The sequence below is a fragment of the Harpegnathos saltator genome, unplaced genomic scaffold, assembly GCF_003227715.2.
Source record: "Harpegnathos saltator strain DR-91 unplaced genomic scaffold, Hsal_v8.6 scaffold677, whole genome shotgun sequence".
In the NCBI taxonomy this organism is placed as follows: Eukaryota; Metazoa; Arthropoda; class Insecta; order Hymenoptera; family Formicidae; genus Harpegnathos; species Harpegnathos saltator.
Genome location: NW_020230512.1, coordinates 1 through 220,054, shown reverse-complemented (window position 1 = coordinate 220,054; position 220,054 = coordinate 1). Strand labels below are relative to the sequence as shown.

Below are 220,054 nucleotides of genomic sequence, written 5' to 3'. Positions count from 1 at the left end.
GGCGCAATATAGGCAACTTTTACCTCATTGACAAATAAAACACGACTTATATTTGATTAAGAAACTATACAACTCGTAAAAGACTTATTAGCTTTCTTTATGGGAATCTTCTTAACCTATGAATTCCTTCTCTCTGTCAGTTCGTTTTCTTTATTCATTATATTCACATATCTTCTTTCTCCCTCTCCTTTTCAACAGTCGAGACTTTATCTAACAGTCTAAACGGCGAGCACGATGTACAGTTTCTAGCAACGATCGTTTAACAAATCCTGAATCTTACATGTTTCCACGCTGCGCTATCTGGAGGATTAGCTACTTTTCGACATTTCGCCGGGCAAGATGACAGTAAAACAGCGATCGTGCCAGGTCCTTCTGCCACGTGACGACGTCGCGCCATTAGATCCGCAAGATCGTGCTTATTACGACTATCAATCGCGCTTACTATACGTGCCCGGCAAGCAAAGTGTCTCTCGCGCTCTTGACAGAAGCGAGCAAATAATGTTAGGCCGCTTAACTGCGACTCGCAAATAAGATTACATCCAGCAGACTGCGGATTTGCAAACAATTATAGATGCAAACGAGACGCGCGCCTTGGCATTATGCACGCTGCTTGTCAAATATATCACGCGATTTGCGCGTTCTCGCTCGCTCGCTCGCGCGTACGACGCGAAGCGTACACGCTTTCGTTAATTCCTCGGAGGAAGAGGAACCGCCCAATTCCGCATCGCGACAACCTGAGGTCTCAGTTTCCTCCTGCGCGTTCTCTTTCTCCCGGGGTGCCGTCGTCGGATATCCTTGCGGAATCTTTCAACCGCGAAGCGTCCGCGGTTATTCACTCCACATTATATGTAAACAGGACAACTTGGTTGTCCCACACACCCACGAGCGCACTTTGTTTCTTTGATCTCTGAGGAACGTGGTGAACGAAACGGACGGCGCGCTGAGGAAAAGACTTCGGTTGTTTTATTTGGTTTTCAGTTGGATATTTGTACGGGAAACAAATAACAAGTCATTTTTTGTTATTTCAAGAAGCATACATCGCTGGAGATGCAAATCATACATGTTTGTTGGATGTATAACTTTTAGTTAAGAAGAATAGCAACGTCGTAATAGCGTAATACATACCATACATGTACGATGTATATCAATGAAACTCACTGTCAATCAGCGATTATGCACTGATTGACAGTGCGTTTCACTTTTAGAGAGTAAATTAAACATTGAAAAAGTTATCAAATTTTCCTCAAATATCTTAAAAAATATTAGCCAAGTAAAAAAATGTTTTAGACAAAAATTGTTCAAATTAATCGATAGAAAAAGTCCATAATTCGAACACTCATATATAGATAAAAGCATCCCTTAAAGTGATTTTTAAGTTTTAACCTAGCTACGAACCACTTTTATAGACTTTTTCATCGATAAAAGTACTTTTGTAGTACGAGCCTTTGTATGTCCTCCTTAACCTTACTTAACCTTATCTAATTTTATATATTTTATTAATTTTATATGTGTCGTGTTAAAAATAAATGTTAATGTAATAATGCGTTGCTCTCTATTTCTCTCTTCGAATTCCTGCAAAACACACACACACAAAGAATTATTATTTTGTTAACACTTTTCTATCAATGTTTGATTAGATGTCTGCTGTATTTGAATTATCTGGTAATTATAATACACGCCAATGTAACATTGCATATGTGGTTTCATCAAGTATTTTACGTATTTTGCTATATAGGATGTCCTATTTTAAATGAGCCAGGCAAAAATCTCGAAAAATATGAAAGATATTAAGAAATGTTTCAAACCAACGTTGTGTAGTTAATTAATTTGAATAACTTTTGTCTGAAACATTTTTTATTTGATTCATATTTTTAGAAATATTTAATATTAATTGATAACTTTTTAGCTTACGATGTCTCGGAAATATTTGTCGGAAGAAAAAATGATACTAGACTCTTTTTACTCTACTTGGTCTTAAGAATGTATTGTTACAACAGTGACCTAACTTTTATTAACTTCAGGGCGTTTCTGTCAGAGCGCCATTGTAACAATATATTCTCGAGACTAAGCAGAGTAAAAAAGTCTAGTATTATTTTTTTTCCGACAAATAGTTAACGAGATATTGTAAATTAAATATTAGAAAAAGTTATCAAGTTTTCCTTAAATATCTGAAAAAATATTAGGTAAATAAATAAATGTTTCAGACAAAAGTTGTTCAAATTAATTGGTAGAAGAAGATGATATAACAAAATATTAAGGTTTTCATTTAAGAAAAATAATGATCAATGAATATCTCGAAAGTGGCGCCATTTGTAAACAAAATGATATAGTTGTTTTATGTTTCTTTTAAAACGATACAACTTTTATCTGAAACATTTCTTAGTATCTTTCATATTTTTATGAGATTTTTGCCTGGTCCATTTAAAATCGGACACCTTGTATATTGATACATTGATGAGGAAGAATTACAACTGATTTGCTTGTACATAATTTCTAACCTTTGCTCATATTCTATATTGCCAACAAGTAAAAAATTTATGATTTGTTAGATTAACATGACAATACCATTTGTTCCTATTATAAAATTGTTGGTTAGAGCAACAAATCGTAAGTAACAAATCATTTGTTACCACAACGACGTCATTTGTTGTCCCATATTAACAAACTATTTATTGCGGTTACTAATATCTTTTTTAACCCAACAAAACTTTTGTTCTCAATGTGTATGGAAGGAACCAGACAGTCGCGTAGAAGAATACCTCCTCTCGCGATTCGCGATTCGTTTTTATTTCGGCAGCAGATTCTTCCGAAAAGTCGCGCTCCGAAATATTTGTTCAGTGAGAACGAGACGTGGTTGCAGTCGACACAGGCTTATCGGTGAATGTTACGTCGGCGATGGTCGCACAATTTTCACTCGTCGAGTCAATTGTTGCGGCATTACGCGACAAGGTGAAGATCGTGGCGAACGGCGAGGGCCGAACATTTTTTTTCCAACACTCTCTGTTTTCATTCATTCGACATTGAAATGGCGTGGGTGAACAAGGCGCGAGAGAGTCGCGGACAGACAATTTGTAATACGAAGTCGTAGTAAATACGTCTGAACGAAGAAAAAAAGAGAGACAGAGAAGAACGCAGAAAAGTTCCGCGGGGAACGATAACCGCGCCGTGTGAGCGATAAGCGCAATTTTAGCTCTCTAAAAATATCCTCTCGATAGTCCGCGCAGTGCAAAAGTGATGAAATATCGCATGTATTTCGTGTCGTCGTAAGTTCTTTTTCCTCGCCTTTTTGTCTTTCTTCTTCTTTTCTCTTTTTTTACTTTTTGCTGCAAGAGCGCATAGCTCATCACGTAACGCGAAACTCGGGATTGTATGTGTGTGTGTGTGTGTGTGTATGGCTCGCTCAGCCCATATATGTAAATCCGATCCGAAACTTTGACAAGCAGATAAATGTAAATCACGCGGATATGCTAATCTCGCATTCGAATTTGCTCGGATTACGGCGCGTGCAGTCAATATTCGAGCGCGTTAATTTGCGTGGAAGGAAAAGCGGCGACGGTGGCCTCGAACATCATTTACATTTAATATCGCGACCGAAGGTTACCGAATTCCACGAGGCGTTTCATCCGTTACACGATCCCTTGGCTGACGTGTCTGAATTCGCGCGCGTGCACAACTACTCACGTGCTGCGTAGGCTATGTTCGTGCAAATTCAATTGACCCATGAAGAATTGAACTCTACACACACACCGTTCGTTCTAGGACAAACCCGGATAAAGCACTCGATCGGGCATTTAAAAATATTCGACTACTTAAAAATATTGGATGTACAAGTATGACTTTACGGATTTTCAACAGACGCCACATCTCGTACTGGTGGCATTATGTTGAGGTTGGTAATACTTGTAGTGGAAAGTACAAGTTTGTTAATATGGGACAGCAAATGACGTCGTTGTGGTAACAAATGATTTGTTACTTACGATTTGTTGCTCTAACCAACAATTTTATAATAGGAACAAATGGTATTGTCATGTTAATCTGACAAATCATAAATTTTTTACTTGTTGGCAATATAGAATATGAGCAAAGGTTAGAAATTATGTACAAGCAAATCAGTTGTAATTCTTCCTCATCTGTACGCAGCTCTTAAATGTAGTTGATGCTATTTGACTGAAGTGTAAACAATTATACCAAGTTTTCCAAAAGTAACGGACCTCCCCCTATCTCAGAATCTATGCATTATAGGGAAAAATGAGCCGAACAAAAGTTTTAGGGTTCATAAAATTCTGTTTTTCTGTGACTTCAAATTTGACCTCGACCTCGACCTTGAAGGTCAACTTGCGTTTTTTAAATGGGAACCCTTATTTTTTATTACACTATCTTTTTCTATCAATTAATTTGAACAATTTTTGTCTAAAACATTTTTTTATTTGGCTAATATTTTTAAAGATATTTGAGAAAAATTTGATAACTTTTTCAATGTTTAATTTACTCTCTAAAAGTGAATCAGTGAAACGCACTGTCAATCAGTGCATAATCGCTGATTGACTGATTCACTTTTAGAGAGTACGATATCTCGCTAACTATTTGTCGGAAGAAAAAGTGGTATCGGACTTTCTTGCTTTATTTAGTCTCAAGAATATATTGTTACAATAGTGTTCTGATTCTTGTTAATTTGATGATTTTGAAATTTCCAAAAGTCAGTAAGTTAACAAACATCAGGGCGCTATTATAACAATATATTCTTGAGATTAAATAAAGCAAGAAAGTCTGGTACCACTTTTTCTTCCGACAAATAGTTAGCGAGATATCAGATCAATCGGATGTGGAAGAGCATTATCGTGCAAAAGAATCACTTTGCGTCTATTGCTGGCTATCACTGGACATTTTTGCATCAATTCAACATTCAGTTTGTTCAATGTTGCTGGTATCGCTCCCTCGTAATTGTTTCATTCGATTTTAGAAACTCATAGTACACTACACTTTCCATATTATACCAAATATTACTTACTAAATTATTATACAGATTATTACTTTGTGACCATGAATGTGTTCCGTTTTGGTGTCGAAGTTGATGATTATCCTGGATTAACTTATGACTTTTTTCGTTTTGGATTATCAAAATAAATTCACTTTTCATCTCTAGTTACAGTTCGCCACATAAAAACTCATTTTTCTGTCTGGCAAGTAAAGATATGGCGATATTCAAACGATTTTCAATGGCACTTTCACTCGATTCGTGTGGAACCCATTTATTCCCATTTAACACATTCCTTTCGAATTTTTCTCATGGCTATAAGGCTATATTAGAAATTGTTGATTTATCCACGTTAAGTTCAGCCAATTGTTTTTCCGTTTGTGCGGTGTTTCCATTCAATAATGTTTACAATTCAGAATCTTCGAATTTTTTTGGTTGACCAGTACGTTGTTTGTCACTCAAATCGAAATCGCCACTTTTGAATCGTTGAATCCCAAATTTACAGTTGGAATACAATGGAGCTTGATCACCGTAACTTATAATAAGCATTTCATGAGCTTTAGTTACCGATTTTTTCAAATCAAACAAAAAAAGTAATGAAAGAATGTCGAAAATGCAATTTTGTACGATCCATTTTAAACGCGTATAAACAATGAAACTATCAATAATAATAACGCGCAAACTGTCATAGCTCACAGAGAAATGTCAAATCTTTCAGTGTTGCCAGATTTCAACATTCGTACTAACCACTAACTTGTTACTAAAGCCATCTATTTGCCATCTAGGGACCAGAATTAATTCAACCTCCTAATATATTCCAAAAAATTTGAGATATTCAAGAAAAAAGAATTAGAAATTATTATCTGCGACGCTAATCAACATTCGTCCTCGTTCTTTACATTATCCTGTAAAAAGAGCAAAACCTTCAAGGAAAAATACGTATGATTTGAATGTTGGAAAAGATTGGTCGATTTCTTTCAACCGCGCACGCCGTATTTTTTACGTCATCTATTACAAAGCTGAGAGGAGATGTGCACGTTTAGTTCCCAAGAATATAATGAGTAATGACACATCGCGGTTAATTTCTCCTTCTTCGTACCGGCCATGAAATTTTCCAGAATTACTCGTGAAATCGCATTAGCGTTAATTAGTGATCATCTCACATCCAGCGTATCAGCGCGCCCAGACTAAATCTAAGAACATCGTTCGTAATGTTGGAATGTCGCAACGTCAATTTCACGGCATACCAGCGTAATATATTGAACGAGGAAATTTTCATTCCTGAAAGAAATCATTTGGCAGGAATTATAATCGTTTAATTATTCCCAATTAGTGCAATGTTGTTAATATATCGACTGTATTTACAACATCTCGTGAATTTATTCTACAATCGCAAGCTGCACAAAAGCACACGATAATAAAATTAAAATTGATTCGAATGATGTGCGATTTGTTGTTATCAGGTTTGTGCATAAGTTCCTGATGTTTTTTAGGCGCTTAATTTATGTATATTAAAAAAAGACATACATACGTGTTTAATCAAAATATTTTCCCTCGCTTGCTGTGACTGTAGACTGTTTTTCAGGCAACAAATGGATTCCTTGATTGGAGAATGACGCATCTTTCGATGAGATGAATTCGTCGACCCGTTTTCGTATTTCAATCTCATTTCTAAATCGCACACCGGAGAAAAAATTAATACAATTGATTTGCTTATACAGTCTGTAAAGTAAGAGCGTGTACGGGTTAATGTGTAGAAAAATTTATTTTTAATGATTTTTAAGTACATGGATTTGTTGTACTCCATGAGAAGAAAAATGCTATACCATTAATAATGAGTCCAGTCACCACCGGCATTGATAATTGCCTGGCATCTCCGAGGCATACTTTCCACTAAGTTGACTGCGTATTCGTTCGGTAAAGACCTCCAAATGAGACGAATTTGTCGTGTCAGCTGCTTCAAAGTGCACACTCTTTTTCCTCGAAACTTGTGTTTGAGATATGCCTCACAATACGGTTAAAAAAAAACTAGGACGATATTTGAAGCCAACTGCCATTTATGCCGTATACGCTCTTACTTTACAGACTGTACATAATTTCTAACTTTTGCTCGTATTCTGTATTGCCACCAAATAAAAAATTTATGATTTGTTGAATTAACATAACAATACTATTTGTTTCCATTATAAAATTGTTGGTTAGAGCAACAAAGCGACAAATCATCTGTTATCATAATAGAGTTATTTACTGTCCCATATTAACAAACTATTTGTTGCGGTTACTGGTGTTTTTTTTTTTTAATCCAACAAAACCTTTTTTCTCAATACGTGAATATTGCGCTTTGGTATCAACTATTGGAAGGTTGTCTTGGATCTAATCATTTCTTTTTGCGTTTAGGCTTATCGTAATAAATCCATTTCTCACCGCCAGCTACTATTTTCCATAAAAAAACTCGTTCTTTTTGTCGAGCAAGCAGTGAGATGCAGGTGTTGAGCCGGTTGCCAATAGTTTGTTCGCATAGTTGCTATGGGATCCACTTCCCTTCTTTCTGAATCTTTCCCAAAGCATGTAAGCGTTGAAATAGAGTCATGCGATTAACGGCAAGCTGTTTTGCAAGCTCCACAGACGATTGAGCTGCATCTTCGGCGAGTAGAGCTTTCAAGTCGTTGTCTTTCACCTTGCGAGGTTGTACAGAACGAGGTTTGTCAGTAACGTCGAAATTTCCATTTTGAAACCTTTGGAACTGGGATTGGCACGCACTTTCGGATACAATATGCTCACCGTAGGTCTCGCAAATAATTCTGCTGCTTTCCGCGGCACGCGATGAAAATAATGCAACATACAGTGCATATCGGATATGCACCTCTTCAATCTCTATTTTCAATTCAATTAGAAGTGTGTTTAACCTTTTGCACTCGGGACGCCAGCTGCGTTGGCATAAGAAAGATTTAAAGACAGAAAACAGTAAAACAATGCGGCGACAACATTAGAGGAAATAAAAATCCTTTTTTATAATTCTTCTAGGAATCTACAAGTTATATCTTATAATTATCGAGTTGGCGGAAGGGGAAATGTGAAAATATTCTGCGAATGTAAAGAGTTAAGTAAACAAATGTGAATTGTCATATGTAGACTTGAATGCAAGTTAACCAACAGTATTAACGTAAAACATAAATCAGTTGAAGAGATTACGCAGCTAGAATTTCATCGTCATTTTTCATAGCCCCAGGAATTTACGCACAGATCTCATATGACATGCGTCTAAATATAATACGATAAATATCTGAACCTGCTGCAATTAGAAAGAGCTGCAATGTGAATTTCCCTCGAAATTTTCGTTTCTTGCTGAAATGAGCTCGTGCTTCATGGCGCAAGCAAGTTCGCAGCGTTTAAACGCGGCCCGTTCCATTTTACAATAGAATTCCAAGTTCTTCACTTACCTTTCCCGTGAAGAAATTATAGAAAGTCTGCTCCGAAATCTGTTTCAGAAACTTGGTTTAAGTTACAAGTTATAAGTAGGCCTTAAACTCACTTGTGCCCATTTCTACCGACCTTCGTTAATTTAACCGATTGGTTATTCCAACGGAATTGATCAATCGCATTTGTCGTTAATTAGAATCGTTCTAATTAAATGCAACTGGTCCATTCCGATGGAATAACCAGTCGGTTAAATTAACCACGGTTGATAGAGACGGACATTAGACAAATTCCATAATCGATCAGCCGATCGTGTTTGGACGTTCACAGCCGTTTTTGTTTACAAACTTGGTCTTAACTATTAATTCTTTAACATTAGATAGAGAAATGGACAGATATTTTATTACTTATTATCTTAATAATTGATCAGCTGATCAATTATGGGGCATATCTAAGTTTAAGGCTGACCAACCTTGTAACTAAAACCTTGTAACTAAAAAGTTGGGAAAGTTATTTTGTAAAAATATCTAGTTACAGATACAGTTGTTTTTCACTGAAAAAGTAACTACTTACAATTACAAGTTTCTGACCTTCAAAAATAACATGTTACAGCTAAGGTTATTTAGAAAGTAACGAGTCGCTATTTTTCAATTACCTTTTTACAATAATTGTGCTATTATTTTCAATTTCGTAATTGTGTCAATTTCTTCAATTTTGTATAAAAATGGTTTGTTGATTATTATATATTCCTTATATTATATATAATTTTCACAGATCAGATTCACTCATTTAAATAAGCAATTTATATTTATTCTTTAAGACTATTAATAACAATTATAAGTGAATGAATTTAATGAAGATAATAAATACTAAAAATACTAAAAATAATCTTAATATCAAAATTAGATTTCTTCACTAAAATATATATATTAATATTTTATAAATAAAGACTTACACTCATATGCTTTCTTGAGTTTGCAGTTGAAGTTCTACTTGCATGAATAATTTTTTGCCAGCGTTTTGCAAAGAAATGCTCAGTTATTCTGGTTTCCAAATTTTTGCTATAATTCGAATATTTTTTAATAGACATGGCATTTTACAATCCTTCTCCAAAGATCGAGATGTTTTATCCATTGCTTGAATACTTTTGTATACAATTGAAACACACAACGAAGCACATTTTACGCTAAATGCAGGTTATGTTTACGCAGGTTATGTTAATAAATAAGGACTGGCGACGCGCGACGGGAATGTCCAATAGGCGGACAATTTTTTTCAAAGAAATACGGGTTACGTTCGGAGAAGAGAATATCAACACTGTTGCATTATTTTATCTTTGTTTTTTTAATGAACGATAAAGATAGATAACGCAATAGCGCGTTTTCGAAATACAGTCAGAATAACTGTATTGGATATCAAGCATCGCGTTATCGTGCTGGTCTGCCAGAAACTTAAGTTTGAAATATTATTAATAAGTTTGAAAGTAATTATTAAAGTAACTATTAAATTAGTTATTAGTTATCAAACAAATATAACTAGGTTAAGTTACAGATAGAAGAAAACGGAACGAAGTTAAGTTACAGTACACCAAAAGAAAAAAAAAACAACTGTAACAGTAATTTCGTTACAAGTAACCAGTTACCTCTCAACTCTGATAATCGGATATAAAAATGTCAAAGCAAAGCAAAAGTGAAGCAGAGTGAAAACGAGAGGATAACCGCGTGCGCGGTCCCGAGAGTCAAAAATTACGCGCAGTTCCGTTGCGCAACAAGAACCACATCCAACAAGAGCCACGAAGCCAACAAAAGTCTACCCGCAGCGTAACGTTTCAAAGGGGTCGCGATCGATCGCAATCGATAGATCGTTTTCCGAGCGAGAGCGTCGATCGAGACCGATTCGAGCATCGCCACGGTGGCGCCGCCTGCGGGCCGAGTGGCGGCACTACGCCTCACCGGAATCATGTGTTCGCTCAGTATGTTGCGGTCTTTGCTTACGTGCGGTTGTTCGTGCGAGAGTAGCGAGCGAGTGCGAGCGAACGGCTACGCGAGCAGTAGTTAGTTGAGAGTCGCGAAGTCCGCGAGGAAAGAAGCGCCGGCAGAGCGAGACGGTTGCGTTCAGGCCGTGTCTCCCGCCGTCGACGTCCGCACGTTCAGGCTCTCGCGCGAGCTCTCGTCCGGCCGCTTTGTGTTCATCGTCGCGCCGAAACGCACAGCAAGCAGCAAGCAAGCAAGCAAGCAAGCAGCAGCAGCAACAGCAACAGCAACAGCAGCAGCAGCAACAGCGACCGCGATCGCGCGCGCGCGCGCGCGCGTGCGTGCGTGCCTGCCTGCCTGAGTGCCTCGCTATTTCGAAAGTCTCGCGGAAAACGGGAGAGAAGCGAATCGCGTGCATACGCACGCACACATAGACGCGCGATCTCTCCCCGACCTCCTCCGTTTCTGTCGCCGACTAGCGAATAGTGGTGCGTCTACGTCGCGCCAGCACGGGCGTCCTTCCGCGTTCTCTCCCTCTCTCTCTCTCTCTCTCTCTCTCTCTCTCTCTTTCTCTCGCTCTCTCGCGCGCCCTCGGATTAACGGCTCAGTGGAGTGTGATTTCGTTGGTACGAGAGAGTACCCGCGCGCGGTCTCTCCTCTCTCGGCTCGTTCCGCTCCTCTCGCGAACTGTGCGTCGCGCGCGGCTTCGTGCTGTGTGACCTCCCTCGGCAAGGGGGGAGACGCCGTGGAGAGCCTGCCTCGCTGCAGAGAGTTCCTCGACTTTCCGCCATCGGTCAACGAGAGAGTCTCTCACGCGCGGGGATGTCGAGGTAGCCCCCCCATCCATCCGCAGGACTGGGATTACCATGCTGGACACGGCCACGAGTCACAGGTAAGGGAATACGCACTGCGCCGGAGGATCCCTTACTCGCGCGCGTCCCTCCCCCTCCCCCCTCTCGTCGTCTGTGCTCGCGACTCATTCTCCTTCTCTCTCTCTCTCTCTCTCTCTCTCTCTCGCTCTCGCTTTTTCTCTCTCTCTCTCTCTCTCGCTTCTCGTCGTCGTCTCTCTCTCTCTCTCTCTCTCGCTCGCGCGCGCGCGCGCGCGCGCGCTAGTCGCGTCGCTCGCACTTGCGCGGGCCGGCGCGACGCGACGCGACGCGACGCGCGAAGAATAAGCGCGATATACGCGCGAAAGAGCGAGACGCGTTCCCCGCGCGCGGCCGATTGGACGAACGCCAGCCGTCGGCCGAGGCGGAAATTCCTCGGAGGAATATTCCGCGTGTGTGCGGCCGATACATTTTCGAGCATCGGCGAGCGACGATTCGCCCGCGCTTCGTCCGTCATCGCGTCTTCGTCGGCGGCGGTGGTCAGTGTATTCGGCGGTATCTCCGATAAGTGACGAGCGATCGATCGCGCGCCGATCGCCCGGCAGCGGCAGCGGCAGCGGCAGCTTCCCACGAACGAAATAGCCGCGCGATAGCGGTTTTTCGACCCGCTTCGTAAGCACGGACAGGCGATAAATAAGCCGCTCCTGCTTCTCAACGTCAGCGAACGAACAACGCGCGCGGCCGTCTCTCGTTATCTTATCGTGCAGAAGTCATTATTAAAGTCGTGACTTCAATTTTCCGTGGGGCTGAGAGCGGGAAAGAAACATCCGAGTCTTTCTCCGGGCCGTTCGCGGGCCCGTTTTCGTACTCGCGCGCGCGCGCCCGTTTCTCTCGGCAGCGCTCTGTTCCGCGGTAGATCGCGTCCCTCGTTATCGTCGCGGCTGGGCTATAATCCAACACACACACACACGCACCACACACATACCATCTAGCATTGAGCAAAAAATACTAGCGCTGTATCGCGTTGATTTTTACTCACGTTCTTTTTTCTTTCTACGGAGGCTGCAACGCGTTCTAAATATCGAGTCGAAGATCCGGGATGCTCGTGCATGTATCGGTGCGCGATGTCTTGCGACATTTTAGAGTCGCATCCTCCACGTGAAGCGGGCAAATTGATGACTTATCATTGATCGCAAGAGCATTGTATATCAAATATCCGCGCGCCGGGCGACTCGCTGCTGCTGCAATGGCGCGCTGAACTCAGTCTCAGAGTTCGTTACATGAGATGCAGAAAACATTACTACGGCCGTCACGAGGCGGGCAAAGAACGGAAACAAAAAAGAAAGAAAGCATCGTACAATCGCGTGATTCATGCGTGATCGCGGTCGACGTTCTCGACTTGAGCGCGATCGGGCTGACCACTTTGACGATTAGCGTCCGATATTTGCCGAGCGGAACGTGAGGGTGTCGCGCGCCGGCTTTTCGGAGAGCGAGATTACAGCAAGGTTTGCAGTTGTACACAGCAGTGCGCGAGCTGTCGCATCTTGCGGAATTTCTCGCGCGAAAAGACAGGCGACGTCTCGCCGCGCCGGCTCGCGCCGTCGCGAAGAAAATACGCGGCTTCCCTCGCGTTATTATTTTTAGGTGTTCCGGTTAGTTTTGACGGATTTTTCCCGCAGAAGAGACACGTTTAATTTTGGGAGACGTGAAATTATATTTTATTCGAAATATTTTCCATTGCTGGCTATAACGTTTTCCGGACAACAAGTGAGTTCCGCGACAAAAGAAGTATTCGTCCTTCGAAGCAATCCACTCATCGAGACATTTTTGTATCTCCTCGTGTGATTTGAAGTGCTGGCACTTGAGCAAGGCTGTGCTGTATGGATCAAAATAAATGGTAATCGGAAGGAGCACAGTCTGGTGAATACGCGGCGGCATGTGGTAGGACCTCCCATTGAAATGCCGATGATGTTTATCCTTAACTGTTTTTGCAACGTGCGATCGAGCGATTGTCACGCAACAAAATTACTTTGCGTTTTCTTCAAGCTATTGGACGTTTTTGGTTTAAAGCATGATTCAAATCGATTCAAATTGTTGTTGTTGATAACAGCAATGACTGTTTTATTCGGTTGCAGCAACTTATAAAACACGACGCCTTTTTCATGTCCTACCAAATACACATTCCTAAATAAAATAAATCCTGATTTCTGTGGATATTATGTTTTGGACTCGATGTCGATAATTGACCAGGGTTTATCCGCGACTTTTTACTCTTAGGATTATCATAACAGATTCATTTTTCATGTCCAGTTATAATTTGATACAGAAACTGCTTCTTTCTGTGACGAGAAAGCAATGAAGTGCAAATGGTTAAACGATTTTGAATAGTCAATTCAGACAATGCATATGGCTTTCCATTTGCCTTCTTTATGAATCTTTTTCATTGTGTGTAAATGATTTGAAACGGTTAATTTATCAACATTTAATGCTGCAGCTAGTTCTTGAAGCGTTTGAGCTAAGTCTTCATCCAATAATGCTTGCAATTCGGCATCTTCAAACATTTTTGGTCGATCTGAACGTTCTTTGTCTTTCAAATCGAAATCATCAATACGACGAAAATCATCAATACCAGTACTAGTATATCTTAACCGATGGAGAAAAATCGGAATAAGTTTCTGAGACGAATTAGTGAGCTTCAGCAGTCATTTTCTTCGAATCGAAACGATAAAGCAGTAAATGTCGAAAATGTTCTTTACCAGGTTCCATTTTCAAACGCATTTTCAAAATGTTATGTTCACGAATGCACATGCCATGTGTCAAATTATTTATAAAAATGTCCAAGCTTTAAAATGGCGTACCAATTTTCAAAATATCTCTAGTATATTTATAGCTATAGCCATCTACATGGTGTATTTCAAAGTTTCCACTAAAATATCTCTTCAGGAAAGCATTCAAGAAATAAAAATGTTTCAGACAAAAGTTGCTTAGTTTAAAGGGGGACATAAGATAGCGATATCATTTTGTTTACAAATGGCGCCGCTTTCGAGATATTCACTGATCATCAATTTTCTTAAATGGAAATTCTAATTTTTTTATTGTATCATCTTTTTCTACCAATTAATGTTGAACAACCTTTGAAACATATTTTTTTTGCCCAATATTTTTTGAAATATTTAAGGAAAACTTGGCAACTTTCAACATTCAGCTTACGATATCTCGCTATTTGTCGGAAGAAAAATTGATACTAGAAATTTTTATTCGATTTGATTAATTTGATAATTTTGAAATTTCCAAAGGTCGATAACGAAAGTTAGGGCACTATTATAGCAATATATTCTTAAGATTAAATAAAATAAAAGAGTCTAATACTAGTTCTTTTCGACGTATTTAGCGAGATATTGCAAGTTAAATGTTGAAAAAGTTACCAAGTTTTTCTTAAATATCTCAAAGAATATTAGGCAAATAAAAAAAATGTTTCCGACAAAAGTTGTTCAAATTAATCGGTAGAAAAAGATAATATAATAAAAGATTTGGATTTTCCGTTTAAGAAAATCGATGATCAGTGAATATCTTGAAAGTGGCGCCATCTATAAACAAAATGCTATCGCTGTCTTGTGTCTCCCTTCAAACCAAGCAACTTTTGTCTGAAACATTTTTTTCTTAAATGCTTTTCTAAAGAGATATTTTAGCGGAAACTTTAAAATGAGTCACCCTGTATATTAAGCCCTCAAAACTAACCGGAACATCTAATATTTCAAGGCGCGGCTTCGTTGGTCGGTCTTCGTTATCCGCCGCAGCCGGCCGGTCGATTCGCGAGAAATGGATTTTTCTCGGTAGCACACACGTGGTTCTCGCGCGTATACGATCACGCGGATCTCTCTGAGTCAGCTCGATTTTTTCGCGAAGGGCCGACCGCGGAGGAACGCGGCGGCACTTCATTCATGTCCGGCACTGCGCTGGAGGGATCTTCGCTGACGAAACGGCCGCGCATAAATCTCACCGTGTACCTCGATAAATTCCGTCGCGCGTGTGCTCACGAACGCCGAAAAGGAATAAGAAACGCTCCTCGCGAGTCGCGGCGGTGCCGAGCGTCGCGTTCGAAAACAAACTCATTAATACGCGCCGCGCGATAAACCTCGCGTATTGTGCCCGCCAGTGATTTACACTCGAGCGTGATTACGCGAGCGCGCGTCTTATCCGTTTGCCCCGTTCACACTCGTCTTCACTCGGGGCGACTTTATGCCTCGTTTAACCCCCTAGCTGTTAATGACGGAAATATCCGCGGAGGGAAAAGCGGTCCACGCTGTCAATGGCCGCGTTCAGCGGGAAAAGCTGTTTACTCAGCGATTATCGCTCCTGATTGGTCCGTTCTCCTGGATCCATCAAAGATCTAAAAGAATACTCCAGTCATAGATAATAATCATTAAGCACTCAGTAAGCTGCTTTTTCCTCTGCCGGACGCGGTCAATGACAGAAGAATCCGTGGAAAGGAAAATTTGTGCCATCGCGATTCGTTATTTCTCTGGCATCTCTCATGTCATTCTCAAATTCCGTGTCCGTAATTTCGTAATTCTTTTACTTTCCTTTCCGCGGATATTTCCGTCATCAACAGCTAAGTCTCGGTCTGCAATGGTGATTTAAGCGTCAAGCCGTAGAAATTCAAGAAATTAACTTATCGCAGTCGGTTATTTTGTCGGCTCACATTCGTAATTGGTTAATCTCTTATAGGTTAAAGCTTAAATCACCTATTGTAGATCGGGGCTTAGTCCTGGTCCACAATCTTGCTTTAGCACATGAGCAAGTTGACCAATCACAGTCGATTAATACAAGAATCATCGAATATACGTAGTTGGTCGTATTGCTCACGGCTTGCGGCCTTTTCGTTCGGTCGTCGACACTTTCCGTTCTCACTTGCTGGTTCAAGCTGGAAATTCCAATTCTCCCACCGTTGGCACCCGCCGCGTAAGGAAATACGTATATATATAACTCTCGCGTTCGACTATCTCGAAGAGTCTCTTGCGGCAGAGATCGAGAGAGCAGCGGCGACCGCCATGCGAAGTCGAGGAAATCAATTTCGCGCTCGCGACGCGGATCAAAGGTTGTCACGATAAACATTCTCGGCCGGCCACGCCGATCGGACAGTAATTCTCTCTTGCATACTATTTCAGGATCGTTACGAGCGTGAGAGGGAGAGGGGGAGGGGGCAGGGTGGTCAACGGCGCGCGTGCTATAACCGACCCGATCGTTTAAAGTCCCTGGATTTAATTTAATTAAATTAATTTAATTAAAGTCACTAGATTTAAATCTAGTGACTTTACGATTGCTCTGCGCGGGCGACGATCGATTTTCAGCGCGATGAAACGTGCGCGTTTGTCATGTGTACAGGCCCTTAGTTAATTAGTCTTATCGTTTGAGTGGTCCAGTTTCTAATACGATCGAAAATGACGGAACGCCATTTAATAATGCTCACTTTTCAGGATTTGCTGGTATAGTCGCCATTGTTATTTTTATTTTTACAATTTCGTATGCGATAAATAGTCGTGGTTAATCTGGGTCTGTAGCTAACAGACGCCATTTCCGATCACTTTAGCGGCAAACTCGGGATAAAGTCGGTGATGTCGGCACTCTGGTTAGTCGGATTTCTGATAACTAATAACATCAAAAAGGTTAGGTTGGCGACTTTTCGGCAAATACCAGAAGCAGGCGCGAGATTTACTTTCCAAAGCAGGGTGTTTGTGATGAAGGAAACAAGTTAGATGAGTAATTAATTTTTATTTATTTCTTCGATGCCTCGCCATCGTTTTGTTTCTTTCTGGCGGCTATTCGTCGCCGTGTTATCAGCTTTCCCTGAGGATACTTGCAGCGCTATTAGACACTTTAGCATACATTCTATTTCGGCTAAGGTTATCTTAAAATACAGACATAACCATGTTGACATGGTTGACATGATAGTGTAGCAAACAGTCTCTAGTACTATATCTATTAATTAGCCGAAAAATGGCGACATCAGTCAAATTCGGGAATGTTATTTTGCGATTCTTACTGGAACCTTAAAAAATTTCAAAATCATCAAATTAACAAAAGTTGCGGCGCTATTGTAATAATACATTCTTGAGACCAAGTAGATTAAGAAAGTCTAGTACCATTTTTCTTCCGACAAATAATTAGCGAGATACCGTAGGTTAAGTATTGAAAAGGTTATCAAGTTTTCCTGAAATATCTAAAAAAATATTAGGCAAATAAACAAATGTTTCAGACACAAAAGTTGTCAAAACTAATTAGTAGAGAAAGATGATATAATGAAAGATTAAGGTTTCCATTTAAGAAAAGTAACGATCAGTGAATATCTCGGAAGTGGCGCCATTTATAAACAGAATGATATAGTTATTTTATGTCCTCTTTGGAACTGTACAACTTTTGAAATGTTTCTTAGCATCTCTTATATTGTTTGAGATTTTTGCATGGTTCATTTAAAATGGGTTCTTATACACCCTGTATATAAGATGTACAATAAAATGTTTAAGAAAGAGGGTTAATGGAGGAAAAACTAGTCCTAACATGGTTCGAAAATTTAATCTCGCCGGAGTTATGAGCAATTATTTATTTTACACAAAGCAAGTGACTTGCTCGCTTTTGGTGCACGGCCATATGTGAAATGCACTTCTGCCATTTCTTCATTAAAATAATACATCATTCTTGCCATACTTTGTTAATAGCTTTCTGCAACTTTTACTATTCATGAGGATACGCGACTGACAATTGCTTGGTGACGCGTATAAATAAGGAAGAAAATAGATGTTTGTTTACATTTCGAGCAAGAGTGAAGAGACTTTTTTTAGGAATTCCCTGATGACACAGGCAAATTACATCAGAAGCGAGTGAGCACTAGCTTTAATTAAAATAAATAATTCATAACTTTGACGATATTAATTTTTCGACTCACGTTATTCGGACTTTTGTCTTCCACTTTGTGAATACCGTCTGCTCTTAACCCTTTGTGGCACGTATTTTTCAGAAAATCCGAATCACATGAAAATTTATATACGGGGTTTCTAGAGTCCCTGATGACGAATCCGTTATCAGATTTTCGAGATTCAAGCTGGCGGATCCAAGATGGTGGAGGCAAAAATGAAAATTGCGATAATTTCGGTGACAATGGGTATTGTGGGGTTTTTGGAGTCGCTGATAACGAATCCGTTATCAGATTTTCAAAACTCAAGATGGCGGCCACAAATATGAAAAATTAACTAACCGGAAAACAATGTCAGGTAGATATATTAGAATTCCATGATCCGCCAACTTGCATCTGCAATCTTGAACAATAAGTTTTGGACGTCGGATTCGTAATCAGCGACCTTGAAAACTAACCAAGGTACAATTTCAGCCAATCATAAAAATTTTATGATCCGCCATCTTGAAAAATGAATTTTAAAGTGTGGACCTCAGATTCGTAATCAGCGACCTCAAAAACTAACCAGAGTACAATTTTAGCTAATTTAATAAAAATTTATGATTCGCCGTCTTGAATCCGCCATCTTGGAAAATTAATTTTGGAATTGGGACCTCAGATTCGTAATCAGCGACTCAAAACATCCCCAAATCTTGATTTTGAGCAAAAAATTCACACATGGTTCGTGGAAAATGATTTTTTTCTGTAAAAATGTATATTTTTCACACTTTGTTTATTTAGAATAAATGGACAACTTATGCGAAACACTTTTTAACCTTACATGTATGTTCCTATGTCATATAAGAAGCTAAAGAACGCAAAAAACCCGACAAGAATCCCTCAAATATGAAACATTTCATGAAAATGTGAGAATAAATAGTATACTTACCACTATGCCTCAAAGGGTTAAAGCGCTAAACTCTTTTTTGAAACATCCTGTATATAATATACACAGTTGAAAATCAGTGTTCGGAAAAATGACAGACACCTTTCGCCCGACGACCTGTTTTTTTTTGCTCATCAAAGTTCCCTAGCAACTCACAAATCTAGCAACTCTGTGAGCACCGTCCGAGCGAGCGAGCGAGCGAACGAGCGAACGAGCGTCGTTCATTCGTCCGTTCGGCCGAGCGAAATCGAAAATGCGCTAACCGACCATCAATCTCTCCGAGCGTGACGCGCGGCCGGGAAAAACTCGTGCTTTCTAATTAATCAATCAAGTTAAGTGATCCCCGCGGTTAACGGCCATAATTAGGCGCATACGCGCGGCCCGAGCGCTGAAATTAGCCGATTAACCTATGTTATTCCCATCGCGGCGAGCCGCGCGGAATTCGCCGCGCGCTCGTTCGCAGTCGATGCTTGTCCGTTCGAATTACGTCCTACGATTACGCTCCCAGCGCGGTTCATACAAATCGCGAACAGGACAAACGGTCGCGGGCGTAATCTTGCGTAACGGTGTTTCCGTCGTCGCTGTCTATTAATATCCGTTAATTGGAAAGGGAAAACAAACTGGTGGGATACCGTGGGGGGGAAAATTGAGGAGGAAAATAGGAATAATAGCAGTATCTCTTCCCCGAGATAATCTGTCGGTGCGAGCGACGATGACAGTTGCGTCGTCGATTACCGCCAGAATGACAGATTTCTCATTAAGCTCCCGCGGGACCGCGATCAACGGCGACGCTTCATCATCGGACTCGATTCGATTCGATACCGAACATCCGCTGCGAGGACACGCGCTCGCGCGAGTTCCTCGCGCGCGGCGGGAAGTTCAGGTCGCACGCGCGTGAGTCGCCGCAGATATAGGGGAAGTCCGGGATAGATGGACATAGTTTTTTTTTAATTGGAAATAACACATTTGTATTAATGCAATAAATGGTCCACAACATATTAACACATTCAGTAGAGGATAATGTTTAAGGTACAGAAGAGTTTTCGTGAAAAAAAAATTCGTGAGACGCCAATAATAACGTAATATTAAAAATATTCTGTGAGGGCTAGATGGCCAGCTGTCCAGGTTAGATGGTTATATGTCAGGGGATAATTGGGCATACGTCATTTCGGTAATGAATTTTTAGGTTAAATACAATGTTTTTTTAGTCATTTAAGCATAGGTCTGATGTAACTCAAAATAAATCGTATTCGCAAAGTATTATTCCGACATGTGAAACATTTTGGATATTATTAGAAACTTAAAACATTTATGTACTTATAATGGCCGTTTTCCAGCAAGGATCACAGAGGACACAGTGTAACATTGTGTCCAACACAGAATGTTCCAACAATGACACAGTATTACACTGCTCTACACAGCAAAAGTCTGAGTTGCAGCGTGTAAATCATATCGATGCTACCAATATTACGAAATATTGTACGTAACAGATGGTAACTCTTTTTATTTCTTTAGTACGAATATAATTTACAATAATAAATATATTTAATTAGTGTGAACGTAACCTACAGTATATATATATGTTGTTATATATTGTTATTGTATTTATATATTGTACTGATTTATACGAAGAAACATAATGGAACCTGTAACGGAAGTTGAAGATAAATATAAAAAAATAATTAAGACATTTTTTATTTACATATCTTGTTAAAATAAATTTCTTCATATATTATTCTTCTTCTACTTCCTTCCAGAACTGTTTGTATGTAAACAATGCAATAATGTAATGGATTTTTTGAAAAATACTTATTCCTTTAATTGCTTTAGAATTACATGCTTATTATATAGATCTGTAAGATACTCATAAAAATAAGAATGACAAACCGTAACTGCACTCTGGTGTTACACAAAGAAACTAAACTACGTTCCAACAAATACTTTATGTAGCACAGTGCAATTTAGCGTGTTATAGCTGGAAAACGGCCAATAATAGTGTTTTTGTGTATCAGGAAGAAACATACCTATTCGTGGTACATCCAACTCCGATTGCCCGATCAATGTTGACATGTTTGACATTTAATGTCCGGTACCCGGGAAAAATGACAGTCGAATAGATATACGGGATGTCTCATTTTAAAAAGCGCACCTCGATAATTTTTCAACGAAGCACTTTCAGCAAAAATGTTTCGGACAAAAGTTGTATGATTTCAAGGGGGACATAAAACAACTATACTATTTTGTTTACGAATGGCACCATTAGATGATTTTGAAATTTCCAAAAGTCAATAATTTAACAAAAGTCAGGGCGCTATTGTAACAATATATTTTTTTTTGAGACCAAGTAGAGAGCAAAAAAGTCTAGTACCACTTTTTCTTCCGACAAATAGTTAGCGAGATATCGTGAAATATTGAAAAAGTTATCAAGTTTTCCTTATATATCTCGAAAAATATTAGGCAAATAAAAAAATGTTTCAGACAAAAGTTGTTTAAATTAATTGGTAGAAAAAGACGGTGTAATAACAAATTTGAGTTTCTGTTTAAGAAAAGTAATGATCAGTGAATATCTCGAAAGCGGTGCTATTTGTAAACAAAAAAATACTATAGTTGTTTTATGTCCCTTTCGAAATCATACAACTTTTGTCCGAAACATTTTTGCTGAAAATGTTTCGTTGAAGAACTATCGAAGTGCGTTTTTTAAAATGGGACATCCTGTACATATATATATATATATATATATACTCGTATATATATAGAAAATGCCAATCCGATGCTCATTGCTTGCTGTTTCTTGCCAAGTAGGCTGCCCATCTAATCTTGAAAAAAATGGACCATCTATCCCCGTTTGGAGAGCTCGTGTAAAAATGCGTATACCGCGTGAAACGTAGTCTCGGTGACGAATTTCGAAATTAAATGAAAGTACGATGTTTTTTTTAGTCGTTTAAGCCCGAGTCTAATGTTTTAATTCAAAATGAACTGTATTCGCCCGATATTATTCCGACGTGTGAAACGTTTTGGGGGTTACTAGAAACATAAAACATTTATTTACTCACAATAGCAGTGTTTCTGGGCATCAGGATGAAACACACTCGTGGTATTGACCGATCAGTGCTGACGCCTAGCATATATTAACAAAATTATAGCAATTAACCATCTATCTCGAACTTACAGGCATACGATATAGTTCCACGCCTTCTGTCAGAATAGTCGAATACTTCGCTGCAATAATTATATTTTCGAGATGGAAAATTTAAGTTCCATCAGTCGAAAGCAGCATTGTTGATGCGAATGGTTCTTCTTGTCAGCGAAACAGAATTTTCTGCAATTGTAATTTATGTAACAACAAATTTCGGACTTACTCTACGGGAATTCGTGGAGCTGTTTTCTTTTTTTATCATTACATCAGGTACCCAGAAAAGTTCTTGCCGATTTCTGTCGGCCACAGTTCTGGGAATTTGTATGATCGAGTCAATTATCACATTCGGAGCGGTAAACATCGGTCTGTGTATACTTTTCACCCGCATAATGCGGCTAACCAGAAACGAATTATTCGTGCGTGTTAATTGTGCTAGTTCAAACGCGGTTCCAAAACATCCAGAGGCTCGTCGAAGGCTATTCGCATGGCGTTCGGAGAAGAAACGAGCTGCTAATCACCGCTCTCAAAAGTTTGCTCCGGCTGATGAGTGCCTTGAGGATGTGCCTCGCGCATCCAGAGGCCAGTTTCTTTCTTTAAATGACGAGGATCCGAGGAATCGCAGTCGAGACGAATCCCAAATTGACCCGGATTGAATCTGCGGATTGAACCTGCTGCTACATTCAGTGTCAGTGAAATTACATTCAACGTTAGTAGTCCAATTTTTCACACAAAACGGCAGAGAGAGAGGGAGAGAGGCTTTTCTGGATATGCTTAATATATGCGTGCGCGTCGGAATGCTCGGATCGCGCGTCGGGCAGACGCGGGAGACGCCGACTTTGAGGACAAAATTTATTCACCGAACGTAGCGCACGTATGCGGAATGAAAGAAATATTCGCCCATTGCTTCGCTGCTCGCGCGCGACGCGCCGAGGACGCGCTAAAGTGTATCAGAAGCGGCGAAAGCAACAAGAGAACGCGGACGTGGCGACGGGAGCAGGAGGCAGGAGGGGGGGGGGCGAGAAAAAATAGCGCGGGAAAAGGCGTTATTTTGACGTAATCGAACCGATGGCTGCATGCGCGCGCGTGTTTTGCGCGATTACGCAACACTCGTAGTCACGGTCGTTTAATATTCGCGCATTCGTTCGCGCTCGACATTTCCGCGATATCATAACCTCGCGACGTCACGTATGCACACCTCGTGCGCGAGGTAGCGTGTGTGTGCCCAAAACAACACCGCTCTAAGATAGGATTTGCGCATCCGCCGTGTTGCTTTTCCGACATGCGCGCGCGCTTACACCGCGTCGAGGAAAAATAATTGCAGCATCCGCTCGCGATCTCGCGATTACACGCGGCATCGCGCGCATCGAGAGTGTGCGATTTGTGCTTCTCACCGATATTCCTCGATTAGGCTTGCCAAATGCAAAATGACTATTTCCGGGACACTTTCTTCGTGACAGTTTGAAAAATAGGTTGGTGGAGAATTTTAGTTAACCCTTTGAGGCACGTATTTTTCAGAAAATCCGAATCGCATGAAAATTTATATACGGGGGTTTCTGGGGTCGCTGATGATGAATCCGTTATCAGATTTTCGAAATTCAAGATGGCGGACGCAAAAATGAAAAATCGCGATAATTTCGGTGACAATGGGTATTGTGGGGTTTTTGAAGTCACTGATTACGAATCCGTTATCAGATGTTCAAAATTCAAGATGGCGGTCAGAGATATGAAAAATCGCGATAATTTCGGTGACATCAGTGGTTCGTAATTAGCGACCTTGAAAGCTAATCAAAGTACAATTTCAGCCAATCATATAAAAATTGTATGATCCGCCATCTTGGAAAACAAATTTTAGAATTCGACCTCAGATTCGTAATCAGTCAGCTCAAAAACTAACCAGAGTACAATTTCAGATAATTTTATGTACATTCTATGATACGCCATCTTGGAAAATGAATTTTAGAATGTGGACCTCAGATTCGTAATCAGCGACCTCAAAAACTAACCAGAGTACAATTTTAACTAATTTAATAAAAATTCTATGATCCGCCATCTTGGAAAATTAATTTTGGAATTTGGGCCTCAAATTCGTAATCAGCGATTCAAAAAACCCCCAAATCTTGATTTTGAACAAAAAATTCACTCATAGTTCGTGGAAAATGATTTTTTTCTGTAAAAATGTATATTTTTCACATTTTGTTTATTTATAATAAATGAAAAACTTATACAAAATACTTTTCAACCTTTCATGTATGTTCCCATATCATGTAAGAAGCTAGAAACGCAAAAAACCCGATAAGAATCCTTCAAATGTGAAATATTTCATGAAAATGTGAGAATAAATAGGTGGTAAGTATACTTTACCATTATGCCTCAAAGGGTTAAATTTTAGAAATAGGGGGGATTCGACGGCTAAGAGATGCTACTGTGTACTCGCAACAAATGCGTGAATTAAGTACCAATATAGAGAAGTTATATTTTTTTCTTTTTTTACTATGCGAATGGCTTAGTCGACATCAATTTTCTTAGGTGGCACATCGAATTTTCCGACCCTATAAATCACGATAACTGCTCTCAGGTTTCTTTTTGGTATCAGTTAGAAACATGAATGTTATGATTATGATTTTGTTGAAATTTTAATTTTCCAGGACAAGCTTATCAATTTCGGGACATTCCCGGAAATCCCGGCCATCTGGCAACCCTATCCTCGATACGTTCCTTTTAACCCTCAGAAACTGCCACCAAAAAAAATCACGTTAATGCTGTCATGAATGAAATTTCACCCCGGTATATATTTTTTTTGTTTTAGAAATAAGAAAAATCAGGCAAATGCAATTGAATGTTTTAGTATTAGAGAGGAAAATGATTTTAATATCTCCGTTATTAGCTAGCGAATTTCAGTTATTACTTACGGAATTATTTATTTAGTAGTTTAGTAGATTGTCGTTAACGTAGTAATGCTAATATATCAATACATAATAGCTAGCATTTTTTACAACGCATTTTTACTTTCGAGCATTTCGAAATGTTTTTCTCACGGTATATTTTAGCATTTAATTAGACATGTTTTCTCATTATTTTTAAACTGGGGCGTCTTGTTACACGAATGTATGTACAATTGAGTGTTTTATTTGTTACTTGACATTTTATTAGGCTGTACATTTTTTAAGTTATGCAAAGTTAAATGAAGCAACATGACACTTTGCTAATGTGGCCCCATAAGAGTGCTGATAAATACTTTTTCGAAGTTTTTGTACCAAAGTAATTATTCGATAAGTCGATTCTAATCTGTAATCCACTGTTGCACTACATTGCTGTCTTTCTGGCAGATTGTATTTCCTAACAAATGAGTCAATATCCACGTTAAAAATTCGCAGTTATATTCATTATTATTCCTCTCCTAAGAGTTTAATTTGAATAAATATATAATTCCGTAACTAGAACTTTGTATCGTTTTAAACAAAATCTGTTTTTTGTATCAGTTTTAGTGGAAGGCCACATTACCACCCCATTTTCTCGCCGACACATTATGCTGTGTTACCACACTTTTATAAATAACTTCCTAAATAAATACGTAAATTTGAGTCTATAAGCGATTAAATAATACTGACAGATGTAATCATTCGGTTCTCACTTTGAAATATTTGTTATTGACAAAGCTATTGTACAAAATATGAATGGGGGGCCGTGATACCACCTTCTCCTCTGTTGAATATTAGATGAAAAGTAAAAAACTTACTGTTTGCATCGGATAATTTAACATTCAATGAAAACGAAACAAAACTCGCGTGGAGTGAAATTTTATGGTAGCCTTTAAGGATTAAATAGACGACGTGCAGAGAGAGAGAGAGAGAGAGAGAGAGAGAGAGAGAGAGAGAGAGAGAGAGAGAGAGAGAGAGGAGAGAGAGAGAGGGAGAGGAAGAGGAAGAGACGCAAACGTTGCATCTTGCCAGCCGATCTCGTAGAAGCTCAAAGTGGCTGCTGTGTGTTGTATCTCATAAGGGCGGTTGAGTAATGACTGACGAGTTAATACGTCACATAAGCAAGCATTAAGTAACGAGTGCCACTCATATGTACTCGACGACGATGCACTTACCGTGGCGGCGCGTGATTACGAATATGGTTGTCTCGGCTGTGATCATGATGTTCCTTTCATTCAGGCCACGATTAAAGAGCTGCAGATGTACTTAACTCTCTCTCTGTCTCTCTCTCTCTCTCTCTCTCTCTCTCTGTGTGTGTGTGTGTGTGTGTCTCTCTTTCTCTCTCTCTCTCTTTCTCTCTCTCTCTCTCTCTCTCTCTCTCTCTCTCTCTCTCTCTCTCTCTCTTTCTCCCACTGTGCAGAAACAGACTTTTGAATGCGGCACATAGTATACTACATATCCGCGTTTTTGCCAAGAATGCAGCGCACACGCCCACGTCTGGTGTTATTACGAGCTCTCGTTGCGCAATATTCGACGTGTTTGAGCTCGGTGCAAGTTCCGGATAATTGTTCGGCTCAGATGATCGGTCGTGAGAAATATCCTTCTCGGTGAATGAGAACACTGTTACATCGCGATTGAATTCCTACAAACTCTATTTCGATCGGGTACGAAACTCGCGTTGTGTCATCGGCGATACGTTGGGTCTTCGGGGGTCGAGCCTCTCAACTTGGCGCAGTAGAGACGCGAAATATTGCGAAGAAAGTAGCGTAAGCTTTACGGTGCTTCCCGCGCCTTTTTTCGCGCACGGCGCGGTACCGCTTACTCGAGAATGTCGACAATCCGACGCGTATCCCGTGGCAATAAATATATTCGCCCGCTTGATTTACGTTATAATGACATAATTGCGCGCCGCCTCGTCCGAGCAGCCAGTGGGATTGCTGAAATATGGGAGAGTATAAAATGCCGTGAGATATGGCTGTTTTTTTTCCAGCGACCGCGCTCTCTCGCACGCTTCGACCGACCGTTTATAACCGCCGCGATCGATGTTGGATGTTGCATGTGACATCAGCGGCTACACGCAGAAAGTTATTCGGTGATGTAAACGAATTCCAGTTATACGATAGCCGATACCTTCCGTTCCTCAGGAATCAAAATTGAAAATTCGCTTGCATACGAGAGAGATTCTGTTAGGGGGTTTTTGTTGTCCCAGAAATATATTCGGCCACCTGAACTGAACATTAATGTTGCCAAAGGTACAAGTTTCGTCCTTCACACGGATGAACAGGTCGTCCGTGTGTGCGGAAGTGGAGGGGAAATTGCTTGCGCGACCGGGTTGAAAATCGCATCATTGGCTGCGGAGTGAGTGAACTTGGCATCCCGTTTCCCGACAATTATATTTTTGAAAGTTGTTCCAGATTGTTCTAATCTTGTTCCATATTGTTCCAAAGCGATATTATTTTACTTTAAGTGCTTTGCCAGTAAAACGGAAAAAACCATTTTTTTGGCCAGCTCCTCTTTTTTTCAAAAATCAAACATTTTACCATCGCTACAAATTGTGCTAGTTGTCCCAAACATTGTTCCAAAACGACAATTCCGTAACCAGAAGCCTGGAATATAAAAAAAAACTTGTTGGCCTCCGAACCAAGAGTAAACATACTCTTCCTTTCTTGTTCTAATCGACATAAAAAAATATGTATATATATATATATGTAAATATTTTATATATATATATGTATATATATGTACAATTTTAATATATTATAACACTATATCACATTACACAAATATTTTTGGGAGGATCGATAGCGATGTGAGATTCATTCTACAAAATTATGTTACGTTGGTCTCGAACAACTCAGAACAAAAAGCTTTCGTTTAGAACAAGAAAGGAAGAGTATGTTTATTTTTGGAGGATATCATTGAAAAGTCGAGTCTTTTTCGAGTTTTCGAAAACTGATGACGATGGGAGATTCATACTGTAGAACTATGTTGCTTAGATCTAGAACAGTTTGAAACAAAAAGTTATCGATCAGAACAAGAAAGGAAGAATATGTTTATTCTTAGTTCGGAGGTCAATTTCACACGAAAATGTTTTTTTATTTTCTGGGCTTCTGGTTCGACTTACGGAATTGTCGTTTTGGAACAATGTTTGGAACAACTACTCTCTAAAAGTGAATCAGTGAAACTCACTGTCAACCAGCGATTATGCACTGATTATCAGGAGGTTACTAGAAACATAAAATATTTATTTACTCACAATAACAATGTTTCTGTGCATCAGGAAGAAATACACCTATTCGTGGTACATCCAACTCCGATTGATCGATCAGCGTTAACAAGTTTGACATTTAATGTTAGGTATCAGGAAAAAATGATAGTCGAATAAATATATATGTATATATATATATATATAGAAAATGTCGAACTGATGTATCCATTGCTTGCTATTTCTCGCTAAGTAGGGCTACCCATCTAATCCTGAAAAAAATGTTTCAGACAAAAGTTGTTTAAATTAATTGGTAGAAAAAGACGGTGTAATAACAAATTTGAGTTTCCGTTTAAGAAAAGTAATTATCAGTGAATATCTCGAAAGCGGTGCCATTTGTAAACAAAAAAATACTATAGTTGTTTTATGTCCCTTTCGAAATCATACAACTTTTGTCCGACCATCTATCCCTGTTTGAAGAGTTCGCGTAAAAATGTGTATACCGCGTGAAACGTAGTCTCGGGGACGAATTTCGAGATTAAATATGAAAATATGATATTTTTTTAGTCGTTTAAGCCCAGGTCTAATGTTGTAACTCAAAATAAACTGCATTCGCCCGGTATTATTCCGACATGTGAAACATCTTGGAGGTTACTAAAAACATAAAACATTTACTCACATTAGCAGTGTTTCTGGGCATCAGGATGAAACACACTTATTCGTGGTACATCCAACTCACAATTGACCGATAAGCGCTGACGCCTAGCATATATTAATAAAATTATAGCAATTGATCGTCTATCCCCTATGCCCATCTATCCCGGACTTATAGGTATACGATATACAGGGTTATCGAAACTCGGTATCGGACTCCCCTATTATCTCCAGAAATACGCATTTTTACGGGAAATGTCTCGAATAAAAGTTGTAGGGATCATGAAGTACTAAAAAATTGGGGTTTCCATTTGAAAATTTCAAGTTGACCTTCAAATAACTCTCAAAGTTCAAAGTCAATTTCAAGGTCATCAAAAGATAGTACTTCATGTACAACTACAATTTTTATTTGAGTCATTTTCCGTAGAAGTGCCTACTTCTGGAGATAATAAGGGATATACTTCCGGATACTTCTCGATAACCCTGTAGTTCCACGCCTTCTGTCAGAGTAGTCGAACAGTCCGCTGCAATAATTATATTTTTGAGATGGAAAATTTAAGTTCCTTCAATCGAAAGCAGCATTGTTGATGCGAATGGTTCTTCTGTCAGCGAAACAGAATTTTCTGCAACCGAAGCTCATGTAACAACAAACATTGGCTGGATAACTTTTTCATCTTGCCTTCAGTGGCTGGATAACATTTTTATCTTGCCTTCATTGGCTGGATAACTTTTTCATCTTGCCTACACTGCAGATAAATGTGAAAATTTGATAGAAAATTCGCAATCAGCTAGCCGAAAAAACCACAATATAACAGTTCTAATAAAAGTAAATAATTGTTTCGCTATTTGTGTCCGCTATATTACATCCGTTAGCTTGAATTTTTTAAATCTGACATCGAATTCGTAACAAGCAACTCAAAGAAGAACCCATACTGGTACTGAATTTCGCAAAAATTCGTGCGATAAAACGTCATTAGTGTCAAACTTCCTTAGTAGGTAGTGACCACTTTGACCCTCTATATCTCCGAAAGCAATCGTATGCTCAATGTAAAACTTTTTTGCGGTTAATGTTTTATCATGAGCTATCATTTCGCATAAAATTTAATTTACAAATCAGGGACTGAAAAACGGGCACTTTTTGCGGAGGTTCTTTCCAGCTGTCACTATAGAATATTTTTCTGCGCGACCAGCGCGCTCGCACTAAACAACTAATCCGGATCGTTGGACAAGTTAACAGCCGGAGAGACTCCACGGCGTTTCGTTCGCTTGGATCGCCCGGCGCGGATCGAGCGGAAGTTCCGTCGCTTAGTCCGAATAAAAGGGGACGGCCTTGAATGCCGGTCGACGAGAAAGCGGGCAGAAATAAATAAAGGGCACGGGGGTAGACGTGGAAGAGAGAGCCACGCGAGACGCAGGACGAAGAGTTCGCGCGCAGATTTTCGAGGTGAGATAGATCCTCTTCTTCGACTACTCTCGCGCTCGCGCGCGCGCGCGCACGTTCGACGTCGCTCGCGGCGCGAACTCGCCGCGACGACGGAAGCGCGAGGAACGAGAGAAGATCGAGGGAGGATCGCGCCGGCGCGGCGATCGCCTTGCTAGCCTGGAAATCCAGTTACTCCATCCGGCAGCGGCAGCAGGGAGACCTCGAGAGAGACAATGCGCAGAGAGCGAGCCGTGCAATGCCGCCTCGGGAGAGCTGGTTGGGTGAGCGCGACGAAAATAACTCCGGCAGCAGGAGAATATTACGGCACTTGGGAAGGAGCGGGAGGAGGACGAGGAGGAGGAGGAGGAGGAGGAGAAGGGGGCCCGCGAGTAGAAGGGAAGGAGCGCGCGAAGAGACTCTCGCGCGATGGAACGGCAAAGATCTGCCGCGCGCGCGCGCTCGCACTCGCGCTCGGAACGCGATTATGTTTATTATTATTATCATTGCGTGCCATTATATCACATCGTTGTATCATTTTTATCATCGCGTGACAAAAATTCACTCGACGATGGAGATGACGAAGCGCGTGTGCGGCCGGCCGCGTGCGAAGGAGAAAGAAAGCGAAATTCGCGTCGCGGTGCGGCGGGTCCCGCGGCCGGAAATTTCCGGGAAGCCGCGCAACGTCACACCGAAGGCGAAAGAGAGAGAGAGAGAGGAGAGCGGTGCTTCGATGACGCCGAAACAGAGGGGCAGGGGCAGTGAGAGAGAAAGAGAGTCGTGCGTATGATTGACTGCATGGCGAAGTACTCGACGACGACGACGACGGCGGTCGTCTTCTTTCGGCCTATGATTCGTGATTCGCCGCTGCTCGCGGCCAATGACTGGGCTCTCTCCTCCGCCGAGATGCGGAATGTGTGTGTGTGTGTGTGTGTGTGTGTATGTGCGTGCGTGCGTGCGTGCGTGCATCGGCCCGCCCGGCCGCTCTCCTCCTGCGACACGCACGTACAGTGCGCTTCATTGACGGCCGCGGAGAGAGAACTGGTCCACCGTTCGTTCGGCATGAGGCTCCGTTAGAACCAGTTCTCCACGTTGGACGAGAGTCTCGGCGGCGCATCACCGCGAATTTTTATCGTCAGGAAGCGCGCGACGGGGATGGTGCGAGGTGTTCACGAGGCTCCTCCGCCGCGGAGGACCCGACGACCGGAGGACTCCGCCGCGATCTCGCCGTGTTGTCGGAATTCAGGCTAGTCGTCCTGTGAGATCGCGAGCGAAAATCCAGAGCGTTAAAGGAAGCCCTCGAGGTCGAGCCGGAGGATACAGCCGCGTCCAGATGCAGATGGAGCCGCGCGGTGCCGACAGCATCGGTCTGTACATTGCGACCCCCAGGGTGACCGTCGCGTCGCACTCGCGCCGGAGGAGGATCGAAAATGCCGCCTGGAAATATCGAGATTTCACTGGAGCGGCGATTTTTATTCATACCTCTTCCCCCCTTCTCTGACGCACGCGCGCGAGAATGGAGGTCGGCTGTCGTAAAAGCGTATTCACGATCGGAGGATATCGCGCGAGGAGATCGCGCCGTTCGCGATAAGGTGTCGCGGGATATCGGGAAATCGGAAGAGAAAGCGCCCCGGAGGAATGTCCTTTGCTATTCCGCGCGCAATAGAATCTCAGATTCGCGGCGCGCGCGCGCGCGGAGATGCGAATTCGCGATAGCGCATCGCGCCGAGGCGATCTCCTCTCTGACCAACTTTCGAGGATACCACGTGTAAAACTTGAATGCAAAAAGGCGCGTGCGCGCAGGAAGATCGAAAATACACTTTTGCCGGTGAGAGGGGGGGGCTTTTGAGACGCAGTCACCTCGATATCGCAATCGGCATCTGGCGACTCCAGCAATTCCGCATTGCAACCGTGCGCGCGCGCGCCAGAGAGAGAGAGAGCATCCCAACGCGCGGCGCGCACACTCGGCTGCCTTTCACGCACGAGTCGATTCGCACTACCACGGCGAAGGCTCGCCGCTGCCAGCGTGTCTGCCAGCGCAACGAGCGGAATCTGAGCACTTACGAAATCGGCCGAGCGACTCCGACAACTCCGGCTTCGAGCTAGACGTAAGCGTGTACCTTACTCGCTCATATGCCGGTGCGCTCGCGCGCACGCCACGAGGCTGCTAGTCCCATAAAAAGCGTAAACGCCGATTACGCAATGACGTAATATAATAATGGATATTGTCTCTGATGATGGGAGCGAACGAGAAAGAGAGAGGAGAGGAGATTCCGACGGATACAGAGTTTTTTGTTACTTCAACGAAACGGCCGGGTGCATATAATTGACGTTCGCGGCGATCGCGCGCACGCGCGCTGCGCTCCTTCTGTTTCGTCTCGTCGGGGTGTCCTGTCCTCAAGGGTTCGCAGATTTGTAAGTTGGTAGGGGCGAAAATTTTTAAAATTTCGAAAGAAAGAGATGCGTCTGTCACCTTTCAGAGCGTCAATTTTTAACTGCATATACAGTGTCTCATTTTAGTTTACACTAAAATATCTCTTTAGGAAAGAATTTAAGAAAAAAATATTTCAAACAAAAGTTGCTTGTTTTGAAGGAGGACATAAGACAGCGATAGCATTTTGTTTATAGATGACACACCACTTTCGAGAAATTCACTCATCATTAATTTTCTTAAATGGAAATCCCATTTTCTTTGTTATATTATATTTTTCTACGAATTAATTTGACCAACTTTTATTATCTGAAACATCTTTATTATCTTTATTATCTGAAAATCTGAAACATTTTTTTATTTGCCTGATATTATTTAAGGATAACTTGATAACTATTCGAAAGAAAAAATAATATTAGACTTTTTTGCTTTATTTAGTCTCAAGAATATATTGCTATAATAGTGCCCTAACTTTTGTTAACTTATCGATCTTTGGAAATTTCAAAATCATCAAATAGTTAAATAGTTAACAAAAGTCGAGGCGCTATTGTAGCAATACATTCTTGAGACCAAACAGAGTAAAAGAGTCTAATATTATTTTTCCTTCCGACAAATAATTAATGAGATATCGTAAGTTAAATATTAAAAAAGTTACCAAGTTTTCCTTAAATATCTCAGAAAATATTAGGCAAATAAAATATTAGGCAAATAAAAAAAGTTTCAGACAAAAGTTGTTAAAATTAATTCATAAATAAAGATGATATAATAAAAAATTGGGGTTTCCATTTAAGAAAATTGATGATCAGTGAATATCTCGAAAGTGGCGCCATCTGCAAATAAAATGATATCACTGCCCCTTCAAACCAAACAACTTTTGTCCAAAACATTTTTTTCTTAAATGCTTTCCTAAAGAGATATTTTAGTGGAAACTTTAAAATGGGACACCCTGTATTATACATTTCACATATGCATCAGGTGACCAAAAGAATTTGTGCGATTTTTGCTCGAGTTCGATGCAATGAATTGTCTCGAATCTCGTTGAGTCTTGTTTCTGCATATTACATGGCGCAAATTTGCATATGAGTTCATCAGCGAACTTTGTTACGACATGGTCTCTTGGTTTGTAATTATTCATCCTTTTAAGATGTCTGTCGAATTAAGTATAATTCGAGGATGTTTGCTTTGTGAATTTAAATCCAAGTGGAAAGCTGCAGAAACATATAAGATACGCGTAGCGCTTGGAGAAAAGATAACTGAAAGAACGAACTGCACAGGAGTGATTTAAAAAAAATTTCTTCCGGCGATAAGTCATTTGAAGATGCACCTGGTCTCTCCGTTATTGATAACGAAAAGTTATCGATTATTTACTGATATATCAGTTATACCAGGTCATTAGATATAAAATGTCCGATTTCTTTAAGTACCAAGTTCGACAGTCGATATTTTTGACATTTCACTTTTACGGTTCTTGGTTTAGTTTTTGGTTGTGAAGGTACACCATCACTCTTTCAAACGTATGTTTTGGTTTGTGATTATCTTTCGAATTGTTTTTATAACAGCAATTTTTGTGTAACCATTTTTCTAAGTCGCCATGGAAAAATTCGTGTCATTTTCGAATATGAGTTCCGTCGTGGAATCGATGTAGCGCAGACAACTCGAAATATCAACGGTTGGTGAAGATGCGGTTAATGATAATGCACAGCACGTCGATGGTTTGAACAGTTTCATTCGAGCGATTTTAATCTTGAAAATAAGCTACGTGGGTAACCCGAGGCCAAGGTGGATAATAATGAGCTGCAAGCTATGGTGAAAGCGAATACGTCTCAAACTACGCGTGAATTAGTAAGATTTAAAATATTACTATTCCAACAATATTGAACCATTTAGAACAAATTGGCAAGGTAATGGAGCTGGATAGATGAGTTTCGCATGAATTAAACGAGCGTCAGAGGAGAAATCATCTCGAAGCTTGCTTTCCTTTATTATCACGGCATAAAGGCGAACAATTTTTACATCGTATTATTACGTGTGATGAAAAATGGATTCTTTTCGATAATCACAAGCGTTCGGCACAATGATTGGATAAGAATGAAGTGCCGAAACACGGTCCGAAACTGAAGATTCACCAAAAGAAGGCTAATGGTGTCTGTTTGGTGATTCAGTGCTGGTATTGTCCGCTACAGCTTGATGAAACCTGGTCAATCGATTACAGCGGATGTCTACTGTAAGCAACTGGACGAAATGATGAGGATGCTTGTGATTAAGCAGCCGAGATTGGTCAGCAGAGACAAACCAATTCTCTTGCAAGGCAACGCTCCACCACATGTCGCATAAACAATGCTACTCAAACTACAGGAGCTAGACTTGGAAGCTCTCTATCATCCACCATATTCAGCAGACTTTGATAATCAACTAACTGACTACTACTTCTTGCAGGCACTGGACCACTTCTTCCAAAGAAAAATATTCAATTCTCAACAAGCTATGGAAAACGCTTTCCGCGGTTTCATCGCCACTTGTTCTTCAGGCTTCTTCATTGCTGGTATAAATAAGCTATTGTTAAAATGACAAAACTGTGTCGATAGTTTAGGCGCGTACTTTGATTAATTGGATTACTTCTAGTTTGAAATATAACAAATTAAATTTTGATTCGAAATCGGACATTTCATATTTAATGACTTAATAACATGTTTTCTAAAAATTTGCGCCCTTGTTTAGTTTTTAATTCTTTGCATTCGAGGAATATTTCCACATTGTCTTTCAGCAACTCGATAATTACAAATATAATCTCTAAATTCCTAAAAAAACTACTAAATTCCTATAGAAAAACTACAAAGAGGATCTTTATGTCTTTTAACCGGCTTACGGTTAGACCCAAGTCTGACTTGGGGTAAGATTTACTACTTTCAAGTCCGCCATTTTTTGTCCACCATTTTGAGTTTTGCAACAAAACAATCTCAAATTTGAAATCAGCACGTTCGAAAACTATTGTAAAAGTTCTCGAACGTGTAAATATTTTCCTCCGCAGAAAGAATTTAACCATTTTGATACTAATTTCTGCCAGTAAATAGAACCGCAAGAGGGTTAATGTTATTATCGTATTTTATTGTTTTATTGCACTGTCTTTAAATCCTTTTATGCCATTTTAGCTGGCATTCCGAGTTGCCAGAATAAATATTTATGCCAGTTGTGCTGGCATTCCGAGTTACCGGAATAAATATTCATGCCAGTTGTGCTGGCATTCCGAGTACAAAAAGTTAACACACAAAATCGCACAAAATTTTCGGTTACTTAATAAATCGTGACTGTGATAAGTCGCTGTGGTAGCACTCTGACGAGTAAAAAGAGAAAAAAAATTCCGATGCGGTAAAGAAGGCTAAGGAGCAGCGTCCTTGGCAAGACAGGAGAATTTTGGTTAGAAGGGACAATCCTTCCGGAAGGAGGGGACATCTGTGCAACTCTACTTCGAGCCATTACATGACGTCGCGACGGCAGACTCTGGGAATGATGAGTTAATGCTTTTATTCTTGACGGATGAGGCGATTGATTGTTTCTTAGAGATGTGACACGCGATCTATATTTGATCGTTTGGATTTCACCGAAGCACACTCGCGGCTCCGCCTCCGATGCGATATATAAAAGAACGCCAAACCCAACCCAAGCGCCGCGAATATGACGATGCTGAATTATCATGTCATGACGGTAACTTCCGCGTAGTAAGACTAGTTTTTTATAGTTTGGTCACATGTTAAATTTCGTGCAGTTTCTTGAGATTCTAGCCTAGCTAGCAAAAATCCTGCGACCTGCGGAATCGTTTCTCCTTGAATGAAATTACGCGAATGTTCTACTTTTTCTTCAAACATCGGCGATCACGTGTCAGCGGATGTAATTTATTTGCAACAGAGGCGTTGCGGTGACTGATGTAATCAGTGTGTTTCTTTTACCTCCACGTGGATAGTTAATTCTCGTCTGTTTGCTTTCGTGTAAAAAGCAGGTGTTAAAGATAGACGGATGCCTTATCGCTTACTATTATATTTCCGCGTAACATTTATGTCCACTGGACTCACACAAACATACGCAACACGCACAAGACTTCGCGCTTAAACGTTGCGTCATTATGTTGCTATAAAATGTATAGTAGTAAAAATAAAACATGCAGCAGGTGATTGCATAATATCTCGAGCACACACATTACAGACCCGAGCAGAAATTAAATATGGCAATTTTTTATGCCTGATACGGGCATGACTAGGCAAGCCATAAGAAGGCGTTATGAGCGGTTCTTATCGGTAGGAATATGTGGCAATTGTTGCAATTTTCCGGATTATACCCTGGCCAGCGATCGACGTCATTATTTGGATGCCTGCTTTGGTCCTGATAGATATTTGATCAGGTTTCGCGATTTCAGGCAATTTTATCAGGGTATTATGCAGCGTTTCACTCCTTATTACTGTCGGATCCGATAAAGTTTGGGCCCTATTTGAAATTTGGAAGCCGGATTGGGTTTTAATAATGGAGCCGTGGGACGATGTTACGCTCGAGGAGGTACGTCTTTCTCATTCGTGGCGAACGGCGAATTTCAGATCGCGCGGTGTTCGCAATAACGAGAGATTTTTCGAGGAACGACTTGAAATCTTCGCCGTGCTTTTATACCTTGCGCTCAGAAAGTATGCGGAGAAGTTTTGAAAATTGGGTTAAGCGTTGACACATGTGTGTTACACAGAACGGAAACTGCCAGGCTAGCAAGAAAGTCACGTTGTCTTTTGTTTGCTGTGTGAATGAAGAGCGATTTTTTCATACAAAGCAAAAATTTCATTCTGTAATATATTGTCGGTTTAATTCAATGACCTTTTCCCATCTGTTTGTTAGCTTCATGATTCCGGGCCTCATAGAACTTCTGATCCTTATCGGCGAAAAACTAATCCAAGTACCGTTTGATAGCCTCATCAGAATCGAATTTTTTTCCTTCAAGGAATATTGCAAGGAACGAAATAAATGGTAATCTGATGGTACAGAGTCAAGCGAATATGGTGGGTGTGGTAACACATCCCACCCAAGCCGCAACAATTTCTGCCGGGCGACCAACGATGTATGTGGTCTAGCGTTGTCGTGGTGAAAGACAACACCTTTACGATTTTCTACACCTTTTCGACCAGTTCTGGGCGCTTCTGCGTGATTGCTTCATGTAATTTGTCCAATTCCGACGACAGTATAATTCCGAATCAATCGTTTGACTGTATTTAAACAGTTCGTAAAACACGATACCCATGTAATCCCACCAAACAGATAGCAAAATCTACCTCTGGTGAATAATGTCTGCTTTGTAACGGCTCATCACGTTCGCTCCACGATCTTTTTCGTTCCACATTGTCGTAAACAATCCATTTTTCATTGCCAGTGCCAGTAACAGTTTCGTTTTCAAAAACAGGTTTTGCTCATGTTTCAGGAGAGGATCGCTGATATAGATATGTTTGGTATGGTGAAGTGAATTCCTTTGAGCGCGTGTGGAAACTCCAAATCCAAGTTATTTTTAATGGTTTTCGATGCTCGTGTGTGATACGTTTAGCTTCTCAGTGATCTCCCGTGTCGTATAATGGCGGTTGGATTCAAGCAATGCTTTTATTTTGTCGTCATCGACGTCAATTGGTCGGCCTGACCGTGGTGCATCTTTCACAGGAAAATCTCCTGAACGAAAACGAGCAAACCAATGCTGACACTGGCGTTGTTCTGTTAAGGATTCCTTACCATACACAGCACATAACTTTTGACGGGCTTGAACAGCGTTCTTTCCTTTTTGGAAGTAAAAAAGTAAAGTACGGCGGAAATACTCGTTTTATTTTTCCATTTTTAACTCAGTACCAAACAAACAATTCTACCGAATGACGTACTTTCTTTTCGTAAAGAAAGCTTGAAGTGTCAGATAATACAAATATTACCGTCAAATAATATAAAGGTTATAGGATTTGGAGTGAAGTTGGTTGCGTTTAACGACAAGTAAAGCCATCTGTCCCCGTGAAAAAACTGACATGACTTTGTTGGCAACCTCATATTTTGAAAGCGACGAAATATAAATTTACCCGAATAACCGACTATTTTGTCTTTCATTGCCCGATTCTGGGTACTCTTTGAGCGGAAGGTACGGAGGCAAGAAGCAATGAGTTTGAGGTGCCCAGAAACCGCGCTCAGAGTCGTGCACGATCACACACTCGCCCGTTAGTTACGTAGTTGCTAACTAAAAGCGGAATAAGCGGAATTTTGGACAAAACGGTGACGTTGACGACGGCGTAGAATTGGACGCGCGATAGGCGAGGATACCGTCGAGTCTCCGGGACGTTGTGCGTGCGTACGTTTTGCGCTTTATGAACATATCCGCGGGATCCGCGAGAACCTCGCCCCAGGCCGCGCAGAATGTGAAGAACCATCTTTAGCCGATCCAGGAAAAAGAGAGAAAGAGAGAGAAAGAGAGACAAAGAGAAAGGGAGAGGAGAGAGAGAGAGAGAGGGGGGGGTAGGGAATTACACTGCATCTGGATTGTACAAAGATATACTTACTCAGCCTAATAGTAGCCTGTCGACATAGACACGCCTCCATCAAAGTCGCGTCGGTACTTACAAAGAAACTCTCTGAAGACGGCTCATCCGCGCGTGTAGTTCCCACCGTTCGTCGGGCGACGTAACGAGCCTGGGCTCGCGAGCGGGAAAGCGCCGATAAATACGGAAAGCTACGCCGAGCTACGCGTTATCGCGTCCGCGGCTGGACAGCGGATAAGAGACGAAGAAAAAGGGACGAGGAGAGGGGAGCGCGCGAGAGGAAAACATTCCTCACGTTTCAGGGCGATGCTTCGCTCTCGCGAGTGCGCCGACGCACGCGACGCGACGCTGCGCGCCTCCGCTCTCGCGAGCGCACTTTGTTGCATCTCTCCCCTTTGGCGTTAAAATAAGCAACGGGATAAGAAGAGAAGCACCGCGCGCTCGCGCGCGGAGGAAGCAGAGGGAGAGATCATGAACGAACGAGAAGGACGCCGCGAGAGGGGCTGGCGGGGCCAGGAGAGCGACTGCGGTGGTGGCGGCGGCGGCGGCGTAGGAAAAAAGGACGAGGAGGAAGAAGACAGAGAGAAGAAGAGTGGCTAACCGGCCGGCCGCAACAAACCCGAAGTAAACCAAACCTACCGGTCCTACCGCTCGCTACCACTACCACCTACCGAACTATTACCTGTAACCAGTCTATATCTGGACTCTCCTCGGTGTCTCCTTCTCCCTCTCCTTCCCCCTCTCTCTCTCTCTCTCTCTCTCGCTCTTTCCTCGTCATTCCTCCTCTGCTGCTCTCCTGCCGTCCGATGCACCGTGTGTGGAATCTCCCGCGTTCTCTGCACCTTCTCGTGACTGACGTGGTCATCTCCCACGCGACGTCGCAAGAAGCTATTCTTCCGGCGAACGCCAGCGTCGTCGGGATCGTCAAATCATCGACGGGAGCGCGCGACACGGTCCGTTGACGCTCGAAAAATTCGCTCCTTCCAGTCCTCTTCCTCTTCTTCTGCTAGTTCAGAAGTTGTTTTTAGAACACGTGTCACAAGTACTGTCACCTTGCTGCAACGGTCACGTCTTTTTGCCTTCTCGCGCCTCGGCGCAGCGAGCACGGCCGTGCGCGATAATTGCGGAGTCAACATTATAGTCCCGCGTGCAATTATGCAAACCAAGCCGCGGATACGCTCGTGCTCGCGAAGGAGAAATACGCTCGTAATCCGTACAGCGGACTTTTTTCTGTCTCTCCTTTTCTTTTTTGTTATAAACACGTGTGAGACGTTTTTATGCGCGCGATAAACGTTTCTTCTTTATTCCACGTGCGAAATCCGCGCGCTGCGATTTGCAGCGCGCGGACGGCCGATTGCCGTCGAGAATCGCGGCTGCGCTCGCGCGTTGCGTGTGCCCTTTCGATGAAGATATTTCTTTCTTGAAACCCCTTTCATCCTCAGTCTCTCATATCGTCACTTGCCACCGTTTTCTCGTGGCTCGCTTTGATTGGACGATCTTCTATAAAATGTTACACATTTGAATTCTACGGGATGAAACAGGTAAACTTTATCTGAGAGGTTTCTTATAAAAATACTTCTATCAAAAGTTTGATAAACGTTTGAACTTTACAGTAAAGTGCATCCAAACTAAAGTGATAAAACCATAAGTTGAATAAAAGACTTCATAGTTTTTTATATTTTTTTTATTTTATTAAATGTTCGATGTGTTGACCGCAGCCACATTTAAACACTTATTAATTTTTTTTTTACAAAATTTTGTCTAACTCTAAACAACATTTCTGGGATCACACCGGAGCAAGCTTCACTATTCTTTGTTTTAAATTTTCTTTCGTCGTAGATGGTTGAACCATAACTTTCTGTTTGATATATCCCCCCCATAAAAATGGCCTGGATCAGGTGAACGAGGGAGTTATTGGACAGGATCTCCCTGACCTACCTATCTATCACCAAATATTTCGTTTAAAAGAGTATGCGTAGCTCTGGAAAAGTGAGGAGGCGCACTATCTTGTTGAAACTACATTTCTCCTCTCACATTTATGGTTTTATCACTTTAGTTCGGATGCACTTCACTGCAAAGTTTAAATGTTTATAACTTCTGATAGAAGTGTTTAAAAGAAAAATGTTTCAGATGAAGTTGACTTGTTTCTTCCAAGGGTGTAACATTTTATAAGAAGTCCCATTTGAAATTATGAAGTTAGCCCCACTCTCCTTCAGGAGAAAGCGGGGATGGACTTTTATTTATTATATTGGGTTGGCAACTAAGTGATTGCGGATTTTAAATAAAAATGAAAATTCAAAATTTTAAATTTGCTTTTTTAAATTTTTTTCAATGCATGTATGCGATACATTGAGCTTCTCTGCAATACCACGTGTTGTGCTACGACGATCTGAATCGATAATGGCTTTGATATGGGTCTCATCGACTTCAACTGGACGGCTAGATCGTTGAGCATTTTTCAATGAAAAATCACCAGAACGAAATCTGACAAACCAATTTTGACACTGCCTTTCTTTCAAGGCTTCATTCCCATATACGACACATAACTTCTTGTGTGCTTGCGATGCGTTCTTGCCTTTTCGGAAATAATACAATAAAATATGTCTGAAGTGCACGTCTTGCTCTTCCATTTTTAAATTGGGATAAAAACAAAACTAAAGAACTAATCGATATAATTTTTGCACTGAATGAAAGGTAGAAGTCCAAACAATAAGAAAAAAATATAGGTTAGGTACTTTGAACACGTTAACGAAACAAAAGAAAGTGTAAAATCCATCTGTCGACAAAATCCGCAATCACTTAGTTACCAACCCAATAGTTAGATTTCTTGAATACATAAAACTTTGTTATGAACAATTTTTTTTTTATACGATATTTTTGGAATTTCTGAGTGGTCGTGCTTTACGTGGGCTATCCTGTATATTATCTTTATCTGAGGATAAAGATTTTAAAAATTTAATCATCAACGCCCGAAAATTGTGAAGGAACGACCGTCGTAGAAGAATTCGATAACGTCGATTTTCCTGCATGGTTTCGTTTATCCAAAGAATCTGTGCTGCAGTGCTAGCGGAAATCGAGCGACTTGTTTTCGTCCTTACGTCCTACCTCCCGACCATTTATTATTAACCAGTCAATCCATGTTTGACAAGGAGAATCTTTGGAACTTGCTTCGTACGCACTATAGGTTTTACAGTTTTTATCAGCACGATGTGGAATGCAATGTAAATTTAACTATGACGTTAAATGTAGCAGCCGTTCAGCTTGCTTTAAACTTGAATTTGCAGAACTGAGCCTTAACCGTTACTCGAAATCCTTACGTCCGTGGTTGTACAAAGTTGTGCGTGATGTTGCCTTATGTGATTCGTGATTGTCTATAAATCTCTCTGTCCCGGGATTAAATCTGTATCATAAACCAGCCCGACAGCAGGCAGACATTGTCACGTAAAATATTCTCTTTATTTTTCATTTTCTTTTTACCGGAATGAATAGCATGACTGCAACAGCGCGTGACACTACGTTGCTCGCTGACGCGAATGCAATCATTTAAATTACATTATACACGGTGCGCCGTAATGGGCGCGTTTGGTAGACTAGATCATATTTCTCCGTCTGCGTCTGTCGCTGAGAACCGAGATAACTCTACCGAAAATTGAAAATTGAAGACCGCATGTTTTATTATCCAATTTCCTCAGTTTCTCCATCTTCAGCGTCTGTCTGAAATTGTCGCCAGTCGAAGAACGAGAAGGGGTCTCTCGCCGATCCACTTGCGTCCCGAGGCGCGAATTACCGAAAGTACTTTCGTTCCTTCGCCGCGAAGCGCCCGGCCGTTACTGTGCTCGCTCCTGTTGAAACAGATGTTGACACTCAGGTTACGCGCGATGCAAATCGTTACCCTAAAATCGTCATCGCGCGCGATCAGGAATCTGTGAGCGTCGCCTCAATTACACGCTCACGTTTACGTTTAAAACGGCGGCGACGTCACACGCGCCACCAGGTGCGCGTTTGATACGGGTCGTTTAAGTCGAGCGGCTGCGATTACGCATCCGTGATTTCCGCGACATCGTCGCGGGTGCGCCGGGTGACCGCAAAATCCAAATCTTGGTACCGTCGATTATCGATCGTAACGGATCGCGACAGCGTGGACGTCGTAACGATATGCGTGGATACACAACGCGCGCTCTGTAGCGGGATTCTCTAACTCGTTATGTGCTAATAACGACAATTTTCCGCTCGTTACAGGGTGTTCGGATTTTTTGGGAACGAAAAATTGTAAAGATTAATCAGATTAAACTAAGAAGAAAAGTCCAATATGGCGGTAGATATTGAGTATATTGAACTTTGAACCCTGTACCTGTCGCTTAATAGCCGTCATATAATTGTACGTCATTCTGAATATAAAAGTCCTCTACCATTTTACAAATAAGTATGCAAATTTTCAAGTTATCAATTAGAAGTTATCAATTAGAGTCTCTAAATGTGGTCATTTTCAATCATTAATAAGTTAATAACTATTGCGATTTTTGCAAAATGTTACTTGACTTTCCCTCTCAGTTCGATCTGATTAATCTTCACAATTTCTTGTTTTCAAAAAATCCCGGACACTCTGTACAACGTTGCGCATCTTTTCTGTCATACAGAGTGAGGAAGAAGTGTGGGAACCCTTAAAAATCTCAAAAGATATAAGTTTTATAGAAAAGTGTTTCAGACAAAAGTTGTAAGGCTCAAAATGATGTATTTACTGATCTTGATCAGTTTGACCTTGAGTGGTGTTGCCAGGATCAGGTCAAGGTCAACTTATTCTTTTTAATCGTAACCCATTTTTTATCATATCATCTTTTTCCACCAATTAATTTTAATAACTTTTGTCTGAAACAATTTTTAATTTGCCTAATACTTTTAAGATATTTAAGGAAAATTCGAAAACCTTTTTAATATTTAACTTATATCTCGCCAACTATTTGTCGGAAAAAAATATGCTATTAGACTTTATTTTTACTCTACTTGGTCTTAAGAATATATTGTTATAATAGTATCTTGACTTTTGTTAATTTGATGATTTTAAAATTTCCAAAAATCAATAAATTAACAAAAGTTGGGGAACTATTGTAACAATATGTTGTTGAGATCAAATAAAGTAAAAAAGTCTAATGCCATTTTTTCTTCCGACAAATAATTAGCAAAATATCGTAAGTTAAATATTGAAAAAGTCATCAAGTTTTCCTTAAATATCTCAAAACATATTAGGTAAATAAAAAAAATGTTTCAGACAAAAGTTGTTCAAATTAATTGGTAGAAAAAGATGGTATAATAAAAAATGGGGATTTCTGTTTAAAAAAAAATAAGTTGATCTTGATCTGACCTTGGCAATGCCATTCAAAGTCAAACTGATAAGATCAGTAAATATATCGTTTTGACCCTTATAACTTTTGTCTGAAACACTTTTCTGTAAAACTTATATCTTTCGAGATTTTTAAAGGTTTCCATACTTTTTCCTCACCCTGTATGTTAGCAACGTGATTTAGTTTTGAAGGTTTTGCAAGACATGACACTAATATCGATTTTGTCGAAGACATTTCAATCACAGCTATTGTTTCTTAATGCTTTAATATTAATCCATAATATTTAATCATTTACAACAAATGCAATGTTCATATTATTATCTTAAAAATGGAGCTTGCTAAAGAGCATTTTCGACATGCATTGCTTTTGTTTTTTAATCAGAGGAAAACGGCAGCTGGAGGTCATAGAATTGTGATAGAAACTTATAGTGATGTTACTCTATCAATTAAGACAGACGAATATCGGTTTAGACGATTCAAATGTGATGATTTCAATGTTAACGATAAAGATCGCTCGGGATAAGCAAAAAAGCTTGAAAATGTAGATTTGCAAGCATTATTGGACGAAAATCCAGCACAATCCATTTCAGAATTTGCCAGAGCATTAAATTGATCGTCCAACAGTTACTAAACATGATATGAAAAAGATTCACAAAGAAGGAAAATGGCTTCCATGTAAATTATCGGTAATCGGATGTCATTACAAATTGATTGAACATTTGCATTTTGTTTCACCAAACAAAAATGAAGAGTTTTTTTATATCGAATTGTTACTGGGGATGAAAAATGGATCTATTTCGATAATTCCAAACGCAAAAAATTATGGGTTGATCCAGGCCAATCAGCAACATCCATTTCGAGGCGCAATATTCACGGTTTATAAAGGTATTGCTATATATTTGGTGGGATCAAGAAGGTCTTGTATATACTATGAACTGTTAAATCCGAATGAAACTGTCATCGCTGATCGTTATTGACAACAATATAAACCAATATTCACATGTCTTAATTAATGAAGTAACATCGGGTTAAGTAATCACGGGTTAAGGCCGAGAAATGATACCTCAGTTTGAGCATTTTTTACAAGTAGAAAAAAAATTGTACTGAAAAGCCAAATGCTGGCCTGTATTATACAACTATCGAACTGTGCAAACATATTTTTATTCTATTTTATTTTTCAAAATGGCAGCGTACCTTTTTTTCTTTTTTTTTTTTTTTGTAACGGTGGGACTTCTAGCTCCGGCCTGGTTGGATCTGGAACAATCAGGCAAAGATTTTTATTATCTGCATATATACAACCTTTCGAGTACGGATTTTTTCGAAACGTTTGAAACTTTTTTGTAATAACCATTTGTTTAACGAAATTTCAGTGTAAAAAATGAATTTCTGTTCGTGCCAAATTGCGAATAATTAGTATATTTCTCTAAATTCTCTAAAGAAAAAAAAACACGTCTCTGAAGAACTGCCAATACGCCGCCATTTTGAAGAAGAAAATAGAATAAAAATATGTTTGTATAGTTCGATAGTCGTATAATACAGGCTTGCATTTGATTTTTCAATAAAATTTATTTTTCTACTTGTAAAAAATGCCCGAACTTAAGTATCATTTTTCGGCCTCAACCGTGTCGTTGCTACTTAAGCAATAGTTTCTGATAATTTATGTAATGTAATCCAGAGGAGGCCGAAATCGTGACCCTCCTCCTTTCATACATTTTTCGCGGTAAGAGGGAAACTCTGGAGTTGGTGCGATGGTTTGGTTAGGATAGATGCGCAAGGAGGGTAATGATCGGAAGAGAAATGGGCCTCTCGAAGATTAGGAGAGCGTTGCGTCGCGAAACAGTTCTCGCTCGCTCTCGGCGTCAGTCCAGACTCTCCTGAGTCGCGTTACGTTACGAGATTGGCTCGGTGTTTCCTGCGACGCGACGCGGAGCATTCTCCCTCGCGGAGCGAGCAGATGGATTTCTCGAGGTGTCGAAATGGGAACAGCCGCAAGAAAGAAAAGGGGATGTGACGCGAGGATGCGAAGACAGATGCGCTCGCCGCAAATAGTTACGTTCGATGATTCGCAGGAAACGCTGTCCCGTTATCATCCGCTACTGATAACGCGAAATCGGTCGAGCGAGCGAATCGACATTATCCGTTCGTATGTTAAATTCAAATCGCGCACGAGTGTTCCGGCGAAATCGCGTGCGTGTCTCTCTGCTCCTTCCAATAATAGATATTTCCTCCTGCATATATTTAGATAAGGAGAGAATATAATTACTCTGGCTCGTTCCTCGATCATTCACAAGCACTTTCGAAAATAAGGAGCGAGAGCGACATTTCATACCGCGGCTCATTAACATATTTCACAGGCGCGCGCGGTGACGACCGAAGTCGTCGTGCGGGTCTAGTCTATCGCATTGTTATTTCGCGTGGATTGTTATCGCCGTTAATTAGCCACGGCGCGCCGCGTGGCAATGCGCGATCAATCGTTATCGCGTTGCCGCGACGCCTACGCGATTATTATCCAAATGAGCCGATACAGTGTGTCGTTTGTCTTTCAGGTGGCTGTCAGACGTCCAGGCTGAAAGCGCGAAGGGTATCAAGCGATATGTTCGCAAAATGGCATTGAAGCTTCGACTGTCTTCCTCCTGAGTCGCTCTGCGATGTTGTTTAGGTGAGTCCGCCTCGCGTGATTCCAGCCCCGAGCTTCGCGCTTTTACTCATCACACGGGGAACATCCGCGAAGTGTGTGTCTCCGATTTCGACGAAATTTAACATATTTGTAGAGTAGCCAAAAATAAGAGACCCATATTTTCTTTTATCGCCAATGGCTCAAGTTTAAGGGGTGTGAGAGTGCTTCTCAGAGTTTCATCCCCTTCACACTATCTCGATAACTATTGCAGATAGGGGAAAACGTTTTGTATAAACATTGTACGGTTTTTTATGAAAAACAAAATAGGCTTGATTAAGAGAAAAAGTATTTCTAATAATTAACAAAGTAACCAAGTCGGGCTTATAATTATTAATTTACCAAATTCATCATATATGGGGGAAAAAGTTAGCATTTTTTATTCTGAATCCATCTATATATACATGGTGTCTCATTTTAAAAAATGCACCTCGATAATTCTTCAACGAAGCATTTTTAGCAAAAATATTTCGTACAAAAGTTGTATAATTTCAAGGAGGACATAAAACAACTATACTATTTTGTTTACAAATGGCACCGCTTTCGAGATATTCACTGATCATTACTTTTCTTAAACGGAAACTCCAATTTGTTATTACACTGTCTTTTTCTATCAATTAATTTAAAGAACTTTTGTCTGAAACATTTTTTTATTTAGCTAATATGTTTTGAGATATTTAAGGAAAACTTGATACTTTTTTCAATATTTGACTGACGATATCTCGCTAACTGTTTGTCGGAAGAAAAAGTAGTACCAGATTTTTTGGTCTCTACTTGGTCTCAAGAATACATTGTTACAATAGTGCCCTGACTTTTGTTAACCTACTGACTTTTGGAAATTTCAAAATCACCAAATTTTGTCCGAAACAGTTTTATTGAAAATGCTTTGTTGAAGAATTATCGAGATGCGTTTTCTAAAATGATACTCTGTATATATATTGTTTTATATATTTAAATTACACGGACATTATGATTTATAAGTTGGAGTGATACCATAAACAAGGTGCTCGGTAATGTGTGTATGCGCTTAATTGCTACTTCGCTACGCAGATAATGAGTATCTACTTATATGCTCTTTCGAACGTATGGGTATAAAAATAATTCAGAACGTAATACATAAACTTAACATATAAACATAATGCATAATACATAAACATAATACATAAACATAAACCTTTGCTAACAATTCTATGAAATTCTGAGGTATTAGTGAAAGAAGATATGATATACGGTGAAAAGTCATCTCTGTAAGCACGATTTAATCGAAAACGATTTCGACTTATTGATTTGTGGAATTATGACACGAGTGACATCAGTTACTGTGCAAAAAAAGTTTTTTTATGATGGTGATGTTTAATATTTTTGATCTTTTAGTTTAATTACATAATACTATTTTCTTATTAAGACTTATTTTGAAACATGTACGCGATAACACTGTACATATGTAACGGTATAAATATTTTGAAATGAGACGCATTTTGTCAAACATCAATATTTTACAGCAAGCAAATATACCGGTGAATATTTACGAAGAAGAATTGAAAGATAATTTATTGAATATTATACAGCAATGTATGGAAAATATCGTAGTTATTACGGAACAAGAGACATACCTGGACATTGATAAATATTTAAAATTCTAATGTCTACATATGTATATGTATGTATAATAAAACGATGTGATGTGGAATATATGTTACAAATAAAAAAATGTTCGACGGTTAGCGTTTATGTGTTAATAGTTCTGAATTATTTTTACACCTATAATATTATATTATAGTAATAAACTACGTTCAAAAAATGTTAAGATGTTCGTCATTTGCGTAGCAGTATAGCAGTTAAGCGCTCGCGCACGTTACTGAACGCGCTTTGCTTATGGTATCACTTCTACTTGTAAATTGTAATGTCTGTATAATTTAAATGTAAAACAATATATAGATAGATGGATTCAGAACGAAAAATGCAAACTTTTTCCTCCATATGATGGATTTGATAAATCAACAATTAAGCCTGATATGATTATTTTGCATTACTGTTAATTGTTAAAAATATTTTTTATCTATAGTCAAACCGATTGTATCTTTCATAAAAAAACCGTACAATTTTGTTTAAAAAGTTTTTTTCTATCTGCAGTAGTTATCAAGATAGCATAAAGTGGATGAAACTTTGAGGGAGCAGTTTCATTCCTAAAATCCTTTAAACTGCATTATCATATAACTTCTTTCACTAATACCTCAGAATTTTATAGAATTGTTAGCAAAAATTTATGTTTATGTATTATATATTAAGTTTATGTATTATGTTCTGAATTATTTTTATACGATCAAAACATGTAAGTAGATACTCATTATTTGCGTAGCGATTAAGTGCTGACGCACGTTATCGATTACTTTGCTTATATCACTTCCACTTATAAATTGCGTTTATAAATTGTAATGTTCGTATAATTTAAATATAAATTAAATCGTATAAATTAAATATAAAACGATATATACATATATATAGATGGATTCAGAATGAAAAACGCTAACTTTTTCCTCCATATAATGAATCTGATGAATTAATAATTAAGCCTAATATTAAGCCTAATATGGTTATTTTGTTAATTGTTAAAAATATTTAAGCCTATTTTATTTTTTATAAAAAACCGTACAATTTGTGTTTAAAATGTTTTCTCCTATCTGCAATAATTATCAAGATAGCATAAAGGGGATGAAACTTTGAGGGCTAGTTTCGCCCCTTAAACCTGAGCCATCGATAAAAAGAGAATATGAGTCTCTTGTTTTTGGCTACTTTACAGATGCGCCAAGTTTCGTCGAAGTCGGAGACACACACTTCGCGGATGTTCCTTGTCGGAACGGCGGATTCGACGGATTTAACCGCGAGACCAACTTCGCGCGAGCGTGACTTGACGATCGAGCTGTGTGCTCGTGCTTTCAAATTATTCTATTGATGTCAACGCGCCATTCGTCGCGATTAAGAGCGCGACCCAGTGCTTGACGGAGAGAGAAAGGGGCGGGGAGGGAGCGGCAGAAGCGGGAGCGCGCGATATTTTCGAAAGGCGTGAAACGTTTCCGCCACGCGTGCCAGACTCTCTCGAAGCCACGCGGAGTAGAAAGGCGCGTATCGCACATTTATGCGTGCCGGTGACACACGTGTAACTTCGACGCGAGGTTTCTGCAAATCATGCCTATTAACAACCGCTGAGACAAAGCTGCGACAATTATGCGCGTAGCGCTGCAACGGCGAGCTTAAAGCAGCAAAGGCGCGAGGCCTCTCCGTCGATGCGTCCTTTGTAGTCGTCGTCTAGCGGTACAAGCGACTCTCCGCCGCACGAAATTAATCCTTAAAGAGTTGAAATCTTGGGTGAAATTGCACCCTGTGCGAATTTGGTTTCGTTCTTGTTAAATATTAAATCATCCGCTGCAAATAATAACTCCTCTACTTTTCACTATTTAATAATGATGAAACATTTATAATCGCGTTTGTTCGACTCTTATTTCTAGAATAAAAATATATACGTATAACGGGATGAAATTCGCCCATGACAGCATTAAATTGATTTTCTTTGTTAGGATTTAAGCGTTAATATAAGACGCCGTTTTCCCTCGATGAATCGCGAGAGCCTCCATGGCCGTTGAGCGACGCACGCCTTTGGCAGCCTGTTTCAATGGCGGATGCGATTGCTAGTCGATTCTGAGGTGCGATGATACAGGAAAACGATCGGATTTGACGAACAGTGGCTGTGAAAAAATCACGTCGCGCCTCATCGTTCATTTATTCAGCGTGACGTGACTGATTTCGCAGTGTTCGTTCGTGGCCGGTTCCGACGAAGCTCAAAGTCCCTTCGACAGACTCTGCTTCATTAGACCCGATTGTAGCAACATTATTTTAAGCAAGGTTTTAAGCAAGACTTGAATATGTGTTTGTCTTTATTTAGAAAGAAAGATGAAGATAGATTTATGTTTAAGTCTCTTATTAGAAACCCTAGACACATGGGTGGTGCTATTCACACACATGTAAAACCGTAATAATCTTACTTCAGTCCTGGCTTAATTAGTTCTTCGATAGTCTAGCCTATCCATGGATTAATAATGAACTAAGGCTGTTTCTCAGAGACATTTTTCCGAAGTGGTTTAAATTGAGTATTCGTATTGGGGTCATATTCTATCGTCTTAAATTTAAATCGTCTTCTAATATTTCGTAGCCAGTGAAATACAATCAGTAGGAAATTGCCAAAGCGCGACTTTTGAGGTTAGTGTTTACATTTTGAGATCCTTTGTATTGTTACAATAGCGCCCTGACGTTTGTTAATTTGATGATTTTGAAAATTTCCAAAGGTCGATAAGTTGACAAAAGTCAAGGCATTATTGTAACAATATTATAATTCTAAATAGAATAAAAACGTCTAATACCGCTTTTTCTTCCGGCGAATAGTTATAGCGAGATATCGTAAGTTAAATGTTGAAAAGGTTACCAAGTTTTCCTTAAATATCCCAAAAAATATTAGGCAAATAAGAAAATGTTTCAGAGAAAGGTTGTTCAAATTAATTAGTAGAAAAAGATGATATAATAAAAAATTGGGATTTCCATTTCAGAAAAGTAATGATAAGTGAATATCTCGAAAGTGGCGTCATCTGTAAACAAAATGATATAGTTGCTTGATGTCCCCCTTGAAACCATACAATTTTTGTCTGAAACATTTTTCTCTAAAATGTCGTATTTACAAAGAAATCAGGTGATACTGGCGGTCTGTGATACAATGTATATTCGCTATTTCTCCGTCTCTCTCTTTAATTTATCCGTCTTTGACGCGCTCACGCATGCTCTATAGAGCGCAATAGTGCTAGATACAGTGCACGCTGCTCTGAGTGTGAAATATATGAACTGCTCTGAGGTTAAAAGTGAAACAAGAATTAATAGCAGTAATAAATGAGCAGTAATAAATATGGTAATGTGCAGTACCATATTACGGAAACGTACGTGTGGGTGGATGTGCAGTATCGTTTCGCAGTAATTTGTCGCGTGAAGATTATATAACAAAGACATTTGCTAGAGATTGATATTAACTACTTATAACTTTTTTATACTTCTAGCATATATTATTAAATACTGTTATATAAAACAGACACATGTTAGATTTCATTCTTTCGCGATGTTTATTTTTTTTTGTATTGTTTAGATGTAATGTTTATGTCAATGATAAGGTTACTGTGATTCAAATATGAGCGGGAGGTGAGACAAAAATTACCGGACCAATCAGAACTGTGCGTTATTTAGATGAAAAACGATCTTGGTTTTGTTGTAGTTTAACAATAATATAAATAAAGTCTAACGACATTTGTCGCTAACTATTTGTCGAAAGAAAAGGTAGTACTTTTTTTACTTTATTTTACTTCTTTTACTTTATTTAGTTTCAATATATTGCTACAATAGTGTTCTAACTTTTGTTAACTTATCGACCTTTGGAAATTTCAAAATTATCAAAACAAAAGTCAGGGCGCTATTGTAACAATATATTCTTGAAACTAAACAGAGTAAAAAAGTCTAATACTAGTTTCTTTTTGACAAATAGTTAACGAGATATCATAAATGTTGAATAAGTTATCAAGTTTTCCTCAAATATCTGAGAAAATATTAGGTGAATGAAAAAATGTTTCGAACAAAAGTTGTTCAAATTAATTGGTAGAAAAAAATGATATTATAAAAAATTGAAGTTTTTGTTTAAGAAAATTGATGATCAGTGAATATTTCGAAAATGGCGCCATCTGTAAACAAAATGATATATAATTATTTTATGCCCCCTTAAAACCATACAACTTTTGTTTGAAACATTTTTCTCTAAAATGTCACCTTTACAAAAAAAATGGACGGGTGGTCTTGCGACATCCTGTATATCATTCCTCTCGAAAGCTTTTGCCAAAACCGCTCTTACATCCAGACTCTTGTTAGAGAGACTCTTTAGCGCGCATGATTCAGTATCGTCGTCACGCGTTCGCGCGAGCGAGCGAGCGAGCGAGCGAGCGAACGAGCAAGGAACGACGCTCGGCGCAACAGATATTATAAATACGTGTTATCGGATGTCGGCGTACTATTTTAACGCGTTATCTCCGTCCACGTCCGCCACAGAACTGCAAACACCGCCCCGTTCGCCCTCGACTCCCGCGCTTCATTTCTGCGCGTCTGTTCTTGGCGAACTGCGGAGACGCCCCGGGATGTATCTTCGTTTGCGCGCGAGCGCTTCGATGCAATAAATCAAGTTCTTTCGCGCAACGAACGAGAGAGATTCACATGTTCAACGACGTGCGCTGCGAGTTACGTAAAAAAATGGCACGTATTGTTTGGTAAATAAATTTTCAATCCGAGGGAGAGATACGAACGGCCCGATAAACACAGCGGCCAGAGGGGGAGAAGGCGTCCGTATTCTTCTCGCACGCGCGCGCGTGTATACATCAATATTTCCAAATCGCGAGGTTAACTTAGATACGAGAAATGTTGTGTACATTGCTTGATGGGAAACTAAATCGTGACTTAATTGCGAATCGAACCTTCTTTTTACCAAAGAGCAAGAACGATACACTGAGAAATAATTGTATTAAAATTGAACAAATATTTGTTGGAATACGACTATGAATACATTTATTCAAATTAAGCGACTAATTCTTCTAAATAATACTAATATTTCTAAAATGAAATACAGAGGTTCTCTCTCTGAATGTAAATTTTTTTTCTTGAATTTTAGAAAATAATTGCTTAATTTAAGTAAATGTATTCACAGTCATATTCGAACAAAGATTTGTTTAATTTTAATACACTTTTCTCTCAGTGTAATTCTGACGATGTTTCTTTATTGGAACTGGTGTTGTTATTAGCGGTATGCAAAAGTTTCCATCGTTTTCAAGGCAATGTCTTTTATTAATATTATTATAGATGACATAGTATCTTTGATCAAAATATTTTCCGGAACTATCTGTTATTTTTTGCCATCTTTCAGACAAAAGATGAATAACCACAATAAAAGAAGTCTTTACTCTTAAAATAAATGAAGTTATCGATGGAACTGTTGCACTTTCTCAACAGTACGAAATCATACACCGGAAAGACTGTACTGTATAGAACGAAATAAGTGAAAATCCGATGGAGCAATATCTGGAAAATATGCCGGGTGTGGTAGGACTTCCCATTGCAGTTAAAGTTTCCCGGGTCGTCAACGTGTAACGTGGAGCCTTGTCATGCAGAAGAATCACTTTGTTTTGCTTTGTCACAAAATATGGACGTTTCTCGATCAATTGCTCATTCGACAATTGTCGACTGTATAATTCCGCGATGATAGTCTGAGATGGTTTTAACAACTCATAATACAACACTCCTTGCATGTCCAACCAAATACACAGGAGGATCTTATGACCATGGATATTTTGTTTTGGCTATGACATAAAGGGTTCTTCGGGATTTACCTGTGATCTTTTGCGATTGAAATTGTCATCAATCCATTTTTTATCTCCGGTCACAATTTGATACAAAAAAGACTTGTGTTTGTGTTTATTGAGCAGCGAAAGGCAAATAGTGACTCGGCTGGCGTTCGGATAACGTTCTCGGATGATTCATGAGGAAGCGTTTTCCTTCCTTCAGAATTTTCTCCATCTCATGCAAGCATCGAGTTACAATGCTCTGATTAACATGTAACTTTTCCGCAAGTTCTACACATGATTGAGTCGAATCTTCTTACAATAACGCTCCCAAGTCAATCCGAGCTCATCTTTTGCGGTTGCCCGCACACGGCAACCTCATCTTTCAAGTCAAAATCGCCACTTTTAAAACCACGCCGAAACCACTGATGACATGAACTTTCAACTATCGTTCCCTCATCATAAGTTTCACAAATGATTCTAGTTGCATCGGCAGCTGTTTTGCGCCGATGAAATAAAAAAAGCATGCAATGACGAATATGCGTCTTATTGACTTCCATCTTCATACGATTAAAAGTGTTTATGTCAATTAATATGACTTATCATGCACCAGTTTTTGTGCATGTTGACCAATACTGATATAATCTAACAAAATGCATCGCAACTTTCGTGTAAATAATTCACAATACTGTCTATATGTGAACGATGGAAACTTTTGCATACCCCTAATATTATGTGTATATTCAGGATTTACAAAATGTCTGGAAACCCCTAAGATTTCGAAAAATATGTATTTTTAGGAAAAATGTTTCAGACAAAGGTTTTGTGGTTTAAAAGGGGTATAAAATAATTATATCGGTTTGTTTACAGATGACGCCACTTTCGAGATATTCATTGATCATTACTTTTCTTAATTGGAAACCAATTTTTTATTACATCATTTTTTTATCATCTATTTATAATTATATCATCTATCAATTAATTTGAACAACTTTTGTCTGAAACATGTTTTTATTTGCATAATATTTTTTGAGTTATTTAAGGGAAATTTGGTAACTTTTTCAATATTTAACGGTATCTCGCTAACTATTTGTCGGAAGGAAAAATAGTACTAGACTTTTATACTCTATTTGGTCTCAAGAATATATTGTTACAATAGCGCCCTGACTTTTTTAATTTGATGATTTTGAAATTTCAAAAGTCGGTAAATTAACAAAAGTTAGGGCTATTGTAACGATATATTCTTGAGATCAAATAGAGTAAAAAAGTCTAATACCATTTTTCCTCCGATGAATAGTTGTAGCGAGATATCGTAAGTTAAATATTGAAAAAGTTACAAAGTTTTTTTTCAAATATCTCAAAAAATATTAGGTGAATAAAAAAATGTTTTAGATAAAAGTTGTTCAAATTAATTGGTAGGAAAGGAAGGACGATATAATAAGAAATTGTGATTTCCATTTAAGAGAATTGCTGATCATGTGAATATCTCGCAAGTGGCGCCATCTGTAAACAAACTGATACAGTTGTTTTATGTCCTCCTTGAAACCATATAACTTTTGTCTGAAACATTTTTTCTAAAAATACATATTTCTCGAAATTTTTAGGAGTTTCTAGACTTTTCGTCATCTGGAGATCGGTGGGCAGAAGAGAGTTTCAACTTTTCCAAACACAATCCGGGTTTCTAAACCCGCGACGCGTTTGTACTAGTCTCAGATATCGACCGAATAAATATTCTCTCGTGTTCGGCGATAATGCGATTTCTCGCGCCGCCGCGGAATGGGCTGTTCGTGGCGCAATAAACCGAAACATTACGCGCAATGTGTATGTATATCGTTATTTTTGCCGGCGCGCGTAAAAGACGCGCTTGTGATGGATGAACCGCCACAGAGCGAGGTGCTCGCGAGATAGACGCAGTTCGGTGAAACCGCGCGCGCATCATTCCCCTGTTTTCAGTTTTTTTGTGATAATTATATACTCGACTATATAGCCGCTTCGCTCCGACTGTGTCGAAGGGCCCGATAGGGAAGCGATAAGACAGAGATTGCGCGTAACAAAAACACATAATAACCGACCGCGCGAGTGTCTCCCGTTTTACACGCCGGAAGCACGCGAGTGTAAAAGCTCGAGCTCTCGTCGAGAATCCAAAAGTATCGTCTAATTTTCGAGTCGGGATTTTGGAAATTCTCTGGAAATCTTGTCGAACTTGGGACATCTTCCTATGATGTTGGTGATCGTTACTTACCACTGTCTTGTTGAATTATTTAATATTTTATTACGTTTCAATATAATATATTCAATATAATATAATATTTAATATTTAATATTAAATTTAATTCAATATATTTAATATAATATTTCGTTATATTTCAATATATTCTGTGTGTATTTAATCTTTATTTTGAATTTCAACAACAAGCGAATTACGTAGCTTAACTGCAAATAAAATACACGCGCCAAGCAAATGTTAAGTAACATTTCATAATATTCGACTGCGAGTAGAATATACACGATAAGCAAATGTTAAATTATACAACAAAGATTATTGAGTAAACGGACGAATATATGGAATAATAAGTTTTTTTTCTTTCGCAATTTCTTTATTATTATTATTCTCTATCGACGTCGGAGATTTCGGCTTGATATTTAAGGATTTGAAAATTTAAAAAAAGTTTAAATTTGAAAGAAAAGGAGTGAATGCTTCGCCGCCTGCCGCTTACATCCTATGTCCTGTATTTCGTCCTAGACTCAGTTTCTGGTCGTCATCGCGGCCAGACATTCGGTGTTGACTAATGAGAATTGCTCGTTAAATAACGCAGGTCGCTAAGTGACCTACGAGTGACATTTTCAATACGTACCGCAACCGTCCGAATAATTTCATAATTTGATAATTGTGACCACATCAAAGCTCTCTCTGAAACATTTTCAGTGTCGGTTGTCTTTATAGAGTGGGATACGCTTGTCGTTGACTCATGTGAAGTTAGCCTATCATCTTCAAAATTTGCAAGCTAGTCTTAGAGTCCTTAACCGATCTTAGAAATAATGCCGGTGATTAAAGTAGTTAAAACGCTGAAATTTGAAAAAATCGCCAGAACCTAGCTTTCAATTTTAACGGATGATAAGGATAATTTTTAGAATTTATGAGGAGCTATCCAGAATTCTAAAGAAATTATCGTATTTCCCAATAAAATGTTCCAGCTCGAGTACTGAAAATTTTTCAGCATATAAGTAAAAGTGAAAAATCTCTGGAACTCTTTAGTTGTTTGGTACCCCGAGTATTACAAGTAATTTTTAGAATTTGTGAGGGGCTATCTGGATCTTTAAATAAATTACTGGATTCCTCTTTCACCTAAAAAGTAATTGTTGGGGAACTCTCAGATATTTTTAGTAAGATAATAGTAAAAATTGCTATAGAATTGGCTGGATTCTGATTATAGTTTATATGAGATAGGATATTATTAATGTTTACGCTTACATCTTCTTTTTATATATCTTGTTTTTTAAATTTTTCTTAATGTTTGCATTTTATGTATTTCCTTGTTATTATTTTTGTGCGCGTTTTTGTGCCCTTATTTTTATTAAAACAATAATAAATGAAGATTATCTCTATGTGAGTAAAGTTTTTTTAACAAAAAAGTAACAGTCTTAACATATTTTAGTAGCACATTAAAAATATTATATATCTTTTAATTTATACATATATATATTTTTTACTTATGTATTTTTAAATATACAAATTTATATATTTATATTTATAAATTTTTAGAAAAATGTTTTTAGTATAACTGTGCTTTAAATTTATTTGATTAATATTTATATGATACGTTATGTGAGGATATATTTGTTCCGAATTTGCTGAAACAGTGCGTTCTATATTTATATCATCGTATTTGAACTAGTTTAGCCCAGTGAACGTAATATAATGTTCACAGCCGTATCTACGGTCGTATTAAATGTTTCATGCAAAACAATTTACTCTTTATTAACAACGGTGATATAGAAGTTGTTATGTTTTATAAGTGGATACTTTGTCAGTTTGTAGAAAATTCCAATCGGCGCATGACGTTGAATAGTTTGGCTTTCCTTTCTTTTGAAACAGACTGATTACTTGTAGTTGTTTTCTTTTTTCATTTTTTATCGCTAATTCTTTATCTCGTTTAATGACTCTTGTAGATCTTAAACACGATTTATTGTTCTTGTGTTCAATACACAGAACCTAATTTTGAATCCATTTCTGTAATGTGAATGACATTGAGAAGTTTAGTGCATTTTGCTATCTGCAAATTTTTTATACAGTCGATATTTTTCATATGAAGCCATTCTCTTGCTCCGTTTGTTTCGCTTTGCGTAAGATGGTCGCATCATATAGTGGAATACTTTCATCAAATTCCATCAATCTATTGTCTTTTTCATTGCGCCGCATATTTGCACCATATTTGCCGTCTATTCTCGTTATTTTCTTGCGCAACGAACCCTTCAGTCTTATTTTTTCTTCTTATTAATTTCTAGTGAGAATTCTGCAAAAGAATACATTTAAAAATACTATCGGCCCATTTGGAAGATTTTCCATAAAGTATATATATCATCGAATGCAACTTCATATTCTTTACACTTAGTTTTAAATTTTTCGTACCATCTAGCATCCCTGCACTGAGAAAAAGTATTGTTGAGTTAACAAAATTCCAATAACCGCGACAAATGGTTTGTTAATGTGGAAGGTATGTGGAACAGCAAATTACTTCGTTGTGGTAACAAATGATTTGTTACTTGTGATTTGTTGCTCTAATCAACAATTTTATAATGGGAACAAGTGGTATTGTTATGTTAATGTAATAAATCATAAATTTTTGATTCGTTAGAAATACAGAAGATGAGCAAAGGTAGAAATTATGCAAAAGTAAATAAATTATATTAACTTTTCCTCATCAACGTATAATATATAAAAAAGTACGTAAAATACGTGATGAAAGCACACTGCAATGCTACACTGGTGCGTATCATAATTACCAGATAATTCAAATATAGTTCCATTACATCTAATCAAACATTGGTAGAGAAGGGTTAACAAAATAATAATTCTGTGTGCGTTTGGCAGGAATTCGGGGAGGGAAAATAGAGCAACGCATTATTACATTATTCTTTATTGTTGGCACGATACATTATATAAAATTAACAAACTATTAGAATTAATTATAAGGTTAAGTGAGGTTAAGGAGGATATACATACAAAGGCTCGTACTGCAAACATACTTTTATTAACAAAGAAGTCTATAAAGTGGTTCATAGCTATTTAAAAAAGCTTATAAATCACTTTAAGAAATGTTTTTATCTACATGGTGTCCCATTTTAAATGAGTCAGGCAAAAATTTCGAAAAATATGAAAGATATTAAGAAACGTTTCAGACAAAAGTTGTTTAAATTAATTGGTAGGAAAGGACGATACAATAAAAAATTAGGATTTCCACTTATGTAAAGTAATAATCAGTGAATATCTCGAAAGTGGCGCTATCTGTAAACAAAATAATCAAAAGTTGTTTTATGTCCTCTTTGAAATCAAACAACTTTTGTCTAAAATATTTTTTAGTCTCAGGAAAGATTTTTTACTCCCAAGAAAGATTTTTCTATCATTGTTAACAACTTTATATTTTTCTTTTATTAAGGTACTGCGCAACACATTTTTTCGTTCATGTTGAGTACACGAGGTGCTATCCAAAAAGTTCCGACTTTCTTACAAAAAAGTAATTGCTCCCTCCCAAGTCCCGATTTCCGCCGTTATTTTCGAAGTAATCATCTTGAGCTTGTAGAAATGATTTCAGCAATTTTCCTATGGTTGGAAGTGCTTCTCCTATTCTGTGCTGGCGTCAGCGTGTCTAGCACCAGTTGCAATTCCGCTTGGATCTTTTCAATGGAGTCAAAACGCCACAGTTTCAACCGGAGTTTCGTTTCACTAAACGGGTATAAGTCGCAGGGGACAAGGTTGGGCGAATAGGGAAGGGAGGGGTGGGCGACAATAGTTGTGTTAGTTGCGGGGATCTGCTTCACAATAGGCGAGGTGTGTAAAGGTGCATTGTCATAGTGTAACATTCAGTCTTTGCCCTTCCATATCTCAGGTCGTTTGAACCTCACATTTTTAATGGTCTGCCTTTTGTCCCGAAGGATGATTTCACGCCCCTTTGCCACCGTTTCCGATGAGCACGACGACGGTCGACCCGAACGTTCATCATCTTGGATAGATTCATGGCCCTTTTGGAAACGTTTAAACCACTTAAATGTTCTTGCTTGGCTTACGACTTGATTACCAAAAGTCTCTTTTAGCATTCTCTGGGGGTTTTTGTTACAGTCCTGTGGAGATCCAAGCAAAATTCGATGCAAGTCCTTTGCTCCTTAGTATTAGCTATTTCGATGATCGCAAGAGCGGGAAAGCAAAAAGTATAAATAAGAAACCAAACTCGGAAACACGTGCGCTCAAAAAGACATCTCTTGATAGGCTTGCTCATAAACGATACACCTCGAGGCGCAAATCTGTATCACGATCAGTTCGCGCGAACTATTCAAATTCTCTGGGAAATTTTTGGGTATTCCTCCCTCCCGCAATTATATTATATTTAAAAGAGTCAATAGAACAAAGAAAAAAATAAAATATATACCGACATTTGTAATATTTTCCAAGACACTACCTATTTTCCCTTAAGAAAGGAGCGATACTTCTTCGGGATGTTATAATAATAATAGGTCATTAGATATGAAATGTTCGACCTTGAATCAAAAGTTTGATTTGTCATATCTCAAACTAGAAGTAGTACAATTAAAGTACGCGTCTAAACTGTCGACATAGTTTTGCCATCAACCGTAGCTTATTTATGCCAGCAGCGAAGAAGCCTGAAGAACGAGTGGCGATGAAATCGTGAAAAGCGTTCTCCACTGTTCGTTGAGAATTGAATATTTTTCCTTGCAAGAAGTGATCCAGTGCCTGGAAGAGTGAAGAGTCAGTTGGTGCAAGGTCTGGTGAATATGGTGGGTGACAGAGTTTCCAAGTCCAGCTCCTGTAATTTGAGCAGCGTTGTTTGTGCGACATATGGTCGAATGTTGCCTTGCAAGAGAATTAGTCTGTCTCTACTGACCAATTTCGGCTGCTTAATCGCAAGTATCCTCATCATTTCGTCCAGTTGATTACAGTAGACATCCGCTATAATCGACTGATCAAGTTTCATGAAGCTGTGGTATAGATAATACCCGTGCTGGATCACCAAACAGCTTTAACTTTACACCAAACACCATTAGCTTTTTTTGGTGAATATTCGGCTTCGGACTATGTTTCGGCATTTCATCTTTATTCAATCATTGTGCTGAATGATTGCGATTATAGAAAATAATCTATTTTTCATCACACGTAACATATATAAAAATGGCTTACCTTTACGTCATGATAATAAAGCAAGGCAAGCTTCGAAACGATTTTTCTTCTGACGAATTCGTGCGGAACCCATCTATCTAGCTTCTTTACCTTGTCGATTTGTTTTAAATGGTCTAATATTGTTGGAATAGTAACATTAAACCTTGCTGCTAATTTACGCGTAGTTTGACACGTTTCCGCTTTCATTACAGCTTCCAACTCATCATTATCCACCTTGGTCTCAGGTCACCTACGTGGCTCATTTTCAAGATTAAAATGGCCAGAATGAAACTTCTCAAACCATCAACGTACTGTGCGTGCCATTAGCCTTATCTTCACCAAATATCTCGTTGATATTTTGAGTTGTCTGCGCTATATTGGTTCTACGACGAAACTTATATTCGAAAATGACACGAATTTTTAACTTATCCATGGTTACACAAAAATTGCTGTAATAAAGACAATTCGAAAGATAACCACAAACCAAAACATACGTTTGAAAGAGTGATGGCGTATCTTTGCAACAAAAAATACCAAGAACTGTAAAAGTGAAATGTCAGAGATATCGATTATGGAACTCAATGCTTAAGAAAATCGGACATTTCATATTTAATGACCTAATGATATACGCTTAATACGAAGAGTCAAAAAGAAAAGTACGGCTAAGAGAAAATTACCATGACTGCATACATGGAACCATCAATTTTAATCTTTATAACCATTACATGTCACCTCAAGCTAATTTGTTATCGTTTATAGCAAAGTATATGCGAGAATTGATCATAATGTTATCGCTATGTATTATGTTTATAGCGTGAAAAAAATATTTATAAAATTAGTGTGGACAATGTAGTTATGTTTTTTAATAAGCTAAAAGATTCGCACGGGATGAAAATTCACCCTTGACAGCCTTTCAGGATTAATCGAAGTGTTGTCTTCGTTGGCTCTGCCTGAATATGGAGACTTTAAACACATGGGTATAGCTCTCCCCCCTCCCTCAACTATTCCGTCTTTGCTCAGAGGAGAACCGAAGTGAAAGGTGACCAGGCTGGAGAAAATGTTTTCGGGAAATCCGGTGATTTCTTTAGAATTCTTGGTAGTCTCTGATGAGTTCTGAAGATTATCTTTAATGCTCCATCTGCCAAAACTGAAAACTACTGAGTTGTGACGATTTTCCATGTTTCACGAATGCGAATTGGCTCTCTTTTTTTGTAAATGGCGTCTCGACACTTAAAGGGATTAGGCCACCTTGGATGGGTCAAAATCACTGTCATTTCCGGGAATTTTTTCTGAGGACGTAACAAAAGAAATATAAAAATGGAAATAAGGTATTTATTAAGCAACTCTTTAAAGGAAAGAGTATTTTTTTTTGTAAATATTTTGAACAAAATGGCGGCGTTGAAGCTGAGACACTGAGAACCCTTTTTGACCGATGCTCTCAGCGGTGTTCAGTCTCATAGCTACAGGCATTAGACGTAAAACAAAAACGAGACAGTTTTTAATATTTAGATGCTAGAAATTGAAGAAGTATATATGGATATTTATTTTTGTGGAAATGGTAAATATTTAATAAAAATTTCATGTTTTGGCCCTAAAAAAATTTCGTGGAAAAGTGTTAGTTGCAAAGAAGGTTTTTAATATTTCGCAAGATCTATATGTATTTTTTCAGTTTCTGGCATCTAGATAATAAAAATTTCTTCGTTTTTGTTTTACGTCCAATGCTTTAGCTGTGAGACTGAACAGCGCTGAAATCGTCGATCAAAAAGTGTCTCGGCTTCTTCAACGCCGCCACTTTGTTTAAAATATTTACAAAAAAAAATACTTTGTTTCCTTTAAAGAGTTGGTTAATAAATATCTCATTTTCATTTTTATATTTCTTTTGTTGTCTTCAAAAAAAATTCCCAAAAATGACAATGATTTTGACTCGTCCAAGGTGGCCTAACCCTTTAATCGCCGGAATTATCTCTAAAATCAATCGGGGAATCGATCAACTCTCTGGAACTATTCGGGGATGGGAAGAGCTGTATAATCGTTTCCTGCAAATTTTGAAGATGATAATTTCACACAGATTCGTCATCGGCTGCTGACAATGATTCGATGACAGGAAACCACTGCGTCCCTCTCCAAGGTGCCAATTGTTTTGATACTCTCTGCATGCTTTTTCGCAAGCTGTTATTGTATCCCGAGCCGGTGCGCATAAACCGCGATGCGGACTGCGCGTATCGGCGTGTTGTTTACAATTCTCGGCGGACAATGAAAATATTTCGTCGGCTCGGCGTATTTAATTGGACCCCGTTTTGGCGTTGCGTTAATTAATACATACTTCTGCAGCCAGATTGTACGTCCACGATTGGCGAGTGTCAATGATTGTCCTGTGCGAATCAATGTTAAATTGGAAAAACCAAGGACGCAAGACACGGGCAGCGAAATACTTGCATATATTTCCGAGTGTGCGATTACTCATCGCACAGGACGTTTCTGATTTTGACGAACGATTTTGATGAAATCGTCGAGAACAAGGAAGTATCCGAGTCGAAGTTCGAGATCCGTGAGGCCGTCATTTGTAGGCCGTGTTGTTGTTTAGCAGAAATAATCATGATTCTACGTGAATTTTTAATTGTTGGTTAATTTTTAATATTTATGTGCAACAAGAAACGTCAGGCCAAACAACCGAATAACGACTCGTGTATGAATACGAATCTACAATTATAATAATTATGCGCTCTCGATCGAGGATCGTAAATAACTTACAGCGGCGAATACTGCTGGTCTTGCGAGAGTGCTGCAGACTTATTTCCTTAATAATGTTCTGTAAAATGCGAGCTTCACCTTGAATCTGATAGCGTCTTTTTTTCACTTCTGTTTGGTCCTGTTGTTGTATCGAGATTTTAATCTTTATTGGTGTTTACACGACCGTCGTCTCTGGTCATACATCTTTTCCTTCTCACGTCTTTCGAGTATCCAAGTTCTATCGAGATTGTCAACGCCGGAGACAGGAATAATAAAAGGTTATGTGAAGACGGAAAAAAGTTGTTGTTTAATTTATCTATAGAGGAAAATGTGATATTATATGGCCCTCCATTCACATTTTATATAACAACTTTGCCAATAATCAATATTTTAAAGAGAACTGAATGATTACATTTGTCACAATGTTGTTTAATCGATTGTAGACTCACATTTATCTAATGTTTATTACTTAAGATGTTATTTATAAAAATGTGGCAGCGTAATGGATCGGCCAGGAAATGAGGTAGTAATGTGGCCTCCCACTAAAACTAATATAAAAAATTGATTTTTTTTTAAATAACACAAAGTGTTTAGTCACGAAATTATACAAGGTGTATAAAAGGTACGGGAACGGCGAAATATCTTGAAAACTAAGCATTTAAAAAATATATATCAGGCAAAAGTTGTATGGTTTCGAGATAAAACGACATAAAACGACTATACAATTTTGTTTACAGATAGCCACTTTCGAGATATTCACTGATCATTACTTTTCTTCAATGGAAATCCCAATTTTTTATTATATCATCTTTTTCTACCAATTAATTTGAAAAATTTCTGTCTAAAATATTTTTTTATTTGCCTAATTTTTTGAAATATTTAAAGAAAAGTTGGTAACTTTTTCAACATTTAACTTACGATACCTCGCTGCTTGTTGGAAGAAAAGATGGTATTAAACTTTTTTACTCTATTCAGTCTCAAGAATATATTGCTATAATAATGCCCTAACTTTTGTTAACTTATCGACCTTTCAAAATTATCAAATTTCAAAATTATCAAATTAACAAAAATTTCATAAACGGAAATTCCCATTTTTATTATATCATTTTTTCTCTCAATTAATTTTAACAACTTTTGTTTGAAAGATTTTTTATCTATCTAATCTTTTTTGAAATATTTAATATTAATTGGTAATTTTTTTAATATTCAGCTTATGATATTTTACTATTTGTCGTAAGAAAACAGTACTAGACTTTTTTACTCTATTTAATCTCAAAAATATATTGTTACAATATCGCCTTAACTTTTGTTAACTTATCGACTTTTAGGAATTTCAAAATCGTCAAATTAACAAAAGTCAGGGCGCTATTGTAACAATATATATTCTTGAGACTAAATAGAATAAAAGTCTTGTACTATTTTTTCTTTCGACAAGTAATTAGCGAGATATCGTAAGTTAAATGTAGAAAAAGTTATTCAGTTTTCCTTAAATGTTCCAAAAAATGTAACATGAAAAAGTAAGTGATACTGATGAAATGATATTTCAATTGGGATATCATATGAAAAGTCGTATGAAAAAGTAAGTAATGATGTTTCAATTGAGGAAGATAGTAGAGCTTTTCTATTTTTTATATGATATCTCAATTAAAATATCATTAGAGGAGAAGGTGATGTTATGATCCTCCTTCACATTTTGTACAATAGTTTTATCAATAGTCAATATCTCAAAGTGAGAACCGAATGATTACATTTATCAGTGTTGTTTAATCGATTACAGTCTCTAATTTACGTAATGGTTATTACTTAAGATATTATTCATAAAAATTTGGCAATACAGCATAATGGGTCAGCGAGAAAATGGGTTGGTAATGCAGTCTCTCACTAAAACTGATACAAAAAATTGATTTTGTTTAAAACAACACAGTGTTCAGTTACGAAATTATATGTTTATTCAAATTAAACTCTTAGAAGGGGAATAATAATGAATATAACTGCGAATTTTTTACGTGGATGTTGACTCACTTGTTAGGAAATACAATCTGCCAGAAAGACAGCAATGTAGTGCAAACATAAGTGCGACAGTGGACTATAAATTAAAATCGAAATAATTATTTTAGTATAAAAACCTCGAAAAAGAGACAGTATTTATCAATATTCTTATTTGGCCACATTAGCAAAATGTCGTGCCATTTCACTTAACTTTACATAACTTGAAAGATGCACAGCCGAATAAGATGTTAAGTAACAAACAAAAATACTCAATTGTACATACATTCGTGTGATAAAACGCTCAAGTTTAAAGATAATGAAGAAACATGTCTAATTAAATGATAAAATGTACTTCGAAAAACAAAAAGTGCTCGACAATAAAATTGCGTTATAGAAAATGCTAGCTATCGTGTATCGATATATTAACGTCACTGCGCTAACGGGGAACTACTAAACAAATGATTCCACAAGTAATAACTGTAATGCGCTACCTAATAACAGAGATATAGAGAATGTCCATAATATCACTTTCTTCTCTACTTATTTTCTTACATATCTCAATTGAGATATCACATGAAAAATAAGTAATGATATTTTAATTGGATTATCATATGAAAAATTATATGAAAAAATAAGTATAATGATATTTTTCAGTTAAGAATCTTTTATTTTTCTCAATTGAAGTATCATTACCTATTTTCTCATACGATATCTCAATTGAGATATCGTGTGAAATAATTGAGATCCCGTATAGAAAAATCTTCAGGAACCTCATTTTAGATTTCGATAGGAATTTTTCAATGATTTTCGCAAGTTGCTTTCTTCGATTATTGCAAGCCGTGCGCGACGTTGCAAACGAAGTTTACTTTTGCTCCTAACGGCAGACGTATTAAAGCCTAATAACCGTCGATATATCACGAAGCTTTATTTTATCGCGTTTATTAGCTGTCCGCAATAACGTATCACCTTAACAGCCGAATAAACGTTATTACTATACGATACGTACGCAGTGAGTAATTCCCAGTTGTTGAATTCAGGAGAGTTACGACTGCGAAGCACACACAAACACTCCCTGGAATTTCGCCAGGTTCTCGTAAGAAAACGAACTTAATTCCCGTGAATATTCCGGAGTTTACGAACGGCTCGCGCACGCCCAATTACGTTATAACCGCGATTAAGAAAACATGGCGATAGCGATCGCCGCTTCCGCTGGCAAGCCGCCAACTATTTGGCGAGAATTCAAACACCAAGTCGATTTCGGCTTAGCCAAGCCGTCGCTGTGCGCTGATGAAGATGATTTTTTTCGAATTTGTTATTCGTGGCCGTTTGCCTACCGATCATCGAATTAAGGATACCCACGACAAAGTCCTGTTTAACGTAACGAGAGAGTAAATTCGTTCCTTGCCGAGTATCCTGAAATTTGAATCATGACACGTGAACGAACACTCGCATTTAGATACACAAGGAACAACAATCGTGTTTAGCTGTTCTGTTGCGTTCAGTCGTAACGATTTTTTTTTTTTTTTTTTTCATTATGGAGGAGCGCGAAGGAGAGTGCAAAGATACTTCTCATATTTTCTGAGTGTGTGTTGATCGCACGGCGATCATTTCCCACAAGCGACGCAACGTTTTTTGGTATAAGCGATACGTATAAATATTTACTCCACTGTTTATTTTCTTTCTAGTTGATTTGCATGTTTCAATCTACGGGAGCAAAATAATCATTATTCAACGCCGAAGTATATTCGATAGTGACTCACTTGAAGTTGCGTGCGATGCATATCACGAGAGTTTTTGGGGTTTCCTACATTTCTAAAATCGTGTCTCCGATACGAGACTTCCATGCACGCGAAATTGCGCTTGTTAATATTGTAAAACAATCGTGAAATTAAGATTAAATAATCTTAAGATATCTAATTAAGATAAATATGCATAAAAAGAAATATTTTTTCGTATCTCCCATATTTTTCGAGATATTTGACTGGGGCATTTAAAACGGGACATCCTATATATGATATATTGTTTTATATTTAAATTATGTGGAAATTATAATTTGTAAGTTAAAGTGACATGGGATAAGCAAGGTGCTCGGTAACGTGCGTGAATATTTAATAGCTACATCGTTACGCAAATGACGAACTATTCTATTAATATCTTTTGAATGCATTTTTATTAATATAACGATATAATATTTTATATTGTAATATTTTACAAGTATAAAAATAATTCAGAATTATTAACGCATAAGCTCGAGACACTGATCATTTTTTTATTTGTAACATATATTCCACATCATATTGTTTTTAAGTGTGTTTAATGCAACAGATGAGAAAGATATGCATGCAAATTTATATCGATATATTATACATACATATATGTAGATATATGTAGAGACATTAGAATTTTAAATATTTATCAATGTCAAGTATGTATCTTGCTCCATGATAAGTACGATGTTTCTTATATATTGCTGTATAATATTCAATAAATTATTTTTCAATTCTTTTTCATAAATATTCACCAGTGTATCTTGTTGTAAAATACTGATGTTTGACAAAATGCGTCTCATTTCAGAATATTTATACCCTTATATATGTACAGTGTTATCGCATAGATGTTTCAAAATATATCTTAATAAGAAAATAATATTATATAATTAAATTAAAAGATCAAAAAATATTGAACATCACCATCATAAAAAAAAATTATTTTTTACACAGTAACTAATATGACACTCGTGTCATAATTCCACAAATCAATAAGTCGAAATCGTTTTCGATTAAATCATACTCGAGGTGACTTTTCACTGCATTATCATATCTTCTTTCACTATTCCTCAGAATTTTATAGAATTGTTAGCAAAAATTTATGTTTATGTATTATTCATTAAGTTTATGTATTTTGTTCTGAATTATTTTTATACGTTTAAAATATGTAAGTAAATACTCATTATTTGCGTAGCGATTAAGTGCTGACGCACGTTACCGAATATCTTGCCTATGATATTACTTCCACTTATAAATTGCGTTTACAAATCGTAATGTTCGTATAATTTAAATATAAAACGATATATATACATATAGATGGATTCAGAATGAAAAACGCTAACTTTTTCCTCCATATAATGAATTTGATAAATTAATAATTAATAAATTAATAATTAAGCTGTTAATTGTTAAAAACATTTTTTATCTTAAGCCTATTTTATTTTTTATAAAAAACCGTACAATTTATGTTTAAAAAGTTTTTTCCCATCTGCAATAATTATCGAGATAACATAAAGGGAATGATGGACTTTGAGGGCTAGTTTCACTCCTTAAACCTAAGCCATTATCGATAAAAAAATATGGGTCTCTTATTTTTCGCTACTCTACAAATATACTAAATTTCGTCGAAATCGGAAATACTTCGTGGATGTTCCTTTCCTAAATAACTTTTCTTAATACAATTATATAAGCTTCATTTACCCTGCTCAAAAGAATTATGGCATAGATAATTTTTTGCTGAAAATTGACTAACTTTGACTGGCGATTACTTCGCGAAAAATTATTGTAGACTAATGATTTTCTTTTTCTTTTTTTTTCAAAATGAAGCTTGAAGTCTCTACTTTAAGAATGTATCTCCATTTTTTGCATGCGATGCATCCCTATCTCTGTAACCCCTGACATCTGAGGGCATGTTTGGTATACTGGAAATTGCGAAGTTTGACGGAATGTACGGACGTGGACAATTTTTTTCGGGGACGCCGTTTGCATTGTCATAAAGTTCAAATCTTCCCCTACAATTTAAAAAAAAATGGAGTCGCTACACTTTCTTTTCGCAAAGTTACAGCCCTTCAAAAATATCATTGTTTTTGGCCTCCGGGCCAAGTGTGCAGTCAATAATAAACTGTGGAAATGACGAACCACGGGGCCTTTATCTCTTCTGTCGTGGACACAGACACATACACATATGCGCGCACAGTTGACCCGAAGGCCAAAAACAACGATATTTTGGAAGAGCTGTAACTTTGCGAAAAGAACTGTGAGAAGAAAGCTACTGTTTCTTAACGCTATAATATTAATCCATGATATTTAGTCATTTACTAACACAGACACAGTAAAAATCATATTAATACCATCTTAAAAATGGAACTTTCTAAAGAGCATTTTCGACACGCACTGCTTTTGTTTTTTAATCAGGAGGAAACGGCAGCTTATGGTCATAGAATTCTGATAGAAACTTATAATGATGTTGGTCCATCAATTAGGACAGATGAGTATTGGTTTAGGCGATTCAAAAGCAATGATTTTAATGTTAACGACAAAGATCGCTCGGGACAAGATTATTCTACATCTGTAGTGCGATAGACATCTGCAAATATTGCGTTCTACGTACAATTTTGCAAGTTAATAATTTTACAACTTTATAGTCATGTATGTCGGAAGCTATAAGTGACTCCTATATGGTTGTAAGAAGAAAAGTTATTCAGAATTTCATTTTTTATAACATATTTCAAGATAAAAAAGATTGGAGAGATGTTACCTTATATGCATATATATTTACCGCAATTAAAATTAAAATACCCTAAAATTATTCGCGCAGAACTCCACAGTGTGGCTCTTCTTATATTCACGCGACGACGGCTTAGCAAGTCAGATTCATTCTGAGAGAGATATGGTACAGTCTCTTACTTTACGAGGGTCTCTGGCTCGTAGCGGTCTCTCTATTTTACGCGATAGTGTTTATTTTACGAAGGATTCGTAAATCCGAGACCGACCGTGTCCGATTGTATTTTTAGCCGTACGCGATCGACACTCTTTCGCGAGGCGAGATTATAAATCACGCCCCGGAGAAAAAGGAAAACAAGTCGGTGCGGCAAAACCGACGGTCGCTCTTATCTCGGCCGGGTCCTGAAGCGTCTCGCTTTAATAGCACCACGGCGAAGGGAAAAAGTCATGATTAGGATTCGTAATGCGCCATCATGCGCGCGCGCTTAAAAAACGCACACGGCTATCGCAACGATATTTATATCTACGGAAGAAATAACTCCGTTAGCGCAACCGTATCTTCCGTTGTCTCGGACGAGAGAGCTCGCTGTAGGAGCAGAGATTCCCGCGGAGGAGCTTTCCGCTCAGCCAATCGCCATCGGCGATCTCGATCGAGTTTTGATCGAGCTGAACGTACGTGTCTATGAACGAATGTTTACGTTTACGTAAACTCGCCCCACGAACGAGCTCGTCCCTTTCATTCTAAGAAAGAACCTCCGCAAAAAGGTTCGACGTTTTGCCCGTTTTTCGGTCCTCGATTTTGAAATCGGATTTTATGCCAAAAGATAGCTCATGATGAGACATTAATTACAGAAAAGTTTTACGTTGAGCATACGATTGACTTCAAAGATGTAGCGGGTCACTTACCTACTAAGAAAGTATTATATGACACTAATAACGCTTTATTATTTTTGCAAAATTCAGTATCTATGAGTTCTTTGAGCTGCTGGTTATGAATCTAATGTCAGATTTCAAAAATTCAAGATAGCAGGTGCAACATGGCGGACACATAGTGAAACAATCATTTACTTTTATTGGAATTGTTATGTTGTGTTTTTTTTTGCTAGCTGATTGTGAATTCTCTATTAAGTTTTCGAAAGTAATTTTTTTAACGACAATTTTTGAGTGGAAAAGGTATTTTTTTTATTGTTTTTTCATAAAAAAATATCGAATTCAAATTGATAGGTTACATGACGCATAAAGGATAACGTGATAGTTTTATTTGTTGTTTAGAAGCTTATCAGTTGTTTAGATGCCTTCATTGGCTGGATAACTTTGGCTGGACATCTTGCCTACACTGAAGGTAAATATAAATCTGATAGAAAATTCGCAATCAGCTAGCCGAAAAAACCACAACATAACAGTTCTAATAAAAGTAAATAATTGTTTCACTATTTGTGTCCGCTATATTACATCTGCCATCTTGAATTTTTTAAATTTGACATCGAATTCGTAATAAACAACTCAAAGCACCCATAGGTACTGAATTTCGCAAAAATTCGTGCGATAAAACGTTATTAGTGTCAAACTTCCTTAGTAGGTAATGACCACTTTGACCCTCTATATCTCTGAAACTAATCGTATGCTCAATGTAAAACTTTTTTGTGATTAATGTCTTACCATGAGCTATCATTTCGCATACAGTTTAATTTAAAAACCGGGGACTGAAAAACGGGCACTTTCTGCGGAGGTTCTTTAGACTAGTTTCTTTATCTCTTTGTAACCTTGTTAGTATACAACAAAATTTTTTTATTTTAAAAATATAGCATGCTTTACCATAAAATATAGAATTCTTTACACATAAAAATCCTGCTGCTATTTTTATTAAAATTCGCTGTATTTCAAATTCGTCCGTGGACGAATGTTTATGGTTACATATGGCCGCGATGGTATATGAGATCTTACTTGCCGTCACCGCCTCGTCAGTCACATAAAGCTGGATTTCTCCTCCCGTGTGTGCACGCGGGGCTCCCCTCTCGCTGAGATTGAAGTGCTCGAATTGAGACACACACGGGGAATTGACTGTATGCGCAACATGAAGCAGGCGTTACCGAGCGTCTGGGCGAATTGATGCGCAACGCGAGGTCGTTAATTAACGTCAAAGGCGCGTGTGAGCGCCTTTGACTAAAGCGAGATATTAATATTAATATTGCTTTAAAGCTCCAATTAGACCGAGAGCCACAAGTGAGTATAATATCGAGGCGAGAGAGCGGCCCACGCGCGCGCGTTTTATGCACTGGATACGTTTACATTAGACGCACTGAACGCGTATCGCCGCGACCGCCGGCTAAACGTTACTTTCGTCGCCGTATACCGCTAATTTGTACACGCGTATGTATAATTTTACGGTCGTCGGGCTGCTCGGCCGGGCACGGATGCGACGGGCAGTACCTTAATTGTAAGCGATGGAGTAGGAATTATCACGCTGGGTTGGAAGTAACGCGAAGGCGATGACAGACTCTGACGTGGATATTAAATGTAAATTGTTATTGACACGTCGGTGAGAGCAGACGGCGAAGATGCTTTTTCACCGTGAGTCGACGAAGACAGACTCGAGTAGAAAAATTAATAGGGCTCTGGTAAAGGTCTGATTATTTTTCTCCAACATTAATCGGGCCCTAGTAAGGATAGAAAGATATAAGGGTCCTATAAGACGTGTAACAAATGGTTTAATGGGTCCTTATAGGACAATATTATAAGGGTCTTATAAGGCAATATGATCAACAGGATTTTATAACGCAATATTAATAGAACCTTATGAGGAAATATTTTTATTACTGCTTGAGTAAAAATATTCGCCCTTTTCATTCTAAGAAATTTAGACTAATTTCTTCATTTCTTAATAACCTTGTTAATATACAACAAGAATTTTTTATTTTAAAAATATAGCATACTTTACCATAAAATATAGCATTCTTTACATATAAAAATTCTGTCACTGTTTTTATTAAAGTTTGCTGCATTTCAAAACGAAGACAATACTAGAAAAATCCTTAGAAGGGACTGATGAATATGACAACTAATAAAACTAATAAAATTTGTTTTTAATTACAATATAATCAAATAATCTTTAAAAGAAACAGATAGAGCATACCTACCAAAACAATATTAAACACAATATATGACAATTTTATTATACGCTTCAGATCTTATTAATTTTCTATAACAAAACTTAATTTTGTATAATTTTATATTAATTTTCTATATCTAAAGCATCCTTCTCTCTTAAAAGATTTTTCTAAGGCTCTTTTCTGTTTTCCTCTTATTATAGCCTTATTATAGCTTGTTAATTAGGTCTAAGGCATCCCTAAAAAATCCTTCTAAGGCCCTTCTTAGCTCTTCCTATCAAACCCTTATTTCATAAAATTTAAGGTATTCCTAAAAAATCCATCTCGGGACCTGATGTGTTAATAATAAGGCATCCCTTTTAAGGCATCCTACTTTCAGCCTTATGGGGACCTTATGCTTCATGAGGATGGTCTTAACAATTTTTTGCTGGGAGATGTACTCAAGTCGTTCGCCTCTCTTGTGGAGGGTAGGACTCACACACGGGAAGAAACAATTTCGTTAGTATAACTAGATTTTCTGTTGCTCAGGAGAAAAATAGGGACCAAATCGAAAACTCGGTTGTAGAAAAAGAAAGATTTCCGGGAAGAAGTTTCTGTTCAGAGCCGATTGCTCTCCACCGACCCTTAATACAATTGAACGTTCGGAAAAGATTTAAGCTCGTGGTAACAAAAATATCATTTTTCGTCAACAAATTCTCGTCCAGTCTTAGTTATATCTAGGATCGCCGGATTTGAGGTTTGATAGGAAAGGACGGCCAAAGATTTAGATGAACAAAAGGAGGTCGTCGGGTGCAATGCGTCTATTATCTTTCCGAATATTTTCAACTGCATATATTACACAGGCTGTTTAGGAAAAAGAGTTCAAGATTTTAGAGGCAGATAATACTCACAAAATGGAAGGACAAAATGCTAATAAACATCGGTCAAAAAATTAGTATTTCGGAGTTATGAAAAATTATTCATTTTAGTTCAAACAAGTGATTTACTCGTTTATGGCGCTTTTGTATTCTCTGATGTAATTTGTCTATATCATTTATCGGTAAAGAGAGTACCATGCTTCAAAGGAACCCCTAAAAATGTTTCTTCGCTCTTACTCGAAATGTAAACGAACATCTATTTTCTTCTCATTTATGCACACGCTCCACAAAGTAAATGTTAGTTAAATATGTAAAGCAATTGTCGGTTAAATATATACGTATGATGTGTTGTTCCTGTTCGTTATCTGGGTTGATTCTGTTTGACATACACGCACACGCGCGCGCGTGCACACATGTATACACACACTGTATGGGGTTGGAAGCTTTTTACTTATAAATTTTGGAACACTGTACTCGCTGAAAAATGATCCAATTTCGAAAAATAAAAAATCATTGTACTTGCCTCATTGTCATCTACAATTGTTACTTGGAGAAAAAAATCGATTTTCATTAAAAAAAATGGTCGCCATTTACAATTAAATTAATAATGTCATCATTTTTCTCCCTTGAAGTCATAAAACTTTTGTTTGAAACATCTTTTTGAAAAACTTCTCCTTTTCGAGATATTCGCATGATATTGAATAAAATAATATATAGAGTGGCTCATTTTTATTCATCTACTCAAATATCTCGAAAAATATAAAAGATACAAAAAAACGTTTTAGATAAAAGTTATTTAGTTCGAACGGGGATACAAGGTAGCGAAATCATTTTGTTTACAAAATGATCATTTAGATGGCGTTACTTTCGAGATATTCGCTGATTATCAATTTTCTTGGAAATGGAAATTTCAATTTTTTATTATATCATCTTTTTCTATCGATTAATTTGAACAACTTTTGTTTGAAACATTTTCTAATTTGTCTAATATTTTTTGAGATATTTAAGGAAAACTTGGTAACTTCATCAATATTTAACTTACGATAATTCGATAACTATTCGCCGGAAGAAAAAACGGTCGCTAGGTAATGATAGACTACGATAAGTCACCATGGCAGCACATCAAACAAGCGAAAAGAACTTTCGACGTAGTAGGGAAGGACAAATAGCATCCTTGGCAGGACATGGAATTTTTGGAAGAAGAACGATCCTTCCCAGAAGACATCCGGCAAATCCCCTTAGATATATCTTCCTCTTTTTCAGAAGAGAAATATTTTTTTCCTATGTAGTTGAGCTCGCATCGAGAGGATGCTCAAATCGCTGCGTCAGCGAGACGGCGTTTCCTCGCGGCGCGACAAGAAGTGGCTTTCAACTGGCAGAACCATGGTATCGCTTACGGATTCGTTTGAACTCGGTGCACTCGGCGATCTCGAGCGCGTTTCGTCCTATTTCGAGATCACCGTGCGCGCGCGTCCGTGCGAGAGAGAGAGAGAGAGAGAGAGAGAGAGAGAGAGAGGAGAGAGGAGAGAGAGAGAGAGAGAGTCATTGTAACGGCGGGCGCAAGCGAGATAGGAGGCGTATGCGCACAGCCAGGTGTCCCGCGACCACACCCGTGTACGTTTACGGTAGTAACGTGAGAGATATTATATCGGCGCGAAGCACACCGGCGCAAAGAGCGGTCGCGCGATAATAACAAAGCCCACGTGCGCGCATCTTGTAGTACAGATCTGCGTATCGCTCTACAATTACTCCCTTGTAACGCGATACACAGCGCGGCTCGCGAGCCACGTTGCCGGCGCGCACGTATGTTTGTACATATATCGCGTCGTACAAAGCGCACCGTTAGAAGCCGGCCGAATGTATTTCGAGGTCGCACTTTGTCGCGCGACACCGTTAAGTCGAAACGTAAACAGCGGGAAGACGCGCGCGTCGCACGCTCAAGGAAAGCCGCGTCGCATGCCTGCGCCGGCAAGAACAACAATCACGGCGGAATAGCCAGAAATCGGGTAATGAGGCGAGGCGAGCTTCGAAGCTCGGCACGGGACATGCAAACGGGGAAAAATATCTGCCAGAGAAGGTAACACTTCACCGCGATCGTTTTTTTATTTTGAAATATGACATAGAGAGTGAAACTCTGACTTTTTGATAACTTCTGATAATTTTTTGTGTGACAACTATATGTGTGAGGCTTGCTTGTAGTTTCTGAGATATTTGCCTTGAAAATATTACGCATTCTTTCAGAAATTGTTTATTTTTATAATCGTACAATACGTGTCGTTATGCCGAGTTAGAGGTTGGGCAAGATTATTTTTTAAAATAACTCAGTTATTCTAAGTTACCTTATTGTTTATTTAATATATATACATATGTATTTATTTATTTAATATATTTCTTTTTATTAATATATATATATAGAGTGTTCCAATTTAAATGAGCCACGTAAAAATCTCGAAACATATGAAAGATACTAAGAAACGTTTTAGACAAAAGTTGTATGGTTTCAAAGGGGATCAGAAATAACTATATCATTTGGTTTCATCAGATGGCGCTACTTTCGAGATATTCACTGATCGTTACTTTTTTTTAATGGAAATCCCGATTTTTTTATTATATCATCTTTTTCTACCAATTAATTTGAACAACTTTTGTCTGAAACATTTTTTTATTTGTCTAGTATTTTTTGAGATATTTAAGGAAAACTTGATGACTTTTTTAATATTTAACTTACGATATCTCGCTAACTATTTGTCGGAAGAAAAAGTAGTACTAGACTTTTTTACTCTATTTGGTCTTAAGAATATATTGTTACAATAGCGCCCTAACCTTTGTTAATTTGATGATTTTGAAATTTCCAAAAATTAATATATATATATATATACATATATCTAGCGATGGATATGAATATATTGAACTTTGAACTCTGAATCTTGAACTTGTCACTAGGCACAGTAGCCGTCATATAATTGTAGATTAGGTCATTTTGAACAAAAAGTCCTTTATCATTTCGCAGATAAGTACGCAAATTTCCAAGTTATCAATTAAAAGAGCCTCTAGATGTAATCATTTTTAATCATTAATAACTTAGTAACTATTACGATTTTTGGAAAATGGTATTTGACTTTTCTTCTCAGTTTGATCTGATTAATCTTCACAATTTTTCGTTTTCAAAACATCCCAGACACCTTGTTCATATATTTAACAATTAATAGTTATTTAATATGTACATTTTTTAATATATGTTTACATATAATATATATATCTTTTTAAATATATTATTTAAAATATACTCAGAATAACAATATATGCTGTATGATTATAAAAATAAATAACATTTGAGATTGTATAACATTTTAAAGCACTTTAAAATCAAACATCTCGAAAACTATAAGCGATCCCACATAGTTGTATTATAAAAACTTACTCAGGATTGCAACAAAGTTAATGATAAAAAAGAATTATGAGAAAATTAAGCAACCTTCTATAACGCATTTTAAAATAAAAAGAAATCGGTGAAGTGTGTGATACCCTTTTTGCATATTTACCAAATGCCTCGGTCTGTGTGAATAGCGGATCGGACGGGGGGAACGTCGTCGGTTATGAGAAATGATGTATCTGTTACCACGAGCGGAAACATTCGTCTGAGAATGTCCAGCTGTATTGAATCTCGATTGTGGAAACCGAAAGAGAGCAATCGGTTGAGCAGAAACCTCTTTCACAGAAATCGTTCCGTTCCTATAGTGTATAAATAAATAAATAAACGATACAATCGAGTTTTTGCATGATCCTTAGGTAAGAAAAGATTAAGTTGCATCAGCTTGTATTCTCCTGATTGCTCAGATTGCGAGTTACCATAAATATCATGGCATAATCGGCAAAAAGGAATACGGACATAAATCTCGGCATGATTAGACTCCATCGGACAAGATTGCAATTTAAATGCAGATTCACACTTCATCGCACTGAGCGTTTGGACTGGACGAGTCTTTCTCTCTGTCGCACTCTGATACTGCTTAATTTTCCTGCAAGCAGCGCAGATCTGTCGCCGATCTGTCGGCGCCTGTTGGCGCGTCTTTTGCGCGATATAATAAAGCAACGTCGTGCTTTTCATTTTTTTTTTCTCACACCTCGAGTCCGAGATCGACAAGGTGACGGAACGTTTCACCTTTGTGGCGCTTGTGTTATGTACATGTTTGATTGACTCAGCGTTTTGAATTCATTATGTCCACACGTGCAGGATCATAGTCCAGGAGATAGAACTCTCTGTGGAGCCAGCCCTAGAGGGGAGAGGAATTGTGACATGAGGAACGGGAGGGGAGGGGAAGGGAGGAAGAAGGAAGTCGCCCACAGTGTATGAACTGAATTTGTAAAAGTATGTACTGAAGTTTTTAATGTTAAGTACCCAAAGAAAAATGTTAGTCGAATCGATGTCTTTTATACTTCTAAAGCATCTAGAAAACGTTGATTCGATGTCCATCACTTGCTATTTCTCGCTGAGTAGGCTGCCTATCTAACCCTGATAAAAATGAACCATCTATCTCGTTTGGAGAGTTTGCATAAAGATGCGTATACCACGTGAAACATAGTCTCGGTGACGAATTTTGAGGTTAAGTACGCAAGTACGATGTTTTTTTAGTCGTTTAAGCTCAGGTCTGATGTTGTGACTCAAAATAAACATAATAAATATTCGCAAGGTATTTTTCCGACGTGTGAAACATTTGGACATTTTGGAAGTTAATAGAAACATAAAACATTTATTTACTCACAATAACAGTGTTTTTGTGCATCAGGAAGAGACGCACCTACTCGTAGTACATCTCACAACTGACCGATCAGCGCTGACGCCTAGCATATATCGACAAAATTATAGCAATTGACCATCTATCCCGGACTTATCCTATGTGAGGTCTTTTGCTCTTGGCTCTTCTCCGAGATCTTGAGAAATAAATCGAGCTGCGTCAATTGGCACAGTCACTGTGCATTTATGTAACGACGTAAATGAATGACGAACTGCATAAAGATACAGTTTGTAACGCGAACCCTTTCGGCGTAACCAGCATCCATTGAGAGATACCTCCAAGTCCGAATGAAACGTAATAATCGACATGGAAGATGTGGTCGAGTTGCCTCGCAGTCGCGATAATCTGCGATTCTGCTCAGAGCAAATCGATCTTTCAAGCTCAGTGGTTTTGGTATAGTTTCAAGTCGTGCTACATGCAGAATCGAGAAGGTAACATTTTCAACAAACACTTCAGCATAACTCCTCGTGCACAACAAGAATTGATTGGAAAGGTTAGAGGCAGAATATTTTACTGTGAATATTCTTCACGAGTCAAAATATAATATATATTTTTTCTAAAATTTCTCGCACTTTAGATTTTTTTTATAAAAAATTGCTTGGATGAATTTTGTAAATTTAATATTCCTAATTAACGATCTAAAAAACCTTTATATCGTATATCTGGTTTATATTTATTCAGACTCACGCTCTAATTTATGGCCTTGTATGGCAGCCTTGTATTGAATGTGCCATTTTGAATTTTTGAAACATGTAAGGTGAGTATTAATATATCACTTTTCTGATATATTAATATTTACTTTACACGTTTTCCATGGTATTTACACACGATTATTATTTATTATTTATAAAGAAATAATGTAGGAAAAAGCGATTTAAAAAAATTAAATTTCTTTGCTAAGTATTTAAATATTTAAGATTAGAGAAAATTTTGCTATGAATATTTTTCACGTATCAAAATATAATATATATTTTTTCTAGAATTTCCGCGCGCTAGATTATTTATTACAAATAAACTGTCTGAATGGATTTTGTAAATCTGACATGAAATTTGTAATTAACGATCTGACAAACCATTATCATGATTTATTCAGATTTATTAATTTGCGGCCCCATATTGAATCCACCATTTTTAATTTTTGAAATCTGACTGTAGATTTGTAATCAGCGATTTAAGGAATATAGAAATGCATTTCACAGAAATCTGTCAGGTAGAAAAATTGTGCTACACGATTAATAAAATTGTTCAGTTGACATTTTTCTATCAAGGAATTTGTGAAAACTTTTGCACTCACATACAGTACTGAACAAAATGAAACACGCACTTCGAACATTTTCACATTTGCATGAATGACTTTGCATTCTTGATAAAAAAGAAATGTACAAATAGAAGGTTTCTTGGTCTTTCATGTTTTGAATGAAATGAATACTTTTAAGTTTTAAATAAGAAATATTAATACATTAAGAATCCTTTAATATAGTCAAGTCCGTTGCATTTGTTATCATATTTATCTTGAACAAAAAACTACGCAAGTAATAACAAGGAATAAATTAAAGATAAAATTATAAACTGGTATTTCGTATAACCGCCTTTTGCTTGCACAATCGCTTACAGTTGAGACTTACTCCAGATTTCGAATATGCTGCTGGTCGATGTTTTTCCACTCTTCTTTCAAGACTTCGAATAACTTGATCTTGTTCGTTAGGTCGCTCTTGTCAATCTTCTGGTCCAAAATGAAACCACAGGTTTTCAATTGGGTTTAAATATGCGCGATTGCGCAGTTCACTTCAATAGTTTGATCCTCAAATCATGGAAAAAGGCAATAGTTTCACGAGCAGTATGTTTTTCATCATTAGTTTGTTGAAAAATAATCATCTTTCAGACTAATCTTTAACAGAGACTCATCCAAATTTTCTTCAGGTATATCAATGTATACGTATGTTGTCATAATACCATTGATTTTAACTAGATTTCCCAGATCTGACTATGCAAACCACTTCCACACTATAATACTGCCTCCTCCGTGCTTGACTGTCTTTCGGACATTTTTATCCAAAAGTTTTTCGTCAAGCTTTAACTAAATCCACAGTCATTGTTTATGACCAAAGAAGTCAAACTTACTATTGTCACTCCAAATTATTTTCCTTCAGAAGTCCAGTGGCTTATCAACGTATTTTTTGGTGAGTTCCGGACGTTTGATCTTATTAGCCTTTCGGATCAAAAGGCGATATAGTGCAAAACTGTTCTTCAGTCCAACTTCCCGGAGTCTCTTGCATACAGTTCGTTCGGAAATATTAAATTGAACGTTTTTCCGAATTACACAACAGTCAGATTTTTCTTTGTTTTCTGGATGATTTTGCAATCCTCGACTGAATTTGTCTTCCACTTCCGCCTATGACCGGTCTTATCCGCTACTATGCCGAGCTCCAGAAATGTTTTGCAGATTTTCCTGACTACAGTTTTACTTATGCTGTACTTTCGACTGACTTTCCTATTGGAAAATCCCTTCTGCCAGTCTTTAACTATCAAGTTTCGAATTTGCAGAGAAATTTGTTTAATTTCCGTAGTGAACTGTCGGTGAAAAATCGGTACATTATTCTTTTTAATAGCACCGATAACTGACAAAATAATTGTTAACACATTGATTTATATAGCTCCTCTGTTTTCCAGTAGCACCGAGAAATCTGCATATCTACATATTCTTACTGATGAGGTTAAATAAAGGCTTCAGTGCTTGCTTTATTTTGTCCAAGGTAAATATAATAATAAATGCGGACTTGACTATTCCGAAGGATATTTAACATTTTTGGAATTTTTTCGCTTAAAATTTAAAAGTAAACCATGAAACCTTTTTGTGTCCGAATACATTTCTTTTCTATCTGCCAAGATAAAACCGAATTATTTCACACAAATGTGAAAGCATACGCATTTCATTTTGTCCAGTACTGTAATATGTATTTTGCTTGTTTCGTGCTTCACGTACTTCGAAGTTCTCACGCCGGTGTAGATTCATTATGTACGTTATCGTGACGAATGGTCACAAATGGCGGATTTACATTTACGATGAGCGTAGCGATACGAGCCGCCTTTCGCAATAAATAGCGATATGACATTTCGGCGTTTACGAGGCCGTACTTTCGTCGGACTCGCGCGCACAATGGCCGCGCGTCTTACCTCACCGCTCAGAAATAATCTCGCTCGCCCGCGAAAACTAAGCGTGCACGAGAAACTGGCAAATAACTGGGCCGTATTCGCTTCGGCGAGCCTCGTCGTCATCATCGTCGTCGCCGCCGCCGCCGCCGCTGCCGCCGCTGCAACTGCTGCTGCACTTGAGATGTAAATGTCTTTTATCGGCTTGTATTTGTTTCCCGTATCAGTTACGTTTCAAAGGCTTGTTTACGCGATTATTAATAGAAAAGAGTTCTCTTTTTCGCGCGGCTCGAGTCCGGCTCGCGCGACTGTCGCGAGAACCTAACCTAACGTCGCGCTAGAAGAATTCTATTCCTCTCGCGTGGCGAGAGAGAGAAAGAGAGAGAGAGATACATCGTTTCCTCCTCCTCCTCCCTTCTCACCGGCGCGGCGGCGCGTTCCGCATTTCCGCGCTGACGAGTCCCTTTTCAGCGAGATGTGACGCGTGTCGCGCGTCAGAGACGAGCGCGAGATATACCGCGAGATGTTGCTCGCGGTGTTCGACGTTTCGTCAGAAACGTCTAAAAATATCGCGCCGCTGATACCGCCTCTCGCTCCTGATGATGAACGACGCCGATAAGGACAACTTCCGAGATATAGATGCTCTCGAGCCTCTCCACCCGAGGACTGGCGAGGCGAGTCGGCTTTTTCCTCTTCTTTTCCTTCTCTCTTCTAATAAGCCTGCATTTTTTACCGAGTCGCCGCGCCGGGAGAGAACGGAAGTGCGCGAGACGAGGAGGAGGAGCGCGGCCTTCGTGCCAGCTCGTTTCTTCTTTTCTTTTTTACGTCCTCGTAAAGAACATATAATATTCGACGTTTATTTTTACAGACGTAACGTGTGTGCGTGTACCTCGTGTTGCTCGCCGCGCGGCGCGATAAAACGAGCGTGTATGTGTGGGGGAAGGCCTGTGCGTAGCTTTTTGATGCGCGATCGCGCTTCAAGAAATACGATCCTCGACTCGCAAACATAGGCGTGACACCGTTTACACGCTTTCATGTGCGTTCCCTCGCGATTACGGGCGTAATTGCGTCGTGCTTCAATTGCGAAATTTTCTTCTGGAAGTTCGGCAGAGGGCTTCCCGTCGGCGACGCGGCACAAGGAACCGGAAGAGATCGTCCGCGCACAGGCTCTCTCTCTCTCTCTCTCTCTCTCTGTTCCCCCTCCCCCTGCAGATTCCGCGAAGGAATGTCCGGTGGCGTGGCGCGCGAGGATAGAAATATTCGACGAAAAGAAAAAAAGAGCCGAGCTCCAGATAAGACGCGCGTTTACTTTGCGTTGCGCGTTACACCGTGAGCTCCTCCCGCCGCGCCGGCGGATCGAGGTCGTTTCCCTCGCCCGTGCGTGGTACTCGGGATGAAAAGTGCGAGGAGTCGCCGCGACAGCTTTACCGGCCAATGTCAGCCTGTTACGACTAGTGAGACTTGGCGTGCGGATTTTGCTGGGAATTTTGCGGAAGGAAACACGTGAAGGACGCAACAACGTGAGGATATGTGAAGAAACTCGAGAGCTTCTTTCTTGTTGCGATATTTATGTAGCATACGCGTTTTTACTCGGCCAGACGGGGAGTAAGATTCAGACACAATGTTGCGTATTTGCGTATTAACCCTTTGAGGCATAGTGGTAAGTATACTATTTATTCTCACATTTTCATGAAATATTTCATCTTTGAGGGTTGATTCTTGTCGGGTTTTTTTTTTTTTGCGATTTTTAGCTTCTTATATGATATGGGAACATACATGAAAGATTGAAAAGTGTTTTGAATAAGTTGTCCATTTATTATAAATAAACAAAGTGTGAAAAATTTACATTGTTACAGAAAAAAAATTATTTTCCACGAACTATGAATGAACTTTTTCGCTCAAAATCAAGATTTGGGGGCTTTTTGGGTCGCTGATTACGAATCTGAGGTCCAAATTCTAAAATTTATTTTCCAAGATGGCGGATCATAAAATTTTTATATGATTAGCTGAAATTGTACTTTGGTTAGCTTTCAAGGTCGCTGATTACGAATCCGAGGTCCAAAACTCATTTTTCGTATTTGTAGCCGCCATCTTGAATCCGCCATCTTGAATTCTGAAAATCTGATAACGGATTCGTAATCAGCGACTCCAAAAACCCTATAATACCCATTGTCACCGAAATAATCGCGATTTTTCATTTTTGCGTCCGCCATCTTAGATCCGCCATCTTGAATTTCGAAAATCTGATAACGGATTCGTCATCAGCGATCCCAGAAACCCGCGTATATAAATTTTCATGTGATTTGGATTTTCTAAAAAATACGTGCCTCAAAGGGTTAGTAAGCCGTGCGAAGCGAGACGCGCGTGTCCGATATCGGTAATGATCGGAAGGAGAGATTCCATTGTGAGAGGACGAAATATGCCTTTCCGCGTAGCAAACGAAACGCTAAACATCCCAATGAAACAAGGATATTAGGATATCAGGACGTATTAGGAATGTGATTTAGTTTTGATTTGATGGTTTTGCAGGGGATGGCACACTAATATCAATTTCACCGAAGACATTCCAATTACAGCTATTGTTTCTTAACGCTTTTAATAATAATCCATGATATTTAGTTATTTGTTAACAATAGACGACAATAGTCCACTGATGACGAATCCGTTATCAGATTTTTGAAATTCAAGATTACGGATCCAAGATGGCAGACGCAAAAATGAAAAATCGCGATAATTTCGGTGACAATGAGTTTTGGACCTCGGATTCGTAATCAGCGACCTTGAAAGCTAACCAAAGTACAATTTCAGCTAATTATATAAAAATTTTATGATCCGCCGTCTTAGAAAATAAATTTTAGAATTTGGACCTCAGATTCGTAATCAGCGACCCAAAAAACCCCCAAATCTTGATTTTGAGCAAAAAAATTCACTCATAGTTCGTGAAAAATGATTTTTATCTGTAAAAATGTGTATTTTTCACACTTTGTTTATTTATAATAAATGGACAACTTATGCAAAAAACACTTCAACTTTTCGTGTATGTTCCCATATCATATAAGAAGCTAAAAAACGCGAAAACCCCAACAAGAATCCCTCAAATATGAAATATTTCATGAAAATGTGAATAAATAGGTAAGTATACATAACTATGCCTCAAAGGGTTAAGTAAATCAGTTTCTGAGAAACAAAAAACCTCAAAACTAAATGACATTCCTCATATTAAACAAATAACCGAATATTGGCACATTTCATCTTCGCGAAGTTCAGTAGCGCCTAGTCACCGCGTCCTCTCGAATTTCTCGGAAGAAAAATTTCATCATTCTTCCGTTATGCCTGCGTCAATTTGCCTTCTAACGTCGTTTCACGGAAGACGCGATTAGAAGCGTACGGTAAACGACCAAAACGGACGCCCGCGCGTCCTCGAGATATTATCGCGTCTATTTATAGATCGACACACAAATATACACAAGGTGTCGCGATTGTACTTTTCCCGAGAGTTTGTTCCGTCTAAATAACGTTATTGTATTATTCAATATTATTCAATCCCGCTCACACGCGTCGCGCGGCGTGCATAAATTGACGGCGCAGGGACGGCGTTTGGAAATCACGTGAGAAATAGTCGACACATGTCTCGGGAACTCCCGATGACGACTCTAATCGTTAACATCTGCAAGTGCGTTATTTATATTAGCAAAAACGCAGCGCATGCAATCGCCAGCAAAACACTCGGCCGAGATTCGATCGCGAGAGTCCGGCAGTCGGCCTGCGGCCTGCGGACGCTCGTCGCTCAACGCTGTCATTTCCGCCTGTCATGAAATATCCACCGCGATTTGTGACGTCGCGCGCAAGATACATCGAGTTTCAGCCCGGCGAAGTTGCAGCCGCGAAGTGATATCTATTGGATGAGGGGAAAAGTTCGTGCGGCTTTTCCTTCAGTTCGATGCGATGAGCCTTCGTCGAATCTTTTTGGGACTCGTCGGGCGCGCATATTCGCGCGTGTCGCACAGCACGGATTCGCGTGAGTTAATCGGCGAACTTTGTTGTGGCATGGTCTCTTGGTTAGTGATTATTCATCCTTTTAAAACGCCCGAGTTGAATCGAGTGTAATTCGAGGGTGTTTGCTTCATGAATTTAAACTCAGGTGAAAAGCTGCGGAAGCATGTCGCAAGATACGCGTAACATTTGAGGGTGTGCTAAAAGAACGGACCGCGTAGAAGCAGGACTGGCATATTTTGAACTGTTTTAAACATACGTTTGTTTAAAATGTTTTTTTGAACATTATATAAATTTTGGTTTTTTTTAGTGTTTAACATAAAGTAAAATTATTAATGATATAACTTTGATGCTTTTAAAAATATCTATTTTTTTTTCTTTTCTTATATTTTTATATATTGCAATGTTACACATACACACACACGCAGGTACATACATTATTTAAAAAATAATTGTTACATATACATGTATATATTATATACCAGGTGTATCTAACTACCCGCCCACCTCGATTATTTTGTAAACGCGACATTTTAGAAAAAAATGTATCAGAAAAAAGTATTGTTGTATGGTTTTAAGGGGAACGACTATATCAATTTGTTTACAGATGGCGCCACTTTCGAGATATTCACTGATCATTACTTTTCTTAAATGGAAATCCCAATTTCTTATCATATCATTTTTTTTCCACCAATTAATTTGAAAAATTTTTGTCTGAAATATTTTTTATTTGCCTAAAATTTTTCGAAATATTTAAGGAAAAATTGGTAACTTTTTCAACATTTAACTTACGATATCTCGCTGTTTATTGGAAGAAAAGATGGTATTAAACTTTTTTACTCTATTTAGTCTCAAAAATATATTGCTACAATAATGCCTTAACTTTTGTTAACTTATCGATTTCTGGAAATTTTAAAATTATCAAATTAGTCAAAAATCAGGTCTCTATTGTAACAATATATTCTTGAGACCAAATCGAGTAAAAAAGTCTAATACCATTTTTTCTTTCAATAAACAGTTAACGAGATATAGTGTAAGTGTTGTTAAGTTAAGTGTTGAAAAAGTTACCAAATTTTCTTTAAGTATCTCAAAAAATATTAGGCAAATAAAGAAATGTTTCGGAGAAAAATTGTTCAAATTAATTGGTAGGAAAGGATGATGTAATAAAAAGTTGGGATTTCCATTTAAGAAAAGTAATGATCAGTGAATATCTCGAAAGTGGCGCCATCAATATAAACAAACTGGTATAGTCGTTTTATGTTCCCCTTAAAATCATACAATTTTTCTCTGATACATTTTTTTCGAAAATGTCGCGTTTACAAAATAATCAGATACACCCGGTACAGTGTGGCCCACGTAAAGGTGACAACTCAAAAAAACTCTAAAGTTCTTTGTTGTATTAAAAACTTGTTCATGATAAAATTTCATGTATTCGAGAAGTCTTTCTATATAAACAAAAATTCACCCTCCGTTCTTCCCTGAAGGGGGCTACAGGATAACTTTGTAATTGCAAATGGGACCTTCTATAAAATGTTACACATTTGGATTCTACGGGAAGAAACAAGCAAATTTTATCTGGAACATTTCTTTAAAAAATACTTCTGTCAAAAATTATAAATATTTAAACTTTACAGTAAAGTGCACTCAAACTGAAGTGATAATACCGTAAGTTAAATAAAAGACTTCATAATTTTTCACATTTTTTATTTTATTAAATGTTCGAAGTGTTGACCACTCACATTTAAACACTTATTAATTCTTTTTACAGAATTTTGTCTAACTCTAAACAACATTTTTGGGGTCACGCTAGCGCAAGCTTCACGTATTTTTCGTTTTACATCTTTTTTTGTCGTAGGTGGTTGAAACGTAATTTTCTCTTTGATATATCCCCATAAAAAATAGTCCAATGGTGTAAGGTCAGGTGAACGAAGGCGCCAATAAACAGGACCTCCCCGATCTATCCATCTGTCACCAAATATTTTGTTTAAAAGAGTACGCGTAGCTCTGGAAAAATGAGAAGGCGCACTATCTTGTTGAAACTACATTTCTCTTCTCACATTTATGGTTTTATCACTTTAGTTTGAATGCATTTTATTGTAAAGTTTAAGTGTTTATAATTTTTGATAGAAGTATCTTTTAAAGAAATTTTCCAAATTAAATTTACTTGTTTCTTCCCAAATGTGTAACATTTTATAGGAGGTTCCACTTGAAATTACGAGGAAGTTATCTTCCACCGCTCTTCAAGGAAGAGCGGAGGCGGACTTTTGTTTATATAGTTAGAAAGATCTCTCGAATACATGAAACTTTGCTTGGAACAATGATATAAAGTTTTAGAGTTTTTGGGTTGTCACACTTTATGTGACCACCCTGTATATTTACTTAATAATTCATATTTTGTTCACATATATATTTCGTAGTTTAAATGAAATAATTTAAAAACTTTTTTCGCCGCGATTGAGAACGTAGTCGATGGTTTGATAAAATAAATTATCTTTTATGCACTCCCGGAAACGAAATTTTCTTCTTTTATTAAATTATTGACTGCATTCTAAACCACATTAAAAGTTAAGTGTTCGAACTACACTAAAGGTCAAATGCACGTATGTTTAAGTCATGTCTAAAACATGTTTTTTATGTTTTAAACATGTTTTTTATGTTTTTGCGCTTATGCGGAATATGTTTGAAACATAAAAACACTTGTTTCAAACATAAAAAACAATTGAGCAAAACAACATGTTTTCCTTTTTTTTTATTTTAAATATTGTATTTTAAACATGTTTTTTTATCAATCCTGCACAGAGGTGGTTTAAAAAAATTTTCTTCCGACGGTGAATGACTTAAGGATGCACCACGTTCAGGAAGTTATATCAGTTACCCTCCGTTATTGATAACGAGGAATTATCCATTATTCATTCATACATCAGTCACTTATAACATTTATATTTACATGCCAATTATAACATTCTTTCCTGAAAATTTTCGCCCTTGTTTAATTCTTAATACGCAAAACCACACGAACTTTCTCGGTCACTTAATAATTGTTCGCTTGGCTTTGGCGGCGCGAGTGAAGCAAAAATCGTACCTCCTGTAGTATTTATTCTTCACGCCGTGTCCGACAAACCGTTTCACGAGGGACATTGATAGAGACATCGTGGGCGATAGATCTCGTAGAAGCTGGCGTATTAATTAATCGCCGTTTGCCGTACAGTCGAGGGGCTCAGCCGTGGAATATAAATAGGAGCGGCCTCTCTCTCTCTCTCTCTCTCTCTCTCTCTCTCTCTCTCTCTCTCTCTCTCTCTCTCTCTCTCTCTCTCTCGCTCTCTCTCTCTCTCTCTCTCTCTCTCTCTCTCTCTCTCTCTCTCTCTCTCTCTCCACACTCCCGACACGCGTCGCGCGTTAATCACTCAAAATGAGACGCTATAGAGCTGCCGATAAGTGAAAAAGAAATAAAGAGAAACATCGAGCTGCGCGCGCGCTGCATCGAGAGCACGTATGAAGGTAAATCACTCGCAATAAATGTTCGCTCGCTTTTTCCGCGCGCTCTCCTCCGGCGAAGAGCCCGTCTCGTGGGTCTCCTTCTTCGTAGCCAACGCGAAAGCGGACCGAGAGAGAGAGAGAGAGAGAGAGAGAGAGAGAGAGAGAGAGAGAAAGAAGTGAAATGCAGTCGTCGGGCTGAAGGTGCGCCCACTCGTACGTCATCCGGATGACGTACAAGTACGACGTATGCGCAGCTCACTGCACGTAGGTATGATGGACGAGTAGTGACGTAACGGTGGATCACGTCGAGGGGTTAAGCGTGGCGTGGTGTGGCCCCGGGATGCGATATACGAACGGCGTGGCACCAGCGCATAGCGCGGTGCGTCGACGGGACGTCCCTTTAACGTCTCCTTTTGTCCATTCGCGACGGGCGTCAAATAAATCCGGGCTTCGTGACTCTCCCGGCCATAATTAAGCCTCCGAGTTGGAAGTCGACGGCGGTGACGGCGACTGGCGAGTCGAAAGGTGCCCGCGCGCGCGCACGCGCTTCCTCCCTTGGTGAATGACACCATGCGTCATGACTGGCGGAGACGTCTTTATTGTTGCTCGAGTCGTTACGGGCTAACCCGACTCTTGGCTAAGGAGTTACGTAATCGCAACAGGTGTCCATCTCTCTGTCTCCCTGTCCCCTTCTGTGTTTCTTTCTTTCCCCCTCTTCCTCACTTTTCTTCCGTTCCCTCCCCCCCTCTCTCTCCCTCTCTCTCTCTCTGTCTTTTCTTTTTCTTTCTCTTTCTCTCTTCTCTTTGCATCCCTCTCTCTCTCTCTCTCTCTCTCTCTCTCTCTCTCTCTCTCTCTCTCTCTCTCTCTCTCTCTCTCTCCCTCGCTCGATTCGCTTTCACGCGACCACGTGCTCCAACCTCGTGCCCGCGTACAAATCCGTCTCGTAGCGATTTAACGCGCGATCCTGCCCGGCGACGTCGCACGTTTCGCGATCAGACGCAATTGCCGCGTGATGCAGTGCGTATTCGTACAGATGTTTCCTTATCGGCGTAACGTTATCGTCACGGCACATGTTGGAATTCATAGATAATGCTGCGTGTATTTTTCATCCCGAGGTAATAGTTATCGGAAATAGGTCGTATGTTTTTTTTTTTTTGTAGAGACGCGCCTACCAGCTCGAGTCTAAATTTTCGTGGCCGATAAAGCCGCCATACACGGCTGGTCGAGCTGACGTTGACACTCCAGATGAGTATCATCGTGCACCGTTGCGATGCAGCTCCACCAAGTGTTCTGTTTGCACATTAGGAACAATTGCATGCAAATTTATGAAAATACTTCAATTATGTCGCAACTGCGGAGCGCAGAATCGTCAAAATTCAATTTGCGCGCCCGGGAAGCTCGACTTTATTAACCGTAAAATTCCTGTTAATCCTTTGTGTGGCAAGTGAAAAGTATATTTATTATCTATTTCACTTTCATTTTTCACTACGATATACTATTTATAATTTTAATAAAAATAAGTATGATCTTACTTTTCTGATATATTAAAACTTACTTTCTTACATATTTCTCATGTTTTTTGTATCTGATAGAATTTTAATTATTTATAAATAAATGAAATTGGGAAAAGGCGATTTGAAAAAAATTTAATTTTTTGGAAAATATTTAAGATAAGAGGCTGAAAATTTTGCTGAATATTCTTCACGTGTCAAATATAATACATATTTCTTCCAGAATTTTTCGTTGGATTATTAGAAAAAATTACTTGATTGAATTTTGTAAATCTGACATGAAATTTGTAACGATAAACTTTTATATCGTGTATCTGATTTATATTTATTCAGACTTACGCTAATTTATGGCAGCCATGTTGGATCTGCCATTTGGAATTTTTGAAAGATGCAAAGTAAATATTGATATATCATTTTTCTCATATATTAATACTTTTTTTAAATATTTCCCATGATTTTCACATCCGATTGTTCATTTTTTCATTATTTATACTTCATCTATCTATCATTATTTATAATAAAGTCGAAAAAAAGATTTAAAAAAGAAAAATTAATTTCTTGGAAAGTATTGAAGATTAGAGATTGAAACTTATACTGAATATTTTTCACGCATTAAATATAATATATATATTAGGTGTACAACTTTGCTTCCGCCGTTTTCCTATAGATGGCTTTAGCGGTAAGTAGTGGTCGAAATAAATAGATCATAGACGTCATACAATAAACTTGGGCATCTGTCAACATAACCCCATAGAAACATTAGTCGATTTGTGTCTGCATCATAAAGTTATTCTCGATTGAAAATGTCAGTTTACGAGCCAAATTCTCGTCATTTGCGGGAGGTTTTAATTTTCTGCTTCAATATGAAGAAATCTGCGGCTGAGGCTCATCGAATGCTCTCAAATATTTATGGTGAGGCCGCTATTAGTGAAAGAACGTGTCGTGAGTGGTTTCAACGCTTCAAGAACGGTGATTTTCACGTCGGAGACCGGCATAGCGGTGGAAGAGAAAAGGTTTTCGAAGATGCAGAATTGGTGGCATTACTTAATGAAGACTCGTGTCAAAGTCAAGAAGAATTAGCACGATCATTGGGAGTGACTCAACAAGCAATTTCAAAACGCCTCGAAGACATGGGAATGATTCAGAAGCAAGGAAATTGGGTGCCGTACGAGTTGAAACCGAGAGATGTTGAACGGCGTTTGTTTGCTTGTGAACAGTTGCTTGAAAGGCAAAGACGAAAGGGATTTCTGCATCGCATTGTGACTGGGGACGAAAAATGGGTTCATTACGATAACCCCAAACGCAAAAAATCATGGGCATATCCCGGCCATGCTTCCACATCGACGGCCAAACCGAATATTCACGACTCCAAGGTCATGCTCTGTATTTGGTGGGACCAGCTCGGCGTAGTGTATTATGAGCTGTTAAAACCGACTGAAACAATCACAGGCGATCATTATCGAACGCAATTAATGCGTTTGAACCGAGCATTGAAAGACAAACGGCCGCAATACAACGATAAAGTGATTTTGTAGCATGACAATGCTCGACCCCATGTTGCGAAAGTGGTCAAGACATACTTGGAAACGTTGAAATGGGAAGTCCTACCCCACCCGCCGTATTCTCCAGACGTTGCTCCCTCTGACTATCACTTGTTTCGATCAATGGCACACGGCCTGATTGACCAGCACTTCCGGTCTTATGAAGAAGTAAGAAATTGGATCGATTCGTGGATCGCTTCAAAAGATGACCAGTTTTTTCAACGCGGGATTCGTACGCTGCCCGAAAGATGGAAGAAAGTAGTGGCCGGCGATGGACAATACTTTGAGTCATAAATGTATAACCAGTTTTTTACAATAAAGCCTCGAGTTTCGGAAAAAAAACGGCGGAAGCAAAGTTGTACATCTAATATATATATATATATATTTTTTTTTTTCAGAATATTTTGCACTCACGGATTATCAAAAAAAAAAAAGGAAAAAACATTGCTTGATTGAATTTTGTAAATCTGACATGAAATTCGTAATTGACGATCTGATAAACTTTTATATCGTGTACCTGATTTACATTTATTCAGTCTTACTCTAATTTTTGTGGCAGCTACATTGAATCTGCCGTTTTGAATTTCTGAGATCTGACTTTGGATTTGTAATGAATGATCCAATAAAATGAACCAATAAAAAACTAGGCTCCAAAAAAAAATAGGAATGCGAGATTTCACAGAGAGAGCCGTCAGGTAGAGAGAAATACGCCACACAAAGGGCCAATTCTCCGAGCGAGCATGAGAATGAATACGTACGGACATACGCGTGTGGGATGGAAATTAGCGGTGTCGGTTTCGCGCTTGCATAAAGTCCCCGGCCATCGGGGCGCGACACGATTATCGCGAGCTCCGTGCCGCGCGACTCCGTCAGGCAAGAAAATAAATCCGATTGATTTACGAGACAACGGAAGGGAAGTTGCAGTCGTGCCACGCGCGTGCTCGCCGCGTGTTCACGGTGCACCGTTACATTCGCCTATCGTGACACACCGAGATGTCGTGGATATCGCGGGTTCCTCCGGGATCCGCGGTATCCGGTGTGTATATCATGTAAATTCGCCCAAAGAGAAGATCGCGTCCCTCGGCGCGACGAGCTCGCACGCCCCCTTCGAGGAACAATGCGAAGAGCGCTCGCGCGGCGGGAATATCATCGCAGAGGGGCGGGGGAGGACGTGGCGCACGTGTAAATCAGCTTAACGTACGTACATGGCCCGCCGCGCACGGTAACATTATTTTAAAGATATCGGCTATTATTAGCCGAGCGTGCGCGTGCAGATAGCGCGCACGATGATTCATGCAAATAAGCGTGGCCTCGCGATAAACGTACTTAAGCAGGAAGATATGCATTATTGTCACAATTGCAATTGCAACGGCGCTCGCGGTTGTAACCACGGAAATTGCAGCGCTCTCATTACGCGACATACGCGCCGCGCCGCGACGTGCGGCGTAAGACCGACGTGGTCTCGACGGTGGCTCGAGAGGGTATATCGATAATCGCGCCGCCGAATCGAGCGCTGAATCGACCATCGGCGCAACGTACGGCAACACAGTTTCGGGGTTTCCTCCTCTCACCTCTTGCCGAACGAGTAAAGGCCATCGCACCACAAACGAACGTAAGCGGTAAGACGTAAGCGGTAAAGAAACTGACCAATCACAATCAATTATTCTCGTAAGTTTTAAAATGACGTCCTTTTAAAATTTCGATTGTGATTGGTCGATTTGCTTACTGCTTAAGTTCGTTTGTGTGTGATGGCCTTAACTTCAAATTCCGTCCATTACGGCGCACATAGTTGCCAATCTTGGTGATTCTCTCACATTGTGGAAATTGGTGGACATTTTTCTGGGAAAAGTGTAAATTTGGTGAATTTTGACAGCCTTTGTACTGAGAAAAATCTCCACAATCGAATGTGAAGAAAATAGTTGACTGTGATCGATCAATTTTTTTACAACTTGAGGCTTACTATATCTATTGTAGATCCAGTCTAAAAAGAGAGCGGCCAACATTCTCTGATTGGCTGATTAGTATATAATTTCCACGAGTCTTTTGATCGATGGGTGCACTCAGTATTACAACCGCTGCCTGAGTACTAACTGAGCTCTTGCATTTGATCGGCGTATATTTTTAGATCTAGGTAAAGGAATATGCCAATCGGATGTAAAAGCTCAGTGCGTTGTAGTATTGCTAGAATGTACTCATTGGCTACGTTTCAATATTCACATATATATTCACAAGAAAACTGTTCAGTGAGCACTTAGTGACTTTATCCCTGATTGGTACATTCTTTTGAATCTATCAAAGTTCTAAAAGAATACACCAATAATCACTGAGCGCTCACTTCTTTCTCTGCTGAACGCGACCATTCTATCTTTGTTTCTCATTAAAAATCTGTGTAATATATACTCATAATTCTAGATTTGCGCATGCGTTATTACTAAAAATAAATAAGAAAATTGAGCTTTAGCATAGCGTGTGAAAAATTTTGTCAATTTGGTGAAATTGTTACCAAGAGTAGGGAAATTTGAAGAATTTTTGCATAAAGATTGGTGGAAAAACATAATTTTGATCCGGCAGCACTGACGACGCGGCCTTTCATCGTTCTCGAAGTGACTTAGCGTCGTGACTTGGTCTTGCGAAGACCGGGCCTCTCTCAACTGCGACTTTCCTCAGCTGCGATACGTTGGCTATTTCGGTGAATCTTCAGGGCTGACGATCGATGGATCGCTCCTAAAGATGAGTCTTCTTCTCTATCGTGGAATCCACTTATCGCCAGAGAAATGGGGAAAGGAGACAGCAAACGGTGGAAGATATTCCGATTGAAATCGGATCGTTAAAATAATAAACGATCCGTCTACCGCCAACCTTCAAAATTAACCGAAACACTTGAAACACCCCCTCCCCCTCTCTTTTTCTCTCGCTTTCTCAACGTGCCCTCGATATATATTTTCTAGGTAAGCGGGAGGGAGGCGCTGCTGACCGGTGGCGGCGGCGGCCATGCGCCCCGGCCCGCCAGTACAGCCGAGCCACCGCAGGCCTCCCCGTCACCAGCATCCGCACCAGCAGCAGCTCCATCAGGAGCGCGACCGACAGCAGCAGCAGCAGCAGCAGCAGCAGCAGCAGCGGCAGCAGCAGCAGCAGCAGCAGCAGCAGCAGCAGCAGCAGCAGCAACAGCAGCAGCAGCAGCAGCATCGGCTGCACCTGCCGCAGCAGCCGCGCGCCAACGGCGGCAGCCCACGCGCCCTCCTGGTGCTGCTGCTACTGGCCAGCAGCCCCTTGGTCCTGGTCCTGGTCCAGGCCGAGCCGCCGGGATTGCTCGCGGCCCAGTTGCAGCAGCAAGCGTCCCTCAGTGGTCACTTTCCAGCGGGACTGTCAGTCCATTCGATCACGACCGAGTCGTTCGTGAAGAGGCCGCAGAAGCAGAAGCAGAACCTGACCATCGGCTATCTCACGGCCATCAAGGGCGGCCTCAAGGACCGTCAGGGCCTCGCCATCTCCGGCGCTCTGTCTATGGCTCTCGACGAGGTAAGCCTTTTCCCTGGATCTTTCACCGGCATGCATACGTAAATATGCATGAAAGGTAACATCTCGCCGATTTTCTTTTATTTCGAAATATGTTGTAGAAGGTGAAATTCTGAGTAACTTTTTATCATACAACTATGTGGTGGGGTTGCTTGCAGTTTCCGAGACATTTGACTTCAAAGCACTGGGATTATGGGCATTCTCAGAAGTTGTTTATCTTCATAAGCGTGCAACATACGTTGTTATTCGCGGTTTATTGAGTTAGGTTATTGTTTATTTATTTAATAAATTAAAAGTTTAGAAAATTATAAGTTGTATAATATTCAATATAAGTGATTTGCATAGTACAGTTGTTTCACATACACATACAGAGTTTAAAATGTTTAAAAATAGGTTTAGAACTTTAAAGGCAGTACTCATAAAATGAAGGAAAAAAGTCATAATAAACATAGATGGAGAAAGTTAATATTGTCAGAGCTGTGAACAATTATTTTAATTAAAGCGATTTAATTAAAGCGATTTATTTTAAATTAAAGTGATTTACTTTGCACCCTCTCTTCGAAAAAAAGCCCAGCTTAACCTAATCTAATCTAATCGAACCCAACTTATACGTTTTTACATATGGTTGAGCGTTGAAAAGATTCTTAAACCACAATGCTTAATAATACGAGATGTTTTAAAAAAAGATTTTAAGGACAGATAGTATTCACAAAATGAAGGAAAAAGATTCTAATAAACGTAAGTCGAAAAATTAGTATAGTCGAAGTCATGAACAATTATTTACTTCAATTAAAGCAAATGACTTACTCGTTTCTAATGCACAGCCATACATGAAATGCGTTCTGCCATTTCTTCATTAGAATATTACAATGTCATTCTTACTGTATTGTGAAAATTTGTGATAACTCTTTACATCTATTTACTATTCAGCTATTCACGAGGACATGCGATTAACAATTGCTTGGTAACGCGTATATACAGGATGTCTAAAAAATCCCGGACCGATAAAATATCTCGAAAACAAGATATTTCGGGGAGAAATGTTTCTGTCAATTAATTTTAACAACTTTTGTCTGAAACATTTTTTTATTTGCCTAATATTTTTTCAGATATAAATATCAATTCAGATATAAATAGGAAAACTTGATAATTTTTTCAATATTTAACTTACGATATCTCGCTAACTATTTATCGGAAGAAAAAGTGGTACTAGACTTTTTTACTTTATTTAGTCTCAAGAATATATTGTTACAATAGCGTCCTGACTTTTGTTAATTTATCGATTTTTGACAATTTCAAAATCATAAAATTAACAAAAGTCACTTTTTCTTTCGACAAATAGTTAGAAAAAGTTAGTTAGAAAAAGATGATATAATAAAAAACTGAGGTTTCCATTTAAGGAAAGTAATGATCAGTCAATATTTCGAAAGTGGCACCATCGATAAACAAAATGGCATAGTTGTTATATGTCCACTTTAAAACCATACAACTTTTGTCCGAAACATTTTTTTCTAAAATGCTTCGTTTTCGAGATATCGCTCCGGGACTTTTTGGACATTCCGTATAAATGGACAGAAGATAGATGTTTGTTTACATCCCGAGCAAGAGCGGAGACTTTCTTTTAGGGATTCCTTTAAAGCATGGTAGTTCTTTACCGATAAATTATGTCAAAGAATACAAAAGCACCAGAAACGAGTAAGTCACTCGCTTTGATTAAAATAAATAACTGTTCATAACTCCGACGATATTAATTTTTCAACTCATGTTTATTAGGATTTTCTTCCTCCATTTTGCGAGCACTATTTGCTCTTAAAGTTTTTAATCCTTTTTTTTAAACCTTTTTTCTTTAAATACCCTGTATTATTTGCTCTTAAAGTCTTGAATTCTTTTTTTTTTAACAACTTAACCTAACCTAATTCAGAATAACGATATGCGTCGTACAATCATAAAGATAAGTAACTTTTGAGAATGCATAATATTTTAGAATATTTTAAAGTCAAATATTTCGGAAACTACTAACGATTCGCGTACAATTATATTGCAAAATGTTATTCAAAATTCTACCTTCTACAGCACACATCAAATTGAAAAAAAAAAATCGATGAAGGGTACCTTTAATGCACATTTATCCTTTCATGAATCGTAGTTTAGATTTCTGAACTCGGCGCGAACGTCGGCTAATTAGCCAAAGAGAGCGTGCGCGGTGGATCGCTCTCTTCGGTTACTTTGTACACGATGACGGTTGCGTATCTGTGCGGGAGGAAGAAACGGTACCCGTTATATTCCCTCATGGCCTCCCGCCCGGCCATTCTTCTCGGCTCGCGTGCGGCGAGAACGTATCTCCTTCCTCCGCGCAGCCGTGCGAAATGAAGCTCGCCGCGCGACTCTATGCACGCTCTATTGTTACCGAGGAGAATAACGTTATTACGCCGATTGTGCAAAACCGGTCGGCACTTTGTACCCGTTTAAAACGTGCCATCCCGTACATTATCCCGCCGAGCGGCGATCGTTCTTCTCGGCTCAGCGGCGGGGCAGGAGGGGGGGGGGAGAGCGCTGCGCCGCGTCCTCCGCGGAGTCGTTCACTCGTCGCTCCATCACGATGCGCACGCTGCGCGTTTGCTCCTGCACCGAGGCGACCAATCATCCCGATGCCATAAGAGATATCTTTCAACTCGGCCGCCAAGTTTCGCGCGAGATTATGCCGTTATCACGCCATCGCCCAGCCGCGCAATCATGGCATTCGTCGACGCTATTATTAGGTGAATCGGAAAGTTCCGTCCGTTTTTCTGTAATAAAAACGTATGGCTTCATTTAAGAAACAAAATGTAAAAGTACATCGATCAAAATATTGTCCATCGTTAACGATGACTTTTTGCCATCTTTCGGTCAGCAAGCGAATTCCGCGGCGAAAGAATGACTTATCTTTGGAGAGGCTATCCAGTCAGAGACCCATTTTTCGACGTCCTCGTAAAAATTGAAGCATTCGTCAGCAAGTGCGTGTACCATCGACCGAAACAAGTGGTAGTCGGAAGGGGCACAGTCTGGTGAATAAGCCGCATGGGGTAGTAACACTTCCCAGCGAAGTGCTTCTAACGTTTCCTTGACAGATTTTGTGACGTGAGGCCGAGCGTTGTCATGAAGCGAAATCACTTTATGCTGTCTCGTTTCATATTCTAGTCGTTTTTCGTGCAATGCTCGGTTCAAATGGATCATCTATAGAGATCCCCTGTTTGATCACTTTTCAACAGCTCATGATACAGCACACCCTTCTGATCCCATCAAATACAGAGCATTGCCTTCTTTCCATGGATATTCCTCTTTGGCGTCGATGTTGAGGGTTCGCAAAAAGTTTTTCGACGTTTGAGGTTGTCAGAATAAATCCATTTTTCATCCCTAGTGATGATACGATGTAAAAACCCCTTTCTTTTGTTGCCTAGCAAGCAGAATTTCGCAGGTGGTTTCTCGCCTTTCAATGTCTCTCGGCTTCAGTTCATATGGGACTCATTTTCCTTCCTTGTAAACCTTCCCTAAGCCTTTCAAACGATCGGAAATGACAGATTGAGCACAATTTAATGCTTCTGCAGGTTGTTTTTGCGTTTGACATGGGTCTTCGTCCACCAATGCCTGCAATTCTTCGTCTTCGAATACACTTGGCCGTCCAGGACGCTCTTTGTCCTACGCGACGCGCCCGCGTCGGTCGTCGGCCGATCGTCGAGAGAGCCTGGGTCCAGTCGGAATAATCGGCCAGGATACCGCGCGACATCGAAGGCGAGCCCAAAACACACGCGCGGCCACTCCCTCGAAATTTCATTTCCCCTCGACGCAGTATCTCCATCTGTTCCTAACCTCGTTCCTTTTCCCGGGACGTATCCTGCTTCCTACTCGATTACACGCCGCCGCGAAATTATAACGTGCGTGTCGGATGGAAACTGCTTATCTCGTCGATGCGGAACGTAATTCTTTCCATTAAGCGTGTTTCAAGGCGGATTACAACGTCATACGCCGATCATGCGAATAGTAATAGCATCTCACGCTCTACCGCTCTATCTGCCATTAACGGACGCTCTAACTGGGAAAGACCGCCGCCGTTGCGCGCGGATCAGCGGATCAACGCGGATTGATGAGACATGCCTGAAATAATAGCCTTCGACCGGTGGTCGATTTGTTCTTTCCTCGTAAAGATCAGCCAAGCCTCGGTGGATCTTGTCGTTTCAATCAAGCGCCGCTAAATTAGGAGAAAAGCGGATCGACGCGGAGAGCGGATCCCTGCCGTGCTAATTGGACGAGATCCAACTTCGCAAGTCTCTTAACGTATTATTATTCGCATTGCGCTAAATCTTGAAATCCGAAAGCCGCTAAATCTTGGTTTTATCGCGGGATCGTAAACGGTTCGTGGAAATTTGGCGCAGTCAAGTTATTTCCTCTTTCCCAGTTCACACGATTGCAAACGAACTAGTTTCCCGGCTAATCATGAGGGAACGACATCAAGATATGTTCGCTTAACCCTTTGTGGTGCAGGCGGACATCCAGAGACACCCACCTATATTCCGTCAGTTTTTTTATATTTTATGAGCAGTTTTAATGATCGATTTCTTAGCAATTATATTTTCTATCTTCTTAAGACCATAACTAGTGTAAAACAATTATGATTAGTTATAAATTCTTTAAATTTATTACTGCTAATAGTAAATAAGTAAGCATAATAAAATGTTTTTAAGAATAAATGTATGGCAAGGCGAAGAATTAACTATTTTTATTTGAGAATTGATACGCGAGGACTTTTTGGGGGCGCTGATTGCGAATCCGCTGTCAGATTTTAGAAATTCAAAATGAATCCAATATGACGGACATAAAATTAAAAATTCAACCAATTTCCGTGAAACTAGGTATCTAGGGCCGTTTTCTTGGGCCGCTGATTACGAATCCATCATCAGATTTTCAAAATTCAAGATGACCAATATGTCGGATGGAAAACTTAACAAAAACTTCAATTTCTAGAAGAATTGTTATTGAGGGGTTTTTGGGTCGCTAATTGTGAATCCTAGAGATGTGCGAATCAAGAATTTTTATATCGAATCGAATCGAATCTCATTTTCTAAATTCGAATTCGAATCGAATTGAATCTGTGAGATTTCACTCGAATTCGAATCGAATCGAATGAAATCGAATCGAATTATTAAAAAATTTAACATGACTATTAAACATGCAAATAATAATGGAAGATTTTAATATGACAGGGAATATTGATATTATAATATCATCTTAAAGTAAAATATATATTTAAATAATTAAAGTAATTTATAATTAAGTTATTAATTATAAATTAAGTTGATTACAAGTTAAGAGTTCAAACATGCAGGCCCAGATGGCCCGTTTTGTAGCTGATGCACGCAAACGATAATGTATTTGATTCCTATACGAATTATTCGGATTCGAATCATAGGGATTCGGATTCGAATCGAATCGAATTACATTACATTAGATTCGATTCGATTTGAATTGGAATTTGAGTTCGCACATCTCTAATAAATCCATCATCAGATTTTTAAAATTCACGATGGCTGACTCAATACAGCGAAGCAAGAATTAAAAAAATTTTTCTCCGCCATTTTGAATTTCGAAAATCTGACAATGGATTTGTAACCAGCGACCCAGAAAACCCCTGGATACAAAGTTTTATAGAAATCGGTTAAAAGGAAAAATTCACGGCTTAAAGAGTTAAGCGGAAATCGCGTCACTGATTCTTTCGAGAGAAGCTCGGCGATATTTTCTCTTTGAGGAAGTTTTCCTCGTGGTTGCGCGTGCGACCGGAACGAAATCGTTTAATCCTTTGCATTCGAGGAATATTTCCACATTTCCTTCCACCAACTCGATAATTATAAAAATAAATGCTAAATTCCTAAGAAGACAAAAAAGGATCTTTATATTTTTTAATGTTGTTACCGCATCTTATTGTTTTATCGCTCTCTATTTTCAAGTCATCTTCATGCCAACAGTTGGCATTCCGAGTTGCCGGAATAAATGTTCATGCCAGCTATACTGGCATTCCGAGTACAAAGGGTTAATCTTCGCGCATCGTCACCTAATTAACGTGCAATAATACGAAATCGGTATCTCTGAAGCCACAGGCGCATGCGCGCGCGATAATAGGATGCACGCGGTAAGGACAAGGTCACCTCGGTGCGACTAGGATGCGTCGGAAGGTTAATTGCCGCCTAAGGGAAGTAACCTCCGCGTTCCCAGCACGAATGAATTTTCTGCGCCGACAAAAGGTTTGTTCTTTTTTTCCGAACCGCATTAGTATTGAACTGAACTAGGATAGGTGAGTAGAGTGTGAAATTTGTTCTTTTTCGAAGAACTTCTGAGCTAGTGCAATAAATTAGAATGAGAGAAAATATATCTGTTTCGTTCTAACTTATTGCATTAGTTCAGAACTTCGAAAAGAAAAGAGAAAAAACTGACCTGTGGTTCGCATCAGCGCAGAAGTGCAAGTAAGGATAAAAGAACGCCACAGTGCAGGACACTTATCTGGCGCATTACGCAGGATTGTGTGCTGCATAAGGTCTGTTCCGAAATCAGTTTCGGAAACTTTGTTTTTAGTTATGAGGTTGGTAGACCTTAAACTAATTTAGTTTTTATCAAGCCCGTTTTTATCAAGCTCGGTTAACCGAACCGGTTGGTTGTTCCAACGGAATTGACCAGTCGTGTTTGTCGTTAATTAAAATCAACAGACGCTATTGATCAATTGTCCGATGGAATAACCAGCCGGTTAAATTAACCGGCAGTTAGGAGAATATTAGATAGAAGTAGATATAGAAACGGGCGTCGGATACGTTCCGATAATTGATCAGCTGATTAATTATCAAGATAACAAATAATAAAAATCTATCCATTTCTCTATTCAATATCACAAAATTAATGGCTAAAACCAAGTTTGTTAACAGAAGTAATACACTGCTGTGAACGTTCAAGCATGATCGACTGATCAATTACGAAACGTGTCGAAATTAGTTTAGGGCCTATTAACTTGATGACTAAAATCAAGATTTCCGACATCGATTTCGTAACAGGCCTATGTTCACGCTTATGGTTAGAGGTTAGGTTTCGGTAAAGCAGAGCTGCGCTAAACTGGCTGCTCTGGTTCGAGACCTAGGGCAGCCGGTGCAGTGAACTGTTGCACTGACCACCGTTGCACTTCGAAAAAGAACAGCGATGCGACGCCATTTCCGACAAGAGGAACACTTTAGTGCATACCTGTTGCACTAGTGCACACTAAAAAGTTTTGTTCGGAAAAGAGCAAATCTAGAGACAGAGGGCGGGATAGGTGAGATGGAGGATGGCAAGCGCAAAAGAGCGAGAGTAGAGGGGAAAGGTAGGAGGAAGGGGGGGAGAGCAGTTGATGATCTCTCCGACTCTCTGGATCCAGCGAAGTATCTTCGATTACCGAAGCAACGACACAAGCAACGAGCTACGAGGAACCTGGCGTTACTTTTTTCTTCTTCCCGCTCGATCTTCTGGGCCGTACGGCCGCTCGCCGGGGGCCCCGCTTCAGAAGCCTCGATAATTCATTCGGAGGATCCCCCCTTGTGCCTCCTCCTTCCACTTGCCCCGCGCGCATCCTGGGGACCGTGAGACCGTTTTCGCCCGGGCGTGCTCTACGGCGGATAAAGAGGAAGTAAAAAGAGAAAGATACGCGGCTCCCGCTCGCCGCCGCCGCCGCCGCCGCCGCCGCCGCGAGGGCAGAAATGACCCGGCGTCTTCCCGATGGTCCGATGAAACGAGCGCGCCGGGCCGCTGTGGACCGGCAGGAGAGACGCCGATGGGGTCCTGCGAGGCTTTAAAAATACAAGACCGGCGTTATTTGCTGGTCCGCCCACGCATGCCGACGAAACCGCGGGCTCTCTCGCGAACCGTGAGAAGAATTCGCTCGCGTTCGGGAACGTAGACCCACCTCCTTCCTCGTCATCCCTGCCATCCTCCCGCACGGTGTGGGCATCCCTTCCTTGTCTCTTCCACCTCCCGCCGTTCTTTTTCCTTCCAAACCTGCCTGGTACTCTTGCAACCTGCGACCACGTGTGAGGGATCGAGAGAGGACTTGGGCAGGGTGGGGAAGGAAAAAAGAGGAACAGGAGGCGAGGACGAAGAAGAAGAAGAAGAAGAAATAGGGCGGGGGAGGGGGAAGAAAGAGGACGGAGAACCCGTGCGAATCGTCGAAATGAGCCGAGTCGATCCTATCGCGACGCGATATCCGGCTATACATGAAAATAAAGCGGTGTTACATCGGAGATTAATTGGCGCGTCGATGGTAATAGCGGAGTGTAAAGTCGAAAGCGTCCGGGCGATCATCGATCGAGCGCGGCGCAATCAGCGGATAAAAATCTCTCCTCCCTCGCTTTCTTATCGCTTCGAGCAGGCCCGTCGTTTCGTTTTTCGTCTCGCGCTTCGAAAAGACTATCGCGGCGCGTAAAGTGAACACGAAGACGACGCTGCTTGGCGCGCCGCGAAAGACACAGTTGCAACGACGAAAGCACGAGAGAATCCAGTGCGAAGTCGATTTCGCGAGTTGCATAAAGTAACGTGCGCGCGCAAGGACTTCGCGACTCTGGGGCCGCGAACGGCCAGGGATTATTACGATAAAAAAACTCCGGAGAACAATCGTCGGTTGAAGAAGAAAACGTACGATCGACGATCGGTCGAGAGTACAAAAGACCTGTTCCGAGATCTGTTCGGAAACTTCGGTTTTAGTTGTAGGGTTGGTAGGCCGTAAACACTAACCTGGATACGTTCCGCAATTGGTCGCAGCTGATCACGCTTGGATGTTGGATAGATTTTTATCAGTTGATCACGCGATTACTTCCACGAAATTATTTTTGCTAGTGTGTAGCGAATAGGACACATGGATTGGACGCGCGCGGTACACGATGGTCATGCACTATTTCTGTTTATAAACTCGGTTTTAGCCACTAATTTCGTAATATCAGATAGAGAAATGGACAGATTTTTTATAACCTATTATCTCGATCATCGAATCTCCGGATCCGTAAGGTCTACCAACTTCATAACCAAAACCAAAATTTCCGAAACCAATTTGGAAACAGGCCTAAAGTTACGTAAATCGCGTATTTGGAAAAAAACGCGGCTAACCTAAACTCGAAGTACATATCTCTCTCTCTCTCTCTCTCTCTCTCTCTCTCTCTCTCTCTCTCTCTCTCTCTCTCTCTCTCTCTCTCTTTCTCATATCTATCTCAAAATATAGACAGAGAGAGAGAGAGAGAGAGAGAGAGAGAGAGAGAGAGAGAGAGGGCGGAGGGAGGCAGTGGCGAAAAAAGAGAAGGAGAAAAGAACGAGGGCTAAACGGCGACGCGAGGCGTGACAATCCCGCGCTCACCGATGAAGTTTCTCTTTCAGCAGTTCGATGCACCGCGCTGCAGTTGCACCGATAAACGCGTAATGACCCTCCTCGACGATGCGTGGCCGCGCATTCAGCGCGAGTCGAAAGGTGCAGGAAACGAGCCGAGCTCCGTGCGGCCGTTTATTTATATCCTCCGATATGCTACGCAAGAGTAAGCATCGCGATCGCAATGTCGGCCTCTGTTCGCAGCTATAATAAAGCTTGATTCACAAGCGTTCTCGCGGTCGGCCGCGCGCGCGCGGCCGACCCGTTTAACAAGTAACCTCGTCTCTTCGTCGCGCGCATTCCTCCGCGTCATCGTAGATCGGCTTATTTTTAGCGGTTGCAGCATTATCGGTTATCAACCCGTTAATGACAGATAAGTCATTGCGCCATGAAAACGCCGATATTTCAAGTCTGATATTAGAGTGTGTGTTCTCTTTCTCGCGCCGCGACAGATCGGCAACTCTCGGCGCGTACGGCGGCATCCCGACGGATATTATTGATGAGTGAATTTAACGAAGCATCTTTCGCCGCTCTGCCTCTCGCGCGATATCGCGGCGCGACTCCTTAACGTCTCTCCTCTTTCACTTTTTACCTTTCACCCCGCGCCACCTCTCGATTCCTCAACAGGACGTTCAAATTCGATGCGGTTTACTCGCGCGCACTCGCGAGTCTCCCAGCGAGTCTCGACCGCGCTGGGCTGGCTGGCTGGCTTGGCTGTCGCGCGCTTCGGACCTTCGTGCGAAATGCACGTGTGAAACGCGCCTAACACTCGGCCATACGCAGTTCGCGCTCGCCGCGGTCGTAAGTGCAGGTGCAGGTGAAGCAGTACCACCTTGTTCATTCGCTCGCTCGCTCGCTCGCTCGCTCGCTCAGCCGCTCCCCTGTTCGCTCGCTTCACTTCGCGGGCACGTGAAAAAAAAAAAAAGAAATAGTGGGACTCGCGCGTGTACGCACTCCCACGATGTAACGCGGCTAGTTCCGCTCGGCTCGGTATATTTGTAAATAGAACGAACGTTAATTGGCAATTTTGCATAACGCGCGCGACACGCGTATGCTTGTGTAATGGGCGCGGCGCACTTGGCGCTCTTTAAGAGCGCGCAGATCGCATTCATAATATTCACTCGCGGCCAATGGTACACGCTGTGAATTGCCAACGCGAGAGCGGGCCCTCTCTTTCTCTTCCTTTCATTCTCTCTCTCTCTCTCTCTCTCTATCTCTATCTCTCTCGCTCACTCGCTCTCGCTCTCGCTCGCTCGCTCCCTGTCCCGATCTATCTCTGTCTCTTTATTAATAAATAAGGCGCGCCGCGCGGCACAACGTCGCTACTGTTGACCTGGCTCTTGATAACGGAAGTTAATTTAACGAGCAGGCGGATTAAGAGGAGGAACGCCGAACTTTCACTGCGCCGGGGATACGGAGAGCAGGATTTTTTGCCGCGGTGGTTTAATGGTGGAACGAAATATACGAGATAGCGCGTAAAACGGACTGAATCGAGTCGGTCGGCTGAATAGGATCGAAGTGATTTATAGTTGCGGAACGGTAAATATCGATTTTTTCCTCGAGGGCCTTTTTGCTCGTTCACAGAGAGCGTATGCGCGTTTATTTAAACTACACGCCGGGCATTGATTGCAAATGTAATCTCGGGCGGAAAAGCTAAATATTCAGTTACACGTGGAAACTTTTTGCCGGATTTCTAGTACGATCCAGTTACGAGAGAGGTGCGCGCTGCGTCTCTTTGCGCTTATTGGAGAACGCGACGATTGTCTGGAACATGTGTAGACCTGTCGAAAGCGTGACTACATTCTCACACGCAGGAAACTGCTCGGTTGGTACAGCTAAATTTCAGTTACGACAACCGAAACCTTCCGTCCCTCAGGAATCAACTGAAAGTTCGGTTGCAGCACAAGAGAGATTCCGTTCGGAGGTTTCTGTTGTCCCAGAAATATATCCGATCACCTGAATCGAACGTTAATATATTGTCAAGGGTACAAGTTTCGTTCTTCACACGGATAAACAGGGCGTTGCTGTGCGTATGTAAGTGGAAGGGGAAAACGCTTGCGCAGCTGGGTTGAAAATCGCATCATTGGCTACGCCATTCAACTTCTTCAAACGAATCTTTTCGCTCGCGGTAACTGAGATTTCGTTTCTCTTCACATATACGTTATACTTTCACGCTTTCTGTGAGAATAGCTAGATACTCTGCTGCGGTAACTATTAAATCTATGCATAAGTTCCTGAGTTTTTTTTCGGCGACTTAGTTTATGTATATTAAAGAAGCAATACATAGGGGAGACCGGGGCTAGTTGATACAATTTCTTTTAATGAATTTTTTAAGAGCAAGTGGAAGAACAAATGGAATATAAGCGGCATGAGAAGTTTTTAATAGCTACATGCTTATACAACACAAAAATTATTTTTTCGATTGAATATTTCTATTAACTTTGTTACATCAATGAAAAATATAAGGCGACAACATTTGTGACAACTAACCTCATATATGAGATCAGTTGTTACAATTATCGCGATCAGTTGTTACAGATCTCTGTATTTCAAAGAATATATTTAATGATTAGAAATAAATGAAAAATGTACATAACATAGTTATTAATATTTTGCAGATAAAATATGTATTCATGTAGCATTAATGATGTAAACATAAATATATTTATCAATAATATAAACATAAAAGCATATTTGTCAATTATTTTAACTGCATTAGCGAACTAGTACACTTACTGAACTAGTGCAGTAAGTTACAGTAAACAGCTGATAGTCGTAACAACAGACCTCATAACAATCAGGCCTAGCTCACCATATTTACATATTTTGGTTATTGTATAAACAAAAGTATATATTTCAAGCCGTCAAAATAACTAAAAATTATTATTTTAAAAATAAAGATTCTAAATAAACTGTTGCAATCATAATATAATGACCAGATTTATTAATATAACATAATATATATATCTGATTTACTTTACTTTTGACTATTAAAAATTAGAAATGTTTTTTGTTTCTGAAAATACATATTGTTAGTCTGAAATAACTTATTACAATCTGATCGCAAAGTTTTTGCAAAATTACTATATTTTTATGCAATTTTACCGTTTGTCATTTTGCAATAATTTTAAATATATCAAGTATTCCCGGTCTCCCCTACCGGTTGGGTCAAAATATTTTCCTTCACTTGCTACAATTTTGGGCTATCTTTTAGGCATGGATTCCTCGATTAAAAAATGACGCATCTTTCGATGAGATGAATTCGTTGACCCATTTCCGCATCTCAATTTTATTTCTAAATCGCATACCGGAGAGATGGTTCTGCATTGACCGAAATAGGTAAAGATATGAAAGGGTAAGATCTGGACTATACGCCGGATGTGGTAGAACTTATCGCTCAGATCCCACTATTAGTATGTCCTTAATCGCGGAAGCAACATGTGGTCAACCATTGTCGTGGAGCAAGATGACTTTTCGATTTTCCTTTCCTATCCACGGCCCTTTTCCTGAATTTCTTCGTTCAATCGGAACAATCGGCGACTGCAGCGCTCTGCAGTAATCGTTTCAGCAGGTTTGAGCAGTTCGTGATAGACCCCACCCGCTTCTGGTCCTAATAAATATAGAGGAGAATCTTATGAGTGTGAATATTGCGCTTTGGTGTGGAAGTAGAAGGTTGCCCTGGATCTAATAATTCCTTTTAGGATTATTATAATAAATCCATTTCTCATCTCCAGTTACTATTTTCCATAAAAAAATTATTTTTTTTTGTCGAGCAAGCAGGGAAAAGCAGGTGTTGAACCGGTTGCCAATAGCTTGTTCCAATAGTTGATGTGGGACCCACTTCCTTTCCTTCTGGATCTTTCCCAATGCATGTAAGCGTCGAAGTACTCTTGTATGATTAACGGCAAGCTGTTTCGCAAGCTCCGCAGATGATTAAGCTGCATCTTCGGCGAGCAGAGATCTTTCAAATCTTCGTCTTTCATCTCTTGAAGTCGTCCAGAGCGAGATTTATCATTAACATCGTAATTTCCACTTTGAAACCTTTGGAATCAGGACTGGCACTTTTAGATATAATATGCTCACTACAGGTTTCGCAAATAATAATTATGCTTATTCCGGTGACACTTTTTCCACAATGAAAATAATGCAGCACGCAATGTCGAATGTGCACCTTTTCGATCTCCATTTTCAATTAAATTAAAAATGTGTTTAAGTAAACAAATACGAACTGTTACATGTAAACTCGAATTCAGATTAATCAACAGCACTAATGTGAAACATAACCTAGTTGAAAAGTTTGCGCATTCAAATTACAGCGCCATCCAAACATAACCCCAGGAACTTATGCACAGACTTAATATGTTTCCAAGACGGCAAATTTTAATGTTTCCAATCGAAAGCAGTTGTTGATGTGGACGATTCTTCAGTTCACGAGAGAGAAACCGAATTTTCTGTTACTGAAGCGAAACTCATGACAGAAACAGAAAATTTCGAGTTATTGCGGAATATTTTTCTGCGTGCGTAAGCGCAGCGATCGAATTTGCGTAGCTCATAATATCTTTACGCTAATTCGCGCAAACTACGCAAACTTGGTCGTTGAACCCTCCAATGAACATTGCCAAGTTTACAGACATTTCTGCGGGCTTCGGCGAGTATCTATATAAAGAACTTTATATTTAAATAGCGCAGAATATCGAGTTGCGTATGAAACCACAACCGCGGTGGGAACTCGCCGGTGATACGCGAGATACCATCGATGTTAATTACATCGCGCGGTTGAAGAGACACACAGGCGCGTTCGCTCGATAACAAGCGAGATAGTTCGCGCAGTTATCGTTGCAGTTTCCAAAAATGTCAGATCGACGATCGCTCCCCGGAATCGACATCCGGAATTCACGTGTCGACCGTGCTCACGTGTATCCGGCCAACGTCGATGCGTAAATCACGCGATGAACTTTTGATTATCGCGCTTGAACGCGGCGCTTGCGCAGGCGCTTGGCAGGTGCAAAAACAAGAATGCGCGGCATCCAACGGGAAGGGTAATGATTTTTTATAACGCTCCTTCGAAACCGCTTTAACGGTTCTCCGACGAGCGAAGCTGCGCGAATTTTTGCGTTCGCGTGGTGACGCGACGCTCGTGTGTGGTCGTCGGTGTGGTGGTGATAGTGCGTCGGCGGCTGCGTCCCGAAATAGTGTTGTCATTACTCACAGTACTGCTACTGTGACCATCATATTATAACAAATAGTAGTGTACAAATGGATAATCTCGATTTTTTTAAGCTTTTAAGAAATTAATTTTAAAATCAATTGACTTTGCCGCTCATTTGCGGTTATGTTGACATATAGCTATTAAAAGTGACATTTAGAATGGCGCAAGGCCCAACATAACCTTTAAAAGTATTCAGTTCAGTAGAGTCAAAAATGGCAACAGAAGGTGCACATCCGACATTCTATTCTTTACGAATTCTAACAAGGAAAAAATAGTGCATGCGGATCGATTTATTCCATTCTCGACGGCAATGTTATATTGTACAATATATGTGCATTTTGGCTTAAGCAGTCCAAAAGCGTTAATTTCAGTCTGATCGGTAAACAATGTCCTGTGGAGACCTTTGGAAGTGCATCGATAATTTGGAACACCTGCTATTATTTCACACAAATCACGTGAAAAGGATATTTGTAAATGCATAGAAACACGCATAATAAGTCATATTTATTGACATAAACATTTTTCATTTGTACGAAGATGGAAGTTGATGAGACGCATATTCGTCAATGCATGCTTTTTTTACTTTATCAGCGCAGTTGCCGAAGCAACCAGAACCATTTCAACCAGAATCATTTGCGAAACTTATGGTGAGGGAACTGATATGTTGTGAGTGGTTTCGGCGCTTTAAAAGTGGCGATCTTGACTTGAAAGCAAGAAGCGTGCCAGGCGACCGTAAAAGATAAGTTCAGATGACTTGGAAAACGTTATTGCAAGAAGATTCGACTCAATCGAGTGTAGAACTTGCGGAAAGGTTACATGTTAACCAGAATCTGGTTAGCTACTGTAATCCGACGCTTGCATAAGATGAGGAAAGTTTTGAAGGAAGGAAAACGGGTTCCTCGTGAATTATCCGAGAACGCTATTGCCAGCCGAGTCACCATTTGCCTTTCGCTGCTCAACAGACATGAACACAAGTCTTTTGTACGGAATTGTGACCGCAGACGAAAAATGGACTTATTATGACAATCCCAATCGTAAAAGATCGTAGATAAATCCGGGGGGACCTCCTACGTTACAAAGCCAAAACGAAATATCCATGGTCATAAGGTCCTCCTGTGTACAGTCGACAATTGAGGCAGTTGAATGAACAATTGATCGAGAAATGGCCATATTTTGCGACAGAGCGAAACAGAATGATTCTCCTGCACGACCATGCCAGGCCCTATATTGCATCGACGACTCAGGAAGCTTTAATGAAATTGCAATGGGAAGTCTTACATCCGGCATATTCTCCGGATATTGCCCCATCGGATTTTCACTTATTTTGTTCTATGCAACATAATCTTTCTGATACGCGATTTCGCTATGTTGAGAAAGTACAACAATTCATAACGATAACTTTATTGATTCTAAGAGTAAAGACTTCTTTTATTGTGGTATTCACCTTTTGCTTGAGAGATGGTAAAAAGTAGTAGATAATGCCGGAAAATATTTTGATTAAAGATACTATGTCATTTATAATGATATTAATAAGAAAAAAAACATTGCCTTGAAAACGATAGAAACTTTTACATAGCCTTAATGTAAGCAAATGGGTAAGGTACTTAATACTTGATAAATGATTTTTTTTTTTTTTTTAATATGATAGTTATATAAAATTATTACCTAACACAATGGACAGGAATTATCGTACATCGTTCTATTCATGCCTAATTCAACTCAGGGTTTATCGGAAGGTACTACTGAATGGTCATGAATCATGAATTTACTAGATACTTATGTTCATACATTATTCGTCCCTAGTGGAACTAACTCGTACTCACTCGTATTCACTTGTATTCAGTTTAACGTAAACACCTTATGTCGGAACGCGAAAACAGTACTGTCAGTACTGCCGGTGCATTTCGGAACGCAGCCGACGTGCACGCGTACACACCTAGTCGACGAACTCGAACGCACGGAAACCGCACTGCGAACGCATACTTTCATTGTCAACGGCACTTTCGTCGCGCCGGGTGTCGGTCGTCGCGAGTTTTTGCGCGCGCGATGGCGAGAAACCTGAGACTGATTTTTGCGTGCGATTAATCAGCCTGTATGAAGATTACATTATATTCGCTGAAGATATCCGTCTGGCCAGTGTTTAATTCCGCCGTTGAATGACTATGATGAAGCTGCGAGATTCTTCCTCCGTATTCAGCGCTAATATTCATCCGTTTGCGCCGCATAGAGAAATTTGCACGGAGCGCACGCGTGAAGAAACTGATCTTACTGATGAGATAATCGCATGATATTACGAACGGATTTTCCATCTGTTAGATAATCAAAAGACTCTTCTTACATTTTTGCATATCAAAAATTAAACAAGGGCAGAAATTAAAAAGAAATGTTATAATTGATGTATGAATAAATAATTCTGTGTTATCAATAACAGAGGACCTCCCTGAACGTAATGCATCTTCAAGTAATTTATTGCTAGAAAAAGTCTTGTAAGCTACTTCTGTGCAGTTCGTTTTTTAGCACATCTCTAAATGTGACACGTATCTTACGACATGCTTCTACAGATTTCACCCGAGTTTTTAAATTCATAAAGCAAACATGCTCGATTCGACAGACACTTTTAACGGGTGAATAATCACAAACCAAGAGACCAAAGTTTGCCAATTAACTCACGCAAATCTATACCATGTAACACGCGTAAATAAGTCTCAACGAGATTCGACAAGTCATTGCATCGAACTCGGACAAAAACGCACGAACTTTTTCAGTCACTTAATATTAGGAGTGTGATTTAGTTTTGCGAGTTTTTTCTCAAAAATTAATTTACTTAAACAAGATAATGAACGAATATCGTAATCAAAATATTTTCCTTCGTTTTCTACAACTTCTTCCCATCTTTCCGGCAAGAGATGGATTCCGCGACGATAAAAAGATTCTTCTTTGGAGTTGATCCAATTTTCAACAAATTCTCGCATTTATTCGAAATTATGAAAGTATGTATCCTCTAGAGCATGGTTTCCCAACCTTTTTTTGCATTTCGCACCCGTAAAACTTTATTAATCAACCTTCGCACCCCTTACAAAAAAGAATTGTTCGTATATTTTATGGTAAAAATTAGTTGTCAGGGTTTTAAGGTAAGAAGTTAATTTATAATAATTTATTATTACATAGTATTGTTTTATAGAAATTAACTATCATTTTAGTATACATTTATTATCTATGGTATTAAGCTTCGTATAGTGATACGTAATGAATATGTACGTATAGATACGTAAAAAATATATAATTTTAATGAGATTCTTTTTTTAACCCATTTGCATCACAGCTCTAAATACATAACTAACTTTAGAAGTCGGAGATATTCAACTGACAGTCGGCTTGTACCACCGTGCATTAACGCATATCATTGGCGAAAAGTGAACGTCGTTGTGAACATATTATTCCGCGGTTGGTAATAAGTGAACATATGGGTCGCGGAATATTCAGCGGCTAATGATACATAATGATCATTATGTGCGGATTATTCCGCTTGCGGATGCAAATGGGTTAATTTGATGGTAAAAATATCGGATTATTCCAGAATTCGTCTTAATCATTATTAATTACAATCACTTTTCGTCGCATCCCCAAGAATATTTTTTCGCGCCCCCAAGGGGTGCGAGCATCCTCGGTTGCATGGGTTGTCGGGAACCTCTGTTCTAAAGCATGTTGCATCGACCGGAACAAGTAGATTTAATTGGATGGAGCAATATCTGGAGAATACGCGAGGTGCGATAAGATTTCCCATTCCAGCTTTAATAGTGTTTGCTTCACTGATAATGTAACATGAAGTCGAGCATTGTCGCGAAGAAGGAAGGTCACTTTGCGTTGTTTATTCGCAATTGATGGTCGTTTTTGGTCCAGTGCTCGCTTCAATTTATATAATTGTTGTCGATGACGATCAGCGGTGACAATTCCATTTAGATTTAACAGTTTATAGTATACAACACCTTCTTGATCCTACAAAATACACAATACAGCTTTGAACCGTGAATATTGCGCCTCGAAGTGGATGTGCTGATTGGCCTGGATCAACCCACGATTTTTTCGTTTGGGATTATCGAAATAGATCCATTTTTCATCCTCAATAACAATTCTCTACAAAAACTCTTCACTTCTGTCTGGCGATCAACGAATTCCAAATGTTCAACCGGTTCGCAATGGCATTTTCCGATAATTGATGTGGAAGCCATTTTCCTTTGTGGATCTTTCCCATATCATGCAAACGTTTAGTGACTGTTGTACGATCAACATTTCATCAATGATCTAGCAAGTTTTGAAGTGAATTGTGCTGGATTTTCATCCAATAATGCTTGTAAATCTGCAATTTCAGGTTTTTTTGCTTATCTCGAATGATCTGTCGTTAACATTGAAATTATCACTTTTGAATTATCTGAACCAAAATTCACAAAAATGTTTTAATTAATGAAGCAACATCACCATAAGTTTCTACATAGGCAGTCTGAAAATTTCTCGACTTAACAATGAAAGAAAATTTTTTTTGCCATGAAATGTTTTATTTTTCAATATAATCTCCTGAAACTTCAATATATTTATTCCAACGTTTTTCCAACAATTCAATACTATTATTAAAGTGTGATTCCGGAAGGTCTGCAAAATATCCATCCACGGCTGCAATAGCTTCGTTATTTGATGTAAATGCTTTCCAGCCAGGAGTTTTTTCAAGTTTAGAAACGGATAATAGTCAGAGGGAGCCAAATCTGGTGAATACGCTGGATGTTCAAGCAATTCGTATTTTAATTTGTTGAATTTTGTCATTGTCAAAACACTGGTGTGAACACGTGCATCGTCTTGATGGAAAACGATTCTTTTCTTCTTTAAAGCAGGTCTTACGAATTTTTGCATCCAATAGATCCAAAAGGTTACAATAATATTCAGAGTTAATTGTTTTACCTTTCTGGAGATAATCGATCAACAAAAAACTTTGTAATCCCAAAAAACTGTTGCCATAACCTTTCCTGCTGATGGAACCGTCTTTGTCTTCTTTGGTGCACTTTCACCGGCTTCAATCCATTGTTTCGACTGTTCTTTTCGTTCTGGTGTATAGTGGTGGATCCAAGTTTCATCAATAGTTATGAAACGACGCTTGAAATCCATTTTATTTTTACTTAAAACGATCCAAACACGCTTGAGAAATACGCATTCGAATGCGTTTTTGATCAATTGTTAGCAAATGCGGCATCCATCTTGCACAAAGCTTTTTCATATGTAATTATTCATGCAAAATATTTCCAATTCGTTCTTTTGAGATGCCTATGGGCCTCAACTATTTCACGCATTTTCACTCGTCGATCATCTAACACATCATATCATGGACTTGTTGAATGTTTTGTGGTGTTGTAGCAGTTTTTGGACGACCTTTGCGTGGATCATCCTCGAGGCTTGTACGACCAGATTTAAAAAGAGCAGCCCGTTTTTTCACAGTGAAAAGTGAAGGTGATGCATCCTTATATACTTTAACAATTTCGGATGAATTTCTGTTGGTGTTAAACCAACATCCAAAACAAAGAATTTAATCACTTCACGATATTCAATGTTTTTCCATTTAAAAGAAAACAATGACATGTCAATATTAAATTGGTGCTACTACTCGAATGACTTGACAGATCGAAATAAAATTTTACATGGGTTTATATCAGGGATGCCACTTTCCAAAACAATTATATTTTGACAGTTTCTAATGCCATCTATGTGTCAGACCGAGAAGTTTTCAGACTGCCCTCGTATCAGAATTCTATGACTTTCAGCCGCCGTTTTCTTCTGATTAAAAAACAAAAACGACGCATGTCGAAAATGCTCTTTAGGAAACTTTGTTTTTAAGATGGTATTAACACGATTTTTACTACGTCTGTTAGTATATGATGAAACATCATGGATAAATTTGCGCGGGGAAACTCGTACGACAGTATGTAACGTTCGGAACGTGCATTATCCTTTTGCGGCATGATGATCGATATATCGACCACCTATCTCGAAGTCATTTTTTAATTTTTCGAACCAAATAGTGCATTACTTTCTTTTTGTAATTTTACTTCAGTAAGAGTCTTAGTAATATTTGGTAGGGTGTAATTTTTTTTATTGTTAGTTAATTTTGTTATATAAATAAATAAAGTATAAGAAATAGTGCTTTTTTCACAAAAAATTCGGTTTCTTTCATGAAAAATTTTATGTTCTATATATCATTATCAAAAAAATGTGAAAAATATAAAATCTCAAAAGAATACACCCATCATTTTGAATTTTCCATTTTGAAGGCAAATTTCAAAAATCTGATGACCTACAAATAATCAGCGATCTGAAAAAGCTCTGTATATCTGTTCTTACAAAAAAACAGATGAGAAACTCCGAAATTCTTCAACATTCCGACCCAAGAAAATTCTGTACATTAATTTTCATGAAAAACAGATGAAACACCGTCAACATTGTGAACCGCCATATTGAGCCCGCCATTTCGAAAAAGAATCGTCGAAATCTGATGGCGAATTCGTAATCAGCGACCCGAAAAACCCCTGTATACCAATTTTCATGAAAAACCGACGAAAAGTAGCCAAAATCATAAGCCGCCATATTGGATAGCACGTCTAGTTTCAATTCGTGAGAAGCAACGGTGCGATAATTGACGCGCGAATTTCCTCGTGCGTAGAAACGCGACCACACAGCGTGGCATTTGTCCCGAATTGACCGAGCCGAATGACGTTGAGTATTTCGCTGCGAATTGGGGAATTAATATTACGCCATTCCCGAATCAGCGTAAATCACAGCTCTGTCCCGGAAACTGCCGGAACTCTATATATTTCAAGAACGTCACGCTGTGCGCGAAGCCAATCAATTTGGCCGAATTAGCTTCTAAGAGGACACTTTTCGATATGATTTCTATATTTTTTCTACGATTATACAGAGTATTTAAAAAGAGGATCAGAACTTGAAGAGCAAATAGTAGTCACAAAATAGAAGAAAAAAGTTGTTCATAACTTCGACAATATTAATTTTCCGACCCATGTTTATTAGGATTTTTTTTTACATTTCGTACGTGAATATTATCTGCCCTTGACGTTCTGAATTCTTGTTTTATACACCTTGTATATCGTCCACGTGCCGTTGCCAAATTATTTTCCTCCAAGAAAACCGTAAATCCGTCGAGTTCTTCCCCGAGACCGCATCGCCGCACAGTGGGAGAAAATCTCGCTTGGCCCAGACAAAAAGCCAAAAATGAAATATTATATTCGGGAGTATATTTACCATGTTTTACAAACAGAAATGTCTAAATATTATGAAAGAAATTAGTTTTTACCGTATATATAACCTATATAGCTTTACCTTGTAAGTTAAACATGATCGTTCTGAAAGCAGTAAAAATATTAAAATACTTCAGTACGACATACTCTTTTTGCACGGTGTCCGATGTTAATAAAACCTTAAGGAATAGTTGTATTTTAATTAGTTCTATTTCTGTGGACTTTATACGACTATTTATATTTACTATTTGATGGAATATTATTATACCAAAAAGTTGGCCAAAATTATTTTTTGACGAATTTCAGTTTAAAATGTGCTACATAATTATATGTATGATCATTATAAAGATTTCGTATAAGTTTTTCTTGAAATAAAGTGCAAATATATATGTACAAGTATTTTAATAATTAAGAAAGCATAATATTTCACAGCAATAAGTATTCAACTAGACAAACTCCAAATTTCTTCATCTAATGAGCGTATTCCATCCTCAGAATCAACATCATTTTCATCTATTGAAATATCTTCTCTTCTTGATGTGTCAGTGAGAAGAAATATACCCAATATTTCCTTTAAAATGGTTCTTTCTTGGATTCCTTTCTTGGTACAGGTCTCATATTTGTTAATAACGGGTCAGAACTTAGTAGAAGTCTGTTGATTATGTCCATATTACAAAAGGAAACATAAGGAAACTTCATGTTTAAATAACCTTTAGACAAAATCTAATTTACGTTTAGGGACACAAAAGTAATTACTAAAACTACATTCGCGGTTTTCCGCAGCTAATTCTTTCTGATATTTTATCCGGGGAGATTACTCTTTCATTTCATCCAAAAAACGTAAGAAGAATAGATCCTGAAGTACAATTAAATCTTTCGAGTTTGATATCGAGAACGCAAAAAGATACATTATTGAATCTATTTTCAAAATCGCACGTGAATAACAATTCAATTGTAATAAATATAGTCAATTGTAATAAATATAGTCTAAAAATTATAATAAATATAGTCTAAAGCATTTCCTCATATCTTTCTCGAAACAATTTATAACGAAAAAATTGCGCTGCCACTTCTAAGACCTAACCTTGAAATTCTAATTGAAGATCGTATGTTATAAAGTTCGTTCGCGATAACTTCATGTTATCGCGAACGAACAAAAGCATAGCGGCCCATTATTCCATAGATATTCAACTGTCTAAGATAGTCATCCATGTAGAGCAAGGTCCGTAAATAGAGGAACGGGACAAGGTAAGATCCTCTCATCCACTTCACACGGTTTGGCTCGAAAATGGCGGCGACAGTGGCTCAGCTGAATAACTACATTCCGTCATGTCAAACATTATTTTCGTTTTTTGCAATATTTTGCACTATAAGCCGGCATTGTAATTGTTTTTCTTCTGAACATTCTCACTAGTATTTTGGAATGTGTTTAAACTATGTTTTGATTACTTCTGATTACATCTTGAACTATGTTTTACTGATTACTCTGTTCACTCACACAACTAAACTATAACATGTACACAACACCACCAATACAGATTCTCTGGCTCGAAAATGCCGGCCGTGAGGGGACCTTACCTTGTCCCGTTCCTCTATTTACAAACCTCGATGTAGATGGAATGTAAAATATAAATAATTTTAGGTATTATAGGTTTTTAAGATTATAGTGAAAATTATTTAAAATGAAATTACATGGTGAAATATTTTATAAATATAAGTAAATAATAAAAATCAGGTAAAATTAAGTTTTGTCAGGTAAACTAGAATTAGAGTAGTAGGAATGATTTTAAGAAAATTTTTTGACTTTTGGCCAATTTTTCAGGCCAAACATCCCACAGTGCGCCGCGCCGGTGCGAGTGTTTTTACATTTACGGCGAATGAAGCGGAAGCTTTCTTCAGAGCGCGGATAGTTCTGTTTACGTTAATCGGTAACTTTCATACGCCGTCATGTATATACGCGATCTGCCGCCCGGCCTGTCCATGCTGCTCGCGCGCGCGCCGCATACTTCGAATATATTTATTCGCCGACTGTGTGCGAGGAGCCAGAGCTCCTTCGACGTAAGTCTGGTCTAGGCGCGCTGCGTGGTGCGCACAATGCAGCCCCGACAACGGCGGCCCGCAAAAGGATTTATTGCACGTGCGAACTTTTCAACAGCGCCGACAGTTATAATTTCAGCTCGCGCATTGCCAAGCATGTAAATTGCCGCGCCGTCTAAGTAACTCTCTCTCTCTCTCTCTCTCTCTCTCTCTCTCTCTCTCTCTCTCTCTCTCTCTCTCTCTCTCTCTCTCTCTCTCTCTCTCTCTCTCTCTCTCTCTCTCTCTCTCTCTCTTTTCCTGCCTCCCCCCTTCTCTCTCTCTCTCTGTCTCTCTCTCTCTCTCTCTCTCTCTCTCTCTCTCTCTCTCTCTCTCTCTCTCTCTGTCTATGTCTCTCCCCTCTCTCTATTTGGAAAAGTATTGTTTGCTGGAATTCAGATTTGCATAATGACCAGGCGAATGATGTAGACACGAGCCGGATATATCGGGTGAGCCCGTAGGAATGCGCATCGGGAGAATAAAACGGAATACCAGCCGGTAATACGCCGTGCCCGGCCATTACGGGGAACACGTGTGCATCGTGGTGAGTCCCTCCTCGCCTCCCCCGCCCTCTCCCTTTGTTTGTCCTCTTCTTCCATCGCGCGGTTATTGTAACGCGCGCTCGATAAACCTCTTCTTGCCGGTGAAGAGAATCGGCCGCGATAGACTTTTATCGTGTAATCGCGAGCGACCAGGACTTTTATCGCGCAATAAAGGCTTATCGCTCGATAACTGCTTCATTAAGCGCCGTATAGAATCAAGGCGCGATCTTTTTTCTGCTTGTCGGACACGCGAACATCACATCGCGAATACTATAGTAACGCGAATCAACTACCAGCGACGATAACTGTTGGATCGAACGATCGGCTTTCATATCGGGGGCATCAAAAGAAAGACTAAGAGACATCCAGCTGTTTATCAGATATATCTGAGAAATAGACTCTCTCTCTCTCTCTCTCTCTCTCTCTCTCTCTCTCTTCTCTTTGTTTCACATAACTATCATCTAATTAACATTAAACCTATTAAAACAGTCCAAAGCGGTCGGTCTATAAATTGTTGAGAAAATTAGAGAGAAATTAGAGAGAAACGACGGTGCATGTTATTGGGATTAGGTTACTCAGTGGAGCTATTCTCGTAAAGAACAAAACAAGCCAGATTCTTCACAGTATATCACTAATTTTATCGCGACTTGCGCTAAGAGAAAGCGCGAACAAAAGCGACAGCAATGAAACAGAAGCAAGCAAAAGTCAGCGTATATACATTTTTTCCATATATATACAAGATGTCCGGGATCTTTTGGAAACGAAAAATTGTGACGATTAATCGGATCAAATTGAGAAGAAAAGTCAAATATTCTCTTGCAAAAATCGCAATAGGTATGAAGTTAATAATGATTGAAAAGGATCATATCTAGAGGCTTTTTTTTATTCAGGATGACCTAATCTAACCTAATTATATGATTCTTATTATGCCTAGCCACAGGTTTAAGATTTAGAGTTCAATGTTCAATATATTCATATCTATTGCTCGACACAATAGCCGTCATGTAATTGTAGATTAGGTCATTCTGAACAAAAAAGTTTCTTACCACTTTGCAAATAAGTATGTAAATTTTCAAATTATCAATTAAAAAGAAAACCTCTAGATAGGTTCAAGATTTAGGATTCAAAGTTCAATATATTCATATCTGTCGCTAGACACAATAGCTGTCACATAACTGTAAATTAGATCATTCTAAACAAAGGAGTCTTTTACCATTTTTGTAAATAACTATTCTCAAGTTATCGATAAAAAAAGCCTTCTATATGTGGTCATTTTCAATCATTAAAATTTAATAACTATTGCGATTTTTGCAAATTGGTACGTGACTTTCCCTTTCAGTTTGATCTAACTAATCTTCACAATTTTTCGTTTCCAAAGGATCTCGGATACTCTATATACAGAGTGTCCTATTTTAAATAAGCTAGGTAAAAATCTCGAAAAATATGAAATATACCAGGGACCGTTTTAGACAAAAGTTGTATGGTTTCAAGAGGGACATAAAACAAAAAACTATATCATTTTGTTTACAGATAGCGCCACTTTCGAGATATTCATTGATCGTTACCTTTTTTCAAATGGAAACTTCAATATTTTGTTATATCATCCTTTTCTACTAATTAGTTTTAACAACTTTTGTGTGAAACATTTTTTTATTTGTCTGATATTTTTTGAGATATTTAATATTAATTGGTAACTTTTTCAATATTTAACTTACGATATTCCGCTGTTTGTCAGAAGAAAAAATAGTACTAGATTTTTTTTACTCTATTTGGTCTCAAGAATATATTATTACAATAGTGCCCTAACTTTTGTTGACTTATTAAAATTTGGAAATTTCAAAATCATCAAATTAACAAAGGACGCTATTGTATTCTTCAGGGCATAATATTTTCTTGAGACCAAATAGAGTAAGAAAAGTTTAGTACCATTTTTTTCTTCCGACAAATAGTTAGTGAGCTATCGTAAGTTGAATGTTGAAAAAGTTATCAAATTTTCCTTAAATATTTCAAAAAATATTAAATAAATATAAAAATATTTCAGACAAAAGTTGTTGAAGTTAATTGGTGACATAACAAAAAATTGGGATTTCCGTTTAAGAAAAGTAATGACCAATGAATATTTCAAAAGTGGCGCCATCTGTAAATAAAATGATACAGTTGTTTCATGTCCTCCTCGAAACCATAGAACTTTTGTCTGATACATTTTTTTCTCAAATGCTTCGAGTTTTCGAGATATTTCGCCGTATACTTTTTACATACTTTTACACTCTGTATATCTATCTATATAGTACATCTATACGATATATGTTCCGCAACCTTTAAGTGTCCAAAAGAAACTTGACGTTACTAATTCTACCAACCTCATAGTAAAGAATTTTACCATTACATAACTGAATGTAGGAAAATTGCTCTCATATGCTAAGTAAAATGTTTAAAATAAATGTCAAGTGTCCAACACATGTTACATTATTAACTGACGTTGAAAATGAGACTAGGAAAAATAGATGATCATTTCCGTCCCTTTTACATTATTTATGCGCTTTGCAGAGACCCGTCGTTCTGACCGCTCCGGTCGCCGTGCACGCTGCTTCCAGTTTCAGCACAAATTACGCGTGTGCGAAAACACGTGCGCGAGATGAACAACGCAATCGTCTGCGTGTAGAAGCTTCGATCTTGGCGCGGCACGTTAACGAATGGCCGTCTCGTTGTTTCAGATCAACAGCGATCCGAACATTCTGCCGAACGTGACGTTGCTGATGCGATGGAACGACACGAGGGGAGAAACCGTCGAAGCCACCAGGGCAATGATCGACATGATCTGTGACGGGGTCGTGGCCTTCTTCGGACCGGAAGGCTCTTGCTACGTCGAGGCCATAGTCGCTCAGTCCCGCAACATACCTATGATCAGTTACGTAAGTGAGCTGCAAATTTCGACTATTTCCCCGGGGACTCCCGGGGGTTCTCTCTCTCTCTCTCTCTCTCTCTCTCTCTCTCTCTCTCTCTCTCTCTCTCTCTCTCTCTCTCTCTCTCTCTCTCTGTCTGTCTGTCTCTCTCTCTCTCTCTCTCTCTCTCTCTGTCTGTCTGTCTCTCTCTCTCTCTCTCTCTCTCTCTCTCTCTCTCTCTCTCTCTCTCTCTCTCTCACGACTGCCTTCCGCGGAGTGCTCGCACGCCGATTCGAGGCTCCACGGCGCGCGCGTGCGTCGTCAATGAACCCGCGTCCCTCTCGTTTATAAACGCGCTATTGTAATCGTGATTATTAATAGCGCGTATGAGAGCACGATACACACGGTATCGCGATAGCGGAGCTACGCGTGAGCGCATTATCTCGACGCTATGACGCTGCGCGTTTTACTTTCAGCTTTCGGACATGTTGTCGTTAAATTATAAACTCCTGTGACTCTTTTCACATTTTATGTGTATTTCAGCAGAGTTGGGAAGTAACTCGTTATACTTCCTGCAACGAAGTTACAGTTACAGTTATATATTTTTTTGGTAACTATAACTTAACTTTGATCCGTTTTTCCCGTTTGTAACTGTAACTTAATTACATTTGTTTGACAATAATTTGTTTGATAGTAACTAATTTAATAGTTACTTTATATATTATTTATTTATTATTTATATATTATATATTTCAAACTTAAGTTTCTAGCAGTCTAGCAGGATAACGCGACGTGCGATGCTTGATATCCAATAAATATATTATTCTGGCTGCATTTGGAAAACGCGCTATTGCGTCATCTATCTTTATCGTTCATTAGATATAAAACAAGGATAAAACGACGCTTAGTCTGTTAGTATTAGTGCTGATAGTTTCCGAACGCAACTTGTATTTCTTTCAAAAAAATTGTACGTTTATTAGATTTTTTCCATCGCGCGTCGCCAGTTCTTATTTGTTGACATAACCTGCGTTCAGCGTGAAGTACGCTGCATGGTTTCAATTATATAAAAAATTCAAGCAATGAATAAAACATCTCAATCTTCGGAGGAGGATTGTAAAATGCCATGGCCAGCATATGTAGAAATATTCGAGCAAAAATTTGAAAATGAGAACGATTGAGTATTTCTCTGCAAAATATGCACTGACAAAAGAATTATTCATGCAAGTAGAACTGCAATTGCAAATTTAAAAAAACATGAGTGTAAGTCTTTATTTATAAAATATCAATATATTTTTTAATGAAAAAATCTAATTTTTGATATTAAGATTACTTTTAGTATTTTTAGTATTTATTATCCTCGTTAAATTCATTCACTTTCTTATAATTGTTATTAATAGTCTTAAAAAATAAGTATGAATTGCTTTAATTATGTAAATTAATAAATCTAATTTATAAAAATTATATACAATACGAGAAATATAATAATCAACAAACTACTTTTATATAAAATTGAAGGAATTTACGCAATTATGAAATTGAAAATAATAACACAATTATTATAAAAAAGAAAAATTGAAAAGTAAAGACTCGTTATTTTCCAAACAACTATTCTCAAATAATTGTAACATATTATTTTTGAAGATCAGTAATTTGTAACTAGTTACTTTTTCAGTGAAATAACTATAACTGTAATTAGATACTTTTACAAAGTAACTTTCTCAACCCTGTATTTAAGTATGTTATAGACTTGAAAGCTTAACCATTTGACCATCATCAGAATACTCGGTGCGATTGTAACCCCCTCTGTCTCTCGAAAGAAGTAGAGAATGAAAGAGATTCAAATATTATAACGATGTTAAAATACCCTGTCGGATGATTTGTCCCTCGAGGGAACTTTAAGGATTCGCTCAATTGTAACGACAGACACACTTCTAAGGCACTTTCTTCGTGCGAAGAACCGGCCGCAGTAACAATTATTCATCGATCAGCTTTGTTCGGGCCACATCGCTGATTGTTACGCTTTTTAATCGTTGAGTGTTCTTACGCGCGTTCAGGCTCTCTCTCTCTTTCTCTCTCTCTCTCTCTCTCTCTCTCTCTCTCTCTCTCTCTCTCTCTGTATCTGTCTCTGTCTCTCTTTCTCCTTCGCTGCCGTTTGCTCGCGCGCACGCAATTACATCGAGGAGGAAAACTGCGTGGCGTTAACTCGCGAGTTATCAATGTTATTATCGGCGAAGTTAGGAGATTGTTGAAACCTCATGGCGCGTCGTTATCAGGCGGTTTCGTGCGGAGAAACCGGCTGAAGACAGTTTCCGGCGGCGTGAGAACGGCGAGGTTGTAGGCCACTGACGGCGAAGTCGGAGTCGCGCCGAGCCGCGGGAGGAGGCGCGGCCGCGTGAGGAGCGGAGGTGCTTAACGAAAGTGGAGGTGGCGGCGGAGGTGCGCCCGACAAATTGAACACCCGCGGCGTGACAATATAATTACGGTCTGTACGTGCGTGCGTGTGTGCGTGTACGCTACAATATGCGTGCGACGTCACGCAATGAGGCACGCAATCGCACCGCGGCTCGATCTCGCCAATTTCGGGAGGATAGTCCATCAGGACATCCGTCAAAGGACGCGCTTTGACTGTACTTTCGAATGGGTCCACCTTCCTGATTGGGATGAAACTTTTTAGGTGAATTCCAAGGATCGCAAAGTTGGCAAAAAACATGTTTAAAACAAGAAACAAAACATCGCGTCTTTTTTTTTGTTTAACACTTTTTTATGTCTTAAATATGCTTTAAACAAGCGCAAAAAACATATTTAACATATGGAAAACGTGTTTTAAACATGGAAAACATGTTTTAAACATATAAAAAGTATATTACATGTATTAAATGCATATATTAACATATATTAAATGCATATACGCATTTGATCCTTAGTATAGTTTAAACGTTTAATTTTTGATGCAGTTTGAATTGTAGTCGGTAGTTTAATAAGAAAACTTTTCTTTTTTTAAATCGTTTTACTTAAATAAGCTATGAAACGCGCACACACACACACAAAATGTGAATTTAAGCAAATAGATAGAGCAAAGAAAATAAGAATTAAGAAAATAAATATAATATATATATATACATGCATATGCAATAACTATTTTTCTTAATAATTGTGCAATAATGTATACATTTAATAATTTTATGTCCAAAATTTATATTGAACATCTAAAAAGTCACGTTTAAAAAAAAGCGTATGTTTAAAATTCTCAATCTTTAAAATATATTTAAAACTTTTGTTTTAAATAAAACATACCAAATCTGAAGGATCATATTAAAGTTAATTATCAAGACCCTAAGAGTAAGTCTCTTGAATAGTTTAAGAGATAATATTATAAAACTGAATATAAAATTTATATGCAAAAAATTCTTAGGCTTGACATTCACAAATACATGTGTTGAAAATGTACTTCCCAGGATGCATCTCTCACAAGTATTTTGTGGGTTCGAGGAAGTTAACAATTGGATTTAACATCCCATTTTTTTCGTATTTTTTGTTTTTTTTTTGTTTTTTATTTTTTGTGCTTTTTCATTTTTTTTTCATTTTTTCATCATTTTCATTTTCTTTCCATTTTTCCTAATTTTTTCGTTATTTTTCATTCTTCAACGTCTTTTATCATCTTCTTTCTCATTCCACCGTCTTTTTTCTTTCCTGTTCAATTATCGAATATTTCCACTATTTTTCTACAGTTTATGGTACTTATCGAAACATATATCTTTATATAATGCGACCTTGCAATTTTTACATATATTTCGAACTTGTTTTCGGATGCCATTTGCGAATAATTTGCAGTCAGCACTTAGAAAACCTGAACGTGGAGTTTGAATGAATTTATTCTTCACGAAAATACGGGAATTATCGTGCTCGATCCGCCATATTGGATCTATTTTGAATTTCGGGAATTTAACATGAAATTCGTATTCAGCATCACTAAAACGCCTCATGTACAGATTTCCAGCGAAATATGACGGATTTTAATTGTTGGGACTTCAGGCCCTTTTCATGGATTTGACTCGGTCCTTAAAAGGTTAAGGGTGCCTTATTTCGTAAAACTACAGTATCTTTAATAATCTCTAATAAGACCCCGATGTAGCAGTAGTAAGGTATCTCTTTTTAAGGAATCCTTATATTATTCTTATCGGAGCCTCACAATGTCCGAATTGACCCTAACAATTTTTTATTCGCGAGTCGAATTTCGAGGCAGAATCGTCAGCCGCGGCTTCGCGAATACGGGAGGCGTCAGCTTGCACGCAATCGGGACCGTTGTGTATCTGTTGAAATTGGCACACGTGCTATTTTCGCGAACGAATCTCACGCATTATCTATTGTATTCGCGAGGAAGCTGACGAGTTTAATAACCAGAGGCTGCTTCGTGTGCCGCGCGATTGCTGTCATCTCGCGAGCGCGCGGCGGAAAAGGCCGATTTTGACGGATTTGTCACAACGAATCACGCTCGTGACACATCGCGGTGACCACCGCACTTTATTACGCGCACGCGGTATGAGCTGTGCTTCTGACTAAAGCGAAAGTCGCATTGTTCCCCTTACCTTCGACGTGCAATATTTTATCGGGAAATTTCACACGGCCGTAAACACAGGTGTAAAGTGCAATTTATCCTTGTACGTTTCTAAGTATCAATTAACTGTGAGAAAAACTTTCGTACATATATTGTAATTATCATTCAAATACCGTCTCCCTGATCTGTCTACGAGTATGTTTTGAGCATGAAAGGCAAAGCGGCATTCTGAGGTTACAAATTAGAATATATCAACGCGAAATGAGCGACGGAAGGGGGGGGTTAGAATGTTCCTTGCCGAGCGCGCGGTGTGGCCTTCGTATTAAGCTTATATAACTTTAATTTTACCTGTATATACGGCTGAGTTTAATCTCCAGACTGCCGGAAACCCCTGTGTTTATATAAATATATTTATATACATACATATATTTTTATTCAAAATGACAGCTTAATTTTAGATAGCCAGTGGAGAATGCGAAATTATTGGAAATGATTTTCTTCCGCATTTCAATGCATGCCTCGCATCGACGTTTCACGACTTGTCGAAGACGTTCAAAAATTCCCGGAGTATTTCGTATTTTGTCACATGGAACGATAATACAATTTCGGAGTATATTCGCAATAGCGACAAAAGTCCCATAAACGAAAGTCTTAAGACGTCCCCATAAATAAAAATCCAAAGGATTCAAATCGGCAGGAATGGGTCTTCTTCTGCCAATCTATCTATTGATGTAATTATTATTCGGAAATACGATTGAAATGTGCTGGAGATGTGCTTAATGAAAAATGTTTATCACTCGGGAAAAGAACGTTTCTGGACTCACATTTATGACTTTTTTTATTCTAGAATACGCTCATAAAAAATTTCGTAATTTTTTTTATGTATGAAACACCCTGTATACTGAAACGTGTGTCAGTTCCGATGGGAAAAGTTGTGGCAACTTACAAGTAATATTACTCAACTGTTACTCACCAATCGGAATGAAACTTTGCTCTCTTATAAAGCATTGAAGAAACGCTTTTTAACCCCTTGACTGTCGGAGGCAAATTGTACCTTGTGGGACAAAAATGTGTTGATACAAAGTAACTCTGTATTCTAAGGTTTCTTGGGTCACTAAATCCGAATATATCAAAATTTTAAAATTCAAAATAGTGGATCCAATATGGCGGACACCAATTTCAAAAAATCAACATATTTTCATAAAACTCGGTATTCTAAAGTTTTTTAGGTCGCTGAATCCGAATATAATATCAAAATTCTAAAATTAGGATACTGAGTTTTATAAAAATATGTTGATTTTTCGAAATTGGTATCAGCCACGTTGGATCCGCTATTTTCAATTTTGAAATTTTGATATATTCGGATTCAGCAATCCAAAAAACCTCAGGATATCGAGTTTTATAAAAATATGCTGATTTTTTTAAATTGATATCCGCCATTTTGAATTCTAAAATTTTGATATATTCGGATTTAGCGACCCAAAAAACCTTAAAATATCAAGTTTTATGACCATCAGAGTTACTTTGTGTCAACGCAGTGACAGTTGGGTAATGTTACTTGTTAGTTTTGAGGAGTTTCTTTTCAAAAGCTGATTTATTTAAACAAGATATTTATTGGGCATTCTCTGTCAAATCTGACACTCCCTTTGTCCAAAAATTGAAGCAACAAAAAGAACTGTACCCGGGCTCATTTTGAAGCTATGGATATGTACTTTCATTTAAACCGTGGTCTTTTCAGAAAACCAATATAACGGTTCCAATATGGCGGCCTGAAGTCGGAAAAATTAATAGGAAATTTATTATTACCTGATTATATCTTTCATATCAGGTAAAATTCATGAAATAAAATGGTTTCTGAGAGTTTTCGCGGATGTTCTTTCCAAATCAATGACTGGATTTTTCATTTGACTTCTTATAAGGGTTAAAAATAAGGGGGTGTTAATTTTCCAAGTTTTCGTGCGCTCAATGCCATTCGTTGACATTGTCGTTGAGAAAAAAATATCTCAGAGCTATCTGAGTATATTCTTCTACAAACCGATCACGCATCAGCATTTCGTCCCCTAGAAAGGTTAGAAATAAGGATTGAGGTGAATTTTCAAAGATTTCGTACACGTAATGCCATTCGTTGGTAAGGAGAAAATATTTCGAAGCTATTAAAATGTATTCTTCGAGAAACCGATGTTCCTTCAGCAAGTTGCTTTCTAAGAGGGTTGAAAATAAAGGTTGACGAGGATTTGTACAGAGTTTTGTGCTCTTAATGCAATTCGTTGGAATGAACAGAATATTTCTGGACTTTATGAAAAGATTTCGAAAGGAGCCAATGTTTCTCCAGCATTTTACCCTCTGAGAAGAAGGAAATTCAGGGTTGGGTGATTACTGGTTGGTTTTATGCATTCGATGCCAACCGTTGGAGAGAACGAGTAGATTACGCTGTTATAAAATTTGGTCACCTTTTTCATCTGTGAAACACCCTGTATATCGAAACGTGTGCCAATTCCGATAAGGAAAGATGCGGCAGCTCGCGAACGAATCGATATAGGGTAAGATGAGCATAGGAGATAGATGGTCAATTGCTATAATTTTGTTAATATATACTAGGCGTCAGCGCTGATCGGTCAGTTCTGAGTTGGATGTACCATGAATAAGTGTGTTTCATCCTGATGCACAGAAACACTATTATTGTGAGTAAATAAATATTTTATGTTTCTGTCAATCTCCAAAATGTTTCACACGTCGGAATAATACCTTGTGAATACGATATATATGATATTGTATAATAAATACGATATGAATAATAAATACAATAACAAGTACAATAAATACAATAACAAGTATAATAAATACAATAACAAGTACAATAAATACGATATGAATAATACCTTGTGATTTATTTTGAGTTACAACATTAGACCTGGGCTTAAACGACTAAGAAAACATTGTATTTTCATATTTAATCTCGAAATTCGTCACTGAGAGACTACGTTTCACATGGTATACACATTTTTACATGAACTCTCCAAACGGGGATGGTCCATTTTTTTCAGGGTTAGATGGGCAGTTTACTTAGCGAGAAATAGCAAGCAATGGATATTAGATCGACATTTTCTTGATATATATATATATATTTTTTTTTTTATCTATTCGGCTGTCATTTTTCCTTGTACTTAACATTAAATGTCAAACTTGTCAATACTGATCGGTCAATCAGAGTTGGATGTACCACGAATAAGTGTGTTTCTTCCTGATATACAAAAACACTGTTATTATAAGTAAATAAATATTTTATGTTTCTATTAACCTCCAAAATGTTTTACACGTCGGAATAATACCTTGCGAATACGGTTTATTTTGAGTTACAACATTAGAGTTACAACAACTGGGCTTAAGCGACTGAAAAAACATCGTATTTAACCTAAAAATTCATTACCGAGATGACGTATGCTCAACTATCCCTTGACATATGACCATCTAACACCTGGACACCTGACCATCTATCCTTCATAGAATATTTTTAATATTTCGTTATTATTGGCGTCCCATAAATTTTTTTCACAAAAACTCTTTTGTACCTTAAACATTATCCTCTACTGAAGGTGTTAATACGTATATTGTTAACCATTTATTGCATCAATACAGATGTCTTCTTCTTCTTTTTCTTTAAGTAGGATTTATGTCCTGTTCGTATCTAGTTCCGAGGCTGGTTATTAAAACTGTGAGATACAGACGTGTTGTTTCCAATTAAAAATACCATATCCATCTATTCCGGATTTACCCTATAATCCTTTACGCATAGAATGTTGGAGACTTGGTCGCTAAAAAAAGGAGAAGAGAGAGATGGAAAAATGTATATTCCTCGCAAGAAACTCGGGGAGAAGTGATTTTCTCACGGAATCCGTTCCTCTTCTCGCTCGACGCGATCCGATCGAACGACTCTTAATGCGAAACGAACTTCAAACAATCCGCTCCCCTGGCACATGTATATCTTCCTTTAATTTCCGAATGCCGTTACGCAAATGAGAGGTGAGATCATCCTGGCGTAATTGTCGCAGCAAACACATTCTGGCGAGATGGCCGTCATCGTCCCTAAGCATCGGCGATCCTGCGAGAGCTCGCGTGCGCGCGCACGCGTTGCCTAGTCGTCTTTAATTTATTCCGCGGCAAAAAAGAAAAAGAATTCGCGCGAGCCGAAGTCAAGAAACTCCGGCACGTTGAGCCGAAGAAGTAAGCCTTGGGTACTTTCAGCGATGTGCGTCCAGACGTTCGCCACAGAGTCACGAATCTGGCTACTTAACAACATTCCGGCAATGCCGATCGTATGGTCGCTTCCACCTGCAGCACCGTAGGGGGAGAGAGGGGGGCACACGTGGCTTACGCACGATACGACGATTTTACTTTGACGCGTCGCTTTGCGTTCCCTCCTGCCTTTCTTGTCGTGCGGCGATTAAAGTTATTGGCGTGTCTCGGCATGAACCTATTAGATGTACAAATTAGATGAATAATCCTAACTTTTTTAAGCGGCTAAGAAATTAAATTTCAAATAATCAAATTTTCGGCGAGCGTTCGGGCACGTGCGTTTTGTCAAACGATTTGCATTGGCTCGTATGTATATGTTGTGCAAATTGAAAGTGACATTTCAACGTCGGCTGTCCGCAAACCGTTATCCAAATGATATATAGCATTATTATTAAACACGGCTGACACGTGGGTGATATCGACACGGATACTTTTGTTCTGCGTCAGTAGTTTCTCACAAGTAACACTAGAGAAGTGCCATACGGCGATTTTCCTGAAACTTGACATACAAGTAGTACATGGAAAACTATTGGACATGTATATTGTTATATCGGCCCGAGAGCCGTTTGAAGGGTAGAAATCACCCTTATCGATTTTGGAGGTAAGTTCGACTATTTTACGAATTATTTTTACGATTGTTGCGAAATCAGGTAACTAAGGGTTTTTGGGGTCGCTGATAACAAATCTGAAGTCCGATTTTAAGAATTCAAAATGGCGGATCCAATATGGCGGTCGCATTTTTTCAAAATGGTTTAATTTTTATGACAATTGGTATCTAGGGGTTTTCGGGGACCCTGAATACGAATCTAAAGACCGTTTTCAAAAATTAAAAATGGCGGATCCAGTATGGCAGATGAATTTCTAAACAATTGTTGAATTTTCATGAAACTTGGCATCTAGAGGTTTTTAGAATGGATTCCGAAGTCAGTTTTTGATAATTCTCCATGGCGGATACAATATGACCGACTTGATTTTTAACAAACCAAGAATGCAGAATAAAAATTTTCTCACTCTTTGTCGAGCCCAGGAATAACCAACGTGGAGGTGGTGAGAAATTATTCCCTTTTTTTCTTTTTTTAGTTAAAAATTAAACTCTATTTAATTATTATAATTAATTTTTTTAAATTGATTTCTTTTCGTCTATATACAGTTATTTATAACGCAACCTCCATACAAATTAACATTTTTTCCTATACACAAATTGTAAATTTTTTAACGCTCGCACTTAAATTTAAAAACAAATAAAAAAACTTTCCGTACGGTAGGATTCGAACCTGAGTCGCTTGTACGATACGCAGGCACCTTATCCACTATACCACACTCGTCTCTGGAAGATCTTACCTGCAAAATCGATAAGGGTGATTTTTACCCTTCAAACGGCTTTCGGGCCGATATAACAATATACATGTCCAATAGTTTTCCATGTACTACTTGTATGCCAAGTTTCAGGAAAATCGCCGTATGACATTTCTCTAGTGTTACTTGTCAGTAGAGGCCGGTCGTTTTCGGTGCGTTGATCGTATGAAACGAACGAGTGAGTCGCGTTGCGGTTGTTGAAGACGGAACGCTAAACTTGCGGTTGTATCATAGATTAACGACAGGCGGAGATGGACGCTTTCGCAATCTCTCGCGGCTGTAAGCTTGATTAATTTTAATTAATTTTCCTTTATCATCTCACATAACTTATCGTCGCATTGCTCAACGTGTAGCTCATCGAGACGCGCACCGACTATCCAATATCGGTCATCGTCGCGTTTCTCACCGCGCGCGCTTTTTAATCAACGGGCGCTGGGAATTTATTTGACGCGCGCAGCCGTATCGGTGGCACGTACGCATGCAGTCGCAAACGAGGCCCGAGTATTAAGCCGGACGATATCTTCCGCGATATTTTATGTTTTCGTGAAAGTCGCCGCGCGCGCGCGCGCGCGGTGCCAAAGGTCCCTCGTGAAATGAACCGTCGAGTCGGCCGCGGAAAAGTCCGTCCAACCGAACGAGGTTGGTTATGTATCGTCGTGGAAAGTTTCACGAGACCCGATCGCGCAGCTTCTTCGTCGGGACGACCCGTCGATATAAATCTCCGTGGGGATTGACCTTACAAAAAACTACCGGCCGATGGGATTACGACGTGGCCGCGAGAAGAAGAAACTCCGCTCGCGGCTCTCGAGGAGACGCGTATCCGTGTGGACGCATGGGAAAGTGATAGCCGAACATCGGCGGACCTCCCGAACTAATTTATGCTAATTCGTGGCGGTAGAGGAGAAAGAGAGAGAGAGAGAGAGAGAGAGGAGAGGGAGAAAAAACAGAACGAGCGCGCGAGAGGCCGAGCCGAAAAAATAAGACAGAAAAGTCGAGAGAACGACGCCGCGCGTTCGGAAATTAAAGAGTTGGGATCGGACGGCGAACGTGTTGACTCGTAATTGATCTCCGACGTTTAAGTAACACGCCGTAACGTGGAAAATAAGCGAGTGAAAGGAAATTACGTAAAAACACTTAGTGTACCTTGAAACTCGAACTATTATATTTATCTCATTCTACGGCTCGCGGGCCAAGCGGAGGGAAAAAGAGACGAGTGTCTTTTTTCCTCCTCTTTTCCACCACGAGATGACACGGTCTTTCTTATCTCCTGCAATACTGACGTGGAAAACAACATGTGTACGTTAAATTTCGAAATTTTACGTAGTAGAGTAGTTCTAGAGAGAAAGATGGAGACAAGTGTCTTTTTTTTCTTCCACTTTTTCTACCGCAAGATGACGACATTGCCTTATCTCCTCTGATACCGACGCGAAAGATGATGTATGTGTACGAAATTCCGAAATTTTACAAATTCGGAGTGTAATTCATGTTCGAGGGTTTTTGTATGGCATTGTATGGCATAAAAACGTACAATTTTTGTTTAAAAAGTTTTTCCCAACCTACAATAGTTATTGAAATAGCATAGAGGAGATGAAACTTTGAGGAGCAGTTTCACTCCTTAAACCCGAGCCATTGTCGATAAAAAAAATATTGATCTTTTTTGGCTACTCTACAAATATGCCAAGTTTCTTCAAAATCACACTTCGCGGATGTTCCTTGTTAGTTAGATTTATTTGATACCTAGTAATTTAACAGTTACTTTAATAGTTACTTTATATATTTCAAACCTAAGTTTCCGACAGACTAACCCGATAACGCGATGTGCGATGTTTGATATCCAATAGTATACACACCCAAAAAAAGAAAATAATTTCAGAACAAATGAAATAATTTAAATTTTAGAGGATTTTACTCTTATACGAAGGCAGTCCGGAAACTTCTCGGTCTGACATATAGATGGCATTAGAAACTGTCAAACTATAATTGTTTTGGAAAGTGGCATCCCTGATATAAACCCATGTAAAATTTTATTTCGATCTGTCAAATTATTCGAATAGTAGCACCAGTTTAATATTTAATATTGACGTGTCATTGTCTTTTTTAAAATGGAAAACATTGAATGTCGTGCAGTGATTAAATTCTTTGTTTTGGATGTTGGTTTAACACCAACAGAAATTCATCCGAAATTGTTAAAAGTGTATAAGGATGCATCACCTTCACTTTCTACTGTGAAAAAATGAGCTGCTCTTTTTAAATCTGATCGTACAAGCCTCGAGGATGATCCACGCGAAGGTCGTCCAAAAACTGCTACAACATCACAAAACATTCAACAAGTCCACGATATGATGTGTTAGATGATCGACGAGTGAAAATGCGTGAAATAGTTGAGGCCCATAGGCATCTCAAAAGAACGAATTGGAAATATTTTGCATGAAGAATTACATAGGAAAAAACTTTGTGCAAGATGGATGCCGCATTTGCTAACAATTGACCAAAAACGCATTCGAATGCGTATTTCTCAAGCGTGTTTGGATCGTTTTAAGTAAAAATAAAATGGATTTCAAGCGTCGTTTCATAACTATTGATGAAACTTGGATCCACCACTATACACCAGAGCGAAAAGAACAGTCGAAACAATGGATTGAAGCTGGTGGAAGTGCATCAAAGAAGACAAAGACGTATATAGCCTCAAGAGAATTTCTCTAAAATTAAGAGGAAAAATGCGAGTTACTTGGACAAAAACTTGGACTTTGGAAACGAGAGCAACTGAGCATTCCTCTGCTCAGTTGTTATTAATAGTCTTAAAGAATAAATATGAATTGCTTATTTAAATTATGAATCTAATTTGTAAAAATTATGTACAATATGAGGAATATTTAATAATGAACAAACTACTTTTATATAAAATTGAAGGAATCTTTATATAAATTTAAAGCAATAGCATTGTTATTGTAAAAAAGTGACTGAAAAGTAACGACTCGTTACTTTCTAAATAACTATAACTGTAACATATTTTTGAAGGTCAGTAACTTGTAACTGTAACTAATAATTTTTTTAGTGAAAAAAACTGTAACTGTAACTAGATACTTTTACAAAATAACTTTTCCAACCCTGGTCTATTGTTAGTAAATGACTAAATATCATGGATTAATATCAACATATTAAGAAGCAATAGCTGTGGTTGAAGTGTCTTCGACAAAACTGACATTAGCGCCGTCTATTGCAAAACCCTCAAAAGTAAATCACACTCCTGATATTATCCCTTTCGAATTTATCAGGAGTGTCGTGGACGGGCGAGCGTCGATCGTGTCCGACGTAATATAACGACGTAATTGTTTCGGTGCAACAATAGGAAGAGAAGATCGAGCGGGCATATGCCGGCACGGTGGCCCTTCTCTTGGCACCTGAGGGACAGTGCATAAGCATAAATGGCTGCCTCCGTACTTACTTTCACCTAGTTTCACTCACGGCTTGCCGCGGCAATCACGTCGCAAATTTGTCGAATTCCTTCTGCGTCGTGCCGACACGCGCGCGCTTCAATTTCGTCGAGCGCTGCGTTTTTTTTCACCGATATTTCCGTTCTTCCGATCTTCCTTCTTTCGGTCTCGGCATTCTTGTAGACTCACGTTTCCGTCGCGAGTGTTGTGGGTCCTTCCTGTCCGCCATTGCTTCAGCAGCGAATTTTTCTATTTTACAAAGTACCAAGAAAGGATTTGTCCTTGCCACGCATCATTAATTAATGCGCGTGATATCATTAGCACTTATCGATCTTCTTCATCCGATAAAGGTTTCCTTATTCAAGTCGCTTTATCCTATTTATCTATATTTAAAAAATATCCAGGTATTTGGTGAACATTTTATTTGCTCGGCCGTAGCTAAAAGTGAAAGGAGGAGAGTCAATAAAAGCGTTTTTCTGCCTTCGCAGGATTTTAAAAAAATAATTCTTTTTCTTATTCACCCAAAAAAAATAATTTCAGAATTAGTAGAATCATCTAAATTTTAGAGGATTTTCTTATTCTTACATATGGCCTCAAGAGGATTCCTCTAAGATTAAAGGAAAAATATTATGAACACATTGTTCTTAAAGTTTGAGGAATTATATGTTATATGTATAATACAAATCTTATTGATTTTAATATAAATTTCCTCTTATACATAGATTATTTAATCTTTTTTTAAGAGGATTATTATTTATTCTTACTGTACTTTATTCTTACCGGTTATATTAGTTAATTTAAAAAAAATTATAATATATAGCGAAAAGTAATACATATAGATGTACTTCTAGCTCTGATTCTACAATAAGTAGGTACGAATGAAGTAAGATCATCATAACAAATAAATTTCCAATCAGTTTTGTTATAGATTTTATAGCTACAAAAATGTTCATCATAACCAGTTATATGAAACCTAGTTAGAAGAAAGAATATATTATTCAACTTCTTGCAGTAGATTATAAATTATATTTTACCAAATATGAGTAAATTATCTTTGTTATATGTTATAGCAACACACATACCTTTTTTAAAAAGCATTCCAAATATTCTGACCCATGAGCATATGATAATTTTTTCGTTCATGTCTGGAGATATGTCATGACTGAACAAAAGAAGTCGACATTCAAATCAATATATTCCTCTTCATATAAGAGGAAAATTAATTGATATAAGAAAAAATCCTCTTGAAATAAGAGGAAAACAGAATAATATCTAATAAATTTTAGATGAATGGTTCACTTTAATCGCTTTATCGAAAGAGGAATCCTTTTTCTGTAAAAGGCTTTGCTTAGAATATGAAACTATGAGAAAAATCACTACAAACAGAATACTTTTTTCGGCTGTTGTATGACTATTAGGAATGTTAAAAATAACTGTTAGGTGAAAAAAAATCAACCTATCAAGCAAAAATTAATTATTAATCTAGATATATCACTTTGATATTTAAGCCCTTTTTATGATTAATAAATGCACCAATACAATAAATAAAATGTTTTCGCTCATTATACTTATTTCTGCCATCATATTAACGTCATTTTAGACCATTAAGAGATTTTGAAAATAGTAGATAATGTTGCTCATTATTTGTCCTATTGGACCCGTGAAGATCGGACAGAAGAAAAATCGTTTAATTCTGAATAATTATCGTCAGAAGATGATCAAAAGTCACGATCGTTTAAATGTTTAATATATCTGGAAACTAAGAAATACATTTATAAAACAAAAAAATATGTCCAGAAACAAAATAAAAATATCTAATAACAAAAATTTAAACAAAAAATAAATGATGAAAGCAAAATAATAAAAGTTGAAATAAAAAAAAATTAAAACCTCTACAATGTTCATAAATCTCGACGCGGAGACTTAAGTCTGTAAGCAACTATAAATAGTGATGACTATTTATTTATTTATTATTGACATCTAAATATCACAAGTAATAAATTAATTGTTTTGCTATGAGCTGTGTTCACCTTCATTTTGGGTACGATAAATATTGCAGTTTAAAATGACGTTAATACGAAAATGGTAGAAAAAAGTGCAGTGAGCGAAAATATTTTATTGGTTCACTTATTAGTCATGAAAAAGGATATATCGTGGTGGGATAAATCTAGACTAATAATAAATAAACTAATAATATATTAATAATAATATAATAATTGTATAATTATTATATTAATTATTAATTATAATAATAATATAATAATAATTAGTATATAACATACTGATAATATATAAATAATATCAATAATTAATTTTGGCTTGATAGGCGTCGAGTTTTTTCTCATGCTTAATGCTTATTTTTGTAAAACAAATGCTGTTTTTTGAAAATCCTATCCTGGAAGCGCAAAAAACGCCCTTATTTACTTCTCTCCTTTGCGGGCGTCAACTCGACGAGAATCGATCGTGCCGATTCCACATCGTACGCCCCCCTTCTCCCCGCGAATACACAATAATTACAGCGCGCCGATATTATTCGTCGCTCGCGAAGTTACACGTGGTCGCGTTTTCCGGACTCGTTGACGCGAGCTTACTGACGACGAAGAGGAGGAAGAAGAGGAGGAGAAGGAGGAGGAGGAGGAGGCTCCTTTCATGCGGAGTCGAGCGAACGACCCGATTGCGTGGTTCATCCCGCGCTCGAGGTACCCATCCATTTAGGTACATACCTGTAGGTGGACGGCGCGAGCCTGAATGCCCACCTATGCGGCAGAGCGTGGCTCTCTCGTAATAAGGCGTGCGAGTAGCACAGACCGGTGAGAACTTTCGACAGGTAACGCGAGCCATTTACGCGTTAGCTGTGTGTGCGCGCGCACGGGCACGCTTAATGCCACACGCAAGCTCCCGGCCGGCCGACGCTGGCGCGCAACCACCTGTTGATAGCGCATCGCAGCCGCATGAGGTGACGACGATCTACAAATTGGGGAGAATTGTTCGCAAATGGCTACCTCTACTGCCCCGCCGCCGCCACCGCTCAACGTTCAACTAGTTCGGCCGTCTTTGCATTCGCGGATCACGATGACGACGAGGATCCAAGCCGCGCTGCGCTCGCTCGCTCGGAAAGTCCGGGCGCTCCTCAGCGAAGGAATCGCAAGTGTCATGTGCGCGCGTTATCCTTCCCCCGGCCTGGCCACGGCCGATCGCAACCTTCGGTCGCGCCCAGGAACGCGCGTGTCTCGCGCAGCGCGAGGATTTGCGCGTTACAGGCAGCGCGCGCGCGATCGGCTCTCTCTCTCTCCTCCCTCCCTCCCTCCCTCCTCCCTCCCTCTCTCTCTCTCTCTCTCTCTCTCTCCCTCTCTCTCCCTCTTTCTCTCTTCGCCGTGCGAAAGAAGCAGCGCGTTATTCTATCGACACGGTGCATTTGCATGAAAACTGCCGATTCCCCTGACCTTCGCGGTCTATTTATAGCGCGGCCTGTGATGCACTCGCGCGGACGCTCACCTGATGCGGCCACGACGCATCGTGTCGCGTCGCGCTGTCAGCCCGTCGCGTTCTCCCCTCCTCCCGCCACGCCGCCGCCTGACGCGGTCAGTCTTTCTCTCCTGCGTGATCGTGGGACAGCCGGCTCCTACTATCGCCGCATGGTCGTTTAGGCGGTCGTTAAATCTTTTTAATTACCTGCTATAACTGCCGCTGCCGGAATCGCGAGTGAAACGGCTCTCTTGGCCGTGCCGCGAGACGCCTCTTCGTCTCTCGGCCTCCGACAGCGAGAATCCCCGCGTTACTTCCCTGTCTTTATCTTCGGAACTGACTTCTGCGGAAAATTCCGCGATATTTATGATTGTGCAACTTTTGTCTGCGATGATCGCATTGGCGATTGTTGCATTAGATTTGGAAAGACTATCTGATATTGTTTTAGGTGGTCTCACATTTTTGTGCTAAATCGGATTGAACCGTATGAAATTTTTAGGAATCTGTTCGCAGATTTCGCTGTACTTGATTTCATTGCGAGAAATGCTAGTCGGTTTTTTTTTTTTGTTATAATAATTTCTGTTGAAAATTCTGCAATATTTACAATCGTGTAACTTTTGTTTCCGACAATCGCGTTGGTGACTGTTGAATTAGATTTAGAAAGACTTTGATATTATTTTACGTGCAGATTTAGATTGTGCTAAATTGGATTGAGTCGCATGAAATTCTCGGGAATCTACTCACAGCTTTCGCGATACTTGATTTCATTGCGAGAAATGTTAGTTACTTTTTTTTTGTTTTAATAATTTCCGCTAAAAATTTTGCAATATTTGCAATCGTGTAACTTTTGTTTTCGACAATCGCATAGGCGATTATTGAAGTAGATTTAGAAAGACTATCTGATATTGTTTTGCGTGCAGTTATAAATTCATGCTAAATTGGATTAAGCCGCATCAAATTTTTAGGAATTTACTCACAGCTTTCGCGATACCTGATTTCATTGCGAGAAATGCTAATCAGTCTTTTTTTTTTATTATAATTTTTGTTGAAAATTCTGCAATATTTACAATCGTAACTCTTGTTTCAATAATCGCGCTGATTATTGTTGACTTAGATTTAAAAAGCCTTTGACATATTGTTTTGCGTGCAGTTTTAGATTGTACTAAATTAGAATGAGCTGCATGAGATTTTCAGGAATTTACTCTCAGTTTCTCTCAGTTCTCTATACTTGACTTTTTTACGGGAAGTGCTATTCAGCTTTTTTGTTATAATAATTTACATTAAAAATTCTGCAGTATTTACAATCATGCAACTTTTGTTTTTGACAATCGCGTTGGCGATTGTTGAATTAGATTTAAAAAGACTATCTGATATTGCTTTGTGTGCAGTTTTAAATTTGTGTTAAATTAGATTAAGCCGCATCAAATTTTCAGGAATCTACTCATAGCTTCGCGATACCTGTTATCGATGCGCAGCTTTTCGTATATGTATATCGTAGAAAAGCTGCGCAACGATAACGAAATTGTCGTTAACTCCAATAACGAGTTAAAGAATCGCACCACTGGATCTCATTGCGAGAAATGCTAGTCAATCTTTTTTTTTTTGTTATAATAATTTCCGCTAAAAATTTTGCTGTATTTACAATCGTGCAATTTTTGTTTTCAATAATCGCGTTGATTATTATTGAATTAAATTTAGAAAGACTTTGATATATTGTTTTGCATGCAGCTTGAGATTGTGCTAAATCGGAATGAGCGCACTTTTCAGAAATTTACTCTCAGTTTTCTCTATATTTGATTTTATTGCGAGAAGTGCTATTCAGTTTTTCTGTTACAATAATTTCTGCTGAAAATTCTGCTGTATTTACAATCGTGTAACTTTTGTTTTCAATAATCGCATTGACTATTATTGAATCAAATTTAAAAAAAGTATCGCGTGATATTGTCGCGTGCAGTTTTTGATCTATTAAATCGGCATTAAATCGGCTCGCGTCGCATCAAATTTTCAGGAATCTATTCGCAGCTTTTGTAATACCTGCGATTTTATTGCGAGAAATGCTAATTAGCTTTTTTTTTTACTATAATTTTCTCTATATTTACAATCGTATGACATTTATTTCCGACAAGCGTTGACGATCGTTGAATTAGATTTACAAAGATTTGATATTGTTTTGCGCACAGTTTTAGATTTGTGCTAAGTCGGATCACGTCGCATCAAATTTTCCGGAATCTATTCAAAGCTTTCGCGATACCTGATTCTATTGCGAGAAGTGCTAATCAGCTTTCTTTTCTTTACAATGTATATCAAACTGAGGCTGAACGTTAAGAAGCATCTCATTTGGAAATTAATGAACGCGAGCGTCTGTGCTTGTTCGCGAAGCGCGCAAAAATTCAAGTAGGTCTACCGCGATCTCTGAAAGCAACGTTGCGCGCAATTTTTCTCTCCGTCGTCGTCGCGCATCGCGAACAGAGCTTTGACTATTCCTTTGCGTCTCTCGGGGAGGTGCAGGCGCGAAGGTACTCGAAGCGCCACTTAAAACCAAGCGACAAGCCGGCCGCGGCCGGCGCAACATCTGTTCCGTCGCGCGATTGCACCGCGTGCGGCGATCGTTAAATCTTCTTAATCGCTCGTCCCATTTAATAATCTCCGGAACGGACGACCGCGACGGTTCCCCGCCGTTCGCCACCGGTTCATTAGCTTCTTGTTCTCGTCCGTCCGGATGCCACGACATTCTAATGCCGCGTGACTTCTAAATCGAAGCCGTAACTCCATCAGCGGCCATAGCGCTGACGACGTTGGCAACTTATCACGAATCTCTCTAATTGCGTACGACCGTTAAATAATCTTCGTCTCTATTGACGTGAAAACAACTGCGCGCATTCACTCTCTCTCTCTCTCTCTCTCTCTCTCTCTCTCTCTATCTCTCTCTCTCTCTGTCGCGTACCGCTAGAGTTCTGCCAGATGTTCTCCTTTGGGGAGGATTGTCTTTCTTTTTCGTCAAAATTAGCTAAAATTTTCATACCCTGGCAAGGACTCTGTTTGTCCTTCCTTATCTCTTTGAAATAGTCTCTTTTTGTTTGTCAGATAGTGCTGCCATAGTGACTTACATATATTCATAGTCATTAGCTAGTCATTACCTAGTGAGGCAAACTTTTACGTTAGAGGAGGTCTATCTCCTATGACCTTGACTTTCATATATTTTTTCAAGGTCATCCTACTTCGAATAAGCTATAAAAGATTTTAGTCGTTGTTCATCGTTTGTTAAAAAGTTATTGGCAAAAGAAGAATTTCATAAATAGAGCTTATTTTTCCGATACGGTGTATATTAAAAAATATCAAACACTACATATGAGATCTCTTTGAAGCTGGCAGAGACCAAATTGGCAGAATCGAAACGCATCTATCAAATTTTTTATGAGGTCAGCAGGACTACAGCAAAAAATAATTAAAAAATAAAAACACATAAATAGAAAGAGCATAATTTGTGCTAATTTGTTCCATAAAAGAAAATTTGATATTTTGAGAAAAAGTGGCACTTTACTCTTGAGCGTAAGCTCTGTGTCTGTGATGGTGTCTGAAGAAATGCCGCGGGTACAAAATCTGCAATTACATACTTTAGTAGCACAAAATAAGTGGTATCTATTGCAAATGTCGCGACTCGATTCTGCTCATTACAAGTGGCGACTCATGCACAAGAGTAAAGTGCCAGGGTCGTGTGGATCAAAATCACCACGTCGAAAACGTTCAAACCACATTTCGACACATGCGATCGGTCACAGCATTTTTACTATAAGCGGCACATGTCATTTTGATTGCTTCAGAAACGTTTTTATTTCAATGAAACGTAAAATGCATCGCGTATTGAATATGTTCTTTGTTGATAGCCATCGTGAACATTATTTGAGTTTATGTGCATCAAACGCCAAACCATATTTCGGAAAGTCATTTCGAAAAGTTAAACGTCAACACTTTAAGACCGCGAAATAACGGGAGAATATTTCTATTTCAAATTTTGATCTGAGCGTGTGTAAATTTGATCGGAAAGAATTAACAACTAGACCCGATACACTTTCTGTCCCAAAAATAACCAGAATGGCTCTATTTTAACGAAATTAGTAGCGCCTTCTGTTGGTGGGAGATTGAGTTAGAAAGTGTCAACCTTCCTTAATAACCTAAAAATTTTCGGTAGTAAAAATTTCATAACTTTTCGTTCACTAGAAGCCAAGATACGACGCATTTAAGTGACAGTAGTTTGATACCTTGCTCGAAAAATGAATTGTCGCATGATAATGCACCTTCTCATCGTTCGTCAATTGTCATTGCTTTTTTGATCGAAAATCAAATTTTATTGTTTCAACATCCCCCGTATTCGCCCCGCGATTTGGCACCCAGCAACTACTTTCTATTCCCTAAGCTGCATTTGGCGATGAAAGGAAAGGATGTTTTGCATTAATTAAAGACATTCGACGGTCAACGACGAGCAATCTCAACATCATTTCAATCAGCGACATAAAAAAGTCATTTGATGCATTGCTCAAACGTGCAAATCGTTGTATTTCTGCTGAGGGAGAATATTTCGAACGAATAAAATGATTTTTGTCAAGATTTCTTAACTATTCTTGTTTTTTTCTTTTTTTTTTCCAGCCATTCCAGTTATATCTGGGGCAGAGGGTGTATGTTTGGAAAAGTGACAGACGCATCCCGCATTCTATATTTCTCTTGCTCCTCAAAATTTTCAGCTGTCTTTCGCTACCGACTTACAATTCTCTGGCAACCCTACTTACAGCGTTTCGGTATTCCCTCCGTATCTCTTCGCCCCAATGTCGCGCAGCATCCTTCCCCCTCCAGCTCGAAGGGAGGCAATCTCCATCAGCGCGACGTGATCGGGATGATCTATTATATTCTCACGGACGCGTACAATGAAGGTGGCTTGTATTGTAGATAGACGCCGAAACAACGTCGACGTGTCTCACGATGCATTTGCATTTCCTTGATCCAGCGCGCTCAGCGAGAGAGCACGAGAGCGTGGATTCTTATCGAGAACCGTCACATTTCCGCCGTATACATTCAGCTTTACGCGCTCGAATAAAATCGCCTCGGGACACACTGTGTAGCGAGAGCCTGCAGTCCCGAGCGATTTATCCGATTTTTTCTCAAGGGGCGCGAGAACCGAGAGAGCGCGCGCGTCCAGCATCCTTCGGCGATATTGAAACGAGTGCTATCTTTAGCAGCGCCGGGACACAGACGAACGAGCGGAGCGTGAGAATACCGGTTTCGCGAGAATCGATACGATTCGTTCGCCGTATTATCACTGTTTAAATATATCGCGCGACGTTAACAGACGCGGGTAGGGAGGAGCCGAGCGAGAGAAGAAGAACAACCGTTCGTCGTTCGTCCATTCATTCGTTTTCTGCCTGCAAAGAAGAGAGCGCACGCAGCTAGAGGATGGAAGCACGCGCGAGGACGTCGGTAAACGACGCCGAGGCCCCGTTTAATTGGATCGTACATTTCGACGATAGTTCCACGCCGCGGAAAATTGCCGCGCGCGCGCCAACAATCGGCCACTGTCACAGGTCCAGATGGAAAACCGGTCGCGATTATTATACGAGCGGACACACGAGCGATAACTCTCCTCTCTCTCTCTCTCTCTCTCTCTCTCTCTCTCGTCTGCGTTTTCTTTTCGTGCCTCCTCCTCTCATCTGCCATCTTGTACTCCGCGTCGACGGTGAGGCCGGGAGAAGAGAGCGGGAGGTCGCGCACTCGTCTCCGGGATCTCGATAATGAGCAAATCTGCGAGCAAAGGAGTGCCTTATGTATAAATGCAGGCTATTTCTGCTCAATTTCCGCGCTTCCTTCTAACGATCGGTTCTATTCTGAGACCTCTCGAGGACTCAGCGCGCGCGCGCGCGCTCCGCGACAGATTCTGCGATAAAATTGGAGTCAGTCTCCGCGACGCCAGTCTCGTCGACGAGACGGCTTTGTGCTCACGAAAGTTGCTCGCGGGTTTGAGACCCGCGTGAGAACGAATCGTCTCGCTGGTGAGAGATTCGTTAGAATCCCGAGGTTAGGGAAACAAGAGGAACGGGACGTGCCCCGTGAAATTCCCGACGGGAGGCGGGATTTCGTTTTTCCGTCGTCGAGAAACTTCATTTGCCGAAGGTCGAGAATTTATCTTTCGGCTTTCTCGAGGTCGAACAAGTTTGAATTATCGCTCGGTGCTCGATCATCAAGGCAGCCCCGCCGCGTCTCCTCTTTTCTCGGGTTGTTTGTCATTGATATAAATAACTAAAAGGGAACTATGCGCGTCCGAGAGAATACGCGCGCGCGCGCGGCGGACGGTTGACATGTTTCAGCATTTACGTATGTATCTTCTTCGTCTAAGGTGACGACCCGGGAGCTTTGAGCCTCTTCCAGACGTGATAGCGATTCCGAAAGCGATTTAGTATGTCAGCGGCGCGGGACGCATTCGCGCGTTGTTCTGATGGGACAATCCGTTTTTACATAACACGAGATGTAGCGATTAGATAGCGGCACGTATCAGCGCCGCGTTAATAAGGCGTGCCGTAATTAATCGTCGGATGACGCTGCTCGGCGGATTTTCGGGGACTGTTCCTTCGGCTCCTTCAAAGAGAGGTCTGGGAGGTTTCCGACGACTCTCCTGTCTTTCATGATTAATCTCTCGGCCTTGGCTAATTTTAACTGCATTCTCTCTCTCTCTCTCTCTCTCTCTCTCTCTCTCTCTCTCTCTCTCTCTCTCTCTCGTCTCTCGTCTTTCGTAAAACTGTTAATTGCCGCATGCGACATTTAACATTTATTAATTAGAAGGTTGAATTAGTCCTGGTCCCTAGCAATAGACGACTTTAGTAACAAGTTAATGGTTAATACGAGTGTTGAAATCTGGCAACACTGAAAGATTTGACATTTCTCTATGATATATGACAGTTTGCGCTATTGTTACTGATAGTTTCATTGTTTATATGCGTCTAAAATGAATTACATTTTCGATATTCATTACGATTTTTATTTAATCTGAAAAAATCGGCAACTGAAGCTCATGAAATGCTTGTTACAACTTATGCTGATCAAACTCCATCGTATTCCAACTGTAAATTTGGGTGTCAACGATTCAAAAGTGGGATTTCGATTTGAGTGACAAAGAACGTACTGGTCAAACAAAAAAGTTCGGAGATTCTGAATTGCAAACATTATTGAATGAAAACACCGCTCAAACGGAAAAACAATTGGCTGAACAACTCAACGTCAATAAAATCAACAATTTCTAAACGCCTACAAGCAATGGGAAAAATTCAAAAGGAAGGGCAAATGGGTTCCACATGAATGGAGTGAAAGTGCCATTGCAAATCGTTTGAATATCGCCAGGTACTTGTTAGACAGAAAACATTTTTTGGTGGCGAATTGTAACTGAAGATGAAAAGTGGATTTATCTTGATAATCCAAAGCGAAAAAAATCATGGGTTGATCCAGGACAAGCATCAACATCGACACCAAAAACGGAACAAAGTTCACGGTCACAAAGCGCGCAATGCTCTATATTTTGTGGGATATGGAAAGTGTGGTGTACTATGAGCTTCTAAAACCGAATGAAACAGTTACAGGGGAGCGATACCAGCAACAATTGAACAAATTTAATGATAATTTGATGCAAAGAAGGCCAGCGATAGCCAGCAATAAACACAAAATTATTCTTTTGCACGATAATGCTCGTCCACATGTTGCTTCAATCGTTAAACATTGTTAGAGTTCGAATGGGAAATCCTCCCGCACTCGGCGTACTCTTCAGACCCAGCACCAACTGATTACTATCTATTCCGATTGATCCAACGCGCCTTGTCAGATACACGTTTCAATAATTACGAGGATGTGCAAAAATGAGTGTCTGATTGAATTGCTTCGAGAGACAGATCGTCGTTTTATCGTCACGGAATCGGTTATTTTGCCAGAAAGATGGGAAAAATCACAGCTAACGACGAAAAATATTTTGATGTGAATTTAATCATTTATTTAAATAAAATAAATGAAAAAATTGACAAAAAAGATGATTGACAAAGAAAGAAAAACCAAAGAATTAATACAATCTCCTAATAACATTTAAACGCGAACGGGAAACCGTTCCTAAAGAAGCCGAAATCAACGTTCAGTTTCCCTTATGAGGTTATGTTCGGTTTTACAACCGTGCTGTAACATATTTTACATGTCGAATAATTACGTTTTCCTTTTCATAGCGCGTCCATCCACGTGTGAATGATACCAAAAGAAATGGCCGAACAGGAATTCGCGAATTAGTGGTAATCTGTAATCGCGCGTTGTATACGCGGTCCGATGAGGAATTCATTTATCATAAGCGGAAAAGTGACCGCGCGCTTTGGCGCGCACAAACATGCGCTATTTTTAGAACGGCGGAATGGAAGAATGAACGGCGCGTGCGTGAGAGAGAATACTGGTTTCGCGCGCGCACGCGGCCGTCGAGGCCCGTGCCGCACTTGCTTCATCATCATCATCATCATCACCATCATCGTCATCATTGTCATCGTCGTCATCATCATCATCGCTGACGCGCGCGTATTTGTGTTGCGTCGGGAGAGAAAGAGAGAGAGAGAGAGAGAGAGAGACCGACGAACGGAGAAAAAAAAAGAGCAGGCGTGTGTGTAGCGTAATATTGCACAAACAGGATCAATTAATATTTATGCATGCCACGAGCGAGAACGCGCGCGCGCGCCGTATTCAAAATAATAAAAATCGGCCGGGGCAAACAAATGGTCACGAGCGAACCTGTTAGATAAATGCGTCATCAGTTGATTTCGTTCTAGTCGAGCGGCGCTGCCGACAAACAGACGGACGGGCGTTGCTCTTGTCCCGAATCTCTTTCTATGGGCACCGTCTATTTTTGCGCTGTCCGCGTATATTTATAGCCGAGGTATCAGCGCGATGACTTGCAAAGCGTCCATTAGAACGTTATTATCTTTTCAAGGAGAGACAAGTAAAAATTGCGGATCTATGTCGTGTGTGAGTCAACGGAGAAGGAGGAGGAGGAGGAGGAGGTTGACTAGATAGGTAGGTAGGTAGGTAGGTAGGTAGATAGATAAGTAGGTAGGTAGGTAGGTAGGTAGATAGATAAATAGATAGGCAGGTAGGCATAGAACGTGCCGTAGACGTTGCTAATAACGTCAAGGTAATAATAGCGGCGCGATTAATTCGCTGTCCATAACGAGAAGGGCGCCGACGTTTATTAATGCAAACGCGCGCGCGCGCGCGCGCACGAGGAGGAGAAGAAAAATTGTCGCGATCAAGATGCTTGGGAGATATCAGCTGTGAACGCGCTACTTTTCGCACTCGACTGCGTCCGAGTTCAGAAGCGCGCGAAGCGAACGGTATCAATCAATCGCTTTTTTCCCCGCCCGGATATTGCCCCACCGCACGCGCACGCGCGACACAATTGAATTAATACCGATTTCTTCGCGAGATCACCGTCACTCCAGTGACTTGCGTAACGACGGAGCGACACACGATTGATGGCACGACGGCGCAATCGCCAGCAACGAGCGTGAGATATCGCGGTCCTGCGGTAACATTTCAACGCATTCGGACGTTAATGAGTCAATCGCAGCCTCGCGAGATTGTCCTTAGAGCGGACAGACTTATGTTTCCGCTTCGCTCGAGTATTTGCGTTATCCCGAGTTGCTGTCGGCAAATTTTCCGAAGCAGCACATCACTCGGTGTCGCGTGAGCGCAGAGCGACGGTCGCAGAGTGTCTGTATATTCTCGCTTGTGAGAAAATGGTTTCGTGTAATTATAGTAGACCCCTCTCCCTCTCCTCCCGCCTTCGAGGATCGTCCAAGTCTCAACGATGAACTCGGTATCCGGTTGTTGCTCGTTTTTTCTCCTTTATTCTGACTTACCCTCTTGTTAGGTTACAAATTAATTTTCAGCTCTAACATTGCATGTACTATAACATTTATTTAAGCGTAAACTTTTTCCCGCCATGTTTGGTACTGAATAATATCAACCAAATGGAACTACAAGGCCGAAATTCAGTTGACATAATCTCGATAAAAAAAATGACCGTAAGAGTAGAGAACACGATGTTGTGCGGCAAAGTACATGTTAGGCATTGCTTAATTTTCGTGTTTTAATTAAAAAAAAATACCTCCGAGGCAAAGGAAATAAGTTGTTCGGTATTAAGAGAGAATGCTATATTCTATAGTACGTGCAAAAAGTGGTTCTAGAAAGCTCCGAGATGGAAATTTCAATCTCGAAGACGATGACCGTCTTGGACAACCAAAGAAATTCGAAGATGACGATTTGGAGCAGTTATTGGCAGAAAACCCATGCTAGACCGAATCTAAACTTACTAGCAGCAATAGAAGTAACCCAGCAAGCCATTTCTATCCGACTGCGAAAACTGGGAAAGACTTCAAAAAGACAAAGCGAGATGCTACGATATGACTCGGTCTTTGCTTTCTCGTTTTAAAGAGAGGACTTCCTGCACAAAATAGTGACGGGAAGTGAAAAGTGGGAGTATTACGAGAACCCAAAAAGACGAAAGTCATGGATGAAACCGGGTGAGCTTCAATATTCATGCCAAAAATGTTTTTCTGTGCATTTGGTGGGACTTCAAAGGTGTGATACATTTTGAACTGCTTAAACCGGATGAAGCTGTCACTTTTGAATGCTACAGACATCAACTTCAGCGTGTGAGTGATGAAATCGAACATAAAAGACCTTTTACTAGCAAGAGGTCTAGACCGGTAATATTGCTGCATGACGACGCAAGGCCTTATATAACGAAAGTGACTAAGGACACCCTTAATTTATTGGACTGGGAGGTTCTGCCACATCCAGCAAATATTCATCGGGCTTAGTTCCGACAGATTTTCATTTATTCCGTTTCCTTCAACACCATCTTGTGGACTCACACTTCAAGGCATGCGAAGAGGCTGAAAATTACATTCAAAAGAATTCATCGACTTGAAACCACCGTCTTTTTATCAAATGGAAAGCCGCCAGCTGCCTGAAAAGTGGAAGAAATGTGTCGGTATTAATGGAGATTACTCTCCTAACTGAAATATAATCTGATTCTACATAAATAAACCTTAACTCTCACTAAGAAAGGCTGAGAATTAATTTACACCTAATATTAGATATTATTTTGATATTTATTTATAATAATTTATATATAAAAACGAATAATTACTACTTTTCTAAGTAATCTCCCTCACTTTCTACGCATTTCCGTCATCTCTCTCAGGCAACTTTCGAATACCGTCTCGGAAAAAAAAATGGTGGTTTTAACCGAACAAAATCTTCGATGTTTTTTTCGATTTCCTCGGAAGATCGAAAGTGCGAATCGATCAGGTGATGCAGTAGCGACCGGAGAAGGTGATAATGAAGAGGCGAGATCTGAAGAATATGCCGCATGAGAGAGAATTTCCCAATTCAAGTTGGAGATAATTTTCAACTTGGTCGCTTTTGCGTGGTCGCTTGGTCGTGTGTGGCCGCGTGTTGTCGTGCAGCAAAATCAATATATCCACTACCGGTAAAAGGACTCTTTTCTTCAATCGCGTCACTTAATTTTATTATTTGCTCCTGGTAACATTTAGAAGTAACAGCTTACGAGTAGAAGTAACAGTTTCACCGGGTTTAAACATCTCATAATAAATAACATCTTTGAAATCCCACCAAATACACATTTTTTTTCGAATAAATGTTCGGAAATTTTTGCAGTGCTTGTTGACTCGGATAAACCCATGACTTTTGTCTCTTAGGATTGTCATACAATACCCATTTTTCATCCCTAGTCACAATTTTAAGCAAAAAGTGATAGGAGGGAGGACATTGCCGTGTCACAGCGTCGAATTTTGTTTTCAGAAGTGAAGTTATGAGGAACCCAACGACCTTCCTTTTGTATTCTTCCGAGCTTCTTTAAACTAAATAGAAATAGCCGGTTGAGTAACTCCCAGTTCTTCAGCAAGCTCCTTTTGCGTCTGACACAAGGATTTTCGTTGAATAGTTCCTTCAATTCCTCATCTTCAACTTTTTATGATTGTCCAGGGCGTTCTTCATACTCGAACCACTTTTTACATGTGCTGTAGGGCACAGCATTCTTGCCCAAAGCCGAATCAAATCATTTTTTGTGCTTCTGCAGCATTTTTTTTAAGTTGGAATGCGAAAAGGAGGCAGTGCTGCTTTTCGAACGACATTGCTTTTACTGTTGTTTTTAAAGTTATATCAGCAGCATACCATCAACTGTTATAGCTCGTTTTAAAGCTTAGAGGTGGCGCTTTAAAACACAGCTGTTTGGCAGGGAAAGAATTCAGTTTGAATAGGTGTTGTTAGCTGATTTAATGTAAGGGCCGAGAATTAATTTGTAATAACCTAATAGTTTTCGCGTGGGTAAAGCTACAGATTGTTCCGCCCGGAGCAATAATTATTTAGCCTGAATCCTCTGCGACGAGGTTAAACGAGCAGCAAGGTTTGTTGTGCGCCAGCGTTAGCGTTAGCCTCGATCAGCATCGCGGTCGTCGTTTCTCTCGTCGGGGTCCGCTTTCGGCCTGGTGTGGGTGCCTTAAGTGACGACGACGCGGCCGGTTTCGAGCTAAAACGCACTCAATTAACCCTTAATTGGCCGACACCAATTATGCCCCCAACGACACGGATGCGTATTCATTCGGTCAACGAGAATGTATGGTCCGCCGATGATGTTCTTCCCTCGTTTTACGCCAGCGCGTCTCTCGGTTAGCCCCGCGCGGATCCGGCAACTTTTCAAGCGAGTCGTCTCGGAGATTCGGCCGGCCGGCGAACACGCGTCTTCTCTCTCACCCGAGCGTCGATCCGTCTCGACAAATCGGCCGCATTTGTCATCGTGTAAAATTAGCCGCGCGCGCGGGAACATGTTCCCACGATTTTCTCGTCATTCATGCCGCACACTGTGTGCTATTTCCATTTTATCCTTTCCAATTATTAATATTCCGATGAACGTTACCAGACGTTTCGCAGCGGTTGCTGTTCTGCTCCTTTTTCTCTCTTCCCTCCTGCACCCGCCTCGATACGCCTCTCTGGGTCTCTCTCTCTCTCTCTCTCTCCCCCCCCCTCTGTCGACGGTTCTTCGGAGCTTAATTAATCTCCTCTTAGTTAGTAGTGTCATTAGTTCCAAGCGATTCATAAGCGCGCGCGCGGGGCTTACGCAAGAGGAAATATCGGAGCGCGTGTTCCCGCTCCGCCGCTGCCGCTACTACTACTACTATCACTTATGGGAGTAACCGAGTCGGGAAATATCTGACAGATCGAGTGCGGATAATTGGCCGGTGTACATGAATAAAGATGCGGAATGTCGCTCGCGCGATATGTCATAATAGCCGGCTGATTCATCAGCGCGCGCGCGCGCACCTCTTTTCCGCGATCGGCGGCTTTATTGTCGCGGCCGCGCGGCGGCACAATGAATAGCCGCGGAGAGACAGACGACGGAGCGGAGAATGTTTCTGCCGTTTTTTTTCTCGGAGAACCGATGCAAGGCTGAGCCGTATTCGTCGTGTGTGCGCATCATCGCTTCCGTGTTCGCGATAATGAGATCAGCCCGGCTGTCACATTTCTAGCCGGCAATAAAGCTCTCGCGGTTCATAAAGCGCGCGCGCGTGCGCGTTAACCCTTTGAGGCATAGTGGTAAGTAGACTTACCATCTATTTATTCTCACATTTTCATGAAATATTTCATATTTGAGGGATTCCTGTCAGGTTTTTTGCGTTTTTTGGCTTCTTATATGATATGGGAACGTACATGAAAGGTTGAAAGGTGTTTTGCATAAGTTATCCATTTGTTATAAAGAAACAAAGTATGAAAAATACACATTTTTACAGAATCATTTTCCATGAACTATGAGTGAATTTTTTGCTTAAAATCAAGATTTGAGGGATTTTTGGGTCGCTGATTACGAATCTGAGGTCCAAATTCCAAAATTAAATTTCCAAGATGGCGGATTCAAGATGGCGGACCATAGAATTTTTATTAAATTAGCTAAAATAGTACTCTGGTTAGTTTTTGAGCTCGCTGATTACGACGAATCTGAGGTCCATATTCTAAAATTCATTTTCCAAGATGGCGGATCATAGAATGTACATAAAATTAGCTAAAATTGTACTCTGGTTAGTTTGTGCGCTCGCCGATTATGAATCCGAGGTCCAAAACTCATTGTTCAAGGTTGCAGATTCAAGTTGGCGAATCGTGGAATTCTAATATATTCATCTGACATTGTCTTCCGGTTAGTTAATTTTTCATATTTATGGCCGCCATTTGGAATGCGCCATCTTGAATTTTGAAAATCTGATAACGGACTCGTAATCAGCGACTCTAGAAACCCCGCAATACCCATTATCACCGAAATTATCGCGATTTTTCATTTTTACGTCCGCCATCTTGAATTTCGAAAATCTAATAACGGATTCGTCATTAGCGACCCCAGAAACTCCCGTATATAAATTTTCATGCGATTCGGATTTTCTGAAAAATTCGTGTCTCAGAGGGTTAAAAACGGGGGAAATCGTCTAGTGAAATCAAAGAGCGAGCGCCGCTTTAATGCGTCATATTTTAGAGGTAGATCTTTCGCCACTCTCTCATTTCTCTCAAGCACATTCTCCGTAAACCCGCAGATAACACTCGCCTGAATCATTTTTTCGTTTCAAATGATCAGCAAGCGACGATGATACGACAGAACCGAAGGTCCTTCCTCTCTTGTTGACAGCAGTGTCTATTTACAGGACAGAAGTTCGCCTGAGATTTATCACTTTAAATCGAGTATTTTCTTTCTTTTTTCCAACAACTGCACACGCGCGAATCTGACTTCTCTCGGCCGTGCATCGACCGAGCGATGTTATTCCTCGCGGTAATTGTACTGTCTCCTATCAATTTCAAATATTTACTTACTACTTGTTGCGCGGAGACGAGCGCGGGGAAAGCGATAAATAGCTTTTACGGTGTATTTCATAACCGCGTTTGAAAAATAGATAGCGATGCAATTCTCAGCCTACGTATTCGCCCATTGCACAATCGATCGCGACGTGCGTCCGACCGATAAATTGTGTAACTGATGTGTATTTTCACGCAGCTGCCGCGCGCAAGTCGCGATCAATCGCGGACAAGAAGCGTATTGAGGATGCGTCATTTACGAGGTGTTTATGAGGTGTACGATCGTTACATTACTGCCGATTGTAGTGTTCGATCAGTTTAGCAGACATTGCATTACATTGTATTATGATCCATTGCATATTGTATTACGGTACATTTCTAAAAGAATTTCCCCTTTCTTATTTCTATTCCTCTCCTTCCTCTCCTTTATTCAAACCTACCTTTGCCTTTTCTCCGAATTGTCCTGAAATATCTACACGAAGGACATGTCTGCGGAGGATCAATAGTCGGACCTTTTCCTGAAAAAAAAAATGAACTGTTCGTGAAAGCATCGAAAGTAAATTCAGGATAAATCAACCCAAGCCGAAAGATCAAACATTATATTACATTATATTACGTTATACAGAGTGTCTCATTTTAAATGAGCCAAGTAAAAATCTCGAAAAATATGAAAGATACTAAAAAACGTTTCAGACAAAAGTTGTATGGTTTCAAGGGAGACATAAAACAACTATATCATTTTGTTTACTAGAGATGTGCGAATTAAGATTAAGATATTTTTATGTCGAATCGAATCAAATTATTAAAACATATAACATGACTATTAAACATGCAAATAATGATGGAAGATTTTAATATGAAAGGGAATATTGGTATTGTAATATCATCTTAAAATAAAATATATTTAAAGTAATATATAATATATATACATATAATATATATAATATAATAATATAACTTAAAATAATATATATTTAAATATTTAAAATAATTTATAATTAAGTTATTAATTATAAGTTAAGTTAATTACAAGTTAAGGATTCAAACATACAGGTCCAGATGGCCCGTTTTGTAGCTGATGCAGGCATAATGTATTTGATTCCTATTCGAATTATTCGGATTCGAATCATAGGGATTCGGATTCTTTTCGATTCGAATTCGAATAGTTCGCACATCTCTATTGTTTACAGATGGCGCCGCTTTCAAGATATTCATTGATCATTACTTTTCGTAAGCATAAACCCCAATTAATTATTATCATCTCTTTTTACCGATTAATTTGAACAACTTTTGTCTGAAACATTTTTTTATTCTCCTAATATTTTTTCAGATATTTTGAGGAAAACTTGGTAACTTTTTCAACACTTAACTTACGATATCTCACTAACTATTTGTCGAAAGAAAAAATGGTACTAGACTTTCTTGCTTTATTTAGTCTCAAGAATATACTGTTACAATAGTGTCTTAACTTTTATTTACTTATCGTCCTTTGGGAATTTCAAAATCATCAAATTACACAATATACAATATTCATACAAATGTGAGAATATTGCGTACTTCATTTTATCCAGCACTGTATGGTATATAGTATATTAGAGAGTACACCTTAACTCTTTCACTGCTGAATTAACTTCCCTTGAGAAAATTATTAAAATATTTGGTAGTCCTACGTTTTTTGGGTCGCTGATTACAAATCTAAAGTCAGATTTTCAAAATTCAAAATGGCGAACTCAATATGGCGATCATGATGTGACAAAATTAATGAAAATTCCAATTATTATTAAATAATGACCAGGTCGTAATAAGAACATACGATTCTAGACGATGGAACTCGATCGAGCTGGAAAAAATTTATGTGGGAAAATGTTCAATACTGCATATTTATGCTTACTAGAGATTGAACATTCATCTTTGAGTAAAATAATATTGATAGTATGGATAAGAGATGAAGATACAGAATGAAAAAAACTAGGAAAATGGAGCTAAAAAATACAAAAAGTCAAATTTCGGCCGTTTTTGTAGAAATATTTGTTTATAAAAAATATCTAATGTACAAAAAAATACTGAAAAAATATATGTTTTTGTACAACATCAGAAAAATATTTGGTGAAAATTTCAGACCTCTACATTCAATACTCTCCGAGGAATCGATTTCTCCCTAATAAAAGCATTTTTTGTTCAACTTTGATTTGTTATAAGTAATCACAAATGAATAATTGGGTATAAAAACCTATTGGAGTATGTTGAACAACTATTCAGTTGTCTGGAAAACTCCAATCCCCGATTAGTTCTTCAAAATTATGTGATTTACAACGCAAAATTGAATCAAGAAAAGGTGGAAAGTATACTTCCCACTGACAACGAAAGGGCCAAGGACCAAGAGTTACTTGAATCACAACGTAGAAAATGAAAGTGGAAACTGTCTCAGAATTTAGTGCTTATTTAGTGATGCCGCATCCCCGGTTTTAATGTTACAGCAGTTTAGCAGGAATACCATGTTTGAGAATGGGGAATTTCTCGCTAAACTGTGCTCCAACGCTAAATTCTGCGGCACTAAATTTTGCACTTGATTAGCACGTAACTCCGATATGCTTCCCGTTTGAACTTTTCGCACTGGCGCGCCGGCCTTATGGAGATGACTTACGCGCGGCTTGATTTCGCGGCATGATCTTGATTAGTGGATTACGTTCGCGCGAATTTCACGAGATCCTCGTAGCAGCAGCTCCGAGACGCCTCTTCAAGTCGCGGCGTGCACGAAGTGCGTGCGATTTTAATGAGCCGCGACAGTTCGCTCGCTCGCTCGCTCGCAATCGTTTTAATTTGTCGCCGGCTAAACTCGTCCCGGCCACGTCGTCGAGAGTCCCCGACACACCACGCTCTAAATATAATTTCAAGCGCCGCTGATAACTCACGGTGCAATTAACAGACGACGGCGCGTACGCGGATAATTTATTAACGGGTCGCGCGCCGCGTCGGCTGAAATTATCGCGCGTTTTCGATCTGTTATAATGTCGCCGTTGATAGAACCGCCCGAACGAGGAAGTGAGCGTCAGCATCAACAGCGGCGAGACGGCGGCGAGCGCGCATATCTTGCGCGCACGCGACGTGAACGGGGAAAACTCGCTCCAGCTCCGCGCGGGGACGACCACGCGGATGGAAAATTATGTCGCGGTAATGACCTCTGTTAAGCAGGCGGTCTCTCTCGGCAAAAGATTTAAATGGGGGCTTTAGCGGAATTGAGCGCCGATTAGACGCGCATTTGGCACTGCATCTCCGATTTCACGGCTGGAGCACTAGTTGTGCAGGAATCCGTCAGCAGCAGGAGCTGCCGGGATACTAAGGTCGGAGATACGCGACTGCTTAGATTAGCGTGTAATTAGCTATGTATTTTTTACACACTTCAGTGTTTCACGTTAGACTGCTGGCCGAATGGAAATGCGACGAATTAGACAAGGCGCCAAGTCGGAGGCGAGAGACGGAAACGCATAAACTCGCGATAACCGCGTCCAGCATCGCGAAGATGCGCCGGGAGAAGTCGCCGTCACGTTGCACGGCGACGCGTTTAACACATCGGTACGGCTGCTTCGTCCTTTTATTCACTTCTATCCGTTTAACATGAAGATCGCGTTTATGCGCGTGTATGTGTGTGTACGTCGCTGCGAAGGCAGAATCTCTTTCTCTCTCGAGTCGGCGGAAGTTTCGCGAGCGCGACGCGCGTGGTAATATCCCGATTTTTCGATCCGCATTTAACGTGACAGCATTTGGCGCTGCGACCGAAGGCGCAGCCTTCAGGATTTCTCGTTCGTACGATACGAAGATCACGTTCATTGTCAACGTGAACAATGTGGACGTGATGGTGTAAGGTATCACGCGAGGTCACGGCGAAATTCGACGCCAGAGAGTAGCGCTGCTTTTATTCGCTTCGAGCAAGCTCCTTAACTTCCCAAGCGGACATTTTATAGTCGATTGGTTTTTGGCGCAGAAAAGCCATGTGATAAAATCACATGGAAACTAATAACAAAGTATGCTTTCCCACGTAAAAAGATCTGATCTTTCAGAATCTGGAGTCATAATTTTGGAATTATCAACTGATAATTAAATATGGCGGCTCAAAGTTGACAAAAATCTTCTCATCGACTGTGAGCTTTTTACCGTGGAACTTTTGCCGTTTCGAAAAATTTTGTCCACAGCTGTCAGGGACAATTGAATTCACAGTCACAAAGCAACGCTCTGTATTTGATGGGATATGGGAGGTGTAGTGTACCATAAGCTTCTAAAACTGAATGAAACAGTTACAGAGGAGCGATACCAGCAATGATTGAACAAATTGAATGATGAGTTGATGCGAAAAAAGCCAGCGACAGGTGCAAAGTGATTTCTTTGCACGATAATGCTGTCGTCTACATGTTGCTTCAATCATTAAACAAACGTTGTTAGAGCTCGAGTGGGAAATTCTTCCGCATTCAGACCTAGCACCGTCTGATTACCATCTATTCCGATCGGTGCAACAAGCGCTTTGGCAGATGCACATCTCAATAATTACGAGGATACGCAAAAATGGGTGTCCGATTGGATTACTTCGAAGGACAGAGACAGTTCTATGGTCGCGAAATCGCTATGTTGCCAGAAAGATGAGTAAAAGTCACAGCTAACCGTAGAAAACATTTTAATTGATGTAAATTTCTCACTTAACCGTTTCTTTAAAGTAGAGAGATAAAAAAATTGACAGGATTAATTCAACCTGCCAATGAATGAGCAGCTCGCTCCAGGCGAATAAAAGCAACACCCTTAAAATAGGCTGCGGCGGAGGGTGGCAACGTTGGGTCGCGTTATGACGGGGCCAACGAAATATCGCGGTATCGTGACACAAGGCCCACGACTTCGGATCGTGCAGTTTCTCTCCGTCTTTCTCTCTTTCTCTCTGCCGTTCGTGTATATCCAAGGATATACCGACGGCGCTACACGCCGCGGCTCACTAACTGCCTGTGTTTATCGCCAGCTATATTTAGCCCGGGCTATTGCTTCGCTCGCCGAGCGGCAGACCGTACGAAGGAGTGAACGAGCCGAGCCGAGCCGAGCTGAGCCGTGACGTGGCGCGGCAGCATCAGCATCAGCATCAGCATCAGCATCAGCATCAGCAACGGCAGCCGGAGCCCGTAACATTACGGCCGCGTTCCCATGGCGTACATCCCGTCGTCCCATACCACGAGATATCCCGTACCATTCGTACGCCCGTATGCTCGCCCTCGCCCTCGCCCTCGCCCTCGCCCTGTTCCACGAGGCCGGCCCCGTCGTCGTCCCCTACGCTGTGTTAGTCCCGCGACTAGCCGACGAGCTTATCGTGCAGCAGTTGCCGTTGCCGCAGGAAGACATTCGCGGTTATCCGCTGGAAATTTCGGCCTCTGCGTCATCACTGGCCTTTGGAATCGTACCACCGCAATGAGTCGCCTTGTAAACACTTGGGTTCTACTGTGGCTTGTTGTCCCGTCACACGATGGACCTTACGACGTCGATACTCGACGTCTCGTTTTTAATTGATCGTCGCGTTTCATCGAGGTGTTCGTTGAATTCGTTACTTCCGGCTGAATGTTTAGAAATGTTGCATTAAGGTCCGCGGTCTTCCTTATATAGTAGTCAACGAGCTGTGAGATATGCAGGGATCTTTTGGAAACGAAGCATTGTGAAGATTAATCAGATCAAACTGAGAAGAAAAGTCAAGTACTATTTTACAAGAATCGCAATAGTTTTTAAATTATTAATGATTGCAAATGACCACATCTAGAGGTACTTTTAAGTGATAACTTGAGAATTTGCGTACTTATTTGCTATTGTGTTTAGTAACGGATATGAGTATATTGAACTCTGAACTCTGAATCTTGAACCTATTGCTAGGCACAATAGTCGTCATATAATTGTAGGTTAGGTCTGAACAAAAAAGTCCTTTACCACTTTCCAAATAAGTACGCAAATTTTCAAATTATCAATTAAAACAGCTTCTAGATATGGTCATGGCTTCGATCATTAATAACTCAACTATTGCAATTTTTGCAAAATGATACTTGACTTTTCTTCTCAGTTTGATCTGATTAATCTTCACAATTTTGTGTTTTCAAAAGACCCCGGATATCCTGTATATAAACAAGTTTATAATGGGGGCTTAAGGTTTTTATAAGAAAAATCGGAAATTTTTCTTCATCGACTGGTGCCTACTTCCTACACCAGATTCAATTTATATCTATAATATTTTATACATACATCCATACAGAGACGAGTTTGTAAATTTCCTTGTAAATGAGATTTATCACCTAACCTTAATTAGACCTGACTTAACATAACCAAACCTAATAAAACTAACTGGATTAGAAAATGAATGATAAGGAATTACTCCTATATATAACGACTCAAAGAGTAAAAAGCTGTCTCTTAAAAATTTATATGTATATTTTTATAGCATGTTTTATTAATTACTACGGGAAAGAACGCGGTTCAGAGGTACAGTAGTATTTTCAAATATTTAGGGTAAACTCGAGTAAGATGGCCATGATATAATATTCACAATATTGTTATTTCGAATAATGCATGTACATAAAACTACTGTAAACATCAATCATTTTTAGGAATAGCTATAAAAAACGCACTGTTTAGCAATTGTTGGAGAAATTAACTTATGCTTATCTTTTCCATGTGGCCACCTTACTCTAGTTCACCTTTCAGCTTGAGTTATACGTTTGGTTATATCGACGTAGACGTAGCTAAAGGAAAATTTTCAATCATCTCGATAGAGAAAAGCATTCCCAATCGTCAATACTACATTTCCGAAGTCGAGGGACGTTGTATCTCGTTAGACATAAAATTCGCAACGAGGCTCCAAGCGAAGACGAGAATACACAACCGAAGAGAACGGGCTATCTCCGATAGCCGCGTGATCGCACCTGCGATCTTCGGGGGGTATTACCGAACGAATTCCCCAGCGGGAGAGACGCAAATAACACGCGACGGAGAACTTTCTAGAGTCCACTTTCCTTGCGGGATACATGTACACCTCGCTCTCGCGGTGTGACCACACGTGCACCATGTGCGTACGTGGGGACGATCCGATGTGCCAAATCTGTAAACTCTGAAAGTCACACACACACACACACACACACACACATACGCGCGCGCGCGCGCCGCGAGAGATTACGAGGATATCGGTCATCGGTGTGCCGACACGCCTAATTTTCCATTCGCCTGTTTTCATTAACTCGAACGTGCTCGAGCGGCGGTTTCGTCGTTTTACACGAGGTTTTACTACGTCGCGCTCAACTATCGCTATTTGTCCGCCGCAGCTATAAATAGAGCTGCTGTTGATTTATGAATAAACGAAAGCGTCGGCTTGGCGTTGCGTTTATGCTCGCGAACCTGTGCGCTACGTGTGTGTATGTGTGTGTGTGCGTGTGTGTGTGTGTGTGAGAATGTGTATGTGGCGTGTATATGTATGCGTGCACGCGATGTTTACTACGTATAAGCTACACGTGCTTGCATGCGTGTGAACGTGCGTTGCTGTTGATGCTGCTGCTGCTGCTGCCTCTCCTCTGTTTGCTGATGCGCGTTGCAAAGAGGAGGTTGTCTCTCTCTCTCTCTCTCTCTCTCTCTCTCTCTCTCTCTCTCTCTCTCTCTCTCTCTGTCTCTGTCTCTCTCTCTGTCTGTCTCTCTGTCTCTTTCTCTCTGTCTCTCTCCGTCTCCCTCTTCCTCTCTCCGTCGTCCGCCCCTTCACTCCCCTCACTCTGTCTCTCTCTTTACCACGTGGCGCGCTTGAGCCCCGATCCAGGGCCGCATTAAATCCTTCCGTCCCGACGACTCCGATTAGAATCGCATATACACGCACAGATACACACACACACACACACACACATGTACACGTTCGATACGCTTATCGGCATATTGGAATTTAAATCGGCTCTTTTAGAATCCTAACGGTGGAAAAGATCCTATTATGCACGTACATATGTGTGCGTGCATGTGCACGGAGCATGTATATATACGAATGACTTTTTATCGACTACAGTCATAGCTATAGAGCCATGACTATTAGTAGAATAGCACATCTATTGACTTGATAAGTTCGTGCGGATTTTTATTTAGTTGGCATCCGCATGTTGGTATTAGGAAGATATTAGGGGAAGTTACACCCTCTGTCCCAAAAATAACCGGAATGGCTTTGAAAAAAATAAGAATAGTTAAGGAGGGAACCTGTTTAGAAGGCCAAAAAAAACGTTTTTCATGAATTTTTTTTTTTTAACTTAAAGTTGATATCTATTCATGAATCTTTTACAGCATTTTTATTAACATTTGAAAGATAAAAAATAATTTTTAATAGTGAAAAAAAGAATTTTTTAGGCGTTGAATTGCAAGTGTTCCTACCGCTGCAGAAATCACGGTGTCTGCTTGCGCCGGTAATAGCGAGCGTAATTTTGTCTGAAACAAAAAAATAAAGTAAGATATTAATTATTACATATGTATTTTATAGATGAACTAAAAAAATTAACTAAAAGTTAACATTTTTATAATTTTTCAATGATTTAAAGAAACAAAATCGATTTTCGCCCAAAAATTTTATCTTTAACTAGTAAAAAAACATACTTGAAAACACTTTTTTCTGAATTTTTTTAGTTCATATAGAAGAGAATTTAATAATCTTTCAAATTTTTTTTGGAACAATTCGATCCGCCAAGTAGTTTTTTTTATCACCGGCGCAAAACTGAAAAATACAGTTTTGAGAAAAACGCGTTTAAAGTTTTTTTTTTTAAAGAAGAATAGTAATTTTTTTAAACTTACAGCAATCTGAGATTAATTAGCTATTCCAGGGGCATATAATAGTCCCTCACTTTCTTCGTGGAACTCGTTTTCTTGGATCAATTCCATTCTACGAGCTGCTCTAGCCTCTTTGATGTTGCTTAAGCTGCGGCATTCTCTTCTCTTGATACAAGTGATGTGATATAAGTCATCGTACGATTCAACAAAAAATTTTGCATTCTGATCTCTAATTCATTCATCATCTTCAATATTGAATAATATCCTTCATTGAAGATGCGAGCAGTAATAAAAACAGCAATTTCAATTATTTTGGCGCCCGAATGCAAGTGCTTAGGAGCGAGACGCCACACCGTAGAGTTAAAACTCTCGTTCGTGTTTTGTGTGACCTCCTAAGCAATGTCGTCCTAAGCATATGTCGTAACTATCAGCATTGCTAAGTTTTCTTTTAGATGCACTCCAAATCACATTTTCACTTTCACGTTGCTTAGTAAAACGATTGCCGTGAAATTTTTCTTTTTTGTGGCTCTAAAGCATGGTGTCGCTCTTCATGAGATCCTTTCGGACATGTTGCCATTTTTTTCAATTAAGAAAAAATAAAACAAACAAATAAATTGGGGTCTATAAAGGTGTGTAGTAACGTGCCTATAACATGTCTATAAAGGTGTAGGCGTTTTGAGCTCGACTAATCATTATATGCAGTACGCACAGCGTCGTTTCGAATTTACACACACACACACATACACACACCCACGCATTCTCATTTTCCTTTGAATTGTCCCTGACTCATACGATGGGGACAACCCATCTATCGGGCCGACGACTTTTTAAGAAAAGCTGAACAAAAGAGACGGGCCTGGTTACCTGGCTATTTTCGGCGCACTCGACTTCTCAGAGCTGTAATTTCCAGAATTTAAGAAATATTGCTTTGAAATTTGAAATGTACATTTTCAAAGAGTACTACTATCAATTAAGCCAAAAATAAAAAAATCGATTTTTTGGACTTTCTAGGCTTCTCCCTTAAGAAATCTTGACAAAAATCATTTTATTTGTTCGAAATATTCTTCCTCAGCAGAAATACAACGATTTGCACGTTTAAGAAGTGCATCAAATAACTTTTTATGTCGCTGATTGGAATAGTGCTGAGATTGCTCGTCGTTGACCATTGAATATCTTCAATTGATGCAAAACGGTTCCCTTTCATCGCTAAATGCAGCTTAGGGAATAGAAAATAGTCGCAAGATGCCAAATCGGGTGAATATGGGAGATGTTGAAGCAATAAAATTTGATTTTTGATCAAAAAATCAATGACAATGAGAAGGTGCATTATTGTACAACAATTCATTTTTCGACCGAGGTGTCAAACTACTGTCATTCGAATGCGTCGTATCTTGGTTTCTAGTGAACGAAATGTCATGAAATTTTTACAGGTTATTAAGGAAGGTTGACACTTCCTCACTCAATCTCTCACCAACAGAAGGCGCCACTAATTTCGTTAAAATAGAGCCATTCCGGTTATTTTTCCGCGACAAAGGGTGTATTATGCAAAAGTTTCCATCCTTTTTAAGGTAATGTTTTCTATTATAAATATTATTATAAATGATATAGTATCTTTTATCAAAATATTTGTCAGCATTATCTACTACTTTTTGCCATCTTTCAGGCAAAAGATGGATACCAAAAATTGATGTTCAATTTTTCGAAATTTTTAATTCTTTTTAATTTTTTGGAAAAAAATCTGAGTATCTTTTTATTTATCAGGAACTCTAGTATTCGTCAAAAGACATCGAATGAGCTACTCAGAACTATTCGATCTTGAAGTTGGGTGTGAAGTTAGCACCCCATTTTTTAATTGCTATTTTAGTACTGTTAATTGCCGGCACTCTTTTTATTAATATAAAAGAACTCTTATACTCTTCAAAAGGAAGCTAGAACTCTAATCAGAACTATCGAGAACTAAAGTTGGGTCGCTAACTTTACATACTTGCCCAACTGAGCACACTGAAGGCAGAAATTGTGGAAAACGAGTTCCGAATTAGTCAGTCGGAAAGATGTCGTTTTCCATCACGATAATGCAAGGTTTTATGTGTTATCCCTGACAGAAATTGTTAGCACTCGGTTGGAATGTTTTGCTTCACCCATTATATTTATCTAACATTACCCCCTCTATCTGTCTCGCTCATTGCAGAATTCTCTTAAAGATATAAACCTCGCTTCTTTGGAAGATACAAAATACCGCTTGGAATGTTTCTTCTCCGGAAAAGCACAAGAGTACTTTTCTACCAGAGAGGAATCGGAATAAAAAAATGGCAGACGATTGTCGAGCAGAATGGCGCTTATATTGTGGATCGAAATAGTGTTCTCGACAAGAATAAAATGCATTTCAATGTTCAAAAATCCGCACGAATTTATGGATCGAGTCGAGACTGTCGGATGGAGCACGAGTGGGATAAATCTGCATGTAGAATACATCTACACGCGAGAAGAAAAGAAAGAGAAGACGGGAAGCTCAAGACGACGTTGCTTGATGATAAACCGCGTTGCGTTTTATCGGTCACTTCTACGTAGGAAATATAACGGCTGCAACATCGGCATGCTTCGGTGCATACAGCCTACCGACCATGTTATCCATCCTCACTTGAGACCTATTTTTGACAAGAACGTTAACGACGACGCGACGACTAGTCGCGAATTAATTGACCCAGATGAAGGAGCGTCTCCATCGCGTTTATCGAGATGTGAAAATATGACGAAAGCTTGCGCGCAAAATACGACACGATAAAACAGAGAGCCTTTCCAACGGTGGGGGAGTCTTGCTACATGCCTGGTCGTCGTCATCGTCGTCGTCATCATCATCATCATCATCATCATCATCATCATCATCATCATCATCATCATCATCATCGTCGCCGCCGTGGTCTTGCCGCGCGATTGTAACACATGCTCTTCGGTTCTGATTCCTCGATTCTCGGCTCCGCAGTACATACGGTGGCGGCATGAGTTAGTAAATACACGCCGGTACTCTATGTATAGACACGTCCGCTGATGAATATAGACGTGTTCTAAATATAGTCGCAGCAGTTTTAAATATCAACAGGGCACCCCGACGTCTTCCTAAGACAAAACAGAGACAGCGAACAAGCGAGAGAGAGGGAGAGAGAGTGAGAGAGGGAGAGGAGGGGGAGAAGGGTCCCGCCGTTAAACCCGTTGCATAGGCATATCGCTGTGGGGAACCGAAAGAGAAACGGGTTATCCGTGAACAAAAAAAAGAAAAGGGAAAAGAGAGGCACGAAAGTCGCGCGGCTCTCTCGCGCGCGGTATCTCCGACTTTTTCGCGACCGCCGCCACCCTGTTACCTGAATCGCGGTCTCCACCTCTCGCGCGGCCGGAACAAGCGCGAGAAAACCTACCTGTACTTACCTGCCGGCCTGTCTACCTACCGCGCCGCCGTTCTTACATTTTCGATCGCGACAATGCGACCGATGGAACACACGCACGGTCTAGATGACGAGAGATGCTTCATCGGCGACGGCGACGGCGGCGGTGCTGGTGGTGGTGGTGGTGGTAATGGTGGTGGTGGTGGTGGTGGTGGTGGTGGGCAGCGGCCTTGAAACGTGCCACGATCCGCCGCGTGCCTTACGATCGTGACCTTTGCCACACACACAGGAAACCGATCGAGATGCCTCTCGCGAGGCAACGCGAGACAGTCCGATCGTCGCCGTCGTCTTTGCAAAAAATCATCACCGACGAGATTAACAAGTTGATCTTCGGTTTGAACTTTGTCTCGAAATGAACGGCACCGCGCGCGGAGCTTTCATGTTTCTGACTGCGCTGTCGATATCGGCTGCGTTTGCCTCGAGTTTGCTCTTGCGCGCTAGAAATATTATCTTAGCTTCGTTCAGCGTCTAAGTAGCAATAATGATAAAAAGACAAAAGTTTGGCGAATGGCGCACCTATTTCTCTCTTACTTCAATGTCGATTAGACAGGTTAGTTCTTCTTTATCGGAATAAGGTTGACACGTTGTTGACGGTATACTACGAAGCGGACTCCGAGTCTCATCTGACTAAAAATTTATTCCATGGTTCTGATCAGGTTAACTTCATTTGGTCATCAGGACCGGATAAGATAATATTAGGTTTAGTGGTTAATTCTCTTTTCGATAAAATTTTCATAGCTCAGATCAAAATTTGAAATAGAAATATTCTCCCGCTCTTTTGCGGATTTAAAGTGTCGACATTTAACTTTTCGAAATTATTATACATGATTTGGCGTATGCATACCATCTCAAATAATCAGTAGTGTTCACGATGGCTATCAACAAAGAACATATTTGATACGCGATGCATTTCACTTAAACAAAAGCAGTTCTAAAGCAGCCAAAATTATTTGTGCTGCTTATAGTGAAAATGCTGTGACCGATCGTATGTGCTGCAATTAATTTGCACGTTTCCGAAGTAGTGATTTTGATTTTCACGACCAACAACATTCCGGTCGGCTAAAAAATTTTGAAGGAGTTCCAAAATCTACTGAATGAAAATATGATACAAATTCAATAAGAACTTGCGGAAAAGCTGGGAGTAAGCCAGAAAGCTATTTACGATCACTTACATCATATGGGAAAGATACAGAAAGAAGGAAAGTGGGGATTCCACGCGAGTTAATCACTGACAACAAAAATCGCCAATTGACCACATGTGTTACTTTGCTCGCCGGACAACAAAAAAAAAGATTTGTTGCACAAAATTGTAACTAGTAACGAAAAATGGATTTTGTATGAAGATCCTAAACATAACAAATCATGAATAGAGCCTGATGAATCGACAACGTCGATAGCAAAACCCAAACGTTTCGAGAAAAAGTTCTCTATATAGGGTGAGATCAGAAGGGTGTGTTGTTGTACTCTTGAAACCGGGTAAAACCATTAAAGTAGAGATTTACTAAAAGCAATTGATATGTTTGAGCGATGCAATTGAGAAAAAAGCTATTTACTGAATAAGCCAGCCGTAAAGTCATCCTGCTGTACAACAATGTTAAACCGCATACAGCAGAAGCCACAAAGAAAACCATCTTACGTTTGGGCTGGAAAATTCTGCCACACGTGGCATATTCTTCAGACTTGGCTCCATCAGATTTTCACTTGTGTCGTTGATGCAACTCGCACTGTCTGATACACATTTTTCGACAATTGACGACGTACAAAATTTCATCGATGACTTTTATAGCCTCAAAGCCACCAAGTTTATATCGTGATGGGATTCGCCAACTGCGCAATAAGTGGCGCAAAATCATCGATAACAGCAGAGAATATTCCATTGATTAATTTTATTCTATTGATTTTTAGATAAAGTCTGAAAATTGTCAAAAATCGGAAAGAATTAACTATCAGACCTAATATTACATATTTTATATACAGGACGTTTAATAAGAAGGGTTCAGGACTTGAAGGGCGCATAGTACTCATAAAATGGAGGGAAAAAGTTCTAATATATATGGATCGAAAAATTAATATTGCTGGAGTAATGAACAATTATTTATTTTAATTCAAGCCAGTAACTTAGTCGCTTCTGCCCGTGTAGAAATCTCCCTGTCTTTTTCCTATTTATTGTCGGATTCCTCAAAAAAGGAAAGCTAAAAGGATTCCGACCTGTTTTCTTAACGTAGAACCTGGTTTTAGTTAATATCTGGAAAAATATAAGATTTTCTGGTCAGTTCCCAGTTAGAAATCCGTACGTTTACGCACGATAGTAAATGTCTGCGCATACAGCTCGGATTCTAAATAGTAATTCCGCAGTAATCCCTTGGTCCGTGCTGCCGCTACTATGGTCTAAGAAAAATTAGAAAATGTGGAAAAATTAGGAGATACTTATTGGATTCTGATCGGTAATTCCTAGGTTCGCGCTGGTGTCGTTTATAAAAGCTGAGAAAAAGTGTGTTAGGTTAGTTTTTCACAGCATTGCTTGAGAGCTACGAATCGATAGTCAGAAATGTCAAAAATAGATAATGAAGAAAGAAAGAGAAAAGTTCGAGAACAAAAAAAATATACAGAGAAGTGCAAAAAGAAATATATCAAGAGATTCAAGAAGCATATGCGAACTGTAAGTAAATTTATATATAAATATATCCCAATGAGCACTAACAAGGAGAACCTTCAGCCTTGTAGAAGGAAACTTATGTACAATATATAATAATATATAGACAAATTTATATAATCATATTTGTTTTTCTTAAGTATAAAAAAAATAATCAATGCTAATATAATTGTAGAAGAACATTCGCGAAGAACTTTTATTGATTGCAATTGTGGACAAAGACAAATAAGAAGCACAACAAGGTTAGTTGTTTATCAGCTGATAAACAACTGATGTAACGAGATATTAAGTATTATTATATTAAATATTTATTTCAATGATTATAAGATTATAAGATTGAATAATATCAAATATTCTACTTTTCTCAAATATTCTATTTTTTGGTAAAGGCAAATTTTCTAAAGTTTACGTTCCAAACATGATTTCATTTAATGATATTACAGTTTATTTCAATTTAATTTATTTACTTCAGTTTATTTCAATTCATTTTTATTATAATGTTCATTGTAATGTTATAATATTTTCTAAAGAAAAAATATATGCCCGATATATATTGTAAAAATGTTTTTCGTTAATTATTTCAAATAAATGAATATAAACAACATATATGTTCATAATTTTACAAAATTGGAATTCTAAATTGAAATATTTTGCATATAATTATTCTTTCTATGTTTCTTAATGCTGTACTGTTGACAATAAATTAAAATGAGAAATAATACACATGTTTCACTCTAACTTATTGCATTAATTTAGCAATGCAGTAATAGGAAATGGACCCCAAATATCTACGAGAAATCTGGTTCGTAAGTCCGATTGGGTCCCTGTCAGTTTTTCTGGTTGGAATCCTGATTAAAAATCGGACATTTCTCAGTCGGATTCAGACAGGGTTTTCCGATCAGATTCCAGCGATAACTGGGGAAAACCGGATCCCTGCCAAAATTTCTACACGGATAGGTTAGGGCCATATATAAAGTGCATTTCTGCCATCTTTTAACCCTCTGCGGCATAGTGTTGCATATATGCAATATCTTTTAAAACTTTGAAGATTCATTTTTCTATTCATAAGTTTTTCATGTCAAATTTGCATTGAAGAGTCGCTGTTTGAGGTCGCTGATTATGAATCCGCTGACGGAATTTCGAAATTCATAATGGCGGATCTATTATGGCGGACCAAAATGAAAAAGAATTTTCGATTTTCATGAAAATTGGTATATAGACATTTTCAGAACCGCTGTTATGAATTTGCTGTCAGAATTGGAGCAGTTTTGCCAACCTATGAATTCCGATAAATAACAATATCCAACGCCGAAAATAAAAAAAATCCAAAAAAATGTCCTCTTATTTATGAAAATTTTTATTTTTGTCTTATTTTTTATTTTGTTTCTGTTTTTCAGTTTGTTGTTGTTTTTTAGTTTCTGTTATCTTTTGTCCTTTTCGCTTCTTCTTTTTATTTTTTGATTTTAATACTTTCATAAGTTTTTGTTTCCTCTTATTTTATTTTGGACTTTTTATTTTTGTTTTTAGCGGCCACAAAGCTTCTTCCTCTTGCGCAGACAATAGCGAATCCGTGATCAGCGATCCCAAAAATCCCTTTGTACGAATTTTTATGGAAATCGAAAATCTTTTAAAATTTGGTCCGCCATATTGGATCCGCCATTTTGAATTTCGAAATTCCTTCAGTGAATTCATAATCAGCGACATCAAAAACCATTATATACAAATTTCCATGAAAAATTGTTGAACAGAGAAATGTATGTTTCAAAGGATTAATTAGAATAATATGATGTCGTTCTTGCTGTACTGTGTGGAAACTTTTCTGCAATTTTGAAAGAATTAACTACCAGACTAAATACTGGCAAGTCCTAATAAGTCACGCAGCGTGGATATTTAGTTCATATGACGTCGAATCGATATCAAAAATTCAATATTGATATTCGGATTGATTCAACGCAGAAAGTGTATAAATAATATAGAGCTACGATCTACGATCGTAATTTCATTATCGTTTCAATATCGAACCAATTACTCAAGAAATGTCAATGTGCGTATATGTTTATAAAAAAAATTATCCCCAATTTTCTCACGTCTCACGACCGCTAGAACCGAAAGGTTACCATACACACAACACATTCCGAAACGTCGCGCATCTTTTCTGGCACTTGAATTTCGAGCGGTGGGATATGTGAAGTTAGCAACTCAACTTTAGTTCTCGATAGTTCTCGATAGTTCTGATTAGAGTTCTAGCTTCCTTTTGAAGGTTAGAAAAACAGAACTTTATGAACCCTAAAACTTTTGTTCGGGTCATTTTTCCCTATAATGCATAGATTCTAAGATAGGGGGGGAGGGGGTCCGTTACTTTTGTAAAACTTGGTACATAATAACGTAAGCCATATTAGATACGAGGGTGGTCCGATAAGTACTTAGCCTACAAAAGAAAAACGAAAATTTTGGAAAAGTGGCGATTTATTTCTCAACATAGTCTCCTTTTAGCTCGATACACTTGACCCAGCGATGCTCCAACTTCTTTAACCCGTCTGAAAAATACGTTTTTTCGAGGTCTGCAAAGTAGGCCTCCGTGGCGGCGATGACCTCCTCATTCGACTCAAATTTCTGCCCGGCGAGTGACTTCTTCAAGTTTGGAAACAAAAAGAAGTCGCACGAGACCAAATCTGGAGAATACGGTGGATGGGGCAGCAGTTCGTAGCCCAATTCGACCAATTTGACCGTGGCGAGGGCGAAGGTGTGAGCCGGTGCGTTGTCATGGTGGAAGAGCACTTTTTTCTTCGCCAAATGCGGCCGTTTTTTCTGCAATTCGGCGTCGAATCGGCCCAATAATTCGGCATAGTACAGCCCTGTGACCGTTTTGCCCTTCTCCAGGTAGTCGATGTAGATCACACCTTGTGAATCCCAGAAAACGGTGGCCATCACCTTTCCGGCCGATAGGACAGTCTTCGCCTTCTTCGGAGCACGTTCGCCGGGTGAAGTCCACTGTTTCGACTGTTCCTTGGTCTCTGGTGTGTACCAGTGGATCCATGTTTCGTCGACGGTCACGAAACGACGCAGAAACTCCTTCGGATTGCGCTTAAACAGCGTCAAACACTGCTCTGAAGTGGTCTCACGGTTGCGCTTGTTGTCCGGAGTGAGCAAACGCGGCACCCATCGCGCCGACAGCTTTCTCATGCCCAAAATTTCATGCAGGATATGACCCACGCGGTCTTTTGAGATGCCTACTGTCTCAGCTATCTCGCGCACCTTCAATCGGCGGTCTGCCAATACGAGATCGTGGATTTTTGTCATGTTATCCTCCGTGGTAGCCGTTTTCGGGGCACCTGGGCGTGGCTCATCAAAAACCGACGTGCGACCACGTTGAAACTCGTTAAACCAATTTTTGACGGTCGCCATCGAAGGAGAAGAGTCACCGTACACAGCATCCAAGCGCTCTTTGATTTCGCTGCGCGATTTCCCTTCCAAAAACAAGAATCGAATCACCGACCGATATTGCTCTTTTTCCATTTTTCTAAAATCCGCGGACACGCCCGCTTCCACACGCAGTCAAAACAAAACTACGAGTCCGATTCGGCTGAAATTTCGACAGTAGCCGTCTACGAGAATGTACTACACGATAGTAAATTTCTCTTGCGATAGTGGCGCCATCGGGCGGTGAGGCTAAGTATTTATCGGACCGCCCTCGTACAACGAATAAGAATCCCGACAAGAATATGATATACTAGGTTGTTACATTAAGGTCCTAATAGGAATCCAATCATTATAACCTTACAAAAGTCTTTTTTAATCAATTGTCATCAGGACATTATAAAGTTTGACTAATGATTATTATTCACATAATTCACCGCTTGACACGCGCACGATGTCAGCATCTGAAAACTGTAAAACGCCGAGTCACGTTTCCCGTCGACAATGTGTTAATAGAGAGAATAGAGAGTCTACATTCAGGTTAAGGTTTAACCGACGTTGATAGAAACGGTCATAAGTCGCGATATCTTTAACCTCTGGCCTGGAATCAAATGGTTATGTGACACAAATTTTAAAGTAAGATTTCGTTGCTCCCTTGCGTACGTTCGGAATCTTAAATTTTTCATATTGCTTCAGCGCGAAGAAAACTGTGCGTCTATCGTGATGTGCGTATCGCGTATCAAGGTTGGTTACGCGTCGAAACTTGATCGCCGATATTAGATCCGCGGGAAATTAATCTCGTCGCTTTGATCTCGCGACGAACAGCTGCGCGCGCGACTTCCACGGCTTGTCGAGATTAGCATTGAGCGCGTTAATCCTCAACTAGCTAGCTTGCTCATTTTCATCGTATGTATATAAATGGTATTTATAGCCAGTTCGGTCGAATTCCTCACGAAACGGCGAGTTCCGAAAATACTCATCGTCCATTACAAAGCTAAAAGAAAGGAAAAAGAAAAACACAAAGATGAGGCGATCTTGTAAATATCGATAAGAAACCAACTTCTTCCCGCGGTCATCTATATCGATCGTATCGATTGGAACGTCGTAAAAATGTAAAACTTCCGATGCCTTAAAAATATCCCCGCCGGATAATGTGAATGATCTTCTAATTGCACGCGCGACGTTAAAAAGTCCGTTTTAAAAACATCATCGCGCCGGCAGACATCGAAAGATTCGACATTGAGGAAAAGAAAGCAATAGATCGCGGGCATTAAGGTTGTCGCGCCGCACATCAAGTGCCGTAAACATCTCGACGGAGATACGATACGCGCGGAATAATGTTAATTAGGCGAAAGTATAGCGGCTCGAAATATAAACTCAACTTCGTGAGGTTTTACGAAACACTCGCGGCGATAACACACTCGGCCGAATTGTACGCGGGGATATTAATTTTGCGATTTATCCAGTCTCTCAAAGAACCCGCCATATCGGCGATCCTTCCGGCCGAGTAAGTGACCATCGAGAGAAATACCGAATGACAACGGCCATTAACGGGGCTTCGCGGTTATAAAGGAATTTACTGTGTCGTTGATATTCGCGGACTTCGGGACTTCTCACGAGACTCGAAGAGACGACGAATTTTAAGCGCGTCATATAAGAACCACCGCGACCGAAGCTTACATGATCTTTTCCTCACCAGTCGCGTTTCTTCTTGGCATTCCCATTGATTTCACTTCAGCCACCTTCGGCAGATTTTACTTCACCTAGAACATGACCTGCCGAACTTTGTGTAGTCGAGCTATGTCATGCAAATTGGAAACCTATAAGAAAAATGTTTGATTGAATATATCAATTTTCTGGTGAAATGTGAACGATTCAGAAGAACGATTCCAGGTTGAAAGGACCAGAATTCTGTTCAAGTTTACCTGGAATCTTGATATGATTTAGACCGAATTCTGATAACTTTAGCCAGAATTTCTGTATCGTTCATATTTCACCAGAAAATTGGTTCATTCAACCAAATATCTTTCTCCATGCACGTTTGATATTATGAAATTTTACCTTGTTTTCATAAGGCGATGTCTTATGAAATTTTGCTGAGAAAAATTAGCATAATCGTCGGTCTGTCGTTCAAAGTTGAAATACTTTGTATTTGGTGTCATCGGCTAAGTATTAATAGCCACTATTGATAGCGCTTTGTCAACAAATTTATAATCAAGCGATCCTTCACAATACAACGTCGAGCGTAACAATAATGCGCTGTTGCACAATTCCTAAAAATCCCGGACGACCAGTAAAAGTCCACAATAGTGAACAGTCCCTTCGATCCTGTTTATTACGAAAAGTCACGCGGGTGGAGAGGTCGTCGGTCGCCTTTTTATCAGGGAACGGAAGTGGCCGATGAAATCTGGCTATGGATTCCGCACGCGACGAGTGGCGCGATATAAAATATTTGATATTCCGACACATAAGCGGTTAATTTCCGCGAAGGCTTTCCTCCTCCTCAGGTGTCACTTCCGTTCTACGCGAACAGGATGAGGAGGCGATAAGTATCGTTGATTTATATGCGATCGGAGGATACACTGGACATATGTCAACTACGTGAAACGCGTACGACTCGAGGCGAGGCCACCTCACCGCTCGCCGATCGGTCGGCTTATGAAACGGTTTAAGTGACACGAATATTAATGTGCCGGGCGCGCGATATCCGCTCGTATCTAAGATGAACTTATGACACCGTCAACAGCGCGCGATAAAAAACGACACGCGCCTTGTGGAACAACGCACGGGATAAACATTGAGACATTGTCTCGGACGTTCACAACAATAACTCGCAGCGAGTATTAACCCTTACTGTGTACGCACCTCCGAATAATTTAATGATACACAGGGGGTCCATTGGACCCCAACGATTAAAACTGCCACCACGCTTATTCTATTGGATACTTTAATTCGAAAAAAATTGAGGATGTTTTTGAAACCTTCTAAAATAAGAAGCAACAGCTTCTTTTGCATATTAATTTTAATACGAACATAATCATAAAAATCCGTGAAGAAAAAAAACGCGAAAAATGACATTTTTTATATGAAAAATCATGTCTCATCTAATTTTTGGTATTTTTAAATAATTCCTTCGGGGTTGTATTCTTCAAATATTATATTTTCAAGAAGAAATTGGTTCAGATGCGTGCGCTTGAAAAAAAGGTATTTATTCGGGATTTATTCGGAAATATTTATTGAAAACACAGGGAGTCCAATAGACCCCTCGCTCCGACATCGTGTTCTTTGAAGCACTGCTCAAAGCAAAATAACGCCGAATGAGCAACGCCAATGAGTCCAGCTATAGTAGGTACCTCAAACAACAGGTGGGTGGTGCCATAGGTTCCAGTTTTGAATAGCTTCTTGGCGAAAATTCGACTTGAATTTTGTTGGGGTCCACTGGACCCTAGGTGTATAGTAAGAGTTAATACACGCGCGGCTATTTCGGCGGTTTTGATTGCTGACAGTATCGTGAAACGATATAATCAGTGGTTTGCCACTTTACATTCGGAGAGATGCACAAAAGAAAAAATTCAATTCAATTCAATCGAATGAACCGAGCACGTTTTCGTCCGAAGGAAAACGGGATTCGGTTCGTGAAGAGCAAATTCGGCGGCCCTGAGAAGAGCAGAGGTTTAAGTTCCTCCGACCAACAGGCAGAGCATCGAACTAGGGATGGGCGATTTTTATCGATTAAACGAAAGAACCGATAGTTTGTTTTCAATTAATCGATGTTTCCAGATGATTTTATTTTTACTCAATTAATCGATGTTTCTTAATTTTTTCTCAACATTGACAACCGATTTTATTTTTTTTTTTAAACAGAAGATTTTTCTAATATCGTCTTTCAGATATGGTGAATGAAATTGAAAATTGAACATTTTACAATCCGAATTTACAATAGATATAGTAAGTTTTGAGTCTTAGAAAGTTGGCTAACCAGTCAATTATTCTTGTAAGAGTTGGGATTGGTTAACTTCTTAAGGTTTAAAGTTTACTACACTATTGTTCAGTCATACAGACAATAGGGTTGTTCGGTTTTTATTGATAAGTTTCGGAACATTGCCGAATGGCTCAATGAGAGCACTTATCTTCCCAAAATCAGTTCTCTCATCACATGGAAAATATATCAAATGAGATGCCAAGTTAAAGGTCTCGTACACTGACGCGATTACCGGCGAACAATAAGTGATATTTAATGAGAGTTCTGTTTTAGGACGAAGAAATGAAAGCTTTTTCTTCTGAAAACAGAACTCTCATTAGATATCGCTCATAATACGTCGCTAGTCGTGTCCAGTGTGCAAGATCCTTTAAGAGGATTTCTAATAATACTGAGAATACTGCGGGCATCATTCCATTCTTGTTTAACATTCAGTGAAAAATAAGAATTGAATAACGCCAGCTACACCTGTTGCGAATTTAAGAACGCATCCAACGTGTAAGCAAGGAGAGCATCCGAGTGATGTTTCCGAACGCATTCCTAGCGGTGTTTAACTCTTACTGCAGACCTGGGCTCCAGTGGACCCCAACAAACTGTTAAACATCAAAAATACTTTTTTATATCAATAATAATCATGAATATTTGAAATTTTTTGGAGTTTGATTTTTTCAAAAAATTCCCTGTTTCGTCAAAATAAGTACCTTTTTTTAAGCGCACGCATCCGGACCAATTCTTTCTTGAAAATACAGTATTTGAAAAATACAACCTCGGAGGAATTATTTAAAAATATCAAAAGTTATATGAGATATGATTTTTTTTATTTTATTTTTTTTAATGTCATTTTTCGCGTTTCGTTTTTGTTTACGGATTTTTTTCATTGTGTTCGTATTAAAATTATTCAAAAAGAGCTGTTGCCCTTATTTTAGAAGGTTTCAAAAACATCGTCAATTTTTTTCGAATCAAAATATCCAATAGAATAAGCGTGGTGGCAGTTTTAATCGTTGGGTTTCCCCTGTGTATATTAAATTATTCGGAGGTGTGTACGGTAAGAGTTAATCTGGTGCTAACCAATTTAAATGTTTACTTTGCAGATTTAATCGATTAATCGGTAAGCCGATATTTTTTTCTTTTTTTTTAGAAAATGATATTTCAATTCTTTTTTTATTAATCGATATTTTAAACGTTAATGTACTTTTGAACACTGCCCATCCCTACATCGAACCGCGCTCGTTCGCTGTGCAGCGCGGAGGTCGAGATCGCAAAAGTACGCATTATCGTTTAAAGCGGTCGTTTTGCAAGAATCGGCAGCCGCTCTTATTTGCCATAGCGCGAAATCAGCGATGCAGATCGCAGCGGACGGATCGTAAAGGTGACCGGTTGGCCGGCCGCGGCTACTTGGCTGCCGCGAATGAGGTCTTCCGCGATTGTTTTTTGCATGAGGGCGTTGCACAATATGCTCTCTGCGCGTTTAACAACGCGAAAGCGGCGAGCCGCGAACGCTTAAAAAAATCGTCCCGCGCGTTACGATCGCGGCGGAAAAGCGCGCGGAATCGGGACGAGGTTGCTGCGGCAAGCAGAGCCGCGGCGAATCGAAGGACTTTGACACACAAATCCGGGATTATTTTTCCCGAGTGTTTCACGTGTCGCGAAATTCAATCGAGAACGTAGCCTCGGCTCGCGTTCTCTCGCTCTTCCGAGAAACCTCACAAGCTCAAACCCGCGAAGAACCATGTTTCTCGCCGAAGCGAGTACAGTTCCTTCTCGCAAGCGCAGTTGGTAACTCGCAACTGTAATAATAATCATGAATATTTGAAATTTCTTGGAGTTCAATTTTTTCAAAAAATTCCCTGCTTTGTCAAAATAAAATACCTTCTTTTAAGCGCACGCATCCGAACCAATTTTTTCGTCCAAATATAGTATTTGAAAAATACAACCCCGAAAGAATTATTTAAAAATACCAAAAATTATATAGAGAGAGAGATAACTTATCAGTCACGAGTTATCGCGATGATGAGCACAATTCATAATGTGCGCCGAAATAACCCGAATAAAAAGTCGAAAGCACACCGAAAGGGTTCAGTTCTCAACCAGGGACTGTCGCGACAAGGATCTTTTCCTCCCCGCGCTGGGAAAGGGTCTCACGTATGCGCGCGTGTGTGTGTGTGTGTGTGCCTGTGAGAGATATGGAATTCGATACAATTTCACAGCGACTTGATCCTGCGTTACTCGGCGCGGTGCGCAGGAGCGAGTTAACTCGATTGAAACGCGCGAGCATTTCACGGTCTTACGTAAGGACATCGGGATCTTTTGTTTCCTGCAAGCTATAAGTAAATATACCCGCACTGAAGAAGGGAGGAGGATTCGTCTCCGATATTGCCGCTAATTAGCCGTTTAAAGGTTAAGCAAACTCGCGCAGAGACCGACAGGCGGCACATTGCGCAATATAAGCCGCAGGCGAACGGCTGCTCGCTGCGCGCGGCGAAAAACAGAGACAGACGCGCGGCCGCCGATCGAAGGATGGCTTTGAAGCCGTGCGACCGCCCGTCGAAGGAGAAGAGATTTCCCTGGCTGTTTTTCGAACCGGCCCGCCGGCGGCGGCGGCGACGACGGCAGCCGTTGCACAAGCAGACACAATCGGCCGGTAGAGAAAACCAGCTCGTTGTCGAGCCACGGAGAGCTCTCGAGACTTGAGCTCCCTCAAGGTGGTCTCGTCTAAATATAGCCGAGTGGAGCCCAGAATAACACCGCATCGAGCCGGCAATGACCAAAGCCCACCTCGTCGAGCGCCTCGAACTAGGATAACCGCTCCGAGCGGCGGGTCAGTTTTGCCCAGCCGGGTCCGAGCCGGGCGGCCTTTCACTGTGCGAAAAGTTGGAGATAAACAAATCCGAAGCGGAAGGGGGTGCGTGCGTGTCATGCCGCTAATTCGTCACACTCTTCTGTTCGACTGTCGTGGGAGGTTGCGGGGGATGTGGAGTTTGATCCTTTGAGGCATATATTTTTCAGAAAATCCGAATCACATGAAAATTTATATACGGGGGTTTCCGGGATCGCTGATGACGAATCCGTTATCAGATTTTCCAAATTCAAGATGGCGGCCACAAATATGAAAAATCGCGATAATTTCGGTGACAAAGAGTTTTGGGCCTCGGATTCGTAATCGGCGACCTTGAAAGCTAACCAAAATACAATTTCAGCTAATCGTATAAAAATTTTATGATCCGCCATTTTGGAAAATAAATTTTAGAATTTGGATCTCAGATTCGTAATCAGCGACCCGACAAACCCTCAGATCTTGATATTGAGCAAAAAATTCACTCATAGTTCGTGGAAAATGATTTTTTTCTGTAAAAATGTGTATTTTTCACACTTTATTTATTTATGATACATGGACATGAACTTATGCAAAACACTTTTCAACCTTTCATATATGTTCCCATATCATATAAGAAGCTAAAAACGCGAAAAACCCGACAAGAATCCCTCAAATGTGAAATATTTCATGAAAATGTGAGAATAAATAGGTGGTAAGTATACTTACCACTATGCCTCAGAGGGTTAATGGGGCTAGGGGGAAGAAGAGGAAGTCGTCGTTGGAAGTCTGGAAACTAGCGAGTCATGTTGACCGTCTTAGCCGCGAGAGCAATGAAACCCTGTCGAGATTGGATCGTTTCGTTGATTCTCGTTCTATCTGACCGACCTTTCGCACCAACCTAATAACCGACGTAGAATAACCTCGTATAATCCTCGAGGGGAAGGAGCGAGATGACACGTTCGACGGAGTGGTTCCGGCGAGATCGCATCATTCGACTCAGGATGGAAGCGACGTAAGAGAGCGGTAATTACGGAAAGAGGTAATGAAGCAATTTATCGTCGCGGTTGTGCGTAGTTTTTGAGAATGTGTGTTTGTGCGCGTGCGCGCACGCGGCAGTCGTCGCAACGGTACAAATTCCGTGGGCGGGGGGGGGGAAGTCCGATGAAAACTTGTAATCCTTCACGTTCTGGATTGATTAGCCTAAGGCCTTGTTAAATTTTGTAGTTAGACAGCTTTTAGCATTTTATAAATATAAGGAATGGGAAAATAAATTTTATGATAATTTAATGACTAAGTTTTAAGGTGGCACTTGTAAGTACTGGCAGGAATAACACAGAAAATAGTTCATATTAATGTTTGTATAAAGCGGTATTTTTATTAGAAGTGTGATTTAGTTTTTAGTTTTTTTTCTCAAGAGAGTTTTTTAGTTTCTTTTTCTCAAGAATTGATTTATTTAAATAAGATAATGAACAGAAATGCCTCAATCAAAGTATTTTCCTTCATTTTTGTGCAACTTGGTTCTATCTTCCTGACAAGAGATGGATTCCGCGACGATAAAAAGATTCTTCTTTGGAGTTGGTGTTTATACAGAGTGGTACTTTTATTAGGGGTGTGATTTACTTTTGAGGAATCTTCTCAAGGATTGATTTATTTAAACAAGATAATGAACGAATACCTGAATCAAAATATTTTCCTTCGTTTTCTACAACTTTTTCCCATCTTTCTGGCAAAAGATGGATTCTGTGACGATGAAAAGATTCTCCTTTGGAGTTCATCTAATTTTCGACAAATTTTCATACTTATGCGAAGTTATGAAAGTGTGCATTCTCTAGAGCATGTTGCTCCAGAGGACTGGAACAAGTGATAATTGGATGGAGCAATGTCTAGAGATTACGCGGGGTGCGGTAAGACTTCCCATTCCAGCTCTCAACACGTTTGCTTCACTGATAATGCAACATGAGGTCGAGCACTGTCGTGAAGAAGGATCACTTTGCGTCATTTACTCGCAATTGGTGATCGTTTTTGGTCCAATGCTCGCTTCAATGTGTATAATTGTTGTCGATAACGATCAGCGGTGATAATTTCAATCGGATTTAACAGTTCATAGTACACAGTTCCATCACCTTCTTGATCTCACCAAATATGCGGCAATACCTTTGAACCGTGAATATTGTGCCTCGAAGTGGATGTGCTGGTTGACCTGGATCAACCCATGATTTTTTTTGTTTGGGATTATCGAAGTAGATTCATTTTTTTTCCTCAGTAACAATTCGATACAAAAAATTCTTCATTTGTTGTCTGACGATCAACGAAATGCAAATGTTTAACCGGTTCGCAATGGCATCTTCCGGTAATTGATGTGGAATCCGTTTCTTATGAATTTTTCCCATATCATGTAAACGTTTAGTAACTGTTGTACGATCAACATTTAATGCTCCGGCAAGTTCTGAAGTGGATTGTGCCGTTGTGGATTTTCGTCCAATAATGCTTGCAAATCTGTATTTTCAAGCTTTCTTGGTTGTCTCAAGCGATCTTTGCCGACATTGCAATCACTACTTTGGAATCGTGTAAACCAATATATTCACATGTCTCAATTGATGGGGCAACATCGTCATAAGTTTCTATCAGAATTCTATGACCTTTAACCACCGTTTTCTTCTAATTAAAAAGCAAAAAGCGACGCATGTCGAAAATGCTGTTTAGGAAGCTCTATTTTTAAGATGATGTTAGCACGATTTTTACTGCATTTGTTGTTCTCAGTAAATTGCTAAACACCATGGATTAATATTAAAGTATTAAGAAACAATAACTGTGATTGCAATGTTTTTGACAAAACTGACATTAGTGCCACCTCTTGCGAAATCTTCAAAACTAAATCACTAATCGCTGCTAATAAGTACCGTCAGGATTTAAAGGGTTAACGGAGAATGCGCCAGCGCGTGCGCGCGCGCGCGATCTGAAAATGTGATTTCCAAACCGAGAGAGTGCGCCGGTCAAATACGCCGTTTTGTGTATTCTCATCGCGTCGCTCAAGGTGGTTGCTCCTTCACTCGCTTGCTTCTCTCCTTACGCTCTCGCCACGGAACGTCTCCACCGTACGAGAGATAACCGAAAGAATCTGAAATCGAGCGCACTCGACGATCAAATGCGTGAGGAATACGGATCCCCCCTCCCGAGAGAGAAACAGAGGGAGGGAGAGAGAACTCGTTCTAACGAGACATCAGTTTTCCGATTCGGCTGGGCCGAACACGCGACGAGTCGTGCAAGATCATGACGCTAAAATTAGAAGAACTCCCTCGTGTCTCCTCCGCGCGTCTCAGCCGCGTCTCTCGTCTACGAAACAAGCCAACCGAGCCGAGCAGCATCGAGTCCAGTTAGTTTCGTCTGCCGGGGACTTATCAGCTGCACGCGACAGGGGAAAAAGCCAGGATCCAGTCTCCGATAAACAAACAAACCTGTGAACCGTTCCTCTCTGCCGTCAATGACTGTTTACATGGCATCTTTAATCCGAGTTAATAACAACAACAACGTAGTCAGTGATTTCTCGCGTCCGATTGGTGTGTATTCTTTTAGATCTAAAAATATCTATACTCCAATTAAATGGCAGAGCTTGCTCTAACTACGGTTGTTACAAAACCGGATTAACATCGCTGTGTAAACGTAGTAATCTCTGTTTCTTCGCCTCTCTTTCATCTGTTCCGCTCCTTTTTTATTGCCGACTCTCGGCCAGCAAACACACACACACACACACACACACGCGCGTCAGAACCTTACGATTATGTGGTTTCTCCTACCGATGGACGAAGTTATTAGTAGGAAAACTGGCCACTAGCCTCTCCTCCTTTTCTCGTCCTCCTTCTCCTCCTCCTCCTCCTCTTCTTCCTCCTAAGTGAGTAACTCATATCGCGGCACGTGAGTTTCTGCGTAAGCTAATTTTTTTATGATATGTCATACTATCGGGCGCGACGGTCGACTGAAAAACAAGCGCTTCGTCCTGAGTATGGAAATTGTCGAAGAGAGGCGGACTGGCGAAACGAAGAGCGAGCATCGAATGTGGAATTTTGTTCCGAACTTTCCCCCCCTTTTTTTTGTCCACGTGATAGCTCGCGTGAACAATCTAAGCAGATTTTAGCGACATTAAATCTTATCTCATCGCGAGGATTGGATCACTACATCCGCAATGTACGCGCGCTGCACTTGTTGCAGCAATCTTTCAACGAGCGATTGGCAAATTAGGGACACGGAGATCGTTGCGCCGGTGTGAAATTCCTCGGGAACAAATAAAACGTAGAAACGCGGGGAAGGAATATTCGCGTCCCAAGCGAAAATAAGCGAGCGCGCGCGATATCGCGTGGATGCGTTCTCTAATAGCGATATACGACACTTAAAAATTCTCGACGAACGTAGTATTAGGTGTATGCAAAAGACTTTTTTCAGTCCTGTAACGTAATTATTTTAGATCGAAATATTTTCCCGTCGTTTTGGGTCTTCTTAAGGTTAGTATTGAACTTTCTAAAACGCCATTCATTATGCGACACCTAAAAATTCTCGGCAAACGTAATATTAGACGTATGTGAAAGTTTGTCTTTTTCTTCAGCCTTCTAATGTAATTATTTTAGATTGAAATATTTTCCCGCCGTTTTGTGTTTTTTTAAGGTTGATATTGAATTTTCTAAAACGCCATTTATTATTATGCGACACCTAAAAATTCCCGACAAACGTACTATTAGATGTATGCAAGTTTTATTTTTTCTTCAGCCCTCTGTTATTATTTTAGATTGAAATATTTTCCCACCGTTTTGTTTTTTAAGGTTGGTATTGAACTTTCTAAAACACCATTCGTTATGATTCATTGGTCCACATAATCTTTCGCATCCCACCAAATGCACAAAAGTAGCAAAAGAGTGCATAAATCAAATTTAGTTAAGTCGTAAAATCGAAGGTCCATATCTTTTATATATTGCACTATATCCTTTTCCATTCCATCGTCAAAAACTTGTTTCTTAGAACCAAAAGTTTTTTCCGCTGTCCTAGACATGTCTTCTCAGAGTGGGATAAAGAATATTATACTTTCTTGATGCTTCTCTTATTTTCAAATTGTTGTTATTTATAGATATTCCAAGGCTCTTCTTCTCATCTACTCCTCTGACCAAGACGTGGTCTGTTTTTCTTTTATAATTAAAAACAATCTGCAATGAAGAAATTAACTTATTTTACATTATTCTGTTAGTACAGGGCAAAAGGCATCAGGTTCCTTTTGCCCGGTTCTTTTTGCTCGAAGTCACTCGATACAATGTTGCGAAATTCATCGAATAAAAGAATCCGTAATCTCAATTTAACCTAATCAGGCAAGATTCAGATATATAATAAATCTGTTGAAGTATGAATTATTCTTCCACTGAGAGCAATAGTTAAAATATAAATTAAGTTTGGAAATATGGAAATTGAATGTTTTTAAATCACGAAATTATATAATTTAATATAAATAAAATATTATTTACCTTGTAAAACCTTGAGCCTTCGTCCATACACTCTCATATGCGTGAAAAGCATGAAAATTCACTACATTGCCAACTATTTGTAACAGAAAATGACAAAATTATTTACGGTGTTTCTTTTCGCCCGAACTTCCCCTACACCTGATAGATTCTCGTCGCCACGTGTTTGTTTTCGACAACTTCCTCCTGGGTCCCGGATTCGACGATTCGGCCGACATCCGCGCGTTTCCGAAGTCGGCCAAGGGCTATTGGGGTCTTGTCGCGCTTTCATCAAGCAAAAATAGACGAAAGAAAAACGACACTTGCGGATCGAAGCGCCGAGGTCACCGCGCACTGCATCCCGAATTCCCTGATAAAGATAAACAAAGACGACTGGCGACGGTGGCGGTGTTAGCCGAGAAGAATGAAAAGGATCAACGGCGGCGGCGGCGGCGGCGGCGGTGGTCGCTATGGTTAAAGAAGGACCGACTGTCACGTTTAATTTATATGTTAATGAGGAGCGTATGTCACATTTCAGCTGCTCCGCGCGCATCTCCTCGTGTATGTGTGCTCGCGCGCCGAGAAAGGTGAAGAGAGGAGAAGAGAGTCGCTCCGTTCATTCCACTTCTCTCTCCTGCCCTCCTTCGTGCAGCCACGGGTTTATATTTAACCGCGCCACACACCATGGCACCCGACGCAGCCCACTTTGCTGCATTACTCCTGGTGCATCTCCGTTTCTGGGCCTCTCTCTCTCTCTCTCTCTCTCTCCCTCCCTCCCCCCTCCCCCTCCCCCCTTCTACCTCTGCCTTCTCTCGTTTGCTCCTTGACTCCTCTGCTCTCGGTCTCCTCGTCCTGCTCTTCTCGTCCCTTTTCTCCTATCGCGACGGTCTTCTTCCTCCTCCACTACCTTCTCGTCGTCGTCATCGTCGTCCTTCCTCTTGCTCCGCGGCTACGCTTGTTTTCATTGCGCCAGCAGCGGGCCCGGCTCGTGCGTGCTGCACACCACGCACGCGTTTTACGTACACGCGTGCGCTCGTTTACTTTCAAGGAAAGGGCGGACTCGCGGTCTCCTCCCACGTTACGGTTACGCCGAAAGAAATCGCCGGGGCCGCGCAGGACGACGATAAGCGGATGCAACGACACGCCGTCTGCGCGCGCGATCGGTAAAATTGCACGTGGCTGCCTAATTGGCATTGTGTCGAGCGATATCGCGTACCTGGAATATGCGGGTCAGTCTCTCGGATAGAAAAACATCCACGTACTATGCGCGAGTGGTCATGATCGACGAGCGTCGATTAAGATCACGCTTTTGGACACCCCGACGCGATCGCACGTACTCGACTAGAAATTTATCTCATGGTCCTGATTAGGTTAATCTCTGTATGGACATCAGGTCCCGATAAGATAATACTATCGAGTCCTAGTAAGTCATGTAACGCAGCGTAGATATTAGGACCTTATTAAGAATTCATAGTTAAGTCCTTATTAAGTTACCTTATTAAGTTACCTTATTGAATCTTTATTATGTTTTTCTTTTTTTTTCCGTATTCATATTGTTATTCACATTATATACATGTACAATAAACTACAAGTGGTTTTTGTTAAAACTGGATAATGAAAACTTGAAGTCATATTAGGTACAATGAGTAAGAATCCCGACACAGACTCGATCAGCTAAACCTTATTATATCATATACTAGGTTGATATATTAAGATCCTAATATGAACCCAATCATTATAACCTTATAAAGGTCTTCCTTACTCAATTGTCATCAGAACTTTATAAGGGCTGACTTAATTAGGATTACCCTTCATTCGCCCTATCAGGTCCTTATCAATATTAGGCGTACCTGACCAAAAAATCTAGTCGGATAGAAGTGTTGTTGGCCGGACAGATGAGTCCGGTGAAAGGACGAAGACCGGACGTGGCGAACTGAATTTCGTCGCACGCGACGCTAAATGAATCCCGGCTTGCGGTTCGATGAATTAAACGATTACTTCATGGCGGGGCCGGCGACGAAGTGGGTCGATTAAAAATAAGGTTCGCTCACGCGTTGTCGGGGCGAGAGGAGAGAGGAAGAATTGCTGCGGCGATTGGAAATTTTCGCGAGGAGGAGGAGCAGCGGGGGAGGAGGAGGGGGGGGCAGAAGAGAGTTTGTTGAGCAACGCATCGCCAGCGTGTGTACGAAGTGACGATTGCTTGTTACAGAAATGCTCGGACTACAAGGCCTCGAATGTGAACACCTTCGCGAGGACCGAGCCGCCAGATACGCAGGTGACCAAGTCGGTGATCGCCCTGCTGCTGCACTACGGATGGAACAAATTCACGATCGTGGCCGAGAGGGCCTGGTCGACGGTCGCCCGTTCGCTGGAATACCAGGCGCACGAGAACAACCTCACCGTCAACCACTACAGGATCGTCGAGGACCGGCATACGTGTTGCGAGGAGAGGATGGCCTGCTGCGAAGTCCCCGTATGGTTCCAACTAATACAGGAGACGAAAAATATGACCCGCAGTCAGTCCACATTTCTTTACGTTTGCGTCGGCTCTCGCGAGAGACGGCCGCCGCGATTATCGGTTCGTCGGTCAGTCGGTCGATAGGTCAATCAATCTGATCGACGGACTCGCTGATCTTCGCGACGAGTCTTCGCGAGAGGAAATCGGCGACTCGCGGCGACCGTTTCTTGGGATCCGGCATTGATCTCGTCGATTTCGAACCCGGGTGCAGCGCTTTGCTCGCGTTTCTCCGCTCTGCGTTCTGCTCTCGACTTAGCTGCACAACAAGCGCACTTACTCGCAATGACTCGCGTGTAGATACGGTAGGCTTTCGCTCGCTTGCGTTCTTACATACACGTCGAGTATTATTAAAGAAAAGAGAGGAGGTAGATAAACTTGGCTTGCATGAAGAGAGAGAAGAAGCAGGTGCATTGCGGTGAATCCATTCGCTCCATTCAATCCGAAATGTGTTGACGCTTATTACTTCAGTTTACATCTTCCTGGGTACGGCAATGTCACTGATAGATATGATGAATTCGATGCAAAACCAAAAGCTGCTGGACAACGGGGAGTACATGGTGATCCACGTGGACATGATGACGTATTCGCCGCGTGAGGCACAGAAATATTTGTGGAGTGAGTAGATCTGGAACGAGAGAGAGAGAGAGGCTTCTTATCAAGTGTGATATTTATATCTTGGATAACAAACATGAGTGACCAGTAGAACTACATGTATCGTAATGTCGCGCTATTTATAGTTTAATTACGTAGTCAGTATCTTAGTAAATTCAAGTCTAAATTGATGTCTGAAGATGAGTACATCACTGAACATATATTCATGCGTGCGAATTGACCCGAATTCTTTTCACGCTGCAATTTCTAACTTGCCAAGATGATCGTTGCATTCGCTCGTGATAATTCGCAACTTCCTGTCGGCAGAACCGGAGCACTTCAGTATCCTGAAAAATTGCCTCGAGCCAAAGAACTTTCTGCAGAAGGCACGCTCGCTGATGGTGGTCGTATCGTCGCCGCCGACACAGGTTTACGAGGTGTTCACGAAGAAGGTGCGCGAATACAATTCGAAGAAGCCGTTCAACTTCATGACTCCTGAGCTCCTGAAAAAGTTCGAGAAGGTATTATTTTTCGGCACACGCTGCCGGCTCTCTTTCCCGCGACGAACCCGCTCGTACGAACCGCGTCGTGATTCTCGTTACATGCTTCATTTACGTTCCAGTACGTATCTATTCACGCGGCCTATCTGTACGATTCTGTCCTGCTGTACGCGAGGGCCCTGGACCAGCTGCTACGGGATCAACCGAATCAAACGTTAATGGAGATCGCCGGCAACGGTTCTCGGATAATCGAGACGATTATCAAGAATCATACATATCAAAGTATGTTATAATCTATAACAGATGTAATTTGTATCGATAAGATTAATGTCTCAAGTAGTTCGTACGATCTTCGCCACTTGACGCGGCAATGATAAACGACAAGAGGCCGATTCCAATCTAAATATCGCCGATCGATGTGACTCTGAAGTAGAGATCCGAAGACTCCGTTTTCGCCTGAACGTTGCAGACATTTCGCTTCTTCTTCAAGCTGAACCGGCTGAAGAAGATCACGTTCTTCTCAGAGGAGGTATAAAACAACATGCTCTCTTGCATTTGTAGGTGTGAGCGGCGCGATCATCAAGTTGGACCAATTCGGCGACTCGGAGGGTAACTTTTCGGTGCTCGCTCTGAAGAAAGAGCCTTTTCAGCTCAACAACTTTACCTGCGACTACCAGATGAAGCCTGTGGGCCAGTTCCAGCAGGGTGAAACTCTAGTGAGTGAGTTGTTTGTAGCATTCCAGAGAGTTTTTTTCACGGCGGGTCTTAAGTGCGAAAAATCGTAATCCACATTTAAATCATCTAAGCGTAAAACGAACTCGAACATGCTGCGATGGCGCCGAGTAATAAAGACACGACACGATTGCATAATTCAGGTGTACAGGCCATCAGGAGCCATGGATTGGCCTGGTAAGAACAAGCCAGAGGCCGAGCCCGGTTGCGGTTTTTTCAACGAGCACTGTCCGAAGAAAGACACGCATCACCACAGCATCATCGCCGCTGGTGTGCTGGGTGTTTTGGTGATATGTGCTACGGCGATCACTATCAGCATTTATCGGAAGTGGAAGATAGAGCAGGAGATAGAGGGATTGCTCTGGAGGATTGACTTGAGCGAGATACACAGTCCGCATCTGGACAACATGATGTCCTCCCCTAGTAAGGTGAGAGTAACGCGTTAACAAGATTGGAAAGTAACTCGTTACTTGTAACAAAGTTACAAGTTATAGTCCTTTTTTTTTTGGTAACTATAACTTAACGGAACTTCGTTCAGTTTTTTTATCTATAATTGTAACTTAATTACATTTGTTTGATAACTAGTAACTAATTTAATTATAAATGGTAAAAATTGTACTAAACTAGTACTTAATTTAATACTTTAATAGTTACTTTATATATTTCAAATTTAAGTTTCTGGCCATGCACCAGCATGATAACGCGATGCTTGATATCCAATTCAGTTATCCTGGCTGCATTTGGAAAACGTGCTATTGCGTTATCTATTTTTATCCTTTATTAAATGTAAAACAAGGATAAAATGATGCTGATAGTCTCCTTTCCGAACGCAATCTGTATTTCTTTAAAAAAAATTGTACGCCTATTGGATATTTCCGTCGCGCGTCGCCAGTCCTTATTTATTAACATAACCTGCGTTCAGCGTGAAGTGCTCTGCATGGTTCAATGCATGCGTTCAGTTATATAAAAAGTTCAATGGATAAAACATCTCAATTTTCGGAGAAGAATTGTAAAATGCCATGGCCAGCATATGGAGAAATATTCGAGTTACGGCAAAAACTTGGAAACGAGAACAACTCGGCATTTTCCTGCTCAGTTATTATTAATAGTCTTAAAGAATAAATATGAATTGCTTATTTAAATGAATGAATTTAATTTGTAAAAGTTATATACAATACTCGAGGAATATAATAATCAACAAACTACTTTTGTATTGAAAATTGAAGGAATTTATACAATTACGAAATTCAAAATAATGGCACTATTATTGTAAAAAAGTAACTGAAAAGTAACGACTCGTTATCTTCTAAATAACTATAACTGTAACATGTTATTTTTGAAACTGTAACTAAATACAGTTTTTTCAGTGAAAAAAACTGCAACTGTAATTAGATACTTTTACAAAGTAACTCCCAATCTTGCGCGTTAGCACAGTGCGTTTTATTGACTTTGCAATAATCTGCGTTTGTGTGAGTCTTATTTTGAACGTATGGCAAGCGCTAAGGCTTTTCTAATTTCAAACTTCGATTTTCTCTTCTACGTAACGTAAAACGTTTCAGCATGAGAATTGGAAAAGCATATCTATAGCGTTACCAAGAAAAAGAGCCCCAGATAATACGTAAAGTCCTAAACTTACTTTTTCATTGCAGTTAAGTTTAGTTAGTGCAATGTCCTACGAGTCAAAATGCGGCGGTCAGGTGTTCGCGCAGACTGGCCATTACCGCGGTGTAGTGGTGCGAATAAAGGAGCTGAAGTTCTCGAAGAAAAAAGACATTTCACGGGATGACATGAAGGAATTGCGCATCCTCCGTGAAATTAGACATGATAATCTCAACTCTTTCATCGGAGCTTGCGTGGAACCGATGAGGATATTGTTACTTACCGAGTATTGTGCCAAAGGAAGTCTTTATGTACGTGTCGTAACGTAATCACGGTGATGTTCTACTATTATCCGTAATATAGCATATTGTATGAAAGAACAATATATGTTAGCAAGCATAAGTAAAAACTATGTATTCTGTAGTGCTTAGTACCTTCTCGTTTCTCTGAAAATCAAAGCCATTATAAGAGAGAAAAAATTAAATGTGCTCATTATGAATACTTTATATGTCACACTTTTTGTTTTTTCAGGACATTATCGAAAACGAAGATATCAAGTTAGATAATATGTTCATTACGTCGTTAGTTCACGATCTCATTAAGGTGAGTTTTTTTTAAAGCAAAAGAAGTGAAAGAGATACCACAATATTGTAAGGTGATTTTAGAAATGACTTCTACCTGAACAGGGTATGCTGTACATTCATGATTCACCTGTACTAGTCTGTCATGGTAATCTGAAGTCTTCCAATTGTGTTGTAACTTCACGTTGGGTACTCCAAGTTTCTGATTTCGGTCTTCATGATATGCGTCACTGCGCCGAATCCGGCAGCATCGGTGAACATCAGTATTATCAAAGTACGCGAATCTTTTATCTTTTACTTTTCTATACAATTAAGCTGATATATGTCGTTTTAGTTATTATTTCACGAAAAATCTAACGACACAACTCTTATTAGTCTGTATTTTTTGCCTCGTATTCGTTTACCTTCAGAGTTTCGTAGATCTTTATCTTACCTTCTTTTTCAGACTTGCTTTGGAAGGCTCCCGAGCTATTGAGAGAACCAAATAACGCGATTAGGGGCACGCAGAAGGGAGACGTTTACTCTTTCGCTATTATTCTTTTTGAAATGATCGGGCGAAAAGGACCGTACGGTATAACTATGGACCCCAAAGGTAACTATCACAATTCACGAGGCCGATAACGACCGTCGTTCGTCGCGACCGATAGTGAAGGGCCATCAACGAAGTAAACGTGATCATTTGATACATCGGCAGACATTATCGAACGAGTAAAGAACTACAACCCAAAAGAAAAAGAAGAAGACAAGAAGAAACTGCCGTTCAGACCTGATATAGACGTGCTCACCAAGTCTAAAGCGGACTGCGCCGAATACGTGGTGAACACTATTACGGACTGCTGGGACGAAGATCCGAACCTCAGGCCAGACTTCAAGGTGATAAGGAGTCGGTTAATGGCGATGAAGGCTGGAACGAATCAAAACATAATGGACCAAATGATGCACATGATGGAGACATACGCGAACAACCTCGAAGATCTAGTCAGTGAGCGTACGCGCCTTCTTTTCGAGGAGAAACAGAAAACGGAGGACCTGCTGCATAGAATGTTACCTAAGTGAGTTGGTTTACCTTCGTCGACAACAGTCTAGCGGAGTCTAGCGTGGACGCGAGCGCTCATGAGATATGAGTCTACGTTTTGTTTCCAGGCCCGTCGCGAATCGTCTAACGAACGGTATCGGAGTAGAGCCCGAGGCTTTTGATCTGGTCACTATATACTTCAGCGATATCGTCGGCTTCACGGCGATGTCGGCGGAGAGCACACCGTTTGAGGTATTTACTTCTTTTGCATTCTATCTGTATTGGTAGGACGAAAATCATATTCGTTATCCACGGTGACTTAATAAATCGTGCCGGCAGGTTGTAAATTTCTTGAATGATCTGTATACCTTGTTCGATCGTATAATCAAAGGATACGACGTATATAAAGTAGAAACGATCGGAGACGCCTACATGGTCGTAAGTAGCCTTTCTTGTGCGATAATTAGTTAATTAATCACGCGATGGAATCGCACCTTAATACGTAGCATTGTGTGCGCTCAGGTCTCCGGTCTTCCGATAAAAAACGGTGACAGGCATGCCGGCGAGATAGCGTCGATGTCGTTGGAATTACTTAACGCTGTTAAACAGCACACAATAGCTCATCGACCTCACGAAACCCTCAAGCTGCGCATCGGCATTCATACGGGTGAGATATGATGCGTAGAATATCTACACAATATCTATCAATAATGATTATGGAAGAATGAATCGGCGAAGACTGTACTGATGTGCCCATGAAATTATAGGTCCCGTGGTAGCGGGCGTGGTTGGTCTAACGATGCCCAGATATTGCTTGTTCGGAGACACAGTGAATACCGCGTCTCGCATGGAATCCAACGGAGAGCCGTTACGAATACATATAAGTGGGCAGTGCAAGAACGCTCTCGACAAGATCGGAGGGTACATCATCGAAGAGCGTGGCTTCGTACATATGAAGGGCAAAGGGGAAGTGAAGACATATTGGCTCACGGGAGCCACCGAGAAAGCCATCCAAAAACGAGAGGTTCGTGCGGCAGTTCTTCAGATTCTTTGACGAGTTCTTCAATTCTGCGTTAAATATGTGGTTCAAGTGCACGCTTATTTCTATTCTTCAACGTGCAAATTCGTCGGTCTTTTTTTAAATTCCAATATCGAGTAATCTCGTGATTTGTACGAAGATTATCATTGAGAAAGAATGATGTACTCTAATATAGTCTTATTCTATCAATTTCTCTTCACGAGTTTTTTTTCTTTTGCTTGATGACATTACTTGCTTACGTATTTGCAGGTTGACGTAGGCGATCTGCCACCGCTGTTCTGCACACCACGAAGAAGGCAGTCGAATGTGCCGCGTCTGCTAGCGGATGACTCGTCGTCGCAGTGCGGAGGCTCCAGCCCAGTTCCGCGATCGTTTCACGCGCCTAAATTCGAAGGATCGCGGTTGTCCTTGGCTAAGAGCATCTCAAAGACCACGATAGACAACGTGCCGATTATGGAGGAGGCACAGGAACGCGCTGCAGAAATCAAGATGGCTTTCGACGACTTCCTCGCGGACACGGGACCGAAATTCAGAAAAAATGCGCGTTTATCCACCATCGCGTCCTCGTCGTCAACGAGCGACTATCCGTCTCAACTTGTTATTCGCGAATCTCGCTCGCTCGACCCATTTCCCTGCGACATGTACAACAAGCAGTTCGAGTCGCCGAGCCTCTCTTGGAAGGAGCCCAAGAAGATCTTCTGCTCGTTAGAGAATTGTGTCAAGTTCACGCAAATCAATTCGAAAATAGACATTTCCGAAAAAGTGCTGGATAATAATCATCCTAACGGTAATGTGATAATTGTGCCTCACACCGGTAACTCTCCGAACGAAGCCGAGATGCCTTTATTAAGCGACGAAGGCGGCTGCATGGGAGAGATACTACCGATCAAACGCTGGCGCTCACTGGATCAGGAAATATCCGGGCCTAGCACGGACAGTGTACCTGATAAAAAGTCTTCCGCGCGAAATTCGATTAGAAGTTGGCTAGTTAATCTGTTCAATGGTACTGGATTGCGCAGTAGCGAAGTCTATTTAGGAAAAGGGATGGAACGGTACGAGATGCAACCCGAGCGCGAAAGTATAGTCTAGCGCATCGTTCGACGGATGTTCTTTATTTTTCCTTTTTTTTATTATTTTTTTTTGTTTTCTTCTTTTCTTCTACGACAACGGTAAGCGAGAGAAATAGAACCGCAGGTGCGAGGGAACGGGAAAGAAACTGCGTAACTAACGTGGAGCATGTTACGTTTACGAGTCATAAGCATGAGTTATTGTTGCCATCTTTTTTTCTAGCTTAGTTATGTGCAATTTATGTATATGAAAGTTACCGATATTGTATATTTTTAATATCTAGATATTTTATAACTTATACTAAAAACAAAACAGAAAGCGTGTTTATCGAGGTGATGCAGGAAGCGACTTTTATGTAGCACAGGACTGTTCTCTTTAAGATTTTTAATTCGAGTGTGTATAGCGTGGAAAAAAGAAACACTAGACTATTTTACAAAAATCATGACCAAAGTATAGACACTTAGATCAAGCGCCGATCTATTTGGTTTAACGTGGTATATGAAGAAAGGAATTAGGACGGTATCGCGTACATGCACGCGCGCGCATAATCAACATGCAGTATGGGCGTATAAGATGTGTGTATATGTATAATACGTCTATTAATACATATGTAAATCCAAGTACCATTAATACTATTATATATGTTACACAGAGTGTTTCAGATCATCCGTCCACTCCTTTCATTTCGAAAAGGGGTGTTATTTAGAAAGTTGGGGAAACGTGTTTACCGTAAAAATTTATCTGAAGTTTATGATGGTGGTACTCTCATTTTTAAGAAAGCTTTGAGAAACCTCCCGAGCAAAGGATAGAAAATAAAGATGTCCTTTCCATCCTTTGTCTCACGCTGTCGACAGCCTTCCGGATTTCTGCAGAATTTAAAGAATGGCAAACTTCTTAAATTCGCCATTTCATATCGTTCGGTTCAAACATGATAAACATACAACATAATAAGTCAGATCCGTAATACAGATTGTACAAATCGTAATACAGATAAGTCAAACAGATCGTAATACAGATAAGCACGGACGATTAGTCTCGGCTAATTATGGAAAAATATATTCATCGAGATGGCAGACACATTGATCATCTGTAACTATCTTTTCACTTCCGAATGATATTAAATTTATTTTCAAGCAAAAGTTGTTTCTTTTTAAAAACTCTATCCAACGATATTCATATTGCTCCATGTTGCTATTTAAAATTTTCTAAGTGCTTTCGGTTTCTGGGAGTATTTCCAGGAGTTTCCCAAAAGTGAAAATATTAGCATCAGAAACTTCAAATAGGCTTTTGTGGTAAATGTATTTTCCTAACTTCTTAATCATTTTTAAGATAAAAGGATTGGACAAGTGGTTTGAAACACCTTGTATAATATAATATTAATATTATATATATATATATATATATATATAATATTGATATTATATATATATACATGTACATACATAACTGTATGTATATGTATTCTATGTATGTATGTGTATATATATAATGGTATCTTTAGTATCTATCTTTAATTATATATGTTCACTGAAGGAAGCAAATTATCTGTATGGCTGTGAAAAGTGAACTAGATCGTACCTAAGGTGCTTAATAATATATCATGTTGTTAAATGTATATAACTGAATAATATATCAATGTACAGATAAAATGTAAATTAAAAGAAATATTGTCTTCTATAAGAGTCAATTAAAGATTCACCTTTTCAAATTGTTGGTTATTTTTATTAATATTAATTTCTCTAATATAAAAGAAATATATTTCTTTATGTAAATTACGGATTTTGTCTAGAGATGATGTACTTATCTGTACCTTCTCATATTTTATATGAACTCCTTTTAATACACCTTAAATACATAATACACTGTTGAAAGTAATATCCATTATTTTCTTTAAGTTATATATTTACATATTACATATATATACATATAATTTTTATATTTTTCTAAAATACAGAGAAATAACTTTCAAAAACTAACAAAAACTGAATAAGTCAGTCATGACCCTTAAAAAATTTTGACAAGAAATCAGTTGGCTTCTTTTCCACTGTTTCCTGCCAATAAGTCATAAGCTGTCCTTTAGGTTTCCATATATTTCCTACTTCCTGTAACTCCATTTGACCCTATTAAAATATTTAATTTTGTTTAATGTTATATAACAATACCATTATTAACCATTAAATAATTAAAGTAACATTCTTGAACTTCTGTTAGTCTTTAATTAAATCTTTCTATTGTGCATTTAAATGACTAAAATTGGCTCATCTTACTCCTATATCTGTTTATGAAAGTATTTTTCTATATTATCTGTGTGTTCTTACTCTTATAATAACTCGGTCTATAATCCTTAGATCAGTTAGATGAGCATGACGTTTAAATTCTTCACGTACTTTCTTTTTACAATCTGCTTCATTTTTGGGAATATCATAATATAATACTGCAAAAGAATACATATCTTAAAATAGATAAGCAATGATCTGTTGTATGTTAAAATAGTAACTGACTTTATGTAAATAAAAGAGTATAAAGCAAAATTAAGAACATTGAACAAATATATTAATAATACAACAATTTATATCATAAACATGATAAACTACAGGATTATGAATAGGTGAAAATATAATATAAGGAATATATACAATCCAATCATCTCGTACAGGTTAAGTGACAAAGGCGAAAGGTGAGTACTGTGTAATATATGTTAATAAATATTGCTCACACATTTGCGGTACTTCACGAATCCATGCTTTATATAGCATGAGCACTTTTCGACGTGCATCTTCCTTGTTAACAGACAAAATGGGTTTCACTTGTCGAACAGAAGATGCAGCCTTACCAGCCATTTTCGTGAACTTCCTAACACAACCAACCTGAACCAGAGAGAAACTTGAGAGCGGCCATCGGATCGGTTACGCCGGAACGCTTTTTTCGACGCGCCACCTGAGAAAATGTATGCACACTATCGCTCGTCCTGATGATAACGGCAAAGCATGTACGGTTCTTGTTTACTCTTGATCTGTTCTTTTTAGCTGCACTACTGAACTGGTGCAATAAGTTAAAGTGAGAAAAAATATAGTTGTCTCATTCTAACTTATTGCACTAGTTCCGCAGTGCAGCTAAAAAGAACAGACAGATCTACTTCCTTAAGGAAAATAGTAAGTTAGACAAGCACAGACGATCAATCGCTCTTCGTCTTTGTCGCACCGTCGGTGAGCGGACCGCGCGGCAGGAAGAGGCACTGAAAACGCCCAAAACCGGGTGTTTTGGAAATTGCTCATCGAATTCTACAATTTGGTGTAGGTTTCATGCAGAAATGGCGTTCCCTTTTCTGGCCTTACCTTTGTAAGATGATTATTTGCTGTACTTCTAATTTGTGTTCAGTTTGATCCGAAAAATATAATGCAATGTTCAAGGAACAACATTTAAATAAAACGCATAAATAAAAGATGTGAATTTTTTTGTCAAACTAAATGCAAAAGGTACACATTTTCTCTCCCTTCACGCTTAATATTATCCTAACATGTCCATGGTATTGAAATGATATTTATTTCAGTACAAGAAACATTAAATTTAATATTTTAGCAAATCTTATATTAACATTTAGATTTAACATTCATAAAGGTTCCCGGAAAGTCGTAGCAAACACAATACAACATGTAACATACCTGTTAGTTGTAATTTTCTATTTAACAATGTAACTGTTATGCAACACATGTATTGTATAACAGTTATATTGTTGAGTAGGAAACTAACAGGTATGTTTGTATGTAATAATATCGTATGTAATATTCTGCTGGAGTAACATTTTAAAATCATGATAACATTGTCACAATTTTTACAAAGAAACATTATTGGAAATCTTTTTCTAATATTAATTATAATATCGGTGTAGTATTTTTATATTGTATAGGTTGATTTCAACGACCGAGAAATACGTGGTGATCTTATGTAATATTGTGACGATGTTTTAGTAACTCATGCTTATGGTATAATATACAGGGTGTCTCAGAACTTTGGCACACGGGCTCCGTACAGCCGCGTTACCGCTCAGCCTCTACGCACACAGCTTGCCGCGGAGCATCTATAGGCCGCACTGGGCATGGAAAACGCCTAACTTTGCGCTGTTATAATTAAAAACCTATTACGATTTTCACATTATGTCAAAGGACTTTTTTGTTCCTCTCACTTAGCTCTATATCCTTACGGAGCCCGTATGTCAAAGTTCTGAGATACTCTGTATATGTATTCCTCTAATGCTCACTGTACATTACAACATATTTATTGCCTTGCAAACAAAGCTAAATTAATGCTATAGAAATGAAATACGCTGAATGTTATAAATAATATTACATGAGCGTTTTCTATAATTTGCCGGTTAATTATAATTTTCCACTTATCAATATAATTTTTTCATATATTGTACTACGTTATTATATCCTAGCCATGTATTCAACACTCTCTTTATTAAATCACCAGCATCTATATAACTATGTTATATTTGATTAATGTTTTGTGGCATATACTGTTGTAATATTACGCACAAAACCCGTATAGCGTGTCATTTCTTTTCTTCAAACATTTATATATACTGATATTATATATTACTGTGGAAACGTGTCTTCTAATACTATTTATGTTGCGTTTGTTCCGCGACAAATCTAACTGCTCTCATGGACAGATGTTTGACACGTGACGAGCAATGGTCATAAGATGTATATAAACAAAAGCCTGGCCATAACCGATGCCTTATGTCTTTTGTCCACCGTCGTTCCAGTTTTAATTTAAATTACAAGTATACTGATGAAACACAGTAAATATAATTTTTCGATAATAGTACATTTCGATTCTTTGTCTACACCTACAGTGGCGCGCAAAAGTTTTCGAGCCATACAATTATTATTATATATTCATTTCATAATGATCATTAAAAACTTTAAACATATTAAACATATTAAACATATTAAACAACTTAAAAACTTTACACATATATATAAACAAAATGTATTTCTTTATCCTACAATTATATGAACTTTACAAACTCTTAATAATTACAGATACTTTATTTTTAGACAATGTCTTATTACAGACAGTGCAAAAGTATTGCGCCAAAAAGCTTTCTTATGCATAAGGAAAATATATTATTGAAAAATGATAACAGAAAATGTTGTCATCGTTTATTTAAACTTAATACTTTCTTGCCATGCCTTTAGAAGCGATCACTGCAGCACAACGGCGAGGCATTGATGCTATTAAATTAGAAATTGCGATCTTGAGGTAAATTTTGCCATTGAGTTTGCAAATCTTGCCACATTTCAGCTGTATTGGAGTGTACCTTATTTCCTGTACGTAGTTTGAGTTATTGCCACAAATGCTCAATAGGATTCAAGTCCGGTGATTGCGAGGGCCAGTCAAGGACCCGCATTTTTTTCATGATAAAAAATTCTTTTATTAGTTTTGATGAATGTTTGGGATCGTTATCTTGTTGAAAAATCCAATCACGTGGCATGTTTCGAGTTGCATATGGCAGCATATGCTGCGTCAATATATGATATCAACTAATGGACCAATTCTCTCCATTATAAGAAAATGATCCCCAAACCATCACGTTACCTCCACCATGTTTTACGGTTTTCGGAATTTGATATCTTGAGTTATATCTTGTGCCTGTTGAATATCGTATATATTTTCTACCGTCACTTCCGAATAACTGAAACTCTGACTCGTCAGAGAAAAGTACCTTTCGCCAATCAACTTCAGTCCAATGTTCAAATTTCCTTGCAAAATCTAACCGATCTTTCTTATTTTTTGCATTAATTAATGGTTCTTTTACACCAACGCGTCCTAAAAGTCCTACTTCCTTCCTTTAGACGTCAAGATATTGTACTTCGACTTACATCAGCAAGATTTTCTTCTCGTAGTTCTCGAGAAATATCCTGAGTAGCTTTCCTAACATCTGCTATCGACTTTCTTTTAATCATTTTATCGACGCGCTTTGTAGTTTTGCGAAGTCTACCATTTCGTGATTTATCAGCTAAAGAGTTCGTCAACTTATATTTAGCAATAATCCTATTTACCATACTTTTATCAATTAATAAGCAATAAGCAATTTCGCGAGAAACCTTTCCTTGCTGAGAAAGATTAATCACGGCTTCGCGTAACTGAAGGCTTGTATGTTTCGGCATTGCGGTAGACAATAAACTGAACCTTAGTTAAAGCAAATATTTACGAAGAAGTTTCATAAGAAACGTAAACAAACCGGGCTCATAAAGTCACAATAAGAATACGGCTCAATACTTTTGAACACATTTAAATATTATATGACTAAATAAATAGAAACTATGTACTTTCAAAATTTTGTAACTGTACTATCATTTGTAAGAATGTTATGTCAATTATTTTATATAATTAATTTTTAGAGCAAATCAATATATTGTCATGTATCTTAAAAAGACACTATGGCTCGAAATTTTTGCGCGACACTGTACATTATTTCCGTGTAATAATACTGCATTAATCAAAGCAGTATAATTTACTGAGAGAAATATCATACAACGTAACAACAGTCGATATATGACGAATATTGATGCGACATGATCATTTTTCTCGCCCCAATACCGATAGTAGATTCATGAAGCCTCATTATGATAGCCAGTAATCCAATGCACATAAGTCGGACATTTGACTCCGAAAAATCATAATAATGTTGTAGAGGAGACTTAACAATGATGATGGACATGTTATGAAATGTTTCAGAGCGTTGTATGGAAAGGATTCAAGGATTTTGAATATTTATACAAATTTTATTTAATACGCCGGTTTCTCATAAACACGCAAAGAATTAATGAATATAACAAAAATATATTAAAATATAGATTTATTGAAATCTCAGTCCAAAAAACGATAGGAAAATCCGCAGCAATATGAATATCTTTAGAAACACGATACAAAAAATACCGCAGATATCCTAGATAAAAATTATAGTACATGAACTTTGTCACTATCTAATACTAATAACCTAACGAGCCAGCAATAATATCAAATCATTGTTTTAATTTTCCATTTAATAATATGAATGTATAATAATATAGTGTTATATATATTATTCAATAGTAATAAAATATAAATATAAAATATACGTTGCAATAACAATTACATTATTGAATGAACAGATGAATATTAATGTAATGTGCCTGTTACTTGATGTTACATGATTCCTTGAGGTTACATGTAATATAAGTATACATATAATCATTACATATATTCATAACGGGAGAATGCTATTGCACAGATTTGATGAAAGCAAATGTATGTTCACATTTTAGTAATCAATCATAAAAATTAAATGTATTTTCTTTTTGCTTTTTAAACAGAATTAATTTTTCGAGAGAATGTACATAATTATATACGGTTAAAGATGGAATGTAGCTAAGAATAAATATAAACGTAACACATAAATATCAACATATCGATATTATAATATGTATATTATAATATGTATATTAATATATTCCAGTCAAAGGACAAACTATTGTAGTAAAATAATATCAATGTCACAATGCCTTGCTAAACGATAATTATAATTTATAACATATTAGACTTAAATTGCTTTCAGAGTATTACTATTAAGTATTATTATTAAGTGGAATATCGAATATTAATTACATTATTAAGTAAAATATTATGACATTGATAAAATTGTCACTGTCATAATTCGTGTTTACTGGAACATGTAAATATTCACGTGTGTCAACGTTTTAGATTATTTTTAAAATATTACAAATACAATATGACATTTTTTCATCTTATTAAACACAAATAAAATTTCAACATGATGCTCAGCTCAACATACAAGTAAAACACATATGTATAACGTACGTCATATAGTCATCCTTCAACTTATCTCTATATACTTCTCTATATATTTATTCTTATTATTTTACATAGAAAACTGGGTGTGAGCATGTGCGTGCGTGCATACATCTACGCGCGCGTGCACGCACTCGATGCACACACACACACACACATACATGTAAGAGTATATAGAAAATGTAGGATTATTACGAACAGACATTCAAGGACAAAATCACAATTTAAAAATTGCTGAATACATATTTTTATAAAGAAATCTGTTTTGAAATATTCACCAACCATGAACATTATGGATCTGTACGTGTTTGTGTTTAAGTATGTGTGTGTTGAAGCGCGTATTTGTTGTGTGTGCGTATGTAAACTTAAATACAAACTGTTTCGTCGCGTACATATTATATCTTCTCTAATCCTGATTAGTAACCTGAATGTTCTTGATTTTTCTAGAAATTTTGCAACAATATATGTATGATATCGATTCGTTCTATTCGATTGGAGATGCATCGGGATGTTCGTCCCTCCTGTGAGTGTCTAAAGCCTGTCGCTCCATAAACGCCGCGCTGCAAATGTTGCAGGCATAGGGTCTTTGACGCGAATGAGTTAACCTGTGCCGTTGCAATTGTGTTCCCCTATGAAACTTCTTACCGCAGGTAGAACAAGCAAATGTCTTCTCACCATGTCTCTTTAAATGTGCAGATAATTCGTGATTGGATATCTTCTTCCCACAGATTTGACAGGCTACCTTTCTTTTTAAGTGTATGTACTTGTGTGCACGGTGCTCTGACAAACTAGAACTTACATGACCACATTTTTTGCACGTGTACGGCTTATTCGAGTGATTCTCCCTTTTGTGTCTCGTCATATCCCTCTCGAGTTTGAATTTCTTGCCGCAGCCTTCCTCATCACACATATATTTGTGCTAATGCGTATGCTTTCGTATTGTGTGTTCGTCCAATGATTTTTTAGTTTTACATGTGAAACCGCATGTTTCGCAGCAGAGCATATCTTGTCCATGATCGGCACTGAGATGATGTTTCAACTCTTCTGTCTTATTAAAACCTTTTTTGCAGATATTGCATGAGTAAGGCGCTCTTACGTTCTTTTTGCTGATCTTTTTGGAATGTTTGCCGCTCTTGGGAGTGTCACTCTTCCAGGACGGTCCCGGTTGCGGACTACCGCTTTCCTTCTTCTCCTCCTGGTTCTTATGAGCATCTCGTATATGTTTATCCCGATCTCGCACCGCTCTGAATTTTTTATCACAGCCGGTCTCAGTACACGCATAGATATCGTCCATGTGGTTCCGTCCTATGTGATCCTTCAAATTACTTTTTTGGCTGAATAATTTCTGGCAAAAATCGCACTCAAAAATGAGTTGCCCGTGTATATCCCTGAAGTGACGTCTCGACTCTTGCATCGAAGGAAAGCTTATGTCGCAGGTGTCACATCGGTAAGACATCGAGCTGTCACTTACCTGCTGGTCGCTTTCCTCTCTACAATGAATATTTCCTATGTGATTGTCCAGATATTTCTGAGTTTTGAACTTTCTATTACAGGCAGGATGCGGGCACGGATATGCATAATTATCCGTGTGCTTCTGTTCCTCGTGCCTTTTCAAGTCATGCTTGTCGTTAGATGTGAAGTCGCAATATTTGCACTTGTATAAGCCACGTTTGTGAGTCTGCTTTAAGTGCTGTTTCAACTCTTTAATCACAGGGAAGCTTTTCTTGCAAATTTCACATATGTGAGTCATTATCTTGCCCTTTTCAATGTGAAATTTCGAGTTAAAATTTCAACTGCCTAGGCTCAATAATCTGTTTGCGTAACCTCGTTGTCCGACGTTTACCGATATCTTGTAAAGAGACAAATTTCGATATGCACTCTCTATATTGCGCAAGTTATTGTTTAAAATTATTGGTATTTATGCTGTTCACAATATCCAAAAGCGAAATATCATACAAACAGGAAGGTCGCGTCAGGTACATTCGGCTGTGCGAAACAGTTTGAACACTTTCCAATGAGAGAAACGCGTGAAGTAACCGTTGCGAGCCACTAATCATAGATTTACAAACGGTGATCAATTATGATAGGAATCAACCTCTTACGCAATTATTGACTGAGCACTCTCTGAACGGAGAACCATCGGAGAATAATCTTCGAAGCGATCTGTTTACATTGCTCGGATAGGCGGAATATTCAAAATGATTGTAGTTCTTTCATAGATTATTATCTTGCATATAGTTTTATATATATATAATATAAATATATATATTTTTATATTTTTATATATTGTTACATTTTATATATTGTTATTGTTACATATTATTTTCCTTTTATATATTTTTGTTGTGTTACATATATTGTTCTTAGCAGATATAAAGGTATAAAAATATTATGGCATTCTTGATAGAATCGCATTTGTAATTTAGTCACTACTGTCAACATACGCGATATTTGCAAGGAAAGTAGCAGTTATTGCTGTAAAAAATAATAATCATTAATTAAAAATTATACTACCATCTTAATACAAGAATTTAGAAAATTTCTACAAGTTTTGTCATACCGACGCCACGATATTCATGCGATAATTCATAATATTTTACGTATAAGAAACAAATGTTGTTTAAAGCATAAAACGACCTAAATATTATTGTATAATCTGCTGCATATGATAAATATAAAACTAAACACGTACTGCATTTGTAATTCGACATATTATATTTAAATTATACTGCTGATATATTGCTATAAGCAATAAAAACAAAGGAATATAACAGTTTCAAAACATAGTTATCTTATAAAATATATCTTATGTTATAAGAATAAACTAAGAAACCTCAAAATTAAAATTTATAACAGTTTTACTACTGTAATAAAAATTAAGGTGAATTTTTCATTTAATCTTTGCGGGTGCTTTAAAATCATGAAATTATTTTTTGTGAGTTGGTAACACTATCTTTGACATCTATGTAGAGTTTCATGTCAATATATTCTATTGCTACAGAGCTATACGTGTTTTTGTAAACATACAAAAGTGAGTTTTTCGATTTTTACTATGTCTGATTTTGTTGAGCAAAGAATTTGCATTAAATTTTGTTTGCGGAATGAATATTTTGCCGCTTACGAATAATTTGCCGCAAATGTTGAGGATGTTGCAGAAGGCCTTTGGTGATAAAGCTATGTCGCAAAAAAATCTTTACAAGTGGTACAAAGACTTGAAAGAAGGCCGAGAATGAGTTCAAGACGAACAGCGCCCCGGACGACCATCAACATCTACCGATGAAAGCCACGTCAAGGAAATCAAAGATTTGCTGTTCGAAAATCGTCGATTGACAATTAGGAACCTTGCTGATGCTACGGGCATTTCATTTGGATCAACCCAAACCATTTTAAAACATGTTTTGTGCCTCAAACGCGTCAAATCTCGATTGGTTCCAGAAACACTCAACTTTCAACGCCAAAAATTCGACCCATATCGTTCCACAACCACCGTATTCACCTGATTTAGCACTGTGCGACTACTAGCTATTCCACAAACTCAAAAGACCGCTCCGGGGATACCGTTTCGACTCGATTGAGGAGATAAAAGCCGAATCGAAAAAAGTATTGAAGGCCATCCCGGAAAAGGAATTCTCTGACTGTTTCGAGGATTAGAAAAAACGTTGGCATAAGTGCATTGTGTCGGACGGGGAGTACTTTGAATGCGATGAAATTGATTTGGAAGAATAAATAAAGATTTTTGATTTTATAAACAAATTAACCTTTATTTTTGATCACAGTAGTATTACGTGTTAGTGCATACGTGCATGTGTGTTATTTCTTTTATGTATCATTTGTATTCCATGCTTCCAGGAATCACATATCAAAATAGTTATATTTCTTTTGAATATTCTGCCTATCAAATCAGTTATCAGTTAAATAGCCCGTTACGAAGAATATTTTTCGAGCTCTATCCAGAGAGTGCTCACTCAACAACTGAATAACAACTTGATTCCTATCATTTTCTAATTTATCTCTATCCCTATCTAGTAATTTTGCAAAATTTTTAAATTTTGCAAGAAGTAACGTAAGGAACATCGAATATGAAATCTACCCATTCATAATAATATTACACTTCCATGACCCAATTTTCGGAAAGCATAATGATATTGTGCAATGTGTGATAGATGCTGCGCTACAGGTGGATGTTGCGCTATATTTTTTCAGTTACATTATATAGTATTGCCTCTTATACTTTTTCACATTATTACATGAAAATGGACTAATCCTAATGACATAATATTTACATCAAGTTAACATGTGAACATAGATAAATGTAGATATCCAGGTTAGCCTACTTAATAACGGAATTGTACGAAATGTAAATTACAGATTTGACAAAAATCTAAAAATATTTAATCCGTTTATTCCCGTTTGCTCAGACGTTTGCTTGACAGCCTTGAAGTTATTCCATAATAAAACTGAGGTAATTAAACATAGAATGTCAAGTAGGATTCGAATCTAGCTGCTGTAGGGTGTGTAGTCTTTTCTTCTATTTCACTTGTTATTTTTATATTACCTTAAATTTAATATGTAACTATCAAAATGTAATGTGTCAAAAAAGGGTATAGAAGATATACTTTTAATTTAAAATATATTTATTACATATGCAGGGTGTTTGAAAGCTTATCATACAGATGAATGTTGAAGATATATTGGGTGTAGCCGAGAAGAAAAGTCATATACCATAATATCAAATTATCAATAGTTATCAAGTTATTATTAATTAAAACATGTGAGCCAACGAGCTTGTAGAGAACGGAGGGCGGCCGCAGTAAGCACGTAGACATGTGGTGCAGGCGGAGTCAGCGAAGGACTGATAGGCCAGCGCGCGCAGTCAGCTATAAGGAAGAAATATGACATCGTGCCGTCCCGTCTTTTCAAAGGCGATAAGAAAGTGATGCACTATCATTTCCATATCACCTTGCGGTAGATACCCTGCTGCGTTTCTTTTATAGTAGTTTCCCTGGTATGCCTAATCCACTCTTACAATCTAATGTAAGAATTGTTCGAAGTGCCGTCCTCTCTCTCGTATGCAGAGTTCAGCCCTTTGTACAATATTGCGCGTCGCACCGTGTGCCATGTCCGCCGTAATAGTACCGAAGGCCGCAACAATAACTTCACATACCTCGTTTTCTGTACCATTACGCTGGTGCTCGATAAACTTTTTATATGACCCTACACAAAAAAGTCTAATATATTTAAATCTGATGAACGTGCCGGCCAGATGATTGGGCCACCACGACCCATCCACTTGTCTAGAATTTGTGCGTTTAATATCTCCTGTATTCTGCGACAAAAATGAGTCGGTGCTCCGTCGTATTATTAAATGAGCTACGCTCGTACGTTTATGGCTCATTTGCGAGAAGCCCTGGCAACACGTTCTCTAATAACTGTCTATAAATCCTGCCAGTTAAACGTTGCGGGAGGAAATGTGGACCGATCTGGAAATAACGAACGAAAAAACGTTTCACTTAAACACTAAGAAAAATTATTTACTTTCTACTTACCACTTGATTCCCGATTATTCCCGTCCATACGTTGATGGACCAACGGTACTGAAATCCGCCTTCACGGACGATGTACGGAATTTCGCCGGACCAATATCAATTATTACGAGAATTAAATATGCCGTTTTGTATGAACATAGCTTCGTCGGTTCACAGAATATTGTCAAGAAAAAAGTTATTCCGCCGATATTTCGCGAGAAACACTGAGTATGTTTTTCAATGATTATTATACTCTCAAATCACCGCGAATAAAAAAAGTTAATGACAATACCTTCGCAAAAGTCGCAAATATCCGATGTTCCAGATCCCGCAGTATCAGCTGTTGCACCCGCTGGTAATGATACGGATACAACTGATGTACACGTAAAGTGCGATGCACGTTTGATACGATAAATTGCGTTCCCGCGCCGCACGATGCACGCTTTTCCCGAGATTCTCGTAGAAAGAGTAGAGAATTCTTTCCTCGTCTTGAAGACGACGACGCACTGGCGTATCTGGCGGATTATGCATTTGACATCCCGTTTCACGCAATCTTTGCATAACACGGAGAATTGTCTGATGTGTTGGATAATGTGCACGCCTAGGAAATTGCTCCGCGTATACCCAAGCCGCGATGCGCTCATTTCGACCCGCTAGCCCGTAGGCTACTATCATCTCCGTGTATTCTTGTGAAGTATATCGCATTGTCGGTTTATCACTATGCGAGATAGATACGTGACTGCAGAAAAAGACCTGGTGTTCACGAATCACGGCAGAAACAATTGACATTTGAAATATCGAAAGTCAATTGTTTGTGCCGTCTTTTTCGAAATATGTTTGTTGCGCCTCAAGTATACACTCCAACTGATGAATCACAGTAAATATAATTTTTGGATAATAAGTACACTTCGATTCTTTGTCTACACCTACAGCGTGCAAAAGTTTTGAACCGTACAACTACTAGGTGCGCAACTAAGTTTCCGGGTTTTCTTAATAAATGAAAAATGGAAAATTTCAAGAGAAATACAAAAAATGGTTTATTCAAAGTATCGTCCCTCGCTAGCTACACATTTTTGCCATCTCTCTGGCAATACATGAATATCGCGACGATCAAGCGACGCGTCTTTAGACCGAAACCATTCGTCCAATCGATTTTGTACTTTTTCGAAATTGGCCAAATGTTGCCCAGCCAAGCTATGCGCCATCGACCGGAAGAAGTGATAATCGGAAGGGGCCAGGTCTGGCGAATACAGCGGGTGCGGTAGCAGATCCCATTTCTGCGTTTTGATAGTGTGCTGGACGAGGGAAGTACGATAGCACAGAGCGTTGTGCTGCAATATCACTCGTTTGTGCCTTTCTCGTGTCCCATTCTGGCCGTTTTTCGAGCAATGCATGGTTCAAATTGATCAGTTGTTGTCGGTAGCGATGCCCATTGACAGTTTCGCCCGGCTTCTTTTCAGCAGCTCATAGTACACGATTCCTTTCTGGTCCCACCAAACGCAGAGCATTGTCTTCATTCCGATTTGGTCGTGCCGTCGATGTTGATGCTTCTCCAGGTGAAAGCCACGATGTTTTGCTTTTGGGATTCTCGAAATATATCCTCTTCTCATCGCCAGTAACAATTCGATGCAAGAAACTCTGTTTCATGCCGCAGAAGCAAAATTTCGGAAGTGGCTCTTTGATTTTTCATCTGTCTCTCAGTCAACTTATGCGGCACCCATTTTCCTTCCTTTTGAATTTTTCCCATGGCATGTAAACGTTTGGAAATACCTTGGCGAGTCATGTTTAATGCCTCCGCAAGTTGATCTTGTGTTTACGTATCATCTTCATCCAATAACGCTGGTTATTGTTAAATCGATGTCCTCAATTGTTTTTGGTCTTCCGGAGAGCTCTTTGTCCTCAGTGTCAAAATCACCATTTCTGAAGCGTTTAAACCAATCTTCACAGGTAGTTTTCGATGGTACATGCTCGCCGTAGGCCTCCTCAAGCAAACGACGTGCTTCAGCTGCACTTTTTTTCAAGTTAAAGGAGAAAAGCAAAGCTTCCCGCAAAAGCTGTTTATTTGGCACAAAACTCAACATCTTCCTTGTTAGAAAAAATATTTTTGCGTTGCGATATGTGTTGGTATTACGATTGGTTATTGTTGACAGATGTCCAAGCTATGAAAAAAACACAACTTCAGACATGTATGTCCACTACATGTGTCATTAGCGCCATCCATACGTGAAACCCGGAAACTTAGTTGCGCACCTAGTATTATTATATATTCATTTCATAATGAGCACTAAAAACTTTACACATATATATAAACAAAATGTATTTATTTATCCTACGATTATATAAATTTTACAAACTCTTAATAATTATAAATACTTTATTTTTATACGACGTCTTATTACAAACGGTGCAAAAGTATTGCGCCAAAAAGTTTTCTTATGCATAAGGAAAATATATCATTGAAAAATAATAACAGAAAGTGTTATCAACGTTTATTATACTTAATACTTTGTCGCTATGCCTTTAAAAGCAATCACAGCAGCACAACGGCGAGGTATTGATGCTATTAAATTAGAAATATGATCTTGAGGAAAATTTTGCCATTGAGTTTGCAAATCTTGCCACAATTCAGCTGTATTGGAGTGTATCTTATTTCCTGTATGTAGTTTGAATTCTTGCCACAAATGCTCAATAGGATTCAAGTCCGGTGATTGCGAGGGCCAGTCAAGAACCCGCATTTTTTTCATGATGAAAAATTCTTTTATTAGTTTTGATGAATGTTTGAAATCGTTATCTTGTTGGAAAATCCAATCACGTGGCATGTTTCGAGTTGCATATGGCAGCATATGCTGTGTCAATATATGATCTCAACCAATGGACCAACTCCATTATAAGAAAATGATCCCCAAACCATCACGTTACCTCCACCATGTTTTACGGTAGGAATTTGATATCTTGGGTTATATGTTGTGCCTGTTGAATATCGTATATATTTTCTACCGTCACTTCCGAATAACTGAAACTCTGACTTGTCAGAGAAAAGTACCTTTCGCCAATCAACTTCAGTCCAATGTTCAAATTTCCTTGCAAAATCTAACCGATCTTTCTTATTTTTTGCATTAATTAATGGTTCTTTTACACCAACGCGTCCTAAAAGTCCTACTTCCTTCCTTTAGACGTCAAGATATTGTACTTCGACTTACATCAGCAAGATTTTCTTCTCGTAGTTCTCGAGAAATATCCTGAGTAGCTTTCCTAACATCTGCTATCGACTTTCTTTTAATCATTTTATCGACGCGCTTTGTAGTTTTGCGAAGTCTACCATTTCGTGATTTATCAGCTAAAGAGTTCGTCAACTTATATTTAGCAATAATCCTATTTACCATACTTTTATCAATTAATAAGCAATAAGCAATTTCGCGAGAAACCTTTCCTTGCTGAGAAAGATTAATCACGGCTTCGCGTAACTGAAGGCTTGTATGTTTCGGCATTGCGGTAGACAATAAACTGAACCTTAGTTAAAGCAAATATTTACGAAGAAGTTTCATAAGAAACGTAAACAAACCGGGCTCATAAAGTCACAATAAGAATACGGCTCAATACTTTTGAACACATTTAAATATTATATGACTAAATAAATAGAAACTATGTACTTTCAAAATTTTGTAACTGTACTATCATTTGTAAGAATGTTATGTCAATTATTTTATATAATTAATTTTTAGAGCAAATCAATATATTGTCATGTATCTTAAAAAGACACTATGGCTCGAAATTTTTGCGCGACACTGTACATTATTTCTGTGTAATAATACTGCATTAATCAAAGCAGTATAATTTACTGAGAGAAATGTCATACAACGTAACAACAGTCGATATATGACGAATATTGATGCGACATGATCATTTTTCTCGCCCCAATACCGATAGTCGATTGGTGAAGCCTCATTATGATAGCCAGTAATCCAATGCACATAAGTCGGACATTTGACTCCGAAAAATCATAATAATGTTGTAGAGGAGACTTAACAATGATGATGGACATGTTATGAAATATTTCAGAGCGTTGAATGGAAAGGATTCAAGGATTTTGAATATTTATACAAATTTTATTTAATACGCCGGTTTTCTCATAAACACGCAAAGAATTAATGAATATAACAAAAATATATTAAAATATAGATTTATTGAAATCTCAGTCCAAAAACGATAGGAAAATCCGCAGCAAGATGAATATCTTTAGAAACACGATGCAAAAAATACCGCAGATATGCTAGATAAAAATTATAGTTTATGAACTTTGTCACTACCTAATACTAATAACCTAACGAGTCAGCAATAATATCAAATCATTGTTTTAATTTTCCATTTAATAATATGAATGTATAATAATATAGTGTTATATATATTATTCAATAGTAATAAAATATAAATATAAAATATACGTTGCAATAACAATTACATTATTGAATGAACAGATGAATATTAATGTAATGTGCCCGTTATTTGATTTTACATGGTTACTTGAGGTTACATGTAATATAAGTATACATATAATCATTACATATATTCATAACGGGAGAATGCTATTGCACAGATTTGATGAAAGCAAATGTATGTTCACATTTTAGTAATCAATCATAAAAATTAAATGTATTTTCTTTTTGCTTTTTAAACAGAATTAATTTTTCGAGAGAATGTACATAATTATATACGGTTAAAGATGGAATGTAGCTAAGAATAAATATAAACGTAACACATAAATATCAACATATCGATATTATAATATGTATATTATAATATGTATATTAATATATTCCAGTCAAAGGACAAACTATTGTAGTAAAATAATATCAATGTCACAATGCCTTGCTAAACGATAACTATAATTTATAACATATTACACTGAAATTTCTTCCAGAGTATTACTATTAAGTATTATTATTAAGTGGAATATCGAATATTAATTACATTATTAAGTGAAATATTATGACATTGATAAAATTGTCACTGTCATAATTCGTGTTTACTGGAACATGTAAATATTCACGTGTGTCAACGTTTTAGATTATTTTTAAAATATTACAAATACAATATGACATTTTTTCATCTTATTAAACACAAATAAAATTTCAACATGATGCTCAGCTCAACATACAAGTAAAACACATATGTATAACGTACGTCATATAGTCATCCTTCAACTCATCTCTATATACTTCTCTATATATTTATTCTTATTATTTTACACAGAAAACTGGGTGTGAGCATGTGCGTGCGTGCATACATCTACGCGCGCGTGCACGCACTCGTATGCACACACACACACACATACATGTAAGAGTATATAGAAAATGTAGGATTATTACGAACAGACATTCAAGGACAAAATCACAATTTAAAAATTGCTGAATATATATTTTTATAATGAAATCTGTTTTGAAATATTCACCAACCGTGAACATTATGTATCTGTACGTGTGTGTGTTTAAGTATGTGTGTGTTGAAGCGCGTATTTGTTGTGTGTGCGTATGTAAACTTAAATACAAACTGTTTCGTCGCGTACATATTATATCTTCTTTAATCCTGATTGGCAACCTGAATGTTCTTGATTTTTCTAGAAATTTTGCAACAATATATGTATGATATCGATTCGTTCTATTCGATTGGAGATGCATCGGGATGTTCGTCCCTCCTGTGATTGTCTAAAGCCTGTCGCTCCATAAACGCCGCGCTGCAAATGTTGCAGGCATAGGGTCTTTGATGCGAATGAGTTAACATGTGCCCTTGCAATTGTGTTCTCCTATGAAACTTCTTACCGCAGGTAGAACAAGCAAATGTCTTCTCACCATGTGTCTTTAAATGTACAGATAAGTTGTTATTGAATATCTTCTTCCCACAGATTTGACAGGCTACCTTTCTTTTTAAGTGCGTGAATTGTGTGCACGGTACTCTGACAAACTAGAACTTACATGACCACATTTTTGCACGTGTACGGCTTATTCGAGTGATTCTGCCTTTTGTGTTTCGTCAAATCCGACTTCAATTTGAATTTCTTGCCGCAGCCTTCCTCATCACACATATATTTGTGCTCATGCGTATGCTTCCGTATTGTGTGTTCGTTCAATGAGTTTTGGTCTTTACATGTGAAACCGCATGTTTCGCAGCAGAGCATATCTTGTCCATGATCGGCACTGAGATGATGTTTCAACTCTTCTTTCTTATTAAAACCTTTTTTGCAGATATTGCATGAGTAAGGCGCTCTTACGTTCTTTTTGCTGCTCTTTTTGGAATGTTTGCCGCTCATGGGAGTGTCACTCTTCCAGGACGGTCCCGGTTGCGGACTACCGCTTTCCTTCTTCTCCTCCTGGTTCTTATGATGAACATCTCGTATATGTTTATCCCGATCTCGCAGCGCTCTGAATTTCTTATCACAGCCGGTCTCAGTACACGCATAGATATCGTCCATGTGTATTCGTCCAATGTGATCTTTCAAATTACATTTTCTGGCGAATATTTCCTTGCAATAATAGCATTCAAACATGATTTGCTTGTGTATATCACTGAAGTGATGTTTCGACTCTTGCATCGAAGGGAAGCTTATGTCGCAGGTGTCACATCGGTAAGACTTCGAGCTGTGCTTACCTCTCTACAATGAATATTTATTATGTGATTGTCCAGATATTCCTGAGTTTTGAACTTTCTATTACAGCCCGGGCACGTGTATGCATAATTATCCGTATGCTTTCGTTCCACGTGCCTTTTCAAGTCATGCTTGTCGTTAGATGTGAAGTCGCAATATTCGCACTTGTATAAGCCACGTTTGTGAGTCTGCTTGTAGTGCTGTTTCAACTCTTTAATCAGAGGGAAGCTTTTCTTGCAAATTTCACATATGTGAGTCATAATCTTGCCCTTTTCAATGTGAAATTTCGAGTTAAAATTTCAACTGCCTAGGCTCAATAATCTGTTTGCGTAACCGCGTTGTCCGAATTTATTTTTCCCTGTCTCGACGTTTACCGATATCTTGTAAAAAGACAAATTTCGATATGCACTCTCTATATTGCGCAAGTTATTGTTTAAAATTATTGGTATTTATGCTGTTCACAATATCCAAAAGCGAAATATCATACAAACAGGAAGGTCGCGTCAGGTACATTCGGCTGTGCGAAACAGTTTGAACACTTTCCAATGAGAGAAACGCGTGAAGTAACCGTTGCGAGCCACTAATCATAGATTTACAAACGATGATCAATTATGATAGGAATCAACCTCTTACGCAATTATTGACTGAGCGCTCTCTGAACGGAGAACCATCGGAGAATAATCTTCGAAGCGGTCTGTTTACATTGCTCGGATAGGCGGAATATTCAAAATGATTGTAGTTCTTTCATAGATTATTATCTTGCATATAGTTTTATATATATATAATATAAATATACATATTTTTATATTTTTATATATTGTTACATTTTATGTATTGTTATTGTTACATATTATTGTCCTTTTATATATTTTTGTTGTGTTACATATATTGTTCTTAGCAGATATAAAGGTATAAAAATACTATGGCATTCTTGATTAATTCGCATTTGTAATTTAGTCACTACTGTCAACATACGCGATATTTGCAAGGAAAGTAGCAGTTATTGTTGTAAAAAATAATAATCATTAATTAAAAATTATATTACCTTCTTAATACAAGGATTTAGAAAATTTCTACAAGTTTTGTCATACCGACGCCACGATATTCATATGCGATAATTCATAATATTTTACGTACAAGAAACAAATGTTGTTTAAAGCATAAAAGACCTAAATATTATTGTATAATCTGCTGCATATGATAAATATAAAACTAAACACGTACTGCAATTGTAATTAAAAATTATATACCTTCTTAATACAAGAATTTAGAAAATTTGTACAAGTTTTGTCATACCGACGACACGGTATTCATATGCGATAATTCATTATATTTTACGTACAAGAAACAAATGTTGGTTAAAGGATGAGTCGACCTAAATATTATTGTATAATCTGTTGTATGTGATAAATATAAAACAAAACTCGTACGCATTTGTAATTCAACATATTATATTTAAATTATACTGCTGATATATTGCTATAAGCAATAAGAACAAAGGAATATAACAGCTTCAAAACACATTTATCTTATAAAATATATCTTATGTTATAAGAATAAACAAAGAAACTTCAAAATTAAAATTTATAACAGTTATATTACTGTAATCAAAAATTAAGGTGAATTTTTCATTTAAACTTCGCGGGTACTTTAAAATCATGAAATTATTTTTTGTGGTTTGGTAGCACTATCTTTGACATCTATGCAGAGTTTCATGTCAATATATTCAATTGCTACAGAGCTATACGTGTTTTTGTAAACATACAAAAGTGAGTTTTTCGATTTTTACTATGTCTGATTTTGTTGAGCAAAAAATTTGCATTAAATTTTGTTTGCGGAATGAATATTTTGCCGCTTACGAATAATTTGCCGGAAACGTTGAGGATGTTGCAGAAGGCCTTTGGTGATAAGGCTATGTCGCAAAAAAATCTTTACAAGTGGTACAAAGACTTGAAAGAAGGCCGAGAACGAGTTCAAGACGAACAGCGCCCCGGACGACCATCAACATCTACCGATGAAAGCCACGTCAAGAAAATCAAAGATTTGCTGTTCGAAATCGTCGATTGACAATTAGGAACCTTGCTGATGCTACGGGCATTTCATTTGGATCAACCCAAACCATTTTAAAAGATGTTTTGTGCCTCAAACGCCGTCAAATCTCGATTGGTTCCAAAAAACACTCAACTTTCAAACGCCAAAAATTCGACCCATATCGTCCCACAACCACCGGTATTCGCCTGATTTAGCACCGTGCGACTACTAGCTGTTCAACAAACTCAAAAGACCGCTCCGGGGACACCGTTTCGACTCGATTGAGGAGATAAAAGCCGAATCGAAAAAAGTATTGAAGGCCATCCCGGAAAAGGAATTCTCTGACTGTTTCGAGGATTAGAAAAACGTTGGCATAAGTGCATTGTGTCGGACGGGGAGTACTTTGAATGCGATGAAATTGATTTGGTAGAATAAATAAAGATTTTCATTTTATAAACAAATTCACCTTTGTTTTTGATCACAGTAGTATTACGTGTGAGTGCATACGTGCATGTGTATGTGTGTTATTTCTTTTATGTATCAGTTGTATTCTGTGCTTCCAGGAATCACATATCAAAATAGTTATATTTCTTTTGAATATTCTGCCTATCAAATCAGTTATCAGTTAAATAGCCCGTTACGAAGAATATTTTTCGAGCTCTATCCAGAGAGTGCTCACTCAACAACTGAATAACAACTTGATTCCTATCATTTTCTAATTTATCTCTATCCCTATCTAGTAATTTTGCAAAATTTTTAAATTTTGCAAGAAGTAACGTAAGGAACATCGAATATGAAATCTACCCATTCATAATAATATTACACTTCCATGACCCAATTTTCGGAAAGCATAATGATATTGTGCAATGTGTGATAGATGCTGCGCTACAGGTGGATGTTGCGCTATATTTTTTCAGTTACATTATATAGTATTGCCTCTTATACTTTTTCACATTATTACATGAAAATGGACTAATCCTAATGACATAATATTTACATCAAGTTAACATGTGAACATAGATAAATGTAGATATCCAGGTTAAACTACTTAATAACGGAATTGTACGAAATGTAAAT

General features: G+C 39.1%; 4 protein-coding genes across 4 annotated transcripts; 1 reads left to right on the top strand and 3 right to left on the bottom strand.

The window, feature by feature from the left end:
- Window positions 1-10,360: 10,360 nt before the first annotated feature.
- On the top strand, window positions 10,361-198,276 carry LOC105192086 (receptor-type guanylate cyclase Gyc76C). Its single transcript, XM_019845515.2, has 20 exons — window positions 10,361-11,257; window positions 47,207-47,319; window positions 96,723-97,293; window positions 124,518-124,715; window positions 189,485-189,791; window positions 190,262-190,408; window positions 190,712-190,905; window positions 191,007-191,166; window positions 191,446-191,600; window positions 191,760-192,044; window positions 193,266-193,526; window positions 193,747-193,818; window positions 193,902-194,070; window positions 194,242-194,388; window positions 194,491-194,848; window positions 194,940-195,063; window positions 195,151-195,249; window positions 195,334-195,478; window positions 195,579-195,835; window positions 196,100-198,276. The coding sequence occupies exons 3-20, from the start codon at window positions 96,766-96,768 to the stop codon at window positions 196,937-196,939; spliced, it is 4,446 nt and encodes a 1,481-aa protein (XP_019701074.2). The 5' UTR covers window positions 10,361-11,257; window positions 47,207-47,319; window positions 96,723-96,765; the 3' UTR covers window positions 196,940-198,276.
- Window positions 198,277-198,877: 601 nt separating this feature from the next.
- On the bottom strand, window positions 198,878-199,794 carry ND-B14 (NADH dehydrogenase (ubiquinone) B14 subunit). Its single transcript, XM_011155957.3, has 3 exons — window positions 199,635-199,794; window positions 199,237-199,352; window positions 198,878-199,038 (listed from the first exon to the last, which is right to left on the bottom strand). Exons 1-3 carry the CDS (start codon window positions 199,756-199,758, stop codon window positions 198,910-198,912), a joined length of 369 nt encoding a protein of 122 aa, XP_011154259.1. The 5' UTR covers window positions 199,759-199,794; the 3' UTR covers window positions 198,878-198,909.
- Window positions 199,795-205,265: 5,471 nt separating this feature from the next.
- Window positions 205,266-206,531, bottom strand: LOC112589969 (zinc finger protein 569-like). Its single transcript, XM_025305193.1, has 3 exons — window positions 206,253-206,531; window positions 205,754-206,126; window positions 205,266-205,675 (listed from the first exon to the last, which is right to left on the bottom strand). Exons 1-3 carry the CDS (start codon window positions 206,529-206,531, stop codon window positions 205,266-205,268), a joined length of 1,062 nt encoding a protein of 353 aa, XP_025160978.1.
- A 9,430-nt stretch (window positions 206,532-215,961) lies between these two features.
- Window positions 215,962-217,206, bottom strand: LOC112589968 (zinc finger protein 431-like). The gene is made up of 3 exons (XM_025305192.1): window positions 217,060-217,206; window positions 216,276-216,952; window positions 215,962-216,223 (listed from the first exon to the last, which is right to left on the bottom strand). Exons 1-3 carry the CDS (start codon window positions 217,204-217,206, stop codon window positions 215,962-215,964), a joined length of 1,086 nt encoding a protein of 361 aa, XP_025160977.1.
- Between the last annotated feature and the right edge of the window lie 2,848 nt (window positions 217,207-220,054).

Coding starts and splice junctions, on each gene's coding strand:
- LOC105192086 (XM_019845515.2), top strand. CDS start 96,766: ATGCGCCCCGGCCCGCCAGTACAGCCGAGCCACCGCAGGCCTCCCCGT. Junction 190,906..191,006: donor TCCTGAAAAAGTTCGAGAAG/GTATTATTTTTC, acceptor TTTACGTTCCAG/TACGTATCTATTCACGCGGC. Junction 193,819..193,901: donor TAGTTCACGATCTCATTAAG/GTGAGTTTTTTT, acceptor CTACCTGAACAG/GGTATGCTGTACATTCATGA.
- ND-B14 (XM_011155957.3), bottom strand. CDS start 199,758: ATGGCTGGTAAGGCTGCATCTTCTGTTCGACAAGTGAAACCCATTTTG. Junction 199,353..199,634: donor TCGTGAAGTACCGCAAATGT/GTGAGCAATATT, acceptor ATTCTTTTGCAG/TATTATATTATGATATTCCC. Junction 199,039..199,236: donor TAGACCGAGTTATTATAAGA/GTAAGAACACAC, acceptor ATATTTTAATAG/GGTCAAATGGAGTTACAGGA.
- LOC112589968 (XM_025305192.1), bottom strand. CDS start 217,206: ATGACTCACATATGTGAAATTTGCAAGAAAAGCTTCCCTCTGATTAAA. Junction 216,953..217,059: donor AGCATGACTTGAAAAGGCAC/GTGGAACGAAAG, acceptor TATTCATTGTAG/AGAGGTAAGCACAGCTCGAA. Junction 216,224..216,275: donor ACGTGCAAAAATGTGGTCAT/GTAAGTTCTAGT, acceptor GCACTTAAAAAG/AAAGGTAGCCTGTCAAATCT.
- LOC112589969 (XM_025305193.1), bottom strand. CDS start 206,531: ATGACTCACATATGTGAAATTTGCAAGAAAAGCTTCCCTGTGATTAAA. Junction 206,127..206,252: donor GAGAGGAAAGCGACCAGCAG/GTAAGTGACAGC, acceptor GATTTTTGCCAG/AAATTATTCAGCCAAAAAAG. Junction 205,676..205,753: donor CGAAACATGCGGTTTCACAT/GTAAAACTAAAA, acceptor GTGATGAGGAAG/GCTGCGGCAAGAAATTCAAA.